This window comes from Triturus cristatus, chromosome 6 (assembly GCF_964204655.1).
Source record: "Triturus cristatus chromosome 6, aTriCri1.1, whole genome shotgun sequence".
NCBI lineage: Eukaryota > Metazoa > Chordata > Amphibia > Caudata > Salamandridae > Triturus > Triturus cristatus.
In genome coordinates this window covers 371,143,491-371,431,848 of record NC_140589.1, presented here as the reverse complement: position 1 = coordinate 371,431,848, position 288,358 = coordinate 371,143,491, and the positions used below count along the sequence as shown (strand labels likewise).

At 46.6% G+C, this 288,358-nt stretch overlaps 1 long non-coding RNA gene across 1 annotated transcript; it reads right to left on the bottom strand.

The window, feature by feature from the left end:
• Nucleotides 1-47,981: 47,981 nt before the first annotated feature.
• Nucleotides 47,982-271,252, bottom strand: LOC146817180 (uncharacterized). The gene is made up of 3 exons (XR_014962500.1): nucleotides 271,189-271,252; nucleotides 48,115-48,181; nucleotides 47,982-48,000 (listed from the first exon to the last, which is right to left on the bottom strand). It is a non-coding gene; the product is annotated as an uncharacterized LOC146817180 (long non-coding RNA).
• Between the last annotated feature and the right edge of the window lie 17,106 nt (nucleotides 271,253-288,358).

Here is a 288,358-nt window from a genome sequence, read left to right as displayed (position 1 = left end):
TAATGCAAAGGTGATTCAATTGGTCTGTGAAGGTCTGCACATGAAGCAAAAATGTCATGTTGCCAATCATTCTCAGTCAGCGGGTTTGTTTGAGAAGTACAATGGTACTCTCAAGCTCAAACTGGCAAAGATTCAGGAGACAACAGGGTTACAATGGCCAGATGCTTTACCGTTAGCACTTTTGTCAACAAGAATGACAGCTCATTCTAGAACAGGATTGTCACCGTATGAGGTAGTGTTTGGATGCCTGACAAATGTTTGGGGCGTCCCGTGTCCTCGTCGGTTCTCTGATTTTGAGTACACTGTGTTGTTGGATTATCTTGGCCAGTTAACAGAAAGTTTACGTTCTATTCACCAACAGGTCCAGGATTCCCTGCCTCCTACACCAGAGATATTCAACCTGGAGACTTCATATTGATTACGAATTTTCAGCAAAAGAAGAGTTTGGAGCCGCGGTGGAAGGGGCCGTAGCAAGTCCTTTTAGTAACAAGCACCGCAGCGAAAGTCGCTGTCCGTGAGAACTGGATCCATGTGACCCATTGTCGCAGGGTGCCTCTGCTTTTGTCCTACGATCAGTGGGTAAAAGACGGCATCGGGGATGTGCCTGGGTTTGTTCCATTTAGCGATTCCCAACTGACGTGGACACAAACGGATAAGGAAAATGATGACTTGTTGAATGCAGCGGTTCCTCCGGAAATACGAACTATCCAGGAGCCCTAATTCGTTGATCATACTGTGCCTGGGGCCACCAAGTACAATTTACGTCCTCGGCTGAGAGACAGTGCACCAAAACAGAAGAAGATTAGTTAGGGATAGACTGTGTAAGTTAGGGTGTACTTTCTTATAGTACCAACGGAGTTAGTTCAGGTTGATGGGAGTCGTGTGCACTGTTTGAACATTGGATAGGAAAGATAGAAGTATACCATGGAGGTATACCATTGTGACTGACGTAGGATACAAGCTTACGACAGAGCAAGCTCCACCGCCGGTGCTCAAGAGTGCCAACGTATTGATGGACAATAGGAGCCTGTGCAAGTGAGACTCTGAGTGACACTGGGAACTTATATATTTCCTTTGCATTTTGTTGCCCCCATTCTATCATTCGTTATGCATCCTTTTGGCAGGTTGATTGCCAAGGAAGAGCAGCTGATAATTCTTGTTGCTCAACATAATGTGGTGTGGACCCGTAAAAGAAAATTGATTTATGTGATTTCTGCAGTTTTGTTTATGACAATCTTATGTGGGGTATTGTGAGTCTTGGAAAATGCTTATAGCGTACCTGCACGCAGTGGAGGTAAAGGTCTTTCTCCAAAAAGAAATAAGAGAGTAGCTTTGAGTAATATATTCTTGGAGACGCATAAGAGATTCTTCAGTAATGGAACAGCATGCTACCCCACTGATTCTGTCACTAGTTTATGGACTGCATATCCATTGTCTTTAGTGAATTATACATATACTGAATCCCCTGACTTCGTAGAGAGAAAAGGAGTGTTGAGATTTGGTTACCATGCCTGTACCATTGAAAACAACTGGGGAAGGGTTATCCTGGCTGTGATAACAGCACCTATAGTGATAATTTCTATATGGAAGAACATAACATAACATTCGTAGGTTGACATTGCAAAGATTTGACAATGTAATGTAATGAGGTGCTTATATAGCGCTCTATCACCCGATGGGTATCCTGGCGCTTAAAAAGGAGAGTCCCCACCAGAAGTTAATAGGGGCAGCCGAGGTGTGAAACAGGAAGGGAGGAAAACAGAGATAATATCAGAAGGAAAAATTACTCCAGCCTAGGGAATAAAAACGTTTTTAACTTTTTCCTGAAATCCATAAGACTTTGGACCTGACATAGATCCAAAGGGAGAGTGTCCCATAACCGAGACACAACGGCAGCGAAAGATCTGCCACCTGTTCTGGACCGCCTGAACCTGGTTACATTCATCAGAAATGCAGAAGCAGAACGAAGATTTCTAGTTGGAGAATAACAGCTGAATTTTCTTTGCAGGTTCTTAGGGCCCATTCCATGAGCTGCCCTAAAGACAGTGCATAGAGCTTTGTATTGAATTCGCTGGTGGATCGGCAGCCAATGCAAATCTCGCAAGGCTAATGTGGTTGAGGTCCCTCGCTGCCTATTTAAAGCAAGTTTCGCTGCAATGGCCTGTATTTTGTACAGCTTCCCGATAAGGGTGTTAGGTGCACCCAGATATAGAGAGTTGCAGTAATCAAGTCTGCTGAGAATTACGCATCTCACAACCTGCGTTCTAGCAGAGTTAGGCAAAAAAGGGAGGCTCTGTCTCAGCACTCGGATTAGCGAGAAGCAAGTGCCAACCGTTTTGTTTACCTGAGAATTCAGTTGGAGGTCCTGATCCACCATCACCCCCAGATTGCGTACTGTGCTAGAAGGGGTAATAGGAGCGCCAGTAGGGGACAGCTAAAAGATGGGTAAAACAGGCTGATCAGATCTTCTGGAAGAACACAGGACCACTTCCGTTTTAGAGCTGTTAAATTGTAACCAGTTCTTCTTAAGCCACTTTGTGGTGCTAGTCATACACTCGTGAAATCTTTCCAAGGAAATGGAATCATTCCCTTCCAAGGAAAACACGAGCTGGTATCGTCCACGTAATTCACCACCTCCACTCCAAAAGATCTAATAAGCGAAATGAGAGGCTGCAAATAGATGTTAAAGAGCACAGGACTAATCCCTGAGCCCTGCGGGACCCCCTGTCGTAAGGAAGACTTGTTAGCGGAGAACGGCTGAAGGCACACTGTCTGTGTCCTGTCTGTTAGATAAGAACAAAGCAAGTCGAGGGCGCGACCGGTCACACCCTGCTCTTTAAGTCTCTCCAACAGTATACCGTGGTTTACAGTGTCAAAAGCCACTGACAAGTCCAACAGCACCAAGATCACTGACTGGCCACTGTCCGCCCGCATCCTCATATCATCAAGCACGGTAACAAGTGCTGTTTCAGTACCGTGCTTGGGCCGAAAGCCAAATTGCATCTCGTCAAGGAACGAATACGCCTCAAGATACTGGGATAGAGACTTACTGACGATGCGTTACAGAATTTTAACAGGATATGGCAATAAAGAAATTGGCCGATAGTTGGCCACACACCCGGGGTCAAGCGTGTTTTTTTTTTAGAAGAGGGGTCACAACTGCTTCCTTCCAGTTTTTAGGGACCTCCCCCGTACTCAAGGATAGACCACCAATCTGTCGTAAATAGGGAAAGAGCTCGGCCCCGTATTGCTTCCAGATTTTGTGGGGCAGGGGGTCCAAGGGGGACCCAGAGGAGACACCCCTGGCTAAGGTATCAAATGTTTCCTCGTCCGGACTGCGAAAGCAATCCAGAGCATGCTGGCAGTGTTTTAAAATGGTAGGGTTGCTGGACTTAGAGTCTGGTGATGACAGAGAACACTGCTCAGCATTGGACAACTGAGGGTCAGGTTCTTCCACCGCTGTTGGTGGATCAAAATCCCTAACTATCTTGTCGATTTTATCCTCCAAATAGGAAGCTAACTCATCCCATAAAGCTTGAGTAACAGGAATTTTGTTATTATCACAGTCAGGTTTAGACAGACTCTTTACTAAGCTGAATATAGCTTTGGTGCTATTAGCTGCTAGAAGAATGGTATTAGCAAAGTACTCTACTTTAGTTTTCGCTATAGTGTTTTTGTACAGATTAAGTTGATTCTTAAAAGCATTTTTATATGAATCACTGTATCCTTTTCTCCAGGCTTTTTCGGCCACTTTACAGCCCATCCTGAGTGCTCACAATTCCTCGTTAAACCTGGGGGCTGAGGGTTTCTCTCTCTTTTTTAGCTTCTTTGCAGGAATATGCTTATCAAGCCTGTCTCGATCTGCACACAGTGGAGTTGGTAATTCCAGTCCACCGACCTACTGGGGTCCAGGCTGTCTTAAGTCATTCCAATGCAAGGAATTTTTAAGCTTACTCAATGTGGCCCATTCTCTGCCCAGCCGATATTGTCTCTGATGAATGATTTTACAACACACATTAGGCAGAGTAAGCCTAAAATTTACCAGACTATGATCAGTCCGGCAAAGTGGTAAAACATCTGTAATTGTAGCCATGATGGAATTAGCAAACAGTAGATCTAATATATGTCCACCCTGGTGCGTAGGTTGCAACACCAGCTGGAGCATATCGAAGCTTGCGCAAGCTTCCGAAAATTCCTTAAATGCCGTGTCCAGCGGGCCATCAGCCCACAACTTGAAATCCCCCAGGATGATCAGTTTAGAGTGTGTCAAGGCCATGTTACACACCACATCAATCAGGGCAGAGCACTTAGAGTTAGGTCCTCCTGGGGGTCTGTAGCAAAGCATACCAGTTAATAGATGGCCGTGAGCTTCCCTTAAGGAAAACCCCAGGAGTTCGAACCCTTCGGCCTCATCTAATTCAAGAGGGGTGAAGTTCCATTTATATTTGAAGATTACTCCCAACCCTACTCCTCTCCCTAATATACGGGGTTTGTGAAAAACATTATACCCAGGGGGGCAAGCAAGTCCTAGTTCAACTAAAGAATCAGTGCGAGTCCAGGTTTCTGAGATAAAAAGTACGTCCAGGTCGTGACATTCCAGCAGGATGTGTATTTCCTGTAAGTGTTTAACTAGAGACCTGGCATTCACAAGACCGCACATTACCTCAATCAGCGAGCCATCAGTATGCAAGGCCTGGTCCCCCTCCCTCCCAGCCTTAACCTCTGCCTCGGACTTCTGCCCACCAAGCTTCATGAGTTGGTCCTTAGAATAGCAAACACTAGCAGGGCATGGGGGCTGGGAGAGTGATCCGGCAGCATGACTGGCACTGTGTGCAGTCAGTGCGCGGACGGGCGCAGACGGGTTTGCCTCTGGCGCGCCTCCGGCGCACCATCGGCGTGCTCGCTGCGCGCGCGCGCGCACTGCACGCTTGCTTGGGTCTCCCTTTTAAAGACGAAAGGATCGTTATTGCGCTAGAATGCTAGAGCGCCAAACAAAATGGTGCTCACCCGGTGTCTCAACAGGAAGTGAGAGAAAGAAGACACAGCGGCAAGAGCGTCTATAGGGATTGAGCACACTCAAGACAATGGCAGGTACATTTTAAAACAGCATAAAAAACGATTCCCAGCAGCAGTCCCCCCAAAGTAGTGCAAATATCAAAAATAAGATCAGTAAGTAAAAATTTCGTTTTTTAAAAGGCAATGAACAGAGTTTCACACACACAACCAGCAAGTAGAGATTTCGTTTTTTAAAAAGCGAAGAGCAGAGTTTCACACACACAGCCAGCAAGGAAAGATTTTGTTTTTTATAAAGCGAGGAGCAGAGTTGCACACACACAACCGGGCTCTCAATTTGATCTGAGGCGCGTTTGCATGGGTCTCCCTTTTAAAGAGGGAAGGATCGTTATTGCGCTAGAATGCTAGAGCGCCAACCAAAATGGCGCTCACCCGGTGTCTCAACCGGAAGTGAGGGAAAGATGACACACCAGCTAGAGTGTCTACAGGGATCGAGCACATTCAAGACAATGGCAGGTAAATTTTAAAACAGCATAAAAAACGATTCCCAGCAGCAGTCCCCCCAAAGTAGTGCAAACATCAAAAATAAGATCAGTAAGTAAAAATTTCGTTTTTTAAAAGGCAATAAACAGAGTATCACACACACAACCAGCAAGTAAAGATTTCGTTTTTTAAAAAGCGAGGAGCAGAGTTTCACACACACAGCCAGCAAGTAAAGATTTTGTTTTTTAAAAAGCGAGGAGCAGAGTTTCACACACACAACCGGGCTCTCAATTTGATCTGAGGCGTGCTTGCATGGGTCTCCCTTTTAAAGAGGGAAGGATCGTTATTGCGCTAGAATGCTCGAGCGCCAAACAAAATGGCGCTCACCCGGTGTCTCAACAGGAAGTGAGAGAAAGAAGACACAGCGGCTAGAGCGTCTATAGGGATTGAGCACACTCAAGACAATGTCAGGTAAATTTTAAAACAGCATAAAAAACGATTCCCAGCAGCAGTCCCCCCAAAGCAGTGCAAATAGCAAAAATAAGATCAGTCAGTAAAAATTTCGTTTTTTAAAAGGCAATGAACAGAGTTTCACACACACAACCAGCAAGTAAAGATTTAGTTTTTTAAAAAGCGAGGATCAGAGTTTCACACACACAACCAGTAAGTAAAGATTTCATTTTTTAAAAAGCGAGGAGCAGAGTTTCACACACACAACCGGGCTCTCAATTTGATCTGAGGCGCACTTGCATGGGTCTCCCTTTTAAAGAGGGAAGGATCGTTATTGCGCTAGAATGCTAGAGCGCCAACCAAAATGGCGCTCACCCGGTGTCTCAACAGGAAGTGAGGGAAAGAGGACACACCGGCTAGACCGTCTACAGGGATCGAGCACACTCAAGACAGTGGCAGGTAAATTTTAAAACAGCATAAAAAAAGATTCCCAGCAGCAGTCCCCCCAAAGTAGTGCAAATAGCAAAAATAAGATCAGTAAGTAAAAATTTCGTTTTTTAAAAGGCAATGAACAGAGTTTCACACACACAATTAGCAAGTAAAGATTTCGTTTTTTAGAAAGCGAGGAGCAGAGTTTCACACACACACCAGCAAGTAAAGATTTCGTTTTTTTAAACGCGAGGAGAAGAGTTTCACACACACAACCGGGCTCTCAATTTTGACAATCCTCCGGCAAGCTGGTTATCATCCTGCTTGTTGTCCTATTATGAATAGTACTGACACATCATTGTACATAAATTGTTGTGGATTAGTGATGTACAAAGAGACAATACCTTTAGTAAGAGCAGACGATCCAAGTACTGCCAGAATTAATACTCGATATTCTGCAGTGGATTATGATAGGCCAATTTATGCACACCCAAGGTTTTTCTTATTGTCTAATGGGACATACCCTATTGTTCATAATGGGACAAATGATGTGGCCCTTGGAATGATGTTGCCCTTGGGTGTGCCCTGTAAAAGTGCAAGACCTAAGGTAAAATGGGTGAAAAGAACGTTGATGAAGGAATTTTGTGAGGGAGTCACAGATAATGAGATAAATAATTACAGTAATGGTATTACCTTCGTATATATCATGTCTTCTATATTTACATTAAGTGGAACTGCCATGGTAAGAGGTGAAAAGGCTCAAGCATACTTTGGGTGTAAATTGCAAACTGTATCCAACACGACTGTGGCAGCTCTGCGTGATATCACGACTCAGTTGGAAAGCATGCAGATTTATTCCGAACAGACTCGATATGCAGTGGACTTTATTTTGGCTAAGAATGGTGGTGTGTGCGCAGTAGTTGGCGACCAGTGCATAGTAGGGACAACAAATATGGAACATATTATTACCTAGCATATTGCAGATATTCAAGAAAATGTCAAGGGGAAGGAAAGCAGAAATTGGAGTTGGTCTTTTTTTGGTGGCTGGGGTTGGATTCTTGAAAAGGTGATCTACCTGATTGTGGTATTAGAGCTTTGCTGTGCCCTTATTCAGTGCTTCCCCTTCTGTTGCTCTTATTGTACCAACTTTCACAATCCTAAGAGAAAAATATCAATTAATTATACCAATGCTGCGATTATGGTCCAGAAATAAATAAATGACATAATGCAGCTAGAGGAGGATATTTTCGAGACGTTTTCCCTCCTTACAGTCTCCCTTCGTGATGCTGGTATTATGAAGTGTTCCTAAGACGTTCAACTGTGATTTTCTGTTTTATCGATTTGTATGTTCTTTGCTATTGTTGCGGGGATTCTGCGCATACACAGAACTATGCACAGGAAAACAGGACCTCGGTGCATAGGGGTTGCACCTTACACCACTTTAGTACCCAGAATCCCACAACCAACTAGCTATAGTGTCTTATACCTTCTCCAACATAATCACAAAGCTACAAATGATTAGACAACCCAGAACACAACACTCCCAACTCTCTCAGGAATCTCGGTAGCAAGACATACCCTTTTGCGCACTCACTCATACATGTCCACAATAAGGATTGTCAGAGTCACTGTATAGTTCAATATTTCTTTTTTAACTATCCTGCTCTATAATGCAGTATACGAGCCGCTACCAGCAGCAAAATGTATAAACCTAAAACAGTTAACATTGTTACAATACAACAGAATATAAAGGGGTATGTCATTATATACAGACAGTGGAAAAAGGACTATACGGTGTAACCACCCTCCCCTTGGTAAGTTGAGGTTTATTATATAAAGGAAGATCTCTGGGCTTTGTCAGAAGACCGCATATCTTAGAGCCTCGATGGAAGGTTTACAACATAGGAACAGCATAGCTCTTCTCCAAGGAAAGGTCTCTCTCCAAGTGAGTGTGTACAACATGCATCCCTGTAATATCAAAGCACGAGTCTCCAGCAGTACAGCTGTGTTTAGCATGTTTTGTCTAGGTGCTAGGGACTGACCAGAAAAGAATAACAAGGGGCATGCTTATCGACCTTGCACATCGTGTTCAGACTAACCTCTAGGAGCAAGCAGAGAATGCAGAAAGCAGACAGTTCTCATGTGAAAGGCACAAACAGAGTCTTGCAAAATAAAGTCATGTAGTAACTTGCGCAAAAGTAGCATCATGGCAGCAGAGCTCATGCTAACTTAGCAATGTCGACAATTACCCTAACGGCCATATAACACTATTATTAGAAAATGTTTTAGCTCATGCTAATAGGAGGGTCTGTTAGAATAGAAATTATTTCATTTATGTAATATCCTATGTAAGTTGGCATTTGTGGCACAGTTTTCTATTTGGGCACCATTTTAAATCATGATCAAAACTAATCCTTTGCTATTTCTGAGAAAAGGCCTCTGCTGAGTTGCCTTTCTCCAAGGCTGAGTTTTGCCTCACTAATGAATACATTGTCCTTATTAGTGCATACCTTTCCCACTGGATAGAGGCCTTCCCCCACTAGCCTAGTGGCGGGCGTGGGCAGAGTGACCTTGAGCAGTAGATAGTGTGTGCCCGGCCTCAGAATCTAAACTTATTCTCTGTACTTCATTGTTTAGCTGCATCTGCTTGGAAAATTCCATTGTGGGCGTGCCTTCATTGGTTCTGAAATGTACATAATGTATCTCTATGCTTGCTCATTTCAGTCCCTCTGAAGTACTCCTAGCGACTGGGCAGACAGAGCTCCGCTCTGAGTGCACTTTGAATGAACAGTTATTGGTTTATATTCTCTACTGACTGGCCGACTCTTCATTTGGTATGGAAGGCTGAGAGGCAGTTATTAGTGACCCGGGTGACCCTAATTGGGTCACTTCCTTCACACCTCCTTAGAGAAAGAACCGAACCCTCTCACCTGTGATTGGGCTTTACACACACTATTTTAAATGTGTTCTGAGTCATTTAGTGAACTGGACATTATTTTTTCTGGAAAGGTATGTTAATTAACTGTTTCCAATTTTAGTTTACCGAGAAGCCATGAGTAGTTAGAGTAGGGGTGCACTCCTTTTCTCTGAAAGAACAGAGCACCTTGCTTTTCTTCAGATTAATTTTCAGAAAATGTGCTCCGGCGTACTGTTGAAGGGCACCTAAGCAACAGTCTAAACCTTTGGGGGTTTAATCCAGTATCACAATGTCATCCGCATAAATTAGGCAGATTACTGAATGCACCCGATACTGGGAAGAAAACCCACGCTTTTAGATGAAAAAACTAGAGAGATCTGATACATAAAGGGAGAAGAGGAGAGGCGCAAGCAGATACCCTTTCTTCAGACCATTTTTGGGGGGATAACTGTAGATAGCCCCCGAACCCCATCTAACAATATTTGGTGCCAGGTTGAAGAGTGGAAAGCGATAATCAGGTGCAATAGAATACTAGGCATCCCGAGATTAACTAGTTTTTTCCACAGGGTTGGACGATCAACTATATTAATCACTGTGGAGAAATCGATAAAAGGCAGCATAAACAGGGGACTTTCTCAAGATCACATGTTTTCCCATAATGAGTTGAAAAGCTGCAATGTTATGTAAAATGCAGTGCTTTTTCCTGAAACCTGTTTGCTCTTGGGGGAAATTATGTTCGCCTCAACCCAGGAATTAAGATATCAAGTTCACAACACTGTGTACGAAGGTCTGCGAGTTATAGTAAGTTGTGCCTGGGGCATAAATTATAACTTCATGACATAACACTCTACGCCACTCCACTCTATTCTGCTCTATACTACTCTACTCCAGTCTACGACAATCTACACCCCTCTACGGTACCAAAGTCTACTCTGCTCTATGCTGCTCAACTCTACAACACTATTCTCTATAACACTCAACTCCACTCTATGCCACTGTCTGACACTCTACTCCACACAACTTTCTCTAAGCCACTGCGCCCCACTTTTCTCCACTCTACTGTATAACACAGTACTTCATTCTACTTCACTACTTCACTGTATACCACTCCACTCTATGCCACTCCACACTACACCACTTGACTCTACTCCACTATACACTTTCTAACACTCTATGAGACACCACTCCAGTCTACTGTACAACACGCAGCACCAAATTGAATCGGTGTTAATCCACTTCACTCTACTCCAATCCACTCCACACCACTCTACTTTATGACACGCCACTCCATGACACTTTACTCAATTCTATACCCTTATACTCCACGCCACTTTACACCACTCTACGATACTCTATGCAACTCCACTATATAACAATCTATTGCATTCTGTGCCACTCTATGACCATGTATTCCATTCTATGCTCCTCTACTCTACTACACTCTATCACACTGTATGACACGAAACTCCTCTCCTGTCTACGATATGACATGCCACTCCACTGTATGACACTCTTCTCCACCCTACTCCACTCTATAACACTCTACTCCACTCTATGCCTCTCGTAGACACTCTTCTCAACAACACTCCACTCTACTACACTCTGCTGTATGTGACTCCACTCTACGACACTCCACTCCACTCTATGACATTCCTATATACTCCACAACATGCCCCTTCACTCTGTGCCACTCTACTTTAGAAGACTTTACTCTGCTGTATGTCGCTCCACTGTACGCCACTCTACTTCCATCTACCACCCTCCACTCCACTGTTTGACACTCCACTCTACTCTACGACACACCAATTTACTGTACGCCACTCCACTTTATACTTGGCTGTATGCTCCTCTACAATATGCCACTATGCTCCACTCTATCACCCTTCACTGTACTACACACCACTTTGCAAAACTCCACTGTACAGCACTACACTGTACGACACTCTGCTCCACTCATCTGTATGACACTCCACTCTACAGCACTCGACTGTACTGCACTATACTCCACTGTACACCACTATATGCCACTCCACAACATTTTACTCCACTTTATGCCACTTTAAAAGACTGTACTCAATGAAACTCCACTTGACATTGCATGCAATAACATTTCACTCGACGACAAACAATTCTAGGATTCAAAACATATTTTTATTTTTTTTAAAAGTCAATAAAAAAAAAAACAAAGGTTAAAGCTTAGTTATAGTTAGGAAAACTTTATTTATTCTTTCTATACACACCAAACTTAAATTACACAAATATTAGAAGTTCTAAAGTTATAGTTATACCCTAAAGGTGTAATTTACGTTCCAATTTTAAATTACTATAACTCACGCACCTTGGTACACAGTTTGTCAACTTGCTAGCCACACTACAGTAATTATAACTCGTCACTCCACAATGGAGAGTGTTCTCACAAATGAAGAAATTTCAGATGTCATAAGGGTTGTAATGAATGCTAAGATGCCACTTGTTATAAACAATGTAATATCAAAGGGTACAAGCAGTGTATACTAAAGGTGGGAGTGGGGTCTATGCATAGTCTGTGCACTCATTTCTGACTGTGTGTAGTAGGGGCTTGCTGACGTATTAGCGCTTGCTTGTCTGGAGTGAGTGTTGGGAGGCCACAACGGGGTGGGAGCAGGGCCTCATGGCAGGCCACACTACGCATTGCCAAAGATCAAAAGCTGCATGCATCTGTGGTTGAAAATGAAGTGCATCATAAAAACGATGGAAAATTAATGTTCTGTGGTATACTTTAGAATGGATGGCGCCACACCGGAGAGTAGCACATGTATTTAAAAAAACAAAAACTGACCTAAGGTGACGGTGCTGCAAGTTGAGAAGGACCAATGACCTCCCCAAAGCTAGTGACCTAAGTCCACTAAATACATAAACTTTGAAATCCTCAGCACACGTCAAGAATGTCTCGAGTATTTTCTTTTTTTTTTAAAGTGCAGTGTAATCACAAATAGTATACACATAGGTGAGTCCTTTTGTAGTTTCTTTATTCTCAGGGTCTTCAAACAGCCGACACGTGTTTCGTCGCATACATGGGAAATCGTCCCGCGACTTTATCAAGGCTATGTCTTCTGTTAACGAATCTTTTCTTAGTGGTGATAATTCCGATCCACCAGGTGTTCTGAATCTTATGACGTCTAACCGTGTGTATATCATAGGGATTCCAATCTATTCCTGAAGTCTCCAGCGTGATTTGAAATGTAAAAATGCCTCAACGTCGTTTCTGGATGTCCTCAGAGTACGGGACACTGCATCATAAAAACTACAAAGAAATTCAATGAAAAACCCAGTTAAAAGTGAGTTATGGCTCAAAGTAATCAAACCTCCAAAATTCACTAGTTACAGTTAGCAACTCACACAACACACAGCATAACGTGCACCATCCACAATGCCTAAAACACCACTCTGGCAAACAGACAGAAACAAACAAAAGAGTGATCAAGAGAAGAACATGGCAAAATGACAGGGGGTATGAGTATGGTGTGTGTTGTTTTGTACTCGATATTCTGCCATAGAACCAACAGTGGTTCCTCCTATTTCTATACATCAGCTATCAGGTTTAAGATAAATCTGTTTTGAAGTGCTCATACATTTTTTTTCTAAGTTTGAAAATCTCTTTTAGTGGCATCACTGTTTAGTTATGTGTCATAAGTGAAACATTTTAATTGGATTGAAATGTCTATGTGTTGCAATGTGATAGATTGGCCACAAAGATGAGTATTAATATAATAATGTTTACAAATATGTTTTCCCAGTTTCAACTTAAAGCTCTTCACAAAGAAAATTCAGTCAAGAATGTTCAAGTATGGGCTTGTGTAACACCCATATTTCATGAGATAAGGAATACAGACAAATCTTTGGCATGCTGGAGGGATTACAGTATGACATACCTAGGAGAAGAAACTGAGGGCCTCATCATGAGCTTGGCGATGCAGGATCGGGAACTGCTCGCTCCTGCACTACCATACCCATTGTTATGCGACCCGGCGGATTAGGAGTTTTCTCCTGTCTGGTGGGCGGTTCTTGGCATTCCCTCAGTGGTGCACATGAAATAGGCACCACATTGGGAATGTCAAAATCAGTGGGTGGTCCCAGGGTGGCCCGACCGCCCTGGTCATAATGGGGTGGTAGGAAGACCCCAACTGCTGTGCCCCTGCAGGCTCTATTGAGGCCCTTAGCCTTGACAATAGACCAATCCTTCCCAGAAGCCTAGATCAAATCCTTCTAATCCTGTCTGAACTAGAGCTCATATTTCTGTTAGCCTTTGCAATTAACTCTTGGGGGTTAGCCCATTCTAAAACACATTCGCTTAGGCACCGCCAGTGACTTAATGATTCATTCTTTACATTCAAAGCTATGATTTACACAGTAATGTTGCTAATAAGTCTCTTTGAGAATCAACTTGAGTTTATATACTGTGAAGCTGAAGCAGCTATCTACAACATGTCTGAATATTTAGAATATGTTAATTGATAATACATGTGATGTTATACCTATGACATTTTTTTCAGACTAAATACCTGATGAGTTGCTTCCAAACAGATCTAGGCTGCGAGTTACTCCATCTCTGCCTGAATTAAATGTTGCTGAGCAGAGAAGTTGTTATGTGAGTAGGATGGAATGGGTCAGTCATGAAACAGATAACTGTCCAAGACCGCAGGTGAAACAGATGCAAAGGAAAGAAGAGGAAGAATGATAATAAGGATCCTGAGAGTAAACAAAGACTGAAAAATTGTACATAATGGGAACCATTTCAAGGGAAAAATAAGAGTAAAAATCGTACTGGCTTGGAGGAAGAGATAGCTACCTTGATATGGCATTTTTAGATCATATCCACAGCTCACCAGCAGAGGTCTATTTCATTTTCTAAGGGAAAAAGAAGGCAGAAGTAATATCAGAATGAGCTATTGCTACTCCTGCTCAAGCAGGAGACATACACTGCTGGTGGCAAACAAATCATCTTCACTGATAGTGAATAAAGGGCTTTTAAGATCTTGAACAGTAAGGGCATTCTGATTGACACTTCTAATCACAGGTTCCTTGCCTTATAATTCCTCACTTTACAAAACTCTCAAGGCACCACAGGTGGAACTATCTGCCTTCGTAATTTCTCCATCCTGCCTTTAAACATGAAAAAACAGACCTGCATATATACGTAACCCCTGCATGCTAACGTTAACTCCTCTTTTTCAGTGATTTAAAATATGGATTAATATCCCTGCTCCTACCGATTTTGGATAACAATTGAATTTTAAAATTCTTGCACAAACTTTGGCAGTGTGCCGTCCCAAGCATGTTAGATGCAGATCTTAGTAATAGACCCACGGGACATCTCTTATAGTGTTTCGGGACCAAGCATGACTCTAAGTGATGCAACATGGTCTTTGAGGCATCTGAATCCCATTAGAAATAGAGGTACCAAGCTACCAATGGCATTCAACTAGAAGCAAGGCCAGTCTTGATCGAGATCTCCCTCGCGAGGTAGGTCTAGACGAGGTCAAAGCTGAAGAAGTCATCCAAGAACAAGTGGAGGAAGAACCACAAGAAGTGTGATTAGATCTCATTAGCATCCAGACACTCCAGATTAAGGGAGAGAGCACTCATTCAGCAGCTATGTCACACTTTTCTGACTTCAGTGTCTGACTCAAACCCAATGCCGAGTTTGTAACCAATGAGCCCCAATATCCTCCGGCCATTGTTGACTCTACAGCTGATTGTGGTTTTCAAAGAAGCCATGTTGCAAATTTCTCAGATTATTTCTCCTAATAGCGGCTCCTTAGACTCTAAGGACCCATCAATGCCTCAAGTCAGGCATCTACTCTAGCAATGACTGACTTTGGGTGAAGTTATCCCATCACGCCAACAATGGCAGGCCATGCTCCCACCACTCTGCCACAGGCCTCACCGTTTTGCATGGCTATCATTCAGGTAGGATAGCTCCAGATGCTTTGACAGCTTGGAACCTGATCTGGAACCATTTTCAGCCACAGCCTGCTCTCCAGTATGCACACACACAAGTTGATGACAACTCTCCTGCCGCCTTTTTGTCTTTGCTGCAATATGTTAGGAAGTTGGAGGATATTTTGGGTTCAATTTAGACATCAGTCAAGGCCTCCAACATGTCCCTTGGGATGAAGACTGTTTTGAAGATGCAGATCATTTTCTCTTGCCTCATTATACAGATGTTGGCCTTAACCTCTATTTTCAAAACATCACTGGCTTAGACACCTCTATGGAGTGTGCCCTGGGTACAACTTTAGGGCCTCTTACGGGGAAAGTGCCTCCTTTGCTGCGGTGGTTTGCAGTGCCGTGAAAGTCCAGAACTTAACCCTCCACATGGAAGGGACTAATGCTAAGTTCATCACTGAATTATTCACCCTGGGGTGCCACTCTCTGAGCCCTTGTTGCCTTTGGTGACGTCCTGACTGACTCAGTAATGCTAGCTTGGTCAAAAAGCCATTTTCAGCTTGTGGCGAATCGCCACATTCTACGATTTATTGCATGTTAGCTCCAGGTGATCCAAAAATGTTGCTGCAAGATCCAACTAAACAAAGCCTTGATGTACAGGTATCTTCAAAAATAGTGGGCCCATATTCTTTTCCTCACAAATCTCCTGGCAGAGAGGCAAAATGAAATGATGCTATCAGCAAAAAAAATATTTTCTTTTGCCAGCTTGGCATTACACTTCCCGAATGCAGATGGTTTTCTTGGCCATTACACTCATGTTATTCAGGGCATGGCTAACAGAGTGTTGATGGACTTGCCTGAGAACATGTGCAATGCCATCGCTCATACGTCCATGATGGTCATAATGCTGCAAAGTACATTTTATATTCCAAACTGAACACTATAGAGCCTGCTTCCCATGCCCTAGGTAAAAATGTCTTCATTAGATGGTATGTCAGGATGAATTTCGCTGTATTCTCATTGCTTGATTAGGCCTTTTTGATTAACATGCTCTTTGAAGGTTCTCAGCTCTTTGGTGAGAAGGCTGATATAACCTTAGAGCAACTTAAGGACAGAAGAGCTTTACTTCAGTCACTGGGGTTAGTTCCTCATCCACCAGTTCCATCAGCAGTATAGGAAGTGCATAGGATTTTGATAGGTCTCACATATTGCCAAAGAAAGCACTTGAAGCCAATAGAGCAACCCACACAGATGTGTTATGGTGGCAGGGGAGGTACAAATGGTCATGGTCAACAATATCAGAATCTCTCCTCATTCTCTTTTTCACCGGGTACCATTGCCAAACCTCTTTAGTTCAGTCTCTGGCCTCGTAGACCAGTGGGTGGCAGAATCCAGCATTACCTGCCTTCTGGGCACTTGTTTTATCATGTGAGACCAGTAGGATTTCCAAATTATCCGATTTGGTTAGGCACCCTATTTTCTGAATGCTCCTCCACACATTCTTCCCATTCATTCTCAGACATGGGCTGTTCATGTCCATATTTTGTCAAAAAAGTAATGACATTGCTCTCCAAAGAGGAAAAAAACATTTATCTTAGGGGTAGAGAGGACTGAAATGTTATGCTTGGTACTAGTCCCTTGGAAGTATGGAGAACTGAAACGGGTTATAAGCCTCATGCTCTTAAACACCTTCTGCTAAAAGGAGAAGCTTCAAATGTTGATACTTGCGCAGATACTTCTAGCGTTAACCCCGAAAACTAGATAGTGTCCGTAGACCTGTAGGATGCATACTTTCACATGCTGGTGCTGTAGGAACTAGCTCTATTTTGCAGTATAGTTAGATCATTTTCAAATCACTGCCTTGTTCTTCAACCTTGCATCAGCCCCTCTGGTCTTTAGGAAGAGGTCTTGTAGGTGGTTGTGGTGCATTGGTACAGGTTGGTATACATGTATTCATGTACCTCAGTGGCTTGCTGTTGAAAGTAGAGACACAGCTAGTCTCAGCCCATCTACAGACAATTATGTATTTGCTGTTCCTCCTGGGGTTCTCCATCAGTAAGCCCAAATATTATCTCTGACCTGTATAGAGGATTATTTTATCAAAGCTATTCTAGACATAGTTGCCTTGAAGTCATCCTGCCCCTGCATCAAATTTGACGCATTCAGGCTATGATCCTGATTTTTCAGGTGAGAACTTCTGTTCTGGTGTAGATGGTTTTGAGGCTTCTTGAACTCTTGGCATTGTGCATCCTATTAGTGTCTCACACCCATTGACATATGCCAGCCCAGGAATCTCTGACTATAGTGGGCCCAGTAATGTGACACATTTTAGACAGCATGATAATACAGCTCAAGATGTTCGGTGGTGAATGGTATACACCAACCTGATAACAGGCAGGCCATTTCCTTACCCCCCCCCACCAGAACTTAGAGTAATGGCAAGCGTGTCATCCCTGGGCTACAGAGGCACCCGGATGAGGTGAAGATCAGAGATTTCTCGTCACAGGTGAAGAGTCACTGTGATACAAATATTCTTGAGCTACAAACCATCATGATGGCCCTGAAGGTCTTTTGCCTTCCATAAAGGCCAAGAGGATCTAAGTGCTGATGGACAACATGACCATCATGTGGTTTTGCAACTAGCAGGGCTGAGTGGGGTCATCTGTTCTTTGTCTGGAAACTCTGAGGTTTTTGCTATGGTAAGCATTTCATGAGATTTCCTTGATGTTCAACCTCCTGACAGGGTCCCTGAACATCTGTGCAGATTAACACAACAAAAGTGGCTCAAGGCAAAATCACTCAGTCGAGAACTCCCTCTATGGATCGATTTGCTACCTCTGACTATACCCACTGTTTGGGGTTCTACTCCCTGTAATCTCTTCCTCAACTGTCTCTAGGAGATGTGTTCTGCCTTCTGTGGGACCTCTGCTGCTGATGGCATCATTTTTATATCCTAGGTCTAAACTTTGAGATTTATGTACTCCGAACACCTGACTCTGAGCAGATACCATCCACGTCAACTGCCTCTTTTGGAGGATTTGCTTCTCCAATAAGTGGGCAGGGTGTTGCTCCACAACTCCCCATTTTACACTTTCATGTGTGGAGATTGAGTGGAACTATCCAAGAGTTTTTGATCGTCTTTCAGAAGTGGTGCATGTCATCCTAGCTCTTCGTTGCTCACCACCAAGTCAGTGGTGTAGCAATAGCCCCCGCAGTCCCAGCAGTGCCGGGGGACCCCATATCTCCAGGACCTCCCCTCCAGCGCTGTGCACGGGCAGACCTGAAAGCTCCTGACTGGTTCCAGAGATGAGGGGGGGGGGCTCCATGTACTTTACAGAAGGGCCCCCCTCATGTTTTGTTATGCCAATGCACCAAGTATGTATATTCAGGCTGTTGGGCTAATGTTGGTGCCTGGTATGTAAAGAAACAAGTTCACCCAGGCAGGGTAAAGTATTTGATGTTCTTTGATTTGTATTGTCTTTGGCCCAGCAACATCTTTCTGTGGGCGCAGTTAAGAACTATGGGGCCGATTCACAGAACTAACTCAGGGCAAAATCCTAAACTTACTACTTTTGGTATTCACAGAAGTTTTGTCTTAAGTTTGACTTATGACAAACTTAAGACAGACTTAAGACAGACTTAAGACAAACTTAAGACAAACTTAAGACAGACTTAAGACAGACTTAAGACAGACTTAAGACAAGCTTAAGACAAAATCCTAACTTAAGTCTGTCTTAAGTCTGTCTTAAGTCTGTCTTAAGTTTGTCTTAAGTCTGTCTTAAGTCTGTCTTAAGTTTGTCTTAAGTCAAACTTAAGACAAAATCCTAACTTCTGTGAATACCAAAAGTAGTAAGTTTAGTATTTTGTCTTAAGTTAGTTCTGTGAATCGGGCCCACTGTATTGCTCCTTTGGGCCTTTTTTCATTTACCTGAACTGCTCTTATTATTAAAGTCACTTTGATACATTTCTGAAAAGGAATTTTTCATATGTTTCCCATGACCTGCTTCATTATGGGACCTTAATTTGGCCTTAACTTTTATGACATGTGCGCCTTTCTAACCTTTTCAGAGCTGTCCTCTCATGCTCTTAACAGCCACATCTGTACTAACCCTGGGCGGTTGAATCCGCTCCCCTCATGTAGTTTGCGGATTTTTGGCAACTCTGCGTTCTGCTTTCAAAAGCGGTAGCGACTTACCGGGATCCCTGCATTTGCCAACGAGTTTTCCTATCCGTACTTGTGCGCCACGAGATTTTGGTAGCCGGCCGCACGATCCCGCGAGAGTGTGCGATCGCAAACATGTCATTCGGACGCACCATCGGACATTCGGCGGAAGTTTGGTGAAGCTCGCAATGCCGAACGAGCAAAATTTGCAATCTGGAGAAGAATATCTCTCGAGCAGCATAAAACCTTCTCGAAAATGATGATTTGGATGAAAAAACTCCTCAGATTGACATTTGGCTGTACCTTTTTGTGCAAGAAGTCCTTTTTCTTTTTTACTTTTTTTTGGAGCAGAAGGAAGTGCCCCAGAGTCTCCAGCTTCCTGTTCCTGTCCAGCAGGCTCCTCCCAGTGCTTTGTCCATGTCCTGTTCACTTTTCATTTGGATTTGGAGCTGGAAGGATCACTCTTTGTGTCTGCTACATCATATATCATTGGATTTGAGGACTTTTTGTATTTGAGGACTTTTGGATTTCAGATTTTACAAGTAAGTTGGTGTTGTTTGTTTGATTGGGGCATTGCAGTTGCTGCAAATACAATGTTTCATCATTTAACAATAAATTTATTGTGGGTAGTCAGTAGGCCCAGAGCTAGTCATGGGTGCATGAAGCAACAGTTTCTGTGTTGTGTGTTGAATTTATTTTAAACATCACTGCAAAATGTGTATTTTGTGGGGTATTTCACTTTTTTGGTGTTTGTTAAATAAATGCCTTTGTTGTGTGTGTGTTTGGTCTGGTTGTTGTGTAACTTGCACACCTTGTTTAGCCCTGTGGATTTTTGTTTTTGCATTTTATTGCATTAAAGCTGTGTTGTTTAGCATGCCTCATTTGCCTGGCTATTATAGGCCTGTTTCAGTTCATTGTTTTCCAGGCCTCCTGCTTGTTGTGACTGTGAGTGACCATGTGGCTGGTGGCCATTTTGTGGTGGTAGTTTAGAAGTGTGCTGCTTTTGCCATAGAGGCCTGCATGTGTTTCTTTTGTTCCTTTTGGCCTAGGCTTCTTGTTGTTGTGGGCCTGGCCATGTGGCCGGCGGCCATTTTGAAGCCAGGCAGAGAGCTTTTGCATTAGGCCTGCATTGTCTGTCTTCCCTTTCTTGTTGAGGTGGGCCTGGCCATGTGGCTTTTGGCCATTTTGAAGCCAGGCAGTGTGCTTTTGCCATAGGCCTGCATTGTCTGTCTTCACTTTCTTGTTGCTGTGGGTGGCGTGGCCATGTGACTCATGGCCATTTTGTGGTGCCAGCCAATGTGCTTTTGCCATAGGCCTGAAAGCTTGTGGCCTAGTCTGCCAATAAACATCATTTAGGGCATGGATGGCATTGGATTGAATTGCAAAATGTGTATTTTTTGGGGGTATTTCACTTTTTGTGTGTGTGGTGTGATTGTTGTATAACTTGTATACATTGTTTATCCCTGTGGATGTAAAGCTGTGTTGTTTAGCATGCCTCCTTTGTCTAGCCATATAGGCCTGCTTGAGTTCATTGTTTTCCCGGCCACCTGCTTGTTGTGACTGTGAGTGACAATGTGGCTGGTGGCCATTTTGTAGTGGTAGTTTAGTAGTGTGCTGCTTTTACCATATAGGCCTGCATGTCTTTCCTTTGTTCCTCTAGGCTTACTGCTTCCATCCCCCTTGCCTGCTGCAGCTCCCTGAATTACATGATACGCAAATTAATGCCAAGCAGGTTCCACTTCCATTACATTTGTAATTTGGTTTTTGCTCTCCTTCTTTCCTATTTTTCCTGAGAGTACACAATATACCATGAAAGGCCTTGTTGTCAAAGTCTCACAAATGGCTACACTGTTATGTTTTTTTTTTAAACTTAAACTGAGTTAATGAAATGTAATAACATAACACTAACAAGTGTGACCACCACACACTAATTTATTTATTACATTTGTTTGTTTGTGCAGGTAGTAATTGAACCACAACAACAAATGCAACATTTCACTGATGTTCTTCTGGCTTCTTTGCTTTCAGGTGCACAAAAAGACTAAGGAGGAGGATTCATTATCATCACCCATTGTACTGCCAGACAGAAGTCCTGCTACGCACAACGTCACGTCACGTGTGACCACAGACATCTCTGCAACTTGTGCACCTGCGTCCTGCTGACATCGGAAAAAGATGGCCCCAAAGGAAGGTAATAGGTCCTCCAGTACCAAGAAAGTTGCCAGTGAGAAGAAGGAATAGAAGAAGGAAGTGGCACTGTCACTTACCAAGACTGGTGTGCCACCCAATATGTTTTTTAGGAAACAAAAAATTACGCCTGCATTAGCGGTGTCTGGGGACCAAGCTGGGTGCAGCACCTCCGCATCAGCGGACCCACCCCACCAACCTAGGTCAGAGCCCATGAGTGTCGCAGAGGTAGCCAGTCTACTTGTACAAACGCCAACAAGCAGTGATGTTGAAATGTCATTATCGCAAAGTAGTACCCAATAAACACAGGCGGAAACTTAGCAGATGAGTGGGCAACAACAGCCGGAACAACAGCAGCAACAACAGCCTCAACAACAGCCCACAATAGTAGTTGTTCCTCCCGAAGTAGGGGCAGCTCAGGAAATCAAGCTTCCTGCAGACGAAGAACAGCAAGCCTCTCTTTCAGAAGATCCATTGTCTTCCAGATCCCCAGCAAGGAAAACAAGGGTTAGTCCATCAACTTCTTCTTCAAGCCCCCCTTGTGATGATCTAGATACCACTTGGTACCCACCAGCTCAGCCTGAGAGTGAGGCACGCCACGTGACAAGGCTAAGGAAAAGGAAGGTTCCAGAAATCCTTAGAGTTACGGAGGAAGATGTAGAAGAGGAGGAGGATGACGAGCCAGTCATCATGAAGATCACTCCTGCCCCAGTGGAGATGGAGTCCGACATTATTATTACCCCATCCCAAATTGCTGTGAGGGATGTGGCACAGATACCACCAACACAGGTAACACCAACATGACCTCCAGCTTCCATATTTGCATTTGCAAAGGCCCGGCAGGGACCTACATCCAGCTCAACCACCACCTCAGTAGGTAGTGGTACTGTAACTGCAGAGTCAAATTCCAGGCATACCCTCCAGTTCATCCGGCATTGCAAGTGGCACCTCCAGCAGCACAAGAAAGTTCACCTCCCCAGTTTGGGACTCCTTTTCGTTCAGCAGTAAGGAGGAAAACATTACTATATGCTCAATTTGTCGACATGCTATTAGTCGGGGTAAGCTTGTTACAAACTAAGGTACTGGAGGTCAAACAACCCATCTGAAAAAACACCACATGATCCAGTGGGAGGTGCACCTACTTAGCGTAAAAAATGTAAAACTGCACCCATTGCTGTTGGTGGGGATGAAGAAGTAAAAGAAGATATGATCGCAGTGGAAGGTGAATAAGAGGGAGACATTTACTCTGGTACACAAAGTAGCCCTGTCCCCAGCAGTGTAGTGGTGCCGCCCACATCCTCAGCAACATCTCAGTTGCACAGTAGTAAGAGTCAGGCTTAGACACCAAGGCAACAGAGTACTGCAATGAAAAAAAGCACGTTGTTGAGACTAACTGGTTTCAAGAAGTCACCTGCATCAGCTGCACCAGAAAGAAAACAAAATCCAGCCTTCGATTGTCAGCATGCTTAGGTCGGAGCGGCAGTACGAACGCAACCACCCAACGGCATGTTTGCACTATGCAGAGCTGGCTAAAATGTTAGCGCTGGACCTTCTCCCGTTTTCTTTTGTGGAAGGGGTGGGTTTCCTTGAATTTGTTACAGGCATGTACCCCAAATGGCATTTTCCCAGCTGCAGTGTGCTGTTCACAATATCCACCTGACAACAGACATGTGGACCAGTTGCCAAGCCACTGATTACATGTGCATCACTGCACCCTGGATCTCTTTTGTGGGGGTTAGAGAAAAGATATCTGAAGCAGGTGTTGTTGACACTGCTGAGATTTTTAATGCTATTAGGAAACATGCAACTGTAGTCATGTTCGCCATGGAAAATCTCATACTGCTGCAAACATTTTGGAAGAGTTTAACAGCAAGGCCTTTGAAAGGCTGCGCCCAAGAGGGCTTAACATTGGTTTTGTTGCCACAGATAATGGCAGTAATATAGTTAAGGCCATGCAGGATGGTGGCTATTTCAGGTTCCTGTGTTTGGCGCACTCCATTAACATTATTGTTCAAGACTTTCTGAAAAAAGAAGCCTGAGTCAGCAACTTACTGACCACCTGCAGAAGAATATGCACACATTTCAGCCATTCTTTTAAAGCCCGGAAGAAGCTGAGGATCATTCAACGTGAGCATAGAATGCCAGTCAAAGCACTCATCCAGGAGGTGCCAACACGTTTACATGCTTGATCGTCTGTTTGATCAGTACAGACCAATCAATGAGTATGTCATGCAAAGAATAAGGCATGACCCTACAGATGGACCAATTGGGCCTAGTTAAATGCATGACAGAGATGCTTTTCGTTTCAAGCTCTTCACACGTGAAGTCAGCAAGGAGGACTGTACTATGGGCCAAGCTATCCCATTGTTGCACATGCTAGAGCAACAGCTGAAGGAGGTGTCTGAAACATACACAGGTGTGGAGGAAAAACATTAAGCATATGAGTTGGTGGAGAGCTTATACTTTTGCTTATCTGAAAATACAAGGGTGCAAACTCGCATTGTTTCAGGAAAACATTACATTTGTGCCACAATTCTGGATCCACGGTACAAATCGGCACTTTTTCAGAAGTGGATGTTGCCCAGTACAAAACTTGGATAGCTGAGGTAGCCAGTGACTCGGAAAATGAATGGCTGGTAATTAAAGGACCGCTACTCAAACCCACAACAAGTTCAACTTCAGAGCCTGAGGGCAGTGCGTTTGGCTCAGAGCTGTCACCAACACTATCAACAACAGCAAGAACCGGATCATCAGTCCCATCGGCACGGGATTGGTATTTACAGCAAGGGCTTGCTGGGTCCAATGCTGATGCGAAGACAAAAGAGGCCCAGCAAAGTAGAGTACCCCTGAACATTGAGCGGATGGTCCAGGCCTATCTGGATGACCCAACAGAGGTCTACATTGATCAAAACCCATTGCTGTATTGGTATGGGAAAAGGGGCCAATGGCCAGTGCTCAGCAGGCTGGCGATAAACTTTCTGGCTTGCCCTGTCGCAAGTGTCTTTTCTGAGCATGTTTTCAGTGCTGCTGGTGCCATTGTAACAGTGAAAAGGACCAGTCTCTTGCCAAAAAATGTGGAGAGGTTAACCATGATCAAAATGAATCAGCACTTTATACCACCGAATTACAAAATACGTTAATCAACGTAGGAACATGAGGACAGCGACTTAGGTGACAGAAGTAGTGTCCTAGATGATTACCTACTTCTGGTTGAACCACCAGAATTTGAGGACGAGCTACACTTCCCTGACAACTAGGCTTTGAACTTCTTACTTTCTTTCTTCCTTATTTTACTTTTGATTGTGTGTGTCTCTGTCTTTCTGGTTTGAAACTTTGAATCACAACAAAACCAATCACCACCATCTTCTAATCTTTTTATTGCCATATTGGAGTTGCAGCTCTGTGCATTTAACTTAAGTCCATTCCTCCGAGTCCTGCTCCATCCTCCTGACTGGCCCTAAATCCATTTCCTTCAAGCCAGATGATGATTGGATGGAGAAAAGTAAAAAAAAATGTTGACTCGTCGAGTCCCTGCAAAAGAAGTGGAACCTGATGACTACTATAGCTTTCCTCCTTTCCGAGCCGAGAGAGACTGCCCCTTAACTTAAGATGAGAACAAGGAACAGGTAATGATGGCATTCATTGGACGCTGACTATGAGTGATTGGTGTTTGTGTTGTTGTTGTTTGTTGTGCATGAAGTGAATTCATTGTGTACTATTATTTAATCTACACACTAAAAGTGACTCAAGTCAATGTTTCCCTTCTTGTTGTTTAATAACAAAATTGTACTTCTACTGCAGGCTGATCTATTGCATTTTTTAATATGGAATCTGGACTCACTTGGTACACTGCAAACTGAGTTGGACAACACCATGATGATGACCACAAAGACATAATATCTTCGCAGTCAGTCAGTAGGATCGGAGATGATTGATGGAATAACTAAGGGCGTTTCATGAGTGGCATAAAAGATAAACAAGTCAACAACAACCACAGCAGACCTACATGTCTGTGTAGTGTTGGAGTCCAGTCACAAGTGTAGTAGTGGTGGTATGACTGACAGCTGTGCCTGCCATTGATTTAGTTACTTACTTTGGAAATGCTATGTTGCTGTATATGTGGCATGTGTGCTCTGTCTGCCTCAGTCAAAATCTAAGCTAAGTGGAGGTTGGGTGGGTGCCATGGGCCTGCTCTGTCCTGTTGCTGTTGTAGGTTAATGCTGGAAACAGACAACAGAGTAGACATGATTTAGCCATGCCGCTCTGAAGTGTTTGCACTCATCCATAATTTATACTTTTTTTCTCCTTGAATTTTAAATATCCCTTTTGTTTTCCATCTACACTTACAGGCCGGCCTTTGCCCTGTGCTAAACAGAGAAAACCAACTCACACTCACCTACCAATCCACATCCGCCAGGCAGGCAGTAGCACCCAAGATTGACGGATGCAGCGTCCATGGAAGGGAGGACCAAGAGGAATGCCAAGATGCAACTCCCCAATTTGACGAGGATAACATACAGTAACACTTTAGTATCAACGTTGATCATCTTTTAAATAATTTGATTCATTTTTTCTCTTCAATCATTACGACTGTGTCTTGTTGTTGTTGTTTGCTCTCTGCTTATAATTGATTCCAACAGCTATTTTTTTATTTTCTCTGCTAGCTTTAAAAAGTAAGCCCGGTACAACAGAAGTAAAAATGTATGTAATTTAGGTCTCTCTGAAGGCAGGCAGGCATGGCACATTGCATAATAATTAATAATATATTGTTGCCCTGTACTGGCTACTAGTCTAGTTAGGAAGTACTACTTATCATTAACCATCAAGTCATCATCATCATGCATGCATTAACTTTTTCTCCCTTAACAGATTCATAGATATGATGGTCGTCTGCCAAGATTGTGTTTTCTTTTGTTGTTTGTCCATGCGTAGTGTTTTTCTTTGTCAAACCTTTCCCCAAACCCCCCTTCCCACCCATTCATCAAACTCTAACCCTCTTCCCCCGGGCTGTGTGATTTATATTGAGGTGTGACTAAATTTAATGTAGACCAATAATTGATCACACGCTTGCTGGGGCAGATGTGGTGAAAGCAGCACTAATTCGATTTCAAGGCAGGGCGAGGATCTTCTTCTGCTTGCCCACCCATGCTCAGTATATTTGCAAGTCAATTTTTTTCCAAAGGAACCTAATCCATTGCAATTAATTGCCGCCAGCGGTTGGATTCATCATCTTCCTACACAGCACTAAAGGTTACGCTTGTGTCGAGTGACTCGACACAACTAGTTTGTAACTTGTTGTACTAGGCTATCCCCACCACCATTATGTTTTATTTTACTTTAGCATTGCTAATAAGCATTATTATTATTGTTTGGCAGTCTTCTTGTGTATGTACTGCACTTCGTTCTACTACTCCTCCCACAGTCTCTCTCAGACGACTGACTGTCTCATTTTCTTTTTTTGCAAATGCTACTGCCAGTGTCTACTGCTACCACCACAGCCATGGCTTCTTGGGAAACCAAACCATCATCGCCATGCAGCCATCACTGTGCCTAAGTTAAACATCAATCACAGATAAGAGAAGAAGTTTGCGGGAGGTATAATTAATCATATTAATTAATTAATTCACACACCCCTTGAGTCCTCCTGTTGCAGAATGCATAGACTAGGAGGAGAGACTGACAGTACTAGTAGAACAAGTCACTCAGTGAGGGGTACCGCATCTATCTGTTTGTGTATTACAAAATCGGCGGATTATTTTTAAATCAAACACTGGCTGCGGCCCTGCAGCAGCAAGGAAACCGTGTGACGTAAAACAGTAACCCCCCACAAAACATTAACACCGTATGTAAAGTTTAAGTATAAATATAGTTTAATCCCCTAACAAAAATAAATCATGTGAAAAATTCCACAACACCTGACCCACCCCTCTCCCTAACCCCAACCAATGTTCAACAACAAAAAGTCCAACCAATGTCTGGTGAATAAAAAAAAAAACAACGCCCAATTCCCACCCACCAAAAAACGGAATAAAAAAGGGGCAATCCAACTGGGTCTTTAGTTTCTTATCGGATTTGGCGTGCTCTCAGGTTGCTTTTCCACCAGGATCTTTACCCGCTCCTCTAGGTGTTTCTCGAGGTGTGCTATTCGGAGGAGCATACAGCGCTTGAATGCCCTACAATTGCATCCACAAGGGGGGCAGCAGTGTTGGGTGTAGTGCGGCAGCGGGTGGCTGCCTGACTGTGGCCCCATACCACTGGAGGGGCCTGGGCCTGGCTGGGGCCTGGGGTGTTGGAGGAGGCTGCAGCTGCTGCCGCCTCTTCCTCCTCTTCCACCGCCAGAACCACTAGCCGTCAATATTGGTTTTGTGTGGCCTCCAGCTTCTGGCGCCGGGCCCTGGCTGCCAGCTCGTTCCTGTCAGGTTTAGATTTTCCTTTGGAAGGAGTAGCTATATCAAGAAGAAAAAAAAGACCATTGTAACAATATACTCTTAGCAAAACAGTGAAACAAATTAATTCTACACATAGTGGCACAGTAGCACTAGCAAGCACAGTACATAACATTTGTGGTATGTATCTATCCTCCCACTTCCTGGCCTCTAACATTTCTGAGAGTTTCAAGCATTATACTGGCACTATGGACACGAGTACACAGTACACCAGCCTTCTTCTTCTCTCTTGTTTAGCGAAATTACGTAACCTTGTTGTAGCCAGCATGCCAGCTCAGTCAGCTTGCGCCGAAGACAAACATACTTGTGAGGCAGACTCACGTTATTTTTATTTACTACTATCTGCAGGTGGGGAAGCTGAGTGACTACACAATCATCATATTTTTCTTTTACGGGTGGCCCTGGCCATACTCTGTTACATCAAGGGCAGCTCCTCAATTTCACTTTCACCCTGCCATTACTACTTCTAAAAGGTAGATGATATCTCATCCAAATGATCATTGTTTATATATGGGATGATATGAGGTACAATAAACATGCAGCTGATAGGCCACCCATGGCAGGCTGACACAGTCGAAAATAAATTAACATAGGTAGGAAGTGGGCCTCAGAGTCGAAGGGAGGCACTTGATAACAACATACATACACAATATATATGCTGTGCTTGCAAACTACTGTGAGTCAAGGGTATATTCTGAAAATAAACTTCTATTCTCCTTGGCTTTGCTACTCTGGCGCGGTTTCTTTTACATTCTCTTTAAACTAAGACTCTCCATCCCATGACAGTCTCCACCTATGCTATCTATGATGAATACCATCCAGGCATCCATCCATTCAAAGTAAACATGTCTATCATTCTTCTTAATCTCTCAACAAACCTTAGTTTGTTTCACCAACAACAAACATTTATTCTTTTTTTTAAACCACCACCCATGCGTCCTTCCGTCCATGCTTGCCTTCGCTTTGAGTTTGACCCATGAAACACCCCGTAGGATTCTTGGTATCCACCCATACAGTTTCACCCACCCAGGCAGGCATCTTTTCTTTCACCATCCACCCATCCTTTAACCACCCATGCATCTGATTTCTATCAGCCACCTATGCATGCATCCCATGTATCCTTCATTGCCAGTCATAAATATTACATCTCGCCCATCCTTCCTCCTTGGCTTACACCCTTCTTTCACTTTTTGTTCAACCCATCCATCAAGGTAATCTGATCTGACTCTTAGTCTTCTCCATAAAACTTTCACAGTTGAGTTGACGTCAGATAGAAGAGGCCATTAGTTACTCAACTCCTGTTGCTAATGCTATTGCTAATGCTAAGTAAAGGGTGTCTTCTTCAACCGTTGTTCACAACAACTTAGTCTCTCTCAACAGTACAGTGTACACGCTTGCAGCGAGTGTAATGTCAATAAGTAAGGAATATAACTTACCACCGCCCGCCAATGCTGCTGGCTCACCCCCTGCAGCTGCTGCATCTTCTGCTTCCTCCTTACTGGCTGCGTTGTCTTCGCCGCTGGTGCCGGCACTGGTGGTCGGGACGCCTACAAAAAACATTACACATTTTTTAGATGCAATATACACCACCCCCTATTTATTATTTTTCACTAGCAAGATTGAAAAAAAAGTTAATACATATATATACAACATACATCACTCAATCAATCAATCAATGAATCAAATCATTTGTAAAGCGCACTACTTACCCGTGAGGGTTTCAAGGTGCTGAGGAGGGGGTGGGGGGTTTCTGCTGCTACTGGTCGAAGAGCCAGGTCTTGAGTCGTCTTCTGAAGGTCAGCAGGTCTGCGGTTTGTTGTAGGTTGAGGGGGAGTGTGTTCCAGGTCTTGGCGGCTCAGTGGGAGAAGGACCTTCCTCCGGATGTGGTTCTGCGGATGCGCGGGACCGTTGCCAGGGCGAGGTCAGAGGAGCGGAGTTTCGTGTTGGGTACGTAGTAGGAGAGTTGACTGTTGAGATAGGCTGGGCCGGTTTTGTGGAGTGCCTTGTGTGCGTGGACCAGGAGCTTGAAGGAGATTCTTCTGTCGACGGGGAGCCAGTGAAGGTTCCTCAGGTGGGGGGTGATGTGGTCACAGCACGGGATGTCAAGGATTAGGCGTGCAGATGCGTTCTGGATTCTTTGCAGTCTGTTGATGAGCTTGGACGAGGCTTCAGCGTAGAGGGCATTTCCGTAGTCGAGTCTGCTGCTGACTAGGGCCTGGGTGACTGTTTTCCTCTTGTTTGTCGGGATCCATCTGTAGATCTTGCGGAGCATGCGGAGGGTGTTGAAGCAGGTGGAGGAGACTGCATTGACTTGTTTGGTCATGGTGAGTTTTGAGTCGAGGATGACTCCCAGGTTGCGTCCGTGGTTGGTAGGGGCTGGGGGTGTCCCCAGTGATGCGGGCCACCAGGAGTCGTCCCACTCTGAGGGGTTGGGCTCGAGGATGAGGATCTCCGTCTTGTCTGAGTTCAGCTTAAGACGGCTTTCCTTCATCCAGTCGGCGACGGCCTTCATTCCCTGGCAGAGGTTGGATTTGGCGGTGAGAGAGTCCTTGGTGAGGGAGGGGATCAGCTGTGTGTCGTCGGCGTAGGAGATTATGTTGAGGTCGTGCTGTCGGACGATGCGTGCTAGTGGTTCCATGTAGACGTTGAACAGCGTCAGGTTGAGGGAGGATCCTTGTGGGATGCCGTGGATGATCTCGGAGGCTTCGGATTGGAATGTGCTCCAGTCCAAGGCCTTGTCACGGATCCCTGCGTCGTGGAGGCGCATGCGTAGTGTGCAGTGGCAGACAGTTTCGAAGGCAGCGGAGAGATCCAGGAGGATGAGGGTCGCCGTCTCGCCGTTGTCTAGTAGGATCCTGATGTTGTCTGTGGTATCCTGATTGGGAGGGGTCCAGGATGTTGTTGTCTTCGAGGTGATGGGAGAGCTGGATGTTAACTATCTTCTCGATGAACTTTGCTGGGAACGGAAGCAGGGAGATGGGCCGGAAGTTCTTGAGGTCGCTCAGATCCCCCTTGGGTTTCTTCAGAAGAGCGTTGATCTCTGCGTGCTTCCAGTACTCAGGGAAGGTAGCGGTCTCGAAGGAGAGGTCGATGATGTTGCGCAGGTGGGGTGCGATGGACCTGCCGGCTTTGTTGAAGATGTGGTGTGGGAGAGGGTCGGACGGGGATCCAGAGTGGATTGTGCCCATGGTCTTGATTGTGTCCTCGATGCTCATGTTGGTCCAGGTTGTCAGGGAGTCGTGGTTGGTGGGGTGCGGTGGGTCCGGCCTGTCGAGGCCTGTAGGGGTTGTCCGGGTGTTGAAGCTGTCATGGATGTCGATGATCTTGCAGTGAAAGAAGGTGGCGAGGGAGTCGCACAGGGCTTGCGATGGCGGGATGTCGTCGTCGCTGGAGCTGCGGTTGGAGAGTTCCTTCACGATGTTGAAGAGCTCCTTGCTGTTGTGTGCGTTGTTGTCAAGGCGGTCTGAGAAGGAGGTCCTTTTGGCATTCCTGATGAGGTGGTGGTGGTTGCAGATGGCATCTTTGTGGGCCGCGCGGCTGTCCGGCATCTTGTTGCTGTGCCATATGTTTTCCAATTTCCAGCAGGTGCGCTTTGAAACGAGGAGTTCCAGGGTGAACCAGCTGGCTCTTTTGCTGGTGTCTCTGTTGGCGGGCATTTTCATCCGGGCTAAGGTGTTGGCGCAGTCGTTCATCCAGCGTCCGAGGGTGAGTGCACCATCGTCGGGGTTGGTGGGGTTGGACGGTGGGTTGAGTGCGAGGCTTGTCTGTAGTTGTTCTTCAGTGACTTTGCCCCAGCAGCGGCGGGGGATCTGTAGGGTGCGGTGGTGTGTGAGGGGTTTTCGGAAGGAGAAGTGGATGCAGTGGTGGTCTGTCCAGGTGAGTTCGGAAGCGTGGCTGAAGGCGACGTGGGGACTTGAGGAGAAGATGGCATCAAGAGTGTAACCGGCGATGTGGGTAGTTGTTGTGACGATCTGTTTAAGTCCAAGGTTGTCGAGGTTGTCGATCAGGGTGGAGGAGTTGTTGTCGTTGTTGTTCTACAGATGATAGTTCAGGTCTCCGAGGAGGATGTAGTCTGTGGAGGTCAGCGCGTGCGTGCTGATGAGGTCGGCGATGGAGTCGCAGAATTGTGGCCAGGGTCCTGGTTGTCTGTAGACGAGGGTGCCTCTTAGGGTGGTCTTGGGGTCCGTGTGGATCTGGAAGTGCATGTGTTCGGTGGTGCTGAGAGTGTCATTGGTGTTTGTTGAGACCCTGATGGTGTTTTTGTGGACGATGGCGATTCCTCCTCCGGCTCCGTTGGTGCGGTCTCTGCGGGTGATCTTGTACCCGTCGGGGATGCCTATGGCGATGTCCGGGGAGGAGGCTTCGTTCATCCACTAGTACAAATCGGGTACTAGAGTAGAGTAGTAGTAGTATGTCCTATCCTATCAAAAATAATAACATATCTGGTTGGGCATTTTGTTGGTGGGAATTGTCGAAAAGCCTCAAGAAAGATTAAGAAGACTAGAAGAGGACAACCCAAAGGACTGGACTCAGTGGCTACAGCTATTGGTGAATCTGAGTTTTAAAACCTTTTAAATAAACAGTGGCCAAATGAGAAAGCTTAGCTACAGACAGACTAATATTAGTAGTACAGAGAGTCATAGCAGAGGCAATTAGAGGCAGGGATAACAAGAATGTAGAAACAGTCTAGATCGAAGAAGAATTGGTAAAAAATAGAGTTAGGAAACGGAAAAATTAGTTGCGGTAAAAGTTAGGGAAGTATAATTATTAAAATTACCAACAGGAGGACTTACTGGGGCCAGCAGCAGAGCCCTCGGTAGAGGAGCAGTCTTGGCCGGCATCTTCTGAAGCTGCTCCCGCCGACTCCAATGACCCCATCTTCTTGCCCCTGGGTGCTGCTGATCATGAAAGATATAAGAAAGAAAGAGACAAACATTGATGATTGGTGTGAAACAAATTAAACATTTTAAAAAATGCTCAAAAAAACACTTATGGAAACAACAATTGTAATAAAATTGAACTATTTAATCTGGTCGACTGGTAGTAAAGCGGATTCATGGACCGTCTAGTTATGATTTATGAACACTAATCCAGTGTTCCATTCTGATTACAGAATACTAACTAAGCCTAAGTACCACCCGACCTAGCCAACCTATTACAGATGAGCCAATTGTTCACTAAGTCTGCATTTCTATTTATTTTAGTCCTCAAAAATGCATAGATTGAGGACACATGCATACATTTTTGCATACACCAAATTGTTGGTTGCTGCTGATGTTCTGCTAGTGCTAAGCCTATTACCACTCACTAAACAAACTACAAAAGGACTGGGGTAAGCAGCAGCAGCAGCAGCATGTGATGTAACAGAGCATGCATCATGCAGACCGCTAAAAAATGACCAACTAATACTAATATGTAACTAAACCTATCAAACCATCACTATCTCTTAGTGACAGGAGAACAAAGGAAGGACTAGAGTTTCTCTAGCATTACCTAACTTAAGTACTCTAAAGTAAACTCTTACATATTCAGCCCAAGCGAGCGCAAAATTGCAAACAAGTAAGATTAGTAGCTCCGAGCACCTGTGGCATAACAATCACAGAAGATTTTTAAACATAATTTACCTGCAATATAAGCAGCAGCATTCTTGCTATTCGGAAAAAAATATATTTGCAATATATAACACAGAGCAGAACACAAAGTAGTAAAATTAAATAGCTACTCACCAAGCCCCGGGACCTCAACTCCTAGCAGGTCTAGCAGGTCCTGCTCCCGGTCCAGGATATCGGACCACAGCTGCGTAAGCTGGTTAGGGGTGCGCCAGATCCCAGAGCATCGAAACGCTCCCCGGCGCACTCTTCCCACCGCTGGTGAAGCTCCTGGAGCCCGTACCCAGAACCAGGCCTGCCGCCTGCTGCCAGGGTTAAGAGGAGGTGGCGCTGCACAAAAAAAACAAGTGCAGCCACCTCCGCCTCACGAAATAAAGCCCGTACCGGCACCCCTTTTGGGCGCCGGCTTCTGCAAGGAAGGCAGTTGCAGCTCTGGCTGTGGCTACGATCCTTGCCCTTGGCCTTTGCCATGGTTCTGGTCTTCGGGAGAGGGCGGAAAAGAAATGGTAGGAATTAAAATAGTAAGTAAAAGAAATGAAAAAAGCTAGTAATAGAAAAAGAGTGAAAAGGTAGTGAAAATCACACAAAAAGAAAACTAAAAATATAGAATCAGGAAAATAGAGAGATAGATAATAAACAAAAAAGATTAAAAAAAAGTTTCCAGAAACAAAGGATTTAAAAGATAGAGGGAGGATTGAAAAGCAGGCCCAGAACCGTAGCAAAAAAGTGAAAAACAAAATGGCCTAACCCTTTGCGACCGCATGGGCAAGTTTTCACGAATTTTCCCCCCGAGCATGCAAAAAGTGTGGCAAACTCGTTCCCGAACTGGAAATGTGCATCGCGAAAGGGCGGGAAGCATGTAATACGCGTTCCGGAACAGGAAATATGCTTCGCGAACAGGCGGGATAAGTGAAAAACAAGAGGGCCCCGCACATTGGCGACGGCATGGGCAAGTTTATTTCCCCCCCGAGCACGCAAACAGCATCCTAAACACAGAATACGCGTCCCCGAACAGGAAAAACGCATCGCGAACAAGCAAATCCTCGTGCTCGCAGAATTCCGCGTAGCTCGAGGAGTTTTTTTACCACTTAGCGGAATTCAGCACAGCGTGACTTCGCAAGCTCCGCCCAGGGTTAATCTGTACATCACATCAGTGAAGTGCAGGCCTCGTCATTTCAGCCAAGCAGTTCTATATTTATTCCTGATAATCTGGCAGGTTGTAATTGTGCAGCTTTTCCTCCAAATGTGGTGTCAGCTTTCCACGTGGGGCCATTCATCACCTTCCCTATATTCTTTCCTCCACTGAATCCATCTAAATAGAAGAGGCTCTGTAGGTTAGATACACAATGCGACTTTAATTTCTAAATTGACAACATTTAAGGATTACCAGGTGCTGATCAGTTGTTTATAGGATTCACTGGTGCAAAGAATGGAAAATTGGTTCAGAAACAGTCCTTATCCCTATGGATTGCCCTATACATCAAACTTATTCCATGCAAATCAAGCATTTGCAATGCAATTGGTCTCGCTTTTGGGACCTTATATGTATTTAGCTATGCAGCACATTAGCCTGGGTGCTGAAATATCCACTGTTCTTTAACACAGAGGGAAAGTAAGCACCAAACTGTGTGACATGCCTGGTATGGGAACACATGGAGAGCAATATTGCCTTTCAGTGGGAAATAGTATAGTCCAAATACAAGAGTTGAAAAACATATTATTGTCTACAGGTGCTCATGGAAGACAATTTCTATGGAGTGGAATCTAGAGAATGCTAAAGTGATTCTGGTATTTTACTGACCTCTGCTGCTCATTTTCTATCAAGCAAGTTAAATAGAGGCAGTTGTCAGAAAAATAGAAAAAAGAAAGTCCCTCAGCAGAAAGCAATTCTGGTATTTCACTGACCTCTGCTGGTCGTTTTCTATCAAGACAGGTAAATAGAGACATTTGAACAGAAAAAAAGTCCCTAAGCGGAAGTAGATAAGTCCTAGGGCTGATCTACAGGGCCCACAAAGTACATACACATATAAGTATATATTAAAGTATATAAGTATATACTAAAGTATATACAGAGGTCTTGAATGCTCGACCTAAAAAGGAGATTCCTGGAGGCTATGCGTCCCATTTCACTGCTGTTAAAGCTAGAAGTGTTCTGGTTTTGGATATTTGCCAAGTGGCATTGACTCACAAGTCTGCAGAAAGGGGCATTTTCCCTGTCCTGGTCTGTAGGACTTCTTGGTGTATAGTATACTCCACAGGCCCAACATCTTGGAGGGTGCATTGTTTTGGTATTGATTCAAAAGGTATGACATCTGCGGTAGGAAGTATCCGTCAGAAAAATAAGTTGCTTACCATTGGTAAAGCTCCTTCTGGTGGATACTCTGTTGGCGGCTCCTTCGCTAAGGTGGAGGAGTGTCGCCCCACTGCTTTTAAGCAGAGTAACTAAAGGAAAAATATCATGATTATAACTCAATGTTATTATCATTTTATTTGTTCCTGCATCTTTGATCAGGGCAGGCAGGGCTGCTCTGCTCTCAGGGCAGGACAGGGCAGTGCAGGAGTGGTTTGCCCACTCCAAGTGTGCTTGAATGTTTGGCCAGCCCTCTAGGCCAGCCAAACAGTCATGCACACTTTGCATGTTCTCCACTCAGGCTTCATTACAGTCTGGATGGAGAACATGCCCAGGCCCCCGTCCCCGTCTGAGTGCCAAACCACGGTGCTCACACCAATCACAATGCTACAATTGCAGCATTGTGATTGGTCAGGAGAGCCTCAGTTCTTCCTGGGTGCCTCCTGTTCCGGCCGGAGTCTGACGCTGAGGAGAGACAAAGAGACATAGCGATAAGGAAAGATATCTTCTTTTTTTTTACGTTCCCTCCCTCACCAACGCCACCCCTGATACAAGCCGGCCACCACTGGGATACTCTTTGTAACCACACATTCTTCGCCACCGACCCTGCTAACAAGTCTGTGGAATTGACTCTCGGGAATTAATAAGGTTCTAAACCAGCTTTCGCACACTGCCAGTGAAAGTCAATTCTGTCAGATATGCACTGAATCACTTGCCGTGGAATGGTATAATGAGTAAACTGTCATTAGTGCACATAGGTGACACATTATGTGGCTCTGTATCGTCCAGTCCAGATGCATGACAGAGCTCTGATGGATGCCTCTGGCACCACCTTTTGGCACACATGAGCTGAGTGTACTACCTGACGAGATTCATGAGGTGAGGAATCACATGTTGAGGAACCTATTCATAAATAACTCATATGATTTTTAGAAGAATTTTAATAATTGTAAAAAAAATCAGTACAAGGTGACTTCAGTGCTTCAATGTCTAGAAAAATGTTTGAAAACAGTTGCCTTAAAATTACTCAGTGATCTAATTAGCTGAATACTAAAATGGGCAGTTCCTCTTTTCACTTAACCTGGACTATTGAAATTAGAGAAAGAATGGTATGTTCTTGGGACTAAAGTTTTAATTCCCATAGTTTGTTCTTATAGAAAATTGCCCTACAACATTTAACATTTTACATGCGCAGAATGTTTCAAAAGAAAGCAACTTTCTTGGCAAAGCAAGTCGATGAATAGATCCCTCAAACTCCGCTCCTGTTGGGATTTATGTTGAAGGTGAAGTATTTAATGTGATGAAAACCGTGGAACTGGGGTGAAAGTGACTCCATACCTAAAAGCGTAACCCTTTCGATTCCCTTCACTGTTTTAGGATCCATGAATTCCAAGTGTAGTTTGTCAAGTCCTTGAATTCCAAGTGTAGTTTGTCAAAATCAATCACTTGAAATTAGACCAGTCCCTTGCGTCTTACAACTTTGATTGTGCTGCGCATGTACAGGACTTTTGCTCTGGAATAATGCATATAAATGTAAGTAATGATTTGGTTAGTAGCCTTTTGAGGAGTTAAATGCTTACCTAATCAACTTTATTAGAGAAAATAGAAAATTGACTTGTGAAACCACAGCTGATGGCAAAAATAGAACTTACAGTAACAAAGAATATACCGAATTTGAGCAATATTGCCTACTTTCATATTACCTGGACTGTACTTATTTGAGATAAATAGGTGAGAATTGTGCATCTAAGAAAATCCTTGACAAAAAGAATAGTGTATGAGCTAGAAAAGGCCTCTCGAAAGTAGTTGCTAATGAGACTTAAACCAAAAACGAACTCAAACATGGCAATATTGTAGATAAGACCTGTCTGAACATAAAAGAGAGATAACATTTTAGAAAGCCAGAATCTGTGCAAACGCCCTTACTCACAAATCAATATGGACCACAAAGGCCGACATGCTATTGTGGCTAAATAACAAGTATTTCTTTATATCCTAAAGTCTCTTATAGGTCTCTTGCATTAAATTATTTAGAGAATTTTTTTTTTAAATCTTTCAATTCCAACAGTTATTATAAAAATATGAAACAACTCCACACCCATACTATGTGACCGGCTTCATTATATGGGGTTGTCCCTTTGCCAGCACTAACAGGTGCTACGCAGGCACACCTAGAGCTCTTTTTTAGAGCAAGTATTTTTTTGATATACGAAGGATGTAGGGCGAGATCTAAAATTATACTGAGATTAGGATGGGAATTGAATATTTATTGAAGCAAATCCTATCTCATACAAAACTAAAATCAAGTAAAAAGAATGGCGTGTATGGTGTTTATTAGGGCACCTCCCTTACCTCTTGGTAAATGGTCAACATGTTTCTGCCCTTCTCTGAAGTGTACCATACCCATTAATCTTATTTACATCATGTGGTGTTGAAGCAAATGGAAAGTGACCTATTTGACAAATTATCCTATCTGCTGTAATCATTCCTGAAGAGATCCATAAGAGTGAAAATACGTGTTATAATAATAAGCAACATCCGTTGTTCTCTACTATTATTAATCTAGCAGTGTACATATTAGTATATTAGTATAACCATCCACCATAGCACATCTCCACATGTATTAAAAGATACCACAAACAATGCGAACCGAACATTGGCCCCGATTCACAGAACTAACTTAAGACAAAATCCTAAACTTACTACCATTTTGGTATTCACACAATGCACTTGCTACTTCTGGTATTCACAGAATGCACTTACTACTTTTGGCATTCACAGAATGAACTTACTACTTTTGGTATTCACAGAATGGACTCACGACGACTAACTTTACGTTCGCACTCGGGCCGGAATTTCTGCACCCGGTGCGGGAATTCCGCTCCCGGGCCAGAATATCTGCCCGGGCCAGAATACACGAACTGTGGCCGTTGATCATTTTAGCCAAGGGTAAACACCTGTCCAAGTGCCTACCATCCCCCACCATGCATCAGCTGACACACTGCAGTCAATCCCAGCCCTGCAGCATGTATAAATGCAGAGCATACACACACAAACCCTTTCAACTTGTTACTGAATGTGTTTGTTGCACTGCCCCTTGCCATGCAGCAAAACTACTTGAGGGGGAGGAGGAGAGCAGAGAGGATCTTCAGACAGAGGATCAACCTATTTGGAATGTCCAGCCAAGATGTAAGGGCCAGGTACGGTTTCCCTCCAGAAGTCATCTTGGATATGTTATGTGAGTGGGAGCAGGAACTTGACTCTGTGACTTGCTGCTCACATGCAATACCAGCATATCTCAAGATCCTTTCTGCTCTCCATTTCTTTGCCACTGGGTCTTTCCAAAGGGTCTCCAGTGACCATGTGGGCATTTCCCAGGCAAGCAAGTCGCGGTGCCTGCATTAGGTACTGAGATGCATCACTGCAAGAGCCCACAACCACATACAAATGCCACATACACTGGCCATGAGACAAAGGGCAGCACAAGATTTCTATCTCATTGCACAATTCCCACGTGTGCTGGGTGCAATTGATTGTACCCATGTGGCCCTTCAGCCACCCCGCCGCATTGCACGCATCTTCTGCAACAGACACCGATGGTATTCCATCAATGTGCAAGCTGTCTGTGATGCCAATGGGAGGTTCATTGATATGCATGCAGTGTTCCCAGGCAGCTTCATATGCTGCACGTCACCTCTTGCCCGGCGTATGGCTACAGGAGAATTTGGCAACATCGGGGTACTGGGTAAGTACCAAGAACTAAAAATGAGGGATATGTGTTACTGAAATGTCTGAATGCCCCCCAACATTAACCATTGTACAATAAGAATCATAAAGCTACATACATGGCTCAACAGACACTGCATTTACTAAAATATAGATCATGTCCTGTGCAAATCGAAGAGGGAAATGTAACCAACTGCCCTTTCTTCCCACCTCAGGCGACACTGGGTATGCACTCTCCCCACATCTCCTCACCCCTTGCAGGTGTGCAAACACTGTACCTCAGCGTAGCTACAATAGGGCACACGTACGGACTTGAGCCATCATAGAGCGCACTTTTAGTCTGATGTGTGTATGTGTCTTGTAAAGCGCACTGCTGCCCTGAGGCGTCGTGGCGCTGTAGACCACTGGGGAACCCGTCCTGGCTATCCCTGTGAGATGGTCCCTCCTGGGTATCTCCAAGGTGAAACCAGGCATCCCCAGCGAATGTGGGGGGCCGTTGTGGAGATGAGGCAAGCTAATGCCCAGAGTTGCCGAGTGTGTTCCTGGTTAGAGTAGGTACCGAGGCGAGAATTATTGAGTCCGTTTTGACCCTGGTCCACGACCCTGCCGCGTCAGGAATTGAACCCTGGTCCCTGGCCGATTCTCTGCTTGCGGATCTGCCGCCTCTAACCAGTGAGCCACACCTCTCCAGTCGCGATTCAGATGTCTCGACCGTACAGAGGGTGTGCTGCTGTACTCCCCAGAAGTCGTGTGCAAGATCATATTAGCCTGTTGTGTTTTGCACAACATTGCTTTAACGCATGGCTTACACATACCTCTGGAACCTCGGCTAGCTCTGAATCTGGGAAACCGGGCAAATGCACATAACCAAGGTCAGGGCATGCAAGTCCGTGATCAGCTCTTTGCCACGTTTTTCACATGAGCAACCTGTAGTGTCATGGACAAAATGTGGTTTGCTGTCTGTTGTCAATTATGAAGCTTGGATATACACGACTGTGTTAATAAATTCCGTCCTGAGACGACTTTGCAAGCCACACTAACTGCATGTAAATCACAGCTGCTGACAGCATTCAAAAGGTGGAGCGTGCCTCAGGTCATGTGCCCATGTCAGCGATCAGTGTAGTGGATATCCCTAAAAACAACTATTCACGCAGATGACAAATGATACAAGTTCTGAGAGACCTACCTGGACCTTATGAGGATGGGTCACTTAATCACAAAAGGCCATAACCATTGCATATTCAGGCCTGTGCCCTCAACGGATTTGACTCCCTCACAAATGATGGGCCCAGAACGTGAGTGATGATGTCATGGGTGAATCAGGCACCATGTGTCTGTGATATATCCACACTGCTCCACCCCAATGTTACGTAACACATCACACAACTCTGGCAATGAGCACTCAATATGGACTACATGTACCATAATACAAAGTAGGAGAAAACGTAACTGGGGTTTGATGTTGTGTCAGCCCCCCCGCCGCCTCCGTGCAGAAATGTCATTAAATGGTCTGTTCCCCCTTTTGTTACATGTTCATGATTCTCACCTGCACTGTCATTTCAGTTTTTTCCACAACAGAACAGCAGGATGGCAGTGGATTTGATTACTGATTGTGGTTGGATCAGGATGAATACAAAATGGCAGCCAACTATTTCCTGTGATGTATTTCCTGTCTCCCACTTCCTGTATAACATTTCCTGTATGAAATGATGTGTTCCGTGCCATTTTTGGAGTTTACGGCCCGAAAACGTAATTTCCGATTTCGGAACGTAATGTGCGTGTGCGGACCCGCCGCTTCGGAACCGGAAACTACGTTTTCGGGCCGTAATCTCTGAAAATGACCCGAAACACATCATTTCATACAGGAAATGATTTACAGGAAGTGAGAGGCAGGACAAACATCACAGGAAGTTGTTGACAGCCATTTTGTGTTCATTCTGAGTCATCCTCTATCACAGAGCAGATCCTCTGACATCCTCTCATCTTACTTATTTGCCCCAAAATGGCTGAGGATTATGAAGTGAAAGCATCCCCTTTCACTGAAAGGGAATTAGACATCTTAGCTGAGGGGGTGCTGTCCGAATATCCTCAGCTATATGGAGACCCAGAACACCAGCTGAGCAATGCAGCCCGGGCCAGGCTATGGGCCAACATCGGGAAGCGCTTCAGTGTAGTGGAGTCCACACCAGGAGTGCTAGGGCATGCCGCAAGCGCTGGGAGGACCTAAAACACTGGTCCTGGCACAAGGCTGAGGAGCTGGTGGGCCTGTCTTCCCAGCACCATGTGCATCGTCCTCGCCTCTCCCCACTGTACAGGAGGGTCCTGCGAGCAGCTTGGCCGACCCTCCATGCTCAGCTAGAAGAGCATGAGCAGCAGAGACCTGGTAAGTGCATCATATGCAATATGTGTCTGGGAGTATGAGGTGAGTGAAGACAGTGCTGTACCATTGTGTGTCCCATGCCTCCATTCACCGATTCAGTGTCCATGCAGCAGTCACCAAGATTAAAAAGGCACACTGTGGCATATGGACTGTACAGGGCAGAGTGCATTTTGGGAGTTGTAGTTTCTTCATGACAACTGGGTAAATGAGCCACACATGTGCATTTATATTGAAATCTGCTCTGCCAGCACCACTACCATTGAACCAAGGAAATCATAACTGATGTGTGCATTGGATGAGCAATGGTACAGACACTGTCCAGTGTGCGCATGGCAGGCCAAAGGGTATTGGATGCTGTGACTTGCATTGCATTTGTTGAGTTTGGGTTCCAATTGAGACAGATCATCATGTGCCATGGAGTCAAGACAGACTTTGAGATCCTTGCATCACTCTTAAGTGTTTCTAAATTTGCAAGGTGTGCCCACTGTAAGGGTGGGCAGAATTTGCGAAAGTGCCTTTCGCAAAATATCGCGAAACGGCAAAAAATCTCCGCGATCACGTGAAATTTCACGTGATCGCGGAGATTTTGTGCTGATTAATGCATTACTGAATTTTACCTTCATTTCGGTCACCTGCTTTATATCTGTAAGACTTACAGATATAAATAAAGCAGGTTCCTGAATTGAAGGTCAAATTCATTATAAGTGCTTCCTGTTGAGGTTTAATTTTTGTGACAGGAGCATCGTGCCAGAATGAATCCTGCCCTGCATATTTATCCAAGAAGATGCCACCGTTTTGTACAATACCTCTCCTCAACTGGAGTACTTTCTACTGGCTAATCAGTATGTGCTACCTCATTGGGTAAATGACATAGTGCTTTTCCTACACTACAGCTGCGTAAAGGGCCAGAAGAGTTGTCTTCAGCGACCATGTGTGTCTGTAACTTTGCCACCGCGCTGATGGGCGCCGGGTTCCCTCGAGTGAGCTGTCCATAGTGGGGAAAGGGCGGGAAGACATTGCACACTGCCAGTGTGTGGGGCGGGGCTTCTATGTATGCAGTTCACATGCCTCTTGTTTATAAAGGGTCAGAGACCAACCAGAGCAGCAGATGAGGAGACAGAACCTCCTGGTGTCAGGAACTACACAGGGATTGCGCTCGAGAAACCCATGGATGCACAGACCTCCATCAATGATTACAGCAAATTGCTGACGGTAGATATGTGGAGAAATCACATTTGCCGTGCTCACAAATCTTTTGTGCTGATTAATGCGTTACTGAATTTGACCTTCAACTCGGGCACCTGCTTTATATCTGTAAGACTTACATATATAAATAAAGCAGGTTCCCGAGTTGAAGGTCAAATTCAGTATAAGTGCTTCCTGTTGAGGTTTAATTTTTGTGACAGGAGCATCGTGCCAGAAAGAATCCTGCCCTGCTTTCCTTTTTTATCCAAGAAGAGATGTCACCGTTTTGTGCAATACCTCTACTCAACTGGAGTACTTTCTACTGGCTAATCAGTAAGTGCTACCTCGTTGGGTAAATGCAAAAGCACACCCTGCTTGGAATTGTGGTTCTGAAAGTGTAGTGTTCACTCCCTCGCTCAGGTTTTCAGAGTTCAAAAGCCATCCCCTACTTGTGTGCAGATCACCATCGCCCCATAAATGTACAATTTATGAGCTGCAGGTTAGGTCTAGTGACCTCTGGAGACAAAACCTGAACTTGATGTAGCTGACTTTATATCATGACTACAAATCAAAAACAAAAGATCCTGGTGAATACATTTGATGAAGTCATATATTTATAAGTAAGGGTGGGCGACAATTTCCGTTCCCCTTGCGGATCGCGGAAGTTTCGACATTTTTGCGTTTCGCGCGGAACGCGTAAATGTCGAATTTTCGCAATTTTCGCGAGCGGAACGGAAATTGTCGCCCACCCTTAGTCCACTGACAGACGTCTCACCCTCAGTGGCTTGGATGACTTTTCACATGTACAGGTAGCTGTCACAACGACCCACCACTGTTCACCGGTGTACTGCATTACCTTATCAGTCACCAAAGCCAATATGTGGCACTGGATTGTCAGATTATGTGTGGAGACAGCAAAAGGCTAGACTCACAATGTAGCTCAAGAAATAGCCCAGACCCTATGTGGATGTGTGACCCACATTCCTCATTTGACTTGTCCCATACAATGCTACAAAGCAGATGACATGTGTCCAATCGTTAAATAGCTGCAACTCCATATCAATGGCCAAATTCAATTAAATATGGACTCTTCATGTTCTCCTTTGGTGGACTGGTTTTGGAACCTGTACATGTAGCAGTGACAGGACCCACAGATCACAAGAATGCCAAGGTTGAGGGTTGACCAATACAGTTGTATAAGCCACAAACATTCACGTGAGATCTCCATGTCAGACTCAATTCAGTAAATGACAGTGGACATACACATAATGTAAGCTCATAAACACTGACAACTGTATATGTGATCAGAGGAAAACAAAGTCTGACCTTGGCTCATCTATGTATGTGTCTCATCCTGCATGAAACAACCACCACATCAGGATTTTGCTTACATTTTAGCGGGCACAGCTGGCCAAATGGAAGAACATCAGGACCAGGTCCGGAGCGGGAGGCCATCAGTGCGCCGGCGGCTACAACCTCTTTCCACCAGTGAGGGAGAAGAGGATGAGGAGGGACCCTCACAATCAGGAGGCAAGGGGATTGTGCCCACCCGGACTGACAAGGAACACAACTCTGGTGCAACGTCCTGGGTGGAGGCTGTGGACATTGAAGGTGGGGGGAAGAACTTGACACCTCTGCCCATGATGTGGTGGAGAGCTACTCTCCCCCAGACTCTTCACCTGTGGGTCCTGTAGAGGTGTCCCCGGGGCAGGCCAATACCCAATCTGGGCCTGCCATCAGCCCCTCCCTACCTCTAGAGTTCCCCATTCCATCTGGGGCTCCAGCTGCATCCCCTGCAACCAGTCCCCCTCCTCGTAGATGCCAGCTTGACCACAAGGCATCACATCCCTCCTGTCCTACCCAGGCCCCTCCCTGTGTTGTTCCTCCTGTGGATGTGCCAGAGGACTTGAGGTAGATGTGTGAGGGTCAGCCAGACATGTCCGCTCGCATCATGCTGCAAGTGTGTCTGTAGATACGCATGATGCGAGAGGACATTGTCCGATCTCTGGAAACCCTCACCACCAGTGTCAATTCCATGGCCACAGCCATGTCATCTGTTGTCTCCCAAATCCCTTCCCATACCACCATCAATGTCTCCCCCTGTTTGTTGCCCCATACTGTTTCGTGTCACGAAGCCATGTGGTGACTGTTCCTGCATCAGCCAGCCATGACTCTGAGGATCTGGACAGTGTGGTAGTAGAGGATGACCAGAAGGACACTTGACTTTTTGACTGAGACGTCTTCATGAACAATTATTTCATTTTCCCTTTGTAAATAGACTGGTTTCCCTGACACTCCCTGACGTGTTATATTTTTGCTGCCCCACCCCAATCCAAGTTCCCTTCTCCATCTGCATTAAGATCATCATTTGTTTTCCTTTCTCCCTTCCAAACGGACGGTTGTTTTTCTGTTCATACATAAATATCTTTGAGGAATTCTACTTACTTTAACTTGTTTGACTTCATTTTGAATGTCTGGTTCAGAATATGGACACGTATTTGGTGAGTAATCTGCTATGCACATAATGGCTTGTTGCAATGATGGGTTACACTGGTGACTGTGTCACACACACACATACTACCTCACATCTCTAGGCCACCTACATCGTTATACAGGACATGATACACAACAGAATTTTTGTTTTGTAGATCTTTATATTTTCTATACACATATTCACGTGGTCAATTTGTCTTGAGGTTCTTGTCACTGGCGATCATGCTTGCAACATCACAGTTTTGGAGGTGATGATCGCTGTGAGGGTTTAGGTCAGGCTTGTCGCCTACGTGTAGGTAGGTGTTGTCCATGTGCCTGTACAGGGTGATCTACATGTGCAGGGGCAGATGGTGTATGCACATTTGGTGTTTGTGCCTGGACAAGGGCTGGTTGTGCACGTGGTGGGAGTGCCTGTACAGGGGTTGGTGGTGGTTGTGCAGGTGGTGGGAGTGCCTGTACAGGGGTTGGTGGTGGTTGTGCAGGTGGTGGCAGTGCCTGTACAGGGGTTGGTGGTGGTTGTGCAGGTGGTGGCAGTGCCTGTACAGGGGTTGGTGGTGGTTGTGCAGCTGGTGGCAGTGCCTGTACAGGGGTTGGTGGTGGTTGTGCAGGTGGTGGCAGTGCCTGTACAGGGGTTGGTGGTGGTTGTGCAGGTGGCATGAGCGCCTGTACAGGGGTTGGTGGTGGTTGTGCAGGTGGTGGGAGTGCCTGTACAGGGGTTGGTGGTGGTTGTGCAGATGGTGGGAGTGCCTGTTCAGGGCGCCGGTGTGGATGTGTACCTTTGCTGTGGTCCTGTGCAGTTGGTGGTACAGGTATGTGGATGTGCTGTCATGCAGGCAGATATGATGGTTCCCCTCCCTGCGTTGACCATGAAGGGAGACTTTGGATCACTTTGAGCATGCCCTCCATCATCTTCATGGCCAAGGCATGGTGTCTTGCACTCTATTCCTGGACATGTCCTGCCAAGTTCTATGCATCCTATCTAAAACCTGGCTCAGCCTGTCCACCACCTGAGGGAATTGGACCATGTCCTGCAGGGACACACACATGTCTGACAGGGTAGCCCCTAGGGCACGAATGTCCTACCTCACATCTGTCTGCTGTTGGAAGAAGTCCTGCTCCCACTGGCCACCACAGCCAGGTGCAGGCCCTCTCTGCAGGTGTCTGCCATGGATGGGACGAGCAGGTCCAACAGCAGGGGAGGGGGTGGCAGGTGGAAGCCTGTGGGCAGGAGAATGGTGCCCAGGGGATACCTGCACCACAACAGGGCTGGTACTTCCCCCAGATGGTGGAGAGGATGGCAGGGCTACACTGTATAGGGAAGAGCGGGTAGGGGAAACACCATGTCGGTCCTGGACGTGAGGGCTGTGAGGGAGTGATGTCTGTCTTGGGATGCGGGACAGGCAATTGTTTGTTTGGGAGGAGGATGACGAACGTTGCTTGGCGGAGGATGTGATGCCGTGACTGATTTTGGCAATCTGGCAAGATAGCTCTCATTGGCATCGGAATCGTCATCCCCGGAGTGGATGGACATGTAGTCATCATCATCTTCCAAGTCCACGTCCTAAGGAACTTCCTCCTCCTCTTGAGCAGTACTTGCTGCCGACATAACTGCCTGGAGGATCAGTGGATTCTCCCCTCTGATTCCCCATCAGCCCGCACTGGTTATAGGTCTTTCATCCTCATCCTCATCATCCCCTGAAACACAGAGGTTGCAACCGTATTAGTGATTGAACTGGTATTACATGTGGTGCAACACAAGGGTTGTATTAACTGTACTTTGCATCAACAGATGAGGATCATGTGACTGGTTAGGGTACCACCACAAATGACAGCTCACACCATAGCACTGAGGTGTTACACGGAGATGTACATAATAAAAACAAACTCACCAGCTCCAGCCACAACTTTTTGTCCCTTCACGTTCCCCCCTGGTGTCAACTGCTGAACCTGTCTCCTCATAGATGTTGTAGACATAGCTGTCCCCGATCCAGCAGCTGTAGAGGGAAGTGACAACATTCTCAATGATCTGCATCACTAATTGACAGACAGGCAGATGTGACACTCCTGATTTGCATGCTGAAGGCGATCTTGATCTCTGTCATGGCTTAGTAATCTAATCTAGTGACACACCTCATGCCAGAATTACCTGAAGGACAGGTGCGCAAGGGTTTCACTGCTGCAGCCAGGATGTCATGCATTCCCCGGGATGGTGTTCGCTGCAGTGGTGTCATCTTGTCAGCAGCTGTGATGAGACATACATGTACATATTTTAGTACAACAGATGGTAGCTATGAGCCAACATGTCATTCTCAATAACCATTTGCAGATAATCCAGGACAATGTGCAGCTTGTTTACCTCATGGACTTTACATGTGGGCACCTGCTCACATGCAGCATTTGCCAGCTGTTACCTCCACGCAGCACTGAAATCAATAAGATGACACATCAACAGACAAACATGTATGAGAAGGTTACTGATATTTCAAGGAAGGGGATAAATGATCCGGACTCCTCCGCATTACACTGATTTCACCTTGACCTTTAAGACTAACATTTTTCATGAGTGTAATGTTGTCTGTTGACAAGTCTGAAAGGAGTTCATGTGTGAGATGTGCAGTAGTCAGGGACATGATGTTGCTCATTTGTGCTTCCCTACCCATGAAGTCACAAAGCTCATTTTTGAATGAGAGAACACAGATTTCTTATGTGCATCCTTTGAGTGTCCTCTCTTTGCAAACTCTATTTCCAACATCATGGTACTACTTAGCTGACAACGGATTGTGTCTTGTACAGCAGACATTCAAACCTCATATGTCAAACACTCACCTATACATGTGAATACTGTAGAAGAGGAGGCAAGCAGAATGCAACATTTGGTTATGATCACACATTGTGGAAAAGTTGAGAAGCTTTGATGCGTTCCGCCTGCACTGGATTAGCTTGTTGCTCTTCAGCCAAGTCATTTTGCAGGTGTAACTGCATGAAGATTCACCTTAGCAGCCCTTACACCCATCTCATAGGTACACAACTGGCATCAGTGTGGGCCTCAGCCATACCAATTTCATTATGATTTAACCATATATATTTTGCTAGGGATTTTTCCTATCATTGAATTGCAAGCCTGTTGTGTTTTGGTCACTTCATATGACACATTGTACTATTGTATGTCCATTCTGCACTCACTTGTCATACATTTTGTGTCATCCTTTCATTAGCCACCAGGGTCTGATCTGGTATGTGTTCATATGCCATATGTGAGCATATTGTGATGCAGAACAACAGTGTTGTACAACACATACAACATACAGTGGAGGTGAAAGACACATTTAATAAGCATCCAGCCTTAATTATTCTTGGGTTTACTTACCTTGGCCGAGCACTGGAACAGTGTGTGGTCCCTGAACAGATATCACAGCCAACCTTCGAGCAGAAGTCAGTGTGTGTCTTTGATTCTGGGGGGACCTCATTTGCAGCTTTACATTTCTGCTGCCACATGTGATGCACTCAATTTCTGGCACAAAGGATGAGCACAAGCAGTTGTGGGCACCACCGTAGCAGAAGTGTGTTATACTTAATATCATGAGTGATCCCACTTATAACTTAGAATGGGCCCACTACCTAGATCAATCAATCAATCAATCAATCAATCAATAATTTGTAAAGCACACTACATACCCGCAAGGGTTTCAAGGCGCTGAGGGTGGGGAGAGGGGGGGTGCTGTTGCTACTGGTCGAACAGCCAGGTCTTGAGTTGTCTCCTGAAGGCTAGAAGGTCTTCGGTTTGTCGTAGGATGAGGGGGAGGGTGTTCCTGGTCTTGGCGGCGCGGTTGGAGAAGGATTTGCCTCCGGCTGTGGTTCTACGGATGCGTGGGACGGTAGCCAGGGAGAGGTCTGCGGAGCGGAGTTTCCTGTTGGGCACGTAGAAGGAGAGGCGACTGTTGAGATAAGCTGGGCCGGTCTTGTGGAGTGCCTTGTGTGCGTGGATCAGGAGCTTGAAGGAGATTCTTTTGTCGACAGGGAGCCAGTGCAGGTTCCTCAGGTGGGGGGTGATGTGGTCGCGGCGTGGGACGTCGAGGATCAGGCGTGCGAAGGCATTCTGGATTCTTTGCAGTCTGTTGATGAGCTTGGTCGGGGCTCCGGTGTAGAGGGCGTTTCCGTAGTCGATGCAACCTATATCAAAATGACATGACTACGAATCCTGAGGTAAGGTCCCCTATCGTGTTTTGTTGATGGCCAACAAACAAGCCAGCCAATGTAAGAAGTACATGACCAGCTGTGAGGACTGGGCAATTTAATGTATATTGGAAACATTCGAAGTTGGACAGTGGATGCATTGTCAATCCTTCTGACACTGGTATCTAACTTCTTGTTCATCATTATCATATTTGTGCAAATTGGATTTCTTGAGTAGGTCTACAGACACTATTACAATATAGTGGGGACACCCTTTTGACTGGTTGTGGCACTCGATTACAGGATTGGATTCCCAGGTCTGGGACTGTTGGTGACATACATGTTGTGTTCCACAATTACAAAGGTATGATGAGCCAAGACATGTTATATTTTGTCTTTCGCTGTTCACAAATGTCATTTTCTAACGGTGAATGTCCATTGACAACTCCAATAGTAATGAAGCTAGTTTTTCATCTCTGGTTGACTTTGATATGTGGGCACTATATGTCCCTCTGTTGTCTCCTGACAATGTATGCATTTTGACCATCTCATGGCCAGTTTGACTTACCAGTTAGTGAGGGTGGTATGCCTTTCTCTGTACGATGTCGATTCCTCCCAGTAGATGCAGGGACCTCTGCTACTGCAGTTGTCTATGCTCTGGCTGAATGTGTCAATGGGTGAGAAGAGAGAAAATTAACCAAATGGGAAATGTGCATGTGGAACTTTTCAGGCATTTCCCCATATCTTCTGCATGCTAACAGTGTTGTGAAGTACTGCCGCAGACGGGGCAGGTAGGAGCAATGGGGCATTGGCGATGTAATGGTGTGGCAGGGTGGGAAATGAACAACGGAACGGAATATGTGTATGACATATTTTGATCTGATGATTCTCTCACCTTCTGCTTTGTGATTTAGGCTGGCACAGGGTGATTTACTTCTTGGATAATTTGTGGCAGGTTTACAAGCCCCTTGAAAAACATTTACACTGACGTTGCATCACTTCTGTGACACAGTGGTGGTGTAAAACATGCAACACATTTAGACTTATTCACAACGTGACACATCTATGGGGATAAGTCACATTGTCAAGCCCTACGCAACATTAAACCTGCGCCAGTTTTGATGTAGGCAGGGTGGGCGTTCCTTTGGGATATGCCTTGTAAAAGTGATGCAGTGAAATCTACAAGATTTTACGGAGCCACTTTTCAGAGACCGCTGCAACGCAACCTTACGCCTGCTTGAAGCAGACGTAAGGAGTGGCGCAGCACGTTAGGTATGGGCGGTCCATGGACATTGTTGGAGTTGCGTCGCACTTGCGACACGACTCCAGCAAAGCACCCCCCTAATGCCATCAGAGGCAATACACATCTGTCTATCCCTGCGCCACAGTGCACCGCATTGTAAATGCGATGCATCCGTGTTGGCGCAAGGGTTGAATTGCGTGTCGCATTGGTACTGGCGCATCCCTGCTAATATTTGTCAATTGCTACTTAGCAGGGTTGTGTATATACAGCAGCAGTACTGTGCCCATGTTTTCAAAAGTGGGGGAGGTATTTTCCATTTGTAATGCAAAGGATTCTGGGACTTGTGGTGCTACATACAGAGGGTAACACATGAGTCTCTGACTGACTATATTTTGATATACACTTTGAACAACTTCCTTACTCACAATGGCAGTGCAACACAGACAATCTTTTCATGCACTTTTTCTTGTCATCCCATTTACCTGGTACCATGTAGCGGACGTCACTAACAGGCAGCACATGGACCAAGTGGGTATGGATTGTGTTAAGGATATCCTCGTCCAGTGGGGTGAGACAGATGTGGGGTCCAGAGTGTTCGGCAGGGAGGATCCTGTTTAATTCGATCCTGGTGTACTTCTCCTTCACCCTCTGCCTTTCATCCTACCACTTCTTCTTGATGTCCTGGACTGTGCGCCTCTCCTCCCCCAATGCTGTGACAGCAGTGGCTAATTGCTGCCATAGGGATGCCTTCTGTGTGCCACTGGTGCAGTAAGGTGGGAGTCCATATAGGCATTTGTGCTGCCTCACTATACAAGCATGGTGGTCTCCTCAGCAGTGAAGTTCTTCTTCCTCCTCATTAGTTCCATTTTTCACTGGCGATGTACAGCGTTGTAAACACGAACTCTCTGTGGCCAAACCTGTTCCTTCAATGTGTGCTGCTTTTATATGTTTTGTGGTGCTGATCAATCAGCTTCAGCTGGAGCGTGGTGGGGGATGGTAGGCACTTGCAACGTTCATCATGGCAAAATGGAGCTATTGGCTGGGATTGGCTGCAGTGTGTCAGCTGATGCATGGCGGGGGATGGTTTGCACTTGGACAGGTGTTTACCCTTGGCTAAAATGATCAACGGTCACAGTTCGTGCATTCCGGTTCCGTGCCATAGGCGGATATTCCAGCCCGGGAGCGGAATTCCCGCTCCAGGAGCGGAAATTCCAGCCCGAGTGCGGACGTAAAGTTAGTAGTCGTAAATCCATTCTGTGAATACCAAAGTAGTAAATTCATTCTGTGAATGCCAAAAGTAGTAAGTGCATTCTGTAACTACCAGAAGTAGTAAGTGCATTTTGTGAATACCAAAATGGTAGTAAGTTTAGGATTTTGTCTTAAGTTAGTTCTGTGAATCGGGGCCATTGTGTACACTAGTGCACCCCTATCCATCGTAACCCTTGATCAGCGCCATTCAAAATATTGTTATTTAAGGATTTGAGAAGACATGAAACCCAACATTTCACTCTGTTTGACAGTCTCCCAAAAGCAGAATGCAGAGTCTTGTTAAGGGGGAGGCTCAGTGGTACAGAATAGATCTGATTATTTGAGTGAATGTCATAATTTACTGGCTGATGACAACAGCAATAGAAAAGCACTAGGCAATCCTAGAACTACCATTGTTGCAGAAATTAAAGTTCTTCAAGGAAGCTGAAGTGCGATGCGGGATATCCAAGCAAAATAGTTCTTTCCTCTTTATAGACCAACCTAGCATCCTTTGCTTCTATTGCTTTACATCTATGCAAAGGAACCAGAGATCCTTTCTTAAGAGATCCAAAGGGGCATATGTAAAACAAGCCAAAAAGGCTAACAACAAGCTCTGTCACTTTTCGAAATGTAGGGCTGCACCATATTTACAAGAATATGGTGCAGCCCTGTGTTTCCCTTCACTAGCGCTAAATTTAGCAGCCTAGCACCAACGCAGGCACCATTGCCCAATAGTGCAAGGGTGTCTGGGTTGAGGGGAAGATTGTTCATGTGCAGGAAAGTCTCCCTTCCTGCACATAAACAATCTTCAAATGGCGTTTTGTAACTTTAGGCAGCACACATAAAAGTTACAAAAATGTGTAGGAAGGGAGACATTCCTGCACATAAACAATCATTGACGTTTTGCTGTTTGCATGTGAGCTGCACAAAGCAGCACACATAGAAACAGGAAAAACGAGGAGAAATATAGCATTTCTCCTTGCTTCGCCTGTTTAAGACCAGGTTTCCCCTGGTTTTAATTTTGGCACTGCCTCCTATTTACACAACACTTGTGAATAGGTGACAACATCAAAATCAATGGGTGTTGGGGTGGAACTCCCACCGCAACACCCATCGCTCTCCCCTTTCATGCTAAATATAGCATAAAAGGGGGCCTTATTTACAAGGCAGTGTTAAGCCACCTTAACGCTGCTTTGTACATAGGTGAAGTCTCTATCGCCATCACAACGTCACTGAAAGTGACGTTGTGGTGGCAATAGGGGCTTATAAATATGTCCCATAGTGTCTGGAATTGTATTGGCATTGGAACCACTGGCTCAATTTGTATATTTTTATTTTTAAAAGATACTCTGCATATCATGTGAGATTTGGAATACACTCCTGAAAATCGATTGCTAATTTCCCTTGATGTAGATGTACTTTGTAGAAGCATCTCCCAGTATGCCACTTTACACAGAATTGAGAGGGGAAACAGCCATTACAGTGCGGTCATAACCATGCATGACCATTATCACGCATCCTTTACAGCATACTACCATGAGTCCTTTATGGAGGCATAGTAAGTCAATAACCAATAACAAAAAAATAAATGAGTGACATTGAAACCCAACAATATTAAGTAATGGCAGCTTGGATGTGTGTGTTCAGCTATGAGTGATTGTGTGTGCTTGTGTAAATTTTTACCATGCATATCTCTTTACTAACCATGCATTTACTGTGAATATTTTCATGGTAAAGGCATGTGTGGTAAAGTCACGTGCATTGTAAAAATGTTTGTTGTAGGTGCATGCTTGGTAATGACGCATGCGTTGCACTGATGACGAAGTAAAAGCATGCGTGGTAGTTGCTCGCATTGTTCCATCATACAACCGATTGAGTGTTGTGAGTGTAATTATCATACACCCATTGGGTTCGTGTTAGAGTATGTGAGACCGATGCTAATGGGAATTTACTTTCAGTTTGAGGATTACTTATTTCTTCAGATCAGTGGGACCAGTACGGGCTGGAGTAATCTCTATGTACACAATTTGCTGCACCACATTATATCAGCATTCAAATTCCTTCCACAGTGACATTAAGGAATGAAAACTGTATATGGAAGATATCCTGATAATCTGGGAACAGGATGAAAATAAAGCTGAGCACTTTTTAGCGTTAGATACTAAAGACCCTTTTTTAAATTTCTCCATGATCATGACTAAAAAAGAACTACCAGTTCTTGTTCTCAAAATCTGATAGAGATATCTAGCCACAGATTCCTTATCTAAGAATATTCCCCAGGTGTCACACTGGATCCAGATGTTTTTGATCATTACCCATGCTCATCGGTAGGTGGCATCATCCAGCTCCGCGTCAGCATCCTCCACATCGGAGGTGACTTGCATGGTGCGTATTCTGATAGCGACTTCTAGTTGCATATTACTTACCTTACAAAAGGCATCAGATTGGATCTGGAAGTTTTTCGCAAGCTGTACCCATGCATGCTGGTAGGTGGCATCATTCAGCTCTGTGTGGTGTTGGCATAGTCCGCATTGAAAGTGACATGCGCAGTACCTATATAGGCTCCACCCCAGGTTCTGGCGTCAGTTCCTTTTTTTCCACGCCAGTCAGCACAAATCTGGAGAGGAGCTACCCCCAGTGTTTTTTCCTTGACTATTTTTGTACTTTTTGTTGAGAAATCTTTTAAGGCTTTGTCTCCTGATGTGGCAGGTATGAGCACAAGGAAGGCTGGTTTTCAAGCCCAGTGGCACCTGTCACTGACAATGTCAGTGATGGACTCACATCTCGTCTGTCTCTGGTGCCTCAAGTGTTGCCATGATGCCAAGACCTGTGTCGATTGATGCACCATGAACCCCAAGGCCTTGAGTGAGCAGTCGCTATAGCTCCATGCTGCTACGCATGCAAAAACATGATGGTCTTAATTCTGGCTGAGAGGAAGGTCCTGGAATCAGATGCAGAGCCACTATAAGCACTCGTTGTCGCAGTCGAAGCCTTTTGGGCTGATACTCCCAATGGCTCTAGGACTGGGTTGCACAGGTGCTGCCTATAGTCTCAGAGGAGCCCCGAGCCATAGTCTCTCAAGCTATTGCTGATGGGAGGGATGCAGCTAAGTTACCTTATGCATTGGGATGAATACAACCTACTCGCTGGGCAGAGAAGCTTCATTGGGTGCTCCCCCTGGCTGAGGACAACTAACTTTTTTGAGGATGTCCAGGCCTCGATCATGGACATGCCCTTTGATGGCGTCTGTCTATTTGAAGACAAGGCGGACTCAGCAATGGAGTGATTCAAGGACAGCAGGGCTATGGCTAGGTCCTTTCCGTGGCCCCTCACCAATCATTGTCCACTTCTGCTCCTTTTGTGGCCACGGAAGAAGCTTTGAGCTATGTCTACAACCACCCAGACACCACAGCTAGTAGATGCCTTAGTCATTGCGTGGCCGAGGACGTAGCACTCAGGCCTTGTGAGTCAGGTAGCCAGAGGTCAGGCCAGGTCACCCCCTTCCCAGGCAGACACGGCCTCCAAGCCCCTTTAGCTTGCCCTCCGACCATCATGAACACCCAGTGGGAGGCAGGATACACCATCACCTGCACCACTGGAGGTCGATAATATTCCACTGCTGGGTTCTCCTGATTGTCTAAAGGGGCTAGTCCCTCCCTCTTGTGACTACCCCTCCACCCATGCCACCTATTTGTGACCGGCTGATGAGGACCACATCTCATTATTTCGTCAGGAAGTGGCAGCTCTCTTCGCCAATGGAGCCATAGAGATGGTGCCGGCATCAGAAGTAGGATGTGGTTGTTATCCCTGCTACTTTTTGGTTCCCCAAAAAGGATGGAGGACTTCATCCTATCTTAGACCTATGCCCTCTCAATTTCTTCCTCAAAAGTAGAAAATCAAAATGGTCATGCTCACTCAATTCCTTTATGCCCTGAACCCGGAAGACTGGATGGTAGGGTTGGACTTGCAGGACACATACTTCTATATTCCTGTCTTGCCTGCCCACAGACGTTAATTGCGATTCATGGTGGGCCATAAGCACGTTCAATTGCCAGGCTCCCTTTTGGCCTTACCAGAGCCCCTCGGGTGTTCACCAAGGTGATGGTGGTGGTTGCAGCTCATCTGCGGAGATCAGGCATGCCCCTATCTCTATGACTAGCTTTTGAAGGCGGCCTCTCCCAGATGGTCGTCTCCCACCTCCAGACTATTGCAGACCTCCTGCACTCTCTGGGCTTCACTATCAACAAGCAGAAGTCACACCTGATCCCTTCTCATATGCTCCCTTTCATCTGAGCTGTTCTGTACACAGTGCAGTTTTGGGCTTGTCCTGCCAAGCGGCAGATCCAGTAAATTCAGGCTATGATCCCAATATTTCAGCCTTTATCCTGGATTTCGGTAAGACTCTGAGGCTGCTGTGCCTCATGGCCTCCTGCACCCTGCTTCTGACACATGCCTGTTGGCATATGCGGTCTCTTCAGTGGGAACTTGAAGTTCCATTGGGTGCATCATCAGGCGAATATTTTATTTAATTTTTTTATTTTAAGGTTTTATAGAGTGTGAACCAGACCCGTGAGGGTATCAAAGTGTTTTACAAGACTGAAGGGTGGTATACAATAGATTTAGGAGGGGAGGGTACTGTTGGGGTGAAAATAGGTAAATACAATATGTAAGCAAAAACAAGCAGTGCAAAGTCCCGGATACTTTTGGGATATAAAAATAGGTAGATACATTATACAAGAAGGCACGTAGTCTCAAACTCAGGAGTGCAGGGTAGGTATCAACCGTAAAAGCCATGGATAATGCCGAAGTGGTGGGTGGAACAGATCGCTGAGGTGATTGTAACATCATAGTTATGCGAGGAATTTGCCCATTAGGAAAGTTTTGGTCTCCTTTTTAAAGCGTGCAAAAGACGGATGTCTTCTGATGGCGGGTGGGATAGTTCCAAATTCTTGGAGCGGCTCCAGAGAAGGCCCGATTGTAGGTTTTTTTTCCCCGGAAGCGTGCTGGTTGGAGCAAAAGGTCTCTGGCAGATCAGGAGTTTCTGGCTCCTCCTGATATCACAAGTTTCTGGGCGAGAAATGCAGGGGAATTGGAATAAAGAGCCCTGTGAGTAATGCAGGCCAGTTTAAGTTGGATTATTGCCTCAAGGGGAAGCCAGTTCAGAGCTTTAAGGTGGGGAGAGATATGGTCAAATTTCTTTGAGCCAGTTAAGAGTCTGGCGGCGGCGTTAAGGCAGGCTTTCAAAGGGGCCAGAGAGTTCTTGGGTAGCCCTGCTAGAGTAGAGCATCCATATTCGAGTCTGGAAATGACTAGTGCCTGGATTGCCGTTTTTAGGTCGGAAGCGTCGAGGAAGGGTTTCAGGTTTCTAAGGTAACTCAGGTGAAATCTGGCGGTTTTGGCCATCGAGTTGATATGGCCCGCATGTTCAAGCTGCCTTCAAGGGTTATTCCAAGGGATTTCGCAAAGTCCACGATGGTAGGAGGGCAGTTTAGCGATGTGATAGCCGTGATCCATTCCTGGATGTTTGGATTGGTTTTGGGTGGGGAGATTAGATGAAACTCAGTTATATTTGCGTTAAGTTTGAGCTGGTTGGCGGTGACCCAGTGAACAGTCAGCTTCAAGGCCTCATTCAGGGAGAGAAAGTCCTCAGGCGAAGAGATTTTAATGTAGATCTGTGTGTCGTCAGCGTACATGAGGTAGGAGATATTGGCGGTGCGTAGCACCTCTGTTAGTGGTTCAAGGTAAAGATTAAAGTGGGTAGGGGAAAGGGTTGATCCTTGGGGGACTCCAACCGTGATCGGAGAGGGAGCGGATAGGTTACCGTTGATGAGGACTCTCTGTGAGCGATTTTGGAGGAAGGACCTAAACCATTCAAGGACGGTGCCACTGCCATCCAAACCCATCCTGAGTTTGAGGCGTTCAAGGAGTGTTGGAATATCTCGGAAAGGTCTAGATTTTGGAGGGCACTACAAAAGATCTGCAGTAGTGGTTGACAAACCACGTTTGGGTCAGCAGCAGATCTCTCTCCCTTCCTCAACCAGATATCACGGTAGTGACAGACGCATCACTCTTGGGATGGGATGGTCATCTGGGAGAGGGGGAGACTCTAGTCTCTATCAGAATCCAGACTCCTCATCAACCTGTTTGTGCTCCAAGTGATCCGGTTGGCAATGAAAGGCTTTCTATCATCCTTCAAGGGAAGGCTAGTGCAGGTGTTCACCGACAACACCACTGCCATGTGGAACTACATCAAACAGGGCATGGTGGGGTCATGGACCCTCTATTAAGAGGCCATCCATCTCTGGACATGGTTGGAATGCCAGGATATTTCCCTGGTGGTTCAACACCTGGCAGACTCTCTGAATGCCACAGCAGACAGACTCAGCCAAAGATTCCTAGTGGATTACAAGTGGCATTACCAACCAGAAGTGGTGCAAGGTCTCTTTTAGCAGTGGTAAGAGCAGAGGTTATATCTGTTTGCCACCACAGAGAACATGCAATGCCATCAGTTATGTGTGCTGGCCTCAGGTACTCCTGTCTGCCACTACCACTCCTTCTCAGTGTTCTCGAGAAGATCAGGAATGACAAGTTCCAACTCATCCTTGTGGCTCCGGACTGGGCTTAGGGAATCTGGTATCCCAAGCTGTTGAGTATGTCCATCGGTCCTCGGATCAGGCTGCCCCTTCAGGAGGATCTCTTCTCACAGAAGCTGGGGAGGGTTCTCTGCCTGGACCTGTTAACCCTTCAACTTCATGCGCGGAGTTTGACTGGCTACAGTTGATAGCTTTTGACCTTCCACCCGAAGTCTGTAAAGTTATTTTGGCAGCTTGGCGTACCTTCACCTAGACGGTATATATGTCGGACAATGGAGAATGTTTGTGTCATTGTGTACAGGCAAACAGGTTGACCCTATATCGGCACCCCTTCCCCAAGGTCTTTTGTTTATCCTTACCCTGGCTCAGCAGGACTATTCATAGGGTTAGTTTTCTGCTATCTCAGCTTTTCTGTGTCTGCCAGATTAACCCTTCCTCTTCAAATCCCCTACTGTAAATAGATTCCTTAAAGGTCTTCAGCACATGTTTCCTCCAGCTGCCTTCATTATGCCTCAATGGGACCTCAGTGTGGTTCTTACTCTTCTCATGTTTGCTTCCTTTGAGCCATTTTATAACTTTCCTCTTAGGCTCCTCACCATCAAGGCAGGCTTTCTGGTGGCAATTACATTGGCTTGGCGGGTCAGTGAACTGCAGGCACTGTCATCTCAGCCTCTGTATATTTCTTTTTACCTAGACAGGCTGGTCCGTCGGAAACGAGCATCTTTCTACTGAAGGTATTCACCAGGTTCAGTGTAGGCTAGTCCTTACCTACCTTATCTACCTGTTAAGCTTCACCTCATCCCTCTAAGGAAGAGGAGAGGCTCTATCAGCAATCGCAAAAAGGGCGCTGGTGTTCTATCTTGACCGCACACGACCATTCCGGGTGGACGATCAACTCTTTGTGGGGTAAGTCGGATTCAAGAAAGGGAAGACTGATATTGTGCTCTGCATTATGATTGGCTACACATTGGCCAAGAAGCAACTCAGGGAGGGCTTGTGTTCCTATTACATTAGAGAAAAGGCTGTAAACAATTTGTTAGCCTGTGGAGTTCCGGTGCTGGACATCTGTCAGGCTGCACATGTGCTTCACTGCACATGTTCACCAAGCACTACTGACTGGACAGTCAGGTCCCTCGGGAGGGCACTTTGCCATTCGGTCATGCAGGACCTTCTAGAGTAAATCGGGTTTGCAGAACCACCTTCTGGGAGTTATTGTTTGGGTATCTATTCTAAGGTAAAGAATCTGTGGCTAGAAGTCTCTATTAGAGAAACAAGTTACTTACCTTGTGTAACACCTTATCTGGTAGAGACTCTATCTATCTGCAGATCCTTACCAATCCACCAATTCTCCCCACTGACTCATTGAATGCCAGGGTGGACAAAATCAGCCATTGACGCCTAGTGGATGACAAATAGAAGTTATACCCAGAGGTAGGACAGTCTTTTCTTTGAATTGTGAGAAAATTGACTCGATCTGTTTGCAACCTCCTATTGGATTGTCAAAGGCTTCTCACTCAGAGATGCGTTTTGCCTCAATTGGGACTATGGCCTTCTGTATGTCTTTCTTCCTATACCACTCCTGCCACATATTCTCAAGAAGATCAGGACTGACTGGTCCCACCCAATCCTAGTAGCCTCAGATTGGGCACAGAGAGTATGGTATCTGGAGCTCCTGGGCCTGAGCATCTGTCCCCCGATCAGTCTGCCCCTCTGGAAAAATCTGCAGTTGCAGCAACAGGGCAGGGTTCTTAACTGGGACACTCTTGGTATACACCTTCATGCTTGGAGATTGAGTGGAGACAGCTAAACACGTGCAGCCTTCCTCCAGGGGTGATTGAAGTTATCTTGAAAGCTAGGCGTCCCTCAACAAAAACAATATACACCTGTCATTGGAACACATTTTTGGCTTTGAATGGTATGCGTTAGATTGACCCTCTCCAGGAAACGTTATCTGATGTTTTTTGTTTGTTTTGTCCCTCTCTAGACAAGGCTTTGATCTGGACAAAGTAAAAGGGAATCTTTTGCTTCTTTTGGCATTTTTGCTGTTTCAGGATCAGCCCCCTTTATGGAAATCACTGGGTGTGATGCTTTTTTGAAAGGCCTACATCTGTTTCCTCACTCTCCCTATGTCATGCCACAGTGGGATCGTAACTTGGTCTTTCAGACTGTTTTATATGTACTCCTTTTGAGCCGCTTCACAGCTGTCCCTTGCGACTTCTCACTCTCAAATAATTGTCCTTGTTGCCACACCATCAGCAAAGCCTGTAAGTGAAATTCGAGCTCTCTGTCAACCTGCTGCGCCCCACCTTCTTCCCAGAGAAACTGTTTCTAGAGACATGAGTATCCTTTCTGCAGAATGTTGTGACACTGTCAGTCAAAGCATCGACCCACAGATGTTCCAAGCTATACCTCTCTCACACCTTGCAGGAGGAGAGACGTCATTCCTTGGATCCCAAAGAGCACTGAGCCTTTACCTCAGTTGTACTAAAGACCACTGTGGGCTATCAGTTCTCTCTGGGGTTCTCTGCAGTGCCACACATTGGCCAAGGAGATAGCCTTCAGGAGAACTGGGCACTTATCCCACTAGGACCCAAGCTGCTACAACTGTTTTGGCATACAGAGTTCCTGTCCTGGACACCTGCCAGGCACGTAGGCGTCACTCCATGCGTTCATGAAGCACCACTGTCTGGGCAGTCAGGTTCACCTAGAGGGGCATTTTGACTGGTCAGCGCTATAGGATTTTTCGGTTCGAGTCCATTCACAGACACGCTTCCAAATAGGTACTGCTTTGGTTTCTTTTCGAATGGTGAGGAACAAGCGGTAAGAAGCCTCTATCAGAAGAACAAGTTACTTACCGAAAAGAATGTTACCAGAGATAAATAATGTATTCTTTAATGGCATAACTTCATTATATTTAGTTATCTATCAAATGTGTACCAGCATAATTGGATGTTATTGTACGTGATGGTAGATTTCAGAGTTTAGTGTGGAGATTATAATTGTGCAATTGTTTTTTCCCAGATTCAACCTAAAACAATTCACCAAGAAAACCCAGTCAGAAAGTTTCAAGAAGAGGTCTGTATAACACCTACATTTGATGTGAAAATGAATACAAACAAATCCTTTCCACGTTGGTTCGATTCCAGTAAGACAAACCTTGAAGGAAAGACTAAATCGGAATTTGTAGAACAGACTGAAAAAGGACAGGTACATCTATTGTTAAATATGGCATGACTTCAAGTTTATAAAAGTAGCAGAGTATCACATCTTCCAAACACATCCTAAAGCTGTGTATTAGTAATTACATACTGTAGGAGGCTGGCTTAGTATATGGTGCACACTCTCAGGAGTGATGCACCTTGCAATAATCCAGGCATCCCTTATGATGATTTTAGTGGTCTTTGATAACCATAGAAATCTCTCAAAGTGGTAACTGTGGAAAGCTGCCTTCAGGCTTAGCTTGAAGGAGTGTAAAGCAGCTTGTTTTACCACATTTGATCCAGAGGGAGACCAAACCATATACTAAGAAAGTGGAATGCGGAATGCAAAGGAGAACTGGACTCGGGCCAGAAGATTCAGAAGAGCTAAGGACACAAGGAACCACCAAAGGTAAGTACCCAGGAACACAAACATAATGAGATGATGGACAGAGCACGGAAACTTTTCAGACACTCACACCTAGTCACAGATCTGAGTTGAATCCATCATCGTTCTTTAACTCACTTTGCCACCCCAGTTCAGACCCAGCCACATGCAAATCAGTCTTTACTTTGTTCCTCATGCGAACAGCCCAGCCCGAACTGCCAAACCAGGTCTTCCCTGGACTGGAAACAAGCATCCTGGGACCAGTTTCAGAGTAACACCCCTAATCAGCCAGGCTTGCTTGTATCCAGTGGCAAAGTGAGCATGGGACCCATGTTTGGGTATACCCTTCCAACTTAGGGCGAGCAAAGCAAACACAAGCAAAATGATGGACGGAGCGCTGAAACTTTTCAGACACTCACCCCCAGTCACCGATCTGGGTTGAATCCATAATCATTCTTTAGATCACTTAGTCACCCTAGTCCAGACCCAGCCATATGCAAATGAGTCTTGACCCTGTTACTCATAAGAACAGTCCTGCCTGAACTGCCAAGCCAGGTCTTCCCTGGACTGTAAACGAGCATCCTGGGACCGGATTCGGGGTAAGATCCCTCATCAGCCAGGCTATCTTGAATCCAGTGGCAAAGTGAGCAAGAGACACACATCTGGCCACGCCCTGTAAACTTAGTGCGAGCAAAGCAAACACAAGGAGATGATGGACAGTGCGCTGAAACGTTTCAGACACTCACCCTCTGTCACATATCTGGGTTGAATCCATCATCGTTCCATCATCGTTCTTTAGCTCACTTTGCCACCCCAGTTCAGACCCAGCCATATGCATATCAGTCTTGACCCTGTTCCTCAGGGGAACTGTTCAGCCCAAACTGCCGAGCCAGGTCTTCCCTGGACCAGAAACAAGCATACTCGAGCCGGTTTTTGGGTAACACCCCTCGCCAGCCAGGCTAGCTTGAATCCAGTGGCAAAGTGAGCAAGGGATCCAAGTCTGGGCATACCCTGCCAACGTGGTGCTGGAAAAGCAAACACAGGAGATGATGGACGGAGTGCTGAAACTTTTGAGACACTCACCCCCAGTCACAGATCTCGGTTGAATCCATCATCATCTTTAGCTATCTTCGCCACTCCAGTCAGACCCAACCATATGCAAATCAGTCTTAACTCTGTTCCTCATGGGAACAGTCCAGGCCAAACTGCCAATCCAATTCTTCCCTGGGCCAGAAACAAGCATGCTGGGACCGGTTTCCGGGTAACACCCCTCATCAGCCAGGCTAGCTTGAATTCAGTGGCAAAGTGAGCAAGGGAACCACGTCTGGGCATACCCTTCTAACCTAGGGCATGCAAAGCAAACACAGAGAGATGAGCGACGGAGCGCTGAACATTTTCCAACACTCACCCCCAGTCACCCAGGAACCCTATGGAGGTTGTTTGCAGAGTGGAAACACAGCTGTGTGCTCAATGGAAGTCAACAGAGACGTCGCTGTTGCAGTTTGAAAGAAGAAGGGCCCTTCCCAGAAGACCCAGAAGAAACCCTTTTGAAAACGGAAGGTTTAAGAGCCACCCCACACATGGATGCCCCAGGAACCAGGTCCCCTGCACCAGGGAAGACAGGTGCATAGGGGTGATGTGACTTTGGAACCTGCCAAAGACAACAATGGAAGGCTTTGAAGAAGATGCCTCTGGAGAAGCCTGTGAAGGAGTCAGGTGGAATGCAAAGGTAGATTCTTGATGAGGAGAACCTGCAAGCATAGGGGACACAGTCTATGCCACTCGGAGGTGACCATGAGGAACAGAAGCACAATGCCCACCGATGTCGAGAGGTTCAGGAGTGAAGACGGTGACCTTGGTGCTTTATCTGTGAGGACCAGGTAACACAGTGGAAGACAAGGAGCCATGCACAAGCTGTCCTACGTCAGATGTCGTTGTCTAGGTGGTCAGGAGCACCAACAAGCCTTGGTAGCCGCAACTGGTGTGGAGAGCAAAAATATGCAGCGATTGGGACCAGCAAGTTCCAAGGGACTCACCAAGTGCAGGAGAGTCAGAGCAGGTCCCAATAAAGTAGAGGAGGCCACTAAAGCAAAGGAAGACCCTCAAGAGTACCCACAGGTGGAAGGCACAGGAGTTGCAAAAGGATCTCAGGCAGCTCACCAATGATGGAGGCCCACGGTGCAGAGGATGCAGTGAGGATGCTGATCTTTGAGCATTGAGATGCTGGAGGATGGAGATTCTTGTAGCCCAAATATCTCTGGTGTGCAGAGCCAACAAGCCTTGGCAACAGCAAGTCAATGCCGTGCACAGGGGTTTGGTCCTAGCGGCTCCGACGAGGAATACTATCCTCAAATTGCAGAGAAGGCAGGTCAGGCCTCTAGAGAAATTCAGAACCATCACCTTTGTTGCTGGCCTCGGGAATTCCGTAGGACGACGGGAGCAGCAGACTGGTCAGCTTTGTTGTGGTGCCTGCCGATGCAGGGGAGTGACTCCTTCACTCCAATGTATATTACTTTGGATGTGCTTGATGCCCACAGGTCTTCTGGAGAACCTGGATGAAGCACAGACACAGATGATGTAGAAAATTTGAAGAACAGCAAGACCAGGAGCAGGAGGATACTCCCCTGTCCTTTATCCATTTTCACGCCAGAGTGGAAACCATGGGATACTGAACTGGATCAAATCGGATTATGCACAGAGGGCACCAAATGTGGCCTTCAAAGAAGTCTGGTGGTGCTGGAAAGCGCTCCACCCCGGCCCAATACACTAAGCCCTGTCTGGGAGGTGGTCACACCTCCCTGTGACAGGAAGCCTATTGTGGTACCTTCACCTGCTCAAGCTGAGCTCAGCAGCATGAGGGCACCCTCGTATCTGTGGTCAGCAGCAGCATTAACTTGCTGGCAGACCCTGAATGGCTGTTGCCGGGAGTACAGGGGTGTTCCCTAAGGAGAACCCAGTACATGGGATCATGCTTCAAACACCTAAATCAGTGTTGGAGTAAGATTCCAACATGTTGGATACGAAACACGACTAGGTCGGTGCATCCATTTAATAGTTAGACATCTTGTAATGGCTGGTATCCGCTATATAACTTAAAATGTCTGACTGCACTTACAAAGCCTGTAGAATCTATTCCGGGGTTTGTAGGGGTGTACTTCTCACGCAGGGGCACCCTCACACTGCCCTCGGGACTGAAGAGCCTGCCATGGGGTGACTTATGGGTTTTAAGTGCAGTGACCTCCGATATAAAGAAACTTATATCTGTTGTAGGGAGGTGCAAGCACCATCTCACAGGTTGCAATGACAGGCCGGTAGTCACAATTTAAGAAGACTCCCACGGGTAGCACAATACATGCTGCAGTCCATGGGATATCCCTGGTGTACCTATGCCCTGGGTTCCTTAGTACCATATACTAGGGACTTATAAGGGTGCACCAGTAGCCAATTGTGGATGTACCAAAGTAATTACTAGAGCCAATTTAGAGGAGAGAGCACAGTAGCTGGGGTCCTGACTAGCGGGACCCCAGCAGGCTACAATCAAAACACACCGACACCGGGCAAAAAGTAGGGGTAAACATGAAAGCAGATCCTAGTTTCCTTTTCTGTCCTCCCCAACGTAGAAGCATGAGACTAACCTTGCCCATTTGAGTCTTAATTTTATAAGTGGAAATATCTGAAAAGTCCATCTGTGTTGGCTTGGTGTGGTATCTTGCTTTCTTCTCAACGCTGTCCTTTCTTTGTGTCCTGTACTCTGCTGTTCAGCCAGTCTCAGTGATGTCATGGAATGTTCCCTTTGAGTATGTTTGAGTCTATCTGTCAGTTGCTGTATGTAGACTGAGCAGCAGGGTTGCTGCTCCCGGTGGGGCTTACTATGCTGTACTTGATTACCTGGATTAATATTAATATGCTGTTTATCCTACTTCATCTCCTGTAACTATTTCCTAAAACTAAACCTGGAACTTGGATACAGCTACAACGGAGTTCCCTGCTTTTACTGAATTCCACACTGGCGACGAGCTGAAAAAAGACCCATTTGAAAGAAAAGGACTTCCCTGAATTTAAAGAGGTCATCATTGCAACTACAGACAAGATGAGAAATGTTTAAAAATTACTTTCTTTCGTCTGGGTGCCCCACCAGTGTCTGGTTCCAGCGGACAGCCTTAACCCTGGGCATTGTGTTAATCTTTGCTGAAATATTACTACTACTACGACATTGGAACAAGCACTTGTGCAAACTTAGTGCATTTATTTATTTGTGGAGGTTTGCCTTACGTTTCGTTAAAGCAGCGGAGAGTGCATCTCTTAAACTTGTCACCGTTGTGATCTTTTGAATCTTAAACAACTCTCGCTCACCCACGAGCTTTTACCTCATAACCTCGCCGAGCCGTGTGGGCGTTGGAATGCCCTTTGCATTTTTGTTCTCGAGTTTGGTTTGCGGCAGCTTGGAGTTCCTAACGTGACTACTTCGGATCTAAGGAAGCTCCTTCATGGTGTTCCATTTCGCTGCGTGCTTCAACGTCGATGTCATGACTTTTCTGACTGTTTCTCTACTGCGGCTGATGACGTGCGCATGTTGGGGTCACGTCTGAAATTCACTGCTACGCATTTCCTCTATGTGGAAAGACAGAGACTCAGCTAGGAGTGTCGAGCCATTCCTGTTTACGTGGCTCTGTTTCAATTTGAAGAATTATGATTCATTTCTAATCTGTCTGGTGAGGAAATCTTTAACTCTCAACAATATTCTCGGATACCAGAGTTCGGGTATCGGTGTCATTTTTTTTAACCTAAGTATTGTCCCAGCTATATTTATGTTTGGTAGCTGCCTGTCTTTGAATGCTTATGCCATGTTAGTATTGTAAAGTGTAATTTGGTATGAGTCACATGTTTGTTGGTAAACATTATATTTGATGCTGCAAGTATTGTCTTGGAAATTGTTTTTCATGATGCCATTATTCTGGTTCTTTGTACTTGTGTTCTATATTATACACTTTAATGCCTATCTCTGTTTACCACTGCTAATGTTATTTGGTAAGTTTTCAACTTCCAGTGCAGGTACTTATGTGTATTGGTCTGTGTATGCAAGTTATTTAGATCTTGCTGTTTTCATTTTACAGTGCTTTTCTTGAATTTGTAGTTTGCTGGTGTTGAGCCACATTGGTACTCAATTCTATTTACTCATGCTGAGCCATTACGGTGCTCAATTCTATTTACTCATGCTGAGCTGGTGAGTCTTTTTGACAGTATCTTTTAAAGTTGAAATTTTCTAGTGCTGAGCTATTAAGATGCTCAATTCTTTGATTTGATGGTTGTGAGCAAGGTATTTAGCTCTTTCTGTTTTCATTAATTTTGAAGTTTTCTAATGCTGAGCCATTAAAGTGCTCAATTCCGTTTTCGCTTTCTAGTGCTGAGCCATTAAGGTGCTCAATTCGGTCTACGCTTTCTAGTGCTGAGCTATTAAGGTGCTCAATTCATTTTACGCTTTCTTGTGCTGAGCCATTAAGGTGCTCAATTCTTTGACTTTGTGGTGGCGAGCAAGTTATTTAGCTCTAACTGTATTTGACAGTGTTTCTTTTAATTTTGATGTTTTCTTGTGATGGGCCATTAAGGTGCTCTATTCTTTTTATGCTTTCTAGTGCTGGAATTGCAGTGTTCTTGCATCCTAAACTATTGTGGTGGTAAATCTTTATTTAAAGTGACTTGTGAGTATACTTTTTAAGTTTGTTGTGGGAGCACCTTACGCTCCCATCATTGCTTATGTCTTCAAGTGATGGGTTTTATTGCTTTTACTTTTACCGAGCACTTTTGCTCCATCCTTCCTGTTGCTTTTGTCCAGTGGTGGACGAAAAAACATGTTAAGTGAGTTTGTCACTAATTTCTTGCATTTCTTTGTCTTTAAACACTTCTCCCTGCTGTTTATAGAGGGGAGTGTGTGTTATGTATGTGTTCCTTTCAATTCTGTTTTGTGCTCTCTTTCTTACCAATTGCCTCCTTAGTTTTTATTGTCTCCGATAGAGAGGGAGGTGTGTGTTATCTTGCTTTCTTCTCTATGCTGTCCTTTCTTTGTGTCCTATACTCTGATGCTCAACCAATCTCAGTGATGTCATGGAATGTTCCCTTTGTGTATGTTTGAGTCTATTTGTCAGTTGCTGTATCTAGGTTGAACAGCAGGGTTGCTGCTCCCGGTGGGGCTTACTAAGCTGTACTTGATTACCTGGATGAATATGCTTTTTATCCTACTTCATCTCCTGTAACTATTTCCTAAAATAAAACCTGGAACTTGGATACAGCTACAACAGAGTTTCCTGCTTTTATTGAATTCCACACATGGTTACTCCCAGGTCTATGTTCCACTGAAAATCCCCTTTCCTGTAGGGAAATGGACAACCTCAAAAGATTGGGGTTTTCACACTCCATGTGTTTAAGCCATAAGAGGGGCTTATGGTCTGCCTGACCAATGATGTGAGTGCCAAACAGGTATGACCTCAACTACTTCAAGGCCCAGACCTTAGCAAAGGCCTCCCTCTCAATAACTGACCAATACTTCTCCCTTGGGGTCAACCTTCTGCTGATAAAAGCTACTGGTTGATCCTGGCCCTATGCATTAAGTTGTGACAATACTGCACCTATCCCTCTCTCAGAAGCATTTGTTTGGACAGTCAAGGGTTTGGAGTAGTCAGGACTTTGCAGAATTGGAGCCGAGGACATGACTTGCTTCAGGTCCTCAAATGCCTTCTGACAACTGCCTGTACATTGAACTTTCTTAGGCATTTGTTTGGAGGTGAGATCATTAAGGGGTGTCACTATGGGTCCATAACCCTTAACAAGTCTTCTGTAGTGCTCAGTCAGGCCCAAGAAAGCTCTGACCCGAGTCTGGGTACTGGGAGCAATCCAGTCCATGATGGACTGAATTTTGCTCTCCAATTGTTGAACTTGGCCTCCACCTACAAGGTGGCCCAAGTACACAACCTTGCCCTGCTCTATTCAGTACTTTGTGGCCATATTAATGAGGCCTACTTTCTGCAGGGCATCAAGTACATTTCTGAGGCATACAAAGTGATCTACCTAGGTGAACTAAAGATAGGTATATTGTTTATTGTTTAGTTTTATAAAGTGCACAGCTGCCCCAGCAAAGGGGCGTCCCAGAGCTGACAACAGCATATTGAGGAGACCACTAGAAAGAGGCAGCCCGGCCTAAGGCAGAGGAAAAAGATTTGCTTTGATTGCCTTACGGAACGCCTGATAATTATTCATACTACGGATATGCATTGGAAGAGAGTTCCAAAGCATCATCTAGATATGCTGCGCTATAGGCTTCCAGACCTGTTAAGACTTTATTCACCAGCCTCTGAAATGTGGAAGGTGCATTTTACAAGTCAAAAGGCATCACAATAAATTGATAATGCCCACTGGGGGTTGAAAATGCTGTCATTGGCTTTGCATCCTCAAAGAGTCTGATTTGCCAATAACAAGTAGTCAGGTCAAGTGTACTGAGATACTTGGCAGAGGCCAGAATTCCAATCAGTTCATCTGCCCTTGGAATTGGATGGACATCTGTCCTAGTGACTGCATTGAGGCTTCCATAGCAAACACAAACCTTCACCTCTCTCTTACCATCCTGGGTGTGAGGTTTTGGTACAAGGACTACAGGACTAGCCCAAGGGCTATCTGAAGGCTCAATGACCCCCAACTCCAGCATCTTTTGGACCTCTGTCCTGATGCAGTCTCTTACACGGTCAGGCTGTCTGTAAATTTTGCTCTTCACAGGCAGGCTGTCACCTGTGTCCACTTCATGGATAAATGGTCTGTAGCCTACCCCCTTCAGAGGAACCTCTCTGTAGGCAAAGAGAAGGCAAGGTAGTAAGACATACCATTTTTGCCTCAGCTTTTCTGGGAGTCCTTTGATCATACATTTGAGGGTCTTGTTCCACCTTTTAACAAGCCCATTTCCCTGTGGATGGTAAACGTATAGTTACCACCACACTCTTTCAACATAGAAGTGATGTAGCTAGACACAAAGTTAGTACCTCAGTCAGACAAGACCTCCTTAGGAAATCCAACTCTGGAAAATATTCCTAGGATCGCCCTGGCCACCACAGGAGATGTAGTGGTCCCAAGGGTAATAGCTCCTGGATATCTAGTGGCATGGTCCACCACCACTAGGATGAAACTAAGTCCAGATACTGTTGGAGGTTTTAAGGGATATACTATGTCTATCCATACCCTCCCAAAGGAAAACCCAACTACTGGTAGAGGGATTACAGGGCCTTTGTAGTGCCACCTAGCTTACTACTAGCTTGGTAGGTGACACAGGAGTGACAAAAGTCCTTGGTATCTTCGGACATATGGGGCCAGTGAAAGTGAGGGACAAGCCTGTCCCAAGTTGTGTTTTTCCCAAGATGTCCTGCAAGGGGAATGTCATGTGCTAGGGTCAATAGGAACCCCCTGAAATTATGAGGTTTGACCAACCTCCTGGTGGAATCAGGCTTGGGGTCTCTAATTTCAGAAAACAGAAGGCCATCTTCCCAATCGGGCCTATGGGACCCACTGACATTCCCTGCATCGTCAGCAGTAGCTCGTAGTCTGAGTTGTTTAAGAGAGGGACAGGCCTTCTGCTCCAGTCTCAAGTCTTCCCTGGAAGGCCCCCCTGCTCCCAGCAACTCTGCCTTGTCAGGCCTTAGCTCCTCTGGGACATTTCCTTCACAGGTGCTGAAATCATCTCCCGCAGGAGGCTGATTCTCACTGGGAGTCTGAGAGGAAGATAAATATATACCTTTCCCGCTCCTTCTATTGGGAGCTGGCTGGTCTATTATTTCAGGATCCAGGGCTCCCTCGGTGCCTAATTCTGGGCCTGAGCCCTTGTGCCAGCACAGACACTGGCTGAAATTCTCATAATTTCTGCATGAGTCTGGAACTCCACTTCAGACCAGGCTGAAGTTTCCAAATCATTACACAGTAGACAGCCTGCAGGTAGGTCTGAGTATACAACAACTCTCTTTGGGCTAGTTACCCCTCCCCAGCTAAGATTGACAACTGCCATGGAAGGATATGTCCTGACATTGCTAGCATCAGTCACTTCTTTCCAAGTAGAATCTGCTCAGGAGGCACTAGTTTCTCAGTCAACATAGTGACACTGACCCCTGTGTCCCTGTAAGCAACAGCTTTGTGACCAATAATGAGAACCTGTTGTCTGTATTTGCACAAGTTAGTGGGACTTACAATAGGATGGCAAGCTCAGTGTCACCATCACAAACAAAAATAGCCCGAGTGGGTATCCTGACTAGGCCAGAACCCACTTCATTACCCAAGGTTAACACAGCTAAGCTCTTGGGGGAACTACTACCATCAGTGCTATTGCTGAGGGTACCAGGAGGTTTAGGAATAGTAGTAGTATTGTTCCAAGACTTAGGGCAATTGGCATCCTTTGCCCTATGGCCTTTTTCATTACACAAATAGCACCAAGGTTTCTTGTTAGAGGAGGAAGAGGACTGGGACCCACCCCCAGAGGAAGATCTTTGGGGACCTTCAGAAGACTCTTTTCTTTTGATTTCTCCCCACCTTTCTCTTGTGCCTTAGAGGACTCTTGCTTCTTCTGGTCACCACCACCATGAGACTTCTGTTTCACCCTGGTGCAGACCCACTTATCTGCCTTTTTTCCAAATCTTGGGGAGACATCAGATCCGAGTCCATCAGGTACTGGGACAGTTGCTGATTTTGACAGTAATCAAGGATGTGCTCTCTCACAATTAAATTGTACAGTCCTTCATAATCATGTACAATTTTTCCACGAAGCCAGCTTTCTAGAGCCTTACTAGCACTATCTACAAAATCTAATCGTCTTGAGTATGTGCCTTTTGTGTGTCCCCAAACATAACCCTGTATTGCTCAATGGTTAACCTGAAGCCATCTATGAGGTCACTCTTTAAGACTTTGTAATTGTCTGCATCTTTATCCTTTACAGTCAAAAACGTGTCTCTACCTTTGGTAGCAAAAGAGAGACACAAGATAGTTGCCCACTGCCCCTAAGGAAATTTCTGCACCTTATAGGCCTTCACTAAAGCATTAATTCACTTATGGATGTCATCACCCTCCTGGTAAGGAGAGACTATCCTGCTCAAGTTCCCAGTGTCGAAGGAGTGTTCCCTAACTCTAGGTTCACTAGTGCTGCCGCATTGGGATTCTAATCCCAAATTTTTCCTAGCCTTCTGGACTTCTAGGGTTTCCTTATCTAGGTCCAACAGTTCCCTCTTAATTCTGAGCTTCGCTCTCTCAAATTTGAGAAGGTAGTATTCCCTTTCTAAGGTATCCTCCCTCTTGCTAGAGGTCCCTATGGGAGTGACAAAGGACGTTGAATTACCTGAGGAGGACCTGGACCTCCCCTGAACTCGTTGTACCCCCCCAGAAGTAATAAAGGGGGTCCTACCTCTGTGTCACAAGAACTGTTCCTTGGGGGGTTAGTGTTCTCCAGTAAGGGGTCTTTAGACTTCTCCTGGACATGCTCAGAATCTGAGTCATGGGCTATCTGAAGGCTCAATGACCCCCAACTCCAGCATCTTTTGGACCTCTGTCCTGATGCAGTCTCTTACACGGTCAGGCTGTCTGTAATTTTGCTCTTCACAGGCAGGCTGTCACCTGTGTCCACTTCATGGACAAATGGTCTGTAGCCTACCCCCTTCTGAGGAACCTCTCTGTAGGCAAAGAGAAGGCAAGGTAGTAAGACATACCATTTTTGCCTCAGCTTTTCTGGGAGTCCTTTGATCATACATTTGAGGGTCTTGTTCCACTTTTTAACAAGCCCATTTCCCTGTGGATGGTAAACGTATAGTTACCACCACACTCTTTCAACATAGAAGTGATGTAGCTAGACACAAAGTTAGTACCTCAGTCAAACAAGACCTCCTTAGGAAATCCAACTCTGGAAAATAATTCTTAGGATCGCCCTGGCCACCACAGGAGATGTAGTGGTCCCAAGGGTAATAGCTCCTGGATATCTAGTGGCATGGTCCACCACCACTAGGATGAAACTAAGTCCAGATACTGTTGGAGGTTTTAAGGGATATACTATGTCTATCCATACCCTCCCAAAGGAAAACCCAACTACTGGTAGTGGGATTACAGGGCCTTTGTAGTGCCACCTAGCTTACTACTAGCTTGGTAGGTGATACAGGAGTGACAAAAGTCCTTGGTATCTTCGGACATATGGGGCCAGTGAAAGTGAGGGACAAGCCTGTCCCAAGTTTTGTTTTTCCCAAGATGTCCTGCAAGGGGAATGTCATGTGCTAGGGTCAATAGGAACCCCCTGAAATTATGAGGTTTGACCAACCTCCTGGTGGAATCAGGCTTGGGGTCTCTAATTTCAGAAAACAGAAGGCCATCTTCCCAATCGGGCCTATAGGACCCACTGACATTCCCTGCATCGCCAGCAGTAGCTCGTAGTCTGAGTTGTTTAAGAGAGGGACAGGCCTTCTGCTCCAGTCTCAAGTCTTCCCTGGAAGGCCCCCCTGCTCCCAGCAACTCTGCCTTGTCAGGCCCAAGCTCCTCTGGGACATTTCCTTCACAGGTGCTGAAATCATCTCCCGCAGGAGGCTGATTCTCACTGGGAGTCTGAGAGGAGGATAAATATATACCCTTCCTGCTCCTTCTGTTGGGAGCTGGCTGGTCTATTATTTCAGGATCCAGGGCTCCCTCGGTGCCTAATTCTGGGCCTGAGCCCTTGTGCCAGCAAAGACACTGGCTGAAATTCTCATAATTTCTGCATGAGTCTGGAACTCCACTTCAGACCAGGCTGAAGTTTCCACATCATTACACAGTAGACAGCCCGCAGGTAGGTCTGAGTATACAACAACTCTCTTTGGGCTAGTTACCCCTCCCCAGCTAAGATTGACAACTGCCATGGAAGGATATGTCCTGACATTGCTAGCATCAGTCACTTCTTTCCAAGTAGAATCTGCTCAGGAGGCACTAGTTTCTCAGTCAACATAGTGACACTGACCCCTGTGTCCCTGTAAGCAACAGCTTTGTGACCAATAATGAGAACCTGTTGTCTGTATTTGCACAAGTTAGTGGGACTTACAATAGGATGGCAAGCTCAGTGTCACCATCACAAACAAAAAAAGCCCGAGTGGGTATCCTGACTAGGCCAGAACCCACTTCATTACCCAAGGTTAACACAGCTAAGCTCTTGGGGGAACTACTACCACCAGTGCTATTGCTGAGGGTACCAGGAGGTTTAGGAATAGTAGTAGTATTGGTGCAAGACTTAGGGCAATTGGCATCCTTTGCCCTATGGCCTTTTTCATTACACAAATAGCACCAAGGTTTCTTGTTAGAGGAGGAAGAGGACTGGGACCCACCCCCAGAGGAAGATCTTTGGGGACCTTCAGAAGACTCTTTTCTTTTGATTTCTTCCCACCTTTCACTTGCGCCTTAGAGGACTCTTGCTTCTTCTGGTCACCACCACCATGAGACTTCTGTTTCACCCTGGTGCAGACCCACTTGTCTGCCTTTTTTCCAAATCTTGGGGAGACATCAGATCCGAGTCCATCAGGTACTGGGACAGTTGCTGATTTTGACGGTAATCAAGGATGTGCTCTCTCACAATTAAATTGTACAGTCCTTCATAATCATGTACAATTTTTCCACGAAGCCAGCTTTCTAGAGCCTTACTAGCACTATCTACAAAATCTAATCGTCTTGAGTATGTGCCTTTTGTGTGTCCCCAAACATAACCCTGTATTGCTCAATGGTTAACCTGAAGCCATCTATGAGGTCACTCTTTAAGACTTTGTAATTGTCTGCATCTTTATCCTTTACAGTCAAAAACGTGTCTCTACCTTTGGTAGCAAAGGAGAGACACAAGATAGTTGCCCACTGCCCCTGAGGAAATTTCTGCACCTTATAGGCCTTCACTAAAGCATTAATTCACTTATGGATGTCATCACCCTCCTGGTAAGGAGAGACTATCCTGCTCAAGTTCCCAGTGTCGAAGGAGTGTTCCCTAACTCTAGGTTCACTAGTGCTGCCGCATTGGGATTCTAATCCCAAATTTTTCCTAGCCTTCTGGACTTCTAGGGTTTCCTTATCTAGGTCCAACAGTTCCCTCCTAATTCTGAGCTTCACTCTCTCAAATTTGAGAAGGTAGTATTCCCTTTCTAAGGTATCCTCCCTCTTGCTAGAGGTCCCTATGGAAGTGACAAAGGACGTTGAATTACCTGAGGAGGACCTATACCTCCCCTGAACTCGTTGTACCCCCCCAGAAGTAATAAAGGGGGTCCTACCTCTGTGTCACAAGAACTGTTCCTTGGGGGGTTAGTGTTCTCCAGTAAGGGGTCTTTACACTTCTCCTGGACATGCTCAGAAGCTGAGTCATGGGTGTTGGACACCCCTGGCTCATCTTCTGGAGCATCGCCTCCCATGTCCAAATTATCCTGCCCATCTGGCCTATTAGGATTTTGGAGGTCATCCTGCAGAACCATCTCTAAGAGATGCTCTTTGTTAGGGTTGCTACCTGTCTTAAGTTTCCGAGAGGCAGCCAGGGTCCTGAATTTCTATAACTTAAGACCACTGTATTTAGAGGGTTAAGCCCCACTGGACTCACCAACCTGAGACATGATACCAGGTGTAGTGTGTTGTAACGCACCTACCTACCCTAGTGAACTAAGGGCCAGATGTATGAAGATATCCTTTTGCCATTCCCTAATTGCAAATCACAAGGATTCGCAATTAGGGAATCGCAAAATGCAATGTATGAAGGTGTATAGTTCACCAAGGGGGTCGCAAATTACCTACCTCATGAATATTAATGAGGTAGGTCGCAATTTGCAACCCCCGAGCAAAAATCACGGGGATGGTGGCCTGCTGAAATCAACAGACCACCATGTCCCTGATTGCTTTTAAATAAAGTAATTTTTTTTGTAAAGCTGCCCTTTTTCCTTAAAGGAAAACGAGATGCTTTATAAAAATAAAAATGGAAGGTTTTCTTTTCATTTTTTAAGAGCAGGCAGTGGTCCGTGAAATGGTTTTACAAACATTCACTTGGGGACCCCTTCCTATTTATGGATGGGTTACCACCTACTCGAAGTAAGTGGTAAAGTACAAATGTTTTGCGACTGCAATTGCGGTCACAAAAAATTCATACATACTGATGCAATTCGGTATTAGGAAGGGACGCCCTAAACATGCCCCTTCTGATACCGAATCGCAAAATTAGGTTTGCTACATCAGAAAAGCAAATTTTGCGTTTGCAAACCGGCACATTCTGCGAATGATACATCTGGCCCTAAACTTCTAGAGATTGGATAAAGGGTTGAGCTAAAACCCTTGACAGCCAATCCAAAAGGTTCAGTAAAACTTGGTTGATAAAAGTATTTTATATGTGCCTACTAGTGATGGTTTCTCATGTAACTTTCACTTAGATTAAGGGATAAAATAATGCAGGCTTTAATCCCACTGCTGCCACCAATTTAGGAGGCTAGCTTAGTATATGGTGCACACTCTCAGGAGTGATGCACCTTTCACTAATCCAGGCACCCTTTATAGTGATTTTAGTGGTCTTTGATGACCATCAGTAGTACTAAAGACCACTGTGTGGTTGTCTGTTCTTTCTCGGGTATACTGGAGTGCCACACATTGGCCAAGAAGATAGCCTTCAGAAGAACTGGGAGCCTATTCCACTTGGGCCAAAGCTGCTGCAACTGTGTTGGCATACGGAGTTCCTGTCCTGGACAACTGCCAGGCAGTTATGTAGGCATCACTCCATACGTTCATGAAGCACCACTGTCTGGGCAGCCAGGTCAACTAGAGGGTCTTTTGCCTATTCAGTGATACTGGATGTTTTGGTTTGAGTTCTTTCACAGACACACTTCCAAATAGGTACTGCTTTGGTGTCTTTTTGAATGGTGAGGAATAAGCCGTTAGAAGTTTATCAGAAGAACAAGTTACTTATCAGAAAGAATGTTACCAGAGGAAAATAATGTATTCTTTAATGGCATAACTTCACTTTACTTAGTTATCTGTCAAATGTGTACTAGCATAATTGGATGTTAAATATTTATTGGGCCCCACTGTAGAAGGATGTGCGGGGACAAGATGGCGGACTGAATACGCCACTGAGCGGCAGCGCTGCGAGATACTCCCTCTCCCTCCCTCACTCTGTTCTAGAACTATGCCGTATTAGAACTACTGGAGAAACTTAAAGAATTACCTAAGAATTGAATTTAATTGGAGCAAACAGGAAAAAAACCTACCCGCTACTTCTTTTTCATCTGCTGAATTTACTCTCGAACGAACATCGGATGCTGCGCTTCTTGCTGGGTCGCTGCAGGCGGAGGCTTCTCTTCACTCGACCAATGATCGCTCTCGGTGTTGCTGGAGCCGTGGCCTTGCAGGACTCTTTACTTGACTGCTCTGGTCTTGGACTCACTGTGTCCTCCGCTCTCGGCTCTGCTCACGATTTCTGCTTTGGGTCAGGGAAAGAGACACGGCTGATTTCAGTTACTTGTGCCATGGCCCCTAAGAACGCTCACAGATCGGCTCGGACCAGGAGGGGTCCCATTACCGAAAGCTCAGCTTCCAGGGGAAACATTGTTGCTGCTTCGACTCTGGCTCCTTTGGCAGATACTTTGGCGGTCTCGGAGGTTTCAGCCGAACACGCGGGAAAAATCGAGAAAACAGCTGCAATTCCCGGTAAGCAGATTATTCGAGTCTCATCATCTCCAGTAGATACTCAAGGCAATTCAGGCTCTGCATCTACTTCTGGGAGCAATAATAATATCTCTGTTAGCCCCCTAATGCCCTTCTCGCCTCTTCTGCCTTTGATGCCTAATGACGCTTTGTCTCCAATTTTGTCTTTAACCGGCATTGGTATTGGATGTGGGCAAAATATAAATCAACAAACGGATAATCACCGGGCTAATGGGAATGAAACAAACTCTAATGTATCTATTAAGAGTCGGTCAGAGATTCCTATATTGGTTGGGCAGGAGAAACTCATGGCTGACATGGCTGACATTTTGAAATCACCTGTATGCATACAAGGGGTTAGTCAGATATATGCATCTACTGAGAAGAGCCCGGGTACACTGATATCACCCACTACGGGTGCACAAACTATATTAACCGAAGACGAAATTAATCATCAGGAGACTGAGGAGGCTGAGGATTGTTTGGTCGATGAGTATGCGGATTCTGCTGAAGGAAGAGAAGAGGAGACGCTTAGGTCTCCCGCACGACACTCTGGCCTCAAAAAGGGGAAATCAAAGGCGAAATATAAAATAAAGAAAGGGAAAACTATTAATACTATTAATACTTCCGCTTTGTCCGCTCAGAGCTCAGTCCTTAAAACACGGGGCAAAGCTATCTCTGATGAAAGTCCCCTACGAAGGTGGATACAGGCTAAAGGTGGGGTTAAGACTATGGCCCTGCGCCTTTCAGGTACCAACCTTGTTGAAGCGGAAGCATATTTAAAGGAGGGCTCTGTTATGGCCGGAGATAAAACAATACCACTTGCCTCGACTGCTGCATCTGCTTCAGGCATTCTACTTGCTGACTCTCATGCTCCTATGGCTTCCACTGCAGTAATTGCAACTATTGATACGGATTCTCAACAACTACCTTCAACTCCTGCAGGTACCTCAAGTGCCTCAAGTGCTCTGCTTCCCCAAGACCATACTGGGAATAAGGAGTGCAACCTCTCTTCCTTTGATCAGATCCTAAAGATTTTGACCGACCATAGAAACGAAGCACAGCAACATTTCTTACAGCTTAGAGAGGACAATTGTCAACTACAGAGGTCTTTGGAAGAAGCTACTAACAAGTTTGGAATAATTACTCCGGAAATGGCGGAGCTACAGCTAAGGGTTGCAGACATTGAGGAATCATCTGTCCGGGCTGAGACTTTAACTAGCCAACACGACATGCAGATAACTACCCTTCAAAATAAGCTCGAAGATATGGAAAATCGTCAAAGAAGGCAAAATCTCCGACTTTTTGGCATGGCGGAAGGCTCAGAAGGATCTGACCCGCGGGCCTATATAGTGAACCTTTTTCAAAGAGCTTTCCCTGACTTATCAGATTGGGATTGGGACTCCCAATTACAAAGGGTCCATAGGCTTCCTCTGGCTCAGAGAAATAAGGAGAATAAATTTCCACTGCCTTTTTTGATCTATTTCGGCAATTATTTACTAAGGCAAGCGGTCTCCTCTAAGGCCAAGCCTCACTCCCCTATTAAGGTCGACAATGTTACGTTCTTTGTCAGATCTGACTTGAGAAAAGCTACTATGGACAAACGGTGGAAGCTACGACAGCTTATCGACCCTTTCAAATCTCTGGGTGGGCAGGTATTCCTGCAGGAACCTGCTCGTTTAAAAGTAATAAAGGGGGGCCATACATATACTTTTACTGATGTTAGGGAAGCCGAGATAGCACTATCGAAAATTGGTTAAGATCTTGCTCCTTTGTGTAGTATTATTCGCTTTAGTAGAATGGTTGTTATATTTAGCAATCCTACACTGGGAAATGTGTTTATAAGAGCTGGGTTATCAACATGGAATTCATTATGTGATGTTTCTCAAGTTCTCTTTTATTTTTTTTTATTTTAGGAGTGGGGGGGTTAGAAGGAGCTATCCGATGCTGCCCCTCAACTAGGCTACCTAACAACGGCAGCATGCAACAAGGGGGTGCTCTCCCCCGGGTGGTCTGGGGGAAGGTTCCGGCTGGGGTGGGTCTGGAGTAGGGGTTCACGGGTGGTCGTAAATAATGCTAAAAATGACAACACAATAACAACACTCACTGAAAATAATTTAAAAAAAAGAAAAAGCTGATATATATAGTAGTTATTATCAGAATTGCTGACTTTTTAACACTCTTTAAATGTTTCAACTCAGCTGCTTAGTATGGAATGTCGCTGGCCTTAACTGTAAGAATAAGAGATGATTAGTACAGGAAGAGCTTAAACTGTACAATCCCCACTTAGTTTTACTCACTGAGACACATATTTGTTATAAAGATAGGAATCTGTCAAGGCTATCAGGGTATGAGGTTATTGCATGTACAACCCTAAATGCTACTATTAGAGGGGTTGCCATTCTAAAACAAAGATATTTGAAACTAAACATTATTAAAACAGCCGTAGATAAAAGGGGTCGATGGATAATTATTCAAGGTGATTTGGAAAATTGCAAATATGTTATATGTTGTGTATATGGATCTAATACCGATGACCCTTATATTTTTGATTGGTTAAACATTGAACTATTGGAATGGGAAGGAGAACTCTTAATTGGAGGTGACTTTAATTGTATAATTGATTATGCTATAGATACTACCAAACATTGTGGTTTTCAACGTATGCGGAAGACACGTGCGGCTATTTTAGAACTAGGTCGGATATATAACCTAAAAGATGGTTGGCGAACACTTCATCCCAAAATACCAGGCTATACGTACTATTCCGCACCTCATAAATTATGTTCTCGGATAGACACGATCTGGGCTTCTGATAAGATTTTAGAATCTAGTACGATCGATATTTGCCCAAGACTCACCTCAGACCATAATCCCATTCTTTTTATTTTCCGCACAGTTTCAAGAAAACAAGATATAAGATTATTCTCTTTCCCGAGATATCTTCTCTCAGATTCAGAATTCATTTTACAACTTAAGAATCATATTACTGAATTTATTGATATCAACCTTCATTCTACCTCTCTAACCTATGTATGGGACGCCTGCAAGGCCAGTATAAGGGGATTTATTCAACAATTTATCTTTACACAAAATTTCAAATCTCGCAAAGAAAATAAGACCATTACTACTAAAATCTTGTCGCTTGAAAATCAATTAGCAGACGCTTTTATACAAGGTACTTCAGATTGGTATAAACTAAGACTAGAGCTAATCAGTCTTCGATCTGCCACCAAAAACGTTCTTAGAGAACGAGCCACTGCAAAATTACATAAATTCAAAATTTCTCAATATGAGAGTGGCGATAAAATTGGTAAGATCCTGGCCTACAAAATTGCGGATGACAAAGCCAACACTATAATCAAACATATTAAAGGACCTAATAATTCTATTTATGATCAATCCAGAGACATTATAACACAATTCGTAAAGTACTATAGCCATCTATACACTCCGGAAAATACCCCTACTTTACATAATATTCAAGCATACGTTGGCAATAATGTTACTAACAACATAACAGCTGAACATAACAGGCAATTAGCGGAGAATATTACCACCGCTGAAATTAGAATGGCTATTGCTTCTCTCCCCTCTGGTAAAGCCGCAGGGGAAGATACGCTTCCTATAGAATTTTATAAAATCTGTATTGATGAAATACTTCCCCTTCTTTGTTTAGTATTCAACTCGATTGGTCAAACAGGGAAGGTCCCAGCGTCTTGGAATTCTGCTAAAATTGTTTTTTTCCTTAAAAAAAATAAACCGGCTGAGGACTGTGGCTCTTACAGGCCTATTTCTTTAATCAATGTCGACGCCAAAATATTTTCTAAAGTTCTCGCACTTCGATTGGCTCCTTATATGCCTGAGTTAGTTAATCCACAACAACATGGATTTATCCCTGGCCGTGACACTACGGCACATGTCAATATGGCAATTACAGCTTTTGATGTAGCTGCGGTTAATTCCACCCGACTCGGTATCATACTTTTAGATGCTGAAAAGGCATTCGACCGAGTCGGGTGGGATTATCTCTGGGCCGTAATGAGGGCGTATGGTTTTAATGACCGATACCTAAGATGGATACAGGCCTTATATGATTCCCCTTCTGCTAAAATTAGTTATGCAGGCATGATCTCCCCAGGCTTTAAAATACGTAGGGGTACGCGGCAGGGGTGTCCGCTTTCACCCTTGCTATTCGCACTCTCCATGGAACCGTTTATAAATTCATTATCAATTCAACCTCATATTATTCCATTTGAATTCGGCTCTAACTCTCTGAAAATTACTGCCTATGCAGATGATATTGCTATATATTCCACTGATGTAGAAAAAGCTCTTACATCGATTATAGAAGAATCTAATGCTTTTGGAGCAATTTCAGGATACAAATTAAATTTAAGCAAAACACAGGTAATACTCAATTATAAACCACTGACCTCTGTTCAAGGTATCTGCCGGGTGGCGACGTATTTAGGTGTTAAAATATCTGCTAAAGTAAGCGACATAAATAACCTGAATTATGATGCCTTATTGAAAGAAATAGCTTGCTTACTAAAAAAATGGCATAAAATACCTCTAAGTCTTATAGGCCGGATTAACTTAATTAAGATGAAAATTTTGCCCAAATTTATGTATTTATTTAGGTCTATACCCTTACGTGTCAATAACTCCTTTTTTAAGAAACTAGATGGGATCTTAAGTAGTTATATCTGGGGATATAAGAAAGCTAGAAGGTCGCTTCTCCTGCTTAAATTACCAACCAATAAAGGTGGTTTAAATTTCCCCGATTTCAAATTATATTTTTTGGCAATTTTTTTGGCCGCCTTCGTAGTTTATTTATCCCTAATAGTCAATATTACTACCACCGATTCATGTTGGGTAATGACTCTAATCGATTTCTCGCAAGAGTTAACGACCCTAACTATTTCAAAAGGGTCAAGTTTAAGACTGCGAGAGAAACAGTTGCGGTTTGGAAAACTTTATTAACTACATGTCAAACCTCTTTTTTCCATTCAAAGCTGGCTTTGTGGGGTAATCCTGGATTACCAGAAATATTCAATGATGGACTTGGGACCGTCTGGGCTAATTCTGGAGTTAATTTTTTGGGGGACTTGTATGGCAATCAGGGATTTTTAAATTTTACAACGCTTAAAATTCTCTTTAATTTAACCAATGTTATGCGATTTAAATATATGCAAATTAGAGATTTTCTGGTTAGTAAAATGAAAATTAGGCAAATTTCGGACTCAGATCTATGGACGTGTTTCTACTCAGAAAATCAGAAATCATTAATCAGTAGGGGTTATAAATGCTTAAATAATTTTAAAGAGGATAACTGCCCAAAAATTGCTCTGAAATGGTCTTCTAGACTAGGGATTAACATTACTCCTACTAAGATTTCGGCGTCATTTTGTAATATTAATAAAGTGGTACAATCTTCGAGCTTGAGGATTCAGCTGTATAAAACCATCTGTTTTTTATATTATACACCGTTTAGAATTTCCAATTGGTCTCAAAATTTTTCATTAAGCTCACGTTCTAAGTGCCCCAAATGTGATCTTGTTGCCGCCGATATTATTCATATATTTTTTTCATGTCCAGCTCTGTCTGAGTTTTGGTCTGGATTCGAAAATATCTTATTGCAAAAACAAATTGTCTTTGGTCCTCTTTCATCATTGTCTATATTATTAGACATACAATCTGAGAATTGCCCACACAAAGATTTACTAACTGTATTATTTTCTTGTGCTAGATTGACAATTGCTAGGGTATGGATATCTCAGAAACCCCCACATATCTTGGAATGGTGCTATTGCCAAAACGAAGGGATCGAAATCAATGAAAAAATTTGATAAAAACTGGGGAACTTTTCTTTAATTTTGTTTTCTTTCTTTTTTTTTTTTTTTCTCGTCTCTACTGTATTTATTTGTATGGCCTATTGGATATCAAATGTATATGTTACCATTAACAGCTAATCTTTGGTTTCTGCCTTATTTGTGTTGTCAATAAAAAATAATAAAAAAAAAAAAAAAAGGATGTTAAATATTTACTGTACGCGACGGTAGATTGCAGAGTTTAGTGTGGAGATTATAATTATGCAAATGTATTTCCCAGATTTAACCTAAAACTATTTACCAACAAAACTCAGTCAGACAGTTTCAAGAAGAGGTCTGTATAACACCTACATTTGATGTGAAAATGAATACAGACAAATCCTTGCCATGTTGGTTCGATTCCAGTAAGACAAACCTTGAAGGAAAGACTAAATCGGAAGTTGTAGAACAGACTGAATCAGCACAGGTACATCTATTGTTAAATATGGCATGACTTCAGGTTTATAAAAGTAGCAGAGTATCACATCTTCCAAACACATCCTAAAGTTGTGTATTAGTAATTACATACTGTAGGAGTCTGACTTAGTATATGGTGCACACTCTCAGGAGCGATGCACCTTGCACTGATCCAGGCAACCCTTATAGTGATTTTAGTGGTCTTTGATGACCATAGAAAGCTCTCAAAATGATAGCTGTGGAGAGCAGCCTTCAGGCTTATCTTGAAGGAGTGTAAAGCAGCTTGTTTTACCACATTTAATCGTCAGTTCATATTAGATGAAAAAGAACCACACAGTGTTTTATAAAAATACGCCTATTTATTAGACAACACAATCGCTAACACATTGCTATATCTCCTACCTGGATATACCAACAATAAACTCAAGAATATTTTGAAATAATCAGGTAAGTAGCACAAATATACACTGGTCTCCAAGTTAGAGACTAAACCATATACTAAGAAAGTGGAATGCGAACAGCAAAGGAGAACAGGAGTTAGACAAGAAGACTCAGAGGTGCTGGGGACACAAGCATCTACCCAAGGTAAGTACCCAGGAACCCCAGGGAGGCCGTGTGCAGAATGAAAACACAGCCTGTGCCCTATTGAAGTCAATGGAGAAGTCGCAGTTGCAGATTTAAAGAAGAAGGACTCTTCCCAGAGGACCTGAGGAAACCCTTTGGAAGATGGAAGGTTGGAAAGCAACCTGACCCATGGATGCCCCAGGAACTCTGTTACCTGCACCAGGGAAGCTGGGTGTATAGGGGTGACATCGGAAACCGCTGAAGACAATAATGTAAGCCTTCAAAGAAGATGCCTCTGGAGAAGCCTGTGAAGGATTCCGGTGGAATCCATGGGTGGATTCTTGAAGAGGTGGACGTGTAAGCAGAGGTGACAGAGTCTATGCCACTTAGAGGTGACCAGGAGGCACAGAAGCACAATGTCCACCGATGTCAAGAGGTTCAAGAGTGAAGATGGTGACCTTGTCGCTGCAGCGGTGAGGACCAGGCAATGCGGAGGAAGACCAGGTGCCGTGCACAAGCTGTCCTACATCGGATGTCGGTGTCTAGGTGGTCAGGGTCTGGCGGGAGCACCAACAAACCTTGGTAGGTGCAGCTGGCATTGAGAGCAAAAAGATGCAGAGGTAGGGACCAGCAAAGTCCAAGGGACTCACCAAGTGCAAGAGAGTCAGAGCAGGCCACGAGCAAGCAGGGGAGCCCTCTGAAGCAAAGGAAGATCTTTGAGAGGACCCACAGGCTGAAGGCACAGGAGTCACAAAAGGACCTCAGGCAGCTCACCAACGATGGAGGCCCACGGTGCAGAGGATGCAGTGAGGAAGCTGATCTTTAAAGAATGAGGTGCTAGAGGCTGCAGCTTCTTCTAACCCAAAGATCTCTGGAGTGCTGAGTCAACAAGCCTTGGAACAGCAAGTCGACGGGGTGCACAAGGGTTTGGTCCCATTGGCTCCGACAAAGGACACTGTCCTAAAAATTGCAGAGAAGACATGCGAGGCCTCTAGGGAGATGCAGAACCAAAACCTGTGTTAATGGGCCTCGGGGTGTCCATAAGACAACAGGAGTAGCAGACCAATCAGCTTTGTTGTGATACCTGCAGACACAGGGACTGACTCCTCCATTCCAAGGGAGATTACTTTAGATTTCCTTGATGCCCACAGGTCTTCTGGAAAACCTGGAAGAAGCAAGGACATACACGACGCAGAAGACTTAAAGAACAGCAAGACCAGGAGCAGCAGGAGTCTTCCGTGATGCAGTCTTGATTTCAGTCGAAGTCCACCGAAGTTCAAGTGTCCAGATGGTTGAAGAGTGTCTTGGTTTCAGAGGTGAGATTTGTTCCATGACGGATCTAAGGACCTACCTACAGTGGAGCCCTTAAATACAATAAGAAAGGGTTGGAATGACTCTGGGGTCCATTCCAGGGGAGGGACTGGACAGAGGGGAGGATACTCAATTGTCCTTTGTTCAGTTTCACACCAGAGCGGGAGCCAAGGGTGCCTGAACTGGCTCAACCTAGAGTATGCTAGGAGGGCACCAGTTGTGCCTTTCAAAGCAGTCAGGTGGTACTGGAAAGTTCCCCCACCCCAGCCCAATACACTATGTACTGTCTGAGATGTGGTTACACCTCCCTGTGACAGGAAACCTATTGTTCTACCTTCCCCAGCTCAAGCTCTGCTCAGCAGCCGAAATGCAGAATTGTGTCTGTGTTATTGGCAGCAGCACTAGCTTGTTGGCAGACCCTGAAAGGCTGTTACTGGGTGTTGGACTTGGCCCTTTTGCAAGGCCATCCCTGAACTTTTTGCCTTTCTCCTGGTATTTTTTCTGACCTTGTGTTGGTGGTTTTAGGACTCTGGGCACTTTATCACTGCTGTCCATTTTAAAGTGCATGTGCTCTCTATGATAAACGTGGTAAGATTGGTCTACACCTGTTTGGCAACTTTAATTTATCTATCAGTCCCTTGTAAAGTGGTATCTCAGATACCCAGGGCCAGTAAATTAAATGCTACTGGTGGGCTTGCAGTACTGCTTGCGCCACCCTCCAAAGTCGCCTTTCAAACCTGTCTCAGGCCTCTGCCATTGCAGGGCGTGTGCATGCAGTTTACTGCTGCACTGACGTGACACATAAAGTGGTTGCCAAATCTGTGACTCCCCTTTTACTACACATCAGTCACCCCTAAGGTAGGCCCTAGCTAGCCCTATGGGCAGGGAGTGCTGTAGGTAAAAGGTAGGACATGTGCCTTACTTTTGTGGCATGTCCTGGTAGTGACAAGCAGCCATTTTGGTTTCTCACTACTGTGAGGCTGCCCTCTCATAGGAATGCATTGGGGATTCCCCGATAAGTGTAGCAGTGGTAATTCCTGACATGAGAGGAGTAGAGTGGTCGAGTTTGGTATGTTTGGAATAGTGGTAATAAATGCTGCGTAATGGTATTCGCAGATTTATTATCACTATGTTAGAAATGCCACTTTTAGAAGTGGGCATTTCTGTGTGCTATGTGTCTTTGTGCCTGCCTGTTGTGTATTGCATATCTGGCTCTGGAGTGACAGGGGCTGGGGAGGTGCAGTGGCTCCAGGGGGTCTGGGTGAGTCAGCACTGGGCTGAATAGGCCAATCTGCATTTGGACTGGGTGAGTCAGCACCTGGTCCTGAATAGGACTGTGCCTGCCTTACACAATGTTGACTCTGCCCCCTGTGGTTTGTCTGTGACCAGAGCCTACACTGACAAAGGAGGTGGTCATGCACCTTTAGAGAAGTGTGAGAGTGCCCCCCAGAACTGGTTTGGACTGGGCACAGAGCCCTGTGCCGGGGGGGAAACAAAGACACTGACTGGTATAAGTATTGAGGCTGAGACCCCATGAAGTGTGCTGGAGGAGCGTTGTGCTTACATGGTGCTGAAGGACTGCTGAGTGCCAGGAGGAACTGCCACAAAGGACTCTCTCACTGTTGGGGGGCCCTGTGGGCTGGCCTGCCTGGGCCCAGCTCTGCCCCTGGAGACTTTGAACTTCAGCACAGACTGAGCGCTGTGCTCCCCAACCCTGCGCTGTTTCTGAGGCTCTGTGCTGGAATAGGAGAGTTGTTTCCTTTGTCTCTCGGGGGTAGACAGAAGAATCACGGATATGGCGCTCTTGTGAGTGGCAGGACGTGGTGGGTGCCCTGGAGGACAGCTGGTACCCCTTGGCCCATTGGGGATTGTTCCAGAGTTGTTCCAGGGCGAGTTTGAGAGCCTGAGGCCAGAGCTATTTGCAGGAGTCACCGGCGTTGTTGGACAACTATCGGGGCTGACCGGAGTTTGCAGTCCTGCTCGGCCATGCCGCTAGAAGCCAGTGAGGACGCCGCAGGTCCAGGTACCAGGCGGGAGCCTACCCCGCATTTTCAGACACAGAAGAGAGTCCGAAATTGAAGGAGACTTTGCTCCGAATGTACATGGCTTATTCAGAGGCCGGAAGTCAGGCATTTAAAGCCTGGCTGTGGGCGGGGCTCTCGGGAGAAGAAGGAGAGTACCGCAGAAGTCAGGCAGAGGTGCAGCCTGGTGGTGGGCGGGGCTCCCAGGACGACGAGGAGAACCCTGCGTGTCTGCAAACGTTTTTAGAGGCGAGCAAGAAGGAGTCCTCCCAGCAGAGCGGGGAAGCTGGAGAAGTGCTTCCTCCCTCGCTGACCAAGTGGTAGGATGGTCAACCTACGAGGACTCAAGTCAGGCGACTGTCCCCAGTATCGCATGCCGTTGCGCCGCCTGAAGGTAGGCCGCGGCGCCTTTCTTCCCTGTTTAGCGGGGCCATGGTACAGTTTCTGTTGGGGGAGAAAGCCCCACAGATGCCCCGAGCTCGGAAACGCTGCGTGTATGGCAGCATCTGCTGGTGTCGGCCTGTACCTTGGGGGCATGGTTTTTCCCTATTAAGAGGGAGCTGGGCCCGCACAGCTCCATTGGCCTGGAACTACAGTTGACCCATGTCGTAGTGGGCATCGGCCCTGAGCGAGACGGGTGAGTGGGATCACACACGAGGAGGAACCCGGAGAGGTCGCCCCATTGAGGGAAGGCTGGCTACCCCTCCCCCACTATTGAAACCTCCTAGGACTACATGAGGCACGGTTGAAGGTGGGAAGGTGCCCTGAAGCCTACACAGGGAGAGAGACCGTGGCCGCATATGATAATGTATGGGTGATTCCTGTTTTCTGGGTGCTTTTCCCCACCTGCTATAGTTTGTGCCCTGATCTCATGATGTGGGTTGGTCTGCATTCCCTCAGAATGTTGCGTCCATAAGGACTGGGCTGTAATGGTGGTGATATGCCTACTGGTAGCCTGAGGGTTAAAATATGCACACAGTAATAATGTGACTATGATGTACGCATAATATATGGTACAGGTGCCGTACAGTGATGTGTTATGCCCTGATGTGATTATGTTTACATTGCCAGAGTTGCACCACCTGTACAGTGAGGGGAGGAGTTGATATCATGTACATGCTGCAAGTGTTTACTATGGTCCACTGCTGCTAATGTATGCAGAATGTCTATTGCTCAGTGTAATCCTACCAGTAGTTGCTGGTGACCCCTACTGTAAGGGTTTTGCCTAAGGCTTGATGCTAAGGGATAGTTTATGAAGACAGTGGTCCGATTGGCCCTGTAAGTGTATATAATCCCTGTAAAGTCATACCTAGTGCCAGGTGGCACAGTGTATATATGTGATTGCGTTCTAATATGTGTTATGAGTAATACAAAGGCTATTTATGATCTAACCTTGTATGGAGTTTCTTTTGTGGTGTGCCTAGTGTGTTGCTGTGGTGTGAGTGTGTTGCGCAAACACTTAACACATTGCCTCAGGGATAAGCCTGACTGCTCTGCTAAGCTACCAAGGGGGTGAGCAGCGGTTATATTCAGTGAGTAACTCCCTTGCCGTGACTAGAGTGGTGGTTTCTACCTGCTTAGGCGAATGCCCTAGCCAACCAGCAATCCCATTTCTAACACCGTGAGTACAGGGGGCTCCCCTAAGGAGCCCCCAGGACATGGGATCATACTTCCAGCATCGGAATTGGTGTTCGGGTATGATTCCAACATGTTTGATCCAAACATGATTAGGCTCAGTGAGAGCCATTATATTACGGGCCCGATTCACAGAACTAACTTAAGACAAAATCCTAAACTTACTGCTTTTGGTATTCACAGAAGTTAGGATTTTGTCTTAAGTCCGTCTTAAGTTTGTCTTAAGTCTGTCTTAAGTCTGTCTTAAGTTTGTCTTAAGACAAACTTAAGACAAAATCCTAACTTCTGTGAATACCAAAAGTAGTAAGTTTAGGATTTTGTATTAAGTTAGTTCTGTGAATCGGCCCCCTCGTAATGACTGATGCCCATTATATATCTTAAAATGGCTGACAGCACTTAGCCTGGAGAATCAAACCCGGGATTTGTAAGGGTGTGCTGCTCATGCAGGAGCACCCTCACACTTATAACCAAGCACCCTGCACTCAGGACTAAAGAGCCTGCCATAGGAGTGACTTATATGTTTGAAGTGCAGTGACCTCCGATATAAGGAAACTGATATCCGTTGTGAGGGCTGCAAGCTAATAAACAAAAGAGGGCCCCTGAATGTCAGAATATAGGGAGAGGAGGGCAGGGGAAATCACAAAACAATAACAACAAACCTCTCCCTATTGATTAATTAATAGGTAATGCATCCAACAATAACAAAAACATTATTGTCCCATAGACAGTATTCTCATCTTAATTTATTTCATCAAAAACGGTTTGGGGGGGAATTATATATATAAATTCAGTTATAACAAATCCAATCATTTCCATACATAAAATCAATAGAGCAGCCCCACCAGAACATAATACAAAATGATCACAGACATAGCAACCTCACAGCTCGCAGACACATCAAGCACACCAAGCATACCTAAATAAAGAAAAAAGAACACTACATCTGGCAAGCCATTATTACAAAAATCACAAAATCAATATGTTCAAAACATCATAATGAAACAGCAAGCAGAAAGCGCTGACGCGCCGAGCGCCGTTATCAGGTGTGTGCTATTTAGCTCCTTATTTAATACGCGGCACCGGGGTTACTGATCTCCTTGCAAGCGTTCAGACCCCCGGCTACTACTTACTCGAAGGACTTACCAGGTATGTACATTTGAAAAGGAAAATAGCGGAACTTTAAAGAATCTCTTTTTTAACCATAATGCATCTCAAGTAATAACCTGCCAATTTGCAAACTTCACACTCTCTATCACCCCCGGGAGACAATCGCCCCTCCATCGAGCAACTAATGGAAATCATTTCTGGCAATGTCGACTCAGCCGTGTCCCAAATCTTCCTTGGTGATTTCAACCTTCACTGGTCTAACCCCAACGACAATGCTGTATCTTGCCTGAAATCATTCTGAAATGATCAAGAACTGATTCACCTCTGTGACCAACCAACTCATAATTAGGGCTCCCGGTTTTCCGTTTAAATGGATTTTTACATATAAATCCAGACGGAAAACAAGTTTTCCTTTATCTATATTTATATATAAAAACGGGCAAATACTAGTACATTTTGTCATTGACCATCTGGTGTCTCCCCCTCCTTAGAGGGTTAGGAGGTGTCAGCCCGGGCTGAGACAGCTTCCCGGGCACACACTCAGCCGCACCCAAGTACTTCACAGGTCTTTGAAAGACCGTTTCCTTGTTAATGAGGCTTTGATGTTCTTTCACCCTTAGCCTCTGCCGATTGCACCAGCACCCGTCTTTTCCTCGCAGACTGGGTTTTACAATATCCAAGGCCTGCAGAGAAGGCTCGGCATTAGTGGCTGTTCGCGGACGGGTGTTGAACAGAGAAGAAAAAGGTCTCCGTCTCTTGCTTCCTGCCCAGACAAGACAAGGAAGGTGTCCGCTTCTGTTCTGCCGCTGGCAGCTGCACCCACCTCCCTTTCTTACTCTTATTCCCTCTCTGTCTGTCTAACTCCTCCTCACTTACCAAAAACCGTGACTCAAGAAATGGTTCTCACCCTCTTTTTCTTCCTGACGTTAATTTGTTCCCCTGTGAAATGGATGCAAAAAAGAAAACCACTTTTGAGGAAATGCGGTTTTGACATTTTTCTATTCCAAAGTGCAGCCATGGAAATAAAAGGTTCAAAAAATGAAAAAGCAATAACTAAATAAAGAAAGACGGAGTGTTCTTAAAGTGTCCGAAACGGTTCTATTCAAACCCCAAAAACATTAGTGTCACTTTACCGAGCTTGCCAGTGAAGCGCTGTTTTCCCCTGGTGGGGAAGTGCGCCAAACCTGGAGGTAGACACACAATTGAAGGACGGAGTGCAGAACAAATCAAAACATTCACCCCCAGTCAAGAGATCTGGTTTAAATCCATCATTCTTTTGCTCACCATGCCACCCCAGTTTAGACCTGGCTATATGCAAATCAGTCTTGACCCTGTGCCTCATGGGAACAGTCCAGCCCGAACTGCCAAGCCAGGTCCTCCCTGGACCGGAAACAAGCATCCTAGGACCGGTTTCGGGGTTTCACCCCTCTTCAGCCAGGATAGCTTGATTCCAGTAGCACAGTGAGCCCAGGACTCACGTCTGAGCATACCTGGCGCACTTAGGACGAGAAAGCAAAAGACACACAATTGATGGACGAAATGCAGAACAAATCAAAACATTCACCCCCAGTCAAGAGATCTGGGTTAAATCCATCATTTTTTTGCTGACCATGCCACCCCAGTTTAGACCTGGCTATATGCAAATCAGTTTTGACCCTGTGCCTCACGGGAACAGTCCAGCTCGAACTGCCAAGCCAGGTCCTCCCTGGACCGGAAACAAGCATCCTAGAACCGGTTTCGGGGTTTCACCCTCTTCAGCCAGGATAGCTTGATTCCAGTGGCACAGTGAGCCCAGGACTCAAGTCTAAGCATACCTGGCGCATTTAGGGCAAGAAAGCAAAAGACACACAATTGATGGACGGAATGCAGAACAAATCAAAACATTCACCCCCAGTCAAGAGATCTGGGTTAAATCCATCATTCTTTTGCTCACCATGCCACCCCAGTTTAGACCTGGCTATATGCAAATCAGTCTTGTACCTGTGCCTCATGGGAACAGTCCAGCCCAAACTGCCAAGCCAGTCCTCCCTGGACCGGAAACAAGCATCCTAGGACCGGTTTCGGGGTTTCACCCCTCTTCAGCCAGGATAGCTTGATTCCAGTGGCACAGTGAGCCCAGGACTCACGTCTGAGCATACCTGGCACACTTAGGGCGAGAAAGTAAAAGACACACAATTGATGGACGGGCTGGACTGTTCCCATTGGGCACAGGGTCAAGACTGATTTGCATATGGCTTGGTCCAAACTGGAATGGCATGGTGAGCAAAAAAACGATGGATTTAGGCCCAGATCTCTGTACTGGGGTGAATGTATGACATTGTTCTGCATTCTGTCCGTCAATAGCTCTTGTTGCAATTGTCACCCCGAGTGGGACAGGTATGCTCAGACGTGAGTCCTGTGCTCTCCATGCCACTGGAATCAAGCTATCCTGGCTGAAGAGGGGTGCAACCCCGAAACCGGTCCTAGGATGCTTGTTTCCAGCCCAGAGAGGACCTGGCCTGGCAGTTCGGGCTGGACTATTCCCATTGGGCACATTCTGTCCATCAATAGTTCTTTTTGCAAACCTGGAGGTACAGCAATACCTGGTTGATGGGTGAATTGGAAAACAAAATGTGTACGGCGGCTTTGTGTTCACGAATTATGGTCTTTTTAAACAATACTGTTTACGTTTAGTAAGCATATAAGCAGTGGACGTTGAAACGGGTCCTTTCTGGGCCCTGTAGTTTTCTGGCATAATCACTCAGTGATTTCTGAATAGTGAGTGTAAAAGCGTTAAGTTCACCATGTTGTTCCTGCTTATATTTCATTATTTAATCTTTCATTCCCTATGAATGTTTGCTTTTTCCAGGGTGTTGTTACTATTTCCTTTAAGGAGCATATTGCTCTTGCCTAGTGCGTGATTTGAATTGAGTCGCATCCAGGTGTTTATAGCAGATCAAATTGGATTGTAGTTGAAGGCAATGTGAATTTCTCTCAGTGGGGCAGTATGGTGTTCAGTGAGGGAGCTAATGTGGCACTCTGCCTATGACAGAAACTGCATGGCTCTGAGACAAATGGCTTGTTATAGCACTTTTAAGCATATTTGGGACATTCTGCAAATGGCAAAGTTTTCAGATGAATGTATAGTGTTGACCAATAAAAAACCGAGCACATGTGTACATTGTCAATTTAAATAAATGTGGAAAAATACTAGCTGTACCTTCGTCTTTTGCTTGTGGCAAAAATAAATATGGATAAATACAGAAAAAATGCCCAAAAAATAAATATGGATAAATACAGACGGAAATGGCAAATAAATAAATACCATAAAACCGGGAGCCCTACTCATAATAGATGAGAAACTCTAGACCTCATTATATGGAAAGGACAGACCATCACATTGGATACCATTGCGATTGGTCCGTCCACCACTGCATCCTCTTTTATATTACCAGGGAGGTGTCGATGAGGAAGGTTCAACCAACAAAATCAAAGATCTGGAAAAGGGACATCAGATCAATAAACTCAGATGAATTAGCTGCCGCTGTAAATATGCCCTCTCCTCCCAAGCTGACTTGGTTGAGGTTCAGTCACTCACCGACTCCTACAACTTGACCATCTCCCACATCATGGATGACATTGCACCACTCCAACAAAAAAATGCCTCAAAAAAACTATCCAAACCGTGGTACAATGACAATTTAAACATGGAATGCCGCAACCTTAGATCAGTTGAATGTTCCTGGATATCCAAATCCTCCTCGGACCAACTTAAACTCCTTTGAGATGTTAGGAGTCTCTACAACAAACAAATCAAAAGCGCAAAGGTAGACTACTTCAGACACCAACTTGACCAAGCTGCTAACTGCCCCAAGAAACTCTTCAAATTGGTCAAATAGCAATCAGTATTAGGTCCAAACCACCCTGACTCTGAAGGCAGCCCACCCTCATGTGACAAACTTGCTGCTTCTTCATTGAGAAGTCAAGACTCATCACCATTGACCTCGCCTCTAAGAAGGCACTACTGCCATCCTCCGGGTCCGCAGCATCCCTTGACCTCTTACAAAAGCACAATCCTATCAGCCTGAACACCAAGAACAATGCGTCTTGGGGCACCTTTACCCCACTCAGTGGAAAAGACATCAACAAGATTCTTCTGAATATCAACCCATCTAACCACTTCAGCGACCCGTTGCCCCCGGCCATCTTCAAAGAAATCAAGAATGTATTCATCCCCACCTGGATTAGGATTGCACATGCTTCTCTAACACAAGACACGGTCCATGACTGCCTAAAAGCAGCTCAGGTATCACCTATACTAAAGAAAACTAACGCAGATAAAGCTGACCTCAATAACTTCCGCCCTATCTCCAATATCCCCACCCTAGCCAAACTCCTAGAAAAATGTGTACAATCCCAACTTTGTGCTCACATAGAGAATTTCCAACTAGACCAGCATCAATCTGGCTTTCGGAAGGGGCACAGAACCGAATCGGCTCTCACGTTATGGGTGACATTTTAATAATGCTTGACCAAAATGAATCCTGCCTACTGATCCTCCTGGACCACTCCTCCGCATTCAACACGGTTAACCACAACAACCTCCTTTCCATTCTGAAGAACAGAATGGGTTTTTCTGGTCAGATGTTACAATGGTTCTCGTCCGTCTTCCGCCACAGATCACAGAGAGTCAAGGCAAACCATTCTCTCTCCCAGTCCTCTCCAGTACTCATGGGTGTCCCCCAAGGGTCCGCCCTATCTCCTATCCTCTTCAAACTTTTCTAGGAACCATTAGCTAATTCACTAAATTCCTCGAACATTCTCTTCCATATGAAGGCGGACGATACGCAACTCTATTTGAAAATCTCATCCCTGGATAACATCATCTCGCTCAACACTACCCTAATATCTACTCAAAATTGGTTAACTGAGAACCATCTCCTGCTCAATACCTCCAAAACTGAATTCCTGCTCACCTCTCCTCTGAACCACATCCCCAAGCTAGACCTTTGGCTGAATCACCTCACTGCTTTCAACTGCACCCCTCTCATCATAGACTCAACCTAATCTCTCGGAATTACCCCGGACAAGCACCTGAATATGAAAAAGCATATCAGCAATGTGTGTAAGAGCGCTAACCACTTGATGAGGACACTTAGAAACATAAAACCATTCCTTTCACAAACTGACTTCAAGCAGGTGGTCCAAGCGCTTGTCTTGCCGAGACTTGTCTACGGCAGCACTTCGCTCTGTGGCCTTCCCAAATACATCCTGGCTCCACTTAGGGCATCACTGAATGCTGCGGCCAGACTGGTTCCAGGCACCAAATGAAATTAGCACATATCCCCAGTCCTAAAACCGCTTAAATGGTTGACCTACGAAGTTCAAATTCAGTTAAAAATTGCCATTCTGGCACACAAAGCCCGTCGTTTCAAAACTCCCAGGTACCTACCGCAAAAGCTTGAATTATCCTGTGGTGGTAGAGCCTCAAGAAGCGCTAACACTTTCTTCTTGAAACCACTCATCCTTAGCAAAAAGAGAACTTGTCACTGAGCCTTCTCCGGCACTTCCCCAAAGATATGGAATTCCCTTCCACTTGAAGTACGCAGAATCTCCTCAACGACTGCTTTCAAACTGGAAGCCAAAAGATTCCTAATGAATACATTCTTACCTTAATTGGGCTAGGTTCACCTGCTCGAACCATTGTACCATCATTTGATACTGTTCTTCTTTACTGCATGCCCCCCTTTGTAGCCCGCTACATACCTTGTTATTGTATTACCCTCCTTGAATCAGTTGTCCAGCAATTATGCGATCATTCTTGTTTCTGATTCTTACGTGATGTTGATATTGCATTTATGTCCTTCCTTCCATCCTATTGTAAAGCGCTCTGATATCCCTCGGGATCTTGTTTGCGCTATATAAAACTTTATAAATAAATAAACCTGAGTGGCTTAAAGGGTCAGTTGGCTGTTCTGAGCTGCAGGGACACAATAATCTCCAGAGGCATCCTTGCATCCACCCAGCTGACCTGCTGCAACTGGACCTGTCTGAGTCGTGCTGGCCTCTGCTAGAGTAAGTCCCTGATCCCCAAGAGGGGCCTTCTCAGTTCCTGGACACTTGGCTGGCATCAGAATGCACTCCTCTGCAAAGAAACATGACAACTGTAAGATTTGGCTCTTTGCAACCAGAAAAACAGAAGGAAAAATGCATAAAGAGAAAGAATTGGTCCTCAAAGACTTTGTGGCTTTTTCACAAAAGGAAGTCGACAAAACTTAATCCCTTAAAAGGACTGGGAATGTGTGCTTTGAACGTTTGTGAATATCCACAAATGTACATTTTTGAATATTCACAAACTGAAATCTGGCCTCCTCCCCCCAGCTTAATTTGCTAAAATGTAAGTGCCAAAAGGTCCGCAGTTTGCACCACCCTCTGTCCCTGTCGCCGTTTCTTCTAATCCAAACAGAAACTGCGCATGCCTGGACATGCGCACATGCGCAGTTTTTGTGAGGATTAGATGAAACGGCGACGAAGAGGAGGAGGGCAGCCCGGGGATGCCACAGTACAGGTTAAGTGGGTTTTAATTTACTTTTAAGTACTAGAGTTCATTGTTAATATAGGGGGGGTGGAGGCGGGGGCTGGCCAACTCCGCTACGCTGCAGAGTGTGCGGAGAGTTGCACACTCTGCAGCGAAGACAAGCAAGCCGCTCGTCTTTTTAAATAACAAACTGCTGCTGCTGTCATAATCTTTCTTCTGGTGTGAGGAGTAGTGTGAGCGCTCCCACACAGCCTCTAAGCTCAAGGACAGAAAGATGGACAAGAAGGCACGCACCTTCCTAGCTTCAAACTATGCGTGCTTTAAGCGCCCCACCAGAGCTTGGCACCCAGTCGTGTGGCACCGGCTGCATCGCCCTAGTCAGGGCTGCGAGGGCCGTGGGTTCCCTTAACAGCCCTCAACTTCAGTAAGGTGGGTGCCCTGGGTGGTTACCAGGGTACTCACTCTTATTGGTGCTGAGCCCCAAGAGATAGGGTCCCTGTGGCCGAAATTGGCATGGGTAGGGGCCCATGTACCACCCCCCCATAAAAACTGCGGCGAGCCACGGGAGATGGCTTGGGGAGAGTGGCCAATAAGCAAAGCTGTACTTAGGCACATTTTTTGTGAGGATTCCCAAAACTGGGTTAGTAAAATGTTTGAAAAGTTCCCCTTTAGCAATACTTTTTAGAAATGAGTACTCCCTTGGGGGCATAGTAACAAGTAGGCGATAAAAAAGTATCTCCGCTTTTGTGGCCATTTTCGGCCAAAAAGCGGCGATAATTTTATCGCTATATCAGCAAGGTCACGCTATCTCGTGAATCCTTGCCTTTTCGCCCTTTCCCGTAACGCCCACCTTTGCATCTCTAATGAGATGCAAAGTGGGCGTTCCAGCTCAAAATAACTGGAGAAATGTCGCTAACCAACATTTCTCCAATTATCAATGGGCACGCTAACAAGCATAGCGATAAGAAAAGAAGCGCTAGCCTTGGTTATCGCTACTTTTCTTACGCCTGCCTTTAGTTTGACTTAGCCATGATATCCAATGAAAGGTGGATATCATTGCTGAGTCTGCCCTGCCCTATCAGCAAGCTATCACCAAACATTGTGCGATTATCGCTGTATTTCCAGCGATAATCGCACAATTGGCAGCCTGCGCCTAGAATTTTATCGCTTTTGAGATACGCGTTGCTAATAGCACGCTATCTCAGCGATAAAATTCGTCGATAGCCGGCGATAATTATCCTAGCGCTAAGTGCGCTTAGCGATAATTATCGCCGGTTGTTGCTGATATGCCCCCAAGTGACCCGAGCTTTGCAAACATGGTTAAGATCTACTATAAAGGTGGAAATTGGCCATTCAGGAGATTTGACTTAGTCAGCAAAAAGTTGAGCAAATTCTTGACATTTTGAATCTAAGTGATCTACAGTGAATAATGAAGATGGATGGTGAGGCATTTTTCTAACCTTCAATAGAGGTTTAAGGTGGTTGTTGGATGCATTCGCCATACAAAAATATAAAACTACCACAGGCAAGCCTACATTAAGCCAGGTTGGGTGATTGTCTCTATTTATTTTCTTATCATTTTAAGGATGTTATTGCCTCATATAGATCATTGGAAAATCATGCTGTATAGGGTTTAAGTCTATTTGTTTACATTTGAGCTGTGCAGACTGTTCTAGAAGGTACATCATACATTAATTATATGTGTCTGTAGAGTGGTTGACATCTTGGTTAGGACAAATGTACCGAATTCAACTCCAGGTCTTTAATGCCAGGGAGTTATTCTCAATATTTATAGTGTTGATAAAATGTAATCCTTTCCTTTTTTCATTGGCCAAATGTTTTTCAATATGTGAAATGACCGAAGGTTTTTAATCCCTGAAAGCTATCGAGAAAAGATTCTAGAGGAGATTGTCAATCGGGAAACAGCGTTTATGTTGCATGTGCTACAACGCATGCGATTACAACGCGGTTGTTACAATGACCGCGTTGTTACAACGCAAGCCATTACGCTGCAAGTCGTTTCTATGACTTGCTGTAGGGGGCACAGTAAACTAAGGAATAGTATAATTTACTATTCCAACACCTTCCCTACTGTTGCACACACTGGAATTGGAATAGTAAATTATAATATTCCTAAGTCCAGCGTGTCCCCTACAGCAAGGCGTAAAAATGACTTGCGATGTAACAGTTTGCGTTTTAACAATTCCTTAGCAATAATTGCATGAAGTATAGAGAGTGTTTCGTGTGTGTACGTTGCTACAGTTTTTTAGAAGCTAGTTATCTAGCAGGAAGTACATGAGGATATCAACAGTGGTGCCTTTCAAATCAATCCAGTGAAGCAAAACAGCAGATGCTCCATATACTCCTCAATGAAAATATTACTTTAAAACAGAGGATGGTAAAAATGTTTAATCTAATTGCTTGGGCATTTAATGAGTAAACCTCCCCAAGAGGGTCCATATGTTTAGTGATGTATAATTGAGACATGTTTTGGTAAAAGCTAGTATATTAAGAGCGATTTTAACCATCTATTTAGCAGCTGATCCCCAGTTTTGCAGAAGATAACACAATAAAGAATTGACACTTTTAGCAAATGGCTCAACTGTCAGTTCCTGTTAAATTTGGATGAGATTATTACATTCTAGACAGCTGATTAAGACAAGGTGGTTCATAGTCCATTACAGTGGGGATAGTTGTAAGGAAAGCCTCTTTATGTATGAACACCTCCCAAACTTTTAGACTAATCCTGCTGGGTTTTGACTCTGGAAGTGCACTGAGACCTGCCAACCAGGCCTAGGTGCTAGTGCTCTCACCATTAAAACGTGTGTGTTTAATTGCCTTACCCCAAATTAACATAAGTTAATGTAGTTATATGTCCCATTAAATAATGCCAAGACCTATAGGCTAAGTGTACCTTGTGGACTGCAGCACTTACTGTGCTAATACGAGTGTGACAAAGCAAAGCATGACTCCCAGTCCGCCATTGCAGACTGACAGCACGTTTTTTAAACAGCTAAATCGACCTTGCCATTTAAACCAATAGCAAATCCTAAACCTTCTTTTGTAATATATATACCTCATGCCAAAGCAGGTCTAATGAGCCCTAAAGGCAGGGTCCCTTATATTAAGGAGCAGGACCTGTGTTTTTAAATATTCTGACATTAAAAGCCTATCATTGTTGTCTTTACTGTAGTAAAGCCAGTAGCCCTATTGGCGATTATGGACTTACATGCTTAACATTTATCAGTGCTAATTCCAAATGGACTATTAAATATGATACTTAAAGGTATGAAAAGACTTGTTGCATTAAACCCGACTTGTTGCTAAAGTTGAGTTTAATGGAACTATTTTTACAAATGGCTGCTTTAGAAAGTTGCCCGAAGTTGTCCAGTAACCATTTTTGGTTGCGCACAGCTGCTGTCCTCGAGAGAGCCTGCTGCACTCCTGGAGAGATGAAGAACAAATGAAATGCAGGGGGAAGAGGTGTGACCTCCTTCTGAATAGCCAGTGTTGGCGTGATCTTAAAAGGCTGAAGTACTGGGATTTTAAAGCCCAGCGGTGCAGGGGAACACACCCTAAGACTTCGGGTTCTTCCTGTTTCAGACCTACAGAAACACAGAGTCTTCTAGGTGAAGTCAAAGATCGATTTATTGGCTGCAGACCAATTACAGGTATCCGAGAAGTACAACACAATGTATGTTCTCAGGAGACTGCTTAAAATTACAGAAACGGGCTTCTCCTTAAATACAAAATATCATGCTTCAGGCACACATTCCTTGTTTTACGATATGGTCATCTACATGTATCCATTACAAACGAAAAGGCAGATTCATGATGACCATCCCACATTCCTGTTTAGCCAGCCCACAATTATTTACCCAGCGAGGCTCAGATCCCACATCAGATATCAACAGGCCCCAATAAACACGGGCATCTCCTGTTTGTAAAACAAGCCATTAAGCAGGAAAAGTCAGGTGCGAAAGAGATTAGCCGGAGGCTTGTGTGGGATGAAAAGGCTTTATGGTGTGTCAAACCCTGATGCTAATCACAGGTGGCCGTAGGACGGGCAGCTCGTGGGACCGGACTGACCTGGGGCAGCGGAGCCAAGCTGCACAGGTCACAGAGAAGTCAAATAAAGCACATGTGTTCTAAAGGCCCATATTTGTTCGTAATGTGTAGCCTATGTGAGGGCAACCATAAGATGGCCACCGCTCCAAGATGGAACCCACGAAGTCAATGTAAAATATCGTATACATAGTGCATTTAACAATGAAATGTTATGCAAAGCACTTGTACATACCCCATTGGCCATTCGCGGTTCGCTAATACCGGAATAGACAGGGGTAGGGCCCTGCCTCCCACGCGGTCCCAAATTTCAAAGTACCACAGACCCTCCTTTTGCCCTTACATAGGCAATAACTATACTCACATCAATCCGAGTCTAGGTCAATATTCACGAAGTCATGGAGATGTTGCTGTAGCATCATCCTATTACTTAGCTCGTCCCTCGATACAGGTTTCCTTACACATAATGTAGCACAGAGGCCACATATCGCAGGAGCACACTGTATGCACAGACAGAACAGGAAAAGAATGGCTAAGATCATTCCAATGACCATCAGAATCTTCCAACCCCAGGCAGATATCAGTTCCCAGAACCACCCCACCAGTGACCAATCTCCTTTATCCACGTGTATGGATTCAGATATTTTATGCAGTTTGGAGATGGCCTGGTAACCTGTTGGAGCGTTATCTGGTATGAAAATGCAACAGCTAGATTGGATAACCTTACATACCCCACCGCGGTCTGCAAGTATGACGTCTAGAACCATGTGGTTCTGCAAAGTCATGAGGCGATCCGCTTGGAGCTCAGCTGTCAAATTACCAAGGGCACCAGCCGTAACATTAACAGTGGATTTAACCACACAAGTCAGTTGTCTCAGGTTCCTACTATTGACCATCGGTCCCTAAAATGGCAGGAAACCCCAAAAAAAGTCTCCCGCTTCCTGACCGGCAGTATCCTCCTTACTAATCACGCCTCTCACAACTCTGGTCTTGTGATAGTCAGAGGCAGCAGTAAATGTCGGCGGTAGCAAATTTGCAATATAACATGTGCCCGAGAAATCAGGGGGCAACCATGTATATGCTCGGTCATTGCAGACAAAATATGTACCCTTGGCAGCCAAAAACGCAGTGGAAACTGTGATGGAAAAGTGTACCTTTCAGTACAGTCACTTTTCCCCAGTTGAGCTCTTGGATTCTGACCATTACCTTGTAAACAGAACCGACCCATGTGGGGTACGACCCAAATTGGAGATGAGATCTTTCGCTGCCTTTCACCCAGACTAATACTATACCCCGTCGCGTTCCACCCTACATAAGCTCGCAATTCATCCTTGGGAATAGATGAGTATGTGTCGATATCTCTGCTCATATCGGCAACTCCTTTCATTAAAGCTTTATTATTTGTGCTAGGTCTGATGGAACGCGGTTGTCGCGGGGAGTAGGCATCTAATGCAAAGAGAAACATGGTCTGGAATGCCCATGACAATCCATTGTAACTAAACGGCAGCACTAGATAAGGAATACCCTTGTTAATGGTATGTGGCATTAACCCACACACCCAGCAATTGGTTGTATTCATGACTAGTTGGTGCTGGTGCAGGAGCTGAATAAACGAGTTGTTTACAAACTCTGATCGTCTAGCTTGTTTGTGTTCAGGCAGAGGGTGGAAAGAGTGCAAGGAGGCAGTAGGAGGAGGTATAGGCTGTACAGTGGGTGCAATGGGCTCTTGAGAGGAGAAGAATACAAATCCTACAGTAAACACCATCATACTACATAGTATAAACAGACATAAAAATACAAAACGTTTGCTCTTCATTATTTTACATATTTTCGCTTTAAAGTTCATTTCCTCAGCGAGTCTCTCCATCTTGAAAAACTCCATCCTCTAATCGTGCCGCTCGCGGCGGGTGAGTATCTTCTGCTAAGGAGTATGCCTGTCAGTCCAGGGAACGCCCTAGACCAACCAGAACCGTTGACCTAACGTCTTCGGCCTGTACCCCAAAGTCTTGGCACCGCGACCCTGCGGCTGAACCCGGATGGTGGTTCGAAAAACAGAAATCAAAAAGTTCTTCAGATGGGAGAGCTATGATATCAAAAACAAAAAGGTAAGGGAGAGGAATTTTTATTTGTCCATAGGCCGTGGTCTCAAGTGGTAGCGGTTTCTACCAGCTACTGTCTGGTCTTGAAACAAGAGTTCAGGCTCTGTGGTGTCCAATCGAATTGACGGTGGCACAGCTTCTTGCAAAATATCGTCACTCTCTTGTTCTGAAGTGGTGCCTCTTATGCGTGCATCACTAAATGGTACAAAACGGGGTACAGTGTCTGTTTCAGAATCGGCGATACCCTCCTGGACCCACTGGTCATATGGTAGAGGCAAAGGGATCCTCTTGCAGTGGGCGCCGTGAATCCAATTCTTCTTCCCTTTTACTCGAACCGCTGACCTTGTCGACAGAAGTACGAGGTGAGGGCCAATCCAACGGGGCTCATCGTTGCTCTTTCGCTGGAAGTTCCTCACAAGAACCCACGTGCCAGGGTCGATAGGGTGTTCTGGAGCTTCAGAGGCCTGGGGGAGAGTATCATGCACCTGTTGGTGTAAAACACGCAATTTAGCCGTCAATTCATACAAATAATCAAGCAGTACTGGATGTTCGCTTTCGCTGAATTTCGTCGGTCTTGGCACACCCCATATATTGGCCGGGCGGCCAAAAACCACTTCGTATGGACTAAGTCCCACTCGTGAATGCACAGTCATTCTGGTGGATAGGAGTGCTAGAGGCAGAGCGTCAGGCCATTTAAGACCGGAGCTCGCCTGGATTTTGGCCAGCTTGAGCTTTAGAGTGCCGTTGTAGCACTCTACTAATCCAGCTGATTGGGGGTGATTTGCAGCGTGAAACTTTTGCTTTATCCCTAACCCCTCACATACATTCTTCATCACTCGACCCAAAAATTCACTCCCATTATCACTCCACACCATTCTTGGCATTCCAAACCTAGGGAAAAATTCTTTCACAAGGGCTTTGGCTGTGGATAAAGCAGTGTTGTCTTTTAGGGGATATGCTTCTATCCATTTTGAAAAAGCGCAAACAACAACCAGTACATATTTCAAGTTGTTGCACCTTTCCATGTGGATAAAATCTAGCTGCAAAACTTCAAATGGATATGATGGAGGCGCAAAATGACCAGCTGGAGTTGGGGTTCCCCTACCAGGGTTGTATTTCAAACATACCATACAATTCTTGACCACATTCTCTGCACACTTGGGAATTCCAGCATTCTGCCATACTGGAGCCAACAACTTACAGATTCCTTTCATACTGATATGTGCCATTCCATGTGCCATAGTAACCACTGGAAGCACATATGCATCAGGTAACAACCATCTCCGATGTTCTGACAAATCAACCCAACAACCATTCTCATCCAATTTACCCGTACTTTCTCTCCACTTGCTCAACTCTTTCTCTGTGGCTTCAGCTTGAAGGGAGTTCACACTCTCTATCGTGTCTTCACACATTACAACATCACCAACCCATCTTGCAGGGCCTGCAACATACATTCGAGTCTTCACATCTTTTGCTGTTTCTTTCGCGATTTCATCAGCAAACGCATTACCACGACCAACATCATCAGTGATTTTCTTGTGCGCACTGCATTTCATAATCGCAACTTGTAACGGTAAGGTCAGTGACTCAAGGAGATCATTCACCAACTTGCCATTCTGAATTTTAGCTCCATGCGAAGTCAGGAACCCACGTTCCTTCCATAATCGCCCAAAACTATGGGCCACACCAAAGGCGTACTGGCTGTCAGTATATATGTTCACTTTCATTCCTTCAGACAACACGCATGCTCTTGTAAGGGCAATCAATTCTGCTGCTTGAGCCGAATTATGTGGCACTCGTGCAGTCTCAACAATCGTGTGCAAAGTCGTGATAGCATATGCAGCAGTCGTATCACCATTCGGAAGCTTGAAGCACGAACCATCCACCCATAAGGTACCATCACACTCAGTCAGGGGAGTATCTTTGAGATCCACTCTCCCTTTTGTCTCTTCTTCTGTTCTGAACAGACAATCATGTTGCTCAATCTCATCTAGGTCTGCTGGAATCGGCAATAATGTAGCTGGATTCAACGTGTTGCATCTCTTTATGTGTATATGATTTGCCAACAGTGTCAATTCATATCCTGACAATCGCGTACTAGTTAAGTGCTGTGTCTTGGTCCTGTTTAACAATGTGTCCACAGCATGTGGAACCATTACAATCAATGTATTATCCATCACTAGTCCAGCAGACTGTCGAATAGACATAGCTGCTGCAGCTGTAGCTCTCAGACAACTTGGCAATGCCCTAGCTACCGGGTCCAAGGTTGACGAAAAATACGCGCATGGACGCGGTCTGTCGCCAAAAGGCTGTGTTAACACTGATAATGCGCAACCATCTTTTTCATGAACATACAATGTAAAAGGCTTGCTGTAGTCAGGGGTACCCAACACAGGAGCTGAACATAATGCATCACGTAATTCCCAAAAACTTTTCTGACACTCCTCAGACCATGGGATAGGATTCGGTGTGTCTTTACATGTTAGTGCTAACAAAGGTTTTGCCAGCAAAGAAAAATTCGGTATCCAGTGCCTACAGTATGAAGTAATGCCCAAGAAAGCACGCACTTCTCTCTGTGTTCTTGGCACACTTAATTGTGCAATGGCTTGAATTCTTTCTGGGGTCAGTTTCCTTCCCTCCTTTGATAAGAGATGACCTAAGTAGGTCACTTCTTGTCGACAATATTGCAGTTTTGAGAGAGACACTTTGTGATGGAAGGCAGACAAATGACGCAACAATGACAATGTAGCTTCTTTGCAAATCTTTTCAGTATCCGCGGCGATTAGTAAATCGTCAACGTTCTGAATGAGGATAGCGCCACTAGGTAAAACAAGTGCATCAAGCTGCGCTTTTAAAGCTTGACTGTATATTGATGGACTTTCACAGTAGCCCTGGGGAGCGCGTTTAAAGCGGAAGCTTCGACCTCCTAAACTGAAGCCAAAAATGTCCCTGCTCTCCTCTGCAATTGGGATGCTAAAGAAAGCATTCTTTAAATCGATCACTGAGAACCATGCAGCGGAGGCTGGAATCATAGTTAACAAGGCAGTTATATCAGGGACAACTGGAAACTGTGGCACAACAATCTTATTAACCTCTCTAAGATCAATCACAAATCTGTAAACAGGTGGCTGTGAAGGGTCCGTACGTTTTAAAACAGGTAAAACAGGACTGTTGCAAACGTTGCCTCTTGTCTCTTCAATTACACCCTTTTTAATAAAATCACTGACAATGGCTAGCAACGCTTTCTGACCTTCATTGGAGATCTTGTACTGGGGAATACGTGGCAATCTGATATTGGCTTTTAAAGTGACCACATATGGCGGTATTTCCAAGAGACCTACATCATTGGGACCAGTAGCCCAAAGGACATCCGGAAGGGATGACAATTCGGGTGGCATTGCATTCTTAGACAAATTCATAGGGGAAATCACTTCCTTACCTAATGTAAGTTGTACTCCTGAGGGAGAACAATATAGCGTTGCATGCAATCTTTTTAACAAATCTAACCCTAACAGATTTTCACCACAACCTGTCGTTAGGATGAGGGGTGCTTTTAGCTCACAAGGTCCAACAGAAAGTGGCATAGGACTAGAAATCGGGTTTCTAACTGGGGCGCCAGAAAAACCTACTGAAGCATTCATTTCGGCAGACAAAGGCGCGCCAGGGAGTTTTGAATGCATGATTGAACTCTTTGCAGCACCAGTGTCCAGCAGAAAGGGCTTGGTTACACCCGCTGTAGTCACCTTAACATACGGTCCGCTCTGATCCACTGGTACTGAAACAACTCCCTCTCTCTGTCTATGGCTGTCCTAATAATCATTACCTTCCACATTGTCGTCTTCTGCATAATAATCATTATTATAGTACTGAGCTGTATTACCAGTAGCATTGGCTTGCTGATCAAAGCTATTTATCGTATTTTGAGGCGGAAGAGGACGCGCGTTCTGGGGAACATTTCCACGCCCTCGACCTCTAGGAGCCTGCTGACCACCTCTACCTCTCGCGCCATACGCATTACTAGTACGCTGCATTAATTTAGGACAACTATACTTGAAATGACCTTCCTCTCTGCAATATGAACATTGATTGGGACCTACAGGGATACGTGGTTGGTAATACCCATTAATTTGCTGGTTATTCTGAAACTGTTGGGGTTGCTGATAGATACCTTGGGTTTGCCTATAATTATTCTGTCCTCCACGTGGCGGATAAGCCTGCTGTAAAAGGACCTTCGTTTTCAGTTCTTTCGTTTTCTTGTCTGTTCTATCTTTCTCGTCTTTATCTCTATTTTCATAATACTGTGCAGTAGCCAGTATTTGCGCTGAAGAGGAAACAGCCCAAGAACTCTCTGAATCTTTTAATTTCTTACACAACTCGGGGAGTAGATTCTGCACAAATTTATCCACAAATAACCGTTGGCCACCTTCAGTACTCATGTCTTGACCACTGTGGTCGATAAACGTTTCTTCAAACCTTGTAAAGAAATCGGACACTGTCTCATCTTTCTTCTGCTTACATGCGGATAGTTTATCCCAATTCACGCGCATCGCGGGCATTAAAGTTTTCATGTAGGTAATAATTCTACCAGGGAGGTCTGCTACCAAAGGGTCAGGCTTCGCGCCACCAACTTGGCCAGCGTCTGCAGCAATGATATTAGCCCATGTGCTACCCAATTCTGCAGCGTGATCTACATTACGAATGGATCCCCATAAAGGCTGTGGAACCACATTCCCAAACAACATATCTATGTCAGCCAGATTCATGACACACGATTCTGCAGTTTGTGATAACTCCTTATAATATCCTGTAGGGTTTTTACGGGGGTCAGGCAATGTCTGTTTAAGCGCTAACACCTCAGAACGCTTCCATGGGACATGTACCCAAACACGCTGAAAATGAGCTGGAGCAGCAGCAATATTTCGAGCGACATCGGCCGCAACAGCTTCCTTCCATACCGGAGGGACTTCTCTGATAGGGTATTGTCGCACTTTTCCCTTTTTCCCCACAGGGAATTCCTGTTCAAACAATGATTGTTGACAATCGCCATTCCTGAAAGACAGTAAAATCGCAACTGCTTTATCTACATCGGGACCCACAATTGTACCTGTTCCAAAATCAAACCGCACTCGACACAACTCCTGCGGGTTTGGGTTTGAACCATGATCCTCCAATTCCTCACAGAGGAATTCTCACATTTTGTCAAAGACATACCTCTGTATTGGGGCATCCCATTGGTGGAAAACGTTAACAACTGATTCCACATTATAGAGTGAAGGGAAACCAATCAATCTACGCGCCAGATGATCTAACACCTCTTTCTCGTCAGGACCAGGCAGCTGACTACGCAATTGCTTACGTTGTAAATCAGGGGTCACACTAGATGACCCAAAGAGAGGCGACATTAAACTAGTAACTACATTAGCTAGTTGTTGTCGTGCTGAAGGAGAAGTTGAGGCGAAAACGGGGGGATAGACAGAGGGAAGAAAAGCGGATTCAGATACAGGTACCTGGGTAGTGTAAGAAAGAGTGCCAGGGGAGGCAGCTGACGTACTAGGCAAAGTCGCAGGAAGCGCAGGGGCAACAGGTAACAAAACTGGCGGCCCTTGAGAGGGCTGCACTGTAGGGATAGGAGCCAGCTGAGGAGGAGCTGGCGGTTATGGGAAGGCTTGCGGCATATTTACTGGAGGCTGCACATTTACGAGCTGTGGAGGCGCTGTGGCATTTTGCGCATACGGGGGTGGCGAACTTAGCAAATGGGACATTAGGGAATCTTTCTCTTTCTCTTCTGTTTCATCTTGCACAAGGGGTGACAAAACAGGGTAACATTTATCGATCCCTAGTTTGCGCTGTCTATGTAACTGCTCATTCATTTGTTCCTCCTCATTATCTTTAAATTGCACAGCTGCTTGCATCATTGACATACCTCTTTCTCTCTTATTCCTTTTCGCTAGCTTAATTTCCTTCTGTTTGGCTTCCTTTCGCCATAGGCGGAAAGAATCAAACATCGCCGGCCGGGCTTTCTTTTTAAACAATTTAACTTCCAAATTATCTAAGATATCTGTATCGAAACTACCATTTTGGGGCCATTTTAAAACACCGTCCTTTCTGGTGTATCGGATCCATACTTCATTATATGCAATGGGGCCCACGCCATGTTTTACATAAAGCTCATAAGTTGGAGTTCCAATTGGAGGAACCGGACATGAATCCTCCAACTGGGAATCCCTTTTACAACCCAAACAAAACAATCTTCCAAATACACTAGAACCAGGCATCTTCGCTCACTAGTCTAGTTTCAAACTTCAAAGGATTATCGAATACGATAGTCTCGTGAATACACGAGTCCTCTGGCTTTGGCACTTGCAAGCTCCAAATCAAAATGATCCCGAAGGATACCAAATTCCCGAAGGATACCAAACAAACTGGGAGACGCTCCACTTATACTTAACTGAATATCGATGATCGATGGCGTCACCAGAAGACTCTCTCAATTGTTTCGCTCTACCAAATCGTCAAGGGTCCAAAACAGGGTGATTAATCAGGGCAGCAGTCCTTCGTAGTCGTCGGGACGCGGAGAACCTCGCAGAAAAGACTTTCGGACCACGTCGACATGCAGGGGTCGATGAAGTGGCGGCCTTCCTCTGGAATTTCCACACGAAGCTCCTCACGAACCTCTGGCTTGGACCGGTACCGCTGAAATCGCCCCGAGTTGGGCGCCAACTGAAGTACTGGGATTTTAAAGCCCAGCGGTGCAGGGGAACACACTCTAAGACTTCGGGTTCTTCCTGTTTCAGACCTACAGAAACACAGAGTCTTCTAGGTGAAGTCAAAGATCGATTTATTGGCTGCAGACCAATTACAGGTATCCGAGAAGTACAACACAATGTATGTTCTCAGGAGACTGCTTAAAATTACAGAAACGGGCTTCTCCTTAAATACAAAATATCATGCTTCAGGCACACATTCCTTGTTTTACGATATGGTCATCTACATGTATCCATTACAAACGAAAAGGCAGAGTCATGATGACCATCCCACATTCCAGTTTAGCCAGCCCACAATTATTTACCCAGCGAGGCTCAGATGCCACATCAGATATCAACAGGCCCCAATAAACACGGGCATCTCCTGTTTGTAAAACAAGCCATAAAACAGGAAAAGTCAGGTGCGAAAGAGATTAGCCGGAGGCTTGTGTGGGATGAAAAGGCTTTATGGTGTGTCAAACCCTGATGCTAATCACAGGTGGCCGTAGGACGGGCAGCTCGTGGGACCGGACTGACCTGGGGCAGCGGAGCCAAGCTGCACAGGTCACAGAGAAGTCAAATAAAGCACATGTGTTCTAAAGGCCCATATTTGTTCGTAATGTGTAGCCTATGTGAGGGCAACCATAAGATGGCCACCGCTCCAAGATGGAACCCACGAAGTCAATGTAAAATATCGTATACATAGTGCATTTAACAATGAAATGTTATGCAAAGCACTTGTACATACCGCATTGGCCATTCGCGGTTCGCTAATACCGGAATAGACAGGGGTAGGGCCCTGCCTCCCACGCGGTCCCAAATTTCAAAGTACCACAAGGCAAGCTTCAGAGGGAAAGCTGCCTTTGAGGGTCAAACAGTAGTCACACTGGGAAGCGGTGCTCTTTCATTTCTAGCAGACACGCTGGTATCTCTATCACAGAGGAAAAATCTGTTTCCAAGGCAGTTTTTTGTGGAGAGTGTAGACTCCAGGAATCCACATCTCTGGGTTGGGCTAGGGAGCTCCACACACCAAGAGAAGTGTCTCACCATGTTGGGAGTGCACAGAATGCTCCCTATGGAAGTTGGCACATCCAAGAGTGCCTAGATAGCTATTTTCAGGTTGCTTGTCGTGCCTTCCCCTAAAATGCTGTGGTGGTAGACTACAAAGATTTCTTTTCTTAAGTAAAAATCAGTGATTTATAGTTAAAAAAAAATCCTATCTCCTTAACCCTTTGGTGAACGTTTGTCATTGAGGTGTGCATCTAAAGATAAAAATAACAAGCTGTTTAAAAAATCGGTGTTAGATTTTTATTGTTAACAGGTAAATGTGCATTCAAGAGATTTTGTTCAACACAGTTAGATAATTGCAAATAATTATTTGTTGGTCAAGTCCCTACTGGTGACTGACTGTTGAACAATCTAAGCATCAATACATTGCTTCAAAGATGATTAATCTGTGATAAACAATTTGCAACACAGGAATGTATTTTTCAAACTGTAAACAAATTTAATGTGAACAAATCATGAGGGGGTACATAAGGTTATAACAAAACACTATGATAGAGTGTATTAATGTTGTACAAAAAATAAACCTTCAAATCATAAGTGTAAACATCTATTCCAAATAATATATAATAGGACATGAATCTGTAAACAGCAGAAAACAAATCCTAAACGCAAAAAAAATTGCTGAAGAAATAGATGAGTTTGTCGACGTTTCGGTCTTTCTTGGCAAATCTGTCCACCAGACTATCTTCAGGACACAGAGTAAGATGTTACAATAGTCCCTTATGTATGGTCAGATACTGAATATGTACCAAATGGGAAATCACGACTTAAAAACAATTCCAGGTCACAGACACCGGAAAGGCCTGTTGAGTAGGCTAAGGTAGGTATCCACACAATATCATATCATGCAGGCGCAATCTTGATATTGTATTGCTGATTCTGCTTGTACTGATTGATTTGATAAATAAGCAAGCCCAATGCTCATAAGGATTCTACGGGTGCTACTCACAAGGTCGATTTCAAAGGAAAGTAAGCTGCTCAAACTCTTATTGGTGCCAATTATGAGGACCGGATTCTGTTGATCACTTCTTGGCTTCAAAGACGTACTGCTCCAAGGACAGACGGACCTTGTGAGTAGCGCCCAATTTGCCTTAATCTTATGAAGTTTAAAATCAGAGGTAGGGTGACACATTAGACTCAGATTCATTAAGAATGAAATAAAAGAAGTCGTGGGTTACAGCTGAAACTTTTGATGGTGAAACAAAGGCTCAAGGGAAAGGAAGAGGCAGGTTAGGAAAAAAGGTAGAAGGAAATATTTTATGGTGTAGGAATGCAGAAGAGAGAGGTAAAGGGGAATTAGAGCAAGAGACAAAGGAAGGTGAGTTGAGAACTGAGAATTCAGGTAGAGAAGGGTGTAGTAATAGGCTTTCAGCATTACACAAAGGAGCCGGGAACAGTGTAGATCAGTGGTTTCCAAACTTTTGACTCCTGAGGACCCCCAATGACTCACCACTGGAAGCCGGGGACCCCCAGCAATTTGTAGGATTTAATTTTCAAAGATTAAGAGAGTAATTTAAAAAAAATAAACACACGTGCACACAAAACAAATTTAGAATTTTATATTGAAAGAGTTTGCAAAAAACAGAACATTTTAATGGAAAGGTTGGTGCTGCATCTCCGTGATTACATTTTAAATGGTTAGTTTTATTTCGCAGTACAAGGCTCCTGCTCCTGCCAGAGTGGAAACCCAAAGCAGCCCTGGCAAATGTTTTCAGACAAGTTCCCGTACAGTGCACACCAAGTGCAGTAAGTGAGCCTGACCCCTACAAAGGGGGCTTTGGGAGGCTCTCCCCCCTCAAGAAAATTTAGGATACAATGGTGCATTGTACAACACATTTATCATTATATATTGAATTGTATTATCTTTTAAAGAATAGTAAATGATGATCTTACTATGCACCATTATACAATAATCTTTGTTGGGGGTTCTTCAATGATTCCCTTATTATCACCCTTCAACAGTGCCTCGCATTTCTCCATAGCACACCTGTCACATGTATTTCATTTGATTTATAGCATCTCTCATACCATCATACTTGTAAATCAGTGTAGAGAAAATGTTACATAAGGTAAAGGGGACTACAAGGTGTAGGATTCACATGTCATTCATACTGGTAGACATTTTTAAAGAGTGCTTGGTCTAGAAAAGCACAAACTCGGGATTCAGAACATAACACAGTGGTTAGCATTGAATAACAATAAAAATGTATTTCCACCCAAACAAACTCCTTTAACAGCATCAGGGTAATGAAAGACTGAGAAAAAACATAAGTTACTAACTAGTACAATGCAGTGTGTAAGCAGCACTTTGATGACCGTTTATAGGTCACTGTGCGAGATTATGATTGTCTTTTATGAGCTGCAGAGTAACAAAAGCAGTAACCCACTGACCTATGCACATAAAATACTGTTTTTTAAAATGCATGGTACACGTTCTTTACAGCAGGTACATTAGATAAGTCAAATCTGCCACTGGACACAACTCTCATCTCTCTCCAGCAGGTACATTAATCACTGGTGTTATCTTGACACTTTTATTGTTGCTCAAAAACTGCTAATTCTACAAAGAACTTTGCAGTGGTTTTAAAACTGCTGCCAACGGACCCCCTGGGAATGTGTCATGGACCCCTGGGGGTCCACGGACCCTTGTTTGGGAAACACTGGTGTAGATGGTAAGATGTAATTTGAGTTTGAGGTAAAGAAAAGGATAAGGACAAGTGTAGTGTTAAATAATGGGGAGGCACCACCTACTACCCTTTCAAGAGTGCAGAGGAGCATCCCACCTCCAGCATTGTGTGAGGAGCTAGGGCTAAATAGCTCTGGTGGAGGAGTCGTATTGGGTGCCAGGGTATTGCATGAGTGAAGAAAAGAGTGAAGGTGGAGATTAAATTGTGCATGTTTCTAATCTGTCATTCATGATCTTGTCATTTTTATTTATAGAGTAGTTAAAGGGATTCCTTCAATAATGGAAGGTAGCGAAACAGCTTTCAGTTCTTTGAAGAGAGTTTTCACCCAGTGGGCAAAATTGTGCGAGAAGAAGAGTAGGTTAGGTTTGGGTGTACTCTTTTGTGTGCAGTGCTACTGGTCTGAAATACATTTTCCAGGGAGCACTCGTTGAATCTTATATCTGATAGAGAGTTCTATCTGCAGATTCCTTGCTTTAGAATATTCTCCATGCATCAGACTGGATCTGGAAAATACTGAGCAGTACCTCTGCGCGCTGGTCAGTGGCATTGTTCAGCTGCACATTAATGTCATTGGCATTGTCTGTGCCGGAAGTGACATGTGCAGTGCCAATATAGGTGTCATCCTAGCATGCTGACGTCAGTTCTTTTTTTTCCACACCATCAGTGCAGATCTGGAGAGAGTTACGTCTGTCCACTTTTTGGATGACTTTTTCAACATTTTGTTAAATTCTTTTGAGCTTTGTCTCCCAATGTGCTAGGTATGTCCCCAGAAAAAACTTGTAGGTTTAAACCCTGTGGTTCCTGTCACAGATAGGTGTCTGTGACTGACCCCAATGTGGTTTGCCTCTGGCGCCTGCAGCCGGGCCACGACTCCAAGGCTTGTTAAGAGTGTTGTCCCATGACTCTCAAGGTTCTTCAAGAGTGATACCTGAAGCTCCTAGTCCTCTGATACCAGTTGACTCCATGACGCTCCAGGTCTCAGTCCCAGTCATGTGGTGAGTCCCAGGCTCATTCGTGGAGCCGTTCTCAGCGATTTTCATGGTGCTAAAAGTCGTCGGGTAAATCTCACAAGAAATTGAAAAAATCCAAGATCTCAGAGTGGGTTTTGTCTTCTCCGTGCCAGCCCAAGTCTTAGGATGGACAAGGCATGATAATGATGTCACCACTCTAGGCCCTGCTCCCACGTGTCAGCCGTGGAGTGTGTCCGAATCGACTCTGTACCCCCCAGAGCCAGAGTGACCCCTGTCAGCTTAGGGGGTTCTATGAGTACATGCACCTCATATTTGGGTGGGCAGACCCCTGTGGAGCACTTTCAGGCATCCATAAATTCGGCCCCCTTGATCTGGATCCGGACTAACTCCAGTCAACCTTCCTCGGAGCCCGTTCCAGTGACGTTGTTACCGCTGTGGCCATCATCATACGCGAGTCAGATATGGAGCCTGATCAGTGTCAGCCAGAACTCGGCCTTCCGAGTCAGGGCCAGGGCCTACCTTTTTTGACAGGCCCTGTGAGAAGTTTGATTGGGAAGGATCTGAGGATCCTTATGGATACTATAGCCCTCTCAAAGAGTTCGAAGACAACAGGTATGAGGAACATGCAGATGACAATGGTCTGGACACCTCATCAGACGATTGCTTAGTCTCTCTTCCTTGTGTGGCTAGGGAGGCAGTAGTAGGAAGAAAGTAGCTGCCTTTGCTATTGTGGCGAGAGGAGGGTGGCTGAGGTCCTGGACCTTACAGTGCCCTTAATCGCAGCAAAGAATAACATCTTGACAGAAATGCTTGACCCAGAAGTCACCCTCACAGAACCTCTCCTCTCTTTTAATGGAGCCCACCTAGATATCCTAATTAGGGAATGGGCCATGCCCCGTACAGGGGCTCTTGTGCACAGGACAATTGCAAGTGCCACCGCCCCAGTCCTGGTGAACCAACTTTCCTCACCCAGCAACCCATTTTGGAGAACCTGGTTGTCCAGGGCTCCACCTCCAAAGTCAAACCTGGCTCCTTCCCTTCCACACTACCAGATAGGGAACCCAAGAGGAAGGGTGCCTTTGGCAAGAGGATGTTCTCCTCTGCAAGCCTTGCACTTCAGTTACTGAACACTGCATACCACAAAGGCCGATATACCCACACAGTGTGGTATTCGGTTGTGTAAGTCCTGGCCATAGTCTCGGAGGAGGCCCGAGCCATCCTGACTCAGGCTATTACCAATGGCAGGGATGCAGAACATTTCACAATTCACTGCAGACTGCATATGACCGACTCGTTAGGCAAAGCAATTGCGTCGTCAGTGGCACTCAGATGCGATGCCTGGCTGAAATCTACTGGCTTTTTGGGTATATCCTGGCATCCCTTATTGACATGCCTTTTGATGGCAACCTGCCTCTTTAGTGATAAGGCCAATTCTGAGCTGTAACGGTTTAAGGACAGCAGGGTCACTGCCCGGTTGGTGCGTCTCTCCATGGCCCCATGCCAACCCCATTCTGCATTCCGCCTCTTCTGTGGCTATGGTTGGGGCTACCAGCCAAGTCCATTCCCGTCCAGCCACTAAGGCTAACAGACTCCCCCAGTTCTTTTGTGGCCATGGGGTGCAGCTCCAACAAGCCCTGTGGGATACCAAGCCAAAGGTCTACCCAGTCCACCACCCACCTGGCAGCCACGGCCTTCAAACCCATTTCACTCTCATCAAAACGGGCAACTGGTTGCCAGCAAGATCCATCACCACCTTCCCCACTGACAGTCCTTAACTTTGGACAATTGTTCGGCAGCGTTACTCCCTCCCTTTCATAGAAACCCCGCTGCCCAATGCTACCATCCTCGCACCAGCTGACAGAGGACCACCACACCCCGCTCCATCAGAGGAGCCATTAAGAGGGTGCTGGAATCTGAAGTAGGTTGTGGTTAATATTCCTGCTACTTTCTGGTGCCCAAGAAGGATGGAGGCCTTTGCCCTATTTTTTATCTGCATCCTTTTAACTTCCTGAAGGAAGAGAAATTCAAGATGCTCATGTTGGCTCAGGTCCTGTCTGCCTTGGACCCTGGAGACTGGATGGTAGTGCTGGACTTGCAGGACTTGTACTTTCATATACCCATCCTGCCTGCCCACAGCATTACCTGTGGTTCACGATGGACTTTGAGCCCTTTCAATTTGCTGTGCTCCACTTTGGCCTCTAATACCCCTTCGGCGTTCACTAAGGTGATGTTGGTGGTCGTAGAACATCTGCGGAGTTTAGGGGTTCCAGTCTACCTCTACAACTATTTGTTGAAGGCAGGCTGGCCCCGGGCAGTTCTCTCTCACCACAAGACCATGGTGTACTTCCTGCATTCGCTGAGGTTCACCATCAACATGCTGATGTCACACCTGACTCTGTTTCAGACACTCCCTTTCATCTAAGCTGTTCTGGACACAGTGCAGTTTTGAGCCTATCCTCAGGAGTGCTGAGTCCAGGATATTAACGCTAACATTCCGATGTTTCAGTCTTTATTCTGGATTTCGGTGTAGCTGAATCTGAGGCTGCTGGGCTTCATGGCCTCCTGCATACTGCTGGTAATATATGCCCTCCGGCATCCAGTGGGTGCAGCATCAGGGTAATCTCTCCAACCTGGTCTACATTTTGGAGGGATCTTCAAAAGATCTACAGTGGTGGCTGATGAACCTACGATTGGGTCAGTGGCAGAGCCCTTTTCCGTCCCCAACCAGAGCTGATTGTGGTGACAGATGCGTCTCTCCTGGGTTAGGGCAGCCATCTCGGAGAGGTGGAGATCAGAAGACTCTGGCCTCTGGCTTAGTTTCAACTCCTGTCAAAGGTAAAATCCCTTTGGGCACCTTTATCAAAGCATCCAAATACTTTCAGCCACTAAGCATACATCATCCAAATCATCAGCATTCAATCGAAACCAACAAAAGTGATATCAAAGTTATTTATTTTAGTATATGGTTCTCTCGTAATAAAATATAATTTCATAAAATCCACATCATCAATGTACATCAAATAATCAAAAACAAATAATAAAATATTTAAAAACAACAGTTAATTGGGGATGTAAACATCAATCATGTCCAAGTAGCACACCAATTTTAACAATTAGATATACAGAGATCAACACTTTTTCATAATTTTCTTTTTCCTTATTGTTAGTGACCCCTGGGAGTGCTTGGGTGCTAGATGAACACAAAACAAACAGTGACGCGTTTCGGTGGCACAGTAAGATTCACCAACTTCTTCAGGCTTAATGTGACAAATCAGTATCTCCCCATATCTAAAAACAACAGCATATGAAAGAATGAATGGAAAATACAAAATATACTCATTTTGCTCTTCAAATATATCTTATTCATATAATGTCTTACTGAAACAAACAGATGTTAAATAAGCATTTGTAATACTCACGGGACATTCATTGTTTTATTCTGAGCAAATGCATTTCGGACCTTCGCCTTCTTCAGTGCTCATTCAACTGCATTTCAAACTGACATATGTTTAAATAACTTTAAAGGTGATCTCATTGGTGCAACTTCGAAATGGCAAGCAACAAAGGACTGAGAGTTCTTAGTTCAAAATGCCGATTTTCTGTGGCAGCCATGTCAGCATGTTTAAACACTGCTTAAACCAGATGGAAAACACTTCGTTTTGCCTCCTTTAAAAGTTCTTAAGTCTCTCATAGACAATGCAATATTGCACCTTGCATAGGGTAAAAAACGAAATATTTATAATGTCGCTTACATGCAGGCAACTCCACACAGTCCTTTGTGAGGTAACAGCCTTTGTTGCCCCAAACACAGTGCCTTGATAACAGTATCTCTGTCACTCGCCACTGCCGTGATTTTTAGATTGCATACTTCCCCACTGGTTTTCGTCTGTATGACTGCATCCATTCAATTCGATAATTGACAACCTTCTAGGCTGATAGGAAAGTATCACATTTCTGGCACGGCGGTTCTGGCAGTAATTAGATCAACGCTCCAAGGTTTCACCCATCTGCCGAACTCTGGACGGGTGCTTTGTCCTGGTGACGTGAGGGTGATTCACGTTTAAAATTGAAGCTCAAAAACAGGCACAGAGCACTCACGGGACATTCATTGTTTTATTCTGAGCAAATGCCTTAGTTTTTCTTCCTTCCTTTATAGTTATTTAAAAGTGATGCGCAAGATTAAAACAGCCTTCGCTTGTTCCCTGCAAATGAAGGAGACAATATATAAAGAGGACAGTTGGTATAAAAATCAACTCGCCCCATTTTCAAGAGATACTATCATTATATGAGGGTTAAACATCCCTACTTTCTTTAGATCATTTATCATACCCTGCCACTGGAGCTATGGCGAATGGTTTCCTGCTTCATGTGTGTGCCTCCTGATAGGCTCAAAGGCTTCAACAATAATACAGCCAACTGCCTAAATATAAACAATAAAACATAGATAATTAATGTTTGAACAATCCCATTATGGCATTATAGGAGAAACACTAATAAGTGCTCCTCCAGTTCTATAACACCGCTATATCCCTGTTATTTTGTAGCAGGGGGTTCAATAAACTGTATGTGATATAGTTGTACTATCACCCTTGAATCCTATCCATTTATTTGTAAGGACCCTTGGTCTCCTCAAAGTGTTGTCAATCCTTCAATACAACACCTCAAATCATGGGGAGAACATGCGGTTGCACAAAAAGGCTCCCACATGTTACTTGTGGGTAACCACCTTAACTTAAAAAAGACTTCTATTTTCACCATCTGTATATTTTGAAGGATAAGGTCAATCCATGGGCTGTCTGACCCCGCTAACACAAAGTCACCATAGCAGGCGCCACCTAAGTTTAACTAAATTAGCGCTTACCGGTATGTCAGCATATCGCACCCTTGTCTCTACCCACTAATACAAAATTACCAAAGCGGGTGCCACATAGGTTAACTAAACTCGCTCTTACCGGGACATAAAAGCCTCCTGGCCGACTCCACACTTGTCCGCTGATACACGATAAATGTCAGCGAGCCAGAGACACAGCTTATAAGCAGTCCGTCATTTTCGCACTCATTGAAATCCACGTAATAATGGAAAACGGACTGGTGCTAAACGAATGTGAATGGGCGCCATCTTGAAATGAGCTCAAACAAACTTTTCAAATTGCGTTCATTTAACTCAAGGACGTCAAATGATCATACCTAAATCTACCTATAATTAATTAAACCTATTTTAAAAAAAAAGTAGTTACGAATTTGGTTAATATACAAATCTTCCTACTTACTATAAAAACGACTTCAGTCCAGGGCAAAAACGAACTCCCTTCTAACTATTTTTTTATGAAGAGAGGGAATGATGTATTGTCAGCCATCTTAGAATAGGTTCGAACTAACATTCTCTCTAAATGAAGTTGCCACTGTTAAAAATAAAAAAATATATTAAAAAATCCACCCGAGGGTCAAGGGATTTCAACTCCACATCAACCTGTTGGAGGTGAGAGTGTTCGCCTGGCATTGAAAGCCTTTCTTCTTTCCATCAAGAGAAGACTAGTTCAGGTGTCCATGGACAACACCACTGCCATATGGACTCTTTGGCAAGAAGCCCTATGTCTCTGGACATGGTTGGAATGTCAGACATATTCCTGGTGATTTAACATTTGGTGGGTTCTCTGAACGCCACAGCAGACTAACTCAGTTCTCAATGCCTCACGGATCACAAATGGCATCTCCATTCAGAGCTGGTGCCATGTCTCTTCAGAGATTGGGGAGAGCCTTGTTTTGATATATTCACCTCCACCAGGAACGTGCAATGTCAGGACTTCTGCTTGCTGAAGTTTCCAATGCAGTTTTCACCCTGAGATTTTGGCATTTTGGCTCGAGTGGACCACATACCTCCTGCCAATACCACTCCTGCTCAGTGTTTTCAAAAAGATCAAAAACAGCCAGGACAATGTAATTCTTGTAGCTTCAGATTGGGCACGAAGCCTATGATATACCAACATGAGCATCGGTCCTTCGATCAGACTGCCCCTTAGGGAAGTTCTACTGTCACAGCAACAGGGCAACAGGGCAGGGTCCTGCACCTGAGTCTGCGATGCTCCATCTTTATGCATGGAGATTTAACAGCAGCAATGAACTGTTTTTGACCTTCCTGCATGTTGGACCTGGGTTATCCCCAAACTGTTTGCCTTCTTCCTCCTATTTTTTCTGACCTGTTTTGTTAGGCTTTAGGACTCTGGACACTTTACCACTGCTAACCAGTGCTAAAGTGGATATATGATTGGCATATTTGATTCACTAGTAAGTCCCTAGTAAGGAGCCCCAGGTGTGCCCAGGGCCTGTAAATCACATGCTACTAGTGGGCCTCCAGCACTGAATGTGCCACCCATATAAGTAGCCCTGAAAGCATGTCTCAGACCTCTAACTGCAGTGTCTGTGAGTGAAGTTTTAAACTGCCATTTGGACCTGGCAGGCACGCCCACTTGCCAGGCTCAAACCTTTCCTTTTAATACATGTAAGTCACCCCTAAGGTAGGCCGAGGGCAGTCCCATGGGCAGGGTGCACTGTATTTAAAAGGTAGGACATGCTGGTGTGTTTTACATGTCCTAATAGTGAAATACTGCTATTTTCGTTTTTCACTATTGCAAGGCCTATCTGATAGAAACTTCTAGCTGCAGATTTCTTACCTTTGAATTTCCCAGGCGTCTGACACCTGTGAAATTCAAAGGTAAGAAATATGCAGCTAGATATTGTCTCTATCAGATTGGTTGTTACCGAAAGTAAGTAACTTGTTCTTCTCTCCCATAGGGTAACATGGGGTTTGCTATTGGGAGCAGATAGAGATTTGGAATTTGGGGTCTCTGAACTCACAATTTAAAAATGCATTTTTTGGTAAAGCTGGTTTTAAATTGCATGCTTGAAAATGCCACTTTTAGAAAGTGGGCATTTTCTTGCTTAACCATTCTGTGCCTCTGCCTGTCTGTAGAATACACAACTGGGTTGGCAGACAGTTGGGCTCCTGTGCATTCACAGTCAAAAAGCTGCCTCCACCCCGTAGTGTGTCTGGAGCCAAGGCAGGGTAAGGCAGTGTATTGTGAACTACAAAGACTTTCCTTTGAAGTTTGCCTACTTTAAAGGCAGAAAGGGGTATAGGTATTGGACACCCCAAAATCAGAACATTTCTGGACTGAGGACATTTTTCTAGGAAGAAAAGCTGAATGCTGTAGCAGGTACTGCATCTCTGCATGTTGCTTTGATGTCTGGCCTGCTGCTTCTGTCCTGGAAATGAAATGACTGGACTTTACTTTCTGTATCCTGCTTCCAATGTTCTCCAAGGACATGTGTGTGCTTGCTTCCTGTTACGAAGTCTCAGGGCCATCAAAGACTTCACCTGCCAGTGCCTGGTCTCTTTTGCTGAGAGTCCTGACTTGCCAAAAGGTACCAAATCCAGGTCCTAGGACCTTGGAAGTGTAACCTTGTGATCTTAAAGGAGAAAATCCAGGCATAAACTCCCAGTGCCTGTTTTGCCTATGCACTGCTGCAAGAGATCTATGCATTACCTCTGCTTGCAGCGAAGCATGGTCACTGCTCAACGCACGGACCACGGTTTTCATCAATGCTCCCAGCGTGCCATCGCAGAGCATCAGAAGAATCATCACAGCGTGAGTCCTGAGCACTGTGTCACTGACATCTGTGACACCCACTCTGACTCTGACGCAGGACCTGCGTCGCTGCTAAGGAATTGACGCATTGCCTGCCTAGCATCTGTGACATCGACGCAGTGCCTGCATCCTCGCTGTCACATTGACACAGAGCATCTGGATTTTCTATTCATACTCCCTCGACGCCGAGTCTGCATTGACACCGCACCACAGTAAGGAACCAAGGCACGTGTCTGGAACCAACACATTGCCTTCCCTGTGTAGTAAGGAACCAACTCATTGTTTTGCTTTTCTAGCACCTCCCCGCCACATCGCCTTGCACCGTCTTTGGGTTTTGACGCATCTAAGGTACTTTGTGCTAAAAAAGGACACATAAATCAAACAAGGGTCACTGTTCCAGGGTCGGTGAATGCAAGGAGTCAACACGCAGTCCTCAAAAATGGGAGGACATAAGAGAAAAAAAAGAAGAAAGAAAAACAGGGGAGGAAGAAGGGTGCCAGGTCAAGGGGTGGGGAGAGACACAAATTGTCTCTTGTTGCCCTCACACATCCCAAGGGATGTCATGCTTCATCATCAGGCAGTTGCTCCTCGTCGGGCCGGCGGTGCAATTCCCTACGGGTCCCCCGAAGGGTCTCTTTGATGGAGATCTTTTTAGAGAGCTGCTGATGGGTGCATGTGGGTGTGTGGGTAACAGATTAGGTGTGAGGGACAGTGCGTGCGTGCAGTGCAAATTAAAAATGGGTTGCCAAAAAAGAGGTTTTAATGAAGAGGTACCCTTGGCAGAGTAAAAAACCCCGTAGGTAAGGGGTTACCAGCGTGGACGCGATGTGCCCGGGTAACTATGCTAAGGTCGAAATTTTTCACGCCTGAAACGGTCTGAAAGATCCTTGGCGTTTCTTCAGGACCAGGTGTGTGGGTGGTGTGTGGTAAGTGCACGGACGTGTGTGATATGAGTGGGGTGACATTGGCCCACTCGAAACTTAATAGGGAGGAGAGAGGTCGCCTACAAACTAATAGTCAGTGGCTGCCATCGATCCTGAGTAAATCTGTGCCCCCTAAATATTGACCTGTGGAGACCAGAAGAAAAGAAGGGAGATAAAACACACAGGGATCAGGACTGTTCGCTCTTTGCCCTGTGGTATGTTGACCCAGACAGCAATGGTCCAGGGAATGTGGAGAGTTAAAAACAGTAGTGAGAGACATAATAAATCAGTGGTTTAAAAGCAGTATGATCACCAAAGGGTAGCCTGCATCATCATCCATAGCGAGGTGCAGTGGGGGGGGGGGAGTTCATAGCCACTGGCCCTAGCACAGGAATAGTGCCCGGGCTCAAAAGGTGAACACCCCCAGCGACACGTGTCGCCCCGTTCGAGGTTGTGACAGCACTCAAAAGAACCTTAGGTGAAGCGCGAGTAGAGACACGCCTGGTGGTGTGCAGCGCCTCAGGGCCACACTCGTCCTGTCCCCAATTTCATAGTTTGTGTGGTGGAGAGGGTTAGCGCATACTTGGTCAGGTCTCTCTACATACTCATACGACAAGGGAGAGAGTTACTGAGCAAAAGCCACTGGGATGGCGATCGGCTTACCTAAATACTGAGATATAGTTTCTCCATGAGCTAGTGGCGTGAAATGCCCGCACCTTCTTGGGCTGTGATTGCTGTAAAGACGCCAGATAGGGGAGGAGAGAGGAGACAACAGAAAACGTGCATAGCGCCGTCTCATTATTGTCGTAGTGTTATCGTACAGAGGTATAGAAGAATACTACAAAGTGGATGGAGGCAAAACGATTGCATTAGTTACTCACGGTTTTAATCGGGTGTCGGTGTGGATAGCCTACCCTGTCCGGACGCCAGCTCGTAGGTGGAGGGCGAGATAGCTGTGCCGTCTCTTTTAGCTTCGTTGCGGTGCCGGGGGAGCTGCCTACTTCCGGTTAGATCCCGTGATGCCCAGTCATCTAGTGGTTAGGCTGCGCATGTGCATGTCCTGCGACACTGATGTAAGGTTGCACGCATGCATGCCAGGGAAGTCTGCTTGAAGCATGTTAATAGCAGAGTACTGAGGGCGCTATGATACTGCAGTCAATGAATAGTAGTGCCTGTGCTTTACATAATTTATGCCGTATAGGCGCGTGAGCCAAGTTATGAGAAGGGGGTAGCACGGGAGGTGAAGTTACCTCACAGTGTGTAACGTATGCATATCTACGCCCGGGGACGACAGTTGGGAGCTAAATCCCCAGGTGGGGGGAATGTGGGATATGATAAATGAGGAAATGAAACAGAGATATTTGTATCGGAGTACACACAGAGGTCACCGACCGAGTCGCGTACTCAGTGCGTCGCCCATCCCAATACTAGTAGGGAGAGGTGTGGGGTAGCAGTATGGGAGTGAGGTAGTGGATGGCAGAGTTCACATTGAGGTTGAAGAGCTCATCCAAGGGGACACTGCTCAGGAAAAGGTTGTCCTGTGCCTGGTGTTTGTCTGTTATTAGAAGTGCAATGCTGCAAGTGCAGTTGGATATCTCAAGGGTCCTGGTCATGTGGGGATGTCAAGTCGGGCTGTGATGGATTACGCCCCTAACGGTGGGGTCTCCTGGTGAATTAAAACTCCGTCCAGGGGATTTCATCGTTGAGACCCTGGGTATTAGTGTGGAGGCGGTGGACCCAGCATTGCTCACGTCTGAATAGGGAGTTACTGTTCCAACCTGGATTGGCCTCTAGGATAGTCCACTGGATGGACTCACACGGGTGGCCTTTTTCCAAAAAATGATTAGTGAGTTTGGTGGCTGTGCGTGCTCGTCGCACTGTGCTTTTATGTTCGCTGATCCTAGTTTTGACTGCTCTGGTGGTCATGCCGATGTAATACAAGGTACAGGGGCATGTAATGAGATACACACAATTCGTAGTGTTGCAGTTTGTGTGTTTGCGTTGTTCCCATCAGAAGTTCCCTAGTTGAAGTGACTTAGTGTGCTGTGTGGAGTAGCATGCCCCACAACTCCCGCAGGGATAGTGTCCTGTGACGGCCGGGAGGTTCCACAAAGTGGTTTCCCTGGTTGCTTGCGGTGTTAGAGGGCATGTGTGTACCAGTTGATCGTGTAGGTTGGTGGTTCTCTTGAAGGCAAACCGGGGCGGTTCGATTGCCAGTGTGTTGCTGTTGAGACTCCTCCAGTTCCGGTTGATTATCTTCTTGATTTGATTGGAGAGAGGGGTAAAAGTTGTTACGCAGGTTATGAGGTCATTGGTTTTGGGTGTCCTTGTCTCCAGAAGGCCTTCTCGTGTGTTGTTCCTGGCCCGTTTCCTGGCTTGTCTGATAACCTCACCTGGGTAGTGTCTCTCCATGAGGTTGTTGGCAAGATGATTGGCTTGGGATTCAAATTCATGAATCCTGCTACAGTTGCGTCTAATTCTCAAGAATTGGCCGTAAGGTAGATTCTCTCTTAGTGTTCTGGGATGGAAACTTTTAAAGCTAAGGAGGCTATTGCAATCTGTGTCTTTCTTATAGGTGGTGGTGTGCAACATTCCATTCTCAATGCTGATCATGAGGTCCAGGAAGGGGATCTCCTTCGTACTCGCCGTCATGGTGAAGCGTAGGTGAGGGTCCTGGTTATTAATCCATTCGTGGAAAGTCTTCGCTAGGGTCCTAGGACCCCTCCAAAGGATCAGAATATCATCGATGTAACGTTTCCACGTGACAAGGTTCTCATGAAAGGGGTTAGTGTCGGTAAAGATGTGGGTAGCCTCAAAGTGAGCCATGTACAGACCTGCCAGGCTCGGAGCGAAGGTACTACCCATACTGGTACCTTGGACCTGATGGTATGTAGAGGTCTTGTACCTGAAAAAGTTATTGGTTAAGGCCATCGAAATAAGGGCTGTAATGAACTCCGCCGGTGTGTTGGTGGGGAGTTCAGACTCTCTCAGAAGTTTGTATGTGACCTCGATGGCATCTTGAGGGATGTTGGTATATAACGCCTCAACATCAAGTGTGATCAATAGGTTGATATCCTCTGTATTCTCCTCGTTGATCAATAGGATGAGGTTGAGAACATCACGGGTGTCTTTAAGGTATGCTGGTGTTGATTGGACCAGAGGGCGTAGAAAGAAATCGCTGAATTGGCTGAGGGGTTCCAAAGTGAATTGATGCCAGATACTATAGGGCGTCTTGGACAGGGTGTTACGCCCTTGTGAATCTTGGGCAGAAGGTAGAAGTAGGGCATCCTTGGTGTGCTGTTCACAAGGAATGCCACTTCTTTGGCTGTAATCCAGCCTTCAGTGGACGCCACATTCACCATGATGCGGATATGTCCAAGGAGGCGTGCGGTTGGGTCTGTGTCCAGGATTTTGTAATATTCCGTGTTGCTCAGTTGTCGTGTGCATTCCTGCTCGTAGTCCTTGATATCGAGAATCACTGTGGCCCCTCCTTTATCTGCGGGTTTGATAATGATTGTGGGATCGTTTCTTAGGGAATTTACAGCATCTCGTAGTTTGTTGGGCATATTGTTATAAGTGGTGGGGGGGTTGAGGAGATTGGCCTCCTTAAGCACTACCTTTTCGAAGGTAAGGACCTCATTAGGGACCATGCCTGCCGTCGGTGTAAATCTGGAGGGTGGCCTCAGTCCGGTATCCTCCTGTTCAGGTATGGTGGTGTCGTTGAAGAATGCCCTCAGTCTGACCTTACGGAAAAGTTGATGTAATTCTTCACTGAGCCGGAAATTGTCCTCTTTCTGTGTGGGCACAAATCCTAAGCCCATCTCAAATGCTGTGGTCCTTACGGCCAATTCTTGAGAATTAGACACAACTGTAGCAGGATTCATGAATTTGAATCCCAAGTCAATCATCTGGCCAACAACCTCATGGAGAGACACTACCCAGGTGAAGTTATCAGACAAGCCAGGAAACGGGCCAGGAACAACACACGAGAAGGCCTTCTGGCGACAAGGACACCCAAAACCAATAACCTCATAACCTGCGTAACAACTTTTACCCCTCTCTCCAATCAAATCAAGAAGATAATCAACCGGAACTGGAGGATTCTCAACAGCAACACACTGGCTATCGAACCGCCCCGGTTTGCCTTCAAGAGAACCACCAACCTACGTGATCAACTGGTACACAAACGCCCTCTAACACTGCAAGCAACCAGGGAAACCACTTTGTGGAACCTCCCGGCCGTCACAGGACACTATCCCTGCGGGAGTTGCGGAGCATGCTCCTCCACACAGCACACTAAGTCACTTCAACTAGGGAACTTCCGATGGGAACAACGCAAACACACAAACTGCAACACTACGAATTGTGTGTATCTCATCACATGCCCCTGTACCTTGTATTACATCGGCATGACCACCAGAGCAGTCAAAACTAGGATCAGCGAACATAAAAGCACAGTGCGACGAGCGCGCAAAGCCACCAAACTCACTAATCATTTTTGGGAAAAAGGCCACCCGTGCGAGGCCATCCAGTGGACTATTCTAGAGGCCAATCCAGGTTGGAACAGTAACTCCCTATTCAGACGTGAGCAACGGTGGGTCCACCGCCTCCACACTAATACCCAGGGTCTCAACGATGAAATCCCCTGGACGGAGTTATAATTCACCAAGAGACCCCACCGTTAGGGGCGTAATCCATCACACCCCGACTTGACATCCCCACATGACCAGGACCCTTGAGATATCCAACTGCACTCACAGCATTACACTTCTAATAACAGACAAACACCAGGCACAGGACAACCTTTTCCTGAGCAGTGTCCCCTTGGATGAGCTCTTCAACCTCAATGTGAACTCCGCCATCCACTACCTCACTCCCATACTGCTACCCCACACCTCTCCCTACTAGTATTGGGATGGGCGACGCACTGAGTACGCGACTCGGTCGGTGACCTCTGTGTGTACTCAGATACAAATATCTGTTTCATTTTCTCATTTATCATATCCCACACTCCCCCCACATGGGGATTTAGCTCCCGACTCTCGTCCCTGGGCGTAGATATGCATAGGTTACACACTGTGAGGTAACTTCACCTCCCGTGCTACCCCCTTCTCATAACTTGGCTCACGCGCCTATACGGCATAAATTATGTAAAGCACACATGCTACTATTCATTGACTGCAGTATCATAGCGCCCTCAGTACTCTGCTATTATTATACTTCAAGCAGACTTCCCTGGCACGCAAGCGTGCAACCTTACATCAGTGTCGCAGGACATGCACATGCGCAGTCTAACCACTAGATGACTGGGCCTCACGGGATCTAACCGGAAGTAGGCAGCTCCCCCGGCACCGCAGCGAAGCTAAAAGAGATGGCACAGCTATCTCGCCCTCCACCTACGAGCTGGCATCTGAACAGGGTAGGCTATCCACGCCGACACCCGAGTAAAACCGTGAGTAACTAATGCAATCGTGCTGCCTCCATCCACTTTGTAGTATTCTTCTGTACCTCTGTACGATAACGCTACGACAATAAGGAGACGGCGCTATGCACGTTTTCCGTTGTCTCCTCTCTCCTCCCCTATCTGGCGTCTTTACGGCAATCACAGCCCAAGAAGGTGCGGGTATCCCACGCCACTAGCTCATGGAGAAACTATATCTCCGTATTTACGTAAGCCGATCGCCATCCCAGTGGCTTTTACTCAGTAACTCTCTCCCTTGTCGTATGAGTATGTATAGAGACCTGACCAAGTATGCGCTAACCCTCTCCACCACACAAACTATGAAATTGGGGACAGGCCGAGTGTGGCCCTGAGGCGCTGCACACCACCAGGCGTGTCTCTACTCGCGCTTCACCTAAGGTTCTTTTGACTGCCGTCACGACCTCGACCGGGGCGACACGTGTTGCTGGGGGTGTTCACCTTTTGAGCCCGGGCACTCTTCCTGTGCTAGGGGCAGTCGCTATGAACTCCCCCCCACTGTGCCTCGCTATGGATGATGACGCAGGCTACCCTTTGGTGATCATACTGCTTTTAAACCACTGATTTATTATGTCTCTCACTACTGTTTTTAACTCTCCACATTCCTTGGACCATTGCTGTCTGGGTCAACATACCACAGGGCAAAGAGCGAACAGTCCTGATCCCTGTGTGTTTTATCTCCCTTCTTTTCTTCTGGTCTCCAGAGGTCATTATTTAGGGGGCACAGATTTACTCAGGATCGATGGCAGTCACCGACTATTAGTTTGTAGGCGACCCCTCTCCCCCCTATTAAGTTTCGAGTGGGCCATATCATATCACACACGTCCGTGCACTTACCACACACCACCCACACACCTGGTCCTGAAGAAACGCCAAGGATCTTTCAGACCGTTTCAGGCGTGAAACATGTCGACCTTAGCATAGTTACCCGGGCACATCGCGCCCACGCTGGTAACCCCTAACCTACGGGTTCTTTTACTCTGCCAAGGGTACCTCTTCGTTAAAACCTCTTTTTGGCAACCCTTAGGCATTTTTAATTCGCACTGCACGCACGCACTGTCCCTCACACCTAATCTGTTACCCACATGCACCCATCGGCAGCTCTCTAAAAAGATCTCCGTCAAAGAGACCCTTCGGGGGACCCGTAGGGCATTGCACCGGCGGCCCGACGAGGAGCAACTGCCCGATGATGACGCATGACATCCCTTGGGATGTGTGAGGGCAACAAGAGACAATTTGTGTCTCTCCCCACCCCTTGACCTGGCACCATTCTTCCTCCCCTGTTTTTCTTTTTTCTTTTTTTTCTCTTATGTCCTCCCATTTTTGAGGACTGTGTGTTGACTCCTTGCATACACCGACCCTGGAACAATGCCCCTTGTTTGATTTACGTATCACTCTTGCGGAGCACGGGCACTGGACCATTAATAGGCTCCCGGTCCCCCCCTCTTCCATTTTTTTAATAAAAACTAAAACAGACACATCCATTGATTTCTATGGATTAATCTTGCTTAATGTTTATAAAGTGATATCATCACTTGTGTATGTTGGATGTTTGTTGTTTTGTTCTTGTCTTATTGAGATAAACAGTGCCTATTTTTCTAAACTGGTGTGGACTCCTTTAGTAGTATTTTCACTGTGTTACTGGGTGTGTGTGTCCCAACACACAATGTTAAGACATTGAATGCAATGACAGGTTCCTCGACTGGGCATAAAGCCACATTGATCTGCATGAAAGAGGTGGGTCAGGACTCGCAAAAGCCTGTTTGCCAGGACTTTGGCAAAAATCTTAAGTTAATCATTGATCACCGAGATATGTTGGTACAAGGCGCAAGTGTCAGCCATTTGCCCCTTCTTGGGGAGGACTCCTATGGTGGGCAAATCCAGCTCTTGGGAAAAGAGCCCCGGTTTTCTGATTCAGAGTAAAGGTTAGCCAGATGAGACATAAGCACAGAGCCAAGGCATCAACCCTTCAGTCCCTGGGGCACGACCAGTATTCAAGTCTTTTATGATTGTCTCTATTTCATCTGTTGTGATGGCAGACTTACAGTCTGCTCTTTGGGGCACTGTGAGTATAATCAAGCCTCTGCTATATCCTCAGCACTGGTGACATACTGATACTGGGGATTGTATGCGACCTCAACCCATCTATGGCAAACCAATAGAGGGGTTTTCCATTTTCATCCCAGTGCTCATATACCCTCTGGGTGGATGCTCACCAGCACTGGAAGGCCTCGTCAAAACAGGCAACTTGTTGACAGAGGGTCGGTCAACCTGAAGCTGCCTATGGATCCCTTCAGGCCCCGGAATAGCACCTTTTCTCAAGTTTTAGGATCTGGGGTTTCAGGCGAGCGAATTCCTCACTTTTGAACGTTTCCACCCAGCGGAGGTAGGATTTGGCGTTCCCCCTGATTGCTGCTTTGCTGGCTGCCAGAGCAATCTGGAAGAGGCCACTGAGCCCGAATGAATTTCAAAATATAGGTTGAGTTTCTTATGGATATGGTTCGAGACTGCTCGTCGGGGAGACACCAGGTATTTAGCCGCCACAAAGGGTGCCAAGAACGTGCAGGAGCCCAGAGGCAGACAATCACCTCGGAATGGTCAGAAATACCTTTGGGGAGTCCATATGCTGCTGTCATATAGGGCATGTCAGTGGTTGACAGGCGGAGATCGATCTTCGAAAAAGTCTTGATCAAGGCTGCTTTGTGCACTTATTCCCTGTCGATAACATGCCAAGTTCACCACGCGTCGCACAGGCTCAGGGAATCCATCCAGGATCCCAAATGTCATGCCCCTTCTGCTGGTATTCCACCAGGGGGCCAGACAAATGTACCTCAGGGCGGGGCATTGCTTTGAAGTTTCCACCATGGATTGTGGTCCAGAGGGGAAAGAGACAACCCCTGTGAGTGCTGTGTGGGTCTGCACCAGGAGGTAAAGTGGCACATAAACGCTCAGGAGATTTGATGTGTTTGCCTTCTAGTGTGCCCTCCACCACACATAGCAACCTTGTGGATCCAAAGTCATCCAGGTCGTTGCCATGGGTAATGTTTTGTGCATTAGTATTGTCATGCCCCTAGAACCTCTAACATTCCTTGCTTGATAGGGCTAATCATAGCTGAATCTACAAATAAATCAATCAAACAGCAATTGTAAAGTGCAACACTGTCACCTCTAGGGTTATCTGGACTCTGTGTCTCCTTCAAAGAGCCAGGTCTTAAGTCTCTTTCTGAAGTCTGCCAGCAAGGGGGCTGTACGGAGCTGGCGTGGAAGATCGTTCCAGGTCTTGGTAGCAATGTAGTAGAAGCAAGTGCGTGCGAGGGCAAGTGAAGAGGAGCGCAGATGTCTAGCGTATTGGTGGACGTTCAGTCAATGGTTAAGGTAGGCAGGACCTAGGTCATGGATGGTTTTGTAGGTGTACGTGAGGATCTTGAGCTGGCATATTTTCTGGATGGGGAGCCAGTGGAGGTCTCTCAGATGGGGGGCAATGTGGGTTTGTTTGTGGAGGCCCAGGGTGAGTCTGCCTGCAGTGTTCTGTATGGTTTGGAGTCTTCTTGAGGAGCTAGGTAGAGATGCCGGAATTATGGGCCTGGGGGCGGTCTTTCAAGTGTTGCGAAGTGTGTGGAAGCAGGAAGAGGCAACTGTGTTAACTTGCCATTTCATGGTCAGTTGGCTTTCGAGGATGTTGCCGAGACTGCATGCATGGTAGGTGGGTGTGGGTCCGAGTTCTGAATGCCACCAGCTATGGTCACATGCTGAGGAGTTCTTCCAGAAGATCAGCACTTCACTTTTGTCGGAGTTGAGTTGGAGGCAGTTGTCTCTCAACCATTCGGTTACTTTGGTCATGACATTGCAGACAATGGTTTTTGGTTCGGAGGAGTCCTTGATGAGCAAGAGGATCAGTTGAGAGTCATCGGCATAGAAATGTGCAGTTGGTGCCCGGGAGATGGGGCTCCTGTAGCATCAAGACTGCAGGATGGGTTCATTTGGCAGAACCAAGGACTACAGTGTGCTTGATTCGGTCTAGCAGGCCATTGACGTTCCATGTAATTACTTGAAAGCTAACCATGCTGATAAAGAGGTGGTCTAGGCACAAGGTCACAGTGGGAGAACTGTAGGCGGCTTCCCACCAACGTGCATGCGAGCGTGGGATTAAGCAGATGTGTGTACTGCCCAGAATGTACAACAGAGCCATCAAATCAAGAAACAAACAAGATCCATAAAACATCCCATACCTGCCAACTCCACCCCTCTCCACACGTTCACCCCAGGAGCATCTTTCATCCATACATAGTCCCATAATCACAACTTGTATGTCACAAGAACAGGCATTAGCGGTGGACCTCCTCCTAGAAAGGATTAACCATTATTAATTCTAAGAAATTGCCCCCGGATCTGCCCTCTCAGCATCCCTTTCCGCCCATGGTAAAAACTTCACCCCCCTGGGGTGGTGAACAAAGGAAGAAAAAGGTCAACCACAGAGGAGGTGGGGGGAGAAAGGGGGAAATGTTGTGTCATTCCCCGGCAGAGGCAGACTCCTGTAAGTCACCCGGAGTAGGGAAAATACCATGATACGATGTGAGTAGAGGTGAAGGGGTCCCTCTATTGCAGGCTTCATGGATAATCACATCTTGGTGCCGGTGGTTCAGTATCTTAGCAATCATGGGGCTGAGGGGAGTCACCAGGAAGTGGACATTAGGGCAAGACCCTGTGAGCTCTCCATATGACACAACATGATGAGAGGGCACCATCCGGGACCAAGGCTTTGAGCCAGGCATCAAAGAATTGCTCAGGGACCAAGGCTGCAACCCCGTCAGGGAATCCACCATAGCGGAGTTTGTTTCAGCAAATTCTGTTTTCCACATCTGCAGCTCTGACCTCAAGGGTGCGGGAGGTGGTATTCAGCTTAACCACTGACTTCCTAAGATCGGCGACTACGTCTTCAAGTTAAGAGATCCGCCCCTCGATCTCTATCACCCTGCCCGCAGCATTCCATAGGTCCTGTTGCAAGAAAGCCATATCCCTCCTTCCCCGACTTTCGCCTGGACCGTCTCCTGGGAAGTCTTGATAGCTTGGAGGATGGCTGACATGTTGTCAGTTTCCAATCAGCACTCCCCCACTGCTACACAGAGTGTTCTGTGGGGATCATTACTGGTGTAGCATATTTATCAACAAGCAGTTGTGTGTGTGGTCCCATGCCCCTGTCTTTCACCATGTTGATTTCAGGTTGTCGGAGGACTCTTATGATTACAATGGATGGTATCAGTTCCTTTGGGTAAAGGGGAACACAGCCACTAATTATGTGGTGTTATAGAGAAGAGGGGTAGTCTCCTGGGATAGGTGAGTGTGTAAAGAAAGAGGAAGGTACTCCTTGGTTTTGTACGTAGTGCCCTCACACACCCTTTCGAGTGTATAGCATCATCATCGGGCAATGTTGCTCCTCGTGGGGGTGGCGCTGCAGTCCCTCACGGGCCCCAAGGGGCTCTCTAGCGGAGATCTTTTAGGAGTTTGCCACAGTGGTGAGTGCGGGTATGTGGGAAGAAAGTATCAGTGAATGTGAATTAAAATGGAGCAGGGGGCCCTGTCAATTTTATTCGTAGGACCCCTGCTTCAGAGTAAAAGTCAACGGGGATGGAGATGCACGTATGTGCCGTTGTGAGAGGGGAAATTAAAACAAATAAATTCCCACTTCTCTCAACCCGAGTGTGAGTGTGATAAGGTGTGGTTTAAAAAAAGGGGGTCGACATGTTTCGCGCTACAGATTGGTCCCTAGGGGATCCTTAGCGCTTCATCAGGACCAATTAAAGAAAGAACCCAGGGATCAGGAAAAGACACACTGTATCCCTGGAGAGACCTGATTATGGTAATGATTGGAAGGACCCGTTCTTATACTAAAGTCCTACTTCTCAACCCTCCCCTCGTCTGAGAAGGGCTCCGTCGGAAGTGCCGCGCTGTGAAGTTCTGTTCTGCCCTCACGGAACCGGAAACCTACCCGTCCAGCGGTACTGCCGCATCTGCAGCTCTGACCTCAAGGGTGCGGGAGGTGGTATTCAGCTTAACCACTGACTTCCTAAGATCGGCGACTACGTCTTCAAGTTAAGAGATCCGCCCCTCGATCTCTATCACCCTGCCCGCAGCATTCCATAGGTCCTGTTGCAAGAAAGCCATATCCCTCCTTCCCCGACTTTCGCCTGGACCGTCTCCTGGGAAGTCTTGATAGCTTGGAGGATGGCTGACATGTTGTCAGTTTCCAATCAGCACTCCCCCACTGCTACACAGAGTGTTCTGTGGGGATCATTACTGGTGTAGCATATTTATCAACAAGCAGTTGTGTGTGTGGTCCCATGCCCCTGTCTTTCACCATGTTGATTTCAGGTTGTCGGAGGACTCTACCAGCAGAGTCATTGAGACACCGGCAGCATGACCGACTCAGGGGTGGAAAGTCAATAGGCCAATGTTTGTGCATCCTTCCTCAAAAGTAAGCTCCCTAGAGCTAAAGGGACAGATTTACCAGCCCCTTGCGCCACTTTTGCGTCACTTTTTCCATTTTAAAAGTGACGCAAAAGTGATGCAAGGGGCTTGTAAATATGCCCCAAAGAGTCCAAGGAGTCCCAAGCCACCAGTACAGAGCAGAGGAAGTGCTAGAGTCAAAGCGTCCAGAAAAGACAAGGGGAAAAGATCTTCCCCAGCCACTCCCTGCCACAAGATACTCCCCCTGGAGTAACTGCGCCCCCAGTAAGAGTCCCTGGAAGTGCAGCGAGTGGGAGGGGGGATGGCCTTGGCACTCCCGCACTAGGAGGACCAATTGTTTGATGGGGAGGCTAATTGTCCCTCTTGCCACACCAGTCGCAGCAGGGCAGCATGAGCAGCCAGGGCCTCCCTGTCTCCAGGCATTGTCCAGGTGGCAATATGCCATAGTTGGGGGTAGAAGGAATAGGTATCCAACCTCAGGCACCCCCACAAGGCGCCCAGCAGCCCTAGCAGACGTGGGCCACAATAGGTCACCCAGGGCCTAGATGCGACATAGGTGGGCCTAAGCACATGGGGCACAAGAAGAAAATCCTGGCAGCCAAAGAAGAAGTGGGGGTTGCAAAGCCACCAGGAGTCCCACAGAGGCAGCATGGGTGCAGCTAGGCCTAAGCCAATGCAATATACTGCACCACACAGCCTACCGTTGGGACAAATTTGTGGCTTGGGATCTACCAGAAATGTTGATCCACTTTCTGCACCTTTGTTCGAAGTGCTGTTGTTTATTCTTTGGTTAGCCCAAGAAGGTTTTGCTTTAAAGGGTACCTTTCGTCAATGCCCACTTTCATGCTGTTGCTTGATCAGCCCTCCTTGTCCAAATCATCTATTGTGACCCATTTTCTCAAAGGTCTCCCATACATGGTCCGCCCTAAACCCTTAATCGCTCTCCAAATGGACCTGAACATGGTATTCATTTTTATAATGGGGTTACCATTTGGACCTATGCATAGCTTCCCTCTGTGTCGTTTGATCAGCAGAACATCCTTTCTATGGCCATTACATTAGCCTGGAGGCTTAGCGAACTGCAGGCACTCTCTATGCACCCTCCTTACACAACTTTTTTCTCAGATAAACTGGTTCTGAGAACACATGCCTTTTTCCTACCCTGCAGAATTGGACTATCTTATGATGGATCATACTCTGTATTAAAATCTGCTTTGCATTGGCCAAAAAGCAACACCCTATGGGCTTGTGTGCTCATTCCACCAGAGATAAGGCTCCAACCACTGCGTTATCTTGCAGCGCTTTTGTCCTGGACATCTGTCAGGCTGCAACATGGGTGTCTCTTCATACATTTAACAAGCACTGCTGGCTGGACAGCCAGGTCTATCATGACGGGCACTTTGACCTTTTAATCCTCCTAGACTTCCTTGTCTAAATCTGTTCATAGACCCACCTCCTGGGAAGTATTGTTTGGGTGTCTATTTTATGTTAAGCAATCTATGGCTAGAAGTCTCTCTATCAGTTACTTGCCTTCGGTAAAGCATTATCTGGAGGGGGCGAACCACCCTTGGCAGCATGAGTTTTGTGGGAGGTGGACGCTGTCGCTGGGTGGCAAGTGCAGGGACCGCTAGCGCCCCCACTCTGTTCTAACATGCGCCCGCCGCGGTGCAGCAAAAACAGGGACTACCGCGAGTGGCCAAAGGCCTAGCTATACCGCTGCTAGCTGCAGATTATTTCCTGATCATCCCTGCCCTACAAATGGATTTTTGTGCATATGCTGACCCTTGTAGGTCCTTACTGTTGGCACACTAGTCCATCATCATTCTGTTGTTCCTATGTGCTTCTGGCGCAGAAATATAATGAAAAGAAACAGATGTCAGCTCGCTGGGGTGGCGCCTGTGTAGACACCTTGCATGTCACTTCCGGTGTGTATGACACAGATGCACAGCCAAACGACACCATCTACCAGCACACAGTGGTACACCTCAATATTTTCAGAAACCTGTCTGATGCCTGGGGAATATTCTACGGTAAGTAATCTGTGGCTACATAGAACTTCTTCCTGATAAGAGGTTACCAAAGGTAAGTAACTTGTTCATTTGTAGTTTTTAAAGGGGCATTTTGTAGTATTACTTTAGGATTATTTAATGGGAGTTAAGGCTTGCTTTATTGAAACACATTAAGAGAGAGTCAAAGTCACAATGATCTGTAGTGTGATGAAAGATAAGTGGGTAGAAGATGAAGGGTTGACAAGCCTCTTGGGGAGTGAGAAGCAGAAGGAAGATCCATGTATAAGGAATTGGAGGGAATGTCACAACTCACCACCAATAAAGAACAAAGTGCCAAACATTGCCCTACTATAGGAAAAAGTCCTGTATATATTAATAAAACAATTTGAATCTAGTGAAATAATTATTTTGTGTCAGGGTCAGCAATGGAATAAATATTTTACATTGTTGTCAACAGTCAGCTTTCAAACAGCCGGTTAAACCCAAACAACATACAACATCGGAATCAGCATTACCATGAAAATAGATCATAAAAATTGCAAATATTAAAAAAGATACTGAGTAAAATAATAAATAGATAACCTGGTACTGAAAGATAAAATCATAATTAGACAACACAACGAACACATGATTTGATAGGATAGGGTAGAATAGGATACGATGGATAAAATGTAGGATGCAGGAACTTGCATCGCTGCCTCGCAGCTCCTTTAAACTGCCGCTGTGCAAAGCAACTTCCACGTGGGACTTTGCAACCAGGATTTAAGGTACTATTGTTCAGCGGGCCTGCCTGGGTCCCTGTAGCCAGCCTGTGCTCCATTGCAGTCAGCTTGAACTTCTGAGTTTGCCACAGTGCGGCGCAACCAGATAACCACAGTCGGCGCATTGTGCTTTTTTTACTCTATTTTTGCTTACATCTTTAAAATTGCCAATCTCCAGTTCTTCTGATTAGATTATTGTCAATTTAGTCTTAAATTTACTCTCTTTTTCTAAATTTGTGTGCGATTTTTGTTGTGGTGTGTGTCACTTTATTGCAGTTTAAAGTGCTGCATAAATACTTCACACATTGCCTCTAAATTAAGCCTGACTGCTTTAGCGCCAAGCTACCAGAGGCATAAGCACAGGTTAATTTGGTGTTTACTTGTAACTTCACCCTCACAAGGATTGCAATTGCTGCTTGAGTGGGGGTCTACCTCCTTATCCATTGACCCAATTTCTTACAAGTGGCCTTTTGCTAACGAGGTCCTCACTGAACATGTGAATAAACTTGATGAACAAATGAAGTGACAGATTATGAACTAATCAACTGAGGGAATGTGGAGCAACAATGTAAAGCATTATAGCATATATGTAACAAAGTGGATCTTCAAATTGAATTATGCACCAGATGTACTTTTTACTGCAGGCAAAATAGTGGTTGAAATTTCCAACCAGTATTTTTGTGACCAGTAATTCATTTTCCGGACCGTCCTATGCACAAAACGGTTTTTTGGGAACATTTAGATTCAGAATACCTCACTTTTATTCATAAGCTAGATTGCAAATTGCGACTCACTCCGATTGGAGGCCATCACAGGTATGATGGTTTGCTGACCACAATGTCTTTTATTTCTTTACTATAAATATAATGCAGCCAGTTTTCCCTAAAGGAAATGGGTCCGTGTTTAAAATTAAAAGTTTACTTTTTTTTGTTTGTTTGAGAGTTGGCACTCGGGTGTTTTTTGTTGGGGTGGCAGGGTGGGGTAGAGATTCACCGCAGAGGGGGCTGATTTCTTGCTGGGGAGCTGCTGGCGCTTCTATATGAACAATACAAATCAAATAGCTTTAAAGAGTTCTTTTTAAAACATTTGTTTTGCATTGTTTATTAAGAAAAGCACGGTAGCCAGTCCGTCCCTGGTTGGCTGTTGTCCTGTGGACTACTGACTGCTCCATGTGAAACTTATTTTTCACAGTCGCAAAGGGGCAGTGGTCTCTCGGGGTGCGTATTGAGAATGGGTTCCCATTGCAACTTTTGGGGGTCTCTAAAATGTCAATGGTTTACAACTTACTTCTATTTCGGTCCAAAACCATTGATACATATGGATAGGTAGTTCCCTAAACATTCCTAAACCCATTATAGGAGTAAAAAAATTAGTAAATTGCAAAAAGCATTTTTAATAGTTGCAAACTCTTTTGCCGCAAACTCTTATTCAGAACGTTTGCGAACTCAAAAATGCTTTGTGCAGCTGGCTGTACATATGTATTTGAGGCCGTTTAATGACAAATTAGTTCAAAATCCATGTGTGTACAATGTGTCGTTAAGCAACAATATTAGAGACCACATATGTTTTTATAAAAGCCTTCACTTCTTTCTTTTAATCAAAGTCACACACCTAACTGTAATAATGTGGTGACGATTATTTATTTGTGATGTGCTTTCAATTGGCTGTAATAACGTGCAAATATATTTTCCCAGGTTCAACCTAAAGCTATTCACAAAGAAAGTGTATTCATCGAGTGTCATGACGGGACTTGGGTAACGCCTACATATGATGAGATAAGAGGTACCAACAAATCAGTGGCATGTCGGAAAGATTATGACATTGAATACATAGAAGAAAGCCCTAAGTCAGAAATTGAGGACACGTGTAAAAAACCAAAAGTAGACCTCTCTTTGGTTAAATATGGTAAAATCCCTGGGCTTGGAAAAAAGCAAAGTAGCACATCTGCCAACCAAATTCGAGAGGTTTGTACCACAAGTCATATATTTGGATGAATTTTACGTTTTGCTAAATTTATTTTTACCTTATACCCGATCCCCAAAAACTTGCCCTTCCCCTTGATAAAAAGAACTAATTGCCAAGAAACAAATCAGACATATTCACTGATAAACCAGTGGGACTAGGAGACTATGTTTAGGTAGTGATGTTTACTGTTACTGTACTTATTAAGTTCATCATGATTGCCTTTCAAGTTCATGTCTCATATGGAAGTCTAGTTAGTACCTCACCCTCTTCACAATACGCTTCATGCATATGTGCAACCAATGAGGTCTGCAGGGCATGGAAGCAAGCCCTCTATTCTATTCAAGAACATGAATTGGAATATGTACTAAGGCAGCAGGCAAAGTTGCTGTGCTGTGTTGCTTTAAAGGAAGACAACAGAAAGCGCTTTATCTACTCAGATGGCACACTGCTGCTGTCTCCTACAGATTGGGCGCTGTGTGGAATGCAGGGTCTTTGCGTTACAAGCAGGATTGTATTTGTGCATGATGTTTTGTACTGTAACCATATACTTAGTAATGTGCTGCATGGATCCACTAATTTACGTATAACAAAGTACATCTAGTTATATATTATCTTACCTACAATGGACCTGATTCATAAATCCCTTCAGTCCTGGTGGAGCCTGTGCACCCGGGGCAGAATTGCTGCTATGAGAATTCTCATTGAGGAGATACCACTGCAGAAACTCAAGTGCAGAGTTCCTTTGCGAATAAGGCCCAATGTGTTTTACTTTATAGCTGTTATTTTTCAGCATTTTCTAGCATTTTCTAGGCCTGACTTCAAGATTTTGACAAAGCAACTTTATTTTCTGAAATATACACCTCGTTGATTTAATTTGAGTCCTGACTAAAATTAGTTTCAATCCGTATTACATGAAAGGCCCTCATTACAATTGGCCCATACATTTCGATGAGACCATTGATAAGCGTTCTCAGCAATGCCAGCTTTAGGGTAGCGTGACCAGTGCCATCACACTGGGCTCTAAGGTCGAAGGGGCACCATTTGACTGACAAGCTGAGGAGAAATAAGAGCTGCCTGAAGAGATTTTTGTGTTTCCGGCATCTGTCAAGGGATAATAACAGCAGCACGCTAACTCTAGTGATAAATATACTTGCTGGCAAGAGCTTCCAATTGTCTAGTGATAGTTTTGACTCATGCTAATGTAGCAAAGCGTTCCTGCTGCAAAGCACAACGTGTACTATGCATATCACAGATCTGCATTTCTGTAAATAGTTCAGTTAATTACTTCTTATGGCACGGAGATCATGCTGTTTGTTTATTTGAATTATGTTTAGAAAGCAACTGTGACCTCCTAGCACTGTAGCGAAAATTGCGTAGGTGGGAAGAGAGAGGAGAGGAGTCAGGTTATAGTGATACGGCCATCTGAATATTTGGGGAACAGCCAGGTCTTCAAGGCCTCCCCAAATTTTAATGTATCTGGCAATGCTCCCAGATCAGAATGTAGACTATTCCACAGCTAGATGGCCTTCACTGCAAAAGCAGCTTGTCGAATCTTCCAGGAACCTGTGTTGTGGAATAAGATTGGCGGTTGCAGACTGCAGAGCTCTTCCTGGTGTGTATCTTTCCAATCTATGCCGAAAGGGTAAAAGGCTCATATTCTGAAAGCACAAAGAAGATACACTCCCTCTGCTGAAACACAGTGGTACAGTACTAGTATTACATAGCACTACAACCAATCCAATTATACTCGAATCATAATGATATGTTACTCACATTTATTATGCAAAGAAAAAATATAAAACAATTAGTGTACACGTATTTTATAAAAACTGATCATACATTAGCATGAATGTTAAAAACACAAAATTACACACCATATACTCCTAGACAGTTATTAAAAAACATATAACAACCTGTTTTGAGCCCGCAAAACAGAAAACAATATGAGACAATATTCTTTGTCATTTGTTACACATCCTATTGGGCAGTAAATTGATGTCCGTGGTTTGTGATATGTTACACAATTATATCTACTCCTAGAACCACGGTTTTCCCCAGATTGTGTAGTAAGGAAGCGTCGACGCGTTTCGATGGTAGACCTTATTAATCCATCTTTATCAAGACAAGTGTTATAGGCTTTAAGTCCTCGTTATTCAATCCGGGACTTCTCTATATTGAAAAGCGATGATAATATTTGTCAATAATGGTCCTGATATCTATTGTGCATAGAGGAAACAGAGGTCCGAGCTATCTGTCCTCATGGGCGACTCACTTGTCTGTTTCCAATACGAGTATCCTAATGCGTATTTAAGGCCGCGTGACGGGGATTCTTAATAATTCTCTCACATTGGACGTCACTTGTTCACCAAATCAATCGCGTGTGCAGGTAATGGCGCCACAAAGCAGCTTAAGATACCGTGACGGGGATCCGTAATAACTTTCCCTTGATATGCGTCACCTCTGCGTTCGATGTTACCGGTCCCGAGTGCGGAAATGCTCCTATTTACTCTTGAGGCGAGAGTACATATCACAAACCACGGACATCAATTTACTGCCCAATAGGATGTGTAACAAATGACAAAGAATATTGTCTCATATTGTTTTCTGTTTTGCGGGGTCAAAACAGGTTGTTATATGTTTTTTAATAACTGTCTAGGAGTATATGGTGTGTAATTTTGTGTTTTTAACATTCATGCTAATGTATGATCAGTTTTTATAAAATACGTGTACACTAATTGTTTTATATTTTTTCTTTGCATAATAAATGTGAGTAACATATCATTATGATTCGAGTATAATTGGATTGGTTGTAGTGCTATGTAATACTAGTACTGTACCACTGTGTTTCAGCAGAGGGAGTGTATCTTCTTTGTGATATTAGTACCCCATTCCCTTGGTAAATACAAGGGGTCGCTCTCGTTCAATATATCTATCATATTCTGAAAGGCCTTAATCACAATACACATTGCCTTAAATCGAAACCTCAGCTCTACAGGGAGCCCTTAGAGCCTCGAATGCCGAGAATCTACATGGTCTGTTTAGTGCCAGTTCTACTGCGGCCACCTGAACACTGTGCAGTCTCTTGATCAAGTAGTTACGGGCTCCTAGTAGCAGGGCATTACAGTAATCTAATCTACTGAGTATTACTCTCCACGCAATTAGTGCTTTATCCTGATGAGGTAGGACAGGGAGCAATTTTCTTAGTCCTCGAAGCAGAGCAAAGCAGACACCAGCTACATTATTTCCAAAGAGAGCCGATCATCCTAGATGACACCCAGATTGCGTACTGCTTCCGAGAAACATAGCTCATTCTCTGTAGAAAATGGCCAGAGACTCATCTGAAGAGGCAGCCCAGGTTTATTCGCTGAGCAGCATAGAAATTCTGTCTTGTTACTCGCACTTAATAAGTTACATTCCTTTTAATATAGCACAGTGGGCTATGAATTGGCATCAAAGTGCTGCATGCAAGCAGCAATGCATGGGTTTAGAATCTTTTTGCTTTTTTCTCACTCCATCGTTATTCTAAGCTTGCTGAAAAAGTATTCTTTTGGGTAGAGTACATTTTTAATAGTATAGACAACCCGAACCACTGTGTTATGTTTTATATCCTGAGTTTGTAGGGGAGATTTAATAGTACTTTGCACTGGATCTGCATCACAAAAGTGAAACAGTCCTAGCACAAAGTTTTTGGGATAATTAATCCCAGCATAAATCCTGAATTGTGTTGAAAGTATCCCTTAAGTAATGTGAAGTAGCACAAAGCTCCTGTGTTAAAATATTACACCTCCTCGAAGGAAGCGTAACTGTTTAGCAAACATACAAAGTGGTAAATTGTTAAACCTTGTCAAAGAATAGAATTTTGTTCTGGAAACGTACTCTTCCAGTACAAACCCTATTCTTCAAATTACACAGATACCCATGCACAATGGTGCAAGGGTGTTTGTGTTAGCACAAAACAGCCTAAGGTAAGCCAGAGCTATGGAAAAGAGCAAAAGTGCCATATCCAAGTAGAGATACTGCTATTGTGTTCTCACCTTTTCACACAACACAGCGCAGCAACTTTGGTTTCTGCACTGCGGTGTATGAAAGCATAGTAAATCTGCCCCTTTGTTTCTCCAAGTGAAGCACTCTTAACATACATTGCCTACCAGTATGGGTGACATGTAACTCCTAGATTTTGAGCCCTCATTGTCTAACTGCCAGACTGATTTGCATATGGCTGGGTCCAAACTGGAATGGCATGGTGAGCAAAAAAACGATGGATTTAGGCCCAGATCTCTGTACTGGGGTGAATGTATGACATTGTTCTGGATTCTGTCCATCAACAGTTCTTTTTGCATTTGTCACCCCGAGTGGGACGGGTATGCTCAGACGTGAGTCCCCTGCTCTCGATGCCACTGGAATCAAGCTGTCCTGGCTGAAGAGGGGTGAAACCCCGAAACCGGTTCTAGGATGCTTGTTTCCAGTCCAGAGAGGACCTGGCCTGGCAGTTCAGGCTGGACTGTTCCCATGAGGCACAGGGTCAAGACTGATTTGCATATGGCTGGGTCCAGACTGGAATGGCATGGTGAGCAAAGCAACGATGGATTTAGGCCCAGATCTCTGTACCTGGGTGAATGTATGACATTGCTCTGAATTCTGTCCATGAACAGTTCTTTTCTCATTTTCTAATGTAACATTTTCTATACAATGGTTTACATATTCATTCATTGTCTCTGTATAATCTGTGTGTGTGTGTATGATGTAAAATGCTCTGACAACCTACATCGGTATGCGGAGCGCTATAATAGAAATTAAATAAATGTGAGGGACGGGCTAAGCAGAAATGAGGGGCACCATTAGAGGGTGGTGGTGAGGGAATCCATAGAAAAGGATGTCACTGGAGCCTTAAGGAAGAGGACACCAATAAAAGGTATTTCACCAATGCTGAAGCAGGCCCTAGTTACCGATCCCATTGGAATAAAAAGTCTTTGTGGTTTCGGCTGCCTAAAGTAACCGAAATCTCTTTGTGAAATGATAGAGAAAAACGTGCAGGTAATGACGCAAAACACCCAATCCTGCATATCTGAAAGAAACACGTTAGTTAGATTCCTCACCTTAGAATATCCCCAGGCGTCTGGCTGGATCCGGAAAGATTTTTTCGTCAGCAATACCCTTGCGCGTCGCTAGGCGTCGTCTGCGGCTCCGCGTCCGTCGTCGGAGTACTTAGACGCCGCCCTCGCGTGCTGACGTCAGTTCTTCTTTTTTCCACGCCAGTAAGCGCCGATCCTGGCGGAGCGTACCCTTTTAGTCACTTTTTGACTAACATTTTGGAATTCTTTTGGTTCTATTTCCAGTCGACCTCGACTCTGGTGCCAGTAGGGATGCCTGGATTCAAACCTTGTGACGCCTGTCACCGACTGATGTCGGTCACGGATCACCACCGCCGGTGTCTCTATTGCCTTGGGCCCGACCACGATGCCGAGTCGTGACTCGACTGCCGGGCCTTGACCTTGAAGGCTAGGCGGGAGCGGTCCCGCAAGCTGCTCGAGATCCGGCAGTCGGCTCAAGGTCCCGGTCGAGGAGGAGGTCGAGGGACCGGTCGCGGAGCCGCAGCCATCACCGCTCGTCGGGGGAGAAGTCTTCGCATTCCGGTAAGTCGAAGCACAGCAAGAAGTCAAAGAGACGACATCGCTCTTCTGGCTCCCCTCGCCGGTCGCGAGACTCGGCTGAGGGTTCGGGTGGCACCACCTGCGCGGCTCCGTCAGAGCCGCGGGAGTCCCGTCTGACCCCATACCCTCCGGTCCCTGAGTCTCACGCGACTCCGGTGGAGATCAGGGACTTCCTTGTGGCCATGAGGAGCTTCGGATGACGCCATTCCCCGGTTTAGTCCCGGTACGGGCCCGGCGTCAGAGCAGCGCCATCCGGCGCCGTGTCCGGCGCTGATGAATGACAGATTCATCTACCACCCGGCTCCGACCTTTCCACCTGTATACCAGGAGTCGGATGATGGAGACCACTGGGAGGGGTCTGAGGACCCTCCAGCACGGCAGTGCCAGTTATCTCAGGACTGGGCAGATTAACTGGGGGATGCCAGTGGTCTTGATACCTCCCCTGACACTGGCTTAATCTCTCCTCCATCCATGGCTAAGGAGGAGGGTGCTACGTATTCTGTGGTGCTGCGCAAGGCGGCCGAAGCCCTCGGGCTGGAGCTGCCTGCTGTGGCCGTGAGGACTAATCTCACTGAAGTGCTTCAACCGCTGGCAAGCTCCTCAGAGCCTCTGCTGCAGTCCAATGAAGCACTGACCGACGTTCTGATGGGCACCTGGTCCAAGCCCTCCATAGTTTCTCCTGTGGACTGGAACGTGGCCCGGCGCCACCGCCCTGCACCGGGCGACCCCCGTTTTCTGTTGGTGCACCCCACACCTGAGAGCCTGGTTATCCAGGCCTCTACCTCCCAGACCTCCTTCCCATCCGCTCCCCCGGATCGGGAATCCAAAAGGTTGGAACGGTTTGGGAAGAAACTGTTCTCCTCCCTTAGTTTGGTGTTGCGGTCTATCAACACCGCGTGCCTTTTGGACCGTTACTCCCACTCCCTGTGGGATGCGGTGGAGGACGTGCTGCCCCAGTGTCCGGAGGAGGCCAGGACGCAGCTCGCCCAGGCTCTTGCCGAGTGGCGGGGTGCAGCACGGTATTCAATCCGATGTGGACTGGACACAACGGACTTGCTAGGCAGGGCAATTGCGTCCACGGTGGCGATTCGTCGCCACGTCCGGCTGAGGTTCACGAGTTTCTCCGGGGATGTCCAGAGCACCCTCATGGACATGCCCTTCGATAGCCGTCGCCTTTTTGGAGACAAAGCAGATAGTGCGCTGGAGCGCTTTAAGGACTCCAGGGCTATGGCCAAGTCCTTGGGCCTTTCGGCCCGTGTCCGCAAACTTCCGCTTTTCACCCCTTTCGTGGCCAAGGAAGGGGCGCCCCCTCACATCCGTCTAGCCACAGGCCGCAGAACCAGCCCAAACGCAGTCGCGAACGTGGATTCCGCCGAGTCGGAGCAGGGGGACAACAAGCCGGTCCGTCCACATCTACCCCAATCGCATCCGCCTCAAAGCCCTCCTAGTCCGAGCTTTCAGGCCCATTCCACGCCAGTGAGAGGCAGAGTTCGCCATCACCTGCTCCACTGGCATACCATCACATCAGACAGGTGGGTGCTGCAAATCGTCCGAAGGGGCTACTCCCTGCCCTTCAAGGCGACCTCTCCAGCCATGCCTCCGCAGTGCCACCGAATTTCGGGGGATCACTTGCAACTTCTGCAGGAGGAAGTTACGGCACTCTTGGCCAAGGGGGCCATCGAGCGCGTTCCTGGTCCAGAAGTAGGTCGTGGTTGTTATTCCCACTACTTTGTGGTTCCCAAGAAGGGAAAAGGGGGCCTACGCCTTATCTTGGACCTCAGGAGCATCAACGCCTTCCTCCGGAAGGAGAAGTTCAATATGCTGACGTTAGCTCAGGTTATGGCTGCCCTAGACCCTGGAGACTGGATGGTAGCGTTGGACTTGCAAGACGCTTATTTCCACATCCCCGTCCTGCCGGCCCACCGGCGTTACCTGCGGTTCACGGTAAGCCACGAGCACTTTCAGTTTACCGTGCTCCCCTTCGGCCTCACCAGTGCCCCTCGGGTGTTCACGAAAGTGATGGCAGTCGTCGCAGCTCACCTGCGCAGATTAGGGGTTCCAGTCTTCCCCTATCTCGACGACTGGCTGTTGAAGGCGGGCTCGCCCCAGACAGTCGTCTCCCACCTCCAGACTACGGCCGACCTCCTGCATTTGCTGGGGTTCTCCATCAACGTGCCAAAGACGCATCTGAGTCCCTCCCAGAAGTTCCTTTTCATCGGAGCGGTTCTGGACTCGGAGCAGTTCCGGGTCTATCCTCCGGAACAGCGGGTTCAGGATATTCAGGCTCTGATTCCGATCTTTCATCCTTTGTCCCGAATTTCAGTCAGGTTGGTGCTGCGGCTGCTGGGTCTGATGGCCTCCTGCATCCTGCTGGTACATCAAGCCAGGTGGCGGATGTGTGCTCTGCAGTGGGACCTGAAGTTCCAGTGGGCCCAGCATTGGGACAACCTGTCCGACCATGTCCTGATCTCAGAGGGCACTGCAAGACAGTTGCAGTGGTGGCTCACGGACCGTGATTGGGTCAGTGGCAGATCCCTCTCCCTACCCCAACCGGAGCACGTTGTGGTGACGGATGCGTCCCTCCTGGGATGGGGGGCCACATGGGAGAGGCGGAGATCAGAGGCCTCTGGTCTCCGGTGGAGTCCTGGCTCCATATCAACCTATTGGAGCTGCGGGCGATCCGGCTTGCACTGAAGGCATCCCTTCCCTCTGTTCAGGGAAGTGTAGTGCAGGTGTTCACGGACAACACCACCGCCATGTGGTATTGCAACAAACAGGGCAGGGTGGGGTCGTGGACCCTTTGTCAGGAGGCTCTGCGCCTCTGGACATGGCTGGAACATCAGGGCATCATCCTGGTGGTTCAACACCTGGCGGGCTCTCTGAACGCCAGGGCGGACGAACTCAGCCGCCGGTGCATGATGGATCATGAATGGCGTTTGAACTCCGACGTGGCGCAAGGCCTCTTTCGGCAGTGGGGAGAGCCTTGGTTCAATCTATTCGCCACCGAAGAGAACGCGCAATGTCAGCAGTTCTGCACGTTGGAATTTCCAAGGCGGCACTCGCTCGGAGATGCTTTTCTTCGCGAGTGGAGTTGCGGTCTGTTGTACGCCTTTCCGCCTATACCACTTCTGCCCAGAGTGCTGAAGAAGATCAGGCACGACCGGGCCCAAGTCATCCTTGTGACTCCGGATTGGGCATGAAGATCCTGGTATCCCGAGCTACTCAGTCTGTCAATCGATCCCCAATTCGACTGCCTCTTTAGGAGGACCTTCTGTCGCAGCAGCAGGGGACGGTCCTCCACCCGAACCTGTCCAGCCTCCACCTCCATGCGTGGAGATTGAGCGGTGGCAGTTGATGCCATTTGACTTTCCTGAAGTCTGTAATGTTATTCTGGCAGCCAGGCGTCCCTCCACAAAATCGGTATACGCCTGCAGGTGGAACACATTTGTGGCATGGTGCACAGCAAAGGCTGTGGATCCCCTTTCCACCACTCTTTCTGAGGTTCTCCTCTTTCTTCTTTCCCTGGCCCAGCAGGGCTCTGCTCTGGGCACCCTCAAGGGATACCTTTCGGCTATTTCTGCTTTCTTACGGCTTCCTGATCAGCCTTCTCTTTTTAAATCCCTGTTGTTTCTCGATTCTTTAAGGGCATTACTCACATGTTTCCTCCTGTCCCTCTCGTAATGCCTCAGTGGGATTTGAATCTAGTGTTGACCTATCTGATGTGCGCTCCCTTTGAGCCACTTCATAATTGTCCCCCTTCATCTTCTGACTCTTAAGACTGCTTTCCTGGTTGCCATCACCTCTGCTAGAAGGGTGAGTGAGCTCCAGGCTCTATCTTCTAAGCCTCCTTTCCTATCTGTCCATCCGGACAAAGTTGTACTCAGGACTCGTCCTTCCTTTCTCCCTAAGGTGGTATCTGACTTTCACATCGGCCAGTCTGTTACACTGCCCACCTTCTTTCCGCCTCCGCATCCCTCGAAAGAAGAAGAGAGGCTCCACCGATTGGACCCAAATCGGGCGCTGTCCTTCTATCTGGACCGCACCAAACTGTTCCGGGTGGACGACCAACTCTTTGTTGGCTACGTGGGCGCTAAGAAGGGGCGGGCGTGCACAAGCGAACCATCTCTCGGTGGGTCATTTTGCGTATCAAGGCCTGTTATTCCTTAGCTAAAAAGGAACCTCCTGTAGGGCTGAGGGCCCATTCCACTCGGGCCACAGCGGCGACCACTGCCCTGGGCTGGGGAGTCCCCTTGCAGGACATTTGTCAGGCAGCAACGTGGGCCTCGCTGCACACGTTTGCCAAACATTATTGCCTGGACAGCCAGGTCCGGAGAGACGGCTTCTTTGGCCATTCTGTTCTCCAGGACTTTCTGGTGTGATCTTGGTTCGCAGACCCACCACCGGGGGTGGGTATTGCTGGGGTATCTATTCTAAGGTGAGGAATCTAACTAACGTGTTTCTTTCAGATGAACAAGTTACTTACCTTCGGTAACGATATATCTGTAACAAACATTAGTTAGTTAGATTCCTCACCGCCCCATCCTCCCCGTTCTACGAACCGATATCTAGGGTTAAGGTCATCCCTTTCAGGGCCCTAGATTTTTGTCACCGGTGTCGGTCTCTTGCATGGCTCTGCGTTCCTGGCACGAAAAGCTATGTACAAGAACTGACGTCAGCGCGCGAGAGCGGCGTCTAAGTACTCCGACAACATCATCCCAGCGATCACGACGCCGACGACGGACGCGGAGCCGCAGATGACGCCTAGCGACGCGCAAGGGTATTGCTGATGAAAAAAATCTTTCTGGATCCAGCCTGACACCTGGGGATATTCTAAGGTGAGAAATCTAACTAACTAATGTTTCTTACAGATATATTGTTACCGAAGGTAAGTAACTTGTTCGGTATTCCCCCAAAACATGTAACCCCCATTATTTCCCTGTTCCCTGAATTACAGCTACTCCTGGAAATGATTAATCAAAGATGGCAACATTACTTTGATTTTAGGGAGTCTTTCATAACGAATGCTCTAGATAATTAAAATAAAGTGCTCAATAGTGTTTCTCTGGTCCACATAACGCACACATTCCTGAGTATAGTGTTTGTTCACCCATTTATTAGTTCCTATCAGCCACTAGTAAGGTCCTTTTTCTGAAGCTGTCATATAGATTGAGGGAGGCAAACAGATGAATACAGTTACTATAGACTTTTCTTCCTGGGCATGAATAGGAAATCCACCTCTCTATATAGGGCACCACAATGGGGTACACGGTGCAGAGAGGCTGAGGAGACCCTCTTTGGTTTATAGGGGCAAAAGTAGATAATACTAACACCCTATTTTGTCATAGTGTGGGCAAGCAGTTAGGCTTATTAGAGGGTAGTGCTAAGCAATTTTTGTGTTCACAGAGACAATAAATGATACATACTCTCAATGAATGAAATCAAGACTGAATTACAAAAATAGTACTTCTTTTCATATAAATATTTGGACCAAGAACTTCGGGTACAAGGTAACTACTTTTTGCAATAAGCGAGGTTGTGCGCAATTGCACAGAATACCCTTCCTATGGAAGGAAAAAGGCAATTGGGAAATCAATGCAATGCAGTTAATTTAGTGGTTCACCTTTTATAATCGGAAGGTTCAGAGGCTCAGTTCCAAAGTTCCAAGGTTAAGTTCTCAGGAGCTTCCCGGATTTCACCGGGAGCTAGATAAAAGTGGACTTTGTAGCTGGTACGTCCTGATGTCCCTCATCAGGTGCTGGCTTACTGTAGAGTTGGAGTCCACCTTGTAGGTTTTTGCAGCACGGGGTCCGGCACCAATACCCGGTGTCTTTCAGCTCCAGTGGGTCCTGGGGCCTCAAGACTTGGTTCAGAGTCCAAACTGACCCTCCAGACTAAGTGTACCTTCGGCATGAACACTGAGACATCAGTCAGGCTAGGAAAATAGTACCTCTATCTCAAGGGAGTTTCTCAGGCAATTTTCGAAGTGCGGAAGACTCTGTGGGGTTTATGGAGGCCACATAGTGACAAGACAAGCTGGAGGATGGCGATTGTTGAGCTCCGTGGTGGCAGGCAGGAATTTGCTCACAAAGTCCCCCACGAGGTCTTCAGTTCTCGGTCCAAGAGTGTTTCTTCGTTTGCCTTCTTTTTGTTTCTGTGGATATTAGTGTTCAGGGTGTCAGGATGCCACCTAAATGCTACATTTTGGGGTGTTTATAAGGGAGTGACAGGTAGTGGCTAATGACCCCCTTGCCTGAGGTGTCTACACCTTCTATTATGTCCACGTCCCGTGGGAGGGGGTCATAACCATAGCCCAGATTAGAGTTTTTAAGATGGTGGGCACTGAAAAATGTGCTTCGCCTCACCTCAAGCACCTGAGGGGTGGAGTTGGCAGAGGGGGCACACCTCTTCATTCTTTTTTCTATATTTTCCCACCTGTGTTCCCAACAAACAGGAGGGGGTGGGGCTACGCTTTCTATCAGGAGAGGCTGAGGTCACATTTCAAAGGTGGTAAGGCCTTTGAAGAGTCCCACCACAGAAGGCTCTCCCTGACCAGGAGGAACACCTTCGCTCAGGACAGACTTTATTTTTGCCCTCTAAGCACGCCGGTGCTTAGCCCATGAAGTCAGAACTCTATCTAGTGGTGACAGGCTGACTTAGACCAGTCGGTGACCACACTAAGGCTTGGTAAGTTTGATGGGACCCCTCAAAAGGGTCCTCTGTGAGCAAATATTAATAAATCCGGCAGTGGAATCAGTGCAGGTTTATTAAGATGAGATGTTTGGTACCAAACAATTTGTAATACAGTGAAGCTATTATGGAGCTGGGGAACTCGTATTGACCAGTGTCCAGCCCATTTATTTTCTATGGCTTCCCTGTTCTCTTACAATGTCCAAGAATCGACATGGGTATTGCAGGGTCACTTCTGCTCATGCAGGTATGCCCTCAAAGGAGATATAGTGCACCCTGCATTAGGGCTATAAGGCCTGCCAGAGGGGTATCTTACTTATATCACATGGAGTGTCTGCGGGCATGGTACACAGGAATATGCCATGTTAGTTCGCATGCATTTACCACGCATTCCATTACAACGCAGTCGTTACAACGACGGCGTTGTTGTGTCGCATACCATTAAAACACAAATCTGACTTGCTGTAGGGGGGGCACTGGATTTTGGAATAGTATAATTTACTATTTCAGCTCCAGTCTGTGCAACAGTAGGGAAGGTATTGGATTTTAAATCCAACACCTTCTGCCCCCTACAGCAAGGCGCTCTAACTGGTATTGGAGCGCTTTACATGAGCACCGTATTTACATTACACATTCAGGCACGGGGAGATTAAGTGATTTGCCCAGAATCACAGGATGTGGACTCGACCTCGAGGCTCGAAACCCTGGTTTCCTGTACCAAAGTCGGCAGTTTGAGCTGGCGGACCACATCCTCGCCCCAACTTGCATTTTAATGGCATGCTTTGTAACAATGCGGTTGTTGTAACAACCGCATTGTAATGGCATGCGTGGTTTCGCCTTCGTGGTAAACAATGTTTACCAGCACATAGGGATGTATGCATGTTGACTCTTTGGTTTTGTCTGCACCAAGACTTGAAATATACGATGGCAGTGTGCAGAATCTAGGTGAGGGGGCCTTAGGATGGCACAATTCATGCTGCTGCCCTTGAGGTCCCTATCCTGTGCCAATGCCCTAGGTAGCAGAGGTACCATTTATTAGGGACTAACAAGGGGTACTGAAGTTGTGCCAATTGGGAAACAAAAGGTGCAGTTTAGGAAAAGAGCTTCTGCACAGGGGACCTGGTCAGCAAGGACCCTGTCCACTTCCAGTCGAAGTTACATCAGAAACCAAGCAAACAAGCATTGGCATAGCCAATAGGTCTCGCTTTTGGGACCTGATAAGTGTTTAGCCATGCAGCACATTATCCTGGGTGCTGTGCCATTAGGGATTGAAGGACTGTACAATTGCTACACACTGGGTCGTGCAGTTCGATTCAGGAATACATCCTTGCTCAGGAAACATTTATGGGAAAGCCAGGTCTGATAGACAGCGGTGGGCGAGAAAGGTGGGACAGTGAGAGGGATTGAGTTTGGGAAGACCAAAAGGTGAAATGAGGCAGAAGTGGTGTAGCAGAGGAGCCTACTACACTTGTACAGGGAAGAGGAGGGGCGCACACCCTTCTGTCACTAAAACAGTTTAGCCTAAGGCCTAATTAATCTACAAGATACACAAGTCTTGGGGGCCCTCATCACACTCTGCAGGTAGCCCATTATTTTGCATGATACGACTGCAGAGGGGTTGTGGGGGGAGGAGAGTCAGAAAGCTGGGGAAGGCAAGTGGGAGACGTTTATGACAGAGAAAGGCAGGTGGGTGAGCCAGAAGAGAGAGAGAGGCCATCACAGTGACAGATGTGTGGGAGAGCAGAAAAGAGACTTAACGAAGTGAAGGAAACAAGTGGTGAGATAAAAAGAGATAGAGGGAAGGGAAGCCACAGGGATACATGGGAGTGAGAGAAATGTGGAAGAGGTATCTGTATAATTAGAGGGAGAAACAGCTGACAGAGGAACAAAGCTTGGAACGAGGGGAAGAGATGCTGTGGAGCGAGCTGCACAGCAACTAATAAAAACAGTGAGGCAGATAGACTGTGAGATACGGTGGGGAGAAAGCTGTAAGCGAGAAGGGAGGTTGGTGGTTCGATCACACATATAAACAATGAGAGGCAGGTGTACAACGCATCTAAGGTAAGATACGGAGTTTCAAGAATCCAGGTATCTTGCCAAGAGCACATGCTGGGACTTGCAGGCCACATTAATAACAAGAAAAGTTAAAAAACAAGTCCCAGAAAAAGAAAACAGATGGCCTGACCACCCTCATTATGACAGTGGGTATATTGGGAACGCACTTTAACCAAACACAGCTTTGCAGTCTGGGACTTGTAGTCCCACAATTACACAGCGAGGCTTGCAACTACAACCCAGTCAATATAAAATGACAGGTAATACAAAAATGAGTTTGAGCTATTTGCATGGTAAATGACAATGCCTTTTATTTATGTTTTAGTTTTTAAAATATAAATAAAAGGCATTGTCATTTTCAATGCCAATAGTTTAAACTCTCGCAAATGCATTGCATTGCAAATGCTTTTATATAAATGTTTTATTTTAAAAAAGGCACAAGCGTCACTGAGCGCTTTAAATGCTCTGCTCCTCTGTTGCCTTTTGGGCTCTGCCGGTGGGGAGGGGGCGGGGTGGAGCCAAGGACACTGTCTCTCCTAGTCTCCTTTATTCTGTGAGATATCATGCAGCTGAAAGCAGCCCAGTCCTGTTAATCCTTTCAAGAGGCGTCAGAAGCAGACCTGCTGGCTGAGACCCTCTTGGTTACTCAGCGAGTCTGTTTAATTTTTGCAACATTTCTTCCGCCAGCCTGTTAATTTGTAAATGCAAGAAGACAGGGGGAAGGTAAGATTCTTCCTGTTTCTCTTGTAAACCATGGGCCGGACATTGGAGGAGGGGGAGGGGTAGAGACGGCCATAGCATAAAAAACAAGAAGAATCTTACCTTCCCCCTTGTGTTCATGTATTTACAAATTAACAGTCTGGCGGAAGGAATGTTGCAAAAATGAAACAGACTTGCAAAGTAACCAAGAGTGTCTTAGCCAGCAGGTCTGCTACTGACGCCTCTGGAAACTTTTAAGGCAGCTCTAATCACTGTGCCTCCTGCGGAGCCCGGAATTTGCACAGCAATTATCTGCCGAGTGCAGGAAGCACGAGTCACTCACACTTAACAAAAAGAAACATTCAAGAAACGTGCTCAGAAACATGCATTTCCGACACAGTAATCTGTTGTCTTCAGTCCTTTAACAATCAAAACGCCCAGTGCAGTTGGACACATCAGTAAAAAAAAAATTGGCCCTTGCCCAGATCAGTACCGTATTTGCATTACATGTTTACTGTTGTGTGTGTGTGTGTGTGTGTGTGTGTGTGTGAATAATGCTAATCTATAAACTAATTATTTTTGCAAAGCAGAGCACATCATCCGGCCATTCTAAATTAAGCTAGCCCACTTTAAACCTAATGCTAACGATTTGCGGGTGATATTAGTCCCTTTCCAGCCATAGATTGATCCTCATGAAAGAGTCCTGTCCTCTTGACATGAATCTTTGGCTTTGCTCTCTGAGGGGTCATAAGCTCTCCCCAATTAGTTGCGTGATGGCGGATTTTATCTCTGGATTGTGTGAAAGGAACAAAGTAAATAGTCAGTGTCAGCCACAATGGTCTTAAACAAATGTAAATACTGCTTCACAGACGTGACTTTGCCTATCCGCAGTGACTCTAATATTAGCGCAGAATATTTCCAGCGCTGAAACCTTATCACTGCCCTGGCAGAGTTTAAAGTGTGTGGCTGTGCCACGTGCTAACATCATTACACGGCCAATGTTCACAGCACACGCAGTAACATACTGGTGAACAGAGCTGGCCTGGGCTGTACAAACATGCATACTACCTGCAAACAGAGGTACAGGTGATAATCTAGACTGATGTCATAGCGCACCGCAGGAAGGAACTCAGCGCTCTGACTGAGGAGCCGAAAAGGCCGCGTTCAGTTCTGATGTGCATGCGCACTCGCACACAAACACGGAGCGATGGGTCTCGAGTAAATCAATGTCTAAAAAACACACAACCGCACAGACTTCAAAGTAATACTTCGTGTAACTGCAATATCTGGGGACTGCGGGAGAACAGTACGGCGGATTCCTGGGGAGTACTCCGCACAGCATTTGCTTACTGTGGTGACGGTGGTGGAGGGAGTAAAAGCGCGGACGGCCCAAAAATTAAATAAAAGACGCGCTCTGCTACAATATAGAGAGGCATAAAGCTAACGAGGAGGGAGTGGGATAAGGGAGGGGGGAAGCGGAAACTGATTAAAGTGATCGCGCGGCATGCCACAGTAGAGGCATGAAGCTGACGAGGAGGGAGTGGGAGAAGGGAGGGGGTAGGGGAGGGGACTTACACATCTCGCGTGCGCAGCTGGTGGCCTGAAAAAGCAGAGAAAGCCAGATGGCAGCTGTGCACATAGCGCACGCTTGTGCGCGTAACAGCCAGCTGGTGGCCTGAAAAAGCCTGTGGCCTGTGGGTAGCACTTTGAAAACCCGCTTACCAAATGTCTCGCCAGTGCAGCGCAAGCGCTGGCTCAGGCGAGACCTAAAAATGTTGGGGACTGCAACAGACACCCAGTTTCTCACAGCCGGTTTAAAAAAAATGTATATATATTTTTTTATTTTACAAACATTGATACACCTTTACATTGTTCTTGACACATGGACATGCCGGTGAGGTACATTGCAATACATTTTGTCCATCACATTTAATTTTACATGCCTTCAGTCTTTTTCATGGGCTTCCTTTTATGAATTATCCTTCCCTTGGCCTTCACCCTGTTTCGGCCCTATATGCCTCCCATGTAGACCAAATCTTTCCCCATGAGCCGGGCGCCCTCTACTCTGGTACACCGCTTTCTCCTCCAGCTGGCACCAGTCCAGGTTGCTTCCCCAATCTTTAATCTGTGGAGGGTCAGCACTTCCTCAATTTCTTACAATATTCCTTTGAGCCACACCTGCCACCAACAGCAACCACGTTTTGGTGTGGGTGGGCTAATTGATTACTCCCTTCACCCCCAGTATGTGCCATCTTGTGTCTATTGGTATCTGCTGCCTCACTACATTTGCCATAACACAGGTTACCCCTTTTAAGTATTGTTGCAGTTTTGGGCATGCCCAAAGTATGTAAAGAAAGTGCCCTTCTCCCTTTCCCCCCGGTGCAGTGGTCTGTATCACTCCAACCTGGCCGATGTTGGAGTGTTCTAGTCTCACAGCCTGTTTTAATCTTTAGTCGCAAGATTATTCATTGTACATGTAGATTTTTGTATCTGTTTTCTCTCTGTCCATTTCCGATCTTGCCTTAGTTAAACTATTCAATTTAGCACATAAGCATCCTGTCTAAGGCTACTAAAGTGTTTCTCACGACCGAGCAACCAGCTTTTCAGAACCCAACACTTCTTTTAATCCTTCTCTAAAGTAGATCTACCACAGTGCGAGCTCCGAGCAGGTATTTTAATATTTAATCTAGACCTTTATCTTTTTCTTTGCTTCTTACCAATGATGGTGTTTAAGACACATTGACTAAAAACCTATTTTGTTAGCAATACGCAGTACACTTACCTAAAAAGTGCTTGCAGCTTCTTTCTGGACCAAAAACCAGAAATGCATACAGCACAGCTGGTATTATCTACTTGCCAGCCAATGTGCCTCATGTCAAATTAGTTGGAGCTGACTTAGAGCTTCTTTAATATATAAATTGAAACGTTTAGGTTACATCACTCACCCATTGCTCACTCCTTGGTTTAATGTGAATAATGTTTTTCAGTACAGCATACATCAACAATGCAGTATAGTCACATTACAAAGAGTTCCAAAAACAGTGATATTCATTTCCAACTCTCAGCTCGTTCCCGCTATGCTAATAAGCCTCCCTGTTTGGGGCAAGTTTCACTCTGCACGTGTGAAGTGACGGGGGTAGGACCAGCCTTGCGCTTCAATAGGATCCTAGTCCAGAGGGGGCCGCATTCCAGGACTTCGAACTGCTAACCTCTAAAAGAACACGTTGTAGTGACAGGGACTGGAGTTCATGCAGGGGGAGGAGGAGGGAGGGATATGGCTAAGCATTTAGAGGAGAGGTATTCCCAGGTTGGCCCCCACGGCCATCTGACCTATTCCCCGGTGACAAAGGGTCTCTCTGTGGCTCCGGCCGCCTCTGAATGTGTGAGTTGATATGTGCGTAAAGGGTCCCATATGTCTCTGGGTCTCGAAGCCGTGGGTATCAGTTCTGCATATGTCAGTGTCTGCTCCTACCACAGAAGCAGGTCCCCAATCCAGTCTTAAATTAAGGCGGCCGCCCTCTTCCCCATCTACAGGCCATTCTTCGTTTAGCTATGTGCCAGGGGTATGTCTGCAGTGTAGCCGAGGAGCGCGACTGCAGGAGTCTCTGTGATTGTGGTCATGTGCATTATCGCCTCTAACACCATTATCCAGTATAGTCTAATCTCTACGCACTCTCATGCCAAATGCAGGAAGCCTGCGTTGTTGTGTCCACATCTATCACAGGCAACACTGTCCCGCAATTTAAACTTAAACCGCTTTGCCGGGGTATAATATAATCTCTGAAGGCATTTATGATGGATTATTCTCAGTCGGTTATTGGCAGATATTCTGCCCGTCTGTTCGCAACAATATTGCAATTTTTTCCCCTCCAGGGACTCTCCTTATTCTTGTTCCCAGTGCTCTCTGGCTGTCTCTGCATGCGCATCAGCGTCTGCCTGCACAGCATGGTAAATCTGAAAGACCACGTGGGCTGAGTGTGTTTTTGAGGAGGCTATGCAACGGGCCCATCATAAGAGATTCAGCAGGATAGGCAGCAGCCCTCACACTCTGTCGCAATCTTATGTACATGAACAGTTCCATCGGTGCAGGGTCCTTATTGGCAAATAACTGTTCCTTAGTTAGAAATGAGCCGTTGTGGTATAAATCGCCCCAGGTGACTCTGTTTATCTCAGTGAGGAGACGTCGGCACTGCACTTCTCGTGTTACCTCTAAGGCCGGTTGGCCAATCGCTGGGAGCAGTGGAGAGTACATCATATCTATATTCAACCGTTTCGCTATTTTCTGCCACGCTGTCACCGTGCCCCTAACCGTGGAGGAGTACACCTTACTTGACTCCATCTGAGTTGCTAAAAAAACAGACAATGGGGTGGGCTGCATATAATACTGCTCAATTGCCAAGTGGGGCATATAAGGAGGGGGGTTGAATCAGTAAGTCGCATAGTGCACTTGCGCACTGAGATAATATAATTCAAAGTACGGGGCTTCAAAACCTCCTTCGGTAAATGGCAGTGTCAGCATCTGCCACTTTAGCCTGGGTTGATGGCCTCCCCAGGCCAAGCATATCATCAGGGTTTTAAGGGTTCTGGAAAAAGCGGGCCCTGGAGAGAGAGGGATATTAATAAAGAGGTACAATAACTTGGGGAGTATTACCATCCTCATTAGGGAGATCTTACCCGCCATGGACAAGGGCAGTACTATCCATCTCTCCACAGACTCTGCGATGTGGTCTATCACTCTACCGTAGTTGGCGTGTAAGAGTTCTGAACCATCTCTGGTTACTGTGATGCCAAGATATCTGACCTCGTGGTGGCACCATTCTATGGGATAATCTAAGGGATAGACGCGCATTGCATCAGTAAGGGGAAACAGTTGTAATTTCTCCCAGTTTATATTAACCCCTGACAACTCGCCAAATGCTATGAACTCTCGCAAAATGGGGTTGAGGCTGGTCTGAGGGTTCTGTGCATATAGTGTGAAGTCGTCCACATATAGCAAGACTTATACATGTCAGGTGGGGTATTCTAGGGCTCATTCACAGGGCAGCTGGCGAAGTCCGGCTGCCTGGGGCTCGACCGCTAAGGCAAACAGCAACGGGCAGCCCTGACGTGTGTCTCTCGTGATCTCTATCAAGGGCGAGCTAGCATTATTTATTACAACTCTGGTGCGTGGTTTTGTATACAACTGCCGTATCCAGGCCAGGAAGTATTCCGGCATTCCCAGTCGCCCTAAGATGCCAAACAGGTAGTCACACGCCACGGAGTCGCATGCCTTAGTGGCATCAAGAAAGATCGCGGCCGCCTCTAGGTCCGGATCCATATCTTGCATTGCTGCAAAGAGCGTGTGCAAATTATGAGAGGTAGTGCACCCTGGTACAAAGCCAGCATGGTCAGGTAGCACTAGCGCCTTCATGAGCAGACCCAGCTGATTTGCGATTATTTTAGCCAGTATCTTGACGTCGCAATTGATCATAGAGAGAGGTCTATACGAATCGCATTTGTCTGTTATCTTTCCCGGTTTAAGTATGGAAATTATGGTAGCCTCTCTCAGTGGTGCCTGCAGTTACCCCATTTCTAGGGCTTCTTCGTTTACCTGTTTAAGTATCTGTGCCAAGTGGTCTATATATGCCTTGTAAAAGTCAGTGGGTAGGCCATCAGGCCCAGGAGCCCTGTCCGGGCGGAGCTGCATTATGGCCGCCCTAATTTCATCTAATTCAAATGCAGTGGATAGGAACACTTGTTGTGTCTGGAGAATATCAAACGTGTTTTTAACGCTTCCTTCCCCAGGGGTGTGTATCTCTAAGACGTAGCCCGAAAATCTGGGCTTCCGTATAGTTTCGGCGAGCGTTGTTCCTGGCCTCTCTCCTTCCCTATAGCATCGAGCCTTGAAATATTTCCCTCAAAACTGGCATTCTCTGTCAGCGTCTTCCAGATATTCAGTTATCTGATCCCTTAGTGCTGCATCTTTCTGCAAGGATGGTAAATTCGTTATGACCTCTTCAAGCTGCTTAAGTTCGCCCTCTAACCTAGTGAGCAACTGTCTCAAGTCCCTAAACACCCCTCCCCCCTTTGCAATGCTCAGTCCTCGGACCGTGACTTTAAACACCTTCCACACTGTCGTTACTTGCGCAACCGGCCCAAGATTTCACTGGGAAAAATCTTGTAACTCCTCTTCCAGCTCCGCTCTAAACACTGTATCTAAAAGCATGATGGGGTCCATGCGCCAGCTAAGATATGGAGTGTGTGTGATCGGTGGCGAGACGCAAATGAGCACTGCGGAGTGCTCGGAGTGGGTGCGTGCCAGGTGTTCCACCCTTGTCCACCATGTGCTGAGGCCCATGGTAATCACCCAGTTGTCCAGGCGCGACCAGGTGTCATGCGCAGCAGTGTATCAGGTACCCTCCCTTCTGTCCAGATTCCAGTGCCTCCAGGCATCTAACAATCCCCAGTCAGTGATGATATCCCCTAGTTGGGGTTGTGTTCGGGTGTAGTGGTGCGGTTGCAAGGTGTGCCTATCTAGTATTGGATTTAGAGTGACATTAAAATCCCCGCCCCACAGCACATGCGTAAATCCAATATCCACAATCTTCCCCACAGTAAAGTGAAGAATGCCGGATCGTCGGTGTTAGGGCCATAACAGCTAACTAGTGTTACTCAGTGTGATGCAACGTCCCTCACATCAAACTAAACCGTCCCTGTGGATCCGATAGTGCTCCTGCAGGCACATATGGGGTGTTTTTGTGTATTAGGATAGCAGTGCCGCGTGAGCAAGTGGAATATGATGCAAAACACTTGTATCCCGCCCATCTGGCTGCAAATCCCTGCGGTCTTTTAGGATCCAAATGGGTCTGGAGCATTGCAATTTGAATTGAGTGCCTATCTAGGTACGCTAGTATTTGCCTGCGCTTCCTAGGATCACCCAACCCCTGAACATTCCAGGTCGACAAGAGTATCTGAAGTTTCGCTCCCAGGTTACACAGTTAACGTGGTAGATTTATCTTGCCTCCCCTGTCTTGAAGGAGCACCTTGTTCCTGGTGAATTACATAGCTAGCGGGACTGAGGATGATCTGTGTTGTATCATTGATTCTGTCTCGTCCACCATTCTGGGACTTTGCAACATCACAGTGTTGTACTGCTATGTGTCCTAACAAACCTTTCCTGGTTCCCTCCCACCTCCCACATCGACACCCCCAACCTGTCGTGATAAAACATTCCCGCCCGCCCCAACCAAGAAGATTTCCCATGAACTCATTGACTTTAACATCTATACCTGAAACTTGGGGTTCACCCAGCGGGGGTAGCATCAGAGGGCACAGGTACCCGCTCTCCCTCCTCCGTAGCATGGAAGGCAGAGGGGGCGGGATGCCCGGGAAACAATATAGCATGCTTACTCATCATGAATCATCACACTGTGCAGCCATAAATATGGGAATAGATAGTTCAACATTTATGTAGAGCAAATGAAGTTCTTGAGCAGTTCAGTAGGTGCCGTGTTATGGTCTCCCTTTCCAGATGTGGTCATGTGAGGCGTTGGCATCTGCGAGCACAGTCAGTCATTGTCGGAAAGTTGGGGAGAAGTTCTAGCTTCGGTGTTGTCAGCTTCAAGATTGGACCTCAGCTTCTTCACCTTCTGTAGATAGTCCTCCACCTGCTGTGGGTTGGTGTAAAAGTATTGCTTCCCCTGATGAGTTACTTGTAGGTGTGCGGAGTATAACATGACATAGTCGATCTGTACCCGTGCAAGTTTTCATTTCACCACCGCAAACCTCTTTCTGGCTTCCTGAACAGCGATGGTGAAGTCCGGATACAGTATGACCATCGTAGGTTAAAGGTGACTTTGACCACGCCAGTCTCAAAGCCACATAGCGGTCTCTATTGTTAAGAAGTTTAGAAATATTAGGGCTGCCTGGGGCACCCGGGCGGGGGGGTTGGGACCCATTGATTGATGTGCCCTTTCTACCACCAGGAGGTTCGAGAAGGCCTTCGGGCCAAAGAGTCCACGCAGCATCTCTTCAACATTCCAAAATGTGGATATTATTGCTCCAAAAGCGCGCTTCAAGGTCTTCGTTCTTAGCCACTGTAACCTTGAGCAGCTTGTCCATCTGTGTCATCTGTTTCCCCGAGGAAGCTGACGCATCTTCTAGGTCTGAGATTCTATGCCCCGTCTCCTCAATTCGCGCATCATGTTTTTCGAGTTTCTGAGCCATGAAGTCCAGGCGATTGCACATACCATCCATTTTGGCTTCTATAGAGGCCAGTCTGTGCTTCACAGTCACAAGCAGAGCTTTCTTGTCGTCCTCTGTGGATGGCATGGTATCCGCTTGTTGACCTGTGGGTGGTTGGTTGGAGTCACCTTGGTGTTGTGACGTTCTGCTTGCTTCAAAGGGAAGTTTCTGTTGCTTCAAATCTACTTTGACCATTACGTGCCGACTAAGCATGTCAGTTCCACTTTGTAGAGATCTCTATGGACCTAGGAGTCTGTGAGTGCATCCCGAGGATGTAGCGGCTGTACGGCACCCAAAGAAGTCAAAAACAGCGAGGCGTCGGTGTAGCATAGGGTTGCTTTGTAGATATAAAGGGGCACCTCGGGAGCCACAGTGAGGAGAACTGCTGCGATGATGTGGTATGTGCATGCAGCTGCGCAAGGCGCCCCTCAGCGCCCAAGGGCCTAGGTCTGTAGGCCAAGCGCAGTGGAGCTCAGGGTCACCTGTCAGGGTTGTACAGGTCACAATGGCAGTCGTTCCCCTCCTCGTGACTTAAGGGTAGTACAGGTTCCCAGGTATTTGCCTGTGCGCCTGCAGTCCGCCGCAGCAGGTGAATGGGTCTCAATGAGGCCGGTAACAGTGCTCCAAGGAGTGACCGGTCTCGCAATGTGAAAGAGAGTTCCCAGCAGGGCCCAGGAGGAGAGGGTGGTTGTCTTTGATGTGGGCGAGTTGTTACTGCAGGCCCTACACAGTTTATGAGGCCGTGATTGTGTGCACTTCTGCCAAGCCGCTCCAGACCTCCAAGAATCATTAGGCCTCCCCGCGCTCATAGTGAGGTCGTCTAGGCCCCCGCTACCTGCTGCGGCTATATCCCAGTTTAGTTCCGCAGGAAGGCCTCCATTAAGGCGCGCTCTACGCCTCAGGCGGTTCCCACTGCGCCCGGCTGTTCAGCCCCCTGGTACAGTGTCCTCGCAGTGCGTACCTGGGGGGGCAGCTCCTGCAAATTCGCTGCACTTCGCATAGGCCGCAGTCGGCAGTCTCGCGGCTCTCAGTGTCCGGAGGCGAGGAGCATGACCCTCCCGCTCACTGATCAGCTCCGTCCCTAGCCCCTAGGGGGCCAGTCTCCTCTGGTTGCCGGAAATAGGGGGGGTGTGAGCGCGGTCCCAGCCACGCGCTCCGAACTTCTCTCTGAGGGTGTGCAATCTCGGCCACTCGGCCATGCTGCTGCCGCACCAGAATGGAGCTCGTCTGTTCTTAGCATTCGGCAGGATTCCACAGCTGCCAGACACAGTCCGATGCCCAATCCTACGTGCTCACGCCGCATATCTTGTCGGGAAAGTAGGATAATTACGCATATCAATTCACGGGCCACAAGAGCCTCACACAGCTGTGGCCATCTTGGTTTAGCGCCTCTAGTGCCCCCCTAATGTGAACCTTTCTATAGTCTTGCCATTCGCAACACAACATAATGAGCCAAAAGTATATGTGTGCAAAGAGCTGAGGACACCTAACAAATACATTGTTATTCCCAATTTACTTAAAGTAAACCACGATAAATGGCTATTGATTACGTTGTTTGCTGCCTTAATGTCAGTGAACGCAGCACGTAAATCTTTTTTTTTATTCTTACTAGCTTTGAAAGTGGCACACTTGCCCACCAGACCACCAACCCTGTAGTAAAACTGACTTGCAGATAAGATATATTAATCAACCAACTGCCTGAATCAAATAAGAATTAACTGCTCATGCATATTGGCCAATGACTCGGTTAATGCAATGGATTATAAATTGTTAGTAATTTTTTTTAGGTCCGACTAAATCAGCGTAAGCAGTCTACCACAGTTTTTGTCATGAATAAAATAAAATATACAGGGAAACGCTTAGGGTAAGCCCCCTTTGGTTATTGATTTCTTAAGTTAAACCCCCTTCAGCTTCATTTTACTGAAAAGGTCAGTCACTTCTTGGGTCAGCCCACAGGAGGATTTCCTCCCCCCTCCCAGTCAACATGCATATCATTGGTGCATTAGGTGTCTGAGTCTGCCTTTGCATTGTAGGCTCTTTATAGTATGGACTGTAGGCCTATTAACATCAACCCATGCACCATGCAGAAGCCATCTTGAAAAGAATACTTGCCTGACTAAAAGCAACAGATTCTGCCTGAAAATAATTCTTTCTTGAAGGATGACCTGAATATGTATGGAGATGTTAGAGGTGAGCAAAATTACCTATTTGCGTTGTAAGATTTCACTTAAGTTTTGCAAAATTATGTAAAGGGTAGTCTGCCGGCTCCTTGTCTGACTTTTCTATGTGAGGGCATACCCCATGTGCGCAAGTCATGCAAGATGGCAGCAGAGAGTGGTTAGAGAGGAAAATGTGTCCCATGGGAATAAAATTGTGTATTTTTGAAGACTGAGTGAAAACGACTTAAATTCATCAAAAAAATAAATTTGACTTTACAGCAAATAGTGAAATAATACCTGGATGCCTTACACTGACACTATTTGTAGAAAAGCACATGCAACAGAAAGGAGCACTCCTATATTGACTTACAATCCGCATTTGACTTAATAGATGGAAATATATCCTGGAAGAAAATGATAGCATAGGGAATACCACCGAAATCGTTAAAATTAATACTAGGATTATGTCAAGATTCCTGGAACCCAAATTCAGTTAGGAGAAAATGCACAAAAATGTAGTTACTCAGAGTATATGAACTCCAAATGGTCTTAGACAAGGTTGCATGCGGCAGATTGATGTTTTGGTCTAAAGTAGTACACAACTATATCTAAAGTTTTCTTTATGCAGATGAGACCATTCTTCTTGTGCTCACTGTCATAGAACTGCAATTGAGGTTTTCCATGATATTTTTAATTAATATTTTTAAAACTAAAATAATTGTATTAAAAAGCATGAAATGTGTCTAAGTGAAGATTACATTGATCTGTTCTTTATGTGGATTTAGATACCTCATCAACTCATATAATCCTATTTTAAATTATAATGAATGACCATAAAAAAGTTGGTTGCTTCCGATTTTGAGGTCCCTACAGATCCAACTATTGGCTGATATGATTTTTGTTATATTGAAATGTGAACATATTGATTTGTGTTACAAATTCTTACTCTTATCCAGGGATGACATTCAGTTGTAATCTTAGCTTTCAAGAACATTTGAATAACATGGTAGTTCGTGTACAGCCTGTTGCTGGTCCCTATGTAAATTGGACACTAATTTGCTCGCAAGTCAATAGAAATTTAAAAGAAACTAATGAGCTAAACGTTGAAACTCTGCCACCACATGGCAGTGAGGCCTTTTAATTAAGTGATATAGACTATGTCCAGTCAGCTGAAATGTCGATATGGAAGAAATGGGGCAGATTACTACAAGGGTCCGTAGAGCATGTGGTTAGATTGTAACTATGCCCTGTTAATTTTATATACGAAAGGCAAAAGGATTTTAAATTATTGGCATAGGATTGTTGCTGCTATTGAGGGCAACTTCATTATACTTTAAAAAATCATGTTGAAGCCAATCTGGAAACACAGTGGACAGAAGATATTACAAGCATCATGAGTCACCTGAATCTTACAAATTATGGGATTATAGAGATTTAGTCTGGCTATATTTGAAAAACCATGATTAAAAACCATGATATAAAGATGGATTTTGACAAGATGTTGTATGTAAAAAAGTGTAAAAGCATTGACTGCATCTCTCTATCTGACTTGAGGAAGGTATACCACAATTTTATCTCAGAAATATACAGGCAAAAGAATTAGGGAGAGTGATTTTAAAATTAAGACTGGGTCAAAACAGGGGCAGTTTGGATGGAGTTTTGTATAAAACGACAAACAAATATTTGTCCTTTATATGGATCTATGGATACTTCACCACCTCATATAATACTGCTTTGTGTTACAATTAATGACTATGAAAAAAGCTGGTTGCTCCTAAAAGTTGCTGCAAATTCAACGAGTGGAGGATATAATTGTTTATATAATGAATTGTGAAAGTACTGAATTGTGTTACAAATTAGGAAGGTATTTTAAGATCTTGGAAAATCTATTGAAACAAATGTAAGTAAAATACATTAGGGGAATCAGGAACATAATTAACAATTTGATTAATAGAGACTCATAAAAGTATATATCTTTATATAGCGGCTTTACTGTTGCTATTTAAGTCTGCTTTAGTGTTTGGATTTTTTCATTGTTGGATTATTAACTAGCAAATAAGTAAACATAAACTTTTTCTAAAATTGTGTAATGTAATTTTCACAAATATTTATGCTAGATTTCGCGATCATGAAGAGCTAAAAAATGTCAATACAGCTCTCTGAAGCAGAACAAGAAGCCAGGACCTGATGGCTACCACTTATGGGTCAGGAACTGGCTTCAGCTGGGTCAAGGAGCTAGTGCAGGATATTGAGGAGCCTTTTATGTTCCTGAAACTCAGATGAGGAGGTCAGCAGACTAATCCTTGGAGTCAGTCTTATAGCCCTCGATTCAAGATGAAGTTACAATTCCTGTACTCCTCTCCTAGGCAGGAGGGCATCAGTTGAGCAAAGCTGCAGTCCAGGAAGGCAGCAGTCCAGCAGAGTAGCAGTCCTTTCAGCAGCACAACAGTCCTTCTTCCTGGCAGACTCTGAAGGCCCAGAAGTATACTAAAGAGTTGATGTCTGAGTTCCTATTTTTATACCCTGGTGCTCTCCTTCTGGAAAGTGGGAGAAGCTTCTAGAGAATGGCTTTCAAGTGCATACAATTTCCAGACTCCCCTGCCATGTCTCCGAGCTGGCTACAGTGGCAATGTGGAGGTGATAGGTCCTTTGTGTGACAGCAGAGCACTCCCTATTCAGTTGCAAGTAGGACTGTGCTCAGCTCCATCTCCCCATCCTGCCAGCAGATGGCCCATTGAGGTATTCTTACTCTCTCTATTGTGTGACTGTCTGGGAAGAATTCATAAAGTCTAACTCTCAGTTAAACCCAGTCATGTGACCCAAGGCAGGCTACAGGCACAAAAGGGCTAAGAACAGAAAAATGGCAACTTTCTAAAAGATTATGGGCATAATGCTGAACACATCAAACATACACCCCCAGTCAGAGATCTGGGTTAAATCCATCATTTCTTTGCTCACCACACCATCTCAGTTTAGACCCAGTCATATGCAAGTCAGTCTTGACACTGCTCACCATGGGAACAGTCCAGCCTGAACTGCCAGGCAAGGTCATCCCTGGGCCAGAAACACGCATCTTTTGTTAGAATAGAAACCGTTTATGCTTACGCAGTTCTCTATGTAAGTTAGCATTCGCTGCACCATTTTCTAAATGGACACCAATTTAGGCTGTTTGAAACTGATCCAGTTCAATTCTGAGAAATGACCTTCTGCAAATTTTGTTTCCTCATCTGTGTCCTGTTTTAGTAATAAGTATACCGTTCATATTAGCACATGGCTCTCTCACCTGATAAATGCCTTCTCCCCCTTGTTTGGTGGCAGGCTCCGGATGGAATGACCTTGGACTGCGATACTTTGTGTAAGATAGAAGCACTGAAACAGTTTTTTGTGTATTTCACTGTTTAGCTACACCTGCCTGGAAAATTCCACTGTGGGCGTGTTTTAGCCCTATTACAAAATGTACATCATGTATCTTTATGCTTGTCAATTTCAGTCCTCTCAGCAGCACTCCTAGCGACTGGGCAGACAGGGCTCTGCTCTGAGTGTATAATAATAAATAGTTAATGGTTTGCATTCTCTGTCTTATTGATTTGGTATGGAAGGCTGACCGGTGGTAATTTAGTGACCCGAGTGGACCTAAACGGGTCACTTCCTTCAGTTGGCGCTGGAACAGGGACTCCTTCTGGTGATTGATCCATCTGCTTTCCGCAGAAGGGGGAGGCCGAGGACATCGTTGGGTTGGACTGACGGCTCAGGGATCCCTGCGAAAAGAGTGTTTGTCGCTCGCAGCTGCTCCTTCTGTCCTGCTGGACAGTGCCTCGCCCAGTGATCATCCCGAGTCCTGAACGGCAAAACCCTTGGATCTATCCGTTTGGTCTGAAGAGTCGGCAGTGGAGAACTGGTTCATTGTATTACTGATATTAGGTGAGTTTGTTTTGGTTCTTTGTGGATATGGTACCGTTTGAGTTCGAGTTTGGTAAGGTCTAAGGACTGTCTTGATAAAAAGTATTTGCAAATACATTGCCAGGTAAAGGTTAATGATTTTGTTTTTCTTTCAAAATGCCTGGTCTCAGCAAGTTTTGGAATTAGTGTTGTCGTTGTTGTTTTGCAGATGGTCGATTGGATGAGGCTCAACCTGCGCCTCCTGAAGGCAGTCCTAATTTTGATATGTATGTGAAACATGGTCTTGGCCCTATCATGTTTGGTACATTATGGCAGAAATATACAAGGGACTATGCCAAGTTGCAGTGGCCTTTGACGGACACCTTTGATGAACAAAAGATTGGGTTTTTACAGGAACAGTTATTCAAGAGATGGGGTTGACAGTCAATGTTTGACTCCCTTCGGACTTGGCAGAAGGAGGCCAGACAGAGACGATTAAAAATGGAGAGACGCACTGAAAGGGAAAATGCAAACATTGACACAGAAGGCTGGAGCTTTTGATGGAAAAAAGCAGGAGTCAGTGATTGAATGTGAAGATAGAAGATTTCGGTTGCATGTTGACAAGTCTTATCTGGCCAAAGAGGAAAATGATGCTTTTGTAGAGGAGTTGTTAGATACTCAACCACCGCCTCCTCATGCCCGCAGAGGAGAAATCCCACTGTTTCTTTACAGTCACAGCAGCCTGTTTCATCTGCTTCGGTTGTTCCCGTATCTACGGCTGTTCCTTCAATGGCTCTGGCTACGGCACCTCCCACTCCTTCTTTGTCCTTGCCATCTTTGATGACTGGGACTCCTAGTACATCTACTATTCCAACTTCTGAATCGTCTGTTCTTTCTCCTCCAGTGCAAGCGTTAACAATAATTGTACCTGTTGCTTCTGTCGCTCTTTTTTTTTCCTATGGATTTTCGCCCTTCTATATCTTTGAATGCTGAGACGCTCGTACGTGGGTTTGAGGACAGATATTGGACAAAATTCAGGAAACGGATGCGTCCGGTTGGTGCACTCTGAAGTAGGAGAAGATGAAAAGGAGGTGTTAGCCAGAAATGTTATGAAGTGGGCTAGTAATCCAGTTTATGGCGCTGAAGACATTTGGCAGGCTGTGTGTGATTTTGAGCTTTTTCTACAGCAGCATGTTCTCCAGCATATGTCTGGTACATTGATCAATCAGGCGCACACATATTACAATTGAGGCTCCATAAGTGTTATTTGATATTAAAAATCATGTTTACATTGATGATTTAGCCCTAGGTCAGGTGCTCCCAAATATTAATGCTATACTTTCCTATAGAGTTCGGTTGTTTGTAAAAAGTCCCACTAAAATTACTTAGTTTCCTATGCGTGAGGTTCATCCAGTATGTCATCCAGAAATACCTGAGTTAACGGATCAGCACGGTAATGTCACTAGAGCAACCGTAGCCACTCATTTTCATGAATAATGGTTTTAGGCTCCGTGGAAAAGGAGCAAGGTTTTAGCCCTTAAGGCTACCCTGCCCCACCCTAGGAAAAATCCTACAGCTTATTATAAGGAATTAACAGAGGCTGCTTCTTCTACTGTAATGACTCTCACTGATATCGAAATGTTTTTGGGCTTTTTGTTACGGTTGATATTTGGCGACACGTGCATACTCAAGATCATGTTGCAGTATTGGGCGGTACATGGGATGTGATTAGAGGATAGGATTAGGAAAGGAAGCCAGGTGCTAAACCCCATGCTGAGATACTTGCTTTGCCCGGTCGTAATATTACATACATGCACACACTTATTCCACCTAAGAAGGTCAGCTGGGACAGATTGACGGCTTGTCGACAGAAGAAGGATAAGAATGTATTTGACTTTTTTACTCTGTTTGAAGATGCATTTTTGGATTATAGTGGGTAGGATATGTCCACGGAAGGAGGAGTCCGCTTGTTTGTGGACAGTTTTGTTACTAATCATCTTCTTGAGCTAATGACTCGTTTGCAAGCGTCTGAGAGTACTTGGTCTACGTCTTTCCCCTCTGTTATTTTGAATATGGCCCAACATTATGAACATCGAGATCAGGAGGTGAAGGATAAAACAAACAAGAAACATAAGGACTTAAAGACAAAAGTATTGTTGCAGCAGCATTCAGGGAAAGTAATGGGGGTGAGGAGGTCCTTCTAGACAACTTCCACATACTAGGCAGCCTTCACTGACAACTTTAGGTCAGAATCAGTGTGCTTATTGTAAGGCAGAAGGACATTGGTGCAGCCAGTGAGCTGTGCTTTTACAGAAGGTTTCGTCCCTTAGAGGACGCAGTTCTGGTTTCAGAGGGGTGGGACTGACAGAAATCAAAATGCTGTGGCTCCAGGGAACGTTCTGATACTAATTATTTTGATGACCTATGAGATGGAGAGAATTATCATGATGATTATGACATGGATGATGTGGCAGGTATGTCTTACAGCTAGGATAGCCAGGGACAGGGTGAGGGACCAGTTCAGATACCTGTAGATCAGCGTGGTCCTTATGTCACAGTGGATGTGCAAGGTTCGACTAAGGAATTTTTGGTGGATACAGTTGCGACAAAGAGTTCTGTTTCTCATCATATCGTCCCTGGGGCGCTTCTGTCTGGCCATAATAATGTAGGGTAGGTTTTTCAGTTGTACCGGATGTAAGCCCCATTTCATGACCTCTTGCGTTGACTGTTGGTCCTTTCACTGTGGAGTGTCTGTTCTTGTTAACATATAATTGTGGTGAAAATTTGATGGGTCTTGATTTGTTGAAGAATTTGCATGCTACAATTTATTGTTCCCCTGCAGGTGTTTATATTACTGTGGGTCCGGATGTGGGTATTAAACAGTATTTGTCTCATGATGCGCCCCTCATGGCTGAATTTGCTGAGGTCCCACCCACATTGTGTGCCACAGGTGATATGGATGTAGGTTTGTTGCATATACCACCAGTTTGTATTCAAGTTTAGGATAATGCTGTTCTACCTCGTATACCTTAGTATAAAATACCGCAGGCAGGAGAACGGGCTTTTCAGATTATTCAGGAATTGATATGAAAAGGAGTGGTTGAAGAAACATCTGCCAACATTTGTAATAGTCCTATTCTTCCGGTCCTTAAGAGGCTCTTGATGATGTTTATCGCTTTGTAATTGATTTGTGTGAGGGTAATAAAATTGTAGTTCAGCAGTTTCCAGTAGTTCCTGATATCACAACACTTTTAACGATGATTCCATCTACTGCTAAGTTCATTTCTGTCATTGATATGAAAAATAAATATTTTAGTATTCCTATCCATCCAGACAGTAGGTATTTGTTTGGGTTTACACTGACTGGCAGAAGCTTTTTGTTCTGTCGTGCTCCTCAAGGCTACACAGAGAGTTCTAGTATTTATAGTCAAGCATCAAAAAGTCAGTTGGATTCATTATTGCTTTCCTCAGGTAACGTATTGGTGCAATATGTTGATGATCTACTAATAGCTTCTGATACAGAATAAGGTTGTAAAGACAGATTGTTGTTGCATTTAGATCATCATGGACATAAGGTTTCCCTTTCCAAATTTCAGTATTGTCTACAGGAGGTCACCTATTTAGATCACCTACTGTAGAAGGAGGGTAGGAGGTTGACCCATGAGTGTATTTTTACCATTGTTAACATGCCCATTCCACAAACTCAGAAAGACGTACATGCTTTTATAGGTATTACTTCCAACTGTCAACAAGGGGATCCCAAATGACTTGCTACTATTCAAACCTTTGCTTGCATTAACAACGAAGGCAGTGCATGAGCCTTTGCCTTGTACCCTTGAATGTCAGCAGTCTTTTGAGCAATTAAAAACTGCACTTTGTTCGGCTCTGGTACCTGGTACACTGAATTATAACAAACCGTTTATGCTGATCTTGACCCTCCTGCTAGGGCCCTTCCGAGTTGCCTGAGAGCGGTCGCGGCTGTGGCCACTTCAATCAGGCAATTGGTTGGACTCGTACTTGAGACAGGCCTCACAGTTATGGTACCCCACGCTGTGGATATACTTTTGAATAAAATGAAGATACAGCACCTTACCAGTGCACGTCTTACTGGTTATGAATTGACATTGTTTGCTAAACGTATTACAATCAATAGATGTGCCACTCTGAATCCTGCCACGTTACTACCCCTCCCTACTGAGAGTGATGCAGCCGATAAACATGACTGTTTTCCAGACAGAGGAAGAGATGAAAGGACGGGTAGACCTGACAGATATTCCCTTGTCTGACCCTCAAGGGGAACTATATGTCGATGGCTATTGTTTTAAATTACCAGATGGCAGCACTACTGCAGCTCATGCTATTACTACATTACGGACAGTGGTGGAGAAATCACAAGTTCCTTATCAATCGGCTCAAGCTGCTGAGCTTCCTGCCCTTATTCAAGCTTGCATATTGAGTGAAGGGTTAGTTGTCAATATTTACACTGACAGCCAGTACTCATTCTGGATGGCCGATATTTTTGGCCCGCTTTGGGCCGAGAGAGGATTTCCTACTTCTCATGGAACGAAGATCCAGCATGACCACCTGCTATTGCGGTTTTTGTCTGCTTTGACGCTCCCGAAGAAATTGGCAACAGTTAAGTGCAGTGCCCATAGAAAGGCCACAGACGATATGGGTAGAGGGAATGCTTTTGCAGACCAGACTGCTAAGGAACCAGCTTGAAGTAAAATGAAACGTATGTGTGTTGCAGGTCAAGCTAGGTGGGTTCCTGAAGTCGTCATGGTTGAAAATACCCTTGAAAGTATAAAAGAGATACAGAGTGAAGCCACGATAGAGGAATTGGAAAAATGGCAGGAGAGTACAGCACAATTGAATGAAGAAGGGTGTTGGATTGATAAATCGGGGCAACAGAAGTGGATGTTGCTGGATGCATATGTTCTGCCCGTGGTTGCTATGGCACATGGTCAAGCTCATAGTGCAAAAGGCATTTCTAATTTGTTAGCTCCTGTATGGCATAATGATAACATCTCCAAGACAGCTGTATATTTGGTGAAATATTGTATGGTCTGTATGATGCATAATCCAGGGGAAGGTACCCCTACACTGCCTGGTAATTTTGCACCACTCACTTTTCCTTTTGAAGTCCTTCAAATGGACTATATCGAATTAGACAGATCTCAAGTACGTTTTGGTGGTTGTAGGTGCATACAGTAAATGGGTTAAGGCCTACCCCACTTAGGATAATACGGCCATTATGACTGCGAAGGTACTGCTGAAAGAGTACTTTCCTCGTTTTGACTTGCCTCGAGTTATCTGAAGTCATTTTAATGGAAAAGTGATTAAAATGATATGTGAAGGTTTGCACGCTAAGCAGAAATTCCATACTGCTAATCACCCTCAATCAGCTGGCCTTGTGGAGAAGTGCAATGGTACTCTCAAACTGAAATTGCCGAAAATCGAAGAAACAACGGGGTTGTACTGGCCAGATGCCTTTCCATTAGCTCTTTTGTCAACAAGAACAACAGCTCATTCTAGGACAGGATTGTCTCCTTACGAGGTCGTGTTTGGGCACAAAAGTATGGGGAATCCCACATCCTCATAAGTATTCTGATATTGAATATCCTGTGTTGCTTGGTTATCCTGGCCAGTTAATGGAAATGTGCATTCTATTCACCAACAGATCCAAGAGTCTCTGCCTTCTGTACCAGAGGGACCCGGCCACGACATCCAGTCCTGGGACTTTGTGTTAATTTGAAATTTCCAGCGGAAGAAAAATTTGGAGCCGTGCTGAAAAGGTTCTGAGCAGGTTCAGTTGGTGACAAGGACAGCTGTAAAGGTTGCTGGTCGAAAGAACTGGGTGCATGCCTCCCAGTGTCGGAGGATTCCTTTGCTGTTACCTTACAATCAATGGGGGAAAGAAGGTTCTTTTCCTTCAGTGATGTCCAGTTGATCTAAACGCAGACGGATAAGAAGAACAAGGATGTTTTTATGGGGCTGTACCTCCAGAGATCCGAGCTATCCAGGAGCCCTTGTTTGTTGATCACACGGTGCCTGGGGCCACTAGGCACAAATTGCGTCCTCGGTTGAGTGATACTGAGCCCGAGGAGAAGAAAGATTAGGGCTGGACTGCCCAAGACAGGTAGTACTGAGTAATAATACCAACAGCATTAATTGAAATCAGTGTAAAATATTGCATTCACTTTGCCTTTGTTGTTTGAACATTAGCTAGGGAAAACTGAAGTACACCCTGAAGGTATACCATCTTTATCGATATGGGATAGATTAGAGAGCTTAGGACAGAGCAAGCTCCACTGCGGTGGTCAAGAGCACCAACTTATTGATGGACAATAGGAGCCTGTACCAGTGAGGCTCTGACGGACACTGGGAACTTTTTGCAGTTTTGCCCCTCTATAATACATTATGCATCCCTTTGGTAGAAAGGTTGCTGATGAAGAGCAGCCAATGGTTCTTGTTGCTCAGCATAATACAGATTGGACATGAAAAGGAAAAATGATATGTGTTGTTCTGTTGGCTTTGTTGATGATAATATTGTGTGGGGTATCATGGGTTTTAGAAAATGATCAAAATGTGCCTTTATGCTGCAAGGGTAAGGTTATTTCCCCGAAAAGAAATAAAAGAACAGCCCGAGTAATGTATTCTTGGAGACACATTAGAGGTTCCTCGTTGATGGGACAGCTTGTTACCCCATCCAATCTGTCACTAATTTGTGGACTGCACATCCATTGTCACTTGTCAATTATTCTTATGCCTTTGACACAGAGTTCCCCAGGGGTCCATCCTTAGTCCTTTGTTGTTTAACATTTATGTTAGACCCCTGGCAACGATCATTGAAGAAGCTGGGTTGTCGTTATTTTCATACGCTGACGATACTCAGATTATTTTTTCACTTTCTGCGGGAAAAAATTCAGAGCCTTCTGCTTTTCGGGCTGGGCTGAGCAAAGTGGCATCTTGGATGCCTGCCAATTTTCTCAAGCTGAATGGTGAAAAAACAGAGGTCCTGGTACTGGGGAAAGACAAAGAGCTCTGGGGTCCACAACATTGGCCCACAGAAATGGGTGCAGTACCGCAGCCTTCCCATCATGTTCGCAACCTTGGCTTTATCATTGACGACTCACTATCTATGCGTCAAAAAGCCATAAAGGTTGCTGCAACATGCTTCACCATTCTGAAGTGGCTGAGAAAAATCATGTGGATGCTTCCTAGCCCTGCTTAGAGAACCATAGTCCAGGCTCTTGTTACATCTAGACTGGACTACGGTAACATCCTCTATCTTGGAGCTAATAAAGATGTGATTCGATAGCTACACAGAGTACACAACTCCGCGGCCAGACTGCTTTGCCGAACTCCTAGAACAGCTTCTATTTCCGCTTCCTTGAGGGACCTTCATTGGTTAAGAGTTGAAAATCAGATTAAGTTTAAAGCCTTGAACTATATGTTCAGAATTAAGCACAGCATGGCACCCAAGTATGTGCAAAATCTTGTCCATCTCTATTTGCCTTCACGTACTCTCAGATCTACTACTCAGGGTAAATTTCAGGTGCCAAAGGTCAGGCTATCCCGTATGGGTGGCCGTTCTTTCTTCTATTTGGGCCCTGTTCTGTGGAATGCTCTTCCGTTGTCTCTTCGCACACAGATGAATGTTACACTTTTTCGTAAGTCACTTGAAACTTGGCTTTTTAATCAGTAAGTTTTACTCCCCTATCTTGTGTTGTTTCCGCCGGGCGCCGGGAAACCCTTTTGGGTAGCTGTTGTGCCTAGATATAAATTTAAATAACATAACATAACTTATACTCGGTCACCCCAATTTACTGAAGTAAAAGGAGTATTTGGTTTTGGTTATCCGGGACCATTTCTGTATCATAGAAAGCTACTAGGAGTGGGTTATCTATGCTGTGATAACACCTATTGGGATCATTTTTATATGGAGAAACAGAATGTCACATTGGTGGGGTGGCATTAGAAGGAATTGATCGTCACCCGGGAGGCTAGTTATTATTCTGCTTGCTGCCCCATCATGAATAGCACTGACACTTCCTTGTATAACAACTGTTCTGGAATAGTGCTATACAAAAATACGATCCCTTTGGTGAATGACAAATGAACACTAGATATGCTGTAGATTATGGAGGGTTGATTTATGCACACCCGGGGTTTTACTTCTTGTCTAACGGTACATATTCTAAAGTCCATAATGGTACAGTTGATGTAGCTCTTGGGATTGTGTTGCCCTTAGGTGTGCCCTGTAAATATGCTAAGCCTCATGTACGCAGGGTTAAAAGGACTTTGACAAAATAATTCTGTGAGGGAGTGACCGATATAGAGGTCAATAATTGTAGTAATGTGCTCACTTTTGGATTCATCCTTTCTTCTATTTTCACTTTGGGTGGTACCTCCATGGCCAGGGGTAAGAAAGCAAGAGAATATTGTGGATATAAGCTGCAAATTCTGTCTAATACCACAGTAGCAGCTTTGTGTGACATCACCACTCAGTTGGAGAGTATGCAAATATATTCAGAACAGACAAGGTATGCAGTGGAATTTATTCTAGCTAAGAGTGGTAGTGTATGCGCAGTAGTGGGCGATCAGTGTGTGGTCGGGATCAAGAATATGGATAAGAATATTATCAAACATATTTTGGATATTCTTGAAAATGTCAAAGGAATGCAAAGTGGTAATTGGAGTTGGTTCTCTTTGTTAGCTGGGGCTGGATTCTCGAAAAAGTGAGTTATCTGATTGTTATATTGGTGCTTTGCTGTGCTGTTATTTGGTGCCTTCCCCTCTGTTGCTCCTAATGCACCACTATTCTCACCCCTAAAAGGAAAATATCGATTCATGACACCAATGCCGCCAATATGATACAAAAGGATATTGAGGATATGATGAACATCGATGAGGGAATTTTTGAGAATTCATCCCTGCTTACTGTTTCATTTTCTGATGTTGAAAATATTGAGTGCTCATAATTGTTAACAATGCGATTTCTTGTTACTGTTTGCAGTTTTGTTTCTTCCTGTTGCTGTTAGAAAATGTTTTAGCTCATGCTAAAAGGAGGGTCTGTTAGAATAGAAACCGTTTATGCTTACGCACTATTCTATGTAAGTTAGCATTTGCTGAGCCATTTTCTATGTGGGCGCCATTTTAGGCCTTTCAAACCTGATCCAGTTCAATTCTGAGAAATGGCCTTCTTCAAGTGTTGATTACTCCTCTATGTCCTGTTTTAGTAATAAGCATACAGTTCATAAAGCACATGGCTTTCTCACAAGATAGAGGCCTTCTCCCCCTTGCCTGGTTGCAGGCTCCAGATGGAATGACCTTGGACTGCGATTCGTTGTGTAAGATAGAAACACTGAAACCGTTTTTTCTGTATTTCACTGTTTAGCTGCACCTGCCTGGAAAATTCCACTGTGGGCGTGTTTTAGCACTGTTATGAAATGAACATAATGTATCTTTGTGCTTGTCGATTTCAGTCCTCTCAGCAGCACTCTTAGTGACTGGGCAGACCAGGCTCCGCTCTGAGTGTATAATAATAAATAGTTATTGGTTTGTATTCTCTACTCTCTGACGGACTCTTCATTTGGTATGGCAGACTGACAGCTGGTCATTTAGTGACCTGAGTGTCCCTAAACGCGTCACTTCCTCCACTTGTTATAGGGTATCACCCCTCATCATTACCTTGAATTTGGTGGCAAAGCAAAGCACATGACCCACGTCTGGGCACACTCTTCCCACTTAGGGAGACAAATGCAAAAAGAACCGATGATGGATGGAATGCTGAACAAATCAAACATTCACCCAGTACAGAGATCTGGGCCTAAATCCATTGTATGGCATTTTCTAAATTGTAATCAAAAACTAGACTTTACAATTCAATAGGGCTTTTCATACCAATTCCAAAGATACCAAACATGACATAGCCACCTGCTCTGAATTAGAAATTACAGCTTATTAAATCTAATATGGAATCCCCAATATTATCCAATGGGAGGGATAGGCCTCACAGTAGTGAAAAATTAAGGTAGGAGTTTTTAACTACTAGAACATGTCCAACCTTTTTAATAACACAGCACCCTGACCTATGGGCTACGTAGGGCCTTCCTTAGTGGTGAAAGGGGAATTTTCGGGCTTGACAAGGTAATTTTAATGCCATTTGGCCTAATAGATAGAAATATAGCCTATAAGAAAATGCTAGCACAGGGAATCCCACCAGGATTGTTAAAATTAATAATAAGATTATCAAGATTCCTATTACCTAAATTCAGTTAGGAGGAAATGGAGCAGTTACTCAGAGGATAATGTCACGATTCGCTATCATACCCTCCACCAGGGGGCCAAATTGTGGGACTTTCCTCTGTTATATTAAGCTTCTGCATCCTCCCCTTCATGCACATCCTGACTTCCAGCCATCTGGAATCTACTTGGAAATTGCCAACCATTTCCAATCAATGCAGGGTTTTGTGGAAGCCAGCCTGCTAATAATTGCCAGCTTGCTCATGCCTGAAACTCTATTACTTAAGAGTTCCCTTCTCAGTCCTTCGTCTCCACTCCTGCAGGTCAAGGATGGGTGGAGGAATTCAGCTCACCTGTGGTTGGCTGCTGCTAATCTGCTCCCACCTTATGCACATAATTACTGGTAGCTCTTTTAAGCCCCAGCTCCTTTCAGTCCAGGGTTGGCCCTTGTAGCTGTGTACCCGTGAGACCGACCCTTGTTTCCTGAACTTTTGTTATCCTTGTCTCCAGAGCTTCTGAGCTATAGTTATTCCTTGTTTCTGAGCTGCAGCAGTTTTCCTTGTTGCTGAACTAGCACTGCCTGCAGTGCTTTTTCAACTCCTGAGCTTTAGTAATTCCTTGTCCCTGAACTAGCACTGCCTTCAGTGCTACCTTGGCTCTTGAGCTTTTGCTCAATTCCTGTTCCTGCTCCATCACGGCCTTTAGTGCTACTTTGTTTTCTTGACTCTTGATCCAGCAATATTATAGTATACCCTTGTAGCCTTCCCTCCCCTTTCCAGTCCCTTCCTTTCTTCCCATTTCCTTGGTTTCAGTTCCTAGTTTGCTGTTTTTCTATTCCTGCTGTCTTGCTTATATTACCTTGTATGTTTGTTACTTGCTTTCTGCCAAGTGTGCCCTGTGATTTTCTTCCTTTCTTGTTAATCACTCCTCCTTGCTAGCTCCTTGTCTATTGTTCTACTCCCTTGCTGTTGCTGGTTTGCATGTGCCTGTTTTATTGCTGGGATTCGTGAGCACAGCTTACAACCTAGGTGGTGTTTCTTGTTCACTGTGAGTATTGTCTTTGAGTTACATTTATAACATCACCATAGGTATCAGCGCCATAGACCCTGCCTTTGCATGCATATCATATATGTGGGTATTTGTAGTCAGTATCTGTAACAGCAATAGTGGGTGAGGAACTTACTGCGCTTCAGTCTTACCATGTGCAGCTCCCTTGTACTTTACCCCACACTCCCTTTATTATTAATGTTATTTTATACATATCTGTTTTGCACATCCGTCCTTGGAGTAGTTATTCTGAATGCAAATCACCTCTTGAGTGCCTATCCTTTCTGAGTTCTAGCTATCTTGTTCCTTTGTGCAGGCTTCCCCTTTGGATCTCTTTTCTTCTCTGACTTCTTGTGTGATCATGGGCAGCGCTGAGGTCATCTTTTTGCTGACATTTTCTACCGAGTCACCAGTCCTTGCCCAAGTCCCTAACTGTGTACCCGACAGTCTCGGACATTCCCTGACAGAATGACCAAACAACATTTCCAGGGTCACTAGTGAGTTTTTTTTACATTCAGTTATCTACTATTTTGTTTTTTAGCCCACCCAGTCAGTTCTTGCCAAGATGTTTAGCATCCAATCTGGAAAGTCTGCATGTGTTAGCAGACATCCATTGCCAAGGCTGCGCAGTTCTGTACAACCTATTACAAAGTCCTTTGAATTTAGAGATCGAGTCCTGGAACAAAACAGACTTTTACTTGCTGAATAATGTTCACAGTTGTTGGTTACTCATTATATGTTAGATTTTCTTTCCATCTGTAACCCTGATCCTCACCTAATGTCAGTTAGTGACCTACAGGATGAAAATGAATTTCTGCAAACCTTGTTAGCACCAGAAAGACAAAATAGTAATTCAAAGAGTGGTACTGTTAAGGGGAATGTTTCTGAAGTCTGTCAAGACAATTTTTTCATTGACGACAATTTCCATACACAGTATGTATCAGCGTCTTACCAAACTGGTAGTTCAATGACACCAGTTAAACCATGTTTAACCCACAACAGACAAAGAAAGAGCAGATGCATTTCATATGCTCTGTTTCACATTCAAACTATATAGCTGAATCTTGTGACCCCGTGAAGATCACAGTCCCTAATACTAAAAAGGCAATGTTTAATGCTACATTCAAAGTAAACAATAATCAGTTTAATTAAAGAGATAAAAGGCCTATTAAAACCTAGGAAGCTAATAGTCAGTTTAAACAAAATCCAAGGTTTAGTTCTGTTGCCTGTTGTGAAGTTGACAAGCCTACCACTGTACTTGTTGAGAATGATCTACAGTCTTCACAGATATAATTACATCTAAGATTCTGGAACCACAACAAGACGATAAAACTTTGAAGACCCTGCTAAAACACTAATAACCACATTTCAAGTGGGAATCTAAAATCCCTGTGCAAGACTACTTTTCTGAATCTATGTTAGCCTCCTTACAAATGGAGAATGAAACATTGTGCTCCCTTTTGCATTCCCCTCAGAGCTGGTCCAGTGATTGTGTTAAAAATACTGTGGCTGATTCCACTCAGAATGGCCATAGTACCTTGTCTCAAAGTGCAGTTATGGAAAGTATTTGGTTGAATTCTGAATTCTCTAACTCCTCTGATGTTATGTCTTCAAGTGTTAAATTACATCTACGCACTACATCTGAGCTGGGTTGCTCCACTTTTCAGGAACCCCAAATGCCAGGCAAAACACAAAACACCTCTTTGCTGTCTTTTCCTGGTAGTGAGGTCAGTTTTATCTCAGAGATAACCCATAGACAGGCCATTAACAAACACACAGACAAAACCTGAACAAGTACCCCACATAATCCCTGGTGTGACCATTCCTGTGACTTAGACTATACTCTTGATCTAACTGCTGTTGCGACTGAAGCCAACCTCCTCGCTTAGAAGAAACAAAATCCTGACCCCTTTTTGATCTTGTGCCTTCAAGCATATCACATATTGAAAAGTCAGGAAATGATAGTACTCTATGCTGTGATGCACCTGTACTACCTTGTAATGCAGAAGAAAATGAAAAGATCTCCCATGACCAAGTAAACTTTGACCTATTTCTTCTGACTAAGTGATGTGAACTGCCAAATGGTAAAAGAAGTCTGATCATTAGAGACTCTAATATAAGCACTATGTTTAGACATCGGGAAGAAAGTGCTTCTGTGTGTTTAATATCTTAAGGACCTGTGAAGATGTCACTACTGACAACAGCGGGTCTACTGATAACGACCTACTACCATTCCAGTAGTTTGAAGTCTGTGAACCTTGTGCTACTCCGCCTTCAGCTTATCTTCTTGCAGAGCCCGAGTCCTCAGCTGGCCTACCTTCTGAACTTCCGCCTGCAGCCTGCTAGCCATATAAGCCCGAACCTCTGGCCTGCCTGCCTCCTGAGCAAACACAAGGAGATGATGGACGGAGCGCTGAAACTTTTCAGACACTCACCCCCAGTCACAGATCTGGGTTGAATCCTTCATCATTCTTTAGCTTAGTTTGCCACCTCAGTTCAGATCCAGCTATGTGCAAATCTGTCTTGACCCTGTGCCTCATGGGAAAAGTTCAGCCCAAACTGCCAAGCCAGGTCTTCCCTGAACCGGAAACAAGCATTCTGGGACTGGTTTCTTGGTTACACCCTGCATCAGGCCAGCTAGCTTGATTCCAGTAGCAAAGTGAGCAAGGGACCCACGTCTGGGCATACCCTGCCAACTTAGGGTGAACAAAGCAAACACAAGGAGATGATGGACAGAGCGCTGAAACTTTTCAGACACTCATATCCAGTCACAGATCTGGGTTGAATCCATCATCATTTTTAGCTCACTTCGCCACCTCAGTTTAGACCCAGCTATATGCAAATTAGTCTTAACCCTGTGCCTCACGGTAACAGTCCAGCCCAAACTGCCAAGCTAGGTTTTCCCTGAAGAACTGCCTGCCTACTGAACCTCCAAATAATTTGCTTATAGCGCTACAGTCTCCTAAAAGCCTGTTTAGAGAGCTGGCGCCTCCAACCAGCCTGCCTACAGAGCCGGCGCCTCCAACCAGACTGCCTACAGAGCCAAAGCCTCCAAGCAGTCTGCCTTCAGAACTGGAGCTTCCAGGCTGACTGCCTTCAGAGCTAGAGCTTGTAAGTTGTCTGCCTTCAGAACCAGAGCTTCCAGGCTGTATACCTTCAGAACCAGAGCTTCCAGGGTGTCTGCCTTCAGAACTAGCCTCCAGTCTGCCTGCCTTACGAACTTAAGCCTCTATCTTGCCTACTTTTTGAGTCTGTACTTCTAGTTTGCCAGCCTTCAAAGGTCTCAGCATGTATACTTTTAGAGACTGAACTTCCTGCCTCAGAGACAAGACTCTTAATTTGTAAGCCTCCAGGGACTAGGTCTCCTGTGTACCTGCTTCAAGAGTCTTCTGCATGTGAATCTCTGTATGTTTTCCTCCAGGGCCAGCCCTTCAGGTCTGCTTCCTGTTACCTCCTTTGTCTTAAGCCAGCTTGCCTTTGACTTCTGTGCCTCCTGCCAATACTTTATATGCTTTTGACCCTACAATCTGCCTTCATTTTCAGAGAGCTATTCTAGCCTGTCATCATCTAGACTTAAAACACCTTTGAATCAGGCTTTTAAGCCTCCTTTACTGGATTTGGACTAATCCGTTTTTGCCTTCAATACTGCTGTTAATTTACAGCCTATTATTCTACCCTCCAAAACATCACTGTTTTCCCACAGTCCTCTGGTATCTTGCAATATATCTCTGATGGAAATGTACTTATTTCATAGGAGAAAAAGCTTTGAATCCAATTCCAAATTCCAGGAGCCGGTCGTTGGAGGGGTGTACTGCCACGATTTGCTCTCTCACCCACCACGACTGGCCCGGATTGTGGGACTTTCCACTGTTATAATAAGCTACTGGAACCTTACCTTCATGCACATACTGACTTCCAGCCATTTAGATTCTACTTGGAAATTGCCATCCATTTCAAATCCATACCGGATTTTATGGAAGCTAGGCTGCTCATGCTTGAAACCAGCCTGTTCATGCCTGAAACTCTATTACCTAGAATTCCCTGCTCATTGCTCGTCTACACTGTCACAGGTCAAAGATAGGTGGAGGAATACAGCTAACCCATGGCTGGCTGCTGCTAGCTTGCTCACACCTGATGCATGTAATCACTGTGAGCTAATTTGAGCCCCAGCTCCTTTCATTACAGGGTTGGTCATTGTAGCTGTGTACTGGTGAGACAGAACCTTGTTTCCTGAGCTTTTGTTATCCTTGTTTCCAGAGTTTCTGAGCTATAGTTATTCTTTGTTCCTGAGCTGCAGCAGTTTTCCTTGTTGTTGACTTAGCACTGCCTGCAGTGCTACTTTGACTCCTGAGCTTTAATAATTCCCTGTTCCTGAACATGCACTGTGTGCAGTGCTACCTTGACTCCTGAGCGTTAGTAATTCTCTGTTCCTGAACTAGCACTGCCTACAGTGCTACCTTGTCTCTTGAAGGTTTTGCTCAATTCTTGTTGCTTCTCCAGCGCAGCCTTCAGTGCTACTTTGTTTTCTTGACTCCTGATGCAACAATATTCTAGTATACCCTTGTAGCCTTCCCTTCTGTATATCCTTTTCCAGTCCTTACCTTTCTTCCCATTTTCTTGGTTCCAGTTCCTAGTTTGCGGTCTTTTTATTCCTGCTGTCTTGCTTATATTACCTTGTATGTTTGTTGCTTGCTCTCTACCAGGTCTACCCTGTGATTTTCTTCCTTTCCTGTTAAGCACTCCTCCTTGCTAGCTCCTTGTCTATTGTGCTTGTGTTTAGTTCTACCCCATTGTTGTTACTGCCTTGCACATTCCTGTTTGAGCACCAGGATCCGTGGGTACAGCTGACAACCTAGGTGATGTTTCTTGTTCACTGTGAGTATTATCTTTCAGTTACATTTATAACATCACCATAGGTATCAGCTATACAGACCCCCCTGACTTTGCATGCATATCCTATATGTGGTAATTTGTGGTCAGTGTCTGTAACACCCGACGTTCCCTTTATTGATAATGTTGTTTTTTTATATATATGTCTTGCACATCCATCCTGGGTTTGGGTATTCTGAATGCTAAATCATCTCTTGAGTGCCTATCCTTTCTGAGTTCTAGCTATCTTGTTCCTCTGTGCTGGCTTCCCCTTTGGATCCCTTTTCTCCTCTGACTTTTTGTGTGATCCTGGGCAGCGCTGTACTCGTCTTTCTGCTTACATTTTCTATGAGTCAACAGTCCTTGCCCAAGTCCCTGACTGTGTCCCAGACAGGCCCAGACAGTTCCTGACAGATAACAACTCTAAATTGTCGTAGACAAGGACATGGCAGTTTAAAACTGCATTCATGCTGCAGTGGCTGGCCTGGATCATGTCTTAAGGTGCTAATTGAGTGGGTCACACAAAAAGTGGTGCAGGCCCACTTGTAGCCATTAATTTACAGGCTCTGGGTATATGGTATTAGATGGTACACCACTCTACAAGGGACTTATAAGTAAATTGAATATGGCAATTGATCATAAGTCAATGTAACCATTTTTTAGGGGTGTGAGTGTAGCATCCTCTGCAGCCTGGGTACTCGCTAATGACTAAGCCACACACAGAGCTTAGTATAAAAAAGCATTTATTTTTCTGCATGTAACCGCGAGCTCAACATTCCAAACCTGCATTCACTTCACTAAGCTCTAATACATATGTCACAGATCTACAGAGTCCATTAGGAGCCACAATGTGTATTGTAGTGAAGATTGCTATCTATATACGTACAATGCTAAGTTAGCAAAATATCGTTAGATGTTAGAAAGTCATCTTGTCGCTTTTGCTGCTTTTGCACACAACACTGAAGTCACATTTTATTAATTGAGAAATGCTTGCGCGACTTTGCTTCACATGAGAACTGTCTGTTGTTCACATCCCTAACAGTGAGCAGCGACCTTGGTCTGAACATTGTGTAAAGAAACAGTCTGGGTCGCTAGACGGTGCATGTTGTTGGGTTCAGGTTGATCGGCCCACTATTTAGCCATAACACGCACGCAGCTGCCAATACCTGAAAATCGAGTGCTTTTAATATTGCAGGCTGCATGTTTTAGATTCATTCGGAAGAAGAGCTTTCCCAGGAGCAGAGTCTAAGCTGATCCTGTGATGTGATTCCACTAAGCTGATCTTTACGGTATGGGGTTCCCCATTCAAGCCTAGAGACCTTTTATTAGTCTAATAATAATATGTATGTATGTATGTATCGCGTATTTGTATAGCGCAAAACTGTCACCCAAAGGGTATCCTGGCGCTTTAACATTCTACCACTGGTACGCGAAAATACAATGACCCAAGAAGTTAATCTAACCTAGGAAAAAGATACGTTTTTAATCCTTTGCTAAAAGAGGACAGATCCCCCTTACTTCTCAGCCCTAAAGGTAGGGAATTCCAACATTTGGCTGCCACAAATCTGAAAGACCGTCCACCCATCCGTGCCCTCAAGACCCTTGGGACCAGCACCAAGTGTGCTGACGTCGATCTAAGGGAACGTGTGGGCACGTACCACGCAAACATTTCCTGCAACGGTACGGGCCCTTGCCCATGAAGCCCTTTAAACACCAGACACAGTGCTTTGAAAACAACCCGCTGTGAGATAGGCAGCCAGTGAAGGTCTTCCAGCGCCGTGATGGAAGAGTCTGAACGGCGCCGAGAAAGGGCTAACTTAGCAGCCATGTTCTGCACTCATTGCAGTTTGCCCACCAAATTAACAGGTGCCCCTAGCAACAGTGCGTTGCAATAATCCAACCTACTTAATATGATGCCACGCACCACCTCAGACCGAGCATGAGCCGGTAGCAGCGGAAGGATCTTCCGTAACATACGGAGCAACGCCATACAGGTAGCCACGGTCTTATTTACAAAAACCTCCAATTGAAGATTGGGCCCGAACATCACACCCAAATTCCGGACGGAGGTTGCTGCCGAAGGAGCCTCCTGAAATGAGGTAGGCCAAAAATCAAGTGGCAGTGGCCGAAAGACACGATCCATCGAGCAATGCAGTACCTCTGTTTTGGAGCTGTTAAATTGCAAAGAGTTTTGCCTCAGCCAATCCGAGGTTGCTGCCATGCACTGATGGAAAATCTCCAGAGGCACTGCATCCTTACCCTCGATAGAGAAAATAAGCTGCGTGTCATCAGCATAGTTGATGACCAAAATGCCAAATGACTTAATCAGGGTTACCAGAGGTCGGAGATATAAATTGAACAAAATAGGGCTGATGGCAGACCCTTGAGGGACACCCTGCCCCACCAACTTAATGCCAGATTGAAACGGTGGCAAGGCTACTACCTGACGTTTGTCTCCCAGATAGGAGACCAGCCAATCGCGGGCCGTACCTGTCACCCCAGTTTCTTCAAGTCTTCTGACCAGGATGCCGTGGTTGACCGTGTCGAACGCGGCAGGCATGTCGAGCAGTACTAAAAAGGCTGCTCGTCCAGTGTCGACTCGCGAACGAAGATCATCCAAAACGGTCACCAGGGCGGACTCAGTACCATGAGCTGGTCTAAAGCCGAACTGAGTCACGTCCAGACATGCATTAGTCTCCAAAAAACCGGACAGATGTTTAGTGGCCAGTTTCTCCAGAATCTTTATGGGGAAAGGGAGCAGCGATATAGGTCTATAATTCGCTGGGCAGGTGGGGTCCAAAGTTTCTTTCTTCAATAATGGGGAGACTACCGCGAGTTTCCAGCTCTCCGGGACTCGCGCCGTAACAAGGGACTGGCAGCAGATGGCATGTAGCGGGGGAAAGAGCTCCGCCTGAAATAATTTCCAGTATTTGTGTGGCAATGGGTCCCGAGGGGAGCCCGAGGATACACTGTTGGCCAAAAGGCAAAACTCCTCAAAGGACGGAGGCAGAAAACGATCCAACTGTGCCTGACAACCCTTTGCCTCTACCGTTTCTATGACTGTCACTGGTACGGAAACAGGCACAGGTTGAGTAACAGGCAGACTCGATGGAACAAGATTGCTCAAAATCAGAGCAATCTTGTCTTCGAAGGCCTGCGCCAAGGAATTACACAGAGCTTGAGAAGCATGAATATCATTAGCAGCGCAGGCTGGACGCGAAAGATCTCTAAAGATTTGGGGCGCTAGGTGGCGCCAAACCAAGATGGCCGCGCATTAGCAAGGCTCTCGCCCGACCGGGCTCTCTTCCGATCCTTACAGCCATCCTGACCACTCTATCCTGCATGCAGACGCCTTGGCTGGACGTCGGAATACCTGCTGATTGCAGCAGTGCTCGTGGAGCGTGGATGCCCTGCCGAACAGCGGAGATATCGACGGCGATTCTTCCCGGGCGGCGCTACTGGCAGTCTTGAGACTGGCGAGGGGGCGGAGTCACCTGCCAGGAAACTCCGTGGCTTCTGGGGCCCTTGCGCTGCTGCGGGGACGCCCCCCGAGGGAGAGCGGTACACCGGTGGACTCGAGAGGGCGCTGTGGGAACGCCGGAGCCTGCTGCGCCCCTGTCGTGGGGAGATTTCCTGGTGCTGGAGCGGAGGAGACGACGTGACTGGTGGCGGCGCGGGCGACTCTGGTAGGACATTGCGGGGGCCTGGCGACGATCCCACCGGTCCGGTGGTGCTGTGGTTCCCTGGGCGGGTGGCCTGGCGGAGTGCGGCCCCCAGAGGGCTGAAGAACTGGCTTGGTCTGTCCCCGGCGGAGCGAGTGGCTGCGGGCCGTGAGGGGGAAGGGAGGAGCTCCCCACGCGGTGCGGCCTGTCCGAGTTCGGCGCGGGAAGCGCAGTCTGCCCATACCTACCTACTACGAACGCCTCAGTGGATCAGTGGCAATACCGTGGATAAGCAGTATATCGGGGTCGCGACCCCTTCCTTGGCTCGCGGATCGGCTGGGCGCCTTGGCGCGGCCCCCCCCCTGCCTCTGGTCCTCTCCCTGTCGGCGGGGTGCAGTGGAGGCCGGCGCTGGACGCGGGGCGGTGCGGGGGCTGTGGAGCGACTGGGACGGAGCGGGAGCCGGCCGGAGGAGGTGAGGTGCCCACTTGCTGAGAGCCTCGACCCGTGGCTCGTGACTGCGGCGCTCGCCCTGGTGTTGGCCCGCTGTGTGCGGCCTGATTCTGCCTGCTTGCGGGCATTCAGCTGGAGGGGGTTGCGCTGGGTCGCCCCTTGCGCCGCCGGTTGGGGACCGTGCCCACGGACTGATCGGCTGCTGCCCCGGCTGGGAAGGCTCCTCCGATCGACCGGTCTGCCGGAGGGAGCCGGACTCTGGAGGGGACGGCCCTGGACATGGGTCGCAAGGATGCCAAACAGTCCACGCTGCCGTTCGAGGCCGCGAAGAAATCCGCGACAGCGCCGGCGTCGGGGAGCGAGCCGCCCGCCGCGTGGGCGGCTCGCCGACGAAGACTGGAAAGCTCTACTAGTGAGTATGCGGCACAGTCTGACATCCATAGACGCCAAAGTGGATAGCATCAATACCAGGTTGGACAGTGTTGTCACTAGGCTGGAGCACCATGATACTCGCATCAAGGAAACGGAGGAACGGATCTCTACCCTGGAGGACGGGGCCTCTTCTGCTGCCAGGCAGGTGACTCAGATGGATCGGCTCCTTAAGATCATTGCGGACAAGAATGAGGATTTAGAGGCGAGGTCCCGTCGCAACAACATCCGCGTACTGGGTCTGGCCGAGTCCACCAATACGGGGAAAATGGAAATTTTCATGGAGAACCTTGTAGTTGAACTGTTCGGGAAAGACTCCTTCTCCTCATCTCTCATTGTGGAACGAGCCCATAGATCCTTAGCTGCTAAGCCTCCACCGGGAGCCCCGCCGCGACCCATTGTGGCGCGCTTCCTTAATTACAGAGACAGGGACGCGGTGCTGAGGCGAGCGCGTGAGATTGGCACGGTGGTGTATGGTAATGCCACGTTATCTTTTTTTCCTGACTTCACTGCCTCGGTACAGGAAGCTAGACGCAAATTCACCGGGGTGAAAAAGAAACTACAGTCCCTGGAGCTGCCCTACGCCATGCTTTACCCAGCGAAGCTAAAAATTTCTTACCAGGGCCGACAGCATTTATTTCAAACCCCACAACAGGCTGAAGACTTCCTCAAATCCTATAAAAAAGACATGGCCACAGAGGCGACGGGAGGGAGGCGCTCGAGGGCGCCGTCGCCAATGGCGCAGCAGGACTGATCGTGCTGGGGCGCCATGCAGGCCGCGAGAGGCCACTGCTGCTGCATATTCTCGGACTATCAGACGTATATTCTGGTGAGGCATTTCCGATGAACAGGTCAGGTGTCAAGCTGAACTGAACTATTTCATTACTTGTGCCCGGTCACCCGCCTCTGTCCCGCATTGTGCTACCAGGAACATACCTGGTTCCCAGCGGGTGAAAGTAGAGAGGAGGAGGGCAGGTTTGGAGCCCCTAGGCATCGTCCCCTAATGGGCGAACCCCTATACTCCCCCTTCCGAAGTGTGGGGAGGGCGTCAGTTGTTTCCCTCATGTTCTTGGGGATGGTTTTGTTCGTGGAGGGAGGGACGGGGAGGGAGCTAGGTACCCGGCTAGTGGGGTTTGCCGGTGTGGGAGGGAACCGACTCCGGCTAGTTGTTGAGATCTTAGATGTGGCACTGCCAGTTACCTGGAGTCGGGGGGAGGGGGCAGTTGTTCTGGGAGTTTATCATGTTGGTGAATTTGAGTGCTACACGACTTCACATGCTATGGCTCTCAACCATGGATGTTTGGGTCTGGGTGAATGGGTGACGTAGCTGATTCGCGGCCCTCTATACAATTGCAACTTATATCCTGGAATGTACGAGGGTTGAACAACCCGAGGAAGAAGAGACAGGTCCTGGGGTATTTGGACAGGCAGGGGGTTTCCATTGCCATGCTTCAGGAGACGCATCTCTTACAGGGTGGGTCCCCCTTATTTGCATCCCGCTGGGCTACCTGTAGGGTGTTTTCATCCTACTCTAACTACGCTAGAGGGGTTACGATTCTGGTGCGAAGGGGAGTGGGGTTTATACCTGAGGGGACTGAGGCGGACTCGGGTGGTAGGTACTGTCTGGTCTGGGGGACACTGCACCCACACACAATACTCTTTGCCTGTTACTATGGCCCCAACACAGACGACCCGGCCCCGTTTCTCACACTGTGGGGAAAGATACAAACACTGGGAGTGGCACATGTCGTAATGGGAGGCGATTTTAACACTGCGCTTCGGCCCACAGCGGACAGATCACACCCTCAAACGTCGCACTACACGCAGACCCAACGCACATTATTAAACATTGTCGACGAACACCACTTGATAGACGCGTGGCGGTACTCGCACCCCTCGTTCGGGCAGGGTACACATTACTCGGCAATGCACTCCATGTGGGCACGCATAGATTATATATTTCTTTCGGCGGGTCTCTCTTCATGGATCGGCCGTACACAGCATCTCGCCCGCACACTTTCTGATCACTCCCCGGTCCTCCTTTCGCTGCGCATACCCGTGGCAGTTTCCCCCTTTCTTAGTTGGCGCCTCAACCCAGCGCATCTCCTGGACTCGGTCTTTAGGGCGGAACTGGAGCAAGACATACCAGAGTTTTTTGACCGCAATGTGGATTCCGTGTCCAGTATTGCCACGGTCTGGGAAGCCTTCAAGGTTACTATGAGAGGCTGGTGCATAGCCAAGGGAGGTGGGGTCCTCAGGTTCTTGCGCGGGGATCTGCACAGACTCGAGACCGAGATACGTCGCTTAGAGGGCGAGCTGACGCGGCTCCCGCGGGGGGCTGCAGTGGCCGCACAACTCCGAGAAAAGATGAATGAATACACGGAAGCGGCGGATAGGGAAAGTAGGTTTTTGGGGAAACCGTTCGTGGCGAGGATATATGGAGAGGGAGACAGGCCCGGTAGGGCGTTGGCCTCGGCTGTCCGCCCCCCTAGGTACCGCAATTTCGTGGCCTCCCTGCTCGACGAGCGGGAGATCCCGCAGCGCAATCTCCCGGATCAGCTTCGGGTCCTCACTGACCATTATACCAGACTCTACACCACACACAGGTCGTCGCCGATTAATCTACATGATTATCTCGACGACACGGCCATAGCCTGGCTGGGCCCTACACAGCAGGAATTTCTCCATCACGAAATCGAATTAGATGAAATAAAAGATGCCATAATGTCCATGTCATCGGGCAAGGCGCCGGGCTCGGACGGCATACCGATCGAGTTCTACAAAACTTTCATTCACACACTGGCCCCGGTGCTGAAACAGGTATACTATACTGCGCTGGAGGAGAGTTCTCTGCCGGCTATGATGCGCGAAGCCCTTATCACGTCCTTGTTGAAGCCTGGGAAGCCGCCGGACCAATGTGATTCGTACAGGCCTCTATCGCTACTGAACGTGGACAGTAAAATATTGGCGAAGGTACTGGCTACCCGCCTTAATCTACTGATGGAGCGCCTGGTCCTTCCGGATCAGGCCGGATTTGTCCCTAACCGCGCGACCGCCCATAATCTGCGCACGTTGCAGGCTGTGCTGCAGGATATCAACCCACAGTGCGAGGCGGCTGCCATTTTCCTTGACGCCACTAAGGCGTTTGATTCCCTGGAGTGGGACTACCTTTTAGCGCTGCTGGAGCGCATGGGCATCCCCTTCAGCTTTCTGAATTGGATCAAGTTGTTGTATACCCGGCCCCAAGCCGCGGTCTTGCTCAATGGTGCCCGATCTGCCCCATTTGCCATCCGCAGAGGTACCAGGCAGGGGTGCCCCCTCTCTCCAGTGCTGTTCGCAGTCGCGATCGAGCCCCTTGCGGCTAAACTCAGGCAGCATCATAATCACCGCTCTCTTATCTATCCAGAGCGTCAACTGCTGGTCGCATTATATGCGGATGACATCACTCTCTACGTGCATAAGCCGCAGGAAAACCTGAATCCTCTGTTACGTGAAATCACTAAATTCGGAGCCATATCTGGGATTCAGATCAACTGGGCGAAATCAGCCCTATTCCCCTTGACGGACAGTACTCTACCGTTCCCCCTGGACTACCCATTGCTGTGGGAGTCGGAGGAGGTTAAATACCTGGGCATCAGGGTGACCAGAGACCGGGAGGCTCTAATCCGGGCTAATTACGGGACGGCACTAGACAAAATTACCGAGAATGTCACTAAATGGATTCATCTTCCGCTGTCTATGGCAGGGCGTGTTTCCCTGATTAAGATGGTGGTTCTTCCCAAATTGTTATACCTTTTCACTAACATCCCCTATAGCCCGGGTCCCCACTTCTTCCGAGCTCTTAACTCCCAGATGTCTCGTCTGGTTTGGGGCGGGAAGCAGGCCAGAATTGGGCTGCGCACCCTCATGTTGCCTTACCACCAAGGAGGGTTTGAGGTGCCTAATTTTCAGCGCTACTATGACTGTGCCCAGGGGCACTTTGCTGCCTACTGGCTCCACCCCCCACCCTTTATGGCGCACCTGGCGGTGGAGGATGGGTACATGAGACCTGAGCAACCTTCCGGTTATCTATATTCGGAGGTCCGCTTGGGAGAACGCGACCCCACTACGGTTGACTGCGTGGTACGGGCCTGGAAGCGCATAGCGGCACAAATGGGGGCCCCATTCCTATACTCTCCCCGTATGGTCCTAGCACACGATCCTAGACTGAGTGTTGCACGTGAGGGGCTCGGTCGCAAAATGCTTACAAAGCTCGCGATCTGCACGTGGGGTGACCTATATCATGAGGGGAGTTTCCGCTCGGCGGCGCACTTCTTTGGCGAGATGTCCCCGTCGGTGATGGATACGTTCCTTTATGTCCGACTGCGACAGAACATAAAGGCGGTCACGCCTAATTTCCCGGACGAGCCCGAGGTCTTGGCGCCTCTTCATGCTATGTTGCAAACGGACACCCCGAAACATGTGGTCTCCATGTTGTATGCCCACGTACAATCGGCTCCGCCCCCCCCCCTCCCTCAGGGCGCGGACGGACTGGGATAATGACCTGGGGAACCAGATGTCGGCCGAACAATGGGAGGAGAGTTGCTCTCATGCCACCGCGGTCACGGGGAATGCGCGACTCAGATTAGTCCACTTTAAATATTTGCACCGCCTCTACTATACCCCTGCCAAACTGTGCCGAATCGGGCTGCGAGGTGATGACCGCTGTGTGAGATGCAGGAGGTTGGGCGCCGGCTTTCTCCATCTGGCCTGGACGTGCCCAGCTGTGGCCGCTTATTGGGAGGAGGTCTTCTCGGCCCTGTCCGAGATGGTCGGGGTGCCCACCGCGCCTTGCCCTGAGCTCGCTCTGTTGGGCCGGTCGCACCCGGTGCTCAAGACGCATCGGAAATTCTTTGCTCTGGGACTCCTGCTGGCCAAACGTCACGTGGCGTGTAGATGGGGACGAGGACGGGCGCCTAAATTCAAGGATTGGTTGAGTACCATGTCTACATGGCAGGAAAGGCTTCAGCAGTATGCTGATCTCTTGCCCCCTAAGTCGCGGCCTAGGGACCTCTGGGGACCCCTCGTCGCTTACCTCCTGCGGGCCGATGAGGGGGGGGATGCCGATGAGGGCGGGACTGGGAACGTTGGGAGAGCCGACTCCTCGGCCACGCCCTGTGCAGTCTCTACCCCATAGACCGTTACGACGGATTGATTGCCTTGACCCCCTTTTTTCGTCTTCCTGTTTCCCCCCCCCCCCTCCCCTCCAGGATGGGTGTACGGGACTCTCCCCGTTTGCTCGGACCGAGTACATGCTTGCTGGAGTGCTAGCTTTTTCTGCGCCTGCTACATGGGTGGGAGGGGGCGGGATGCCATTTCCCCAGCTTCGAGATGCCACCAAGCTTCCCCCACCGCAGCGCAGGTTGAGAGGTTGTGTCGTGTGTAGCACCGGTTCATGTTCACTACATTGCATCAAGGATGTCTCCCCTCAGGTCACTGGCTAGGCCAGTTACGGGCAGAGCAACATAACCCTACAGTTGATTTGTACCCAGCCATGGGTACACCTCATACCACGGCTCTGCACTGCACAGTTTCTCACGCCACATACTAAGTATGGTGGACACGCACTGGGGGTGTACAGTTCTCATTGAAGTTGAAAGTTGGTTTTGATAAAATGAAAAACGAAACCTCACAGGGTAATTGGTTGTGTGCTTCTTGCTGTTAGCGTTTGCAGGTCTGGCTCTCAGAGAGGCTCAATGAGCTTGCGCCTCTGAGACCCCCCCGCAAACCCGGAAAAGGTGCTTCTGCCCCCTGGTTCACGGAAGCATTGGCGGCCTCGCGTCGGCAATGCAAGGTAGCGGAAAGAGCCTGGCGCGTGAAATACGACGCGACGGCGAAACTCACTTACAGGTCTCTGGCGAAAGCGTACCATCGGAATATCCTCGCGGAGAAGAAGGCTTACTTTGCTAGAAGAATTGAAGCCGCGTCCAACTCCTGTAAGGAGCTTTTCGCCATTGTGCGAGAGTTTACAGCCTCTCGCACAGCGCCTGCCCAGACCCCCCCTCCTGCGCCTTGGGTCAGGGCGATTGCGGACTTTTTCACCTCTAAGATCCAGCGGATTCAGGATTCCTTCAGTGTGTTGGATCCTGAGGCACCAGGTCGGGTGGAGAACGCCGCTGCTACCCGACTGAGTGCCGGTGTGACTTTGGCGGCTTTCCCCCCTCTTTCGCTGTCAGCTTCTCTTGACCTGATGGGAGGACTAAAGTCCGGTTCCCCTCGGGATGCTTGCCCCGCAAAATTTCTGGCTAAAATGGCAGCTGTCATGAATCCTCTTGTGAACCCCCTGTTGAACTGTTCTCTTGCACAGGGTGTGGTTCCCCAGTCCTGGAAGCAGGCTATGATTATTCCCCTGCTTAAAAAGCCTGGTCTGGATGTAGAGGTTTTAGCGAATTATAGACCTATTTCGCTCCTGCCGGCTCTGGCGAAGGTCATTGAAAAGCACGTGCATAGGGCGCTTGCCGATTACTTGGAGGCCCACCATCTATTGCACCCTACCCAGTCGGGTTTTCGCGCCAATCTGAGCACCGAAACAGCCCTCTTGGAAGTCTCGGAGGCGGTAAAGGAGGTGTTGGATTCGGGTGGGAGAGCGATGCTGGTGTTGTTAGACTTGTCGGCGGCCTTTGACACCGTCCCCCACGAGGGTCTGCTTGCTAGACTCTCAGAGATTGGTCTGTGTGGGACGGTGCTCCAGTGGTTTCGATCTTTTCTGGCTGGTCGTCGACAATCGGTCTGGGCTTCTGATTGCGCCGCCGATATGTCGCCTTTGGGTGTCGGAGTTCCTCAGGGCTCCGTCCTGAGCCCGACTCTTTTTAATATCTTTATGACCCCTCTGGCGGCCCTGGCGGAGTCTTTCGGGGCCCAGATCGTCTCTTATGCTGATGACACCCAGCTCCTCTTCACCTGTGAGAGGGGTGCGGACTTCGATGGAGGTAGGATCCAGGGTTGCCTTGAGGCTGTATTTCAGTGGTTCCATCAACACAGCCTCAAGTGCAACTCGGATAAATCTGAGGTCCTCTTCTTTGGGTGCAGCTCGGACCCGGACTGGAAAGTGTGGTGGCCTGAGAACATGTTTCCACCAGCTAGTTCCTCCCAGGTAGCAAAAAACCTTGGGATTAAGATCGATAATGGCCTCACACTACGTTCGCAGGTAATCGGCCTCACAGGGACCTGCTTTGGCGTACTCCGGATGCTTCGCAAGTTCCTCCCTCTGCTATCGGAGGAACATAGGAAGATCACGGTGCAGGCGATGATAGGCTCGAGAATAGATTATGCCAATGTTCTCTATCTCGGCCTGCCTGAATACCTGCTTCAACGACTACAGGTCGTTCAGAATTCAGCTGCACGTGCTATTTTTGGACTACCTCGTTGTGCCAGAGCTTCGGGCCTTTTGGAATCTCTCCATTGGCTTCCTGTCCGGAAGCGGATAGTTTTTAAATCTCTCACCCTGGCACACAAAGCCTTGTACAGATCTGGAGCAAAATATCTCCAGGACAGGTTGTCTTTTTACCGTCCGGCCAGATCGCTCAGGTCGGAAGCCTTGTTTTTTGCTGTAGTCCCCCGCGCGAAGAGAGCTCGCATTGGCGGCCGCTCCTTCAAATGTTTAGCGCCTCAGCTGTGGAACAAATTGCCTGTGGCCCTGCGTAGCACTCCAAACTTGCTGGCTTTCAGGAAGGGGCTTAAAACCTGGCTTTTTACTTCTTAGTTTCAGGTTCTATTAGGTTTCCTCTTCTTTATTTTCTTTTTGTTTATTTCCGTTGTTGTGTTCCATGATTAGTATGCATTCTAAAGCGTCGGGACACTCCTTGGAGTAGCTGTACGCTATACAAAAACCTGCATAACATAACATAACATAACATAACTATATACCTGGATCAACAGCTTTAATGTAATACCCAGCGGCCGGTCGATATAGGTTGTAGGCGACATGCTGTGAGCCTGACTTACTCCTGTCTAGCAAGTGTTCTCTGCCTATTGCGCTGCATGTTGTTGCTGCCGGCCAGGTGACATGGTTGTAGGCAAGAAGCTGTGTATGCTTTGTACTTGATCAATAAAGGTTTTTAAAAAAAAAAAAAAAAAAAAAAAAGATCTCTAAAGATTTTGAATAAGGCCTGTGATTTATTCGTTGCTAGTAGTAGCGACTCCTCGAGATATCTCGCTTTGGCACCCTTAATCTGCGACTTGTAGTCCAGCAGTGCCTGTTTAAAAAGGACTTTATCTGCTTCAAGATATTGTTTCCTCCAGGTTCGCTCTGCGCGCCTGCAACGAATTTTCAGTTGCAATAATTCAGCTGAGTACCACGGCGTAGCTGTTTTAGATCTGTCCCTAGTTTTTCGCATAGGGGCCAATACCTCCAGAGAATCAAAGATTTTCCGACTGAGAGCCTCATAGCTCTCATCCACACTGTCTCCGAGAGGGATGCCCTCACCCAACAAAGACGGCAAGTGAGATTGTTTTAGTAGCCGCGACCACTGCCTGCCAATCTTAGTCAGATTACCAGTGTTTCCACACCTCAATGACTCTATGGGGAGTTCAATGGAAAAATAAACTAGGGCATGGTCCGTCCAACCCTGAGGAAGAATGTCTTGTATCAAAACCTGCTTGGCATCAGCAAAAATCAGGTCGAGAACATGACCCTAAATATGAGTCTGCGAGAGCACCAGCTGCTGCAAATGAATATTACTGCAGGTCTGAACCAGGTCCGAAAAAGCAGATCCTGTGGAGCCATCTGGCCTTAGATTAAAGTCTCCCAAAATCAGAGTCCTAGCATGAGTATTAGAAAACTCATAGATGGTATCAATAAGCTCGGGTACCGCTGACAAAGTGCTAGCAGGGGGTCGATAACACAACAGCCCTGAATAAAGGGTGCCTCCCTGTCCTTTCAGTGAGAATCCCAGTGTCTCGCAACCCAAAATGCTCTTAGTCTCAAGCTGGGAGAAATCCAGGGAATCCCTGTAAATAAGGCCCACACCGCCTCCTCTGGCTCCCTCCCTCGGGGTATGTCTGATCTTATAGCCAGAGGGGCAAGCTTACCCCAGTTCCACTGCACAGTCCGCTCTAGTCCATGTTTCTGTCATAAACAAAACATCTAACACACAGGACTCAATAAGCAGAGCAATTTCCATGTGATGTTTGCTAAGAGATCGAACATTAAGCAAACCACAAGACAGGGATTGCTTCCGCCTATCGGTGATGTAAGATTGTCGGCATAATGACGTGCCTGGAGCGAGATGTAATAGCATTTCTCTGGTATACGTTACTCTGGCCGTAGCAGATGGCGCAGCATCCCCGGCACCCAGCACGACCTGTGCGCGAACGGGCGCAAACGGGCTTACCTCTGGCGCACCTCCGGCGCGCCGCCGTCGCGCTCGCTGCGCGCCTACGCTGCGCGCTGGTACGCACATCTCCTTATATACTGTTATAGTGGGACGCGTGGGAGTCCGGTGAGGGAAACCTCTGGACCCGCGAGAAATGGCGCCTGAAAGCGGGCCGATCTAGGTAACCTCACCCAAGATGGCGGCCGGGACGCTGCGTTCGCTGTCACAATAACCCCCGAAGTCCCAAGTCTACCTGTTTCCCCGCAAAGTGCAGGTGGGTTTTCCAATTTAAAGTGCGGGTCGGAGCTGACTAAATACCCCCAGCAATAAGCAGCAAAAGCGCCTAACGCCGAAATGGCTGCGCAAGTAGCGATACGTTTTTTAAAAGATTTTTCTAAAAGAGCTTAAATAAAGCAGCAAATTCGCGTGAGCGCTATGGTAGAGAGTTTACCTCAGGGCAGTCAGGTGCGCCTTAAGTACACTATCCAATGCACGGGAGTCCGGTGAGGGAAACCTCTGGACCCGCGAGAAATGGCGCCTGAAAGCGGGCCGATCTAGGGAACCTCACCCAAGATGGCGGCCGGGACGCTGCGTTCGCTGTCACAATAACCCCCAAAGTCCCAAGTCTACCTGTTTCCCCGCAAAGTGCAGGTGGGTTTTCCAATTTAAAGTGCGGGTCGGAGCTGACTAAATACCCCCAGCAATAAGCAGCAAAAGCGCCTAACGCCGAAATGGCTGCGCAAGTAGCGATACGTTTTTTAAAAGATTTTTCTAAAAGAGCTTAAATAAAGCAGCAAATTCGCGTGAGCGCTATGGTAGAGAGTTTAGACAATAATATTAACTAATAATATTAGTTTACTAGCGAAAGGAAGGTGGCTGTCATCCACTGTCATTTTATTATGATTACTCCTTTCATTCTCTATGGTATTGTAACTATGCTGATGGTTTTGATCTTAATCATTTGTCTGCTTATGTTAGCCAAAGTACTGCATCTTAGGACACAAGGTTTATAAAATAAACTCTTTAAACTTTACCGTGTCTCTGTTTATTCTGTTGTGAACTGATATGAGAATAATTACGAACAGGTATTTCTGATTCCCACCATTCCTGAGAATACCCTAAGTCGCTTGTTCTGGGTTGTCTATACATTGGGACCGCCAAGATAAAACTTGGATAACGAATGGGACACTGATGCTGGTCGGATAAGGGGTTCTGGGTTCTGAGGTGAGTTTTTGGTTCACAACAATTCACTGAGGTCCTGGTTTCCTGTGCATAGTTCTGTGCATAAGCAGAATCCCTGCAACATGGCGCACCTAACGTTTGGTCGATTGATTTGAAACGCCTTAGTAGTGCTTATATTACTCCACAACCCCCTCACTCTTGTTTCCGGTTAACGGGAGTGACGGTTTAACCTACCTGTGTTTCGACTAATAGGTTCTTTCAAGCTTGATCATTAAAAAGGTTATTTTTACTGAACCCCAGTGCTACTGTTGATATCGTTGATACTCTTTAGTGTGTCCTCATGGCGGTCGAAACAGCCGCGCATAGTCGTACACCTCTGCGCCGTCATTTGACGACGTATGGGGTGCCAGATGATGGGATGGCTGTTATTTTTGTGGTGAGCGTTGATGCGTCTTACCCATATGAGTTGTTTTACTCTTGGGTGACTTTTCCGGCAGTGGATGACGATGATACGTTTAATTCCTTTACTCCCACGCAGCTACCTGCGGTCTATACATTGTATAGGACACAAGAAATTCCTATCTCTGCCTGGCAGCATACCATTTGGTTTAATGGCGCCCTTCCCCATGCGGTTGCACCAGCTAGAATGGGCCTGTTGTCTATTTCAGGGGCCACATGGCCGGTGCTAGCCGGATTTACGCCTCATCCCCGCTATCTCACAGTGGCGGTGGCTGAGTTGCGTGTACTACACACAGCCCTGATTACAGTTCATAGGGCTTTAGTGCAGTACGTGTCACGCAACGTGCAGGTGGGGGCACCTGCTGTTGCGGGACAGCCAACGGACCACCATGCGGTGGTTATAGTCCTGTCATGATTAATTCGGTGATGGGCAAGCGCCCCCAAAGTAAGGATGATTTTCCTTATTGGCTTGCTGAGAAATTTGACCAACTGGAGGCGGTTTTTCCGCATGCCACTCCTGTGGAGAAACACAGGATACTCACCATTAGTTTGCCGAAAGACTTGGTCCCAGATATGGCCGATTGCACGAACTGGGGCAAGGTCTTTGCCGCGACCTACTCGAAGTGCTTCGGCACTCCGTCTATGTCTGTACTACCCTCCGTCATTAAACGTGTTCAAGAGAATCACGGAGCGGAGGCTGCTGTTGAATTAGGAATGAGGCTTGTCGGGGTGTTTGATGTGGTAGCTTCCATGGTAATGGGCAACCTCAAAGGCGATGCCATGCAGTTCCAAGTAGCTAATAAGCTGGACCGCGTGGATGAACTCGACAGGCCCAAGGAATTCGCTAAAATTATTGCGCAAGCCTATAGGACCATGGGCCGTAGTGCCTTGGGTGTTAAACCAACCGTGGTAGTTCCTGATATAGTACAGCAAACTAAGGTGAGCTCGTCTACTAAAGACGAACGCCCAAATTTTCCTAAACAAAGTTGGCGAGCAAAGAAACAGGGGTCTCGTCCTGCCTCGCCCATGCAGTCGTCCAGCGAACGCACAAATGATCTGCGCGATCGATCTCGTATTAAATCACCTGATAGATTTCAGGTTTCTGAACAACGCTCTCCTCGTTCTTCACAGGAAACATCGGCTTCACAATCCGGTGGCGGAGACCGTGGGAAAGGAAGGGGTGCCCAAAGTCGTGAGCAACCCCGTCAGACTGACGGCAAAGGCAAGCAGGACGAGTCTGCACGTCAACGGCCCCCGTTTCATCAGAAGAAAGTTGCTGAGCTAACGGCGAGGTATGCCACAGATGGTGCGGACGCAGCTTCAGAACCTGACATGGGCCCTAACGCTGCTCGACGGCGCGTCGGAAGAAACAGTAGTGCGACAAGCACTGTGTCCATATCTGGTGGTGACAGCAACTGATACATTCATAACTGTAGAAACTGCTGACACTAGAGTGGCTCCCCCTGACAGACTGTATAATATAGTCCTTTTAATAGAAGGTGACATACAACGTACGATTAAAGGGATTTTTTGGGATAATCTGACCTCTTCATATGATATTCTACTGGCAGAGGCTGATTGGCCCCCGGCTTTCGTTTTAGATGCTCCTAGAGGGGAGGAGGTGATCCTCCCGTCCTTTGCGCACACAGTGCCACAGGACCAAGCTAAGAAGTTCGCCGAGGAGTGGGCTCTGGGGCTTGCACCTGCGTTGTATCGTAATCAGGTAGGCTGAGATAAATTGTCCCCCAGCCTTGAAAACCTGCTGCGGTCCACGCCCCAGCCACAACCCCAATATCCCATGCGTCGCGAAGCAAGACCTCACGTCGCGGCTATCCTTGAACAATTGGAATATCAAGGGGTAATTGAAACATGTGTGTCACCAATGAATAATCCTTTATTCACTGTGACGAAGCCTGACAGGTCGTACCGCCTGGTTTTGGATTACCGGCATTTAAACTCTCATTGCCGGACAAGCGCAGTACAGAATACCCATAGTTCGGCTCTCGTCGATAGTCTCGTGAGAAAAAGGTTTAAAACCACACTTGACATTTCCAATGGCTTTTACAGCCATAATCTGTCCTCTCTTAGTAGTGAGTGGACGGCATTTACCGCGGGTGGCAAACAAAAACAGTTCAAAAGATTACCGATGGGATATACAAACAGCCCTGCTGTCTTTGCCGCTCGTGTAGTCTCTCTGTTAGAGAGCATAGACCCTGATGCGTACTCGTATGTGGATGATATTTATCTCACAGATGACGAGTTAGGACCGCATCTGAGTCGCGTTGATGGCATCATTGTTTTGTTTGCAGACTTCGGTTACAAATTCAACTTTGCGAAGTCTCACATTGCAGAATATACAGTGTTGTTTTTGGGATACGAACTCAACAATGAAGGTCGAGGATTGGCTCCGCACTTCCTAAAGAAATGCGCATGCCTACTTGCTCCCACGACACTGAAGAAATTACAATCTCTGCTGGGTTTTCTGAATTTCGGTCGAACGTACATTCCTGATTATGCCCAGCGTATCAAGCTGCTAATGCCTTGGTACAACCTACTTTTTCCAAATCATGTTGGCTGCCAGAGCATTCAGCTATATTGCAATCATTGCAAGCTGATCTTCTTGCTTCAAAATACTTACTGACGTGTGATAACCACACTAACCTGGTCATAAGAATTGTGCCGGGTGCAGTGGGTTTCACATACTTAACGTTCAATGAGGGCGACACCGTCCCCATTGCCTACAAATCACACCTGTACACTTCGGCTGAACTGCGATTTTCCGCTGTCGAGAAAGTTCTGACGGCAGTGCAGATGGCGATTCTGAAAGAACGAGCGCTATCGCAAGGTAAACGCATGTTGGTGGTAACACCATATCCTGCCCGTGAGGCGGTGACGAAAGCAAGTGTACCTAATTCTAAGGCTTTGCATCCAAGGTGGATACAATGGGCCACTTGCTTGACATCGCCCGACGTCACATATATCTTTGACGCGGCTCTACAGACTCAGGAGTTCTTGCAGTATGAATTCGTTCATCCAGCTCCTCTGTCTTTGTGCCCGCTCGAGGATTACCATTGTGTCATTTACACTGACGGTTCTGCGCAACCGGCTACTGGATCGAAGCATGCCTATTCAGCGGCCTGCACAATTGTGGTCGGTACTTTCGTGAATGGTGAATTCCAATCCGATGTCATGCATACGCAGTCATTGGGTGATTGTACCGCACAGTTGGCAGAGCTTCGTGCTCTGGTGCTTGCACTGGAGTGTGCTGATCCTCGAGTCACTACTCTTATAGTGAGTGACTCGTTTTATTGTGTTCAATCTTACGACAATCTACATTTTTGGTCTCAAAATGACTATCGTGATTCCAAAGGTAGCACAATTAAGCATTAAACGCTTTGGGTTCGAGTGGCAGAACTGAAAGAACATCTGCCTCTCGTGAATGTTATTCACACTCTTGGTCACCAACGGGTTGGTGTCCATGCTGTCGGCAACAGCTTAGCTGACGAGGCAGCAAAAACAGCAGTGGCGACATACTTAGTAGCAGCAGTTACAAGATCACAAAGTAAGATCGATGATGACATCTTGGCAGCTATTGCTGCTACTGAGAAGGGAACAAAATATCCAAGAGGTTTCCCTTCTCATTACCATTATCGCTTAAGTCCTGATAACGTCCCATTAGTGAGGATTAACGACGTTGGTGACAGATTGATTCCCAACGCGGACTGCAGACCATCTTTGATATTAGCAGCTCACGAGGGCATGGCGTTAGCGCATGCCGGCGTTGCAGCTACTGTATCTCTGTTACAACAACGTTACTGGTGGTGCGGTTTATATAAACAAGATCAAGCTTATGTTCTTAATTGTGACATTTGCCAGCAGATAAAACCTTCCACTGCGACGCGCCCACCACAAACTCAGTTGTACATATCTAATAAACCACTGGGTTGTGTTTATTTAGATCATTGTGGTCCATTTACCTCTGATACTGCGTACAAATACATCTTGGTTGCAGTGGATTCGTGCACACGTTTTCTGTGGGTGTGGCCACAAAGGAGTGCTGATGCCCGTACTGTCATCAAGGATTTGCGTGTCTTTGTTGGAAGTTTTGCGTGTGGTACCTTTCATTCTGATCAGGGCCCTGCGTTCGCCTCTAAGGCGTACAAAGAAGCCATGAGAAATTTAGGGGTCCAAGTCTAATTTTCATCTCCATACCGACCTGAGGGTAATAGTGTGGTGGAGCGAATGAACCGTGACTTAAAGCAATCTTTGACGGTCAGGGTTTTAGGTACTGGCCGGAACTGGCTAGCCCACTTGTATGACGTGCAACGTGCACTTAATAATCTCCCTAGAAGGTCTCTGGGTGGGCGGACCCCATACATGATGCTCTTTGGCATACGAATGTTTGTCCCGGACCTTGATGGTCTAGACATGGCGGCGTCAGCCGCACCCTTTGACGTAGATGATCACTGTGCTGTATTGCAGAATCTTCAAGAAGCCAGAGACAGTCTAGCGAAAGAACACGTACCCTCCACATCTGATGCTGCGCTTCAGATTCCGGTAGTCGGCTGGCTACCTCGAGTTGGTGATCTGGTCCGTGAGAAGGTGGAGAACAAGAAGGAGTTCGGCCCCTCTTATCGTGCACCAGTTCCTGTGCTTGGAGTACAGGGTACACGTACAGTCATTTTACCTCCACTTCCTGGTCGCAAGGATAACAGGTACATCTCTATTGACAATGTCAAGCTACAGCGAGTGGCCGATTCTTCTTAGTATGACACCAGCGGTTTCTTGCCCTTCGATGCTGAGAAATTCTGTTGTGGCCCCTGCTTCTAACACCTTGCCTGATGTTGCCGTCGAGATGCATACAGTTACTGGTCCTTTATTGCCACGACTGCTGGTGGTCTACCTGAAGATATTGAGTATGCTTATCCTGCGGATGTCCCGTTGCCTGTTTTACAATCCGCCACAGTTACCCAGTCACGCTACTCCTTTGACACTAATTCAATGACTTCTATTGCCCCATCAAAAGTTTCGATTTTTGTTGCCTGGTTCAAAAGAAATTTTTTAATTCCCCCTTGGACTTACATTTTGCTGGTGCTCATATGTATTTTTTGTTTATGTCCATTGGCTTTGTGGTAGTGTTTTTTAGACTTATCAATGGACACTACCTGAAAGAAAGGTCTACTTTTGGACTAATTGATGGAACTTTGTCCCCCCACTCCTCATCACATGTTATGAAAAGGGACCAGACTTATGTGAACATTACTGCCTGGCCTGTACGTGATGGGATCGCTTGGGATGCTGTAAAATTTCAAATTCATGGCCGCACTGAAGTAATCAATGTGCCAAATGTATTTCGTGTTTCTATGGGTGATGTAGTTAAGCAAAACATCCACTCGGATGACTGGGATGTTCAAGCAATAGAAGCACTGTTTTCTGATTTGAAATATTACGCTGCATTTGATGCTGAGGATTTGTATTTAGATACTGTTAATTATGATGAGCAATTCTGCTATCAACATTGTGGCACACATTTCCTACACAAAGCAAATACGTTTCGAAATTTTGTAAATTATACTCAATGGGAACACTGTCCAGCCCCTAGGCAGGGCAGCTCAACCACGTTAGTGGACAAATTCACATATTTTTCTGATTTCAGTGTGTCAAATCCAGCCTCCTTTTATTTTAAGGTTGCGCCTGAGTCTGCTTCTAAGGTTAGACTGACACATACCAAATTGTTGTATTCCAAGTCCTTTATGGATGAGTTGGCAATTGGAGGATATGATCTGTGGAAAGCTACTATCGATCTTAAATCGGTTTGGGGTTCTAAACCGTGGCAGGTACAGGGAACAGAAGCTTTGCATCGTGCCTGCCTCATCCCGAACCACATGTTATTTTTGAATTCGTCAATTTTTCAGACCACCTGTTTTGGATTGGCTACTTCTAAAAAATTAAATTCTCCCTCCACTCCGGGTCTGGGTGCTTATCCTAATTGGGATAATCATACGGATCTGTCCCTTGCTACGTTGCAGTCATACGTTTCCAACACATCCTTCAATATTTCTGAATTGAATCCGGAAGGGTGGTTAGTATGGCAAACGAGCTCAGATTCCTGTCAACATCGGTTTCTGGATTTAGCACCGGGGTATACACTAGTTCGTGTAGACCCCCGTTTTGAATCTTCTCACACTGTAACTACCTACTCAGTAGGGAAGTTATGCCAATCTTGGCTGCAACATTCCACCTTAGCATCTGTTAAACTTCATTTATCACAATTGAACGACAAAATAGATTTGAATGATTTTGTTAAGGGTCCTGCGGTTGGCAGGTCCAAAAGATGGGTATATGCTATTTACAACGAAGTTTGGAAGCTCTCACAGATTGAAGCTGCATCCAGATTACGAGCTATTGATCAAGCCAATATGGAAAAGGTACTGGCTGTAATAGATAATAGCATTAACACCCTGTCTTCCTGGATTTATACCTTAGATAATATTGTTTCGTCTGTGGTAGACATTGTGCAGGATGATTTGTCTGTATTGTATCATGGTCAAAATCAATTGCGTTCCATTATGCAGTTTGCATGGACATTGCAAACGTTGAAGGCTGGGAAAGTCCCTTGGGATTACATGAATACTTCATCTTTGTTCCTCCCTTTTAATTTAACTGCGAAACAACAGTTCATGTCCATGAAAGATGCAACATACTCATTGCTGCACATTGAAAAATTAGAACCTTTACCTTTCTCTGTTGCCGAATTAAACTCCGGTGTGTGGCTTATCCACGGGTTGATCACGTTACCGTTCCCCCTGTTTAAGTTCAGTTTGTGCATGAAACATTATGCCCTTGGCAGATATGAGAAACTTGGTACTGCCTTCCTGCACGAAGTTTGGTCACTCCCATTCACGTATAGATGCGTGAGGGACGGAAAAGAGGTTTACTTAAAAGGTGAAGAGTGCACTTCCACTCCAGATCACTCTGTGGTGTGTAGGCACATTCAATTGCATGGTGCATGTAATGTGCACGCTCCTAATTTAGCTTGCGTCCTGAAAGGGATTCCGGTGCCAGTTATAACACCGTCTTTTACGCTGCTTGCTAATGGTAGTTATTTGCTATTAAATAATGAAGCTTGCTGTGGGATGTTAGCGGGAATTCCCTACATAGTGACTGTATCACAGAGAGTAGTCTGCTGTAATAACGTCCTTTTCCCACCCCCGCATGGACGGCTCGATGTATCCATCTGGCCTTCCATTCCAACCTTGAAAGCAGAGTTCAACAAGATGAGCAGAATAAGGGCTCTATTGTCTCGAAAAGAAGTCGCGTTGACTTCGTCCCGGGAAACATTTGTCCTTCACGTAGCAAATACGCGCACAGAGCTTTTGAATACTGATCGCCCACTTCATTTTGGGGCCCTGATTCAGACTATCTTTAATGCCTCGTCAACAAGTGGCCTGGCTCATTTTTTTAAATTTGTGGGCTCCGGCCTCGTGACCTCCTTTCAAACTATTTTTGGTGTGATCCCGGCATTTTTTCATTCTATTTTTTCCAGCGTCTTCGGAGGTCTCCCTTTGCTTCTCGCCCTTGTAGCTGGGGTGCTTTTGCTGATCTGCGTACTACTCTATGGATGCACAACTTGCGTCACACGACAGCATGTCCCGGCTGCTCCATCTTCGTAACCGGATGCTTGAATACTATGGCACTTTACCACTGGCGACGTTAAGCATAGCCTATGGATTGTCCTTCTGGTTTCCCTACTTTACTTGTGTGCAGCCCGTCTTTCATTGCCTAGATTGTCCCTTCCAATGGGCTCTGGATTTGTGCCTGTCAAACTCGGTGTCTCCTGCCCCGGATTATGATCGGCTAATGAGCCCCTTAGTGGCTCATGAGTTGGACTGTTCTGGCGTCAGGATTATGGCCGGTGGAGCAGCACATGGAGTCCTAGGGAATTGGACATCGGAACGGCTGCAGCTGAATTCTTAGCGAGAAGTTATCTTGAAGAACACACCAGTTGTCCTCTGATGGTGCTAGAGGCTCCGGTTGTCGAGGAACATGTGTGTTCCTTCCCCTTGCTGAACTGGATGGCAGATAATTTTGCAGTACGTTCCAATGATTTCCTCTTGGAAGCTATTGCAAATTATTGTGCTTATATCTTGATGGATTGACTTTTTCCCCCTTCATTTCGTTGTACATCCATCAATGATATTTTTTTTCCTTTTAAATGTTTTTTTTCAATCGTCTTTATTTTTTTTCCTTTCTCTTTTTTCTTTGAACTTTTCACTTACCTTATATGGACTTACAATTTATGCCCTTGGTTCCGTTCTATCAAACTTGAACTCTGCGTTCTTGCAAGTGCGCCCCTAGTGGTTAGTGGTCCGATCAAGGGGGGTGTAGTGAAGATTGCTATCTATATACGTACAATGCTAAGTTAGCACAACCGCGTTAGATGTTAGAAAGTCATCTTGCCGCTTTTGCTGCTTTAGCACACGACACTGTAGTCACATGTTATTAATTGAGAAATGCTTGCTCGACTTTGCTTCACATGAGAACTGTCTGTTGTTCACATCCCTAACAGTGAGCAGCGACCTTGGTCTGAACATTGTGTAAAAAAACAGTCTGGGTCGCTAGACGGTGCATGTTGTTGGGTTCAGGTTGATCGGCCCACTATTTAGCCATAACACGCATGCAGCTGCAAATACCTGAAAATCAAGTGCTTTTAATATTGCAGGCTGCATGTTTTAGATTCATTCGGAAGAAGAGCTTTCCCAGGAGCAGAGTCTAAGCTGATCCTGTGATGTGATTCCACTAAGCTGATCTTTATGGTATGGGGTTCACCATTCAAGCCTAGAGACCTTTTATTAGTCTAATAATAATAATATTAGTTTACTAGCGAAAGGAAGGTGGCTGTCATCCACTGTCATTTTATTATGATTACTCCTTTCATTTTCTATGGTATTGTAACTATGCTGATGGTTTTGATCGTAATCATTTGTCTGCTTATGTTAGCCAAAGTACTGCATCTTAGGACACGAGGTTTATAAAATAAACTCTTTAAACTTTACCGTGTCTCTGTTTATTCTGTTGTGGACTGATATGAGAATAATTACGAACAGGTATTTCTGATTCCCACCATTCCTGAGAATACCCTAAGTCGCTTGTTCTGGGTTGTCTATACATTGGGACCGCCGAGATAAAACTTGGATAACGAATGGGACACTGATGCTGGTCGGATAAGGGGTTCTGGGTTCTGAGGTGAGTTTTTGGTACACCACAATTCACTGAGGTCCTGGTTTCCTGTGCATAGTTCTGTGCATAAGCAGAATCCCTGCAACAGTATGTCTTTTCCAACTCACAATACACTACAATTCCCCCTATTTTAAATAGAATTTTATTTGATTTTTTTACAAATATATACAAATGAAGCTCTTAAATGGGTTTTGGTAGTGCTTGGATCACACCTCCCGACTGTTTCTTCGTAAACTAGGGACATGCAGTAGAAATGTCCTTGACTGGCATCGGTTATGGAGAAATAGCAACAGTCAGGGGTTCTTCACTTATCTTTTCAGACCCAATCTCTACAATGACAGCAGTGCCTGATGAGCAACGAGCCAAATGTAGGGAGTGCAAGTAGTCTTGTGTAATGGGCTTCCCAGGACATTGGGTAGTCATAGGTGTCCTTTGCTGGTCACAACATGAAATGGTTTAGCATGAAAAGGAGCATTTGACTTTTGTTTTATATGCTGACAAACAAGCACTCGATCTCTGCTGGTAAAGAGTGACATCTTTTGCAAGTCAGCACTTGTCTGCATAGGCCTCTTTAATCCAAGTCTTTCATGTGTTTCTCTTCCTCAGTATTTGCTCCTCTGTAGGCCCATTGAGGTAACTTGGTCATCATAGCTCTCCAGAACATCAAGGTTGCAGGGCTTCCACCTGCTGTTCGAGTGAGGGGTCAAGCAGTAAGCTTGAAGATTCGCATTTAAGAGAGCTCTAAGGTCTCATTTTTCAATCAATCAAGTTGTATTTGTAGAGCACTGCTTGTAACCCCGGGTGTATGTAGGTGCGTACTGCTGGTCTCATTCCAGCAACCAAGTCTGGAGTCCCTTCCTGAAGGCGGTCAGTGATGGTGCAGTATGGAGGTGGAGAGGTAGGCCATTACAGGATTTGACTACGAAGTGGAAGAAAGAGTGTCCTCCAGGGCTGTTGCCTCATACGCATGGTATCTCAGCAAGGGCGAAGCGTGCTGAGCAGAGGTTCCTGTTTGGCTTAAGGAAGTGAAGGCTGTGGTTTATGTAGGCAGGTCCTCAGTTATGGGCTTTGTAGGCGTGGTTCAGAGTCCTGAAAAGGAATCTTTTCTGGACTATCAGTGGAGGTCCTTCAGGTACTGGGTTATGTGGGTTCTCTTGGGCAGGTTGAGGATCAGTCTGGCTGGTGCGTTATGTATCAACAGGTAGCCTTTGCGTGAGCTCGGTGGTGGTGCCAGCAAGTGTGTGTTGCCGTAGTCCAGTCAGCGGTGATGAGGGCCTGTGTTAGCGTTTTCCTGGTATTGGTGGGGAGCCACTTGAAAATCTTTCGGAGCATGCAGAGTGTGTGGAAGCATGCTGAGGAGATGACGTTGACTTGTAGAAGATGATACTGAGGTTGCAGACGTGGTCTTTTGGAGTGGGGTGTGACGAGTCCCGACGGACACCAGGAGTCGTTCCATAGGGTGGTGTGCTTGTTGAAGATGAGGACTTCTATCTTGACTTTGTTAAGCTTAATGCCATTGTCCCTCATGTAGGCTGAGCCATTCTTCATACAGCTGTGGAAGTTGGTTTTAGTTGAGGTGGGGGACGCTGAGAGCAATAAGACAAACTGGATGTTTTCAGCATCAGAAACTAAGTTTGTCATGTGATCGGACGATGTCCACAAGTAGAGTCATCTAGATGTTGAAGAGGGTTGGCCTGAGGGTTGATCCTTGAGGTACGCTACAAATGTTCTGCTTGGCCTGTGATGTGAAAGGAGGGATCCTGACTTTCTGGGTGCTCCCTGTGAGAAAGGATGACAACTATTTGAGAGCGTTGTTTGTGATGCCAAATGCAATGGCATCTGTTGCGGCGATCAGGTCTGTCTCAGTGCGGTGGTTAGTTCTAAAGCCTGATTGTGAGGGGTCGAGAGGTTGTTTCGTTCCAGGTGCTTGGTGAGTTGGGGTTTGATGGCCTTCTCCAGGACCTTGGCGGGGAAGGGGAGCAGCAAGATGGGTTGGTAATTCTGGTGGTCGCTGAGGTCTGCCAAGAGTTTTTAGTGTTCAATGGTGGTGGTTGACTGCTGGAAGAGGAGGTTGGTAGTTTGTGGGTCGAAGATTTTGTAGATGGCTGCTATTTTGTTGTTGAAATGGTTGGCCAGGGCATTGCAGAGTCCCTGTGATGCTGGAATGCCATCCTTGGTGGCTGAAGGGCTGAAGAATTCTCTGATAATGAAAAAGTGTTCCTTGGCTCAGTTGGAGTCAGTTCTGCAGGGGAGGGCTTTTATTTTTTTGCTGCTTTGATCTGTTAATGGTGATCGTTGACTGCTGCTTTGAAAGAGGCTCTACCAACATAGTTCTTGCTTGTGCGCCATATTCTTCCATGCTCTTTGCATCTGCGTACATCATTTTGGACTGCTTTATTTAGAGTACTCATGAATCGTTAACAAGGCCATTCGCCCGTGGCCCAAGAGGGGTGATCTTCTGATGCTTCATATTAAGATGATTTAGAAAGTCTCTGAGTTCTCCACTGTTGAAAGGTGGGCTGCTGTCAGGCATTAAGATTTCAGTAACACCCCAGGTTGCAAAGATTCTGTCTAAATCTCTCCATGACATGTTCTTGAGTGATTAATGAGAGAACTTCAATCAATGGAAAATGGGAATATTCACCAATGATCACCATCAGTTGTAAAGTGGATCAAAGAAGTCCACTGCAACTCTGACACGGGTGTTGAGTGGTTTTGGATGTCAGGCCTTTAACTCTCATTCAACTCTCTCTTCTATATATGGAAACCAGACTGGGTATCAGAGAGCTCATTTGGTGGCAACAATTCCACGATGCCCTTCATGGTCCACTTCAATTATCTGTTGTCGCAGACTCTACGGAATGGCAATTCTAGCACCTCTTAGAATAATACCTTCCAGAGTAACGGACACTTCATCTTTGAAATTCTTAAACTTTTGATATTCACTGTCACTGATAAGAGGTCTTGGGTGCTGGTACCAAGGCTGATATGTAATAATGTCTTTCAGTTTCGGCATGTCACTATCTTAACTTGTGGCAGTGACAATTTGTTTCAATGAAATGGCAGCTGGGATGCTTGATTTCAAAATGAAATTTGTGTAAGCTTCAGCCATCTTAGAAGGGGTGCCACGTCATTGTAGAGGCACTCTTGAGAAGTAGTTGACAGGGTTCTGATCTTTCCCTGGATGATGCACGATCGTGTAGTGGTACTATTGTAATCTCAAACCTCATCATTCAAACCGAGAAGGCATTTTAGCTTTTGAATTGTCAAAGATAGGTAAAAAAGGTTTATGACCTGTCACAAGCATTTAGAGCTTCCCATACAAGAATACATGGAAATGTTCACAAGCTCACACACCTACTAAGCTTTCTTTCTCAGGTTGTAAACAAGCATGTTCTGTTGGGGCCAAACTTTGATTTCCATGTACCACAATGTGTCTTTGAGCATTTGGGTTCCCGCTGGGCTGTGCAAGGATAGCGCCCAACCTGAAAGGACTAGCATCAACAGCAACCTCAGTATGAAGCTTTGTATCAAAATATGCCATTTCAGTGGTGTTCTGAATAGCTTGCTTGATTTTCTCGAATCTTTGTTCCCATTCATGAGACCAAAGAAAAGAAACATTATTTTTCGTCAAGTCTCTTAATGGCGCGCTAACAGTGGCAAAGACTTGTCTGTATCTAGATCAATAGCTGGCCATGCCAAGGAATGAAGGTAACATGGAAACATCTTGTGGGGGATTGGCAGTTGACAGTGCTTGCACCTTAGCTGGATCGGGTGTAATGCCCCTATCAGAAAAGATACGGCCAAAGAATTTTAACTTTCTCTGCTTTCAAAGTTAAACCGGCATCAGTGAGCAGCTGACACCCTTACGTCAGAGCTTTGTCATGCTCCTTCTGTGCAGCTCTGAAAACCAATATGCCATCACTGTAATTGAAAGCATTCAGTACAGGCTGTATGATTTGTCAAATGACATTTTGGAATAGCTCTGCAGTTGATGATACACCAAAGCTTAGTCTATTGTAACGGAACAGACCAACATGTGTAGAAAAGGTTGTAATGTACTTGCAATTCTTTTCTGGTTCCAACTGATATCCTTTATTCAGTGCTTAATTTGTAAAATATTAAGTACCAGGGCTCTGACCAGGAGGCCACTGAAGCTTGCACCACCCATCACCCCTGTCACCGCTGCCAAAACAACTACTAACCATCTCGATCACATGTAAATGCTGCAGTTCAGATTATTCCAGGTCCCCAAAGCTAAAGAAATGGCTCAAATTAAGCACTGCCTTTATTTAAATTCATGCGTGTACCTTTGCACTATTCAATTGTGTTATCATGTCATCAGTGTATGGACCTAGATGCCGTTCTCTTTAAATTGCCTTGTTTGCTTGACGCATACCCATGCAGATTTGTACAGCTCCTTCACTTTCCATTTTATGTATTACCGCTATGGGAGAAATCCATGGAATTGGACCAATGGAACGCTCAATGATATTGTTTTCAGTAAGGATGCACGTTCTCTTTCAATATCTTCCTGTAAGTGAAGTACAATTTGTGTGTGTCTTTTAGCAATAGGACGGGTGTCTTAATTTATGTGCAATTGGACTTTCAAAGTGTTGAGCTTTCCCGACCTATGAAACAATGATTTGTGATGAGCATTCATGTTATAGTTCACGGATATCAGTCCAATATCAGCCACACATGGAGCTTAGCAGAACACGTATTTATTCTTTTGCGTGTAACTAAAAAACTCAACATTCTAAACCTACATTCACTTCACTATGCTCTAATGCTTAAGTCACAGTTCTACGGAGTCCATCTGGAGCCACAATGGTTCCGTCATTACAAACTCACAGAACACTACAGTGAGCACAAGCACTTTAGCAGTAGTTTGCAGTGATAAAGTGCACAGAATTCTAAGGCCAACTAAATTAAGTTGAGCAACATGGTCGAGGAGAGGCAAAACAAATTGGGGAAGACCTCCCTAAGGCTGACAGGTTTAACATAGAAATATTGAATATCAAGTTTACAATGAAACATTAAATATATGACCAAAACTATGAAAACAAAAATATCATCAATCAAGATATCTTACAAATTGTGTAAAAATATGTTTATATTTATTTATGTATAAATGTAAATATATATAGATAAATGAAGTATACACAAATAGCAGAAAAAACATAATAAGCATTTTACATATAAGGTACAAACAAGTTCTACTACTAAATCAACAACCAATGAAATTAATCTTAAAAAACAGTAAACAAATAGAAACACTTTCCTAATTAAAAGCAGTACAAAAAGGAAACAAAAACATACACATTTTGTAATGCGCACACTAATAAGGAACAATTCTTTTAAAATTGTATCTCCAAAACACAGATGCCATGGCTGCCAAAAACTGACACCAAACAACATTCGAAGAAAAAAATGTGACAAATATAATGAAACTATTTCAATTTCTCAACAGTACAAAGAAAAAAGAAGAACAAAAAGAAGAAAAGAACCGCTCTCCAAATAACATAGAATCAACCTACCAGAAAAAAGAAAGACATGGCACAATTTTCAAATAACAAAATATAGATAAAAATAACACATTTTATTGCTTCTGTAATCCACAGATACAATGTTGGAAACTGCAACAGTAAATTACCATTAAGTTAAAATGGATAAACCTACAGAAAAGAAAGCACTGCTAGTGAATGGACATATCAATCAATCAATCAAGACATTTGTAAAGCGCACTACATACCCGTGAGGGTCTCAAGGCGCTGGGAGGGGGCGCTGCTACTGATCGAAGAGCCAGGTTTTGAGGAGTCTTCCTTAGGCCACTAGGTCTTGGTTCTGCCGTAGGTTGGTCGGGAGGGTGTTCCAGGTCTTGGCGGCGAGGTGAGAGAAACATCTGCTGCCGGCGGTCATTCTTCGGATGCGGGCGACTGTGGCGAGGCCGGTAGAGCGGAGCTGGCGGGTGGGGTTGTAGAAGCTGAGTCGTCTGTTGAGGTATGCTGGGCAGGTGTTGTGGAGAGCTTTGTGTGAGTTGATGAGGAGCTTGAAGGTTATCCTCTTGTTGATGGGGAGCCAGTGCAGGTCTCTCAGGTGGGCTGAGATGTGGCTGTGGCGGGGGATGTCGAGGATCAGACGTGTCAAGGCGTTCTGGATGCGTTGCAGTCGTCTCAGGAGCTTGGCCGACATTCCTGCGTAAAGGGCGTTTCCGTAGTCCAGCATGCTGGTGACAAGGGCCTGGGTGACTATTCTTCTCGTTTCGGTGGGGATCCACTTGAAGATCCTGCAGGGCATTCGGAGGGTATTGAAGCAGGATGAGGACACGGCGTTGACCTGCTTGGTCATGGAGAGGGTGGAGTCGAGGATGACCCCTAGGTTGCGTGCGTGGTCGGTAGGTGTCAGGGCTGTTCCTAGTGTTGTCGGCCACCAGAAGTCGTCCCAAGCTGAGGGGGTGGAGCCGAGGATGAGGACCTCCGTCTTGTCCGAGTTCGGCTTCAGTCGGCTGTTCCTCATCCATTCGGCGACAGCCTTCATTCTTTCATGGATGTTTTTTTTGGTGGTGTGAGGGTCTTTGGTGAGGGAGGCATAGGAGATGATGTTGAGGTCGTGCTGTCGGGCGACGTGGGCGAGGGGTGCCATGTAGATGTTGAACAGCGTCGGGCTGAGGGAAGAGCCCTGGGGTATGCCGCAGATGATTTCAGTGGCATTGGAGCAGAAGGGGGGAAGGCGGACGCTCTGAGTTCTGCCAGAGAGGAAGGATGTGGTCCAGTCCAGGGCCTTCTCTTGGATCCCGGTGTCGTGTAGGCATGTTCGTAGTGTGCGGTGGCCCACCGTGTCGAAGGCGGCTGACAGGTCCAGGAGGATGAGGGCCGCTGTTTCTCCGTTGTCAAGCAGGGTCCTGATGTCATCGGTGGCGGCAAGGAGGGCGGTTTCGGTGCTGTGGTTGCTGCGGAACCTGGACTGGGACGGGTCCAGGATGCTGTTCTCCTCGAGGTAGCGGGTCAGTTGTTTGTTGGCGATTTTCTCAGTGACCTTCACCCGGAACGGGAGCAGGGAGATGGGGCGGAAGTTCTTGAGGTCCTTGGGGTCTGCCTTGCGTTTCTTGAGTAAGGCGTTGATCTCGGCGTGCTTGTAGCTTTCCGAGAAGGTTGCTGTCTCAAAGGAGATGTTGATTACTTTCCGGAGATGGGGTGCGATGGCTGTGCAGGCTTTATTGAAGATGTGGTGAGGGCATGGGTCTAACAGTGATCCGGAGTGGATGGTGTTCATGATCTCGTGGGTGTCCTCGTCGTTGATGCTGGTCCAGGAACGCTGGCGGTTGGTGCAGATGGTGGTAGTGGGGGCGGTGGTTGTCGTGGCATTGAAGCTGTTGGGGATGTCGCCGATCTTGCGGTGGAAGAAGGTGGCCAGCGAGTCGCACAGGTCTTGCGAAGTCGGAATGTCGTTGGTGTTAGAGCTGGGGTTGGAGAGTTCCTTCACGATGTTGAAGAGCTCTTTGCTGTTGTGTGCATTGTTATCTAGGTGGTCTTTGAATGAGGCCCTCTTGGCGGCTCCGATGAGTTGATGATGTCTGCAGGTGGCGTTCTTGTGGGTTGCGTAGCTGTCCGGTATTCTTTCACGGAGCCAGTTCTTCTTCAATTTTCGGCATGTTCGTTTGGAGGCCTGGAGTGCTTCGGTGAACCAGGTGGCTTTCTAGCTGGTGTGACTGTTGGAGGGTGTCTTGAGTGGGGCGAGGGTGTTGGCGCAGTCGTCGAGGTTGCGGGCGGCGGTGTCGGGGTCAGTGGGGTCGGCAGGTGGGCTCTGGGCGAGGGTGGTGGTTAGCTGGTCTTCGGTGACTTTGCTCCAGCAGCGTCGAGGCATCTGTTGGGTGCGGTGGTGCATGGTGGGTTTCCTGAAGGTGAAGTGGATGCAGTGGTGGTCGGTCCAGTGGGGTTCGGTGGTGTGGTTGAAGGAGACGTGGGGGCTTGCGGTGAAGATGGGGTCGAGCGTGTGGCCAGCGGCGTGGGTGGGTGTTGTCACAAGCTGTCTGAGTCCGAGGTTGGTAAGGTTGTCGATCAGGGTGGTGGAGTTGGTGTCGTTGATGTTCTCGAGGTGGAAGTTCAGGTCCCCGAGGAGGATGTAGTCCGTGGTTGGGATCCGGGGGGTCTGTAGACGAGGGTTCCTCTGAGGGTGGTGTTGGGATCGGTGTGGATCTGGAAGTGCATGTGTTCGGCGGTGCGGAGGGTGTCGTCGGTGTTGGTCGAGACTCTGAGGGTGTTCCTGTGGACGATGGCGATTCCTCCTCCTACGCCGTTGGTGCGGTCCCTGCAGGTGATCTTGTAGCCTTCCGGTATGGCTATGGCGATGTCGAGAGCTGAGGTTGGGTTCAGCCAGATCTCCGTCAGGAAGGCGACATCTGGGGAGGTAGAGTCGAGAAGGTCCCGGAGTTAAATGGCGTGTTTGCGGGCGGAGCGGGTGTTGAGGAGGATGCATCTGAGGTAGTTGGGTTCTTTGGTTGGTGGTTTGAAGGGCCGGATGCTGGTGAAGCTGCAGTTCCAGCAGGTGAAAAGTCCTTGGATGCGCTTCGGGGTGGCCCGGTAGCAGGTGTGTTCTCGTCTGGGGTTGAGTGCGTGGAGGGTGCTGGCATCGTAGCGGAGTCAGGCGTTGTGGTGTTTGTGGGGGCCAGGGGTTCTGGCGCTGGGCACGGTCCAGGCGCGGTCGGGCGCAGATGGGCTACTCTGCGTGGGGAGCGACCTGCCTGGAAGCAGGGTCAAGGGTCGCTCCCTGCACCCCGCAGCGGCGGCCATAAGAAGGGGAAGTGGGAGGGAGGAGCAGCTGGGAGGGGGGAGCGGTCGAATGGGAGCGGGGTGGCCGGGCCGCAGGGGACGCAGCGGCGGGAAGCGGGACCGGCGAGGGTACAGCGGCAAAGACGGGCACAAAGGCACAAAGAGGAGAAGAAATACAGTAAATACAATACTAAACACCAGAAGGGCACAACAAGGGTACGAAAGCACAGTAAAACACAATAAAACGGGCAGAATCACGAAAAGCAGGCACAGTGAAAAACGGCAAACGCAGACATAAGGCCTACCACTGGCCACCAGGGATGAGGCGCAGGTGGTAGCCTGCGGGTGGAGGCGGGCCTCGAACTTGGCAGCAGCTGGGCTGGAGCACGGGCGCAGTCCTGTGGAACTACGCGGCGTGGGGAGCGACCTGCCTGGAAGTAGGGTCAAGGGTCGCTCCCTTCACCACGCAGCGGCCGCCATAAGAAGGGGAGGTGGGAGGAGCATTTGGAAACGCACCAAATATTATTCCAGTGCATGCTATGGAAGGGACACCATCAAAGACGATATATTTGAAAGTGTAGGGGTACACCACTATCCTAAAAATGTGACTGAAATTCAAGTTAGGACCATCCTACAGGACTTAAGAGAAGTGAGCACAAGTTCACAAGAGCTCCTAGGAACTATACTAAAAACATAGGGGCCTATTAGGATGGCAGGCAGACTTTAGTCTGCCCGCTACCCTAGCGGTACATTGACCGGCTGCCAGTGGTGCGGCGGTCCTACACCTGCAATTATGATTCCACCACCACCGTGGCGGTGGCATCCTCCATTCCCAGCATTGTGGCGGGCAGTGCTCACAGCACTGCCCGCCACAATGCTGGGAATGCACTGTGTGCATTGTCATGCACAAGGTGACAGGCACCGCGCGGTGCCTGCCACCTTGTCCATGACAATGTAGGGGGGTACCATAGATACCCCCCATGTGTACCACCCAACCCCCAATACCCAGGGGGCCCGCAATCGACCCCATAATTACCCAAGTTCCTGAGGAAGAAACTTACCACCCCCCCCTCTGCCATACCAACCTTATAAAGATGAATAAGGAAAACGAACAAGTTACTTACCTTCGGTAATGCTTTTTCTGGTGGATACAGTATCTGCCTGTGGATTCCTCACCTTATGAAAATCCCCTGCGCCAGCATTCCACTGACATTTTTCCTAGCTCCCCGCACCAACAAGGTCGTGTCAGCATCATGGCTCCGCACGCGGCTCCGCATGACGTCACCGGAGCCATAAGAAGACCAAGTCGGCGTGATGACGTCAGTTCCATCCATTTTTTCCGTGCCACCGAGGCAAAACAGGCGGACCAAACGGATTAAATAGCGAAATTCCATGGGAGAACGCTATCCGCTACAATTATCATTGAATTACCCTGTGACACCTCGGTCTCCATAAATGTCCTTGCGTTGTAAATAACATATTCACGTACTGGACCATTCAGTGGTTGCCTCCTATCTACCACCGAAATTCATCTACCTTCACACTAGGAATGCTCAATATATGGACATGCTACTGCATGCCCTGTCTTCCACCAAGTCATCTTGACGCCATAGGTCCCGTTATTTCCTTTCAGATATCCTAGCACGTTTTCAGCAAATCTGCTTTAATTACTGATTTTAGCAGTTGTTGCGAATGGTTTCGCCACATTCAATATACATTGCGCCCCGTTCCTACTGTTCATCTATAGTCTATTTTCAATACTTTTCCTTCTTTTATTGCGATCTATAACCGCCAGGCTAGCGGTCTAGTGCTTTCAGTCTCGACCCTTGCGCGCACCAAACTCCTTACTTCCTGCACCGAAATCACGCGCCTCACGTGATTACCACGTGCAGTGCTAATCAATACGCCATTGGCCATTTCCCCTTTCAAAAACACTCAGCCCCCACCCGCCGTTTCCGTGTCGGGTCTGGAATCAGAGAGGCGAACGTCTGCACACATCGAAGTAAGTACGATTCTGCAGCTCAGGTGTTCTTGTTGGGCCAGCGATTTTTCAACTCTCCCATCGATGTAACTATCGTTATTTGGGAATTTTATATTTTGGCCGCTCCACGCTTGATATTTGATGACTAAACCTTCTATGTCATGGCTAGTATTTTTCTAAATCTTTTGAAATACTTTATAAATCGATGTCACTCTTTTACTGTTTCGCTCTTTCACAGTTAATCTCTATCATTACCGAGTAGTGCTGTGACGAATCTATCCTTTTACCATCCATATCTCTACATCAAGATTTATGGTGCCATTCACCCAGGTAATATCCAGTACTTATTTTTTGACTACGCCGGCTTGGCCATACATATCATGACTGGATACATTCCTGGTGTTGTCATTTATCTCTTCTAGCCTCTAGCGAAACTTTATGCTCATGAACGTTGATGTACATTATGGCTACTCAGGCGACTTAGGATAAAGCGCCATCCTTGATTGATTTGTTTACTTTCTTGGAATGAGAGTCTGCCTAGGTATTTGAATCCTTTTTGATTTCAAGTTTTCAGTTACTTCCTCTCCATTTTGCCAGTGTTTGACTAATTTCATATTATTTTCTCAGATATTTTTGAGTTTGGCAGCCCTAGACCCCATACTAGAACTCTCCTGCTGCTAGCTTGACTGCACATCTCAATATTCGGGACACCACTCTGGCGACTTAGGACTAAGCCCCCTGGTCATTAGATCCATTACCATAGAACACGAGTCTGTCTAGGTAATTGCATTCTCCTTGATGATTATCTTTTCAGTCACAGCATTTTATACTAGACTAGTGCCTGCTTATCCCTATTCCATTCCCCTTAGAATCCCCGATTTTGGCTGTTTGACACCCCACATGGATCCTTCATTAGGACCTCTTTAACGCGGAACCTTCTGCGTATCTTGATATCCTGGGTTCTAGGTATCCCTTCGTCTCCACTGTGGACTGCTCCTTGTGTACTGAGGAAATTTACTTGCCCATTTCAGGTTCAGTAATTGTTAAACTTGTAAACTTCATCAAGATATATCCGTCTTTTTTCCTGGTGATTGGCTTTCTTCTTGGACGACTACCTAACAGCACCTACATTGTTTTTGCTTTATCCTTTTCACATTTCATCACGGTGGTCTCACATCTTGAGACATTCTTTGGCCTCTTTACCATATCTCTATATTTCTATGCATCTTTGTAAATATTGGATTTCTCTCCTTTTTTCCCGTTTCCTTTAGTGAGTCTGCCATTTACCTATGCACAAATTATATATAGATACAGTGTACTCTACTATGGCATCTATATGTATATAATGATGACCTAAATAACCCTCCATAGAGGGTTTTTATTATTGTTTTAGAAATAAAGTCCCTATTCACCAATAAAATTGTATGTATGTTCATATGTTTATATCTGTTTATACACCTCCAACTCTTTTAGGTTCCTTTTAGGAATTATTTTGGCTTTTTTCCTGAAGAAGGCATTTCCATGCCGAAACGTGCGTAGAAAACTACATCTTCCTACCGAATTCACCATCAATTTTTCTGTTTGATAAGCCATTATATGTAGCATCCTGTTCTTGTCACATGTACTTTGTTTGAAACTCTAATTTGTGCCAGTAATGTCCAATCTATGCTGCTGCTAGCCTTGTTGTCTCCTTGTACATATTGTTTGATGTTTTACTGAATACAAATAAAATACACTAAATTAATTATGTGTCCGTAGTGAGAGTACACTGTTTTAATTTAACAGAATTTTGACATTGTTTCATTATTCTGTTAGCTATGTTCACTGCCTAGAAATGTTATTGTGTTCTTGAACTATTCCCTGTTCTAGGAGTACCTATTATTTACAGGGGCCCTTATTTATTTGTTAGTTTTGTTAAAACAGGCGGACCAACCATAGAGACAATATATACATAGTACACAGAATTCACAACAATACAGTCAGTGGTAAATGAAACAAGAAAGCTCATATTTCAAATAAGTCAACAATGGACAAATAGAGCTAATAAAGTCTTGAGTACACAAAAACATCAAATAACCAATACCTCATCTTTTAAGGTATAAAAGGGCGGACAACGGGGAGGTGGGTGGGCCAGTGAGGAATCCACAGGCAGATACTGTATCCACTAGAAAAAGCGTTACTGAAGGTAAGTAACTTGTTCTTCTGATGGACACATCTGCTTGTGGATTCCTCACCTTATGAATAGAATCCCACAGCAGTCCAACCCCCGGAGGAGGGTGTTCACCCTTCTATACCAAAAAATCTTGCAAAACGGAGCACGCAAAATGGCCGTCCCTCCTCACCTCGGAATCCAAGCAGTAATGCTTCGCAAAAGTGTGGAGGGAGGCCCAAGTTGCGGCTTTACAGATGTCCAATACAGGAACACCCCTGGACAAGGCAGAAGTAGAAGACTTAGTCTTGGTGGAACGAGCCTACTGGAGGCTCCTTACCAGCCAGGGAGTAGCATATCTTGATGCACAAGATGATCCACCTGGATAAAGTGCGCTTGTGCACTGCCTTGCCCTTCATACGACCAGCATACCCAACAAAGAGCTGATCATCTTGACAGAAGTCCTTTGGTCTATCCAAATAGAAGCTAATCGCCCTCGTTGGATCCAAACGATGAAGCCTCTCCTCCTCCTTCGAAGGGTGAGGGGGACGATAGAAAGTAGGGAGGGTGGTGGACTGACCTAGATGGAAAGGAGTTACCACCTTAGGCAGAAAAGCAGACCTGGTCCTGAGTACCATCCTTTCAGCATGTATGGTCAGAAAAGGAGGCTTTGAACTCAAAGACTGTAGCTCACTCACCCTCCTAACTGAAGTGATAGCCACCAGAAAGACCGTTTTAAAAGTCAGTAGTCTCAACGGACAACTATGCATAGGCTCGAACGTAGAACCCATTAAAAAAGTCAACACCATATTTAAATCCCACTGGGGCATAATGAAAGGAGTGGGCGGAAACAAGTTTGTAAGCCCCTTAATGAACCTTAAAACTATTGGAGACTTAAAAAGAGAAGGCTGATCGGGCAAACAAAGAAAAGCCAACAAAGCCGACAAATATCCTTCAACAGTGGCCACAGCACAACCCTGCTGAGCCAAATCAAGTGAAAAACAAAGAACATCAGACAGATGCGCTTTCAGAGGATCAATAGATTTCTCTCCACACCATCTAACAAATGTTGACCACCTGTAAGAGTAGATAGACTTGGTGGAGTGTCGCCTGGCCGATAAAATAACATCCACCACCTCAGGTGGGAGAGAAAAAGAATTCAGGTTGCCCCATTCAATCTCCAGGCATGAAGGTGCAGGCTCTGGAGGTGGGGGTGTAGAACCTGCCCCTCCATCTGAGAGAGGAGGTCTACCCTGAGAGGGAGACAGAGCGGAGGGTGCGATGAGAGGAGAAGAAAGTCTGTTTACCACACCCTTCTTGGCCAGTCTGGGGCGATCAATATAACTTGGGCCCGGTCTTGGCGAATCTTCCTCAGAACCCGAGGAATCAAGGGTATGGGAGTAAACATGTAAAGGAGTTGTGAGCTCCAACTCAACTGAAACGTGGCCCCCAATGCTCCCTGCGTCAAAAACTGGAGACTGCAGAATGACGGGCAGCGTACGTTCGAGAGTGGCAAACAGGTCCACCCAAGGAGTTCCCCACGTCTGGAAGACGTGTCGTACTACCTCCGGATGAAGCCTCCACTCGTGGTCGGCGGAGAACTGCCGACTGAGACTGTCCGCACGCACGTTCAACACCCCGGCCAGATGATTTGCCATCAATTAAATCCGATGGTCCTGAGCCCAGGACCTGAACTGCAATGCCTCTCTGAAGAGACGGTACAACCCTACTCCTCGGTGCTTGTTGACATACCACATCGCAGCAGTGTTGTTCGTCAGGACTTGAACCGGCTGACCGCGGATGGAAGGGAGAAAGGCCTTGAGCGCCAAACATATCACCGGCAATTCCAGAAGATTGATATGAGACAATCTTTCCTCTGGAGACCAAAGACCCTTGATCTCCAGATCCACCAGATGAGCACCCCACCCTAGGGTAGAGGCATCCGTTATCACTGTGGCCACCGATGGGGGAAGATGAAAGGGCTTTCCTTGAGACCGATTGCCCTCCACGCTCCACCAAGACAAATCCGCTGCAGCTTCTCTGGAGATCCTGACTGACTCCCTGAGATCTCCGTTGTGTTGATACCACTGCCTGTGGAGGCACCACTGGAGCGCCCTCATGTGCCAGCGTGCATGGTTGACCAACAGAATGCAGGTAGCGAACAGACCGAGCAGGCGACGGACCTTCAGAACCAGAACAATGGCTCCATTGTGCAGCAAGGGAATCATTTCCTGAATGTCTGGAATCCTTTGCAGAGGAGGAAATGCTCGACACACAGTGGTATCCAGTACTGCCCCTATGAACAGGTTGCGCTGAGAGGGCACCAGGTGAGACTTGGGTACATTTATTGAAAAACCCAATTTGTACAACAGCTGGGTTGTAACCTGCAGATGAGGAATCACCATCTCTGGTGACTCTGCCTTCAGAAGCCAGTCGTCCAGGTAGGGGAAAACTGGAATCCCAGACCTCCTGAGATGGGCAGCCACCACTGCCATCACCTTGGTGAAGACTCGAGGTGCGGTAGTAAGACCAAACGGAAGGACCACAAACTGGTAGTGATGCGACCCAACCATAAAACGGAGATACTTACTGTGCGACTTCAGGATTGGGATGTGGAAATACGCATCCTGCAAATTGATGGACATCATCTAGTCCTCTTGTTGCAGCACTTGAAGAACCTGCGCTAGGGTGAGGAGCATCTTGAATCTCTCCTACTTGAGAAACAGATTCAAGATTCTGAGGTCCAGGATAGGACGTAACCTGCCATCCTTCTTGGGGATCAGAAAATACCGGGAGTAGCATCCCTGACCCCTTTCCCGCTCCGGAACCACCTCTATTGCACCCTTTTGTAACAGGGTAAGAACCTCCTTCTGAAGGAGAAGCAAATGATCCTCCGTGCAAAACCCCTGGCAAGGAGGGTAAGGAGGAGGGAATTCCCTGAAGGGAAGGGCGTACCCATTTACTACAAGATCTAAAGCCCAAAGGTCCAAAGTGATTAATTTCCAATCCTGTAGAAAATGGGTAAGCGGACCTCCCACGGGACAAACATGATCCAGGATGGCAGATCTAGGGCTGCTTTCCTGCATTACCAGGAGGGGTTGGGGAAGTAGAGGAGGAGGAGGAAGAGGGTTGACGTCCGGATCCACGAAGGTGACCTCTGCCTTTACCCCTGTAGCTCCTATACAAGGGGTTCTGCTGCTGCTGCTGCTGTTGCTGAGGCTGTCTGGACCCACGAAAGGAAGACCTCTCAAAGCCACGCTATCTTTTATATCCATAGCCTCTTGACTGAGTTTGCAGACCCAAAGACCACGCCGTTGCCTTTCTGTCCTTAAATCTCTGCAGGGCAGTGTCCGCTTTTTCACCAAAAAGCTTGGAACCATCAAATGGCAAATCAATAAGAGCAGCCTGCACGTCAGGAGAGAATCCAGAAGATGTTAACCATGCATGCCTCCTTGTCACAATAGACGAGCCCATTACTCTAGCAACAGAATCCGCTGTATCCAGACCAGACTGGATAACCTGGCGAGCAACCGCTTGAGCATCCACCCACAACTAATTAAGATTCCCCTTGTCCTCCTCAGATAGCTTAGGGAGTATCTGTTTAGCAGAGTCCATTAAAGCATGAATATACCTGCCCAAGAGACAAGTGGCGTTGGTAGACTTTAGTGCCATACTGGTTGAAGAAAATACCCTTTTCGTAGATTGCTCCAACTTCTCAGAATCTCTGTCGGCATGAGCCTGCGAAAACGCCCCTGATGACTGCTTCGAGCAAGAAGCCTGCACCACCAGACTTTCAGGAGAGGGGTTAGAGGAAAGAAAAACTGGATCTCCAGGGACAGGTCTATACGTTCTTGAGACTGACCTTGACACTGCAGGAGCTGAAAGAGGATTGCGCCACACATCAAGTATTGGCTCAGTCAGAGCATCATTAAATGGTAAAAGTGGCTCAACCACCGAAGATGGAGAGTGAAGCACTTCAGTGAGAAGATTAGGCTTATACTTCGCCACAGGAAGCTGCAAGTCCAAAAGTTCCGCAGCCATCCTAATAACTGTAGGATATGGAGCAACATCCTTAGAGGGGGAAGCCTTTTGAGAAACAAAGTCCCACTCTTGAGAAGTGTCAAGCCCACTTGCCTCACACAAGTCCTCAAACACATCCTCTGTATCATACACCTCTCCTTCCTCCCTCTCTTCAGCCTGGTACTGCTCTTCTTCCAATAACCTTTGCGCCTCTCTCCTCGAATGCATATTCGGTTGCGGCGTCGGCAGCGCCAGACGCGACGTCGATGGCTCCGGGAGCGGCGTTGAAGGTGGATCCACTACCATAGCCGGCACCGATTGAATCCGAGAGGCTTCACGTAATGGAGCTGGGGACTGACCGTACGGCGTCGACATCCTTGGAGCCAGACAAGACCAGGACCACGTCGCCGGCATGAATGGCATAAAGGGGACCTGAGGATACTGATGAGGCACACCCAAATTGTATGCCATAGGAACCATGGGACCCGAAGGTGCTCCAGAGGGGTACGAGGATCTGGCGAACACGCCATACATAGCATTAAGAAAATGCGATGGATCAGAACCCGGCGTCATAAACTGAGGGTAAGAAGCCGGTTCCGGATCCGATCGAGGTACCTCTGGAGTCGAAGCCGCTGGAGCCACAGGTGGAACAGCCAGAGCCGAAGGAACCTCATCATCAGCTGCATTCGTCAGTGAGAATCTCGGCATCGTCGCCTGCTCTGGAGTCCCCTCATAGGAAGGAGATTGAGCCGGAGTCACCTGAGGAGACTCTGAAGGTGAAGGGGAAACAAAGTCCTTTTCTCAACATCGAGGAGCGGGAAAAGGCGACCTCGACACCACAGACTTCGACGACCGACGTCAAGAAGCATGTCTCCTCTTCTTCTTATGTTTCTTCTTAGAGTCGCGCAATGTCGAAGACCTGGACTTTGACCTTTTTCGACCCCGTTAGATCTGGGGGTCTCTAGTTGGCAGAGGTAGGTACCACTGTCCAAATAGGGACCCTTACTTCTAGTCAGGGTAAGGGGGATACACACTTTAGATAACCCCTGCTCACCCCCTTGGTAGCTTGGCACGAGCAGACAGGCTTATCAAAGGCAATGTGTAAAGTATTTGTACCAACACTCACAGTAACACAGTGAAAACACCACAAATGGACTCCACACCAGTGTAGATAACTAAAGTACTTTTATATAAACTACACAAGACCAAAATGACAAAAATCCAACATACACAGTTCAAGAATATGGTTTCAAAAAGAGTTCTTAGCTTAGCGACAAAATCATTCACCTTAGCGTCAATTTTAGCCAACAGTACCTGGTGATGCGATAAAAGTTCTTAGCGGTGGTCAGTCATCGAAAAACAAGCAACGGCGTCAGTCCTGAGACCCTAGGGAGGCGAGGCGACAACCCTGCTGCACGCAGCGGGCGTGGGCGATGAATCCGGTCTGTATGGGGAGTGAGGGGATACTTGTATGGATTCCAAGGCGTAGCGTTTCCGGTAGAAATTTACTCGCTAAGGCACGATGCGACAAAATTCGTCCCGCTAACGAGCGGGGCGACAATTTCACCAGCGATGATCTGGGTTGGCTCTGCGACGATATTCGCAGCGATAAAATTTGGCACGCTAACGAGCGGTGCGATGATTTTGGCTGGCTCTGCACGATGTTCGCAGCGATAAAATTCTGCAAGCTAACGAGCGGTGCAATGATCTTGGCTGGCTCTGCGACGATCTCACCCAGCGGCGGCAGGCTCTGCAACGATGTTCGCAGCGATAAAATTCTGCCCGCTAACGAGCGGAGCGGGGATCTGGGCTGGCTCTGGGACGATGTTCGCAGCGACGAAATTCGGCCTGCTAAGGAGCGGGGCGACGATTTCTCCAGCGATGATCCGGCTCAGCGGCAGCAGGCTCTGCGATGCTGTTCGCAGCGATAAAATTTTGCCCACTAACAAGCGGAGCGATGGACATTTTCTCGCTAAGCTGGCTGTGCGTGAAAAAGTGTAGATCCTTTGCTTCTTTCTTCTTGGTCAGCTTCCCAACAGCAGGCACAACTTCCAGAGGCCCCACAATTGGATCAAGCACTCTAGGAAGGGCAGAACTCACTCAGCAGAGTTCAGGGAGAAGCTGGGGGTGAAGTCCTTTTGTTCCTGGGACTTCTTAACAGGAGGCCAGCTCTTCTCAGGCCCTTGGAGATCTCTTCAAGCAAGGGGACACATCAACAGCAAAGTCCTTCCCCTCTCCTTGACAGCAAAGCAACTGCAGGTCAGCCCACAAACATAAAGCAGGACAGTCCTTCCTCTTCAGTCTTCCAGCTTTCTCCTTGGCAGAGGTTCATTCTTGATTCCAGGAGGATCTAATTTTCTGTAGTCTGGGTCCCAATACTTATACCCCAAAATCCTTTGTCCTCTGAAGGCAGAGGGGCCTTAGCCTAGTCAGAACCAGTTCTGGCTAGTCCTGGAGCACTCTGTTTACTAGGTGTCTTCTTTCCTTTGAGAGAGAGTGGCAGGGTCGTCAGCCGCCCAGCAGGGGGTGGAGCCAGCATTGTGGAAGGCAGGCACAGCCCTATTCAGGCCCAGGTGCTACTCCTCCCACCCATCTACTGAGGAATTTCCCTATTCAGCCCTGGGCGGACTCATCCAGCCTCTGGGAGCCACCCCTGTCCCTGTCACTCACAAACCAGACAGTCAATTCACAAACAGGCCAAGGCACACAGAAAGGACAGAAATGGAAAACAGCCACCTTCTAAAAAGTGCTGTTTTCACACACAGGATTTAAAAACCATCCTTACTCCTATGGGAAGATATGGCGGTAAACATTATACTCAGCATTCCCCATTATAGCCTATGGGCAAGATAGCCTTTCTATAGTGAAAAACGAAAATGGCTGTAATTCACTACATGTCACCTACACCAATACATGCTCTACGTTTCACATACACTGCACCCTGCCCAGGGGGGTACCTAGGGCCTTCAATAGGGGTGTCCAATGTGTACAGAAAGGGAAGGGTTAGGCCTGGCCAGTGTGGACAATGGTCAGGTCAGCATGGCAGTTAGCAACTGCACCCAGGCACTGCAGTGGCAGGCCAGTGACACCATTTTAGGGCTACTCCTGTGGGTGGCACAATCAGTGCTGCAGGCCCACTAGCAGCATTTGAATCACCAGCCCTGGCACACTCAGTGCACTTTACTAGGGGCTGACAGGTGAAACAAATATGTCAATCATGGATAACCAATTACAATAACAATTTACCTAGGGAGCACTTGCACTTTGACACTGATCAGCAGTGGCAAAGTGCCCAAAGCATCTAAACCAGCAAAAACGAAATCCAGCAAAGCGTCAAAGATACAGGAGATAGAGGCAAAAAGTCAGGGGAAACCACGCCGAAGATGCCAGGTCTAACACGTGTCCCCTCCAGCTGAAAGTGGGGAGAACTACCCACCCTCTTTGGAGTTCTCATCGCTAAGGCGGAAAAACCTGGACAGACCATCAGCGTTGGCGTGTTCTGTACCGGGACGGTGTTCCACCGTAAAGTCCATTCCCTGTAGGGAGATGGACCACCTCAACAGTTTCTCACCCCTCATCTGCATTAGCCATCTGAGGGGCCTGTGGTCTGTCTGAACCCGGAAGTGAGTCCCAAACAAGTAGGTCCTCAGCTTCTTAAGAGCCCAGACCACAGCAAAAGCTTCCCTTTCAATCGCACTCCACCTCTGTTCGCTGGGAAGTAGCCTCCTACTAATGAAAGCTACAGGTTGGTCCAAGCCCTCGTCGTTGATCTGTGAGAGTACCGCTCCCACACCATGCTCTGAAGCGTCTGTCTGCACTACAAACTCACTGGAGAAATCAGGCGCCTTGAGCACCGGTGCCGTGCACATGGCAGTTTTCAGGGCATCAAAAGCAGTTTGACAGGCATCGGTCCAATTCATTCTCCTGGGCTGCTTCCTTGAAGTCAGCTCCGTCAAGGGGGCAACAATGGTGCCATATCCCTTGACAAATCGGCGATAATACCCGGTGAGTCCTAGGAAGGCTCTCACCTCTGTCTGGGTCTTGGGGGGCTCCCATGCCAGGATGGTATCAATCTTCGCTTGGAGGGACGCCGCCTGGCCGCTCCCTACCTGGTTTCCCAAGTACACCACAGAACCCTGCCCTATCTGGCACTTACTGGCCTTGATAGTGAGGCCTGCCCTTTGCAGAGCCTTCAACACTTCACAGAGGGGCTGCAAGTGTTCCTCCCACGTGGAGCTGAACACAGCAATGTCATCCAGGTATGCGGCGCTGATTTCATCCAGCCCGGACAGTACCTGGTTGACCAGTCTCTGGAATGTGGCAGGGGCGTTCTTCAACCCAAAGGGCATGACTCGGAACTGGAAGTGCCCCTCTGGCGTTGAAAACGCAGACCTCTCTTTGGCCCCCTCAGTTAAGGCAATCTGCCAGTACCCAGATGTTAAATCAAACATACTGAGGTACTGGGCAGCTCCCAACCAATCCACAAGCTCATCAGCTCTGGGGATGGGGTGTGCGTCAGTCTTGGTGACCGCATTGAGCCCACGGTAGTCCACACAAAACCGGAGTTCTGGGGTGGCACCGGGCGCAGCAGCTTTTGGAACTGAGACCACTGGGCTTGCCCAGGGGCTGCTGGAGGGCTCAATCACCCCTAGCGCCAACATCTTGGAAACCTCTTCCTTGATGCTGGCCCTGACCTTGTCAGCTACCCTGTAGAGTTTTTGCTTTACAGGTAGACTATCTCCAGTGTCCACATTATGGACGCACCAGTTGGTGACACCTGGGGTCAGGGAGAACAGGGTTGGAAAACTGACCCAACACCTGGCGACAGTCCCTCTGCTGTTCTAGGGTCAGGGCGGGAGAGAGGACCACACCATCCACTGACCCGTCTTGCTCCTTGGCTGCCAGGAGGTCAGGAAGAGGGTCACTGTCCGCTTCCATTCCAGCATCTGTAGCCAGGAGCATGGTTACATCAGACCTCTCGAAGTGGGGTTTGAGGTGGTTCACATGTAAGACCCTCAGGGGCTGCCTGGGGGTCTGCAAGTTAACCAGGTAGGTTATATCGCTCTTGCGCTCCACCACCTTATATGGCCCAGTCCACTTGTCTTGGAGCGCAAAAGGCTCCACTGGCGCCATCACCCACACTTTCTGCCCAGGTTGAAATTCGACCAGAGTGGTATTCTGGTCGTACCATCTTTTCATTTCTTCCTGGCTGGCTTCTAGGTTCTCTTGGGCGAGCTTCCTGAAGCGCAGTGTCTGGTTGCGGAAGGCCAGCATATAGCTGAACACATCCTTGGGGGTTTTCCAGGGGGATTTCTCCCACCCCTCCTTCACCAGAGTGAGAGGTCCTCTAACAGGGTGGCCATACAGAAGCTCAAAGGGACTGAACCCTAAGGACTTCTGAGGCACCTCCCTGTAGGCAAACAACAGGCATGGTAAAAAGACATCCCACTTCCGTCTCATGGGCTCCGCTAGGCCCATAATCATACCTTTCAGAGTTCGGTTGAACCTTTCAACCAACACGTTTCCTTGAGGGTGGTAAGGAGTGGTGAACTTATAAGTTATCCCACACTCCTCCCACAGAGACTTCATGTACCTATAGATGAAGTTGGTACCCCGGTTGGAGACCACCTCTCTGGGGAACCCCACACGGGAAAAGATCCCCATCAATGCACGGCCCACCACGGGTGCTGTGATTGTCCCGAGAGGGACAGCTTCTGGGTACCGGGTGGCATGGTCCACCAAGACCAGGATGAACCTGTTGCCTAAGGCTGTCTTGGGGTCCAGTGGCCCCACAATGTCGATGCCCACCCGCTCGAAAGGGGTGCTCACCACAGGAAAGGGTTGGAGGGGTGCCTTGCACTTTCCTCCGCTCTTACCACTTGCCTGACAAGTCTGGCAAGTCCTACAGAATGTACTAACGTGCTTCTTCATCTGGGGCCAGAAGAAGTGGGTGACAAGCCTTTGGAAGGTCTTGTCTTGCCCCAGATGTCCTGCGAGAGGCACGTCATGAGCCAGACCCATTAGGAAGGTCCTGAAGCGCTCGGGTACCACCAGCACACGGGCTGCACCGGGCTCAGCGACCTTAGGCTCACTATAGAGTAACCCATCTTCCCAGTAAATTAGATGATCCTTGGACTCTCCACCTGCTGCCTGGTCTGCAGCCTGCTGCCGCACACCAATGAGAGAAGGGCATTCCTTCTGCGCCTAGCAGAACTCCTCCCTGGAGGGGCCACCCTCTTGCTGCCAGTGGGTCAGCTCAGGTAGCTTCCCCAGTTCGGCCACCTGTTCCCCTGTAGGTTCCAGGGCATCCCCCTCAGGTTCTGCTCCTTCCTGGACCGTAGGAACGGTGGGGGCTGGTTTCCCACGCCCTCTGTTCCTTCCTCTCTGGGCAGGTTCCTGGGCCACTGTTTCAGGCTAAGTCTGCTGAATCACCCCTACTGGCTGCCATAGACCGAGTGGTCACAGAGATCCACTCAGGCAAACCCAACATCTCCATGTGAGCGTGGCGTTCTACCTCGTTCCATGGGGAACTCTCCAGGTCATTACCTAGCAGATAGTCTACAGGCATGGATGGACTCACAACAACCTTCAAGAGACCTGAGACCCCCCTCCACTCAAAGGGAACTTGCGCAACTTTACAGAGGCGCACCGAGTTGTCAGCTGCAACTACTGGGTGAAGCACATTTGGAATGACCTGCTCTTCAGACACCCACTGACACCTCACGGATGTCACGCTGGCTCCTGTGTTTCTCAGAGCCTCCACCCTCCTCCCATTGATGGTCACCCACTGCCCGTATTTCTTAGTGTTATCGGGCAGGTAGGGTTCCTGGACCATCTCTTGGTTTCCTAAAGAGACAAGGGTCATAACTGCGGGTTCCGCCCCTTCACTAGAAATTAAATCCTCCCCCAAAGCTACACTCCCTAAACCCGGTTTAGGAGCACCAGTGGGTGCTGGAGGTTTCTTGGGGCACTTGGGGGCAATGTGTCCCACCTCATTGCAGTGATAGCAGGTAGGTGGGCCCCTGGGGTCCCACCTGCCCCTAGGGGGTCAGGTCGGTTTGGGCTTGGGGGGTTGGGACTCCTTTCCCTGGGAACTGTTTTGGGGCCCTTGAGAGAACTCCTTTTGGTTACCCTTGTCCCCCCCTACTCTTTTGCTGGGGACCCTGCCCACCTTTGGCTATGGTACCCACAATTCCTCTGTGGACCCTGGTACTGGTCCAGCGGTCCGCCTCCTTAGCAAGCTCAATGGGGTCTGTCAGCTTGCTGTCTAAAAGATGCTGGCGCAGCTCTGGAACACATAGACTACTCAAGTGCTCCCAACTAATTAAATGCAACAACCCCTTATAATCAGTTACTTTGCTGCCCTTCATCCAACCTTCCAGTGCACGTGAGTACAGATTCACACACTCCATCCAAGTCTCAGACTCTTTCTTCTTGGAGTTCCTAAACTGTAGTCTATACTGTTCTGGAGTAACTCCATACCTGAGACATAGGGCCTCCTTAATATTGGGATAGGTCATGGTACCTGCTAATTCTAAGGGCTCTAGAGCACTCCTCCCAGACGCCTCAAAATGTTTCCACAGTCCCGCCCCCCAATGCTGTTCAGGCACACCAGTCATTCTCAACGCAATTTCCTATGAGGTAAACCAGGCATAGATATCCTCACTCCTATTATAATTCTGTACCAAATCCTTGGGGATATATACTTTACCCCCCTGCACTGGCTGTGCGCTGCCACCATTGGAACCAGACTCCGCCTGCTTGGCCTTGATATCCAGTTCTCTCATGCTCAACGCATAAGCCAGAAGCAATTTCTTCTCCTCCACCGCCTTTTCTTGCTCTACTTCTAATTGCCTCATTTTCATTCTCATTAGTTCCAATTCATGGTTTCTCACCCTTTGATTCTCCTCCAACTCCTCTGGAGTGAGACCCCTACTGGAATGGGTGCTGGCAGCCCTTGAGACTAGTCCGCCCACGGGCAGATCTTGGGGAACAAAACCATTCTCTTCATCTGCATCATCTTCCTCTTGGGCCTCCCACCAGGCCTTCAAGACTCTTTGTAGCACATCCTTTCTAGATCCGCTTTTCACCAGGCAACCAAGGTCTTTGCAGAATTGCTTGAGCTCCTCAACTTTGTACGAATACAGATCCTCAATGGAAAACTCCAATCCTGCCCTATCACTTGTTGCCACCTGAGACATGATGCTCTTGAAGAGTTACTCAAAAATAGAACCAAAAATACCGTATGTGGTTGCGTAGTGGTCTGCACTTAAACTAGTGATGTACACCAATTACTGTGGGTCAAGTACAAATACAAGTTCAAATCCTCACCGCTGACCACCAATGTTAGATCTGGGGGTCTCTAGTTGGCAGAGGTAGGTACCACTGTCCAAATAGGGACCCTTACTTCTAGTCAGGGTAAGGGGGATACAGACTTTAGATAACCCCTGCTCACCCCCTTGGTAGCTTGGCACGAGCAGACAGGCTTATCAAAGGCAATGTGTAAAGTATTTGTACCAACACTCACAGTAACACAGTGAAAACACCACAAATGGACTCCACACCAGTGTAGATAAATAAAGTACTTTTATATAAACTACACAAGACCAAAATGACAAAAATCCAACATACACAGTTCAAGAATATGGTTTCAAAAAGAGTTCTTAGCTTAGCGACAAAATCATTCACCTTAGCGTCAATTTTAGCCAACAGTACCTGGTGATGCGATAAAAGTTCTTAGCGGTGCTCAGGCGTCGAAAAACAAGCAACAGCGTCAGTCCTGAGACCCTGGGGAGGCGAGGCGACAACCCTGCTGCACGCAGCGGGCGTGGGCGACGAATCCGGTCTGTATGGGGAGTGAGGCGATACTTGTATGGATTCCGAGGCGTAGCTTTTCCGGTAGAAATTTACTCGCTAAGGCACGATGCGACAAAATTCGGCCCGCTAACGAGCGGGGCGACAATTTCACCAGCGATGATCTGGGTTGGCTCTGCGACGATATTCGCAGTGATAAAATTTGGCACGCTAACGAGCGGTGCGATGATTTTGGCTGGCTCTGCGACGATGTTCGCAGCGATAAAATTCTGCACGCTAACGAGCGGTGCGATGATCTTGGCTGGCTCTGCGACGATCTCACCCAGTGGCGGCAGGCTCTGCGACGATGTTCGCAGCGATAAAATTTTGCCCGCTAACGAGCGGAGCGGGGATCTGGGCTGGCTCTGCGATGATGTTCGCAGCGACGAAATTTGGCCCGCTAAGGAGCGGGGCGACGATTTCTCCAGCGGCAGCAGGCTCTGTGATGATGTTTGCAGCGATAAAATTTTGCCCGCTAAGAAGCGGAGCGACGGAAATGTTCTCGCTAAGCTGGCTGTGCGTAAAAAAGTGTAGATCCTTTGCTTCTTTCTTCTTGGTCAGCTTCCCAACAGCAGGCACAACTTCCAGAGGCCCCACAATTGGATCAAGCACTCTAGGAAGGGCAGAACTCACTCAGCAGAGTTCAGGGGGAAGCTGGGGGTGAAGTCCTTTTGTTCCTGGGACTTCTTAAACGGAGGCCAGCTCTTCTCAGGCCCTTGGAGATCTCTTCAAGCAAGGGGACACATCTACAGCAAAGTCCTTCCCCTCTCCTTGGCAGCAAAGCAACTGCAGGTCAGCCCACAAACATACAGCAGGACAGTCCTTCCTCTTCAGTCTTCCAGCTTTCTCCTTGGCAGAGGTTCCTTCTTGATTCCAGGATGATCTAATTTTCTGTAGTCTGGGTCCCAATACTTATACCCCAAAATCCTTTGTCCTCTGAAGGCAGAGGGGCCTTGGCCTAGTCAGAACCAGTTCTTGCTAGTCCTGGAGCACTCTGTTTACTTGGTTTCTTCTTTCCTTTGAGATAGAGGGGCAGGGTCGTCAGCCGCCCAGCAGGGGGTGGAGCCAGCATTGTGGAAGGCAAGCACAGCCCTATTCAGGCCCAGGTGCTACTCCTCCCACCCATCTACTGGGGAATTTCCCTATTCAGCCCTGGGCTGACTCATCCAGCCTCTGGATACCAACCCTGTCCCTGTCACTCACCAACCAGACAGTCAATTCACAAGCAGGCCAAGGCACACAGAAAGGACAGAAAAGGAAAACAGCCACCTTCTAAAAAGTGCTGTTTTCACACACAGGATTTAAAAAACATTCTTCCTAAAAGATGTGTTATTAAATTCCGAATTCAGGGATACCAGACTTTAGCTTTCTATCTTGCTCCTATGGGAAGATATGGCGGTAAACATTATACTCAGCATTCCCCATTATAGCCTATGGGCAAGATAGCCTTTCAATAGTGAAAAACGAAAATGGCTGCAATTCACTACCAGAGCATGTCACCTACACCAATACATGCTCTACTTTTCACATACTCTGCACCCTGCCCAGGGGGGTACCTAGGGCCTTAAATAGGGGTGTCCAATGTGTACAGAACGGAAAGGGTTAGGCCTGGCCAGTGTGGACACTGGTCAGGTCAGCATGGCAGTTAGCAACTGCACCCAGGCACTGCAGTGGCAGGCCTGTGACACCATTTTAGGGCTACTCCTGTGGGTGGCACAATCAGTGCTGCAGGCCCACTAGTAGCATTTGAATCACCTGCCATGTAAAGTTTGGCTTCTCGCTCCTTTAACGCCTTTGGATTCATCTTCCTGCACAAAGAGCATCCCTCGACGTCATGGTCTGAAGACAAACACCAAAGGCAATACTCATGCGGGTCAGTAATTGACATATGTTTACCAAATTCTCTGCAGGGCTTAAAGCCTGACTTTCGCGGAGCAGACATGACAAAATAAGGAAACAATACAATCCAAAATACAAAGTATCAAGACGAAGTAAGGAGAGTCCTAAAAAAAACGTTAGCATCGACAGCGCGGGAAAAAGGGAACTGACGTCATCACACCGATGTGGTCTTTTTATGGCTCCAGTGACGTCATGCGGAGCCACGTGCGGAGCCATGACGCTGAGATGATATTCATAAGGTGAGGAATCCACAGGCAGATGTATCCATCAGAAAAGGAGAATCGCTAGAGAAATGCCATGAGCACTCAGAGTATATGATGAAATACAAATCCCTTCATTTAAAAATAACACATACTAAGATTTCTTACTGCATGACTGAAAATGTAGACAAAAGAAAAATGTTCTATATAAACAACATAAATGTAGTAATCCTAACACAGTGCAACACATGGATGATAAACAGGGCATCTAAATCATGCTCAGCACCATGTAGACAAATATACACTTACTATGGGCAATACCATAACAAAGACACACCTTTAATATATGCTCTGATGCCAAACAAGCAAAGCGTGGCTATAAAAAAGGGTAACACTAAGCAAACAAAAAACAAATAACTACAATCTTCCCAAAAATATTGATTTTGAACCAGTTATGATTTCTCCTATCCTAAAAGTTTACCCACACACAGCAATACAAGGGTGCTACTACTGCTTTAACCAGAGTATATAGAGACACCTCCATAGACTTACACTTACTATAGAATATGGCACAAATGCAGAGTTAGCCTGTGGAGAAACAAAATGAACACCATCGACCTATATCCTATCATAGAAGTAAGCAAATGCTACGAAATGCTAGTTGTATCCCAATTCTACTAAAAATATGAAAAAAAACTTGCACCACTAATGGACTATTTAAAAGAGATTTTGGCTGGTCTTCTGCACCAATAAGCACACGGGCGCCAACCCAAGTTTCACATCCCATGGCTGAATGTCTCTGATGGCACTGTCTCTCAAGAAGCAAAAACTAACAGTACCATGGAAGAGTGGCACAATTGCTTTCAAAGAATGCTTGGAAGATGTCACCTAACACCGACTAGAACAATCACTAACACAACTAAAACCAAAAATATTCAGGCACAATAACCACTTCGGCACTGCGCACAAGAGAATTATTAAGTGGCCGGGATTCGGACGTCCCCTGGCCGTCCTCAATACACGCCCACCGTGATGTCGGACGGCCAGGGGCCGTCCTGAGCACCGAAGAGGTTAAACAAATGCACCAAATACTAGCGAGCAAAGCACAGCTGTTTACTACCAACCAAACTCTACCTACTTTGAATCAATAGCCAGATCACTATTATAAACACATTCTCAAAGAAGAAAAAAACCTAAAACCTAAGGTTAAGTGCACTGCAGCCCTGCGGTATGCCCAGTGCCACAATGTAGACATATTGCTGCTTCAGGAGACCCGTCTGGTAGGCAACCGTTGCCCCTTTCTGGCGCGCTATGGTTACGGTGGGGTTTGGCACTCTGTGTTTACCCGGGGATCTTTCGGTGTGGTGGTCCTGCTGCGCCGCGCCCTTCCTTTTGTCGAGCGTTAAGTAATACATGATCCGGGAGGCTGCTTTGTTATTCTGGAGGGGAACATTGGTACCCAATCCTTGAACTTGATAAATGTGTACTCTCCACCCTCTCTGCTGTCTTTCACGCTTCGGCACCTTGCTCCGCTGGTAGCTGACCTGCCCCCGGGGATCACTGTAGCTGGGGACTTTAATGCGGTTATAGACCCGGACCTTGATTCTGCCACAGTCCCTTCTGTCTCCAGGGTTTCCCACTCCACACTCCTTTCGAACTGGTCCGTGACGCTGGGTCTGGGAGACGCCTGGCGACTCTGGCACCCAGCTACTCGTATGTTCACACATCCGCCGCCCACCACACACAGGCCAGGTTAGACTATATGTTTCTTCTGGCCCTGGACTGTCGATCGATCCAAGACATCACTATCCTGCCCAGAGGCATATCGGACCACTCCCCAGTTTCTATGCGCCTGGGTAATCTCCCGGCCTCTTCGCGCCCAGTCTGGCGGCTTAACGCCTGGTTTCTCCAGGACACAGATTTCCAGAAGCACATAGGGCTCAAACTGAGTCACTACTTCACCGCTAACCAAGACTCTGTTTCGTCCCCTGGTACCTTGTGGGAGGTCGCTAAGGCAACTATTCGCGGTTTTGCCAAAGGCCAACTTAAAATCTAACGCACGAAGCAGGAGGCCCGGCTCACGCTCCTGGAGGCCCAGGCTGCTCAGCTAGAGGCCCATCTGCATGGAGAGCGAGCGGAAGCCCAGGATCGGAAGCTTGCATTTCTTAGGGATGAGCTCAAGGAGGGGCCTCCATGGAGTCCGCTAAGCTCTTGTGGAGGTCCTCCGTGGCGCGAGTGTATGGGTGGGGAGATAAAAATGGGAAGCTCCTCCACCGCTTAGCCACTTATCCAATGGATAACCGTATTATTCCTGAGGTGATGGATTCCCATGGGGAGACCCATCAGGCCCCCGTGGCGGTTGCTGAATGTTTTGCTTCTTACTATGCTTCTTTGTACTCTGCCCAACCTCCAGACCTCACCCTATCTGAGCTCCTCCGGAATGAAAGATTCCCCCTCCTGCAGCTCACTGATGCTTAAGCAGAGGGCCTTGATCTACCGATTACTCCGGTAGAAATCAATTAAGCTAACTCCCGCATGGCAGCGAGCAAAACACCGGGACCAGATGGCCTCCCACAGGAGTTTTTCCGCATATTACCGGGACACGCTGGTCCCCCATCTCCTGGCACTGAACCGCGAGGCAGTAGACCGTGGCTCCTTCCACCCTGAAATGGATTTTGCCACCATTGTGGTGATTCCTAAGTCTCAGCCCCCCTCTACCCATCGCCCTATTTCCCTTATCAACTCGGAGCTCAAAATATTTCCTTCAGTCTTGGCACAACGCATACGTCCTTACCTGAGCACATTGGTCCATGTGGACCAATGCAGCTTTATGCCCGCCCGGGGTACCAGGCACTGCCTCAGACGGCTCCACCTTGCTCTGGAGCACGGACAACAACTGACTCCCTATCTCTCCTTGCTCTTTGTGGATTTCGAGAAAGCATTTGATTCCGTGGATTGGCGGTATCTGGAGGCGGTGTTGTTGCGATGGGCTTTGGGCCCCTCTTTCGAAACCTGGTCAAGACCCTTCACTGCAAGCCACGGGCCCAGGTGATGGTTAACGGAGCCCTCTCGCGCCCCTTTCCCATTAGGAGGGGCACCAGGCAAGGTTGCCCCCTCTCACCCCTCCTTTTCGCATTAGCGATGGAGCCCTTTGCCTCGCTTGTTCGCGCGGACCTGCTCCTCATGGGGTGGCAATGGCTCGGTCTGGCAGAGGATAAGATCACCCTCTACGCCGACTATGTCCTGATCTTTCTGTCGGACCCAGCCCGCTCAGGGCCTTGATGTCTCCAAGCTCTGCACTTCTTTGAGCGTGTTTCTGGTCTCAGACTGAACGCGGCCAAGTCAGTCCTGATCCCCCTTCATCTGTCAAGAGAGTGTTTCGATTGGCAGTCCTTGATCCCTCTCCGGCGGCAGACATTCAAGTACTTGGGGATCTGGGTGACGCTCCTTCCTGATCTTGCCTGGTCTCTCAATGTCAGCCCTCTGGTGAAGCGGGTTCGTGCTGATCTCCTCCGATGGCAAACATTGCCACTGAACCTCATGGGCAGGATCGCTCTTTTTAAGATGATGATTCTGCCCAGTTTCCTCTATATTGCCCAAAACATGTCCCTCGCCTTCTCCCGGTCCTGGTTCCGTGAGATGGATGGCATTGGCTACTAAATTCCTGTGGTGAGGTCGGAGGCCGAGGTTGGCCCTCAATCAATGCAGGATTCCGCCCTTTGATGGGGGGTTAGGAATGACGAACCTACATCTCTACTATCTGGCGACCAGGCTTCTGACCGTGCACGATTGGTTCAATGGTGGTTGGGCGCATCCGGCCTATCGTCTGGAACTACATGCTCTGGGTTTCTCTGGTATTCAAGGGATGCTCTATGGAACTGCCATCCCTCACAATCAACCAGAAGTTACTCGTGTTTTTTTTTTGGCCTGGCGAGCCGCCCTGCTCCACACCTGCTGGACAGGCAAATTAACCCAATATACCCCCTTGTGGTGCGGAACACAGCTCAAAGATGTCGCCTCCCTCTCTGGTTTTAGAGCCTGGGACCTCATTGGAATTTCTCAGCTAGGAGAACACTGTGAATTCTCAGATCTACAGACCCGGTTCTCCCCCCACGCCTCTCAGTTTTACCCTATCTTCAGTTGCGCCATGCACTCCATATGCACATCTCGGAAGAGACCTCCTTGCTTGAATATAGCCTGCCTGAAGCACAGGTAATTTGGGGAAGGGGGGGATTTCCCGCATCTATCGTTCCCTCACAAATAACACCCCCAATTCCCTTTCCTCTATCCGGGATAAATGGGAGGGTTGGATTGGCCCTTTAGATGATGTGGATTGGAGGGATGCGCCGATGGCCCCTCAAATAGTTACAGCTTCTGCGCAGCTCCGCTTAGTTCAAGTATACTTTTTACACGCGGCCTACCTCACGCCACTGCGCCTTCATCGCTCTGGGCTCCCGCCTGATACTTCCTGTCCCCGCTGTCACTGCCCCCCGCTGTCACTGCCCCCAAGCGGATTTTTATCACATGGTATGGCTCTGTCCCGATATCACTCATTACTGGGAGCTAGTGACCGCTGATCTTACTGAGGTCCTGGGCTGGGAGGTCCCGCTGAACCCTATGAATATACTCTTGGGAGTTACTGATGGTCTGGATGGGAACAGGGCAGAGAAGCTTTGTCTCACTACGGCTCTGATGGTAGCTAAACGAGATATTGCAGCCCTTTGGATGGACCCACTGGCCCCTTCCATGACACGGTGGCGCAGGGGGGTAGATTGGTGTGCAGCGCAGGAGCGCCCCATGTATGCTGCCTGCGGCTGCCCTAAAAAGTTTCGAAGGGTGTGGGGTAAATGGGTTGGGGTGGTAGAAGACAGAACTTCCGGAGGCTTCCCTATGGACATGGATGTGGACATTGTCGCTTGCTATTCCTAGTAGGACTCGTGTATGTGGGGGGCTTACTCCCCCCCCGTTTTGTCTGTCACTGTTATGTATTGCTCACTGTGTGATAAACTGGCTGTGTTTTCATTGCCGCATATGTTTTCATTGAAAATCAATAAAATTGCTTATCAAAAAGAAAAAACTAAAACCTAACTTAAATAAATCAAATAACAAAAACCTACTCAATTTATTAATAATGCATTATTAAAATATTTACTATTGTGAATAAAAACAGTAAAAACCAAATAAACATAATTCCAAATAAATAAACATGAAAATAGTTATTACGTATTAAAAAATACTCTACATGTAAATCAACTAACATGCAATAAAATAAAACACACATAGATAAAAATAGTACACAAGATAACACAAATAACATTACACATAATTACAAAATAGCAAAATATGATTGAAGACAAAATTAAAAATTTGCACCCAAAAAATAAATAATTACAAAAATATAATTAGTCACAATTTTGTAACTGATGTCCTTCTTAGAAAATATGATATTCATACCATATTCATCAAAAATGTACTATAAAAATGCCCCAAAAATTCAAAAAATATAAATAAAAAATATAATCCATTTAATATTATTCAATAAATTCCATAGAAGCCATCTGAAACCCAAAAAACATTAAAACCGTTCAAACCTCTCCTATAAAACTACAAGAACAAATAAAATAAACAGTTGGTTAAAAAAGTATTTTTCCTTGTAAAAAAATGCACTCACCATTAAACAAAAGGGAATATCAGCTTCAAATTAAAAAAATCTATGAATGAAAACACAGAAAAACTCTCCCACAAAACACATATAGCCCACATAAACAATAACAACTCAAGAAACCTAAAAATAGTTAAAATCACTTAATTTCTAACACTAATAGAATCAGAAACTGAACAAAGCTTAATTTCGATTAGAAGACAGCAATCATAAAAAGCACAGATAAAACACAGAGATTAAACAATTTAAAATATATCTTAAATTTTTTTCAAAAGAGTGATTAAAAATGTATTAATAGTACATATGAATAAGGCGATCATCATGAGTCTAAGTAACAATACTCTTTCTCTGATATGGAATTTTTCTAGAAAACATAGATAACCTCCAGACAACATGGTCATTTTCTAGGAACTGGAGCTTCATAAAGGCAGGGCGGCAATATCTCAACACCCATTTCTGTAAAATTGATAAGATCCACACCTGTCTTGCCTCCCGATAGAATTTACAAAATAAAACAGTGTGTATGGATGCTTGGGGGGACGAATTGTCACATAGACGAAGTTGTAAGTCACTTGCACAATCGTTCGGAGTGGGGAAAGAGCCAAGCCTGTGTATTGTCCCCAGCCTGAAAAAACCTCTCATAGACACCCAGGACAAAAACCAGATATGGCTGCAAGCTAAAAGTTGTGAGAACCATCTGGTGCTGTAACACAGTGGGCTTAGTGATCTCCCTTGATAGTCTTTGACGTTCCAGGAATAAGAGGGCCTCTTTTATAAGATTTTTCCTGGAAACCATGGTGACGGTGCATTGTGCAGCTCCTGTTTCAGGTGAGTGTGCACGAGAGCAATTTAAGTCAAACCACTGCTGGGGGTCAGACTTTTCGCCCCCTTGTTTGAACATTACATCCCGAACCACAGCTGCTACATTTTGGAATGAGGACAATATACTCTCCGGTGATGCTAATTTGTTCAGGAAGATGTGAATATCCGATCTACACCTTGTGATTAGTGTTTTATTTACTACATCAGGATCCATCGTGATACATAAGGGAAAGTGGTCACTCACTGGGTTTGTGTCAACTTTAAAAGTGAGTAATCTAGAGACAAACATGTTTGATAACAAGATATAATCTATTGTGGAGCAATGTCCCCTACCATTTAAAGTCTGCGGCATCAAAATAGGTCTTGTACATAAATCATTAACAAAACCTAGATCTAGGTTAAACACCAGTTTGTTAAAAAGTACCCCTGTACTCTGGTGACGGAAGTGAGTATTATGTATGCCTTCTTCCGTATTGAAACCACATATCCTGTCATCCTCGGAGGGACACAGGGCACAGTTAAAATCCCCACACACAATAAGCATATTTTCGGAGCCCTTTACATTACGCATGGATCTTAACTCTTTAAGAAGTGTGTTAACCACCTTAGGGACACTGTCGGTGGAATAAAATTATAAAAATTGACCAATGTCATTGAGTAGGAGGCAGTTGAATACAGGGTTATAAGTTGATAGTAGGGGGACACAAGCTGGGAGACTGTTTTAACACATTTTAGCTTGTTTGATACATATGTACAAAGTCCACCTTTGGCTCTGCCATGAAGACCCCCTATCGCTTGGGTGTTAAATGTTCTATAACCATTCAGATGAATGGGATCCTTCAACCATGTTTCTTGAAAACAAATAATTTCTTGTTTTAGTACATATTCGAACCATAGGGGATTGCTAATCTTGGAGCATAGACCAGCTATGTTCCAAGATACAAGGCTACACCCAGAGTTTGTATTATCAGTGGAAGAACTGGCTACCCCCAAATCAGGCAAATTGCTGGCTGCATAACCTCTTTGATGCCCTACTTTAGGCCGCAAATTAAATGGAGATTGCATTGATATCAAATCGCAGGGCGGGGAGCCATTTGGAAAACCCTCATTCCCCAGAGTGTACATACTTAAAGAAGCCAGGGGAGTGTCAATACCTCAGGAAGAATTGCATTATCGTGGGGTTCAGCCACTTTACATTGCCCAGGGGATATAGAATTTTGCACCTCTACTAAGGAATAAGGCCTATTTTCATGGATTCTCACCCTAACTCCCGGCTGCCTTACTTGCCTACCAGTAAAACTGTGGTGCTTCCTCGCATGTGGTTGTCAATCAATGTCGACCAACGTGCGAAAAATATCAAAACGATTGCTAGTTGGGACAGTATATCTTGAGTGATTACCATAGGTGAACTCCTTCTCCCTAGAGACATGCCATGGGTGAAACCATATGGCATGAGGAAAGAGAGGATAAAAATGCCCCAAAGGTAATATGGATGGCTCGTCTGATCTGACTGGCCCATTGCCAGGGGACCTAAATGATAGAACCTTACCTGGCAATAGTGAATAACATGAACCATCGTTTTTATTGACCAGGTTTAGACTGAACAAATACCATCTTTTGCTCACCGATTCCCCAGGGTGGACGAAGGACAGGGAGCTGGGGATCTGTTCCTGTGACAGATTCTCCCTTAAGGATACTACACATTTTATCTTTTTTTGTAAACATCTGATCCCTCTCCGTAAAAAGTTTATCATCCCCCTTATCAAAAATAAAGGATTCAGGCAAGTCAAACCAGCTCTTTTATATCTCTAGCTGCTAGGCTCCACTTGGGAGATTTTTAACATTGCTGGCCATTGCGATGAGATTAAGGAAAAAAATTAAGTGGACATAGTGTAATCGAATATTTCTGAACTCTGATTAACTTTCAAGAAGTCTCAGTTTTTATTAACCTTTTAAAATATATTTGTAAATGTTTATTTTAAATGTTATTTATTATGTATGTATGTATTTGATGTGTTGTACTTTTATGGTTTTTGTTACGAATCGAAGTAATTTTGACTGACTGACTGATAGAACAATACAATCCCCTGTAAGTAGCTTCCTAGATTGACTCACCCAGCCAATTCTACGTGCCATCTTGAATTCTGAATATAAAAGATTTACATTAATCCCAGTCCTGTTATTAAGGAAATGGAGAGACCAGTGTTCATTATTAGTAGCTGGCAATATAGGAATATTTGCCAGTACCACAGTATAAGGTGTTGCTTCTGGAGGTAGATGTAGATTTGTAACTGAGTTCTGGGAGGCCTCTCTAGCAGGGGACTTTCTTCTTATCGAGTTTAAGGGCGGGCTACTCCCGGATTGTGTGAGGTTTTCCCTACTTGTGTTGTTACTTGTTATTGTGTTACTTATGTTGTTAGTAGATGCTCCTTGTAAGGGTAGGACGTGACCTTGTGAGGTGCCACCACTAGAGGTAGGGTCCATGGGTACTACACGTCCGCTCTCCTGGTTACTAGGACCTATTTTAGGCTAGACAGAGGCACCGGGGATGGGGTTTGGTTTACCCTTATCAGGTTGACCCCTGTCGGGGACACTACACCCAAGCTGATTGCTAACTAGGGTAATCTCTACCCTCCTCCCCGGATTTGCCAGTGATGATTGCAAGGGATTTATTAGAATTGTTTCCCGATTAGCTAGCCTGGCTTCGATATGGGTGAGTTTTTGGATTATGGGATTGAAAAGAAGGGAAAGCTTTAGTTCCATTGTACGAAAAGAATCCTCATTTGATGAATTAAGTAAGGGTTCCAAAATAGCCCCCTCATTTATGGGCGATGTTTTACCTTGAGTATACTCTGTGAGAGACTGGGAGGGTTTCCGACCTGTATGTTTCTGCATAGGTTGATTTGTTTTTTTGTTACCCTGCCCTTTCCTTTTCTTAGATGGGGGGTGCAAGGATATGACCCAGTGCAGTCTTAGCTTTTTCCTCTCCCCTCATCCCCCGTTTACAGCTGGCTTTCTCCTTGTGTTATTTGGGTTAAATCAGGCAAGCGCCTCCTGGCGCGTTTTGACTCCATCGGCGGCAGGCACGCCGCTGAGACACGTGCGGAATGTAGTTCCTTTCCCCTTGTTCCCCGTTTACAGCTGGCTTCTCCTTGGGCGAAATCAGGCACAAAAGACATCAAGAGAGCTCCCGCGACCAGTTTTTAAGCACCTCCTGATACGTTCAAACTCCGTTGGCGGCAGGCGCGCCGCTGGGACACCTGGGAAATGTCATTTTCCTCTCCCCTCGTCCCCTGTTTACAGCTGGCTTACTCCTTGGTCGATTTGGGTGAAATCAGGCACAAAAGACATCAAGCGGCATATTTTCAAGACAGGCGATAAAATTATCGCCGCTTTAGCGGCAGAAAACGGCGATAATAGGCTTGATAATATGCTCTATGGAATTCCTATTGAAGCCCATGTTAGATGTGAAGGACATCTAACATGGGCTTCAATTGGAATTCCATAGAGCATATTATCAAGCCCATTACCGCCGCTTTAGCGGCAGTTCTCTGCCGCTAAAGCGGCGATAATTTTATCGCCTGTCTTGATAATATGCCCCTATGAGAGCTCTCTAACACTAATAATACATAAGCAAACAAACACGTTTAAGTCTAATGCACACACCTTAAAGAAAATATAAGAAAACATCCAGATTCCTATTCGTTTTGATGCATTGACGCAGGAGACGTCGTCCAAGAATCCGAGGAGTGAGGGCGCTGCTTGCCAGACTCTGTTCTCCGTCCTCCATTTTGACCCTCTTAACCCCTCGCAACCCAGCATTTGATCCCCTGGCGGTTGGAACCCAACCCAGACACTGACACCACAGTAAGCCCCAACACTAATGCTAGCAACAGCTGTGACCGCAGAAGTAGGAGCTCTGCAGTCACGCTCCAACATCTCACTTTTGGTGCTTTGTGCCCTGCTTGCCAACAATATAACTTTTATTGCCATGATTACTTCTTGTCCGCCAGGGAGAACTATAATAGCAGCAGGAGCTGCTACTGCAGAGGTGGCTTTTTAAAAAACTTTTTTTCCACTCTGCTTGTGTTTGGTCCTGGTCCGGTCCAGTTAACATTGATATCCACAAGACTGCCGGTCACCATACAGTCCCTATAGTAGAGGTTATACATAATCCTTGCAAGTAGCAGGTGATTACAACCTTCCCGAAAATGTGGGACCTGGACTCACAATTCACCTTTGAGGCCTTGAAAAGGCCAAGAAGACGGCCTGCCATTGTTTGCCCAACATTTGCGTCCCCCACAAGCGCCAGCATTGTAATCCTGAGCCTTCAGCCCTCAGTCCTTAGCTTACGGCACAGAGCCTCTAACCTCAAGAGCCAGTATACCCACCAGGAGTTGGCGGGCCAACTGGAACCAGTAGGTGCCAAAAGAATGCTAGGGAAGTATATAGCAGTGGGTAACTAGTCACAATTTCGGAAAAAGAATATCGACTGGACAGAATATCGAGTTTTTAATACAGGATGGACAGAATATCGAATTGCAAAAATATAGTAGTGCAGAATATCGAAATTCAGGTAAGAAATATCGATTTTTATAATATCGAAGTTAGTAATATCAACAGTCATAATATAGTTGTTAAAAATATCAAATTTTTTAATAGGGTTTTAAATGTTAGTATACGTGTTAAAAGTATATATTATTTTTGTAATGTATGTTTGAATTTTTTTAAAGTAATGAATTTTAGGTTATTTAATTTTTGCGTAGTTTAATTCTGTAGCGGGTTGTGGGTTTATAGGGGAATAGGGTGGGAAGTAATTTAATTGTAATTAAGTAATTATTTATTTTTATTTATTGGTATTGATAATTAATGTATTGTTAATTAATTATTAATTGGTAACTAATTTGTATCAATTGATTAATTGATAATTATATTAAATGTATTAATTCATTATTCGGAGTGGGTTGTGGGTTTATAGGGGAATAGGGTGGGAAGTAATTTAATTGTAATTAAGTAATTATTTATTTGTATTTCTTGGTATTGATAATTAATTTATTGTTAATTTATTATTAATTGGTAATTATTTTGTATTAATTGATTAATTGATAATTATATTAATTGTACTAATTCATTATTCGGAGTGGGTTGTGGGTTTATAGGGGAATAGGGTGGGAAGTAATTTAATTGTAATTAAGTAATTATTGAAATTATTTTTGTGTATTGATAATTAATTTACTGTTAATTAATTAATATTTTTTTATTACCTATTAATTTTGGTATTGAAAATTAAATCGTTGTTAATTAATTATCAATACGTAATACATTTTTAATAAAAAATATTTATTGGTATTTATAATAAACTAATTATTAAATATTTTGTAATTGGTAATTAATTTAAATTTTTTTTTTTATTGGTATTGATAATTAATTTATTTGTATTTAATTATTAAATCATTACTTTCCCTACTGTTGCACTCACTGGAGTGAGAATAGTAATTTTTACCCCTACGCTATCCAACACTTTCCCTACTGTTGCACTCTCTGGAGTAGGAGTAGTAATTTTTACCCTCCCGATATCCAACGGTTTCCTTACTGTTGCACTCACTGTAGTGGGAATAGTAATTTTTACCCCTACGCTATCCAACACTTTCCCTACTGTTGCACTCACTGGAGTGGGAATAGTAATTTTTACCCTCCTGCTATCCAACGCTTTCCCTACTGTTGCACTCACTGGAGTGGCAATAGTAAATGTTACCCTTCCGCTATCCAACACTAAAAATATTGATTTTTTTTTATTATTATGAAGTTAACATATATATGTATTAAAAAATAAAAATGCATGTTTATTTTTTTATTTACATTTATTATTTACTAATTGTAAGGTTTTTTATGTATTTTTAAGTATGTTTTACTTCATTATATTCATTATTTCATTATTTAAATTCGATATTTTAACAAACTATATTATTTACAACGATATTTTGGAATCAATATTTTTGTACTTACGTTTTTGTAGATAGGAATTCGATATTCTGGTGTTCTATATTTTGTTAGCGATATTTTGTTAGCTCGATATTTTGATCGTCGATATTCTGTCAGTAATCCCTACTGGTATCGGGTGGTGTGACACAGTTTTAGAAGATGTAGTCTAGGGTAGAGTGGGAATAGGTGTGGAAGCAGTCTTACTAGGTTCAGATGCAACTCCTTCCTCCTGATAAGCTTCCCAGGCCTAGATTTCAGCTGTCGCTCCCACGTATCCATAAATCAACAAATTAGGGCTACTGGACTTCGACTAAGTGGCTCAACTCACTGCCAAACAGCCTGAGATCAGGAAAGGTAAGCAGGCTACCCAAGCCCCAGGCTAACAGAAAACAAAGGGGGGGTAGGGTGAAAAAGAAGCAAATTCTCTATGCTAACTTATCAGCCCCTGCTATATCTCCAGACTTAGAGGTTGCCTGCAGGAAGGACTATCACCCTATATCAACAGCACCATGCTCTAAACTACCAGGTCCAAGAAAAACAAAGATTCAGACTTTTTAACAACCTCCAGTAAAGTGTTTAGCTTTACCGCTCAGGTCAACCAAGGGACTGGTTGTGACAGCGTACAACACCCTAGCGAAGCAGCTACTTTCCCGCTCAGTCAAGGACAAACAGTTAGAGGCCGATTCGGATCCTGGAAAAATTTCCCCCGTACGAATTGTATCCGGATTTTTTTCCATACGAATCGTACAAGTAGCGTACAAACTGCCAAGTACGATTCGCATGGGAAAAACTCCATACGAATCACATCTGGAACATTTCCCCACACGTCCTCGGGTCGGAAAATGTGTCCGACACATCCCCAGATGATTTACCGTACGAATCGGAAAAATGAAGTCCGACAGCGCAAGTACGATCACTCCCGTCCTTTCGATTTTACAACTGTATGGAAAAAACACCGTACGGACCGAACTCCTATAGCAACCATGGAGACATGTGCCCGCATACGCGCCGAACACCCCACCCCAGACCCCATATGTATGCGCCGAACCCCCCCATCCCCCGCATGTATGCGCCAAACGCCCCCTCCCGGCCGCGGATGTATGCGCCGAACCCTCACCCGTGTATGTATGGACCGTACCCCCACCCGTGTATGCATGGAGCGTACCAACTCCCCACCCGTGTATGTACGGACCGTACCCCCACCCGTGTATGTACGGACCATACCCCCACCCGTGTATGCATGGAGCGTACCAACTCCCCACCCGTGTATGTACGGACCGTACCCCCACCCGTGTATGAATGGAGCGTACCAACACCCCACCAGTGTATGTACGGACCGTACCCCCACCTGTGTATGTACGGACCGTACCCCAACCCGTGTATGCATGGAGCGTACCAACTCCCCACCCATGTATGTACAGACCGTACCCCCACCCGTGTATGAATGGAGCGTACCAACACCCCACCAGTGTATGTACGGACCGTACCCCCACCCGTGTATGAATGGAGCGTACCAACACCCCACCAGTGTATGTACGGACCGTACCCCCACCCGTGTATGTACGGACTGTACCCCCACCCGTGTATGCATGGAGCGTACCAACTCCCCACCCGTGTATGTACGGACCGTACCCCCACCCGTGTATGAATGGAGCATACCAACACCCCACCAGTGTATGTACGGACCGTACACCCAGCCCCCCCTGTATGTACGGTGCGAAACACCACCACCGATGGACGTTGCGGACCAACACCCTGCCAGTGTCTGTACGCACCCTACCCCAGGCCCCCACACCAGCACCCTCACCCAACATCGCGCATGTACGAGTCGTACTAAGCCATAGCAAAGGACAGCACTGTACAACCACATGGCCCATGTACGCACTGTGCAGACGCAAAAACACTCGTACTGAACCAGGACAAACCAAAAAAACACAAGGAGAGTCAATTCGATGCACACAACACCACAAAACATGTCCAACAAGCCCAAATACATCCCATACACTGACCTGCAACTGACAAACAACTAAACAGAGGCCCAAACCACTACCACTCCTTATAACACACCCACCCAAAGTTCAAACACAGCCACACCCACAAATGGACCAATAAAAAGGCCTAGCACACACGAACCATGATCCTTTGCAACAGATCCCCTACTGCCAGACCACAGAGACAACGCACTGCACCATACTACATACATCAATACACCTTACACTTGCACTCCTTCACACAACCACCATCACAAACACACCCTCATCAAATTCACACACACACACCTGCACAACCACACTCACACCCCCACAACCATCCACACCCACACCCCCACAACCATCCACACCCACACCCCACACCATGCCCACTAACAAGAATCCAAAGTTCACAAAGGAGGAGCTGGAGGTCCTTGTCGACGAAATCGTCAGAGTCGAGCCACAGCTCTTTGGAACATTGGTCAGCCGGACCAGCATATCGGAAAAATCTGCCATGTGGGAGAAGATTGTCAATTCTGTGAATGCTGTTGGGTACTCCAGAAGAACCAGGCATGAGTGCCAAGCCAGGTGGTACGATCTGCGGAGGACGGTCCGCCGCAAAATGACGGACGAGCACAATCAGGCCAACATCACTGGAGGAGGGCCGCCCCGCAGACCGGTACACTACCATCCCTGGGAGGAGAAGTTGATAGCCACGCTGCCGCCGGTGGGAGTAGACGGAGTAGAAGGAGTCCGAGAGCCTGGTGAGTACACAAACAACTCATCTCACATGGGGGGGAACGCCATACACAACCAAAATACCAATCATGCACGCAAACCCCCCAAAGCCAGCACCGTACACAACCACACTCCAAAAACACACACATGCCACTAGCGCCTCCATGCCCCATGCTCCAAGCAAGGCCATGCCAAGTCACAGGCCACACAAAACACCAACACAAGACAGGATGTCCCCGATGCCGGGAGGGTGGGCCTCAAAACTAACATAGAGCAACTCTGAAGCACACAACAATGCCCTCAGCCCATATGGCTTAGGGCACACCCATACAAACAGTGTGTCCCCACACAGTACTGTTTTGCCTGCTAATGGTGGCCGCGTTGCAGGACGACATGGGTATGAAGGCACAATTTGCACATAACAGCAGCCAATGAAGACGCATCACTCTGAAAGAGTGTCAGCACACACCGCCACAGCAGCAGCGCAGACTCAGACACTCCACCCAATGGGTGCCCGCAGAGAAGAAACAAACTCACATGAACAAGCCAATGGCCTTTGAAAGACCTGCAAACTGTGTGTGCCCAGGAAGCTGGGCTGAGGTGACAGAGGGTGACACACAGAGGGAGGGAGAGGGGGAGAGAGAGGGACGGAGACAGAGGTGGACACAGGGAGACAGACAGAGGGAGGGAGGAGGCTGACAGAGGGAGAGAGAAAGGGAGACAGAGGGAGACAGACAGTGGGAGGAGGCTGACAGAGGGAGGGAGAAAGGGAGACAGAGGGAGACGGACAGTGGGAGGAGGCTGACAGAGGGAGGGAGAAAGGGAGACAGACAGAGGGAGGAGGCTGACAGAGGGAGGGAGGAAGGGAGACAGAGGGAGACGGACAGAGGGAGGAGGCTGACAGAGGGAGGGAGAAAGGGTGACAGAGGGAGATGGACAGTGGGAGGAGGGTGACAGAGGGAGGGAGAAAGGGATACTGACAGAGGAAAGAGGCTGACAGAGGGAGGGAGAAAGGGAGACGGACAGAGGGAGGAGGCTGACAGAGGGAGGGAGAAAGGGAGACAGAGGGAGACCAAATCACCCTTGGGTGGTGTGGCCATGTCCGCTCATCAGCAGGTGGACTGTGTGCATGTAGACGAGGTTTGGCAGTGCGTGAACCCCCCCTTCAACCTTTGATAAACACTGGGCCATGTGTCAATCTGTGCACGAGTACATCCGTGCTGCAGGCACAAACACAACCTTACACCCAGTATACCCACCCACTGTGTTTGTCAGAACCCTGTCACAAATGGTTAATTTACCTACCTGCACTCTCAAATAGCATTGAAAAAACACCATTTGGCCACGTACAGTGCAACACGTAAGGCGGCTCTGCATGGCTTGCTACGCCCGCTCACTACACTGCTGACTGAGTTCCCAAAAGATGCATCAACTAAGATTGTGTCACACATAGGTAAAGTGTCGAAAGCTGTGGCCAAGGGACATACCCATGCACAGGTGCACTGTGAGAGGAATGCTAGCCAAATCCAACCACCCAGAGGAACTGTGCCAAATCAAAAATGAATGAAACATGGATGTCGTATGTAACACAATTAACACTGTCTCTCTCACACACAGGTCAACATTTTCGATCTCCCTCAAGACTGGGGGGGGGGAAGACTCACAGGACCAGGCTCTGCGTGAAGAGGACCCCACCGGCAGCGACGACTCTCACCACTCCGTGGATGACCCAGACCAACCTGGCCCCTCTGGTGTCCAACCACCTGCAGCACCTGCGTCAGGTACAACTGTGCCAACCACCACCCCCATTCCTGCCACATCCCAGGAGACACCCAGGAGCCCTGCCCGCACACAACAACACAGCCAGTCTGTCCAGGAGGGACAAGGTTCTCCGGGCACCCAGGAGGAGGCAGGCGACACCGCAAATGCCATCCCTCAGGGGTCCCGGAGACCCGATGTGCCCACAACGGCAGGCCAGGCGCAAGTGGGCAAGGGTGGTGGGAGTGGAGGACGGCAGAGGCGCGAACCTGACCAGTTGGCTCAGGAACCGGTAATGTCACACGTCAGCAACATCCTCGACTCATACCGGCGTGATGCCAGGGGCATGGTCCAGATTGCGTCCACCCTCACAGACATCAAGGGGACCCTCGAGGAGATGAAGACCCTGCAGGCCGAGCAACATGCCTGTCAACAGCGACGCCAAGGACGGATGGAGGCAAGACAGGCTGAGCTCGTGGCGGTGCAAACGGACATGACCCGTGTACTCCGTCGGATTGCCGAAAACATGGGCAACCCTCCCTGTGCCACCAGGCGAAGAACATCACCACCCACAGGGAGGGATCAGGAGGAGGAGGATTCATCCGACGGAGCATCACAAGCATCGTCACGGCCTGCTTCTGAGGGTCCCCGCATGAGGGTGGGTCGTCCACGCAAAAGACCGTGAGAGTCAGCGGAACATCACCATTTCCCAGGTCACCTGGCCTGGCACCTGGCCCTCTGGCCCAACAGCAGCACATCAGCAAATGACATTCTCTTCCACATGGCCTTGCTGGTCACTGTCTGACCAATGTTGACAAAGACTGTAGCATAGACTCAGATGACTTTCAATGGCAAGGATACCAACTCCCCCTGTGAACTTTGGATTCTACACTCCCGCCAAGCACCTCTTGTCATCCCCCCAAACACGTGCCCCACCACAAATAAAAATCATCACAATCACCAGATGATGCTGTCATTTTGCATTATTCCACTACATGTGTGTGTTGTAAAGTCAAACCCTGCCTGATTTCAGAAGTAACTCCAACCATCCATACCCTGGGGTCTGAGTCTGGCATAGGACACACATGGGTCACAATGTATCATCCAAGACAGACATGGAGCACCATACTCACCCGTGATGGGCCCAACCAGCTGAGGGGGTGGCCGCACAACTGTGCCTACAGACCTATTTAGAAGAGCAACAGTCATGCGCAGAGGTCAGGGATCATGTGGAGTGTCCTGGGGTGCTACTCCCAGGTATGTGTAGACACGTGGCAGAACCATGTCCTGCATGCTTGAGTCAGGTGGATGTGGAGAATGGTGGGCCGGCCAAGGTTGGATGCATGGAGATGGCACAATTGGGTGTTGGATCACAGTGCCACAAGGTTGTGTTGTGGTTGTGGGCTGCATCCTGAGTGTGTGCGTGGATTGAGAAGGTCATCCTGCAGCTGGCAGTGATCCACTCCCCCATCTCTGTTGGACGTTGATGTCGCCTGGTCGCCGGATGTAGAAGCATAGCTGTGCAGATGCACCCTGGATGTGGACAAGTATCATGGGAATTGTAACGCACATGTCCGTAGAGTGCAGGGTATGATTAGACACGGATGTCGTAGTTGACCTGGGGGATGGTCTCCCTCTTGCCTTGAGGTGGATGGAACTGGGGATCTTGTGCATAATGCAGAGTGTGCTGCCGCATGAGGCACAGATGCTGCTGATCAGCATAGCACATGTCAGCAAGCAATCCATGATGAACACCAGCTCGTTTGCGTGGACACTGGGTGCCCTTGCTGCAGGGCCTGCAGCAGCATGTGCCATGTCAAGAAAACAATGCCACAAGTAGCACACAAAGACAAGGATCTCAGGAAGGAACTATGCAAAAGGTGTATGTCAAGGAAGGAATGTCTGGTTCAACATGGCACACACACACACAATGGATTCACATGCAGCACAGTGGCCGTCGTGGAGACTGACATGCCACAATACCTACACAGCCATGGACATCATGCACAATAAAGATTCTAATCCCTGACAAACAGCTTGCATCTTGCTACTCTACACATAGACTCATACGCACCATCTCTGAGAACAATGCCAGACATGCCGCATGCACAGTGGCAACAGACCACCATTGACAGAAATGAGGCACCTTGGAGGCAGAGGGACACCTTTATTACTCATGTGTGTCGGAATGCTAATGCAACTCTGTCAACACATACACAGGTCATGTGGATGAACACGTGGGACCAACACTGGCACCCCCCTTTGCACCACAGATGCTGGAAATCCATAGCACTGGCACACAAGTGACGGGTTACAGCTAAACACCCCCTGCTGCTCACGGAGAGGCTGCAATACACCATTGAGCCCCTCATGGGGAATTCACACACCATGTCAACCCGGTGCAACCCGTATGTTTCCGAGGGCAGTGTAACACACATTGATGGCTTCATCACAATCCACAATCCCATTACAGATGACTGTCACCAAGTCTGACCATCAATTCAGGTGAATTCAGCTCCATGTCATGTGCCCCATGGTCATTCTACATGTATGTAAAGTATCCAAACATGAACAGGAGCGGTGCACACACATTCAAAACAAATACCACTCCCAAAAAGCCGTGCTGCATCCCTTACCCTAAGGAGATTTTCAAACTTGTCCGTGCATGTAACGCTGATTCAGCACATGTTGCTGTGTTCATGAGGAATAGCAGGAGCACAACAATGCCACCAGCAGACAGCATGCGCAAGTACCTGTGGATGAGAGACACACCAGAAGTCAGCCAAAAGAAGCACATCCGCATGCATGTGCATGTACTCGACACGTATTAGGTTGTCAACATGCTAGGTAACAATGATGACTCTGGAAAAACATTCTTCCATTGCACCATCACTCGAGTGACACATCCAAACACACCTCTGACTCACTTGGCAGACATGAAGATGGACACACACATTGCAACACATGCCACACACGGCCCAATGTGTGCACACTCAGACACTGGAACTCACCACTAAGCAAAGAAGTTGCGTATGAGCCGACTCCGGATGTCCTCTACCGCCTCCTCCTCCTCCACATCACTTGCCTCGTGACCAAGCCCTTCATCCTCCGCGGGTGGATGATCCTGCTCATCTGGATCCAGGATGAGTGGCACAGCTTTCTCCACTGCCATGTTGTGCAGCATGCAGCACACGAGGAAGAAATTGCAGACCTTCACCGGTGAATATGGGAGTGCGCCACCGGTCTTGTGGAGGCAACGGAATCGGCTCTTCAGGAGGACAAACGTCCTCTCTATCACTCGCCTGGTCCGCCCATGGGCGTTGTTGTAGCGGTGATCGGCAACCGTGCTGGGGTTGCGGAGAGGCGTGATCAGCCATGGCATGTTGGGATAGCCAGCGTCCCCTACATGGAAACATCATGGACAACAGTGGGTCAGGAGAAGCAGTAAGACAGGCAGATGACGTTAAATTTAGGACTGCCAGAGTATACCCATCAACAATACATGCTCGTTCGTTGCGCAGCTGCAGCATCATTTCAGGCACCCTGCTACGCCTCATGATGTAGGCATCGTGTGCTGATCCTGGAAAACGAACACAGATATGTGAAATCACCATGTTGGCAAGACACACCACAAGGGCATTAATGGAGTTGTAATGCTTGCGGTTCCTATACGCTACCTCCTGTGCCTGTGGTGGTACCAAAGCCACATGTGTTCCATCTATGGACCCAATGACATGGGGCATCCCTCCCAGGGCATAGAACTCACGCTTGACACCTGTCAACTGCTCAGGAGTTGGGAATTTTATGAACTCATCCAGGTGATCCAACATGGCCTCTAAAAAATCATGCAGAACACGGCTGAACATGGTTTGGGACATGCCACCAACATGGGCAATGGTATGTTGAATGGTACCCGTGGCAAAGAAATGTAGGGCTGCCATCACCTTCATCTTGGGTGTCAGTGCAGTAGGATACCTGCGTAGCGGTTGGAGGTGTGGTGCCAGCCGTGTCGTCAAGTCCTCAATCAAATGTTGGGGGAAGCGGTAGCGGCGTATACAGTCATGTTCCCTCAGGTCAGCCAAGTCCGGAATTGGTCGAGGGAGAGGCGGAGCCCTGCAGTGAATTAGAAGGGACAACGAAGAGTGAGTACAGTACACCACCAATGTCAATGTACTGAGCACATGTTCAACAGGCAATACACATATGCTACATACAGAGTCAGGTCTGTGCAATATGCCCTGGACACGTATGCCAGGCAGGTGACACTCCTACCAAGAGCCAGCTACAAACGTTAATTCTCACTCCCATAGTGATAGGGACCCTACACACGCGTGTACGGTCCATATCACTGTGGCGTACGCATACGCCAGCACTCCCATAGTGATAGGGACCCCACACACACGTGTACGGTCCGTATCACTGTGGCGTACGCATACGCCAGCACTCCCATAGTGATAGGGACCCTACACACGCGTGTACGGTCCGTATCACAGTGGCGTACGCATACGCCAGCACTCCCATAGTGATAGGGACCCTACACACACGTGTACTGTCCGTATCACTGTGGCGTACGCATACACCAGCACTCCCATAGTGATAGGGACCCTACACACGCGTGTACGGTCCGTATCACAGTGGCGTACGCATTCGCCAGCACTCCCATAGCGATAGGGACCCTACACACGCGTGTACGGTCCGTAACACAGTGGCGTACGCATACGCTAGCACTCCCATAGTGATAGGGACCCTACACACGTGTGTACGGTCCGTATCACTGCATTTGGGGTGCCCTAGGGCCATGGAACGGACCGTACCTGTGTGTAAATATTGAAATAACATAGGGGACACATGAGGGACAAGTATAAGGGCCTAAATGCATGCTGGTTGTCATGGAGACCCAGTTTAAAGTTTGAATTATTGCATCAGGTGGCCAGCAGAAGTCGGTTGGAAACAATATACTTTGTTGCAAAGTGGTTGTTGACTTGACATCATGCTCAATTTTTAAACCATGCAAAGCCACTCACTGGGTTAGGTTTACAGGGATTGGAGGAAACGTAGGATGCTAATGTGACTGACCAATCACTCTGTACTCCTGTAAATGAAACAGGCCAGCAAGGCAAATATAAGGCAGCCAGGTCCCATGAGAGAGCACTTGCCTGCACATCCTTTCATTCCACAACACTGCTGCTGCTCGTGATTCCTCTGGCACCATGTCCAGGTCTGTGGAGAGGGCCCAGCCATTCACCATGGAGGAGAATATGGCGTTGGTGGATGTGATCCTCCCACAGTACACCATGCTGTATGGTCGACCAGGGGATCAGGTGAGTGTAGACTCCACTAGCTTAGACTGTGCCCTTTTTTTGTGACTGTGACTTCTGGCATTGTGTCCCTGTGTGACAGACATGCAATGTTGTTTTGAGTGGGTCCCAGGGTGGGGAAGGCCTCATGTCTCCCATGCAGAGCATGCTGTGGTTCCTGTGTGCACTCCTCACTTGCATTGTGCTTACTGTGACAATCAATGCATGGTGCATGCCACATTCTGCCTGGCTACTCCTCCTGGGAATGTTGTTGCTACAGTCCTGATGTGATTCTGTGGTCCACCCAGTGTGACAGATGACAGTACCCATAGATGTGTGTTTGTTTAGTGTACCTGTGCTGTGAGTGTCCAAATGATGTGTTCGTCGCCTGGACATTGGTGTGTGTGTGTGTAAGTCCCCTGTCATGTGGGTGAGTGCATATGGGGAGTGTTGCACACCAGCTGCATGAGGGATGGATATACCCTGCCCATGTGATGTGAGCAGGGAGCAGTGCTGTGTGACTGCCGTGCTGAGCCAGCCCCACACCTGTGACAACCCCCAGTCTAGTGGCACATGGGCAGAGTGAGGTTTGTACCCGCAGTTGGCAATGGCAGGTGATTGTCCTGTGACTGTGTGTGTCTGTGTACTCTGCTGAGGTAGCGTCAGTGGGCTGGGGCATGTGACTGCTTTGAGGTGCTGTACATAATCCTTGTGTAGCTTGTGATGCACAGTGTGATCCAGGATCATTTAATGTGTGGCACCCCTCATGCCACCTGTGTACTTTCAATGCCACGTAGTGCATTTTGCCTTCCACAGTGGATTATGTCCCTATGACAAATGTGCAATGAGTTGCCTGCATACCATGGCCTGTTCAAAGAAGCCAATTTGTTAATATGTGTGTCTCTGTGTCATTGATCAGGTGAATTAAAGTATTCTCACTTTTGCATCCTCACAGGTAGGCGTCCATGCCAAGGGGGAGATATGGAAGCAAGCCGTCAGTGCCGTGAGGAATACGGAGGGTCGGAAGCGGTGCCTAGCCCAGGTGAGGAAACGCTGGCAGGATATCCGGTGCTGGACGAGGAGGATTGCACGGGTCCTGCTGGGGGACTCACCTCAGGGCCGGAAGAACCGTGGGCGCCGGCGTCTGACCCACATCCAGAAGCGTGTGCTGGCGGTGGTCTTCCCAGACTTGGAAAGGCGCTTACAGGAGAAGCAGCAGCAGGAAGGGGGTAGGTACATGTGTGTTTGTTGTGTGTCACCAGCTTTTGGAAGTGCGCAGTTGCATGGATACACTGCCAGGGTTTACATGTGCAGTGCATAACCAGTTCCCCCAAGTAAACCGGTGCTGTTCTTCCTCCCTTCCCCTCCTTGCCATGTGTTCCCTGGTCTGTGTGTAGTCACTCTTGCACAAGGTAATCTAGGCTGGCAGTTAATCCAAGTGCCCAATGCTTGCAGCATCATGTGTGGGGGTGGAGTGTAACAGGTTTTGGGACCTTGGCTGTGCCCTGGCCAGTTCAGTCATTGTGGGGTAAATGTCAGTTGGCACTGATGCTGAGTCCCAACATAGGAGTGTGTCTTTAAAGTGTACTGCCTTCCAGCATGCATGTCCAATGTTGTGCCCTCTGACATGATGTCCATGAGTGGGATTAATGCATAGTGCAGGGACGGTTGCTTCAGTTGCAGTCATATCCATCCAGGACCATGGAGGTGTGTGGCCACTACTGTGCCCTGGGGCACCTTTTCCTAGGTATCATGTGTGTCATCCGACTATGTGGACATTCTCGGTGTCTTCGGCATTGGTTGGGCTCTGTGGCATTGTACCCTGGCCTCATCTGTATTGACGTAAACTGTGCTACATGTGTCCACTGTACAGTGTGACCCAATTTTGCTTGTGCATACTCACAGTGGGCAGTGCCTGTGTGTCTTGGAACGACAATCTGATGATGGTTGATTGTCAATGATATATGTGGACAGGCGCACCAGGGGTAGTTTGTGTACAATCATGATTTAGTGCAGGCCATGTGTTTTTATCCCAGAGTAAGAGGTGTAAGTACTTCCTCTGTCTCAATCACATTGTCTCAGGTAGGGGGTGCTTTGTGCGGGCAAGGCCTACATGTCCAAATCTGAAGTCTCCCTGCTAGGTCTGGCCTGTGTGTGATGTTTGTCTGGACATACACTCAAGGTGCAGTGACCCAGTCATGTTGTGCATGTTTTAATGTATTAGCTTTGCAGCATGTGCAAAAAGTTAATAGACATGGTTCCTGCTCATCCCTTTTTTGTCAACGCTGTGTGGTACAGATGCTGTGCACGATTGTCCCCAGAGCCTGGCTCCTCTGTCCTATTTGATATCAAGTAATTTGCTGTTGGGTCATGCTCTCCATTGTTTCTCAGTGGCATGGTGGGTCAACCAGCTGGGTGTTGCAGGGCCTACATATGTACCTTGTGTTGTAGATGTTACTCATGTTGCTTTTCAGGCTATTCACTGTGACCTATGTAGATTTGACTCATGTGACATATGTATACAGGTGTCTGATCATTTCCTGTCTCTTCACCTTGCCCACAGCATCGTCGGGGGACTCCGAGGGAGACACTGGCACGGACCGTGAGGAGGGAGCAGGCACCAGTGGCAGCAGTGCTGTCTTGTCTGGTGCATCGAGTGGCATGGAGGCCGAGGGGAGTGAGGCGGAGGACCTGTCCAGTAACACCACCGACTATGACGCTGACGGATCCGAGGCTGATCTCCCAGAGGGGGCGGAGGCTGCCCACAGCTGACAGCAGCACTCGATCTCTACCCGCCCCCTCGATTCCCATCACCGGCCTCCCACTTGCTCTATTCCCTTCCCGCCGTGCTAGGTCACCACGTGTCTCCTTGCCAGGCACCGCACCCCCTGCCCCTGTCTCCACTGCTGCCGCCAATGCCGAGTCTGTGGACATCCTGCGCCAGTTGCAGGTTGGTCAGACTGCGATGCTTAATGTCCTCCATGGCCACACACGAGTGCTCACCCAGATGGAGGCATACATGGAGGGCATCTCAGCTGCGCAGTCTGACCAACGCCAGTTGCTGAGGTCCATTAACTGGACACTGACTGCAGCAGTGGGTCTCCTGCAGCACTACGTCCCCCCCTACCCCTGCAGCATCCACACTTCCCACTCCCATGCCTGTCCAAAGCACACCCAGACGTACCCATGCACGCACCCCACCAGACACAGGCACCACACCACCAGGGAAGGCCAAGCGCACACCTCCTGTCACGCACACACAGGGTGAAGTAGGCACACCCACTGGGTCGGGGGGCAAAAGGAAGACACGCAGCCACAGTGGGAGTCCACATTCATCACAACCCACTACCTCCAAATTCACTCCCCTCAGCTCTCCTGGCCAGGATTCCACCAAAGAATCCTTCATGGGCGCTCTGTCCCTCAACCCCAAAGGGACACCACCCCGCAAGCGGTCAAAGGAGTCCCCAGTCAGGGTGGTTGAGTCCCCCCCTGTCCACACCCTCCCCCAATAGCGCTGCGACCCATCCCTCCGACACCCCCCTCCTTGGGGCCTGTGGTTCCTTCGGGTGCTGGGGAGAAGCTGGGGGACCTTGCAACCGTGCGCTGCGCCATTCTGACCTCCACCTTTGGTGCTGCCCCACCCCCTGTGGTGGAGTCCTCCGTCCCTGCACCCACAACACCTACCCTTGCCCCTCCTGTCCCTGTGGTGCCTGGTCCTTGCCCCCCACATGATGCCCCCCCCTGTGGAAGCAAAGGAGGTATGAACTGTGGTGGCAAGATAGGGGACACGTGTCCCTATGTGTCCCCCACCAGGAATTGGACTATGGACTGCCCTATGGGCCTTGTACATATTCAACTTTTAATTACAAATCGTTTTTTTTATGCTGAATAAAGCTATGATTTTTTCCCCTTCGCTTTTCTGGTATTGCTGTTGGTGGTGCTTCTCCATGTTTGGGATGGGGATAATGTGTTAGGTGTCTGGCAAATGTAGTGGTGTGCTGCTCATGGGATGGACCCTGGTATCTGTGTGCCATCACAAGGTATTTGCGAAATAACTTTGTTCATGTATGCTCTTACTGCATGGTGACATTGTCCCATGGTGTGTTCCTTCCTCTGTGGACCCTGACATCTTCCCTGCAGGGTGTTTCCTAAATGTTGTGCTAAACTGTGTCTACATATCCTTGGTGTGTGACGGATCTGTTCTAATTTGGCCATGCATGCTGGGCAATGTCTCCACCTGCATCATTTGTGGCATCCTTGGTGGTCACTGTACTTGTGTGTGGAGTATATTGAAGTTACTTCATGTGGACATGTTCCCTTTTACACACTATGCATGTGTGTACTCCCAGCCTCGCACACATGTTACGTGGTCTGCAGGGTCTGAGCACCTGACTGACTATTGTGGGCATTGTATCTGTGGGTACTGCACCCTTTTCTTTCCATGGGCACTGCTGGGAGGACTCTGCACCCACCCCTCCTGTGTCTGGGCACTGCTGGGAGGACTCTGCACACACCCCTCCTGTGTCTGGGCACTGCTGGGAGGACTCTGCACTCGCCCCTCCTGTGTCTGGGCACTGCTGGGAGTGATAGGCACCCACCCCTCCTATGTCTGGGCACTGCTGGGAGGACTCTGCACACACCCCTCCTGTGTCTGTGCACTGCTGGGAGGGATAGGCACCCACCCCTCCTATGTCTGGGCACTGCTGGGAGGACTCTGCACCCACCCCTCCTGTGTCTGGGCACTGCTGGGAGTGATAGGCACCCACCCCTCCTATGTCTGGGCACTGCTGGGAGGACTCTGCACCCACCCCTCCTGTGTCTAGGCACTGCTGGGTGTGATAGGCACCCACCCCTCCTATATCTGGGCACTGCTGGGAGGACTCTGCACCCACCCCTCCTGTGCCTGGGCACTGCTGGGAGTGATAGGCACCCACCCCTCCTATGTCTGGGCACTGCTGGGAGTGATAGGCACCCACCCCTCCTATGTCTGGGCACTGCTGGGAGTGATAGGCACCCACCCCTCCTGTGTCTGGGCACTGCTGGGAAGACTCTGCACCCACCCCTCCTGTGTCTGGGCACTGCTGGGAGGACTCTGCACCCACCCCTCCTGTGTCTGGGCACTGCTGGGAGGACTCTGCACCCACCCCTCCTATGTCTGGGCACTGCTGGGAGTGATAGGCACCCACCCCTCCTATGTCTGGGCACTGCTGGGAGGACTCTGCACCCACCCCTCCTGTGTCTGGGCACTGCTGGGAGGACTCTGCACCCACCCCTCCTGTGTCTGGGCACTGCTGGGAGGACTCTGCACACACCCCTCCTGTGTCTGGGCACTGCTGGGAGGACTCTGCACCCACCCCTCCTGTGTCTGGGCACTGCTGGGAGGACTCTGCACCCACCCCTCCTGTGTCTGGGCACTGCTGGGAGGACTCTGCACCCACCCCTCCTGTGTCTGGGCACTGCTGGGAGGACTCTGCACCCACCCCTCCTGTGTCTGGGCACTGCTGGGAGTGATAGGCACCCACCCCTCCTATGTCTGGGCACTGCTGGGAGGACTCTGCACACACCCCTCCTGTGTCTGGGCACTGCTGGGAGGACTCTGCACCCACCCCTCCTGTGTCTGGGCACTGCTGGGAGGACTCTGCACCCACCCCTCCTGTGTCTGGGCACTGCTGGGAGTGATAGGCACCCACCCCTCCTATGTCTGGGCACTGCTGGTAGGACTCTGCACACACCCCTCCTTGTGTCTCGGCACTGCTGGGAGTGATAGGCACCCACCCCTCCTATGTCTGGGCACTGCTGGGAGGACTCTGCACCCACCCCTCCTATGTCTGGGCACTGCTGGGAGGACTCTGCACACACCCCTCCTGTGTCTGGGCACTGCTGGGAGGGCTCGGCACACACCCCTCCTGTGTCTGGGCACTGCTGGGAGGACTCTGCACCCACCCCTCCTATGTCTGGGCACTGCTGGGAGTGATAGGCACCCACCCCTCCTATGTCTGGGCACTGCTGGGAGGACTCTGCACACACCCCTCCTGTGTCTGGGCACTGCTGGGAGGACTCTGCACACACCCCTGCTATGTCTGGGCATGTACCGTCGGGACATACACGGGTGTGGGTACGCTCCATTCATACACGGGTGGGGGTTCGCTCCATACATACACTGGTGGGGTGTGGGTACGCTCCATTCATACACGGGTGTGGGTGCGCTCCATTCATACACGGGTGTGGGTACGCTCCGTACATACACTGGTGGGGTGTGGGTACGCTCCATTCATACACGGGTGGGGTACGCTCCATACATTCCCGTACCCATGATTTGCAGGCCTGGGTACGTACCGTACCCACGCCTTAGGAGCGTGTGTACGGGTCGTACCACGCCCACCCCTATGTCACCCCAACAATGGCGGTACAGCCCGTACTCACGTTCTGAATGCCTCGGTACGGGCCGTACCAGCATTGTTGGGGTGATGTAGGGGTACGCGTGGTACGACCCGTACCAACGTTCTGAAGGCCTGGGTACGGTGCAGACCCCCAATGGGGTGCCGTAGGGGTACGCACCGTACCCAGCCCTTCAGAGCGTGGGTACGGGAAGTACCCCGCATACCCCTACATCACCCCAACAATGCTGGTGCGACCCGTACCCAGGCCTTTAGAACGTGGGTACGGGCCGTACCGCCATTGTTGGGGTGACGTAGGGGTTGGCGTGGTACGACCCGTACCCACGCTCTTAAGGCGTGGGTACGGTACGTACCGGTATTGTTGTGGTGCCGGTTCGCGTCAACATCCACTTCCGTTGTGGCGGACGCTTGCGTTGCTGGACACGCCCCCACCCCCTCGAGGTGACCAGGTCCTGCAGGTCAGGTATGTCCAGGGCATGTGTGATTGGTGACTTGGGTGGGGGTTATGTGTCCTGCCCCTGCCCCCCCCCACTTTGCCCCTGGGTGTTGTTCTGACCTTCTGCGGCATCTGTGTCGGTTCCTGTAGAGCAGGTGGACTGCTATGAGGGCTGGGATGACTCGTAGGTTCGGGTCCATGGCTGTCCGTCGCGTACAGGTGCTCCTTGTGCGTGTCGTCCTGATTTCCCGGCAGTTTTTGGCAGGCGGAGAATGTTATCCGTTCGGGGTGACGTCGGTGCGGATCGTACTTCCTGGTTCATGAAACGCAGCCTGAATGCGTCCCGACGTCACGTCGGCGCTGTCTCGGATCACATTGGTATGTATTTTTTCGTCGGTCGGTGTTTTGTACGATTCGTATGGAAATGGTGTTTCCGTGGGAATCGTACTTGCATTTTTGTAATGTTTATTTCCCGGGTACTAGTCAAACGGGGAAAACGCTCCGACCGACGGTTGGTACCCGGTTTCTCCAGGATCCAAATCGGCACCTTAGTGTAGCTAGTGTTACACCCAACAGGGAATGCAGGAACTCTGGCAAATAAGCCACTATCTTCAACAAATCATGTCATCTCAAAATGTCATATGGACATTGGGGCATATGTACAAGAACTTAATCCAGCTGTAGCATACATTTTTTGACGTTACAGCAGCTTTTTATTTGTCCCTGTATTTACAATTTGCAGCTAGCTGCAGGTAGTGGCACTTATCCAGCGTAAACGTGAATTTTTAAACTCGCCACCACTGTTAGCGGAACAAAAACTGCCACTAACCCAACTTTGCGATATTTACAATGAAATTTCCATACAGCGATAACCTCCCAAAACTACTGCTAAGTCCAGTAAGAGGCCGTTTTTTAAGACCAAAAAATAGCTTGTCTTAAAATTGATGCAAACATTTATTAGATGTTTGGATGCTGGACAGTGCTTCAGGGAACATTGCTGCACTGCCCTGTGACACAACAAAAGGACAGGGATGCACCCTATCAATAAGATATGGCACATTCCTGGACCACATTCATGAAAAGTGTTGCATCACTGCGGCAAAAGAGTGTTGCGACAATTTTCACTGTGCCTTCCTTGCGACACAATGGATGCGCCGTATCAATGTACGGCGTTCCATGTCGCAATCAATGACAGATACGTCCTGACGTATCTGGCAGCGCTAAATTCACGCATTGATACAGTTGTGCTGCAAGCATGACTCAACTCCAGCAATGAATGGGGCAAACCTATCCCCATGGCACTGTGTCACCCTGCGTCACCCTTACGCCTGCCATGAGGCAGTCGTAAGGTATTGACACAATGGTGTACTAGAATTGTTGCAGTGAAATCTGAGAGACTTCACAGCACCAATCCTCCAAGGCTTTGTTGCATGAAACGCCACCCTGCATACATCATACTAGATGCAGGTATAATGTAGCACAGGGCTGCACAAGGTCATGCATATGCCTAGGTGCGTCACTTTGTAAATACAGCGCAACGTGGTGCAATATTCGTCCTGCAAGTATGTCAAGAAAATGATGCACCGGAGGCGTTTAACTGCCAGAAGGGGCTCTGGACAAAGCCCCCCTGTCTTTTTACCCTACGATGCCGCACAATGGCTGCCATGCGCCAATGCAGGCACCCTTGCGCCATGGTGCAAGGGTGACTGTGTTGTGGAGTTGATTGATGTTGTGGTTCCACCTTTCTTGTGACGTCTGCAAGTGCGTCTGTACTCGTGGAGGGTGGGAGTGAACCAGTTGGCCTTCTTGGAATGTTATTTGCCTGGTCTTTTCTTTAAGGGTGCCAGGGTGTTGGCGTAGTTGGAGATCTGTCAGTGGAAGTTGCGTGCTGCGGTGTTGGCGTCTGTAGGGGCTGGTGGAGTGGTGGTGCTGAGGGAGTTGATGAGAAATTCTTCGGTGGCCTTGATCCAGCTGCAAAAAGGGGAGGGGGGCGATGATGGTGGTGGTCCACGGTGGGCATGGTGAAGGCGTGAGTTATACAATGATTGTCAGCCCAGGAGAGTTCTGTGGTGTGGCTGTAGTCGAAGTTCCCGCTGGTGGAAAAGACAAGCTTGAGCGTGTGTCTGCCTATGTGCGTAGGTGTGGTGACTAGCTGCTTGAGTCCGATGATGGCAAGGTTTCTCAGGAAGGGGGGAGTGTGTTATGGGCACTGGGGTTGTCCAGGTGGAACTTGCGGTCTCCTAGTAGGACGTAGTCGGTGGATGGGAGAGCCTGGAGTGCGATGAGGTCTACAATGACACCGGTGAATGGGGGTTCATGGTACGGGGGCCTGTAGACGAAGGTGCAGCGAAGGGAGGTGTTACGGTTTGTCCGGATCTGGAAGTGGAGGTGTTCCATAGTCACCGCTGGGTCATTAGAAAACATGGTCAGTCGGAGTGTGCTTTTGTCGATGATGGCAATGTCTCCTCCTGGACGGTGTGGGTTGTCCTTGCGGGTATTTTTGCAACCGTCGGGGATGGCGAAGGCTATGTCCGTGTTGAAAACAAGGCTGTGGAAAACCATAACCTACGTGAAGCACAGCTGAAGACAAAAATGTCTCTACAAATATGCACACACTTGCATGGTATAAATCAAAAGATTGTTTATATGTTGATGATTTCAATAAAATCTAAATTAACTATGCAACTTCACTTTTGAAATAAATATTGCTTACTTGAGTTCAAACAGTGTAAGTATTAAACAAAAACATTATACATTGATATCATATAAACCAACAGAAATCAGTGTATAGTCAAATTACAAATTTACAAAATCAAAGTCCAGAAAATCAATCCCAATGCATTTCAGGTTAATACTAAACCCTTTGTCAGAGGATATCTGATAAACAATAGTCAATGGTATTCTGTAGTTGTGTCTTGATGTCCTCCGTGCAGAGCTACAACAAAAAGCCAAATGAATATCTAATGAGAAGCTGAGTGGACAAAATAGCAAAATGCTAGTAGGATTTGCACTCGGGGAAATTAATGGGTTAGGTAAACTGGAGAGAGGAAAAGTAAGTAGAAGCCCATTCACAGAGCAACAGCAAACGTTTTAGCTTTGTGAGTCCTTGTGCCATGTGCAACAGTACGTTACAAACGGTGTGCAAAATTAAGTGTGTCTCCTTCATTCTAATCCTTAAGTAGATGTACACGTGTACGACTGCATCAGTAGCTTACCCCGACTTGATCTTGCTACGATGCAAATATCGGAGAGATTCGTCACTCTAAAAAAATGATCAAAAAGGCACCTGCTGTTAAATCACAACCACGACGTTATAATACAATGAAGCCCCATAGTATGAGGCACCGCTTACCCGTCAAAGTCCACACGCGGTTCCAAAGCAGCCACTCCAATGTTTTAAACGGATTGGTCCTTGGGTGCTCTAAAATGTATACCAAAGAAACCACCCGTAAGCTTCAACCACACACCGTACACCAAGGATTCAAAATAGCGAGTACCGAACAGGACTTCCGATACTCACCTTGTTCGAGAGACTACAACAAACTTCCGTGTTACACAACACGCCCGTGCAGTACGTGAAGTACGCTCGTGACGTGATGCGAAGTTACCTCTAATTTTAAACCACCGAAATCGTGAAAATGGAAAACAGACTGAAAATAGGGTAAATGTGAATACTCCCATCCGTCTTGTGTTTAAGTAATACAAGCACCCAGTAAACAAGAGTCACTAACACGCGCAAGCTAGCATACAGCTCGCGTGTTTTAAAAAGATATTTCCGTATCGCTGCAATCTGTAGAAAAAACCTAAATTTGCAAGCCCCCAGTGTTACTGTGTAAAAAATAGATGACAAATGGTAAAAATATAGAAAATAAATTTGATGGAGATGCGATTGGAAATTATAAAGAGGGTATGTGCCTCTATTTCAAAACAACAAATCTGATGTGTGAATGCTAGTCTAGAGTGACCAAGTGATATATGCCATAAACATAACCAAAGGAAAATCCTTGAGAAAAAAAAGAAAAAGATCTTTAGGACTGAAGGAGCTACGAGTGCAAATCCTGTACAATAAAATACTAGATGATGAGATATAAACTGTTACACAGTTTCACTGTATTACACAAAACATAATAATTCATAATGATCATTTAGCCCCCTGGTGATCACTGTACCTAAGAACTTGATCCAGTGTGTTTCCCTACGTGCGAAGGCTATGTCCGGTCAGGAGCAGAGGTTGGTCACAGTTTACATGAAGAATGTGATGTCTGAAGAGGTGGCGTCGAGGAGGTCCCAGATTTCTGTGGCGTATTTTTGGAGGTACGCATGTTGAGGATGGTGCAGTTGAACTGGTTGGGTGCGCTGTTGGTCAGCTGGGCGGCAAGAGGCACTGGTGGGCTGATGTGACAGGAGGTGCTTTAGCAGTTTCGGCATGCGCAGGGTGCAAGGGTATTCTACGGTGATGCTAGATGGCAGGCGGCATGACGTCCAGGGTTGAGGGCGAGGAAGATACTGGCATCTTAGCGGTGGAGCATCCGAGAGGTATGGGCCCTGGTGCTGAGCGCGATACAGTTGGCTTGCCTTTGGTGCACCAGTGGCACGCCTGCTGCGCATGGCCGCACAACATCCGCCATTAAGCAGTGCTGCAGGGGAGCTGGACAGCTGGAAGGCGGGAAACTTGGGAAAGGGGAGTGGAGGGGCGGGGACACAGGGGGATCACTGCAGCAATGAGGGAGAGGATACGGAAAAAGGAACTGCAAAAAAGCACAGGAAAAACAAAGCCAAACGAAGCAAAGATAAAAAAAGACAAAGGTGGAAAAAAAACGGAGATGAGCAGAAAGATGAACAGGAACAGCAGAAAAGAGGGACAGGAGTGCAGTCAAGATGCAGAGCAGTGGCGCTCTACCACTGGATGAGGAGCAGGCAGGAGCCTGTGGGTGGAGAAGGGACTAGAACACCTGACCTCTGGGTCATAGGAACCAGCAGCAGCAGATGGGGACAGCAGTAGCAGCAACCAGACGGCGCAGCGCTGTGGGAAAAGGAAGTCCACTAAGGGTTAGTCCCCAATACACTCAAAAGCAAACTAACAAGGGGCAAAGGAAAGCAGCACCACCGAGTTGCCTCTTCCGAACTAACAGTGGTGAACAGATTCTGTGTTCTCCAGCTCCCCAGCGAGTAACAGCAGATCAAGTAGCATACACAAGGACCTGGGCCAAAACCGGCCTCGTGCCCCTGGCACCCACTGCCACCAATGACCAATCTCAGCAACTTGAGCCAGTTAGTGGAGTCCCCACCAGCCTTGTGCGGCGCCCTCGGTGATGTAGGTCAGCAGCAGAACTGGGATTGCTCAGGGCACGGTGTGCATCACCCACAGGTGCTAGGCCTGGACTTGACTCACTCCCAGGCCTCCTCTGCTATGCGTCCTAACTTCTCCTCACCTAGAGATTGACACCAGGGCTCAATGCACCGCACTCTCTCCAAATCTGCAAATCCAGCAGCAGAAGCCTCAGCCAGGTGGGATTTCACAAGCCTTGGAACAGCAGTCACCACTAAGTCTGCTGAGTAACCTCCTGATGCAGATGATGGAACAGGGCCCCCTTAGGCGGTGTACTGGTGGCGCCTGGTATGCGATGCAGACGTCGCTACGTTAGTGTGCAGGAGTGCTTCTCCCGTTCACAGCTCCAAGGTTGTCTTCTCACACAGGTCAGCAACATGTCTCCATGCGACCTGCTAGACTTCACCACCAGGTGAGGGCAATAGCCGATGCCTCAATGGCCTAGCAACTCCACAGCACCTTTACCTCCCACTCGGGCTCCCCTACGCAGGCCCAGCGAGGCCTCCGGGCCTCTGGGACTGTCCTCGCTTTCAAGGTTTTGGCTGCCATGTTCACAGGTTCACACCAGAACCTGGGCTTCTATGGGAATTCACAAGGGCATATTATCAAGACCATTATCGCTGCTTTAGCGGCAGTTTCCTGCCGCTAGAGTGGTGATAATGTTATCGCCGTTCCTTGATAATATGGCCCACAGTACGCTATCCATGCTTCACTTGCTCGGTTTCCCCTTTAAAAAAAACCACAAAAACGCTACTGCTCACATGAAATCTTACATGGACTTTAAAAAGACACACAAACTGTAAATTGTCACATGCCATTTACATGATAACATGCCCCATAAGCTTAAGATATATAGTCATGACATGCAGAAAAGTCAAGATATGCACCTGTGAGCATAGAAGCAATATAAGATGCAATCGACGAACAAATAAAATGAGCAACAATTTCTTTACTGCAAGACATTGAACTAAGGATCTGAGATGGGTTATTCTGGTAACTCTAGATTATGAAGGCACGAATGCAGAAAGAAATTTACTGCAAAAAGAACAATGTTGGGTCTATCACCTGGTAACAGCCCAAAAAGGACTCAACGACAATATACCGTGGTGATTAGTGATAGGGTAAGGGCCCCCTAGAATCCCCCTAAGAATATGTAACAGTAAAAAAAAACAGAAACTCCTAAATGTATTCCTCTCTCATAGGAAAAAACTATTCCAAACACTTGATAAAATCACATCACCATGTTAAGGGACACTGATATCCAACCATTCCCAATTTCAGAATTACCTTTATAGGAACAGAGATCTTTGTGGTACAGTTTGTTGGGATAAGCGCAGGGACACTCCTCTGGAGTAGCTGTGCGCTATATAAACACACTATAACATAACATAACATAACATAACATAAGGGTGCACTCAAGAATCCGCCCGAGAACATGTAACAGAAAAATAAACCAGAAACTCAAACATTTATTCTTCTTTCATAGGAAAACTCAGTTTCAAATGCCTGAGCACATCACCCTGTTAAGTAACACTTATTTCCAACCATTATCGATTTCATAATTGCCTTTATAGAAACAGACTTTTCTTGTGCAATAATCCAGTTACTGTCAACACGATAACAAATCCACAATTGTTTATAATATAAACTAGACAAGGTCACCACTGACAATACCCCGGGGACACTTGTTCGCAAACCTCCCTGCCTGATATCAAACTCTAAGTCCCCCGGTGGCATGAGATAACTGCTCAAAGTCCCCCAGGGGCATGACTAAGAAAACCATGTCCGATTTACTGAGTTTTAAATTACTATGCAAACACAAGGAGATGATGGATGAAGCACTGAAATTTTTCAGACACTCCCCACTAGTCATAGATCTGGGTTGAATCCATCATTGTTCTTTAGCTCACTTCGCCACCCCAGTTCAGACCCAGCTATATGCAAATCAGTCTTGACCCTGTGCCTCATGGGAACAGTCCAGCCTGAACTGCCAAGCCAGGTCTTCCCTGGATAACAAATAAGCATCCTGGGACCGGTTTCGGGGTAACTCCCCTCATCAGCAAGGTTAGCTTAAATCCAGTGGCAAAGTGAGCAAGGGGCCCATGTCTGGGCAAACTCTGCCAACTTCAGGCGAACAAAGCAAACACAAAGAGATGATGGACGGAGCACTAAAACTTTTCAGTCACTCACCCCCACCCCAGTCACAGATCGGGGTTCAATCCATCATCGTTCTTTAGCTCACTTTGCCACCCCAGTTCAGACCCAGTTATATGCAAATCAGTCTTAACCCTGTGCCCCATGGGAACAGTCCATCCCGAACTGCGAAGCCAGGTCTTCCCTGGACCAGAAACAAGCATCCTGGGACCAGTTACAGGTTAACACCCCTCATCAGCCAAGCTAGCTTGAATCCAGTGGCAAAGTGACCAAGGGACCCATGTCTGGGCATACCCCGCCAATTTATGGTGAACAAAGCAAACAGAAGGAGTTAATGGACCGAGTGCTGAAACTCACATTATTTCATGCTGGTATTCATTGCAGCATGATAATTAAGTCTACTTGAATATAATTTTTGTTCTATAAATTAAAAACATTTCCAGTGATTTGTTTTAAATAATGGACAAGGTTTTATTGAAACTGATAAATTCATTTCTTGTTGATTGTTTTTAAAGGTTTCGCAGACTATAAGTAAGTGAAAGGCTGTCAGGGCCTTAATGATAATGATTTATTCTGAGCATATTCCACAAAGTTCTCATACAACATAAACTAAGGATAAAGTATAGTAAGATAGAGAGAAACTTCGTACCAGGGTCTCAGGACAGAGGATCAGTCAGAGCTATATTTACCTTAATTCTCTGAAGGCTAAAGGGAAGGTCTGTTCTGCCTTAACTTGGCTGGTTTCTGTACCTGCCATCCTGCAGACAGAAGAGGATAGTAGGCATTGATGCTTTGCTGAACAATGGCTCTATTGTTCATAAGAGGTATGCAGTGAAAGCCATCTCCCTAAACTTGAAGCGGGATGCTTTTGATGCTAAGTTCACCTTAGCTGAGAGGAAGGTAGGGTTTAAGATACTGATATAAATAAATCATATGATATCATCACAATGTTAAAGTATTTTATTCAGTTCAGTTCAGTTCAAATAACTTTATTCGATTGTAATCCTTACAATCATAAAAGCACAATTCATAAACATACTATCATAGACACATTTCTTAAACATACAGTTAAAAACAAACCATCCAATTCATTTATGGGACAAATAATTTACATACACGTTATAAGGCAAGAATAACAGGCAGGATAGACAAGTTAAAAATATAAATAATTATACCAAGTTAAAAAGATTAAAAAGTACAATGATGATAGCAGCATAATTATCCCTCCATACTTTTCCTGAAGGTAATAGCTAATTTCAAAAAACTGCATACAAATAGGGTGCAGTCACAATTCAGGAGTTGAAGGTAGTAAAGTGCTGGTTTGATCTGTGTAAATTTTAGATCTTTTAGGCAAGGCTTTAAATATAATCTCTGAGGTACTGTATAATAAAGACAGATTAATAAAAAGTGCGCCAAATCTTGCGGAGACTTCCCGTCGCAGCCGCAAGCAGGCAACACTTGGCCTCGATGGGCCCCTCTTGGTACCGCCAGTAAGAGGTGAAACAGATCAAAATGGAACCTTGTCAATAAATAACGATCGTAGCCAGACGTAGGCCATGATAGATACGGTTCCATTTGTAGACATGTTCTAAGTAGGACGTGTTTCCTAACGCTGTCTTTCAAAAGCTCACCCTCCTCCCTGGCGAAATACCTAGTTGTCATGAATGTTTTTTTCACGAAAGTAACATCTGCTTTAGTTATGGTATTTGGGGTTGAGAACAGGTCCGGCCGTCCCATTTCAGTTAGGCGGTCGTTAATATACTTCAACCACGGGACCTTGAGCCTACCGTCCCAGGTTAAAGCTTCTTTTAATATATCGTGGGTGAGGGGTATATCGTTGTTTAGCCAAGAGTTCAACCAACATAATAGGGGATTTGCTGCTATTTTATCGCTAAGAAAGGGTACACCTAACTCCTCGTGTACCGAGAAGTTTCCGGTTCCCCTTGGCAGCTTCAATACCTTCTTTAAAAAGTTGTTTTCTACAACCTCCAGATCTCGCGTCTGGCTATAGCCCCAGAGCTCGCTGCCGTAGCAAGCAACTGCAATGCTCTTGGCTTGGTATAATTTAAGCAGGGCAGCCACCGGGCTATTTCCCATTTTTCTCGCAAAGCCAAGTATGGCTGCGTTAACGCGTGTTACCTCACCCTTCTTTTTAAGAACCGCAGGGCCCCAAGATAATTGATCATCAAGAAGGACCCCGAGGTATGAGAAGGTTTTGGAGGTTGGAATTTTTTCCCCGTTTATAATGAAAGAGTTTGGTTTTTGCGACCCCTGGCCTATTTTCATAACATAGGACTTAGAGTTGTTAATACTTAGGCCTCGAGACTCCATGAAGTCGTAAAATGAATTTAAAAGTGTCTGGAGACCAATTGCTGTCCTTGAAATAAGGACAGCGTCGTCCGCGTAGAGCAGGACTGGGACACCTTTTCGGCCTACGTAGGGGTAATCCACACCTGTTCTTAACAAATAATCCTCCAGCTCGTTGATATACAGGTTAAAAAGAAAGGGAGCCAGAATACATCCTTGACGAACACCCCGATTGATTCTAATATCCCCCGTCACTTTCAAGTCTTGGGTGTAACGGACATTGGCTCTTGTATCGGAGTGTAAATCAGCCAATAGGTGAATTAAATTCTGCTCAACGCCAATCTTTGACATAGTGTCCCATAATTTACCTCTGTCCACACAATCAAAAGCGGACGATAGGTCCATAAAAGCCATGTGAATGGTTCCATGCCGGGCCAGGGTTTATTTACCTACAATCAAATATAGGTTCAGACACTGGGTTACTGTTGAATGGCCGGGTCTGAAGCCATATTGTGTTGGGGAAATAACATTATTCTCGTTTGCCCATGTTATTAACCTGTTCAAAATTACACCCCCTACCACTTTTGCTACGGCGTCAATTAAAGATATTGGCCTGTAGCATAATGGGCTACTACGATCACCCTTTTTAAACACGGGAACTATAGTCGATTGCCCCCACGACTTAGGGCACTTAAAAGTCGCGGCTGCATTTACTACGTTCGTGAGAACAGGGGCCCATAATGAGGTACAGGATTTAAAAAGATCCGGAGGCAAAGCATCCGGACCTGGTGCCTTATTGCCTGTTAACCCTTGAATGGCCTTTTCTACTTCGTTGACTGAAAAAGACAAAGAGTTCTCCTTAGGAGTTAAAAAGTCATAATCTGCCTGTTGTTCATTGCTTTTAAAGATTACACTAAAGTGAGTGACCCAGTCTTCCTCCGGGATATTAGTACCTAGTGCAGTATCACTGGGATTATCAAACAAGGGTTTATTAATAATTTCCCAGAATTTACTGCTGTTACCCAGGACTGAAGGATCAAGCAGGGACTCCCAGGTACGGGCCTTCATTTCCTTTTTCCGTTTATCAAGTGATTTTTTATAAATCAAACGGAGATTTTTAATTTGACCTGAATCTCTGGGTTTAATTTTTAGCGCCTTTCTTAAATCTCTGCTTGCCTTGGAGCATGTATGGTCAAACCATTTAGGATTATTTCTAACTTGTCCCTTCACTGGAACTAATAACATAGAACCTACTGTTGACACCACACCCTCAAAAATAGCTAAGATTTGTTCTGGGGACATAGGTGTTGATACACAGGCCACAAGTTCCTCACCACATGATTTGTTGATTTCATTATAAAAAATTTCATGATTTACCAGATGCCATTTCAAACGATGTTTGCCATTTATACATTTTAAGGTTCCCCGGTCTTCACAGTGCTTTCGCCGTTCAAATATACCACCACCCAGTCTAATGGTTAGGGGGTTATGGTCACTGTAAATATTTGTTTGTATGGTAAAACTGGAAGCCTGATTGGCAAGGTCGGCAGATAGTAATATGTGATCTATAAAAGACCCATAACCTGAACCTTTAAATGTTGGGACGTCGTAAACCTTAGACTCTGGCACCAAAGACATAGCTGTAAACAAATTATTTTCATTTAACAGATCATTAAGGTGTAGACCACGCCTGGTATGATCAAAGTGAAAACCATTCACGCTATTACACCCCAGGAATCCCATGGGGGTATCTCGTGGGTTACCACATGGGTGTACATTAAAATCTCCTACGATCACTAAGCTATGTGGCAATATACCTGTTGTTTCTCTCAACATTTCTTTGAAGAGCAGTATATTACATTCCTCATGACTGGATATAGCGTTATAAAAGTTAACCAGGGTCAGAGCATGTTTGCCTCTCTTCAATTCAAGCACTTGAATATTTCTATTTGCGTAATGTCGATTATTAATATGACAAGAAAGAGCCAAGTTAATAAAAATAGCCAGGCCCCCCCTTTGCTCTACCACTAGCTGAGGGGGCTGCTGGCCTAAGGAAGCTTTGATATCCTTCAATGAAGGCATCATTATTTTCCATCCATGTCTCTTGGAGGCATAGAAGTGCATGTTTCTTAACAAATGCCAACCAGACAGGGTCACATATTTTATCAGCCAAACCTGCTATATTCCATGAAACTAAACTCGCATTACAAACATCACCAGTCTCTGTTTCGATGGCAACTTTAGTAAAAATAGGTTCTAATGACCGGCTTAGTTGTTCAGCGTGCGTAACTCCCGTGGTTTCTATTTTAGAAGAATTTTGTTCTACATGGACTGGAAGTGAGTTAAAAGCTTCAAACAAATAATGCGGTGTCCTAATGTGCTCGTGTTCAGTTAATAAGGGGCTGTCTGAAAAAAATTCTGCATCTGGCTCTACATAAATATTACTATCCGGTTCAGTGATTAAGAGGGGAACGATTGCTGCTTGTGGGGTCCTAATTTCACCATGAACAGAATTGCTTAACATTTGATCAGTGTACATAGGTGTGGCTGATACAACATACAGTCAATCAACCCCCTCTAGGCTGTTCTGCTCATAGAGGACATCAAACCTATTTGAGGTAGGTACATTGTAGTTGGTATTAGGATGTTTTGGTTGAAAGTGGTTACGATGATGATGTAACCCGTGTGGGGCCTCCCATCTCTCATTGTAAATTACTGGGTAATTGACCTGTCTAATCTCCCCTAGTATATCTCTCCTGTACTGTCTTTGATCTCCTATAGTGTAGGGGCCATGGTTCCTTGGTGTCACTTCATTGTAGTATAAATTATAATTAACATGGTTATCCTCCTGCTCTATAATAGGATAAGAAGACATTTTGTTAAAACTATAATCACTTGAGGGGTAGAAATAGCTTAGATCCATAGTTCGGATCAACGTATTGATCAGGCCATCCCTCCAGCTGGTGATATGCCTTGCTACACGGTTATCCTTAAATGTAACAACAATGCTGTCACCCTCAGTAGATTTAAATCTATGGCCCACCCAGTCGACCCTCCTAACATTTGTTATTTTACCGCTAATGTGGCGAGGGATTGGTCTATGGGCGGTTAACCAGTGGCTTACTTTATTTTTCAGGTCCCCATATCTCTCTACCTTGCCCTTTTCTAGTTGCGGTACACCTATCATTACTATAGTGTATAAGTGGGATTCGGGAGGGAGATTAATGTGAGTGGGTTTGTTATTTTGTTGTAGCAGCGTAGATATTTGCGCTGGTCGTATATTGGTAGCTGTATTTACTGTTAATATAGGCCTTTCAGGCTAAGCCTGATCATCATATGAAACAGGAGATACACCTTCCGTGGCCCATTCACTCTCTTCACAACCAGCTAAAAAACCATCTGAGGTAGTGGGCACAGTCGGTGCTACTGCTATTTCGTTATGTACACTTATAAGCGGTTTAGGATCATTGTGATCTATAACACCCAAAAGGGGGGTAGATGCTGAATTAGAACCAACAGTTTCTGTATTGTCAATCTGTATAGGTGCAGTGGAGAATTTGGACATACTAATAAAATCCTTGTTTTGGGTCTGTTCAAACTTCGCTAGGAATTGCTCTATACTGGTAATTTTTTCGCTTATAGGCTGTAGGAGAGATCTAACTAACTGTTCCAGTTCTGTCAGATATGGTTTATCTAATGAACTCACCCTTTCGGTCTGACTTGTCTAGTCTATGAGAATTTTATTATTCTCTAGTTGTTTATCTTCAGACGGTAGTACATCTTGCTTAGGGGATGTTATGGATGTTCTAGTAATTGGGTTAGCCAGTCTGAAGTTTAACCAGACATCTTTTGCAGAGGGCTTGTGGTTACCCAGAGGTCTATAAGTTTTCCTCACAATAGAGTTTTTTTTTTCCCATAGCGCCGTTTCTTCATTTTTTTTGAGGGAGGCGATTTATCTGCTACTATTTTACTAACTAGAGGGGAACTTTCTGCAAGTACTACCCATGGGGAATTAAGTGACATGTTTCCTGGTTGTAATAGGCACAGATTATCCACACAATTAGAGACAGACAAAGGGCTTCCTTCAACACTATTTGGTGGAATAAATGAGGCTGATGATATATCATTACTACAATTTTTACAGCTAGGTAGCCTTGAAAAGGATTGCAACAGAAGGGAGTCCTCTGCGTTAGTAAAGGATTCCACAGTGTTGTTATGGGCAGTAGTATGCATAACAAGATTTGGGAAACACATGTTTGGGGTCATTGAGAGGCGCCTCTCCGTGTTTTGAATAGCATCTGCAACTACACCTATAGTTTTTTGTAGCATTAGGTCTATAGCTGTAAGAGATGGTAGTGGTGTGGATGGTACAGTTTTCTTTCTGGTGGTTGATCTTGTTGCCACGGGGGTCTTTCTTACTTTAGTCATTCTATACAGGTTATCTGAATGAATAGCTACAAGACTTGGCACTTATAAAAAGCTACACTTAGCTATTGTACAAGACCACACGGCCAGTCGTATGTCCTAAGGCCCAATACTAATATCACCTCAATGTTTTGTCCCAGGCTACGGATGAATCCAAGGGGGGTGGCCCGTCCCGTCTCCTTCTGTCCCCTGAGGGCCACAAAGGGCCCGCCCTTTGCCTGGGCTTAGCCCGGCGCCGCCCGCGCACGTCCCGCGACGCGGAAGATGCAACGTTCTCTTAAGCGCCTCCCGGCGCGACCACGGCGTCATCGGCTCCGCTGGCGCTGGCGCACAGAGTGCTGGGCGATGTAGTCCAATCCCGTCCCCGCTCTGCGACCGCTGATGTGGATGGCGGCGGCGGGGGACGGCAGCAAAGCACAGCGAATCCCAGGATACCTGGTGTGAGCAACGGGTAGTAGGTGAGCTCCTCTGGCTGTGGGCAGTTTAGTTTTTTCCGAGAACCCGCTCCGTCAAGGCTGCAACGTTCTTTTAAGCACCTCCCGGCGCGACCACGGCCTCAGCGGCTCCGCTGGCGCTGGCGCACAGAGTGCTGGGTGATGTAGTCCAATCCCGTCCCCGCTCTGCGACCGCTGATGTGGATGGCGGTGGCGGGGGACGGCAGCAAAGCACAGCGAATCCCAGGATACCTGGTGTGAGCATCGGGTAGTAGGTGAGCTCCTCTGGCTGTGGGCAGTTTAGTTTTTTCCGAGAACCCGCTCCGTCGAGGCTGCAACGTTCTTTTAAGCGCCTCCCGGCGCGACCGCGGCGTCAGCGGCTCCGCTGGCGCTGGCGCACAGAGTGCTGGGCGATGTAGTCCAATCCCGTCCCCGCTCTGCGACCGCTGATGTGGATGGCGGCAGCGGGGGACGGTAGCAAAGCACAGCGAATCCCAGGATACCTGGTGTGAGCAACGGGTAGTAGGTGAGCTCCTCTGGCTGTGGGCAGTTTATTTTTTTCCGAGAACCCGCTCCGTCGAGGCTGCAACGTTCTTTTAAGCGCCTCCCGGCGCGACCATGGCATCAGCGGCTCCGCTGGCGCTGGCGCACAGAGTGCTGGGCGATGTAGTCCAATCCCGTCCCCGCTCTGCGACCGCTGATGTGGATGGCGGCGGCGGGGGAAGGCAGCAAAGCACAGCGAATCCCAGGATACCTGGTGTGAGCAACGGGTAGTAGGTGAGCTCCTCTGGCTGTGGGCAGTTTAGTTTTTTCATTATTCACTATCCTGTTAAGCCATTATTTTTCATGTTGTTATAATAGTTACTATTCATATTGTATGCACTAGGGTAGAATTTAGATTTTTAAATAAATCATGAAATTATATTCCTGTTTCCTAGCTTTCTTAAGTGTGCCTTTCCATAATGAAAGAGAATTTGGATTCCAGTAACTATCCCTGTGATATCTCACAGGATTGAATGTTAACTAGAATTAATCTCACTCGAGTAATGACAAGTGGGTTGTGCAGTAGTTGCATTCCATAATGCTGCATGCCTTAAGTTGCTTCATTCACAAAGTCCTTGGTGTCAGAGGATCTAGAAAGTCTATTTTGTGGCTGTGTTCTGGAAATACCTTCAGAAAACGTACTAGTGTTTCTCAACATGTGTCTCAGTGTTCTAGATCTTTGAGTAATTTTGAATGATACACTTAACTATAACTGTTAACAGAGTTGTCTGTTGTAAAATTGGTCCTTCAGTTCTGATAGGTGCTTCTTTTATGCTGTGGGTTTGTCAGACGCTTGATTTACAAAACGTTATTCACCATTATGGTTTGAGTCTAATGTTTTTTATCTATTTTATAATGGCGGAACCAACTACTCTGATAGGTGGCCATTTTAGGGCACCAGCTACAAATTATCTTTTTGCTTGGGGTTTCCCTTTCAAGGACGGTGGGGTAACATGTGTTGTAAATACACATACTACATGTCCTTTTGAAATGTTTAACTCATGGGTGGAGTTTGATACCGTAGATCCCAACACGGGATACTTTCATACATATAGAGCTACTGCAATTCTTGCAAATCCTATTGTGACTTAAAAGTCCCATTAGGATATCAAGAACATCAAGCATGGTTTGTTGGTCTACTACCCCATGTAGTTCAGAATGTCAGAATGGGTTCCTTGAGGAACAAATGGGTTACCCAGCTTGTACTCGCTGGGTAAACACCATATTCTGACATAGTAAGTTTGAAAGCTTTAAAAGTAAAACATTGCTAACAAGATAGTGGCCATCATAGGCGACTTTGATAGTATGTTCGACAATCAAATGCTGCAAGAGAATTTGTTCCTGGCCATGCACAACAAGCTCATGCGGTGCACAGACAATTAGTCCACAAACTAATAATTCCATTACGGCCAAAGAACTCACAAAATGACATGAGATTCTATTTTGGATTGCTTGTAAAACTAACATGCCAGAAGGGGCTTATCCTCGCACAACAATATATGTGTTCAACTTGGTATGGTACCACCTGTAAAAGAGTGCACGACTTGGGTAACACTATTTGCAAGTAATTTATACTACTGCACATAGTACACCCTCATCTGTGGTGTGACCAGAGATGTTAAAACAAATGTAATATAAGCATTGAGCTGCACCTGCTCTTTATTTAGGAATGAGCTTAATAGGTAATTTTAAGACAGTTTCCTCAATAGTTCAGACATTCAAGGAGAAGCCACAGTTCTGGTGTGTGCCAGTGGGTGGCAGCAGTTCCTATTCAAGGTCGCGAACAGGACTTCCTAAGTTTACACCTCTGTGGACCGTGATAACATAGGTCTATGAGCCACAAAACAGAAATGCAAAGTAAATTATGAGGAGTCTGTTATGTAGGAACCTGCACTGGAGGCTAAGGAAAAGCATAAGGCAAATAGAAAAACAGAACTGGACCCTCCCCCCCACCAACACAGGTGTCCAGTATGAGTAGAAATAATTTAAAGGGCCATGATAAAATCATGAAGCTGTACCGCGATCAATATTCTGGTAGCCTTTCTTACCATTCTGTAATGGACTCCAGGACAGTAAAAGGACAGATAGGAATGGACTGACTATTGCAGAAAGGACAAGTATGTCAAAAAGAAAAGTGAGCGGTTGCTTGAAGTTGACATTATTATAAAGAAGGAAGAAAAGATTCATGCTCAAAGGTTCCCTTCCAAAATATCCGGTTTAGAGAAAAAAACATGCCCTAAAAACTACTTGTACTCCTTTGGAAAGGTACTTGAGCTGTAGTGCTTCTGGACAGTGCAGCAGAAGTCACAATAGTTCACCAGACTCTCAAGGAGCATCTGGTGGTGACTCCAACTAAATAATATATACAAGTCAAGACAGTGGATGGCCATGTAAACCCTCCAGACATGGTTTATGATGTAGAGATACAAATTGAGGGGAATATACAGCGCAAAATCAAAGCTATATTCTGGTTTTGTTGTGGAACCCTTATGACATCATTATCACACAGGGTGACTGGTATCCTTTTTTCATAGGAGATGCATCTTGAGGTGAGGAGGTAATAACGCAAACGTTGAAGAACTCAAGGAAAAATATGCTTGAGAATTGGCCACAGAGTATGCATCAAAGCATGTTCCTGTGTTATATAGAAACAAAGGCCTTCATTACGATGTTGGTCGGATGAGCGTCCGACCACCATCACTACCGACCGCCCGACATGTAGTCGGAGACTCCACCCACCATATCACTAGCTGACCACCGTGAAGCCATTTGGAAACATGCAGTTTACTATTGAGGCTTGATCCTCAGCCTGGAAAAGGGCAGCAGCACAATATGCAATAGTAAAATGCATGTCTACAAACATCCATGCACTGTGTGCCAGGCAGCACATGATGCTTGGCACACTGTGCATGGATTTTTTGGGGGACACCACACGTGCTCCCCAGGCCCCATAGTGGAGGTCCATGGGGGACGGGGGCCCTACTAGGGGCCCCCAAAGTCCATTTCATTTCTACCTTTACATGGCTGTAGGACTGTGATGTAAAGGCTGAGGGAAAGGGACATCCTTATCGCAATGGACGGGCCTTCGCAGGCATCGCCTCCATTATCGGGATTAGGCCATGACCACTGCCCTAGGGGCTCCTTGATCCTGTTGGAGGCGGCGGACTTTTCCCCTGCCCAAATTGTTCCGACCTCTGGTATCTTAATCCGGCAGTCAGACTGATGTACTGGATGTCGGGCAGACCGCCACCGACGACCTGTCAGTGGCGGTCTGCCCGACATCCTAATGAGGCCCTAAGTGTCATGGGACCAAGAATCTGTTCCAAATGTGATTTCCTTAAGGAGTGAGCCCCAAGTTCAGGATCAGTATCCTTTAAAACCAGAAGCTTTGTTTGCTATAAAAGGTCTTTTAGGGCAACTACAGTATTAGGATGTAATAGTACCTTGTCGTACAACTATGAATGCTTCTCTTTTTCAACTGAAAATTCATATTGAATACTTTTAGATTATAGAAATTTGCTTACACATATATGTAGAAATGCTGTACCGAATGCTCAGAGCTCTGGACAATCTAGTCAGTAAAAAATACAACACACCATTAGATATATTTAATGGATTGTCATTCAAAACATAGTGCCTGAATCCCTGTTACTAACCGCTTTTTCATTTGGTGCTTTTCAGTATTTTTATTCAAGATTGCCTCAGGTGTATAAGAAAAAAAGCTGTGAATCCTTTGCAGCAAGGAGTATGGATTTCTTGCAAGTAGATCCTGAGGTGCTTCTATATAATAATGAGATCTATGTTACGGTCGATTACTTGAGTGCACCACTTGCTAGGGTGGACAATATAGTGTCAATTTTAACCCCAAATGGGTGTAAAATTAATATGAAGAAACCACAAATCGTATCACTAAATGTAATTTTCCTATTGGTGTTAACTGTGCTTCGTGGTGCTAGAGGAGCATTTTAATTTCGCTGTGCTCTCGGTGGACTCACCGGCACCCATCGGGCATTAAAGAAACTGATGGTGGTGGTAGCAGCACACCTTCGGAGGTCAAGTGCCAGTCTTCCCGTGCCTCGATGACTGGATGTTGAAGGTGAGGTACCCCAGACAGTCACCAACCACCACCAGACTATGGCAAACCTCCTATCATCCTTGGGGTTCACTATCAACATCATACCTGACTCCGTCTCAGATGCTCCCCTCATCGGAGCCATTCTGGACATGGTTCAGTTTTGTGCCTTTCCCCTGGGAAAGAGTGTTCAGGACATTCAGACTGTGATCCCGATCCTTAAGCCTCAGTCTAGGATTTCTTTGAGGTTGATTTTGAGACTGCTTGGACCGATGGCCTTCTGCATCCTGTTGGTCGAGCACACCTTGTAGCATATGTGAGCTCTGCTGTGGGACTTAAAGTCCCAGCTTGTACAACATCAAGAGAACCTCTCTGACTACCTTCCGATTTTGAAGGAGACTGGACAATGGTTTTGTCAGCCACAGACCCCTCTCCCTTCCCCAGCCGAAGCTGACAGTGGTGACCGATGTATCACTTCTAAAGTAGGAAGGCCACGTGGCAGAGGTGGAGATGAGAGGCCTCTGATCTCCTGCTGGGTCCCAGCTCTATATCAGCCTTTTGGGGCTGATGTCCATCCACTTGGTACTGAAAGCCTTTCTGCCGTTTGTCAATGAGAGACTGGTACAGGTGCTAATTGACAACACCACCTTCATATAGTACTGCAAAAAGAGGATTAGTTGAGCTGTGGAACCTATAACAGGGGGTCTTGTACCTCTGGAAATGGCTGGACTGCTAAGGAATCTTCTTGGTGGTGATACACCTGGCAGTATCATTGAATGTAGGGGTAGACAAAATCAACTGTCAGTGCATAGCAGATAGTGAGTGGCAGTTACACCTGGATGTGACGCAAGGTTTCTACTGCATGAGGAGGACCTCACCTCAATCTGTTTGCCACCACCAAGAACGCTCAATGTCATCACTTATGCATGTTTGAGTTTCCAAGGCATCTCTTGCTCAGAGACACGTTTTGCATTGTGTGTAAATAAAGACTGCTGTATGCCTTTCTGATGATACAAGCCCTACCCCGAGTTCTCAAAAATATCAGGACCGACTGGCCTTCGTCATCCAAGTGGCTCTGGATTGGGAACAGAGAGATTACCATCCAAAACTCCTGGGTATGAGCATCTACCCTCTAATGAAACTGCTCCTCCGAGAGTATCTGCAGTCGCAGTAGCAGGGTCAGGTCCTCCACCCGGGCTTTCACAATGTCCACCTCTATGTCTGGAGATTCAGTGGCAACAGCTGAACACCGAACACC